At 39.7% G+C, this 259,962-nt stretch overlaps 14 protein-coding genes and 2 long non-coding RNA genes across 37 annotated transcripts; 9 read left to right on the top strand and 7 right to left on the bottom strand.

Moving 5' to 3' along the window:
• Positions 1–22,592: 22,592 nt before the first annotated feature.
• tac3a (tachykinin precursor 3a) lies at positions 22,593–23,882 on the top strand (the record flags this gene model as incomplete). The annotated part of the gene is given in 7 exon segments (NM_001278903.1): positions 22,593–22,681; positions 22,978–23,084; positions 23,209–23,308; positions 23,407–23,436; positions 23,506–23,559; positions 23,631–23,697; positions 23,792–23,882. Coding segments are annotated over 6 exon segments (372 nt in total). The 3' UTR covers positions 23,811–23,882.
• A 102-nt stretch (positions 23,883–23,984) lies between these two features.
• Positions 23,985–28,367, bottom strand: c1galt1la (core 1 synthase, glycoprotein-N-acetylgalactosamine 3-beta-galactosyltransferase 1, like a). Its single transcript, XM_004070699.4, has 3 exons — positions 28,154–28,367; positions 26,413–27,077; positions 23,985–25,162 (listed from the first exon to the last, which is right to left on the bottom strand). Exons 1-3 carry the CDS (start codon positions 28,365–28,367, stop codon positions 24,845–24,847), a joined length of 1,197 nt encoding a protein of 398 aa, XP_004070747.1. The 3' UTR covers positions 23,985–24,844.
• On the top strand, positions 28,292–48,154 carry b4galnt1a (beta-1,4-N-acetyl-galactosaminyl transferase 1a). Of its 4 annotated transcripts, none has more exons than XM_020704642.2 (12): positions 30,831–31,074; positions 32,082–32,141; positions 36,521–36,735; positions 36,822–37,004; positions 38,816–38,922; positions 39,414–39,451; positions 39,543–39,723; positions 40,785–40,877; positions 42,235–42,422; positions 42,515–42,655; positions 46,839–47,076; positions 47,174–48,154. In XM_020704642.2, the coding sequence occupies exons 3-12, from the start codon at positions 36,521–36,523 to the stop codon at positions 47,374–47,376; spliced, it is 1,587 nt and encodes a 528-aa protein (XP_020560301.1). In that variant the 5' UTR covers positions 30,831–31,074; positions 32,082–32,141; the 3' UTR covers positions 47,377–48,154. The 4 variants fall into 4 exon arrangements, with proteins under 4 accessions (XP_078806762.1, XP_078806761.1, XP_020560301.1 ...); XM_078950634.1 differs by lacking the exon at positions 32,082–32,141 and adding an exon at positions 34,069–34,151 and having other exon boundaries at positions 30,962–31,074; XM_078950636.1 differs by lacking the exons at positions 30,831–31,074; positions 32,082–32,141 and adding an exon at positions 28,292–28,424.
• Positions 48,155–51,109: 2,955 nt separating this feature from the next.
• On the bottom strand, positions 51,110–56,385 carry slc26a10 (solute carrier family 26 member 10). 3 transcript variants are annotated; one of them, XR_013657517.1, is made up of 18 exons: positions 55,970–56,385; positions 55,715–55,825; positions 55,433–55,590; positions 54,583–54,747; positions 54,353–54,505; positions 54,198–54,280; positions 53,959–54,106; positions 53,746–53,859; positions 53,536–53,613; positions 53,361–53,456; positions 52,928–53,034; positions 52,677–52,746; positions 52,331–52,513; positions 52,211–52,243; positions 52,015–52,106; positions 51,869–51,923; positions 51,655–51,761; positions 51,110–51,566 (listed from the first exon to the last, which is right to left on the bottom strand). XR_013657517.1 is itself a non-coding variant. In XM_023956593.2 (18 exons), exons 1-18 carry the CDS (start codon positions 56,232–56,234, stop codon positions 51,528–51,530), a joined length of 2,079 nt encoding a protein of 692 aa, XP_023812361.1. In that variant the 5' UTR covers positions 56,235–56,385; the 3' UTR covers positions 51,110–51,527. The 3 variants fall into 3 exon arrangements, 2 of the variants coding, with proteins under 2 accessions (XP_023812361.1, XP_020560302.2); XM_023956593.2 differs by having other exon boundaries at positions 52,189–52,243; XM_020704643.3 differs by having other exon boundaries at positions 52,015–52,103; positions 52,189–52,243.
• Positions 56,386–80,189: 23,804 nt separating this feature from the next.
• sp5l (Sp5 transcription factor-like) lies at positions 80,190–82,829 on the top strand. The gene is made up of 2 exons (XM_004070448.5): positions 80,190–80,548; positions 81,021–82,829. The coding sequence occupies exons 1-2, from the start codon at positions 80,495–80,497 to the stop codon at positions 82,065–82,067; spliced, it is 1,101 nt and encodes a 366-aa protein (XP_004070496.1). The 5' UTR covers positions 80,190–80,494; the 3' UTR covers positions 82,068–82,829.
• Positions 82,830–83,744: 915 nt separating this feature from the next.
• Positions 83,745–135,182, bottom strand: arhgef25a (Rho guanine nucleotide exchange factor (GEF) 25a). 4 transcript variants are annotated; one of them, XM_078950625.1, is made up of 18 exons: positions 134,994–135,130; positions 134,704–134,890; positions 133,837–133,969; positions 102,604–102,911; positions 100,926–101,036; positions 97,841–97,965; positions 95,996–96,062; positions 95,555–95,658; positions 95,270–95,339; positions 91,578–91,667; positions 91,250–91,342; positions 90,748–90,798; positions 90,568–90,645; positions 90,274–90,465; positions 89,901–90,081; positions 87,736–87,965; positions 87,405–87,539; positions 83,745–85,575 (listed from the first exon to the last, which is right to left on the bottom strand). In XM_078950625.1, the coding sequence occupies exons 2-18, from the start codon at positions 134,797–134,799 to the stop codon at positions 85,450–85,452; spliced, it is 2,190 nt and encodes a 729-aa protein (XP_078806751.1). In that variant the 5' UTR covers positions 134,800–134,890; positions 134,994–135,130; the 3' UTR covers positions 83,745–85,449. The 4 variants fall into 4 exon arrangements, with proteins under 4 accessions (XP_078806751.1, XP_011475387.2, XP_011475386.2 ...); XM_011477085.4 differs by having other exon boundaries at positions 83,745–85,572; positions 134,704–135,182; XM_011477084.4 differs by lacking the exons at positions 133,837–133,969; positions 134,704–134,890; positions 134,994–135,130 and adding an exon at positions 122,447–122,923.
• A 5,247-nt stretch (positions 135,183–140,429) lies between these two features.
• On the bottom strand, positions 140,430–144,512 carry LOC105354366 (uncharacterized). Its single transcript, XR_909003.3, has 4 exons — positions 144,374–144,512; positions 143,877–144,296; positions 143,607–143,676; positions 140,430–143,532 (listed from the first exon to the last, which is right to left on the bottom strand). It is a non-coding gene; the product is annotated as an uncharacterized LOC105354366 (long non-coding RNA).
• On the top strand, positions 141,550–143,863 carry ankrd33aa (ankyrin repeat domain 33Aa). Its single transcript, XM_004070703.5, has 4 exons — positions 141,550–141,807; positions 141,885–142,014; positions 142,100–142,240; positions 142,912–143,863. Exons 1-4 carry the CDS (start codon positions 141,550–141,552, stop codon positions 143,730–143,732), a joined length of 1,350 nt encoding a protein of 449 aa, XP_004070751.1. The 3' UTR covers positions 143,733–143,863.
• Positions 143,887–144,904, top strand: LOC144994108 (uncharacterized). Its single transcript, XR_013657516.1, has 2 exons — positions 143,887–144,019; positions 144,087–144,904. It is a non-coding gene; the product is annotated as an uncharacterized LOC144994108 (long non-coding RNA).
• A 5,422-nt stretch (positions 144,905–150,326) lies between these two features.
• Positions 150,327–163,489, top strand: acvrl1 (activin A receptor like type 1). Of its 2 annotated transcripts, none has more exons than XM_004070449.5 (10): positions 150,327–150,952; positions 157,082–157,153; positions 157,774–158,019; positions 158,499–158,707; positions 158,786–158,885; positions 158,977–159,123; positions 159,221–159,496; positions 159,612–159,809; positions 161,452–161,582; positions 162,596–163,489. In XM_004070449.5, exons 2-10 carry the CDS (start codon positions 157,084–157,086, stop codon positions 162,740–162,742), a joined length of 1,524 nt encoding a protein of 507 aa, XP_004070497.1. In that variant the 5' UTR covers positions 150,327–150,952; positions 157,082–157,083; the 3' UTR covers positions 162,743–163,489. The 2 variants fall into 2 exon arrangements, with proteins under 2 accessions (XP_004070497.1, XP_078806755.1); XM_078950629.1 differs by lacking the exon at positions 150,327–150,952 and adding an exon at positions 156,770–156,960.
• Positions 163,490–167,534: 4,045 nt separating this feature from the next.
• On the top strand, positions 167,535–181,801 carry acvr1ba (activin A receptor type 1Ba). Its single transcript, XM_020704651.3, has 9 exons — positions 167,535–167,878; positions 176,620–176,853; positions 176,956–177,216; positions 177,308–177,538; positions 177,659–177,826; positions 177,922–178,078; positions 179,151–179,275; positions 179,351–179,481; positions 179,716–181,801. Exons 1-9 carry the CDS (start codon positions 167,815–167,817, stop codon positions 179,839–179,841), a joined length of 1,497 nt encoding a protein of 498 aa, XP_020560310.1. The 5' UTR covers positions 167,535–167,814; the 3' UTR covers positions 179,842–181,801.
• Positions 181,802–183,495: 1,694 nt separating this feature from the next.
• On the bottom strand, positions 183,496–213,124 carry kmt2d (lysine (K)-specific methyltransferase 2D). Of its 5 annotated transcripts, none has more exons than XM_011477091.4 (55): positions 212,295–213,124; positions 209,835–209,917; positions 209,552–209,657; positions 209,210–209,412; positions 209,013–209,122; positions 208,746–208,908; positions 208,421–208,592; positions 208,170–208,284; positions 207,875–208,053; positions 207,512–207,774; positions 207,275–207,385; positions 206,406–207,184; positions 206,168–206,281; positions 205,888–206,001; positions 205,116–205,220; positions 204,857–205,038; positions 204,451–204,615; positions 203,867–203,976; positions 203,742–203,783; positions 203,465–203,653; positions 203,200–203,385; positions 202,994–203,116; positions 202,521–202,642; positions 202,308–202,437; positions 202,125–202,211; positions 201,971–202,048; positions 201,718–201,876; positions 200,852–200,921; positions 200,493–200,731; positions 200,341–200,414; positions 200,129–200,179; positions 198,463–200,043; positions 198,192–198,380; positions 197,772–197,911; positions 195,929–197,652; positions 195,719–195,839; positions 195,501–195,582; positions 195,357–195,423; positions 195,032–195,264; positions 192,061–194,937; positions 191,832–191,975; positions 191,541–191,705; positions 191,299–191,446; positions 191,133–191,202; positions 190,883–191,055; positions 190,611–190,729; positions 190,385–190,520; positions 190,104–190,225; positions 188,644–190,015; positions 188,413–188,549; positions 188,178–188,308; positions 186,837–187,122; positions 186,646–186,719; positions 186,469–186,577; positions 183,496–186,393 (listed from the first exon to the last, which is right to left on the bottom strand). In XM_011477091.4, the coding sequence occupies exons 2-55, from the start codon at positions 209,881–209,883 to the stop codon at positions 186,301–186,303; spliced, it is 14,883 nt and encodes a 4,960-aa protein (XP_011475393.1). In that variant the 5' UTR covers positions 209,884–209,917; positions 212,295–213,124; the 3' UTR covers positions 183,496–186,300. The 5 variants fall into 5 exon arrangements, with proteins under 5 accessions (XP_011475393.1, XP_020560308.1, XP_020560307.1 ...); XM_020704649.3 differs by having other exon boundaries at positions 202,521–202,612; XM_020704648.3 differs by lacking the exon at positions 212,295–213,124 and adding an exon at positions 210,396–210,550.
• Positions 213,125–216,226: 3,102 nt separating this feature from the next.
• Positions 216,227–220,752, bottom strand: dhh (desert hedgehog signaling molecule). The gene is made up of 4 exons (XM_020704652.3): positions 220,614–220,752; positions 219,895–220,314; positions 217,458–217,719; positions 216,227–217,368 (listed from the first exon to the last, which is right to left on the bottom strand). The coding sequence occupies exons 2-4, from the start codon at positions 220,201–220,203 to the stop codon at positions 216,578–216,580; spliced, it is 1,362 nt and encodes a 453-aa protein (XP_020560311.1). The 5' UTR covers positions 220,204–220,314; positions 220,614–220,752; the 3' UTR covers positions 216,227–216,577.
• A 3,232-nt stretch (positions 220,753–223,984) lies between these two features.
• Positions 223,985–238,824, bottom strand: lmbr1l (limb development membrane protein 1-like). Of its 4 annotated transcripts, none has more exons than XM_011477095.4 (17): positions 238,562–238,824; positions 232,270–232,354; positions 230,790–230,823; positions 230,385–230,524; positions 229,812–229,915; positions 229,606–229,729; positions 229,442–229,510; positions 229,293–229,357; positions 228,115–228,187; positions 227,949–228,035; positions 227,774–227,850; positions 227,613–227,690; positions 227,443–227,516; positions 227,049–227,139; positions 226,863–226,929; positions 225,925–226,086; positions 223,985–225,449 (listed from the first exon to the last, which is right to left on the bottom strand). In XM_011477095.4, the coding sequence occupies exons 1-17, from the start codon at positions 238,622–238,624 to the stop codon at positions 225,364–225,366; spliced, it is 1,479 nt and encodes a 492-aa protein (XP_011475397.1). In that variant the 5' UTR covers positions 238,625–238,824; the 3' UTR covers positions 223,985–225,363. The 4 variants fall into 4 exon arrangements, with proteins under 4 accessions (XP_011475397.1, XP_078806756.1, XP_078806757.1 ...); XM_078950630.1 differs by lacking the exon at positions 238,562–238,824 and adding an exon at positions 238,474–238,492; XM_078950631.1 differs by lacking the exon at positions 230,385–230,524 and having other exon boundaries at positions 238,562–238,757.
• Positions 238,825–240,069: 1,245 nt separating this feature from the next.
• On the top strand, positions 240,070–241,920 carry dnajc22 (DnaJ (Hsp40) homolog, subfamily C, member 22). The gene is made up of 4 exons (XM_004070450.4): positions 240,070–240,201; positions 240,601–241,186; positions 241,285–241,577; positions 241,658–241,920. Exons 2-4 carry the CDS (start codon positions 240,637–240,639, stop codon positions 241,832–241,834), a joined length of 1,020 nt encoding a protein of 339 aa, XP_004070498.1. The 5' UTR covers positions 240,070–240,201; positions 240,601–240,636; the 3' UTR covers positions 241,835–241,920.
• A 1,372-nt stretch (positions 241,921–243,292) lies between these two features.
• On the top strand, positions 243,293–251,499 carry ikzf4 (IKAROS family zinc finger 4). Of its 6 annotated transcripts, none has more exons than XM_078950628.1 (8): positions 243,293–243,382; positions 245,461–245,515; positions 245,593–245,700; positions 245,790–246,092; positions 246,446–246,613; positions 249,157–249,309; positions 249,396–249,521; positions 249,788–251,499. In XM_078950628.1, exons 2-8 carry the CDS (start codon positions 245,476–245,478, stop codon positions 250,597–250,599), a joined length of 1,710 nt encoding a protein of 569 aa, XP_078806754.1. In that variant the 5' UTR covers positions 243,293–243,382; positions 245,461–245,475; the 3' UTR covers positions 250,600–251,499. The 6 variants fall into 6 exon arrangements, with proteins under 6 accessions (XP_078806754.1, XP_020560314.1, XP_020560315.1 ...); XM_020704655.3 differs by lacking the exon at positions 243,293–243,382 and adding an exon at positions 243,400–243,616; XM_020704656.3 differs by lacking the exon at positions 243,293–243,382 and adding an exon at positions 243,404–243,563.
• The last annotated feature ends 8,463 nt before the right edge of the window (positions 251,500–259,962 follow it).

The following is a 259,962-nucleotide window of genomic DNA, read 5'->3' as shown; positions in this document are numbered from 1 at the left end:
GCCAAGAAAGCCGAAAACAGTCTACTGTAATTTACCAGAAGGAAGTTGGACTCTTTCCATGTGTTTCAATATCTATGCATCAAGAGAATTTCTCTGGACTTGCATTTATGCATCTGTGATCAGTACATTATGTCCACTAGATGGCGATGTTTGGAAGCCTGTTAATTTGAGTTTCAGTTTAAAAAGTCTGACAATATTTAATTTGAAGAAAAAAATGAGCTTCACATTATTTTCTGTAAGCATTTTATTTAGCATAGAGTAGCACTTCACTTGTAAAAATAGCTTTAAAATTGTAATATCCAGAGTTCAAGAGGAAAGAAAAATGACCCCAATGGAAATAACAATTTTTGTGTTTAGTCTCATGTTTTTTAAAGCACATTCACCTAATATCACTGAAGATATTTATTGTATTTTCTTTTAAAAGTTGGCTTTTTAGTAAAGTCTGCTTTACAGTTCATGTTCTTGCAGCTGTATAGTTCAGTTTTTGTTCTAGTTCCATGAATCATAATCCTAAGATTATTTATCATGTGCAACAACAGCTACAAAAGCCGTAAAAAAGTGGGATGTTAAAGCATTTTTTAAAGCAAAAAAACAACAACAATAAACCCCTGAGTGTACACACCCTGACACCCATAGAAATGCTGAGGGGATTTGTGCTCTGGGCTGAGGCAATCACGACAGGAGAAGAGTGTAAAATGAAAACTGAAGAGGCAGATTGGTATCACTAAACCTATCTCTGAGAAAGGCAGTCATTTTTTTGTTTCTCCCCCTTTTTTTCCAAATTCTTTCAGTTTGTTTATTCATTGCACAAGTTTTCTGTTTATTAGGGATGTTAAAGCCAGAATTCTTTTAGTTTCTTGAACTCTTTTCTTTAATGGAACACCAATAAAATTTCAAACATCTGATTCTATCCTTAAGTCAGTATTCCTAAAAAGTAAGGTGGTCTCTTTTCAGAGTCAGGCTTTAAAAAGTTTAAAATATAAAATTACATTTTCCTGTCAAAGTTTGCTGTTTGTCTCAAATGCAAACAGGTTTTCTTTTTATTTAAATCAATTAACTAATGGATTAACCATCCTGCAAAACCCATTACATGATTTTAAGAATTAGAGCTCTTCTGAAATTAAAAAGTGGCAGGAGCCAGGACAGTTCACCTAGTGACCACTAGATGGCCAGACAAGTACAAGTACAAATAAACTAAAATAAACAAAGAAGCAGCTTTGTTTCAAAATCGGTTTCACCTTTCTGTTTAGGGTTCATCCATAAATTACAAAATTTTCAAGAACATACAAATGATAAACGAGGGTTAGGGCCCTGCACATCATTTTACAAATTGTAAAAAAATGATAAGTGAATTTGAATAGCATGCATTTTGACTAATCAACCCAGACTGTCATTGTCATTAATCAAAATGCAGAAAGTGAGAAAAAAACGAGTATCAAGGACTTTTTCATCCCTCACAATGTATTTACTATGATGATGGAACGGCTACTGGTGCAGGAGAACACCTTCTTCTCATGTATCGTCTGTCTGTGTGTGTGGATGAGGCCATCTCCGCACATTCCAACATCACCATACCTGCAACTGAGCCTGCATTGCACAGAAAAGAACGCTCCATACTCACGAAAACAATGAAAATTATGGAGGATTCCTTATTTAGTACTTACTGGATGACAAGTCTAAAAACAAAGCAATGATTACATTTCTGTATTTATACTTAAATTATTTTATGTTTGGACATTGTTTCAAGCATTTACTGGTTCTGTTCCAGAACTTCACAAACTGAAACACAAAATCTTTTTTTATTATTTGTACATGCTTTATATATGAGAAATTAATTTTTTTCCCTAAAATTGTATTTTTCCTCTCTTTTAATAAATAACCTGTGGATATTCTTCGGTAATAAATTGTTTTCTGCCTTGAATATTATTAGAGCGGTACAATACTCTAGATCATAAAATTTGAGTAATTTTGATTGTATGAATAATTTGTTTGTGTGCTCAAAGTAATTGACTTTGTGTATAATTCGTCTTGCTCTCTTTTGAAGTATTGAAAGTGAATGTAACGTTGTTTTATAGTTGTTCCCCCAAACCTCTACACAATAAGAAAAATATGGTAAGACCAATGTACAGTATAACATGTGGAGTGATTTGTGGTCCAGAACCAGTTTTGCTTTATTCAACACAGAAATACTTCTGGATATTTTAGTTTCTAAGTACCTAAGATGTGCTTTCCAGGTTAGTTTTTCATCAATTATGACCCCAAGAAATTTATTTTTATAAATTCTTTCAAGTTTCACCCCATTTATGTCCATGCCAATGTTAATATTTTTTTACCGTTATAGTGACCAAATAACATCATTTTTGTTTTACTTAAATTTAGTGAAAGTTTATTTACATCAAACCACATGTGATGAAAATTGAAGAACTCGATATGTACAACGAGGATTATTAAGCACTTTTTGGCAGTCAAGGTTGTTCTTTTTGAGATATTTCAGGGATTCAATGAAGTATCCCAACAAAGAAGAATAAGAATTTCCCCTGATATATTAAAGTAATTAGAAGGCAGAGTTTCCAGTCAAAGCAGCCTTCTTTATAATGCAAAATAATGCTGCATGACAAAACCCAAATTTTGCCATTGAGAATTTCTGCAACACACACATCTAAGGTCTCAACACCAGCACAGACCCTTGACTGAAGAAGAGACATGACCCCTTTCACATTCCAAAGACACTTTGTTTCAGCCAGAGGTAACAAACAACACAATGATTGATAAACATCAGACAAAGACAGGAAAAATATTTCTATTAAGGACATGGAAAACCTCCAGAAAGGTGACAGAGTGAGAGTTCAGCCTTTAGACACATAAAACCTGATAAAGGGCAAATTTGATTATAAAAAAAATAAACAGTTATAGGTGTTAAAAGGCTAAAACTGCTATCTGATTATGTTTAAGAGAAGAAGCAACAGCATAAACTATCTCAACCCAAGGTTAAGTACAAAGTTGTCCATCTAATTAACTGTATGACCAAACTAAAAAGAAGGCTAAAAAATTATTTAAACAATTAAAAAAAATGAATAAAAAATGTTTTTATTCAACAAAGCACGAAAAGCACGACTTTTAACATTTAGGTCACAACTAAAATAACATAATAACCATGAATGCATTATTAAAGATGTAATCTGCAATTCTTTGGTGTAAGGAATAAAAACACTTCATCAGGCTCCAAATGTATTTTTCTCTAACAGATAAACAGAGGAAATTACTGAGGGCTTTGTCTGCCTGGTTGACTCCAGCATCTTCTGTCAAGCGGCTTTAAGTATTGGAAAACCCACAGAAGGATAAAGAAGCCATCTGCAACAAATGAAAGAGACCACCTGAGGAGCGATTGTGCACGATGTCGTCTCACAGATATGTCAAAATGCCTTTTTTCACAGTAAAAGGGAACAGTTTTTCTGCACAGATGTAGAAAAGAACAAACGTCCTTTGTTGCTGACTGTAACAGCACGCTTGATTCTCATTTTTGTTAGATAAAATCCAACATCTTTTGTTCTCTTTTTCGAGTAGAGCTGCACACCTGATCAGAGAAAAACACAGCACAAAGGGAAGCAAACTTAGTCCTTCTCAAGAAATACCAACCTGGAAACATTGTACAGCTGTCTTCATATTTTTGATGAACATGTCTTAGCTTAATCATGAGGCAGAGTTTTTGAAACCTAAATCCTAAGAATATGTACTGTGTAAATTTCCCCCCAAAAAAAGCTTTAACTATCAATTTAACACGTCCTAAACTCCATAATTTAGGTAAAAAATGTCTACAATTTGTGTTTTGTGTAAGACAAATAACCTATATACGTTTGAGCTTTTATCTTAAGTCTGCTCTGCCGTTTATAAAATGTTGCATTACAAATGATTTGAATGTGATTACTTGTGCAGTACTTTTAACCATGCTTGAAATGTGACGCAGTTTCCAGCTGAGGCTTTAGGCCGTTTCCTTTTCTGCAGACACTTTTTCAAATATCTTGCTGTGTATAACTTCGCAGGTGTGCACAAATGCACCCTCATACCGCAACTGATACTGGCTTTTGTCCATCGGTTCTAGCCTTTTTCTTCAAAAGAACCCTGGGTTTTCAAAAAGGAAAGTTAAACTGTGATTCACCGGTGCACTTAGTTTCCTGTATGACTTCAGTCAACCTTCAAAAACCCTCAGCCAGAGAATATAGCTGTACATCTTGATCTTGTTTATAAGTTGTACGTTTGCCTTGCTTTATACCCTGTTAATTGCTTTCGTTTGGTTTTGAAAATCTTCCCAAGAACCTATATTGACCTTCACTGCAGGATCACCATCTGCAACAGAAGAGAGCCGTGCAGAGATCAAGGACACAGAAAATTGGATTTCAGGCTCGTTCCTTATAGACGTTTTTCTTTAAACTCTCAATACTTGGAAGATGATAAAAATGAAATTAAATAGTTTGTGGGGAAACACTCTTCTGAAATAGTTTTGTTAATGCTTAAACCGTGCCCCCTCTAACAACAAAACCCTTGTGTTCTGAGATGCTCATTTATTCCACATGGAGTTTTTTTCTGATAATGCATTCAAACTGAGATATATCTTGTCAAGGAATTACACAGAAAAACACCAAGACCTGCAGTTGTTCGCATCATAGACACCAATTAGGAGCAACAGAACATCGGTAACATAAAAACTGTAAAGACTGATGTCAAAGCCATGTTGTGAGAGACTACAGGTTTGTGTGCACCGTAATTTGTTTGAGGTGTTGAAGACATAGCCAAGCAAATGAATCCAAAGATTTCATTTCCCAACACAATTATAGTACTGTGTAGCATAGTTGCATGCTGTGTGTTTGTCATTTACTGTTGCTTTGAATGCTTGTGCCACAGCTTAGTTTTTCTCAGAGTTTCAATCTTCTTGGTGGCAAACAGATGTTTGTCATCTGTATTAAAGGCTATTTTCCCACCTCAGTTCCAGTCAGGCTCTTCATATGTTTGTATCGCTTTAAGCAAAACCTGGCAGTGTGGAACATTTATCATGGTAGAAATCTTCAGACAAGTTATAGTAGGATAAGTCCTCTGAGTAATGATTTGCCCTTTTCAGAGAAAATAAATCACTTCTTAGCAATACATGCTACAGTCAAACGGCCATTTTTGGTCAAACAAATAACGTTCCAATATGAGCTGCAACAAAAGGTCAACAGCATTGTCCAATAAGTTGTTTTCTCTCAAATAATGGTAAAGTGACATATTGCTGAAATTCCACATAATTTTATGATTCAGCAAATCCCATGTGGTGACAACTTAGATACAATGAAGATCTACTAAGTATATAACATCAACATACAACCCCATTTTAAAAATGTAAACACAAAGCCTGGTACATTTGTTTGGAGGAGCAGGAAAGACTCCACTGTAAATCAATTAATTTAATAAAAAAGGTTTTCACAACTTAACCTTTGCATAAAATCTGTTCAATACAGACACATTTACATTTAGTTGTAGTTTAAAGTAAAATGCAATTTCTTGAGTTTCTTGTGGTAGTCAGTTTAAAGATTTTGACTCTGTACATCTTTTGTTTTGTTTTTTTATTCAGTTTACCATAAACTCTTTCCAAAAAAATACATCATGGAAAAGCATATTCATTTTGATAATTCCTTTCAGAAAAAACAAAAAAAAAAACTTTTATAGAATATTAATTTAGAGCTTTTTTTGTTCATTCTAAAATACATTTTGCAGGATTTCAGAAAATTAGAATCTTCTGTAGAAATATGCCCACATTGTTTTGTTTCTCTGCAGGAGTTTTGGTGACACTGTGGAGTTAAAAAAAAAAAAAACAAAGGATGTTAAATAAGTTCTGCAATCTGGCTGACTGTCATTAGGTAAGTCAGGTTTGAAATAGGCATTTAAAATTCTGTTAGATGACTTTATAAAATCTGAATGAAGGCAATGACACAACACAATATTATCTGATGCGGCAAACATCATCAAGACAAAGGTCATTCATTTACTGCCTGGTATTCCTTGACTACATCTCACAAATGGCCGTGGAGACCATGATCAATGGTTAAGACGTCAAAATCAATATATATAAGCAATAACAACTGTGTAAAAACATGAATTAATGATGAGCAAGAATGAAACAAACAAATCAACTTAATCGTGCCCCGAAGATTAGAGAGAAAAAGTGATGGAAGCTTGGACGTTTTCCTTTTTTTTTGGGGGGGGGGGGGGGGGGGGGGGGGGGGGATATGTAGTAGGACAGACACAGACATCCATAACACTGTTTCTGCTGTGTTTTAAAGTACATTTACAAATCTTGACATAAAACCCTTTTTTATTACCTGGATTTGGAAAAGTTGATTTGCGAGTCTCTCTGGTTGGGGATACTTAGCTCTGGTTGTTACGGTATATCAGAATGGCCCAGATGCAGGAGCAGAAGACACGCCACAGTGAGAACTAAAGTATTTAATAACAAAACCCATACTACAAAAATCATCAAGCAAAACTAGTGCTAGAATTGAACAAGCCACACTCCAACACAGAGTGCTGAAACAGAATCACTTAAATACAGCTCTAACAAATTAACCTAAAGTGCAGGCAGCTGTGTGCAACTCCATGGAGGGCCACCAAGGAGGGGGCGGAGTCCTCCAGGAGAGCCACAGCTAACCTACACAGAGGAACACAAGTGTGATGAAGGCAAAAAACAGACTGACAGTGTAACTGGTATTCTTTATTCTGGATTTCATGATCTGTGAGATCTGTCTTTTTTCTCCTGACTTTTATCTTGTAGCCTATACCTCTTTGGTTATTTGTGCCTCCTCACCTTCCTTTTAATGGGAGTTTTATGGGCTCCTTTTCTACTGCTTTTGCAAATCAGACTGTTTCTACTGAAAAGTAAACAGCAGACACTAAACCTGTTGAAACTTTTAAATAGCTGCACTGAAACGTTTATGTCTCATTCTGAACCAAACCATCTTTGGTTTAAAAAAAGCTCAGTCTGTAGGAATCATAAACCCTTCCGGTTTGATCAGTGGATTTTGATGCAAGAGTTGCATTCTAAAATGAACTGACAGATGTATCATGGTTCAATTTTTTTCTGTAAAAAACAGAATTCAGGGATGAAGTCGGGCTAAAGTTGTCAGCTAGTCAGTTAGCTCAGCCATTTAAATATTTGCTTTAGGGCAATGCCTCTAAGAAAAAATGTAGGTTAAAGCTTGAATTAATGACTACTGTACTTCCTATTTTTACTTTGAAGAGGCTTTTGCAGAACTACAGAGAAGGTCAGAAGAAGCTGCATCGTGAATTTACAGATCTTGAAAAAATCTATGACAGTACACACAGAGAGGAGCTGTGGTTTGGCATAAGGCTGGAATGGCATAGAAGTACAATGGAGTTGCTCAGGACATGTATGGAGCTGTAAGGCAATGGCGAGATGTGATGTAGGTGTGACAGAAGAGTTGAATGTGGAGGTGGGAATGCACCAAGGATCAGCTTTGAGCCCCGCCTTACTTGTTGTGCTGATGGACAGACTCATTGATGAGGTTAGACAGGGATCTTTGAGGACCATGATATTTGCAGATCACACTGTGATCTGTAGTGAGAACAGGATGCAAGTGGAAGGAAGAAAAAAAAGGTTGGTTGGAGGTTGAAGTTTGCTTTAGAAATAAAATGAATGAAGGTCAGTCACAACCAAATTGAGTGCCTGTGTTTAAATGCAAGGAACTCAAGTGGAACGGTGAGGTTACAGAGAGCAGAAGTGACGAAGGAGGACTTTAAGTACAATTATTAAATTATTCAAGGGTATTTAGGTATATGTGTGATTTTTCCCATCATCCCTACAAATCCTGAAGTAGATTCTGTTCAACAATTGATCCAAGTATCCCAATACATATATATATATATAGTTTGAATTTTATCAATTTCCAAAAGGCAGTTACAGATGCTCTATCTATGATAGTTCAGTTTATTGTTTTCGAATATTTAAGAGCGAACCCTGTAAATGGGGGACAGATGAAAATGAAAACGATGGTGGTAAAGGGAAGAGACAAGAGAAATAGTGACACTGAGGTTTGATGGCCAGACCCTGTATATAAACTGAAAGATGGGGTGCCATTTTTAATTAGAAGATGACTTGTTGAAGGAAGGAAACAAATAAACTTGTCATTCAACAGTATCCTGTTGTCACTTTTGTTCACTAATCATCCCTTTCTCCTCTGATGCATTTGTCATCTTTTAAGTGGACATTAAAATGTTACTCCCTCATATATAATCTATACTGTTAACAGTTAACATATGCAAAGCACATCCTTTGGTATAATTTCTCACAAATGAAGATATTTTATTTGTTTTCTGTTCTGTCTCTGCTCTCCTCCTCCATCAAGTCCAAATAAATAATAAAATAATAAAAGTCCATCTCTGTCAATCTCACTGACAAGCCAAGACACCAAAGAACAAACAAACACGGAGCAGCTCTCAGACTCCAGACTGCATGCCTTCTATCTATCTATTTATCTAGCTCTATCCACAGTGAATGAATAACAATCAACAGTGACAAGAACTCCACATGTCCCGCTTTCTGAGTTTCTCTTGTAGATTTTTCTGAAAAAATAAAAATAAAAAAACATTTTTATAAATGTCTCAAGTTAAAACAAATACTTCCAAAAAGGATGTTTTAACAGAACTTGTTGCTCAAAAGACAAGCCATATCAACAACAGCTTCACTAATAAAGATCCAGACGTCCAAACGCTGAATAATGACATTCTTTAAACAGTAAAGCAATGCTCGAGCGGCATTCTCTAGCTGTCACCAGGACTCAAAATAGATTTTGATGTGAGGAACTGGAGAATGTGTCACTTTACTTTGAGAGTTGTGCAATGTTTTACCCATCAGTTTTACCATCATAGGAGATAGACAGTTTATAAATATACTTTTAGAGAAGCACCTTGGTATATAAAAATAAATAAGCCTGTAACTCACAAGTGTACCAGTCTGTTATATATAACATGTTCTTGTATAATTTTGTTTTTATAATGGTGGACTTATGTGAAGAGTATTAAGATTAAAAACTGAGTATTTCTCTAATTAAATAGTTGTGAATCAGGAGCAGACAGAAAAAATGCAGTTTGAAAAAGCTTGTAGTTGTCAAGTGCAAACTACAATCAACAGGCCATAAGATCCCTGCTCCGCTCCATTCCGATGCATCCACTTGCAGACAAATAGATTCACGTGCGTCTTCATCTTCCTCGTCTGAACTCGCCTCTCAACTGTACGGCTGGATAGTTCTGCTATTGCTCGCTATTTTTGCTGCACTGGTAATGTTAGGTTGGTGTTGTGGAGGGCTGCAAGCTAGCGGGAGAGCGTGTAAACAGATGGATGATGGGAAGTAGGGGCAGGCTTACAACTCAGAGGCAAATTTCTAATGAGCTCTGATATTACTCGCCATTTTTGTTGCATCTGCAATGTTAGATTGGGGGTGTGAAGGGAGCTAGCGTGAAGCCGTGTAAATAAAGGGATGATAGTAAGTGAGGGCAGGCTCTCCATATCAGCAGTCCACAATTTAGAGGTGAATTTCTCATGAACTCCTGCCGCTCTGCAGAAGCTGTGTCCTACAAAGCGACACAAGTTTTTTTGGTTTGGCCCAAAAACAACATAATCATAATCAAAAGACCACTGAGAATGCTTTTAAGTGGAGCAAAAGATGATCGGAGTGAGACTTTTAATTTTGGGTCATACCATCGCAAATGTTAAACAATGCCTCTTGTGCACATAAAACTGTAAGATTTCATAATTACTCTGCATAATGTGCCGTCTCTGTTGTGAAGTAAAATGAGTTTAAAATTAATTACTAAAAACTATTTGAAACTACTTATAGACTTTTCTTGATGAAAGCCGCATTTTCATTGATCATTTTAAGATGTTTGAGTACTTTTGAAAGGATGTGAATCACTTTTTTGGATGGATGTTGGCGGCATTTCACATAGTAATTCTCATATTTGTTCAATAAAATGATCAATTGTCTAAGGGGCTTCTCCGTACAGTTGCACACATACATGGTACAAAATAATAATTACAAATCACAGTAAAATTCTTAAAATCAGCAGATGGCACTGCCAGATAAAAATCACATTAGACAGTTGTGCCAGATTTATAATGAATTATAACGCATGAGATTATCAGATAGTCACATGTAATGAGTTTATAACGTCCCCCCAGCACTCACAACAGACTGTAGGACTCCTCCTTCCAGCATCTTATCAGTTTTTATCACACTTGGCCTTATTTGACATCCTTCCACTTAAACAGTCAGTAACTCCAGTAAGTGAGGTGGAATAAAGATGCGGTCCATCTGCTATGCCAAGGACAATCTTCTCTTAAAACTAACCTTAAACACAATCAGCAATTCTACACAGATGAAGCAGCCTGCCCTCATCTTTAGTTTTATAACTATGGTGCCAGCTGTGTTTACCAGGACATCTTGTGTTACAAATGTAATCACTTTACCATCCCCAGCCTGTCTGTTATGGATAGCGGTTGTCATTTACACAGGGCCCTGGGCTATTGGTCATGTGCATGTGTGAGTTTGTGCTCGTGTGTGGGTTTTGTGAGGGTGGGCTTTGCAGGGTTGTTACCTGTCTGTTCGACACTTCCTCTATGAGCTCCCCTTCCCCTCTTGGTTTACAGGTTTTCCTGCTCAAATAGAAACTAGAGGTTGTAATTGTTGTCTTCTTGTAAATCTTTGCTTGTTCTTCCTTTATAATTAAGTTAAATGGGGAGCTTTTGCCTAAAAAAATAAATAAATAAATACTAAAAGGTGCATCTCAGTGCAGTCACAGAACCTTAGCACCTGACTTATTGTTTTTGGACTTATAGAGTTTGACCATTCATTTCAGAAGTAACAGAAGAATCAACAGATTGTGGATCAATGCATTGTGTCTGTTATGTGTCTAGGTGGTCAAAAGTTCACACTGCAGCTAAAGAGCAACAACCACATTAATCCAACCCTATTATAAAAATACTCTGGGAATGAAAATGGTACACTCCAGCCTTCAGACATATTTAACCCCATCACTACCACCACTATAAAAGTGTTTTAAAAATAAACTGCAGGAAAATTAAAAATTAAACAGAATACAAGTGCACATTTCTGGGAACTACTGTCAGACCTTTCAGGACAATGCAATGCAGAAGGAAGGCTGTGACTGTGTTCATACCTGTACAGGCTGCCTGCTTTGTTCGGTTTGATCCAATTTTTGGAAAACAACTGAAGTTTGTACAGTATCATTCGCTTATTTAGTTTAGTTCCATGATTTAATTTCAGGCCGGATAAAAGGAGGGAGACTCAGCTAGTGACAGAAGTAAAACATTAACAAACTTAAAGAAAACCATAAAACATGGATGACAGCAGATGATTAAAGAAAAAGACCCAAACTTTTGTTTGGACTGTGTGATATTTACTAACTGAGGACAGCTGTGCATGATAGGAAAAAAAAAACAGGTCATACTTGATGTGTTATGTAGGCTATCTGCTTTCCCAAAAAAAAAAGGTAAAATGCTTTATTTCATTTTATTTTAATTACTATGAAAAATGAAATGTACAATTTGATAGCATATTCTGAGTACAGTAGTTAGTAAATTTATCAAAATATATGCTGATCCAATAAATAGTTTAGGTGGCCCTCCTGTTTTGTACATTTTGAATATTTTTAGTCTTTATCATAGAGATCTCCACATCTGGTTTTATTTTTTTGTTTATTTTTATATGACTGAATATTACAGAAATAAAAAAAGAAAAAAAATAGCTCAGGCTCCGTTTTCTTTTGTCGTGTTTGAGTTACATTTGACTTTTTTTCTATTATTCATTTTGAATGGTGGTTAGTACGTATACTGAAATTTTGTGTTTTTTCCATACCTCATAAATATTGCAAGCAAAACTGTTTCATAAGATCAATTATTAATTATTTTCAAATTATGTTGATGTGAATAGTGGCTGCAGCTTCATTTCCAGCAGAAATGCAAAAGCTTTCATGTGTCAAGACTGATCAACAGCTGACCCTTCACACTATGAAAGCAATAACAGTTGTTTCTTGAAGGCAATGACACCAACAAATTTGATGAGTGCTCAATGAATCATGTGTGCCATTGACTTCTGGTCTCTTGTGAAATGAGACAAGATCAATGCTGCAGGCCACTCATGGATAAAGGTTTTATTGTCTCTGAAATTGCTTTTATGTAGGATTCCCCTTTGATCCAGGTATATAATTGCTGCAGTTTCTAAAGACACTAGTCTTTTAGAGCCTGTAATTAAAAGCTTAAAAGAATAATCAGTAAGTCTTGGGTCACACTCAATCTTTCATACTTTATTGTTGAAATTAATGACCCCATATGAAGAAAAGCCTGAAACTGCCCCTAAAGAATAACAGAAAAAGCTTCTATAAAAAGATTTCTGCTCCCAGTAAAGGGTTTCCAGGTACTCTCATAGTGTCTGTTACATCACAGATCTTAATTAAATGTTACATGATTGTGGCACTTATGTGTGCATTCATCCTTTATTAAATATTGGAGCACCCTGATGCCACGACATCCATAAACAGATTCATACATGCAGGAGTAAAAGCATATTTGGTTAAATAACAAAAAAGGGCAAGTCTAGAAATTTCTACAATGAAATGTTCATAATTAACAAGAAGTTAAGTCACACGGCCGTGAAATGGTTTGCGCATAATGTCTCGGACGTTCAGTACTTTTTCATAATCGCATTTGACATCATTTCAAAAGCAGAAGGAATTAAATGAACCTAACTGAGAAGTCTGGTCATAGGAAATGTCTAAATATGTCTGTGTGTTAGGGGTGTAACAATTCATTTTAACAATTTGCTTCATAATAACAATTTATGGTTGATGATCTGATCCATAGTCGAAATTGGTTAATTATGAGCGATCCAATTCACTGACCTAAAATCGATCCAGGACATCTTTAGCCTAAAATTCAACCAGTGTGACTCAGAGTTGAATACCTGAATAGTGCAGGTGAAGTTTTCCAGATTCCTCTGATTTCTTGCAAGAACAAACAAGTGTATAAACAAACAAGAATTCATCTCAAAACCATTCCTCATTGAAACATTCTAGCATACTGTATGGTCACATGTCTTTGCTAAATTCAAACGGTTTCCTCACATTGGACTGTAATGTTGGACTGATCCTTTTGTGCTGCATCACATGTGTGTTGTCTGCTGTAAAGCAATTTGTCATTTTTAACATTATAGTCCAACAAACTTCCCATGAATCCATATAAATAGATTTTTTCCAATATCACTTATAATCAATTTAATTCTTTTTAAATAATTTTTTAATGGTATACATCAATTCAATTAACAACTTTCTTCAGACAGATCCATCCGGTTGTATCGTAGGAATATGAATCAATTGACTTTGATTAATTGTTACACCCCTACAGTGTGTTTCATTCATATTTTCGGAAACGAAGAATTCCAATATAAAGATGAGATGGAAATAATCTACATTTTTTCAGAACACATGTTTTTGACCAGTTAAAACAAGGTTAGATTTCTGCCTAAATTTACACCTTTCTGCTTAAAGGTGTAAATTTATTTTGCTTTTAAATAAATTCAACAGCAAAATCTTTCAATACTATTAATATGAGGAAAATTTGAAAAAAAATGTCCACACTGGTCTTGAATCATTCATTTGACAAAATGAACTATAGAATTTTAAATAAACATATAATTCTTTTGAACCAAGCTCATTGTCATCCCAACAGTCCATGAATCTGAAAATACCAATTGTAGCAACCATAGCATCTGATTTTCTCCTTTTTGTCCAGTGAAGTGAAGTGCAAATACAAATACAATGACGAAAGAAGGAGGCAGTGTGAGAGAGACTGATTGTGCCTGTGATGAATAGGACGCTAATGCTTTTTTGAGTTGTCACACTGCCTGATGAGCAGAAAATAGGCAACACTGTTTTGAAACAAGCCAAAAAGAGTCAGCAATCTGAGAGAGAGATTGAAGGGAATGGAAAAAAATACATATGAAAGTGATTTGGTTTTTGGTGACGCCACCACTCATGGCTCGCTCACAGCATATCAGCATCCATGCAAGCTTTAAAGAAGCAGCCATCAAATTAACATTTAGATGGAAGTGACACTTTGAGACCTTGCGAGTCAGAGATCATGGAAAGGGGGGGCATTCAAAACTGCATCCATCAAAGTCATTTTGCACGCCCAAAGGAGGAGTATAACGTGGAATCTGAGTTAACATCCAACCCCCCCACTATATTAGGGACTATTAAGTCAATTATTGTCAGGTGTGTCTCATGATCTACCGTGGAGGGGCTTTGAATCCAGATCTGTTTATTTTAGCCTTCATGTCGCCAGAAGCAAATGCGATCTGTAAGGATGGTTGCAGAGAGAGTGTGACAAACGCTTTTTTTCTGCAAAGGCGTTCACACATGCAGAAACCCCTTTGGACTTGTTAGTCAGGGATCCTATGCCGTGTGTGCAACATAAGCCATAGAAAAGTTTAATGGCTCTTACTCTCCTCACGGTCGGACTTTGCTGTTCTGTCTCCCCCTGGCTATTCACTCTTTCATAACACCTCTCCCGCATTGGAGCTGTGGCGTCACGATCCCCACCAAACTGCAGGGCCCAACTTAACACATCTTTTTCGCTCCCAGGCCATCAAAGTCTGCACAAACGGATGAATGGAAGTTCAGCTAGAGAGACAGATGAGGAATAACAGTGTGGCTCTACTCCGGGCTCTATCTGCTGCTCTCTTCTATTAGGTAAACAACTTTATTGTGTCCAAAAAATGAATGTGAGCAATTGAAACAGCGAAAAGGAAAATAGTAAAAGCATTGTTTGCTTTACAGTCATTTCTGTTTAAGCTTTTAACAAACATAGTAAAGGACCTGGTGACATTTGAGTGCGCCAAAAATGGTCAAAAAGAGGGGGGTGATACCTAGAAATATTTCACAATGGACAATGCTTATGCTAAATGTATACCTTAGACTCTTAGCTGACTGTGTTGAATTATAAATGAAGACGGGAGGAACAACCTACTTCCCTCTGTTAGAACATTGTAGATGGGTCGTGGCGGGCTCTTCCAACATGACAATGACCCAAAGCACACAGCCAGGAGTGGTTCCATAAGAAGCATGTCAAGGTTCTGGAGTGGCCTAGCTAGTCTCCAGAAACTCAATCCAATAAATTATCTTTGGAGGTAGCTCAAACTCCATGTTTTTTAGTGACAATCCAGAATCCTGACTGATCTAGAGAAGATCTGTATGGAGGAGTGGGCCAAAATCCCTCTTTCACTATCTGCAAACCTGGTGAAAAACCACGGCAAATGTTTGACCAGGGGGGTATTCCAGGAAGCATGTTTAAACTACCCTGAGACCGGATATGAGTTGGCGTAATTACGCTCGACTTGGTAAACCTGGGTTAATCCACGTGCACAGCAGGTACATAAAGACATTCTCAATAAATCGCCGATTTCTGGAGTCACTATGGAAACGCGTGGTGAAAAAAAAGAAAGCGCTACACTTGAGTGAGACGGAGTCTGAGATTTTAATGACGGCGTAGGAAGATTATACGTCCATCAAAAAAGTAACACAGCTGCATCAGCAAAAGAAAGAGTTTCTGCTTGTAGTAGGAGAACAGACAAAGTAAAAGCAGGAGTTTCTGATCTTATTTCCATGTGACGCATATATAACTTATCCAATTTTGCCAACCTAAATGAATAACTTCTATTGGTAACAAATAATTGAGTTAAATTTATTCAACCTAATTTTTTACGTCTATAAAACTCAATAATTGTTTATACAACTCAAATTTAAGTATTTATCTAACTAAATGTCATATTACTCCAATTCAATTAATCTTTTTCAATCTTAATTAATTATCTTTCTTGAACTCTCATATTTCTAAGTGTGAGCCGGCAGATATGCTCATTTTTATAACAATAAAAAGGACGGGGGAAAAAATACACAGAGGGTATGAATTCTGAAAAAACACGACAAAACACAGTAAAACAGCTAAACAACTAAACACATTTGGTCAAAAACCCACCCTTAAACCCAAATCCGTCCAGACAGGCAAACAACATCCATATTTGGTCTTATCACCCACTCTGAGCTTCTCCATCCACTAAATCATCTTCAAATGGACACGCCATGCTGCTTCACCTCTCTGAAAACAAACTAACCTTCAACTAAACCTGCTCCAGACCAGGTAATGTTCAGAGCATGAGTTACTATGGCAACTTGAAATATCCTGAAACATACCTCCATTTCTGGAACCGAAAGCTGAGGTTGTCAACTTCCTTAGCCTCAAACTTACCGTGGGAGCTAGCATAACCTGCTTTCTGGAATACCCCCCTAAGTAATCACAAACAAATTGTACCAAATATTAACATTGATTTTCTCTGGTGTTCAATACTTAGCTGCAGCAGTAGCATACAAAGACATTCATTCATTCATCTTCTAATCCGTTTTTCCCTTTCGGGGTCATGGGGCTGCCGGAGCCTATCCCGGCCACTTGTGGGCGAAGGCAGGGGACACCCTGGACAGGTCGCCAGTCTGTTGCAGGGTAGAGTGTCCGCAATCACATGCACTCTCACATTCACACCTATGGACAATTTAGGTTGACCAATTAATCTATGAAGCATGTTTTTGGTCAGTGGGAGGAAGCTGGAGTCCCCGGAGAAAACCCACACATGCAATGGGAGAACATTCAAATTCTAACACAGAAAGGTTCCCCATTGATGTTCTAGTCCAGGTCCAGGTCCCCCAGCTGCCTCACAGCAAGAAGGCTGTGAGGCAAGAGCGCTAACCACTGCGCCACCGTGCAGCCTACAAATATATTGTTTAAAAAATCATGCAATGTGATTTCCAGATTTTTTGAAGTCTCTCTCACAGAGGACCTGAGATTTAAAAAAAAATGTCAGCCATCCAAAAGTTCTAAGTGGGAGACCTTGCAAAATCACAGGGTGTTCAAATACTTATTTGCTTCACTGTATGTTTTTCTTCAAAAGTGTTTCATGTATGGTATTAATCATTGAAAGCTGGAAACATTTCAATTTTTTTTTCCTATTTAGATGCTACAGGGTTGCTGCTACAGGGTTGCTGCGAAAAATCATTTGCCTCCATCTAGTCCTATCATCTGCATTCTCCTTACTCACACTAACCACTCTTGGGTTAGTCCATTCACAAAACCTCCTTTCACTTTCCATGATCTTGTTAAACAGCCCACCCAGAAATTCTACTGCCACCACTTCCATATTTCCACAGGTACAGAATGTTGTCAGGGTCAGGTGTCTTTCCACTACTCATCCTTTTCACTGTTTTCCTCCTTCAATCCTTACCGATCTTTACTTCCTGTTCTAAAACTCTCACATCTTCTATTCTGTGCTCTCTAACATTTCCTCATTCATCACTTCTTCCATCTTTCATTCACAGTTGTGAATCCTGTAAATATATTTTCATTCCTGTCCTTGATCACTCTAACCTGCAGCTCATCCTTTCATCTCTGTTTCTCTGCCGTCTCAACCCATACAGATCCACTTCTCCCTCCTATATGTGTACAACCTGTCAGACAACTCCTCATTCCGCAGGAGGGAAGGTCCTTTCAGAGTCTAACTATGTCGAGTCAATCATTTCCTCTTAACACACGATGAAACTTCTTCATTCACTGGCTCGTACCTGGGGTTGGGGCGGGGGGGATGCCCGGAACTCCTGGGTGGTGGTGGGGTGCTCGTTTGGGGCTGTGGGCGTCCTTCTCCGGTGGGGCTCTGCGTTGGGTTCTCCCGGCGCGGCGGGGGGGCTGCTCTCCTGGTTGGGCTGGGGCGGCGCTCTCTTTCCCTCCGTGCTTCCCTGGCCTCTGGCTCTGGGGGCCTTGCGGCGGCCCTGCTGGCCCTGGCCTGGGTGGCGGGCTTGGTCGCCCGGGCGGCGGTTGTTCCCTGCCGGTTCCCGTGTGGCGTTGGGGGGATTCCGGCTGCCGCTGCGGTGGAGGTCTTGGGGTGGGGATGGCTGGGCACTCTCCCTCCTTCTTTTCACGTTCCACCATCCATTTTAGAAGAACATAAAACCTCACCTGAGCACTGGTGTTAGCTCACCTTTGCACTAATAGCTTGCATGACTGAATGACTGAAATATTTCACACTAGTTGGTTATCAGGCATAAGTATGCGTGTGAACACTATCTGTTTTGTGTATATGTCGACAGGTGGACATTTTTGCAGCTAGCAGGTGTGTTTATAACATTTGAGTGTGTGTGTGGACGGGCCCCGCCCTTTTGTACTGCATTTGAACCTTACCATAATGATTAACAACCAGTAAACTTGTTGCTGTATGCTGCTTCATGGTCTTATCCCCCTTCCCCTCCTATTATCACCCCCTACCCCCCCTCTCTCTAGCGTCCCTCTCTCTTCTTCCCCTCTTTCCTTTTCCGTCCGGTCCAACACCAAAGATTTTCAGACATGATTGAAATTAATAAAGTTTGGCCTCAATTACAAAAGGGGTTTATTCAGACATACCTTTGGTTTGTCAGAAGATTAATAACCCCTCTTGTTAAAGCAAAACATGTCCAACACAAGAGGCCCTCAGCTCTCGTCTGTCTGCCCAGCTGTTGGACAAGTTAAAAAAAAAAAAAAAAAAAACGAGTAGAGAGGCGGAGGAGGGACTTAGACTCACTTCTTATGATTCCAGAGCCCACAACAAACTAACTGCAGCTTCAAAAAAAAAGAATAAATACACAAATGAATTGTTTTCATTCATAAAATTAATATACTTAATTGGATTTCCTGGTTTTGTGGAAAATTTAAGGGCAAAAAAAAAGGAGTCTACATCAAAGTGAATTTGTTTCCATCATCTCACTCATCTTATCTCTGGGTGTTTGTCAGAGGGAAAAGTCTATTCAAGGTTCTGGAAAAATGGACAAAAGGCAAAAGGAAACATCAGGTGCCCACTTTACAAAGAAGAGGGAGAAAAATACTCCATGGATAAAGAAATGCAGGCGGTGTCCAAAATTCCCACTCGCCAGGTGCACAATGTGACTAAATTTGCTGTTTGAGGAGGTTAATAAAGTCAAATAATTAATATATTTTGTTCTTGTGATTGTATGTACCCATGCTTTAAGTTATTGAGGACGGGGCTGGAAAGAAATCTGTGCAAACCAAAACCACTTTTTAACATTTTCAACATTTTGGACACACACGGACACTTTCCACTTTTGTGACCTTAAATCACTTAATACTGTATAATTGGCTGCATTGTCATATATGAACTGTCTTTCATATCCGGTCAACTATCTTTAATCCTTTTTCGTATTTATTATTTTTAGGCTTATTCTATGTTGGACAGCCATGCAATCCATTTCACTACATATGTATCTACAAATGTATCTGAACAAAATGTATGTGACAAGTAAAAATAGAATTTGCATAATTTAAATTTTTGGCCTGTCCTACTTTTTTTTTAACTAAGGTGTATTAATTTGTTATTGGGACCTGATTATGGTTTACAGAATTATAGTGAAAGCTAGCAGCCATTTCTAAGAATAATGATGATTTAATTTTTCTCCCACACAGCCTTTCACCCCAAGCCTGTCTTGCTTTTTCATAACTAGGGTTGTACTTCACCAAAGCATCTCAGTGTCTCCATTCAGCAAACTGACGCATTCAGCATCCTACACGTCTCTAGTGATCTTTTGGGTTTTTACTTGAATGATTTCATATAGAGGATAGTTGTCTCTTTTTTCACAATAGATCACCTTTAACTGACGACCACTGTGGAGCCAATCATAAACGTCCTGCTGATCTGTCAGGTTGAGAGATTGGTCGAAAACCTCTGCAGCTGCGTGCAGCTCTGAGGGGACCACATACCAGAGTGCAACAGATGTGATGGTGAGTCAGGTACCAGGAATAGATGACACCACAACACTGAAGAGGGAGGAGACGCACGTCATATTGTTCAGATGTCCAAAGGGCATGTGACTACCTGTGATGTATAGCAGGATGTTAATCTCAGCCTGCAGCATGTACACCTAGTTGTCCTTGGTTTAGATGGAGTGATTCCTGTCCTATGCAATGATATAGATAAACAACCTGTGGCTGTTTCCCTCTGTATGTGATGCAACTTCAGAAAAAGAAGAGTTGTTCTGCTTACCGGGGGAGATTTGATTAAAAAACCCTCATCAATAATGTAAACACAAATTTAATGACTTCCTCACTTCTATCAGATCTCCCATCCCTAACCCCTGCTTTTATTTATCACCCCCTCCCTGACTTTGCATACAGGAACAACACATATATGGAAGAGAGGAAGTCGTTGCTGCCAACAAGTTGTGAAATGCGCAATTTGAATTCCAGTCTTTTGCTTTGTTGTTGCTGTGTGGCCCCATCCTCTGTGTGGCCTGGATCTGCAGAGGCCACAGCGAGAGTTATCTGCTGTTCACTTCCACCTGCCAGTCACACAGTCATGATGCCAAACGTTCCTCAAATATTCATGCCTTTTTGCATTTTAAATGTGCGCACAAACACTGACATAAGTGTAATTGCTTGTGTACTTGCAAGAAAAGGTGAAAAAAGGTTTAATACAAACGTTTTTGTGTTGTTGGAAGCTGCTGATAAATTTGATGAAAATCTTATTTTTTTATGATAAACAAATATTACAATTAAAATAAAATTTGACCAAATTCAGTTTTACAGGTTTATTAACACATACATGTGCATCTGCAGAATTATATTACAATGTGCACCTGATCTGTGGCTGCCGTAAACATAATTTAAGTTGAGAAAACTTTTTATTATTAGATGTGGTAAAAGATGCTTGTGAAAATTAAATTTCAGCACTGGCTCTGTTATAACAGTGACTTGAATTGTACTTTGGTGAAACAGACAAGTGAAGAGTAAACCCCTTCAGAAAACTTGTTTCTACCTGCTGTTAAAAAAGTAAAAAGTTATATAAAAAACCAAATCTTTGTTAGCTGATAAGGGTTTTTGTTGTTTAAGCTGCAATGACATGCATGACAATGCAAATTTGAGATACATTGTATTTTGTGAACACTTTATTTGAAGATGGTGGGCTTTAAGGCAATCCAAGAACTGCTGATGATCACAAAAAGTAAAAGAGTTATAAACAAACAACAAAGCATTTTTTAAAAAGCTGCTTCATCACTTTGTGAAGTGAAAAAATACGGAAAATAAAAATAACCTGAAAGCAAGAGTTTGAACAATAAGATTAAAAAGTCTTAAACCACTTTTGCACAAATGTGTTCTTTTGTTGTTCAGAATACTGTAAAAGCAAAAGCTCCTTTCTTACTTGGATGGGATTCAGAACGTTCAAAAAATGATTTATAGATAAATAGTGTGTATGTGGAGTAGGTGGGTTTGTTTTATTCTCATTGCTCATTTGCATTTTCTGGCTATTATCATTCCTTGTATAACTTGACCTTTATTTTTAGGAATAAAATTAAGGAATCAAATCGATTGTAAAATATCTCCACCAAGAAAAAAAAAGTTTTGTTATTTTATTTTTGCCTTGGGAAAATAATATACCAAAGAAATGCACATAAGAAATTTGTTTTCAAAATGTGCTCTGCTATTTGATTTGCAAGCAGTTGAAGGATAAACACAATAACCCACATTTAGTTTTACTGCAATTTAGACAAATAAAAGAACAATCAGGCTAAAAAGAAGCACAGTTTGGGGCATATATTGCCTACTTTCAGCCAACAGTAGCTTACAGCTGATGCCAGGTTTTAATAAAATATGATAGTGAGAGAGTAATGGCAAACTCTTTCCTTTTTGTGTCCTTTTAGGGCTCCAGCAATATACATGTGTGTGTTCTTTTCCAGGTGTTACCTTCTTAGCTTGTTTTGTGCATTCATGAAAAACCTTTTCTGCCACCTGCTGATGACACAACGCAGCCAAGTTGAGAACTTCCAAGATTTTATTTGGAAAAAAAGCCTGGTCTTAGGGTTGATTCCAGTTTTTGGGTGGAAATACAGCTACAACCATTTTTGAACTTCAATATTATGAAGTCAATGATTACTTAAAAAGAAGTCCATAAGAAAATAGGGATCTTTCAACTAAAGAATAGCTAAAAGTCTCAAAAGACATACAAGAAGGAGCATCATTTTATGCATTAGAATTTCAAAAATGATGGAGCCATTCAACTAGTAATAAGAAAACACAAATAAATCCAGAAACATACATTATTTAATTAAAGCGAACCATTTGAGGAGGGGAATACATATTTGCAACATCTAAGGATCAAAAACCTGCTGGAAACCGAAACCTCGAGTTCCGTTCTCTTCACGGAGACTTTTGAAATTGCCTGCGTGTTATTAGATGTGGGAGAGAGGCGGAATCTCCCAGGAACACTGTAACCATTATCGCAGTCTCGGAGACAGTTACGCAGGCAGGCAGCCCCTTAGAAAGAAAGAAAACTGAAAAAAGAGGGAGAGAAAAAAACTGGACCTGTTGCTCCACCTCCGCTCCAGCTGCTGATTGGCGCTACGCAGGTATCTGTTCGTTATTTAACGCCGCAGAACGAAGCGTCCAGTTTAATGTAGGGAGGATTTGGACGCATCTGAAGTAGTATCTCCTCTGCGCCAGGACGCACGCAGCTGACTCTTCCTCTACATTAGAAAACAGGTAATAATAGACTTTTTCGTTCGTTTGAATGTTTAGTTCTGTTTCATTCACTCTCTAGCTGCTGGTTTTTATTTTTATAGATGATATTTTAAATTATTTTCGTTTTTTGTCCCTTTTTTCGGTGCCATAATTGTACATGTAACGATTTTTATTTATTAACATTTGTTTTTAGTACATTTATTGACTTTTCTGAAGCCAGGGAAATGTTTGTTTAGATAAAAAAGGAAAGACAAAATGCGTATTGTTCGCCGAGCAATAAACTAAACACCTAAAAAAAGGTTGTGTTTTTTATGCAGGAAAAATGCGATCAGGTTTGCTCCTGGTGACTTTGTTCATCTTTGTGAAACTTCGCTACAGCCAGTCGAGGTGCGAGGAAACCGCCTCGCGCAGGTCAACACTGGGGGTAAATGGAATGTTCCTTTCTGTTTGTGGGGTGTTTTGTGTGTGTGTGTGTGTGTGTGTGTGTGTGTGTGTGTGTGTGTGTGTGTGAAGATGGTGCTATTCTTGTTTTTTTTTTCTTTCTTTAGCAGCCTATAAGTTTGGAAGAATTCAAGCGGAACCTTCTCAGGAGGTACACTGACCTGGACTATGACAGCTTTGTAGGACTGATGGGCAAAAGAAACGCAGGTAAGTCTTCTCCACCAGCGTCTAAATCCTTCTTTGTTCCATCATTGTCACTTTTTGCCAACAACAACCAACATTTTCCCCTTATTTTTGTTTTCTAGAAGAAGAGGCTGTGCAGTCACAACCAAAAAGTAAGACTTTATTATTTAATTCCCATTTTCTAATGTTGCATCAAATGTAAATCTGTAATTATTATTTAGGAGACATGGATGATATATTTGTGGGTCTTATGGGAAGAAGAAGTTCAGAGCCTGGTGAGTATAGACGTTTAGGAAGGAAAACCGGAGTTCAGTCTGCTTTAACCTTGTAATGTCGGATTTTTCAGAGAATGGCCCCTGGAGGAGAGACTATCCAGACAGGAGAGGCGTCTTATTCAACAAGTCCAGGCTGAGGTGAGCATATCCCTCTGACTGCCTCCCTGCTTTAAACAAGGACATTTAAATTAAAAAAAAAAAAAAGTTCTCAATTACTTCCTTTTTTTCGCAGGTTCCTTCAAGGACTGTAGACTTTCTCACAGAATCCACGTATTATTTGCTGACGTTGACAGAAGATGCACCAGAGGAACATAAATAACCGTCTGATGGAAACACCGCTGTTCACGTACCAGCTGGCTGACGAAAGTAACCATAAATAAAGCAGATTGTACTGTAATGAGTTTATCAAAAATGAATAATCACAATTGATCATCTTAATTTCTTTATTATGCATCTTTTTTTGTTGAAAGTTCAAAATAAATGTAATTTTTTTATACTTATTCTATCGATTTAAATATTGCATTTTCCTGTCGCTGTCTGAGTGATTCTTCCCTGCTGGACATGCAGCCTTACGAGCTTTGCCAAAACAAAGGGGGTAACATTACAGATGCGTTTGGTTTTAGCGTCAAATGATGACCACGACCACCATAAGAGCTTTTCTCTTTTTAAGGTCACAAAAAATATTTTCTAAGGCAGACTTGTTATGTAATAAAGAACACATTACTTTGGTGTGTTGGGTTTGAATATTCCATTAATTCTTGACCAGTAAAACTGAAAAAAAAATCCAACTCAAACATAAAAAAATCCCAGTGACCTTAAAGGTACTTGTATCATCCTGTTTAAACTGAAAAAAAGATGTGTACAGCAACAAGACCAACATCATAAAAGTGGCTATTAAAAGGACAAACAGTTCACGGCTGTGACAGGAGCTGCTGCCCTACAGACAGAGGAAAAACATTCAATCATTTGTGGTGTGAAGTATCTTCATGGACCTTTCCAATTCCCTAAATTTAGCCACCTAACCACATCCAAAGTGTCTCCACCTTTACTGCAAGTTCTTATTCTGTGATCACATTCAGAAAGTTTTATCATCAGGAAGAGCGACCAATTAGCAAATAAACCGCACCGGGTAGAGGACTTCACCACAGACGGCGCGTTCCACCACTGCTATCACCTTGTCATGGGGTGAGAGAAGCCACAGGGGCCTCTACTGTCAATTCTAATGTAGATCAGATAATTGTAGTTATAATGGCACATTCAGCCCCAGCTGAAAAACAGCAGTGATTCAGCCGTGAGTGTTTTGCGTCACTGCATTTGTGCTCCTAACAAGGTTCAAATTGTCTTTTTTCTTCTTTTCCACTTTGGTTTGGTTGCTGGAAGCAGAATCTGCCGGGCTTGTGTGCTTCTTTCTGTCCGTCAGCTCCTGAACGAGTCCTGTCGTCACGGCTGCCTGGGGAGACGCCACGCTGTGGTTCACAGAGGGCCGATAGCGCGGCACATAGCCATAAGCTCTCAGGTAGTAGGTGTAGTACTCCAGCGTGTGCATCAGCGTTGCGTCCACATAGTGGAAGGATACAGCCAGGTCTGAGCAGCACTGTGGACCCTGAAGAGAAAAATGTCACAAGAAAGCTCCAATAAATACTTCAACTTCAATAAATCTAAAATTAATTATTCATTTCGATTTAAAACCATTAGCTTTGACTTAGAATCATTCCACTAACAGGTAAATAAACAAAAATTGACCAGTTATCATTCGTAAAACTTAAGATTTGTAACATTTGCAATTTGAAAGAAAAATGGATCCCTGGATTAACATAATTTGTTCATTTAGGACATGATGTGCTACGTTTTGGACCTTCATTTTATTTTTATCGAGAAGGTTGCTTTTAGGTACAAATTCAGATTAATGACATATTCTCTTTGGATGAAGTTAGTTTGACCAAAGATGGGATAAAAGCTCAGTGAGTTTACAAATGCTTAATCAAGCATCAAGTCTTCATGTGAAAAGTGTCGATGGAATTTGTCAAACACCTGCAGTGTTAATACTATGAGAAACTTGACACCTATCCTCTATCTTTGCTTCTATATGGCCTTCTCTGAATAGGATTTATGCTGTTTAATTAATCAGAAAAGCATATTCCCACGACAGTTTCTTCTTTAGGGTAGGACTGGCATACTGCAGTGGATAGAAACATAAACCTACACAGCTCCTTAAATTCTACTGCTCCCCATTCATGACCTAACAACTAAATTATAAAGACAGTAATGAATGAGTGCAGATTGTTCCCAGTTTTCTCAATCATTGCATACCAATTTATACAGTTGACATTCCTATAACAAAACTCGAGTATCTCAATACTAAAGGCACGTTTCTGCTTTTGTGGCCTCAAAAATCTCTTTACAGACTGACAGAATCTGTATTGAGTCTGTCTCATTTGAATTATTGGATGCATTCTCTCACATAAGTGGAGCAGTCTTCCTTTGTTGACAGGTCAGTGCTGCCGCCAAACACAGTACATGTGCCTTTGACTCACATCATGTTCTCTAGTAAGTATTCCAAATTTAAAGATAAAACTCTTTTATGCGTTTTTACAATAAAAAAAGAACACTTTTGAGTGAGAATGGGGGTTTTACTCTGATAACATAATGTGATTTTTAACTTAAGACTCAGTTAGCCAATCAGTGAGCTTTCCTTACCTGACCTGGACTTTGCTAATAAGGGTAATCCACTCATAGGATGTCTGCCTAATGGGGACTATCTTTACTCAGGTTTCATGCTGATTTGTTTGACTTCTACCAAGACAAACAATTCAGCTTTACAGAGAGTAAATAGAAAATTGTGAAGGGACTTGCCTCAACAATTGGATAATAGCAGTAGCTCCAGTACCAAAAGGTCTTGGAGAACTTGGTCGTAAGATGGTGCTCTGGCACAAACGGATGAAAAGTCTCTCGATGTAAAGTGTCTCTGGAGTCGCCTGCAATCACACCCATCTTTTCCAAACACTGACCCAATGCCAAGTCTTCCACAGGAGTGGTGTGAGTACATGTACCAGTCCGAAAGCCTTCTACAAACCTCTTAAGGGCCTCCTTACTGAGCACATAGCCCGCTCCACCACTCATGTACCCTTGTTTAGTGTAAGGCTTAAAGCGTTTCCCAAAATAAACTGGCTCGTCTGGGGTGTGGTTGGACAAAATCCAGCGCAGGTTGTCCACCACCACATATGTGTCATCATCTGCCTTTAAAAACCAGTCTGCGTCGCTTCCGTGGTGTTCATAGACGTAGTGAAAGGCTCGGATGGTCTTCCAGTACAGCTGGTCACGGCCCTCTTTGGTGTCCAGACCCACCGTGGGAAAGTCAGGATCCCCCACAGAGCTCATGAACACCACAATGTTGCAATGCCGACTCCAAGTGGCTCTGACGTGGCGGGCTCTGCTCTCCAGGTTCTCCGGCCCTGTCATCACCCAACAGAGAACACGCACCTTCTGGAACAGCATGTCTGCTACCCGGCTGTTCTCACCTACAGAAAAGAAAGGAAAATGAAGAACAATGTACAATAAAATGCAAATGTGGTTCCTCATGTAAAATGAAATGAAATGAAATTCAAACACAAGGTTTTCCTGCATTTTTCCCACATTTTCATGGCTCTTGCAGCCATGAAAATGGAACGTACCATTGTTGTGAATCTGGTAAGAGTATTGTGAAGGATTTGGAAGGCTAATGTAAGTTACGCGCACTTTTGATGTACGGGTGATGCTGTCGTATGGCATCTATACGCCACACTAGTCGTTAGTAAGGTGTGCGCACAGGTTGTGTAGGTGATACATTAGGGCCCATAGGATGCCTGTAGGATGCACACACAAACTACACAGTCTTCCTTTCTAAATTCTACTACTTCATCCTTACTTTCCTTAACAAGTAATTGCTAAAATCTGCCACTCGCTGCATGCCTGTAGATAATTTGCATGAACATTTTCACTCTACGGGTTCACCAAGCGATCTACCACGTTGATATTTCTTTTGGGCCACCTGCACAGGTACAGGTATCCACCCATAACGGCAGTTGTGTGACTAAAGCATAAGCAGGAGAACTTTGATCTGATCATTTCTTCTGTGCTGCAACATTTGAGGAAATCCATTTGATCAAAAAAAAAACAAGTTGCCACATTTTATATTTTAATTTTTATCTTCAACTTGATCATATTCTTTGTATTAACGTGTACATAACTAGGTCAAAATTAGAAATATAAATGACTAAGCTTTCATTGATAAATTCAGTGCGTCTTATATTTTATTTAGATCGTAATGACGATAGATCTTTTGCTTATGTACCTCATTAGCATAAAAGTGTCTGCTAAACAATGAACTGCATTATACAGTTGCTGCATACTGATATACAGGTCCTACGAATTTGAATTTTCACAAAAGTTTAATAAGAAAGTGATTTGTTCTACCTGATTAGACATTTAAAATTAATGTACATTATAGTAAATCATTTAGAGTAACTCCAAAAGGGTAAAATAGGTGTTTGCATTTAAAAAAAGATAATCAAAGTGATGTAGTTACTCATATTTCTCATGATTTGTTAGAGTTTACCTGCATGGTGTGGGTGGAGCAGGTTGATCAGCGAAGCTCCCTCTTTCTTCCAGCTGGTTGGTGGTTCTCCGACAGTCGGGGCTCTTTCTTGAGCTTCTGATAGCACTGGGTAACTTCGCTCAAACCACACCTGGCGCAGGAAGAAGAACATGCAGCAGGCGCCCACCAGGAACCCTAGAAGAAACGTCCACCTGGAGACGGTTCCCATGATCATCCTGACAATCTCTGCAGATCTGCGAGGACTGTCTGCAAGAAGCCACAAAACACTGCAGTGAGTTTGACGTGTTAAAAAAAATCCTTCAAAAGCTTCACCTTTACAAAAACAAGAATTACCCTTAACAAGTCCCAATTCAATTTAATAGCACATGATCTCGGCATAAACCCGTCAGATTAGTCTTTAATCGAGTAAATCACAGGGCAGATTAAACCGTGGTTACATCTTGTTTTGGATGATAATAAAACTATCTTTAAAAACAGCCAATTGTATTACTTTTGTGGTAAATGTAAGGCTCCGTCTATCATAAAGAATGGCTTTATCGACTTTTAGCTGCATAAAAAACATGCTGGAGGCTGCAGGGGCAGCGATACTTGGGAGAAAAGAAAACAAAAATTCCATTGTTCTGGAGCTAAAGCTAAAAAGAAAAGGCAAATATGTGCAGTTTGTAACTACAGAATATAAAAGCGCATATTTTACCGTCGTAGGGGGACCAATCATTGGTAAACTAGCGGTTATTTCCAGCCACATGCTCCTCCAAATCCGAGAAACCACACGAAAGCCTCCACCTGTCGGACAGCTTGCTCTCATCTATCCGGTTTTTTTTAATCTAACTTTATTAACAACACTGTTCGTTAACACGGAACAAAATGTCTGGAAAAACACAATTTTATAGATAATTTCTGAAATAAATTATATTAACTTAGATTAAATTAGAGAAGTTTTTGATTTGAATTTTTTACAGGAAAAATACATTTTAAAATGTTTTGTTTAACTACTTCTAAGCGTGTCTTTTGTGCATGCCAGCCTACCAAATGGGATGTTTTTATGCAAAAATTGGATGGTGAATAATATCTTACTTTCTAAAATTGATTTCAGAAGTTAACAAATGTATTATCATTACTATTACTATTATTATTTTTTAACAATTTCCTTTAACAAATAGACATAAATATCCTGTGATGGGCTATGCTGAAAAATGGAACAAGAACCAGCTTTATTTTATGTTATAATTTTAGAAGCATATCTGGTGGTTTTAAATGAGGTTTAAATAAAATAAAAAAATTTAGATTTTTTTTTTTTTTTCGAAACACAGGCTATATTTTTCTGCCATGCCACTGGGTGGCAGACTAACGCCTCAAACTCATGGAGTTAAAAAAATGCAGCTAGACTTTTTTATTCAATTACATTTAGTTTATTAACTGTTCTCTAATATTATTTTGACTTGTATTTTTATATTTTTGTTTAGTTATCATAACTAAATCTAGATTTTTTTCTAAATGTGCTATTGTGTGTTTATGTATTCATTTAGGCCGTATTGTAGAACAGTATGCATGAAGCCTTGAAATAATAGGCTTGATGTTGGCTTTTCATAATAAACATCATGAATGTTGGGTGCATGTTTTGTTGGGACCATCCATCCAATCATCCAAACACATGCATAACAGCTTCCACATTCTCATATTTTTAGGGATTTTCTTTCAAGTAATGAAGCAGAAACTGTTTTTTTTCTTCTCCTTTTTGTTAGATAAGAGAAAATATGTCCCTACACCTCTGCTAAATACAGCACAGGGGTGTCATGACAAGATCAAATGAATCCTTATTATGATAGTTGCATCCTGATTGAGAGTACAATACTTTGATGAAAAATGCTTTTGCTAATGACCTTCATCATACTTTTCACTTGATGATGGTAAAAGTCCCACAAAGCGCTTTGAGATTTTACCTAAAATGTAAAGTGCATTCTAAATAAAATGTATTATTATTATTATTATTAAAGGCACAGAAACAAGCTAATCTGAGCTATCAGGTGGTTTTTCTTCTTCTTCTTTTTTTTAAGTTCTTCTTTTGTGGTTGATAAGACTTAAGAAGCTGTTAACCCACTTAAGTCCAAAGCAACTACTAAAATACTTTAAAGTAACTGTATACTTTTTTGTTCCTGCACCTGGAACCTTACACAAATTTTCAGACTTTTTGCACAATGAATTTATGAAAATTTAGGTGTATGTCATCAGACAGTTTTTGCTTATAAAAACAGACAAAGAAGCATTCTTCTCCTTCTTAAATAGAAAAATGGTGCCTTATAACTAAGGTAAAAAAACAATGAATGAATTACAAGATGTACCAACTGCACAAAAGTTGTGTACTTGTAGTGGACAAACACATATAAAACACCGGTCTATATGGAAATAAAGAGGGGGGGAACACCTTCATGTTGCACCTGTATGGTAACATTTGCTCAGTGTAGATTTTTTTAATGTAAAAAAATAAGAAGTGGCTATAAATAAATATATGAACAAATAAATAAATAAGCCATATAAGATGAAGACATGTCCATAAAAAGAAAGCCTACTTCTTTTCTAATCCATACTGATGTATGTTATACCTCTGCAGTGAGTCTTTTTGTTTTTTTAGGAGATAGGTTGAGATGTTAAAACATATTGGAGTGGCGGTCACGTGCATGTACAATAAAAACAGTAGTTTGACGTGAACGGAAACAATCCAAAACAAATTACAAAATGAGGCTTATATATGTTGTTCTTTCATAAACAAATATGTCTAAATCTAGAGTTACGTCCAGTGAAACGCTGACAAACCGCCCAGCAGGCTCTGATCTCTGTAGTACTTTTCCTTCCCACTTTGATGCAAACTCGGAAGCAGAGAGTTGAATGCCAGCGTCGTGTCTCAGCACGGATCAAATAGGAAGGTAATTAGTTCTCAATCTTTATTCTTGGCGTTTACTGAGTTTGTTTCTGTGTGTGTTTGAGCGCTAATTTGTGGTTTCTGGTGGATTTTAATTTTTTGTCCTAAATGTTTTCCGTGTGTACAAAAAAAAACATGGATGTTTTTCTACCGACTGACTCAACCTTGATGACACTTAGTCCTCCTGATACAATTTTAAAAATGTAATATCACCAATCAGAACTTTCAGAAACCCCCTGCTGGGTTTTATATATCTTTAAAATAAACATTAGCCCACGTGGAATTTTTTTGCATATATTTGCATAGTCTTAGACGACGCTGAAGTTGGCTTCCGATTCACAGCTTCCGATTCGCGAAGGCTTAGCCATACATTTGTGTCAATTTTCTTTGTTTCAAAGTAACAAACCTACTTTTTTTTAATATTCTTACTTATCCTGTGTGGAAATAAGTCTCCTTACCTACATATTTGACCTGCAATAAAATAATTAAGCTTTGAACACTTTTTTGTGCCAATCGGAATTGATCAATTTACAAAGCATCTAACTTAAGAAACGCACTTACACTGCTTCCTACACACACACACACACACACACACACACACCCACACCCACACACACACACAACTACACACACACAATCTAGTCCTTAGTAAGGTGTTTCTCTCTCTCTCTCTACATACGGAATAAACTATAAATAAACTATAAATATATATATATATATATATATATATATATATATATATATATATATATATATATATATATATATATATATATATATATATATATATATATATATATACACACATACATACACACACACACACACACATATATATATATAGTTTATTCATCTTACTCATATTGACTTTGTACAATAGTAGAGGATTTTTCAGTCAGGGAGCTAAGGTTTTCTCTCTCACAAAACAAGATAGTTTATTTTAGCATGTGACACAGCAGTCAGTCATAACAATGATCAAACTTTTGACCATAAACATTTTCTTTCTTATAGCAAAAAGCATGGGGGACAGTTTGCAGAGTCAATGGAAAAACTGAAGCATTTTATTGCTGGGTGAGGCTCTTCTTGCAAATGCTGTGTACCTTGAATTTTGAATAGGCTAATGGCCTGTGCAAAGTGGCGCTTTTGCCTTTTATACTATCACTATAGTGAAGGTAAAACATCACACTACATTCTGTGGTTCTAAACTAGAATGAGCCCTTGACTTCTTCCATGGTAAAAGTTAAGACATTTGAGTTGACTGTTGGCACAAAGTAACCATCTGCGGCTAGCCTTTGTTTACACTTTCTCCACTAACTTACAACCCCAGCTCAAGAATTAACGGTGCACCAAAAACAGCGAGTGATATTGGAGCTATCTATCCTTTATCTTTTGAGCCAGATGCCAGCTGAGGCGAGGAAAACGAATGTCAATGTATCTATCCAACCAGTTCGCCCACAAAGCTAATAGATCAACTGAAGATGCCATAAACTTCACTCTCCACACTCTGCTGAATCACCTGGAACACCAGAACATTCTGGAGACCAAACTCTCTGACCTCTGACTCCACCCTCTCATCTTTTCCTGGATTAAAGACTTCCTCACAGACAGTCCACAGACACTCAAACTCGGACCCCACCTTTTCTCCACCCGGACTCTGAGCACAGGCTCTCCACAGGGATGCGTGCTGAGCCCACTCCTGTACAACCTCTACATTGCTGCCTGCAGACCAGCCCACACCAGCAACACTATAATCAGGTTTGCAGACGACACAACCGTGGTGGATCACGGGAGAGGATGAGGGTGCATACCAGGAAAAGGTGTGCAGGCTTTCTGCATCATGCCAGGCCAACAACCTCATCCTAAACCCCACCAAAACCAAAGAAATGATCTTCGACTTAAGGAGACGCAGCAACAACATCTCCAAATCAGTGGCGTGTGCGTGGAGAGGGTCAACAACTTCACCTTCCTGAGCACCACCATATCAGCTGACCTCACTTGGTCTAAGAACACCAAGACCATTCTAAAGAGGCCCAGCAGCCAGCAGCACCTGCACTTCCCGTGGGCACTCAGGAGGAACAACATCAACCAGGAGCTGCTGGTTGATGTCCTACTGCAGAGAGGAAATAACATCCCCATGTGGTTTCTTCTCTCATGGAAGCAAAATGGCAGAAGATCCAAAGAGTGGTGAGTCAGCAGACAGAAATTTCTGCCACTCCTTCCCCTCCCTGACAGGCGTCTGCCAGCCTCAGCAGAGCGATCTGCATCACCAAAGACTGCACCCATTCGGCCCCCCTTCTGTTCAACGTACTGCCCTCCGGCAGAAGCTACTGGTCCATCAGGAAAAAAACCTCCAGACTAAAGAAGCCTTTTCCCTCAGGCAGTCGCCCGACTTCATGCCCATTAACATAGGCACACCATACTCAAGTCACAGATTCCTAGTTTGAATCTGGCTTTTTCAGTTGTTACTCCTTACTTTACTCTTTCTATTTGTGTTATTTATTTCATTTCAGTTTTTTATACATTACCTTTACCCCCTTCTATTAATAAACTGCATTTTTGCACAATTGCATTCCTGTACATTTGAATATTTGTACTTTGTGTCAACCTCCCATTTTTGCACAACTGACATCCTCTGTCTATTTTAGAGCTGCTCAAATCTCATTACCATTTAAAACTGTAATAATGATAAATGATTCAGATTCAAATTTGTCTGCAAGGGGATGTATCAGAATGGAGTGGAGCAGGGAGACTTCGGCATTTCAGTTGCTGCGTCACAACTGTAAGCTTTTTTAAATGTTAGGCTTTTATCTGCTCCTGATCCATAACAATTTGAATAAAGAAATCCTCAGGTGTGATGCTTGAAGTTTAATTGTCTTCATTTACATCCTCCATTATGTGAAAAGTGCTACAGGACCATGTCAAACAGCAAAAACACAATTTTCATTGGAGTTAATCTTTTTTTTTCTTCTTTTTTTTTTAAACTTGTCCTTTCCAACAGCTGAGCAAGCAAATGATAGCTGAAAGCCTTTTGTGTTTGACATCTCTACACATTGCCCTGCCTCCCTCCTGGAAATGCTAACGGTATTGAGTTTTGCTTAATTTTTTTGCAGGCTGGATGTGAAAATGAAAGTGCAATCCCCTCTTAGTATTTTCGCTTTAATTATGTCACAGAATGAGTGCTGTTTAATTAGAAAATGTAAAAGGATTTTAAAGGACTGACATTTAATATTATTTTTGAATAATTTGATGCAGTTAGCTTCTCCCCCCCAAAGTGCATCACAGGCTGACCCCCCCCCCCCCCCCATCACCCTTTGGCAACAAAACTCTTACGAAAGGAAAAATAATACAATGCATAGTGAGTTGATGAATTTTTCAAACACACAAAATAAACTTCCCCACATGCCACTCTTCAAAAGAATCTGAGAAGAATCAGAGCCTTCGTTACCACATTGCTTGGTGTTTTTTTGAGAGAAAAAAAAGAGGAAATCTGCAAATCTGCACTAACCTCAACGAGTTAATGTTATAGCTTGCAAGATAGCTAAACATGCCTACAGTGTGGTTTTGAAATGTCTTCTTACTTTTGCAGTTACATTTTTTTTGTCTATGACAGTTAATATATACTGAGAAGGAATCTTTACAAAACTTTTTTTTTCAGGTTGTGCACAGTCCCACAAATGCAGATTCAACAAAAAGTGTCACACCATATGAAAATAATAAATAGACTCCTTCCAATTATAAACATTGTATTCCTAAACAGCGTATGTATGAGACAACCAGACCCATTTTATATACCATATTTTTTGGACTTTGAGATGCATTGGATTAAATGGGGTGAAAAAAACAGTCAAAACTACAAATCTCAGTATAGCACCATCAAACCATCAAGTGGTGCGGGTTTGTAGTTAACTAAAGTGGCACTAAAACATTTTGAACTTTTTTTTAGCTGTGTTTCAGAGATGACTGGTTTGAGGTCCTTAACCCTTGTGCTATCTTAGATGACCCCATCCTTACATTGACGTGTTCTCCCTACCATGACAAAGGTGGATAAAGGTGGAAAGATTTCATGGAATCCATGGACACCAGTGAAGATCACAAATCATTGAAGAAAATAGGTTCAGCGCACTGTCTAGTGGGTCTAGATGACCCAACTCCCAACGTTAAAGTGCCTAGGATAGCACAAGGCTTACATACAACCAGAATTCATGCATAAGGCATCCAAGATTATAAGCCACAGTATCATAATTGTCTAATACTGTATTTATTGTAATATAAAGTGTCAGGGACCCAATGGATTAGCAAAGCAGGTTGGGAAATACAGAATGATATTGAGAAATGTCTTCTAGTAAAAGAGGCAAAAATGGGTTACTATTCAGAGAATGGAGTTGCAGTTATGTCATGGAAAGAAAATAAATATAAGCAATTTGTCTACAGTTAGTCTTATTAAAAACTGGATTTAGAATAATTTTCCTAACTGATATTTAAATGAACCAACATTTCTGCTCCATGGTTGTGGAAGGAACAAATGCTGATCTCCTTCCAAAGGGGAATTAAGATGCAATCATACTTCCTCTTAGGAAGTTTTAGACTGTGAATAACTGTAACATCCTACCTGCTATCTGTTTTATTACGTACCGTAGTTTTGTACCATGTTTACAAAACTGAAATGTTGAAACATTTCAACAGCTCTTTAAAGACCCACATGGTCTTGTGGCATTTTTCTCACGATGGAGGACATGTATAAAGAAAATTCATCTTAAAATTACTTTGCTGAGTTTCCTTTTATTCAAATCTTTGTGAATCAAGAGCAGATACAAAAATGCCATTGTTAAAAGCTTGATTGATGTACAAGTTACTATGGCAAGCCACAAGCTCCGCTTCATTCTGATGCATCCACTTGTAGACTACTAGATCCACGTACACCCTTTTACTCGTCTGAGCTGGCATGTGGCTCTAAACTAATGGCTGGATAGCTCCAATATTGTTCGCCATGTTTGTTGCATCGGTAATGTTAGGTTTGAGTTATGAGGGGCTGTAAGCTAGCAGGAGAGGACATAAACAGATGGGTCATAGGAAACTCAGGTTATTTGATTTTGGCTAATAACAGCATAATCATAATTAAAAGACCACTGGGAACACTTTTTAAAAATAAATCAAAAGATGATCGTCGTTGAACTTTAAATCCCAGCGCAATAATCCTCAGCTACTTGCTTGTGAAACACAACATTCCCCTTCCTTGGTTCAATAAAGTTCATAGTGTCTGTATTTTTAACTGACTTCTTAGGTTCTTCTATTATCAGACAGGGTGGTGTTTTTTTCCCCCACATACCTGACATGTTTCAACGGATGTCTTTCGTATTCGTCAGAGTCATGTCTGATAATAAAAGAACCTAAGAAGTAATTTCTCTTCTTTGCTTGTATCTCTTTAAATGTTTTTATCATCTTCTTTTTAGATGAAAGTCATACATAAGAAAATCATCAAAACCATTGTATTGTCAGCACTGCTTCTGGGGGCGCTGTTTCATTTCTGGAACCCGTGGGCCAGTTTAAGAGTTGACATACGACCAAGAGGAGGGGGTCCGATACAAGAACTCCTTTTTGGAAAAACTGCAAACCTCATCAGGCTTTATCCTGATGTTCCCTCCCACGTTAAAGAAGTTGTGGCACAGTGAGTCAGCGGTCTGTAATACATTGTTTGTCTTATGAAAATGTAGATGTACATTTTCATCTAATTTTGCATATTTCTCTCTGCAGCCATTTGGCTCAAAACACATGTGTGTGCAAAGCAGATGAGAAAACGTTTCACTTGCCTTTGTTAAATCATTTCCTCCCGGGTGTTTGGGCCCAGAATCTACAAAAGGCTTATTTGGAAAACCACCCTGACCCTGAGAGTGTGAAGCGCCGTAGGGCTCAGGAGTACGATAAGTTTAAGATCAGGTAAACCTTTCATTACAACTCTTGGTTTAAACAACAAAAAGCTGCTTTTGAACTACTCCGTCATAGGTTTAAAAGCTTCTATAAATTGTGTTTTATAGTAATATTTCTTGGGAAAAAGTGATATCTTCTGCTAAAATCTCAGTTTATTTCTCAAAATTTGTCGGCGTAATTATCACCAATCAGCTTTCTTTGTACGGCATTTTTCATACAAAATTCACAACACAAAGTGCTTTCCAAAAGCTCAGTGTTATTCATCTTCCCACTTAGAACTGTACATATGTGCACACAACAGTTTGAAAACCATACAGACTACATATCCCGGCCACTTTATTAAGTACACCTTGCTAGTTCCAGGTTGAAACAGAGAGTTTGGTCCATATTGACATGATAGCATCACACAGTAGCTGCAGATTTGTCAGCTGAACATCCGTGATGCCAATTTCCTGTTCTTCCACATCCCAAAGGTGTTCTAATAGGTTGAGATTTGTTCATTGTGGAGGCCATTTGTGTACAGTGAACTCATTGTCATGTTCAAGAAATCAGTCTAAGAGGATTCCAGCCATGGTGCCTTATTTTGCTGGAAGTAGCCATCAGAAGATGGGTACACTGTGGTCAGCAACACTCAGTTAGGCTGTGGCATTGGAATCATGCTCAATTGGTACTTGGGGGCCCAAAGTGTGCCAAAAAAATATCCCCCACACCCTTACACCACCATCAGCAGCCTGAACCGTTGATACAAGGTTCAATGGGTGAATGCTTTCATGTTGTTGACACCAAATTCGGACCCTACTATCCAAATGTGGCAGCAGAAATGGAAACTCATCAGACCAGGAAATGTTTTTCCAATCGTCTGTTGTCCATTTTTCTTTATTTAATTAGTTAATATTTATTTGACCAGAGACGGTGCACATTAATGAAAATTTCTGTAAATGTACCAGCTTTAGCTTCAAAGTTAATTTTCAACTGTAGTCCCTGTGGAAGGTGTCGGTTTGCCTACAATAAACACCAAAGACACATCAAATCGACAATAAGAATGACTAATTTCCTGTTCTTAGCTGACAGGAGTGGCACTTGGTGTGAATATCTGTTGCTGTAGCCCATCTGCCCTTGTGCATTCAGAGATGTTCTTCTGCAGACTTCTGTTGTAACCAATGGTTATTTGAGTTACAGTTGCCTTTCTTCAATTGGAACCAGTCTGGCCATTCTCCTGTGATCTTAACATGGCATTTCCAAACAAAACTGCCACCGCTCACTTGATATTTTCTCTTTTTCAGACCCTTCTCTTTAAACCCAAAAACCAAAGTCACTTAGATCACCTTTCTTCCCCATCCTGATGCTCAGTTTGAAATGCAGCAGATCGTCCTGAACCCTGTCTACATGCCTAAAAACATTGAGTTGCTAATGTGTGTGTGATTTGCAGATTTTCAAAATTTGCTTTAATGAGCAGTTGAATAGGAGTGCTTGACAAAGTGGCTGGTGAATGTAGTTCGCTACATGAATCAAAGATGAGTCAACAGAAACCACAGAATATAAAAATTACTAATTCAGGAAGTGGTTACTCCTCACTTACACAGGCCTTCTGCTCCCCCCACAAATGAGTGTTTTTGAGAAATATGACACCATTCTTTAGACTTTTCTTTTTGGTTTTAGACAGTTTTTGTCCAAGAAGCAGTATTTTAGCAAAAGAATAATTTATAAAGTGCAATTGTTCTCACTTTTGAAAGCATAGAGAAGAATACATTTCTTTTTAAATTCTTGTTTGTATTTAAATACAGAAATTATGCGATTCTCATTGCACACATGTGTTGAAGGTCTTCAAGTCCTGCAGATTTGCTGATTGTGGCTGAGGCCAACAACCCCCTCCAGTATCCTACACAAGGAGTGGAGGTTCAGCCCCTCAAAACCATCATCATTCCTGGTAATGACATATTTTGCATGAAACTACCAAAATATATATATTTTTTAAAGTTTTTATTGTTTTATCACTTGTCAGTTAAAAGGGGGCATAATGTTTTTTTTTCCAAGATAATTTACTACAGTGTTCAAAAGGCCTATCAACCTTAAAACGCTAGCAAAAGCCCAGTACTGTCGCTTTATTTGGGTTCTGCAAAGGTTTGGATTTTGCTAAGCAGTACAGATGTGCATGGTGAAGTGGTATTATAGACCTTTGTTTTTTTCACTTCTCAACCAGTTTCACATCATGCATCATTTCCTTGTCCTTTTGAAATGACAAGTACAAAAAACTATTAACAATGACAAATGCTGAAGTGGCAAACAGTTAAGTAGTACACGTTTGCAAAAGAAAAAAAAGACATCATGTTTCCCTTTTTTTATTTATTTTATTTTAATCATCCTTCTTTATTACTCTGTGATGACATTTTTTTCCTACTAACTGTTCTCTCTTTGTAGGTTTGAGTCTCAAGCTGAATAAAAGATCTAACTATTTGGTGGTTATTTGTCTATTTACAACTTTGGATTTCATATTATGTTTGACTCACAATGAATTAAATGTTTTTTTTTTTTTCTTCTTTCAAATAGGTTAATTTGACAGCACAGCTAGGGACTTTTGATGTGGCTGCCACAGTGGAAGGAGTGTCCCTGAAGGGAGAAGGGGAGAAGCACATTACACTTTCAGGCACCCACCTGTCTGCTCTGAACCGACAGCTACAGTTCGTTACCTATACAAGCGTCGTGTTTCATCCCAAAACGGCAGACTCAGGTGATCATACAAATCTTTTTTACCACTTATAAAAGCCTTTTTGTTGTTGGTTGTTGATGTTGAAAAAAGATGCAAATATTTTAATAAATGATACAATAATTCACTTTATTTCAGACTCAGATGCGAACCATAAAAAAAGACAGATACAGCAAATAATGATAAATAAACAAATAAAAAATAACAGTTTACAGCCATTTAAAAAGACTATAATCTCTGTGCACAGTTTTCCTCAAGGTGGAGGTGTAGCGGAATGAGCTTCTTTTGGGATCATATTTAACATACACCATAACAAAAAAATGGGAGGGGTGTAAAGTGAATGTTTGCCAGCTAAGAGTCATGGTCAGACTCATCGTTCTATCTCTCTGAGCTTCTCAGTTTCTTAGACTATAAGATCAAATTTCATTGGTTGTCTGTAACATACATTTTGATACTAGAGGTGTTCTAAACAATAGGTCTCAAACTCTGGAACCCTCTGTCTCTACACTATTGATTTGGCTGCGGGTTATAATACTCACCTGAAGGTCTGATTTGATTTGACAGGCTTTTTCCTAATTGAGGGGTATTTATAAGATTTTGTAATTTTATTTTTATTCTGTCATTGCAGTAATATGTTTTGTAACTCATTTTATCCTGGAAAATGTTTATATCATTTTGACCTTTTCTGTTAAGTACTATGTGATCATTTCTGGGAAAAGTGGCTTTGCCTTTACAAAAACTTGACTTACTTGCTCACTATGTCATAGGATTTTTTGATAAACCTCCAGGTGATAATTTCCAAAGAAAAATGAACATTACATCAGAAGAAACTAATTTGTGATGGAAATGGTTACATTCTAAGAAATGGAGTAATACAAATGTTTAAAATGTAGTCAAGGATTGGATAGAAATTTTATTCAACAGTTAAAAAGCGTGACAAAGAAGTAATGCATCATTTAAAACATTTTCAAACTGTCATTTTTGGTGATTTCTCTTTTTGAATCACAGCATCTTTTTTTAAGTTGTGAAATAACCTCCTGCTGTCTTGACTTTGCATTTATTTTGGGTTTCTTTTTGTTCCACAGTTCAGTTTGCAACTGAAGATTATCAGGCATTCTTTACCATCAAAATTGGACATAAGACCATCCCAAAACTTTACAACTCTGGATACAGTGGAGGTTTGTGAGCACTTTTTATAACCCAGTTGCAAACTATATTACCAAAAGTATTTGCTAACTTGTCTTTACTTGCATATGAACTAAAGTTCCATCCCATTCCTAACTCAAAGAGTTTGATATGATGTCGGTCCACCTTTTGCAGCTATTACAGCTCCAACTCTTCTAGGAAGGTTGTCCACAAGGTTGAGGGGTGTGATTCTAAACATTTTTGACCATTCTTCCAAAAGCGTATTTGTGATATCACACACTGATGTTGGTCTCTTAGTCTCCACTCAAATTCATCCCAAGGCTGTTTTATCGGGTTCAGATCAGGACTCTGTGCAGGTCAGTCAGGTTCATCCACACAAGACTCTGTTACCCATGTCTGTCTGGACTTTGCTTTGTGCACTGGTGCACAGACATGTTGGAAGAGGGTTGGGAGCATGGAATTGTTCAAAATGTTTTGGTATCCTAACACATTCAGAGTTCCTTTCACTAGAATGAAGCCCAAGTCCTGGAAAAAAAAAACCTACACCATAATTCCTCCTCAACCAAATGTCACACTTGGCACAAAGCAGTCTGAAATGTACCGTTCTCCTGTCAACCTCCAAATCCAGATTGCCAAATGGAAAAGCATGATTCATCACTCCAGAGAACGTGTCTCAACAGCGCTAGACGTGTCTCAACAGTGGCGGCGTGCTTTACACCACTGCATCAATTGCTTTGCATCACACTTGGTGATGTGTGGCTCAGCTGCTTGGCCATTGAAACCCATTCCATGAAGCTCTCTGCATGCTGTACTTGGGCTAATCTGAGGGTCCTATACATTTTGGAGGTCTATAGCAACTGACTGTGCAGAAAGACGGGAACCTACCGATACGAAGCCCATCGAGACGACTGTTGTGAATTTGGGCTATACAAATAAAATTGAATTGAATTGAATTGAACCTCTTTGCACTATGCGCTTCAACATCCGCCGACCCCTGTCTGTCAGTTTACGTGGTCTACCACTTGGTGGCTGAGTTGCTGTTGTTCCCAAACTCTTCCATTTTTGTATGATAGATCTTACAGTTGACAGTGGAATATTAAGGATCAAGGAAATTTTCACGACTGGACTTGTTGCACAGATAGCATCCTATGACAGTTCCACGCTGGAATTCAGTGACCTCCTGAAAGCATTTTTACAAATATTTGTTAAAACAGTCTGCATGCCTGAGTGCTTGATTTTATACACCTGTGGCCACACCAAGTGATTAGGACACCTAATTCTGATCATTTGGATGGATGAGCCAATACTTTTGGTAATAAAGAGTATGATGTGATGTCTTGCTGTGCCGCTACTGACATTTATTTGTTTTTTTATTGTTTTTTACTTAAGAGTACAACATTACTGCTCTGGTTACCATTGCCACCAAGACCTTTCTGCGCTATGACAAACTCAAAGATCTCATCGACAGCATTCGGCAGTATTATCCCACTGTCACCATAGTGATCGCAGATGACAATGAACACCCTCAGCCAGTTACTGGTCCTCACATTGAACACTATATTATGCCCTTTGGAAAGGTAAAGAGATTGCATATATTCTATTTGTGTCTTTCATTCTGATATTCAAGCAGTGAATTTGAAACGTGTTGCCCTTCCCTTTCACTGCACAGGGCTGGTTTGCAGGGAGAAATCTGGCAGTGTCTCAAGTGACTACCAAGTATGTGCTATGGGTGGATGATGATTTCATCTTTACTGCCAACACTAAGTTGGAAAAGATGGTTGACATCCTGGAGAGGACCACTCTGGACCTGGTGAGAATATTGTTTAAGCAATAGTCAAATGAGAGGAGGTGCTAAACACTGCAAAAAGTTTAGCCATTAGACCACAGTTTAGGTCACATGACTGCCTTCCCAATACTCACTTATTTAAATCACACCTACTGTATATTTGCATTCTTGCAAATATATGAAACACGACAGACAGTACCTGTATTTCTCAAAGATTTTATTCTTCTCTAGCTCACAGGGAGAATCAACGTGCAGCTGACAAACTGTTTAGCTAGTGCAAAACTTTACATAAAGAAGTAAAGGTCAGACACTACCACCACACTTTCCTGTTAGAAAATAAAGCTCCTCTTATCTAGAGAAAGATTTGTTTCCTGTTTTTTTAACTATTTGTGATGCAACAACATTTGCTTGGCCAAGCAACAGTCTTATCTGAGGATGAGGATGTTGCCTTGGTTGAGCTGCTGTCTGCAAACACAAGTCATATAAGCATAAAAAGACACACTGAAATATTTTGTCCATTTTACTAGGTGATTAAAAAATGTAAAAAGAAAATATTTTTAAAAAGAAGGCTCCTTCATCCACTACAGAATGAAGGAGCACTTAAAAGCTCACCAATTCATCACAGGGCAACTTGTAGGATGAACTTTACATGATGGTTAGATTAGGTAACTCTGCAATACATTTCAGTCAGACAACTCATGCAGTAAAGAAGATTTATTTCCATATTTCTTTTAGTTTGGTATAAGGCTCTGTTCAGATAGATAAAACAAAGATCTCCATAGAAAACTTTGGGTATTAAACTACCCCTAACGGAGCTCAAAGGGGGAAGCCGGGGAGGAGGGTGGGGTGATGAACACAGAGCTCGCAGAAATGGAGAAGAGGGATTGGACCACACACCTGGAATTGAAGTAGGACGCTAAACAAGTGAGTTAATTAGACTGAATCGCCCGCGGGAAGGAGTAACCAGGTAGACGCACTGCTCGAGTTACCTGCCTGAAATACTCCCAGGGTCGTTCATGTATGCAAAAAGCTATTAAAAGTGTTCTGCCATTAAGACAAAAAGAATCAGCTCTTAGACTAGCAAATATGCATAATTATATATCTCTGAGGACCTTTTAGATCTCGTTTTTTGTAAATACCCAATCTTTTAAAAATTGTGGTTTTTGAGTTTTGAAAGATGTACTTGTGCCATTTTTCTCAGAGGCTAATATCTGATGAACTACTGTCACTCTGCAGAAACTACTGGTTCAGTTGTGTTGATGAACTTGTCCAACTACCAACCAGAGCAGGGTCACTTGTTCTACAGTTTTCTGCAGCAAGGGGTTAATACGATTTTAGTGAATGCCATGTGACCGCTCAACTACTAGACCACATATATAAGCTTGTGCACCCACTAGATTTTGCAAGACAAAGTTTCAAGTTGAACGGCACCAACGACCAAAGTTTACCTCACCAACATCAACAGAAGTTTGAAAATGGCAATTGAGCAGGACACAGTCAAATTAAAGCTCTGTTGGGTTTACGCAATAATTCTCTGTAAACAAGCACAGTTTCATCTCTAAAGAAAGCATCCATCCATTCATTTTCTTAACCCACTTTATAATGCCGAACCTTGTCCTGGACACCTGGACAGGTCGCCAGTTTGTCACAGTGCTCTAAAGAAATCAAAACAGCAAATTTATAAAGTATCCCCCACACCCCTAGAATTTTAATGAATAGTGATTAATTGAAAAAGAAAAATAATTTTAAAATCTTTAGGAGCCACAATGAACATCAATTTATTAAAATCAGACTTTTTGAAATGGGAGTCGATGGTGACTTGCTTTCTGTAACTTTCCCACTGTGGTTTTTCATGGAAGTGCAACGTCGGATAATTCCTGATTTGTGTCATACTCAGAAATTAAGAGAAGGGCCTGGAGCTAGACACACTCCTGAGACTGTTTGTTTGAGGATTCCAGCTAGATCCTTCCTGTATGGATTTTTTATATTCTCCCTGAACATGCATGGTTTTCTCTTACTGATTCATTGGTGATTCTTTTTTATTTATTTACACTCTGTCTTTTTTTACATTAAAGGTGAGATGATTGATCATGTTCTATGTGACTAAGTAGTCCACCAGTTCTCTGTAATTAGCCTCTTAGAAACCACTGATGTACTCAACGAAGGCAAAGGGATTCAAAATTTTAAACAGGTTTTATGTGTTCTGGGTAAAGGTAAAAAGAGAGCACAACCTCCTCAGCAGCTTCTATGATGCTAACCAATTTCTCAGTCTTTACAGATTTTTATTCTCACAAACTGGTTTATCTGTCACTGACAGGGATCTAAGCTGGAGGAGGAGGGCTGATCTTTGCATTATCTGGCAGTTATTACTTGGAATCAGATGTTGCAACTAGGCGTTTCCCAACAGGATAAGCCTATTTCGCCATTTTTACAACACTTCAACAGCCAGTGGTTGTGTCATCATTACTAAATCAACAAACACACATGACTAGACTATTATGACCTCCTAAGGTTCAAAAACATTCAAACCCTAAAAACATTTGGTTCCTTGTAAAGTGAAAAAATATCCAAAGTAAGCAGAGCCAGCACAGCTAAACACCTTAAATTCTGTGTCAATTACTAGTAACCAGAAGAACAACATTCCAATCCCATATGGAGGTAAAGATGACCCTCCTCAATTCCATCAAATGCTAACCCAAACAGTTGTTATTTTTGATGTTTCCAATAGAAAAAAAGGATTTCTAGTAATAAAATAGTTGTAAATGATTGTCGTATTCTCAGATGTGATCTTTGACCAAGGCAGACCACTACGACAGAAAAAAAGTGCTTTTTGTGGTATGTGACTGAATATTGTATTGAATCAAATCATGAAGTCTCATATATGAAAACAGGTGTCTTGGTTCAGGTTTGCTGCTCACATTGACTTTTGACTGAAAATAATCCCAACATGATCCCAACTTCCTCAAACGTAATTACGGTAGTTTAAAGAATCCTCACCTTTTTTCACTTTTCAAATGCAGAGGCGTTTTCTTCAGCTCTTTCGCTATTGGTGCTTAGACAAGTGCATCTGTATACAGCCTAACATTTTATTGTAAAATAAAAAACAAAAAGAAAGTAAAAGAATGCTGTTTGAATGGCCCAGTTCATAGAAGTTGCTCATTCCTCGTTTGAATCCTGTTATTTTTGCTTGTTATGCAATGCTCAATTACTTTTAGTTGATTGCCCGCAAACCCTAACCAAATTACACGTGCAGCATTTGTGTGCACGTGTAATTTTGCCCTCTTTATTAGGAATCTTTGTAAATGTGGCCCTGTGTCTTCAAAATACTTGGACGTGATTTCTTTCAAATAATTATTTTATTCGTATCCTAACGTTTTTTTTTTTTTACTTTTATTTTTTACGTTAGGATTTAAACATTATATTTATCTTTCCTATTTAACATTGTCTATCGTGTCTTCAGTCAGCTGTCTGCATCAGGGAGGCTGTCGGTTCTGGCTGTCTGATCCCCTAATCCCCACTTTTTTAATCTGTTTAATTAATACACGGTTTAGATTGTTTATAATGTTGCACTAAATTAGGTGTTTTTGCTAGGTTGTGGTTACTGCAGCAGCCTCATTGTGGCCATGAGAAAGAAACCGGGCTTCAGTTTATGCGATTAGGCTTTAAAAACTCTGTGCCTGCTGGGATAGGGTGCAGAGGGGAGGTGGCGAGTAAACAGTGGGTGCGATACTTCATAGGTTAATTGGTTACTCTAAATTGTCCATAGGTGTGAATGTGAGTGTGCATGGGTGTGTGATATGTGTCCCTGCAAGAGACAGGATGTCCCCTGCCCTCGCCAACGAGCTGTTAGGATAGGCTCCGGCAGCCCCGTGATCCTGAAAGGGACAAAACAGGTTTAGAAAATGAATGAATGCTGAAAAAGGATGAATAAATAAGTGACATTGTAATGTAAGAAAACTCATAAAAGCATAGACAAAGTAAAATACACCAGCAGAGCCTGGCTATAAAAAGGGTTTTTAAGAATTTTTTTAACAAGAAGCTTTTTCTATTTCAATATTGAAACTGTGCAACATCATTTTTTATTATTATTCTAATTAATTTAGTTTTGAAAACACTACAAGTGGAAAATATTGGCCAGAGAAATTGAGTGTTGGAACTCAACATAGTTAAAAACTGGTTTTCACCTAGTTAACCGGTTTGTTTGCAGGTTGGCGGCGCCGTGAGGGAGGTAACTGGATACTCTGCCACATTCCGACACACCATTTCAGTTGACGAAGGAGGACCTGAGGGTGACTGTTTGCACATACGTCTTGGATACCATCATGTCATTGAGGGATTTCCCAACTGTGTGGTCGCAGATGCCGTCATCAACTTCTTCATGGGACGGACAGACAAAATACTGCAGGTTGGCTTTGACCCCCGGCTGTCACGAAGAGGCCACTTAGGTAAGTATTCTCCTGTCAAAGGAACTTGACAGGAGAAAGGAACTAAAAGAGAAAAAAAAATACTAAATGATTATAAATAATTTTTTTGTTATTTCAGAGTTTTTCATTGATGGACTGGGCCTCCTCCACATTGGCTCGTGTAGTGATGTCATAATAAACCACGCATCTAAGATTATCCTTCCTTGGAAAAAAACTGACAAGCACAAAGCGTATGAAAAATTCCGATACAGTGTCCAAAATAATATTTCCAATGAAATCTTTTACTTTAAGTACAGATTTCAGTGCTTGACCAGTCAGTGAAAGCAAGCCTCAAGAGTTCTTGATTTTCTTTGTTTTTTTACAAATCTTTGACAGACAAAAATACAGTTTTTACCGTGTAAACACCAAGAGCTGCCCACTCTTTGCATGTGTCTGTGGTTTTGGAACAGCACTGTGCATTTAGTCAAATAAATCACTGAAACTTGATTGCCAGAAGAAAACCTTGACAGGTTTTAAAGAAGGTTATATAAACCTATTCTAGGTCCATCAACTTTTCCAAAGTCCATGTTGTATGAAACCCTGATATATAAAGTAAAAACAAAGGTGTAGTTAAACAAAAACACTTTTCAGTTGTTTTTTTTTTTACTTTAATTAAAGTGATTGTTTTTCTGGAAAAAGTAAATATCTTCAAGAAAAAAAATCCTATTTTAGAAGTCTACATTCAGTCAGGCTGTCATTGCAAAACTTCTCCACAAGATGGAAACATAACAAAGCAAAAGCACACAATTTAAAAAGGCCTCAAATCTATTAGAAAAGGGGAACTTCCTGTTGTGATTAATTGTCCCTGAATACATATGTTGTAGAATACATTAAAAAATTAACCGTCGTTTTTGTACTATTCTATTGTAATGTTGTTTTGTTAACCATTGTTGCTGTAAATGGAATTTGCTAATGAGTCCATTTGTGCACCAAAAAGCTTTGCTTTTGTCTTAGGTGTAAGCACATTAGGTAGGGAAGCCTAATTTTTGTGTTTTGTTCAAACAATAATTGTAATGAAACATTTGCGGTTTAATAAAAGTCTTTTACTTGCTGACCCTGATTGAGAAGCTTACTGTTTTTTTTTAAACATGCGCCTTTGTGTACTTGTGTTTGCAGGCCAGGCTGTAGCATCTGGCTTTGTAGATATTTGGCCAGATCCACACACACCGTGTTCTAATTGAAGTGGACTATTTCCTGCCAATTAGTGAAACACTCCTCAAGCTTTAAAGGCAAAACCCAAAGGGTATGGTGTCTGGAGGCCTCTTTGAATTATGCGCAGGAAAAAAATATAATAATTTGGCTACCTTCATAACATCAAGCAAGGAAATAATTAGATGAGTTTTTATATTTATCATATTTTTCCTTGTTTTGAACTCTTCTTGTAGTTTATATCAGGTCAAGGTTTTACAGTGTTGAAGTGAATATTCGGAGGATTATCAGCTGCTGGACTGCAGGGGGCAGCATGGGATTGTACGTAAAACATCAGGTTTGATTAATCCAACAGATTTTTTTTCATCATCAAATGTAAATTACTACATATACCCGCAAACTATTGTGATATTATTCCTTATCCTAAAACTAAAGTGTTTCATTTTTTGTTATTTACATAAATGCACATTTACAGCTTTTCACCTTGTTCTGAAAAATTCAATTCAATTCAATTTTATTTGTATAGCCCAAAATCACAACAACAGTCGTCTCGATGGGCTTCGAAGTAAAACATGAAATCAAAAGGATCACGAATACAAAGAGTTCAATAGAAAAATACTAAAATGAACTAACAAACTGACTAAGCTATACTGGCATCCCTGCCCTTAGACCCCCCTTCGCGGTAAGGAAAAACTCCCAAAAAAACCGGATTCCGGAAAAAACGAAGAAACCTCAGGGGTGCCCACATGAAGGAGGGATCCTCCCCCAGGACGGACAGGCGATTTACCAGAACTCTTAGAGAAGAATTAACTTATCTAAATCTACAACTACATATATAAAAGTCCAGCAGACGAGCTTTATCCAGCCGTGGTTGTGGGGACAGTCAAAGGCGCGAGTCGAGCCGGAGACAGGAACCACAGCCAGGTGTAGGAGCAGGAGCAGAGACGAGGTACTCGGTCAGGCACAGAGCAGAGACGAGCCAGAGATGAGCCAGAGGCAGGATCCACAGCCAGGTGTAGGAGCAGGAGCAAAGGCGAGGTAAACGGTCAGGAACTGGAGCACGGATGAGCCAACTGGAGTCTGGAAGCACTCCCACTCCCCAGGAGGGGAGAGGAAAAGAGGGACAATACATGAATCGCACTGCACCAAACAGAGGCATGGAGAACTAAATAATAAATTATGATCAAGAATAGAGGAGAGGAAGGGTAGAAGTAAAAAAGGAAAGAGGACAGAACCCCAGTGCACCATAGTTACCCCAGCTTCAACTTCTAGCAGCCTTTTAAAAGAAATAGTTTTTATTAAGTTTAATTTAAACAAACTAACATTAAGTTAAATAATCTCTGAATACTAACTAGTCTGACAATAAGCCTGTCCAAAGAGGAACGTTTTCAGTCTAGCTTTGAATGTAGAAACTGTGTCGGCCTCTCTTACATGAGCTGGGAGTTTATTCCATAAGACAGGGGCTTGGTGGCTAAACGCTCTACCTCCAACCGTACTTTTACTAATTCTAGGAACCACAAGCAGTCCTGCATTTTGCGAGCGAAGTGTTCTGATTGGTTGGTAAGGGACTATGAGGTCCTTAATATAGGACGGGGCCATTCCATGTAAGGCCTTATAGGTTAACAGGAGGATCTTGAACTTAATTCTAGAATCAACTGGGAGCCAATGGAGCGAAACTAACACAGGAGTGATGTGATCTCTTCTGCTGGTTCCAGCTAACAATCTAGCAGCTGCGTTCTGAACAAGCTGGAGACTTCTTAAGGAACTCTTAGGACACGCTGCTAACAAGGAGTTACAGTAATCCAGCCTCGACGTAACAAATGCATGGATGAGTTTTTCAGCATCACTCTTAGAAAGTATATTTCTGATCTTAGCAATATTCCGCAGGTGAAAAAAGGCAGTTCTACATGCCTGAGATATGTGAGCCTTAAATGATAAATCCTGGTCAAGTAAAACCCCAAGGTTTCTAACTGTGGAATTGGGGGCTATACTTATACCATCCAGGGAGACTATCTGAGCAGACAGAGCATCTCTGAGGTTTTTAGGACCAAGTATAATGACCTCAGTTTTTTCTGGGTTCAAGAGGAGGTAATTAATTGTCATCCAGGTCTTGATGTCACTGATGCAGGCGTTCAGTTTCTCTATCTGGTCATTCTGGTCAGGCTTCATGGATAAATACAACTGCGTATCGTCGGCATAACAATGAAAATTAATGCTGTGTTTCCTGATTATGTTTCCTAGGGGTAACATATAAAGCGTAAACAGGATCGGTCCCAAGACTGAGCCCTGTGGGACTCCATAGTTGACTCGAGTCAACTATGACTAAAAAGTGCCGTACCTCACATTCGTCAACATGTTTCGCAAACCCCAAAAAAGAAAGAATATACATTTTAAAAGGTAAATCATGTACCCCTAGTTTCCATAATTGTGGTACATGATATTTGGATTCATTCATTCATCTTTTAAACCCGTTTGTCACTTTTGGGGTCACGGGGCTGCTGGAGCCTATCCCGGCCACTCGTGTGCAAGAGCAGGGGACATCCTGGACAGGTCGTCAGTCCGTCGCAGGGCCAAAAGTCACACATCCATGCACTCTCACATTCATACCAAGAGACAATTTAGAGTAACCAGTTAACCTATGAAGCATGTTCTTGGATGGTGGGAGGAAGCTGGAGTACCTGGAGAAAACCCACGCATGCAGGGTGAGAACATGCAAACTCCACACAGAAAGGGCTCCACAGTGGCGCTGTGGTTACCTCTCTTGATTCACAGCAAGCAAGAAGACCCCTGGTTCAAGTCCCAGCTGGGGGACCTGAAACAACACCAATGGTGGACCTTTCTGTATGGATATTTTACTTAAAGGAAAAATACTCCAATCCTATTTTTATTAGACACATATACATATCCAAGCTCTGCTTTCAAGTGCTGTAAATATCAGCAACACCAGAATACAAAAGTATTTGTGTAACATAGAAAGAAATGTAATAAATATTACAGTGGAAACATGTTCTTATGCAAAAAAGCATAAACAGTAAAAGGGAAAGTATTTGGTTGTTGGGCAATATGAGAAAATGTGTGTTTTGTCCAATAATTCAAGAGCGTGTCCAGCAGCTGTAAATGAAGTAGTAACACTGTATTGTCATAGTTGCTAATGCTTCTCTAAAATCAGAACAGGCTTAAAATGCTAGAATGCTCCTCCTGCACACTTGATAAACATCTTGGCTGATATCCAGTTTGCCGTTGTAGTCCCACTCAGCCAAAGTGAGCAAACGAGTCCTCCATGTTCAGACCCAAACTGTTGAGGTGTTCTCTGATGGTTTCTCCTACAAGACGACAACACCGATTTGTTAAATGTTTCTGACAGTACATTTCTGTTGTTCTGTTGCTCTGGGAGAATCTCTTAAACTTGACCTTCTGTTGTTGAATATACGTCACAGCGTCATGCACTGTGACAAAAATATGTTGAGGATTCATGTGGCTCATTAGGCCGCTCGATGTCATGATCTTCAAGACATTCTCTGATGGGACAGAAATGCTGCTGTAAGTTTTTATTTGTCAGGAAATAAATTATGCTAAACAGTGTCAAAAAAACTGTAGAGAGAAAAACATTTTCATAAAACCTTACCATTGCAGTTTGCCAAATACACAGAAACGCCAATGTTCTGGCATTGGGTGCACATCTGAAAAAAATGAGAACAGAAATCAAAGGGCATTGAGAAAGGGGGAAGCGTTTGTAGAGGTGTAATCTTGTCCTTTTCTTTGCAGACTAACCTGTGTGAAGAGCCTTGCTCCAGCAACATCAATGAATATGACACTGCTGCAATCTATCAGAACAGCCTCCAGATCGCTTTCTGATGCTTCTGCTTAGAAACAAAAAACTTTTGCCTTAGCAGAACAAGAAAATCAGAAACGGAGTGATCTAGCTCGATAAAAAGCTTTTCGGACCTGATTTAAAGAAGTCACTCACAGAGGAAAATGACGTATTTGCAATACCCCTCTCCTAAAGAGAAAGATCAAGAAAATATATAGTTATTTTAGTTTTGATTTACATTTTAGTTGAAGATACTGAGTGATTGCAAAGTGGTACCACGGTGCAGATGACTGTCTCACTCTCTTGCTTCTCCAAGGCTTTCTTGGCTTTCTCCCTCCTGCGGATCTTCTCCGGTGTCAGACCCAACAGTTTACTCATTTGTTCCCTGAAGAAGCTTCGGTTGCCATAGTAAATGGGGCCATTGTAAGTCAGGATCTTCACTCCAGGCACTTCATAGCACTATAGGAGATACAGTATGGTTAAAAGCTGCACTTTTCCTCAAATAGTATAAAGATTAGAAGTCATTTCTGGAATAAGAGACTGGAAATGTTCCTTAAAGTTAAAACAAAAGAATAGTTTTTATTTATTATTACAATGAAAAACCAATAAAAAAAAATCTTACCTTATTATGGTTCTCCAAAGGTCTGTATATTTCTGTGTTGCTGGCGCGTCCGAGAACTGAGCAAGCAACCCTGTTAAATAATTATCATCAACAATAAAACTGACACAAATCACGAAAAATGTCATGCCTGTAACTTTTTCTTTTTTATGCTTGAATGTTAAAAATTATTCCAGAAGTGTAAAGTATCCTCTCTGGAATAATGATTGCTTCATTCTACAATAGCTGCAGTGCAGATGGACAGAAACACATACCTTTGTGTGCGACAAATGATTGTCATCATAGAGAAAACCACTCCGATGGCCAGACCAAGGTCTACATTGAGGACCACCACGGACAACCAGGTAACAATCCAGACCATCTGCACAGACACCATTGCAATAATGTGTTGCTATTTTAAGTTTCAAGCTATTCAAGAAGCAGGTTGGTGTCATTCTTAATGTTAGAATGAGAGCAAAAGTTCAGTAAATATTTTTGCCTGATGTTCTATGGGCTCCAAATCTGATTAAAAAATGTCAAGTGGCTAAATTCTTATTTGAAATTATGCCTGAATAAACCTTACAGTTACTTAAAGATTGACATCTCCCCTTTACTAACAAACCTGCAAAAATCTAAATAATTAAAAAACTCAAAGACCATCACTTCTCTTTTAACACTTATTTCAGCATCTGTGCTGCGGGTCCTTACAAAATCAAGCTTGCTGATTCTCCACAGTTCCGGTAGGTCTTGGAACTGCAGGAGCATTTGCCTGAGGCTTGTTACGTTGATGCATGCCAAAACTGCCTGAGGAGAGACAAAAGCATGAGTGAAAAGGCCTTTTCTCCCCCGTAGTGCGTTCACAGATCTACACACATGAGCACACCTTGGGCAGGAAGTAGAAGAGCGGTCCAATCAGCAGCAGGACAACAAGGACAACCAGACTGGTGAACAAACCACAGAGCTGCAGGAAGAGGCATGTTAGTATACAGACTGTGGTCAAACATAAATATGATTTTGTCTCTGTTTTGAGTAGCGAAATTAGTTTACAGTGACAGTTTTTATCCTCAACTTTGTTAAGCATCATTCCAAGTACCTGTGTGTGTCCTCCAGCACTCTCTAGTATGTTAGTGGTGGCCAGAGTGGCTGAGCTGGGGAAGCAGGTGAAAAAGGCAGACACAGCGTTGGAGATCCCATGGGCCAGCAGCTCCTAAAAATATTTTTTTTTACAGATTTATCCCCAAATGATGAAAAAGTTGAAAAATCCAACTTGTATGAATCAAGAATCCAGGACATTGCTGGATTATACCTGGTTAGGTTGAATAGAATAACCATGTTTATCAGCATAGATCATAGCCAGGGAGACAGACAGAGCATATCCAACGAGGGTGATTGCTACTGTGTCTCCAGCAATGGCAGGGAAAGTGTTGATGGCAGGAAGTTGAGGCCTTGGAAAGCTGAAAGATGGACAAATGAGTAAACAAATATGTCTCAGCACCGATTTCACTTTTAGTTTCCATTAGTGATCATGTAAGCAAGTAGTTTTACCCAGCAGGAATATCCCCAACAATCTCAATGTTGTAGATAGAATCCAGGGAAGAAGCATACACTACACACGTAGCAATAATCACCTGGACAGAGGAGTAAACACACTGGTAGTGATATTAATGCACCTCAGCTGCTTCAGAAAGCTGCCGACTCACGGTGAGGATCTCCACGGGGATGGGCGTACGAAGACGATGCCGAAATCGCACGTTGATTTCCTTTACAGGAACCAGGACAGCCAGGGAGACCAGTGAGATGATGAGCTCCGCTGTGTTAGTGTGAGGCAGGTTCTCCATCACTGACACCAACGTCTGAGCACACAAACCGGCGACAAGACTCTTTAGCAATCTCTTTCGGATCAACCTCCAACTTGCAAAACTCTGATCACCTTGAAGAAGGAGAAGTTTCCGGTGTGGCGAGGGAGCCGCAGCCCCAGCATGCTTTGCAGCTGGGAGATGGTCACATGAAAGGCAGCAGCACTGATGAAAGCCTTCACTATCGGCTCTGACAAATAGGTGGAGAGGAAGCCCAGATGAAGGGCAAACATGCAGATCTAAAGGGGACAGGAAGAACAGGAAGTCTGATGCTACTAGCACAGAAAAATCTACCTCTAGATAGATATTTTGAACGAGGTTTAACAATTTATTTTAACAACAATTCAATTCATATCATAATTTGTGGTCGCTGATACGATTAGTTCATTTTGAACAATCCCCTTCACTGACCTAAAATCAACCAAGGACATCCTTAGCCAAAAATTCAACCAGAGTGACTCAGAGATAAATACCTGAACAGTGCAGGGGAAGTTTTCCTTGTAAGATAATCAAGAGTAAATTAAATGTATACAAACTAACAAGTAAACAAGAAATAATTGCAACTATTTTTAGTCTTATTCTACTGCACAGTATGGTCACATGTCATTGAAAATTCAAAGTGTTTCCACACACTGGACTGGAATGATGGCTTGATCATTATTTGGCGTCATCACGTGTGTGTTGTATGCTGTGATGGTACTTGCTTGTTTTAAGGTTACCTTAAAATAAATCTGCCATTTCTCAATCCAAATGATATTTTCCAGAATCAATGTAATCGATTTATTTCATTTTTTAAATTATTTTATAATGGTATAGCTCGTTTCGATTAACAACCTGCCTCAAACAGATCGATCTGGAATCTAAATCTATTCTTCGATTAGATGATTCACCCCCTAACATTTTGTGTTTCTGCATGCGCGTTACCATGAAGATCCCAGAGAGAAGTGCTACAGCTGAGGCCACTCCAATCCTCTGAGCCTCAAATCCTGCTGCTTCAGGTGAGCTTGAGTTCATCTCAAGAGGAGTGGGAACCAACTGCTCCACTACAGAGCCGGTCATGAGACTCACCACAGCAAAGGTGCCTGAAAAGTCAACGTCTCCTCAGTGACAGCGGTGGAGAGAACAGCAGGAAAATGCATACATTTGGACCTCTGTCATTTATTTCTACATGGAGAAATAAAAGCAAACCAATGTGTGTGGCCTCACCTGTGGACACATGGTGACCTGTGCCAAAGATCATGTATAGGACCACAGGGAAGAAGGAGGTGTACAGACCGAATATTGGAGCCACAGATGTGAGCAGAGCAAACGCCATACCTGTTCAGACCAAACCATGTATTTATGTATCGTATCAAATATTTATTGTTATTATTATTAATAATAATAATAATAATAATAATAATAATAATAATAATAATAATAATAATAATAATAATAATAATAATGAACCCCTGACTGTACCTTGAGGAATATGAAGAATCCCCACAGTCAGTCCAGCTATAGTGTCTCCTAAAATCCATTTCCTCAGCTTGTACCTCGGCAGCCACCTAAAAATGGGGACTCTCTCCCTCAGCAGGTGAAGGAAGGCCTCCCTGGAACACCTGCACCTCCCGGCCAGCCTGTCCCGGAGCCTCACTCCTCCACCTGTGTCCTCTTCGGAGCCGTAAGCCTGCTTGAAGCGGTCCTCCGTGAAAATGTCCCGGTACACGGCCACGGAAGCGCTCATGCTGTCCCCCCTTCAGAGCTGCCGACTCGACTCAGGTGATTTCCACATGGATTACATTTATAGCAGACTCTGCCCTGAACTAAGGAGCCATTGTATTTTCCTGCGCGGAGACTCTCCAGCCAATGACATGGCTCACATATCAACTTTTTTTCTACAGTATAAAGCAACTTTTTTTTTTTTAACATCTTTGAGCTGCCACAAGTTCGGTGCTTCACTTATATCCTGCACAGATCCCCGGGGTCCTAATGCTAAAAGTGTTTTTCAGACAAGTCATCTAATCTGGTGTCCTTCTCCCCTAATCCCTCCCTCAAACAAACTCAGATGTGTATAGACTAGGGAGACTAGGAGGATGCAGAGTAGAGACAATGTGCTGCACTGTGAAATGCCCACACAGATCAAAGTGGTATTGTTGGTGTAACCTCAGAGCTTGTCTGTTCATTTCCGAGTGGGATGGATGTCTGTCATGGGTGGGTGTTTAAACTGTGTAGTCAAAGGGAAAAGGCTTGATAGCCGTGCAGTTTTGTGTAACTCAATCACACATGAAGCCTGGTTGAATGATCAAACTACACCTCATCCTTGATCAGAAATGATCTGTGATGACAGATGTCCTTTGTTGGAGAGGAAGATGTTTGTGTGTTTGTACTACAAGAAAGCTGCGTGTTGAACGTGAAAAGAAAGCCAGTGTTGCACTGTGGAGCATCAGTCAAAGGAAATAGACATTTTTTTCTGGTTCAGACTCTGCTTTTGATTGAATAACTTCCCTTTTATTTGGTATGTCTCTCATCCAGCAAGACTACGTGAGGAAAAGCAGGCAGTGCCCCTCTTTTAAGTATTCACAACGGACAACACCCAAGTTTTTTCGGTGTGGATGGACCAAAACATTCAATGAATGGGGTCATGGGTGTAGGCTGAGAAATCAAAAAACACAATATCTCAGTTAGAGGCACTCCAGAGGATTGTGAGTGTTTACTGGGACATTGTTGTGTACATTTGAATTTCCATTTAAGGTTGTGCACAAAAACCAAGATGACCTCCAAAGAAGAATCATAACATCACTTCGTTCAGGTTTCCAATCAAAATAAGGTGCAAAAAGAAGCAGACACTATAAAAAGCATACTAAGGTGATGCATTTGCAAGGATAATGCAAAGGTAGAGTGTTTGACCTCTACATAAAGGACTGAAGTTTTGGTTGCTGCCCATGTGTTGAAGTGTCCTTTGGGATTTCTAAAGTGGTAGTAAAACGCAATCAAAATATTAACCATTTAGCACATTTGTGGCTAGAGTTAGATCATTTTATGAATTACAAGAATAAATCAAATTGAATTCTGAGGTTTTTGACTAATAATTGTTTAGAATTTGTTTTAGTAAAAGGTTGAAAAATAAAATAAAATTGCAACATCATACCATGCTAAGACTTTGCGAGAAACCACTTCAACTGAAGTGGTTGAGTAAAGTTAAGTAAAAGAATGCAACACATAAGGTTGTCCAAATTAAATTAAATTAAATTAGTAAAAAAAAAGGATTGAATCGGTAGCAGCTCAAAATTTCAATGATCAATCTACGTTCACACCGTCTTTTGCAACGCATGTTCAAGCGGCCACTTTCAATAAAATGCATTAATGAGAGTATATGCGCATTTCGGGCTTCTGCGTTCAAAACTCTTGCGCTCACCTGTAGCTATGCAAGTTCCCACGACCGTTTTCGGGCTATTTGTACAAAATGCATGGCCATTGAATAAGCGTTGAAACCAGGTCGAACTGAGACCTATCAGGGACACAGATTTGGTATTGACGTATGGATGGCGTCCTTTTTAATTCACGGGGATGCCAACCGTTTGAAAATTGATCATGGAGAAGAAATTAATAATTGCAGTTTATTAATTAAAGGGCACAAATTCTTTCATACATGGGAAAAGAAGCCTGGAGAAGATTTACAAGATTTGTCCCACTTTGTCATTTTGCACCAAGCCTCTTCCAACTGTAGGTGCCAGAACATGTGGCAGTAAAAAAAGTAACAAAAAATCAAGAAAAAGGAGCCCCTCCCTGCTTGTCCAGTGTGGAAACCATGGACTGAATGCACGTTCAAGGACTCACATCTAGCATGATCTCAAATGTGGCTCACATGTCTGCTGAGTTCATCGCTTCATTTTGACTTTGGAAAAAGATTAACCAAGGTTTTTCTGTTTTCTTTTTTTGTGAAAAATGTTCTATTTAGATTCTTTTCCCAAAATGATTTTTGTTGATGCTTCCCAATTCTTTGCCTTTCATTATAATTACATTTACTCACAGCAAGAAGGCCCCCAGTTCAAGTCCCGGCTGGGGGACCTGAAACAGAACACCAATGGGGAACCTTTCTGTGGGGAGTTTGCATGTTCTCCCCGTGTATGCGTGGGTTTTCTCCTGGGACTCCGGCTTCCTCCCACCGTCCAAAAACAGGCTTCATAGGTTAATTGGTCACTCTAAATTGAGGTGTGAATGTGAGTGTGAATGGGTGTGTGATTGTGACCCTGCGACAGACTGGCGACCTGTCCGGGGTGTCCCCTGCCTTCACCTGAAAGTGGCCGGAAAAGGCCCCGTGACCCCAAAAGGGATAACATGGATTAGAAGATGAATGAATATTTTGTTTTATTTGAGGTCTTTATTAGAGGCCTGCTGACCCAAAGTTCACACCGTAGAATGTAGAGATAAATAATATGTTCAAACTCTTTTAACTAATTTAGGAGGTATTGACCATTAGATTATTTATATTAACTGTTTAACAAAACATTTTTGGGGAATTTTGATGTTATAGATGTGAGTCTGCCTCACTGCTTGGTTTCACATCATCTCAGAGGACACTCTTTAGCAGAGAGGGGCTGATTGGTGTTCCCTCACACATATCAGTTTTCTGAAATAAATAGATAATAGCTGGCTCCAGGCTGTTCATTTGGAAATCTAAAAAGGAAAACATCGGCGAGTTTGCGCCTAATCTTCCCTTTGCTGTCTTTTCTCCTTGAAAGTCCAAGGATGTGTTGCTGATGCAAAGGACTGCATGCACTGTTGCTGATAAATTACTGCCTTCTAATTTAAAAGAAACAAACTAAGATCCACGAGGAGACTTGTTTTTGTTCTTGAGTCATATTCCTAGAATTTCTGTATCTCATGTGGTGGTGGGGGGTGGGGGGGGGGGTGCAGTGATATAAGGGACTTCCTTCAAACGGCAGGAATGTGGCCCATTGTGTTGATTAGCTCCAGAGGATTTATAAACACACCAACGGAGTGATGTGTCTGCAGACTGTTTAAACAAGATATTAATCTGTGGTTTTAGGAACAATGCTTTCAATGGAAAAGGATATGGAGAGTCAACCCTAAACTAGATAAACCACCCCCCTTGCACTTTCATAACAGACAGTTGGTCAAGTGTTCATGTTGTGCAATGAAAGTACCTGAGAAAAACACTAAAGCTACAAGCTCAAGGCTGTTTTTAATCAGGTGGCCCTGAAATGAGTTAAGATCAGTGTACACCTATGAGAACACAAGACATCTGATACCAAAACTGTTTTGCATGCAGATGTAGGGCAAACGATCCAGTGAAATGCTTTCAGGGTTAGGGTACAAGCCCACGTTCTGCAATTATTAATTTCTTCTCCATGATCAATTTTACAAACAGTTGGCATCTCCGTGACTTAAAAAAGAAGGATGCACTTTTCCAAGCCAGAACAGCATCTTCACATTGTGCAGCTTCATAGTCACTACAGTGCTCTTCTGCTTTCCCATTTTGGTGTCTCGAGCAAAGACGTGTTTTAAGCACAAAGAAGGAGTACAGAGGACTTCAATTACCCTAAGAACTGTCTTGACCTGCTCATTTAAATGTTAGTGTTACTTTTTTTGAAAGTTTCATTTTGGTGTTTCTACTCTTCAACACATTAAAACACTTCAACATAACAATACTCAACCTAAACATTTTGAAAAATATAAGCTTTTTAAGGGAGTTTGGTATTGTATGGTGGTTAGTCCTGTGGCCTCACAGCAAAAAGGTCACAGCTCAAAATCTCTGTTGGGTCCATTACATGTGGAGTTTCCACGTCCAACCCAAATGCAGTCGCTTTTCTCTGGGCTTTCAAAAAAAACATGCTTCACATAATGAATGAATGAATGAATGCATGAATGAATACATCTTTATTTCTATAGCACTTTCCAACTCCATCAGGGTGCCTAAAGGTTTTACAACATTAAGAGAGATAAAAAGAAAATGTTAAAAATGCGAAAGACATTTTTTTTTAAAACAATAAATTGAGCAAACAAATTTAATTGCACAAATTAAGATACATTTTCATCAAACAATAGCAAAAAATTACAAAAGGCAACAAAATAGATGGAAGACAGATAAGAATTCCTTATTACAAGTAAAATTTAAAGAAGGTACCACTTCTTGTGGCATTTTAGTGTTTAGGTCGTGCACAGTTCTGAAGGAATATTAATCTACAACTGGCTGCCGGCAATGGAAAAAAAATCACTGTTACCCCAGTTACAACAAAATTTGTGAGCAATATTGAAGCTATCCAGCCATACAGTTTGATCCAGATGCCAGCTCAGACGAGGAAAACAAAGATGTACATGGATCTATTTGTCTACAAGTGGATTCATCAGAATGTAGCTGAACAGGAAGCTTGTGGCCTGGGAATTGTAGTTTGTACGTAAACAACTACAAGCCTTTTTAAACTTTATTTTTTCATCTGCTTCCAATTCGTAACAATATGAATAAAGAACTAGTCAGAATAGCAAATTTAAGCCTAACTTTCTTTATATAGGTCCTCCATCATTAGAGAAATGCTACAAGAACCTGTTCAAATCACCAAAAACACAATTTTAATTTGAGTAGGTCTTTAAACTTCACGCAGTGCAGGGTGTCGGGAAGAAATATTCATATTTTATAGTAAGAAAACACTTTTCTAAATTGTAGTTCTCTGTATTTCTCTCGCTGTATCTTCAAGCCCTGCATGACCTCACCTTTTTTGAATTTTAATGTATCATCCATATGCGCAACCAGTGTTGCTTCTGTAGTATTTATTTGTATTTTCAATGTTTAAATTGTGGATGTTTTATAAGAAACACAAAAGAAACAGTTATAGAAGTTTGTACTGGATATTGAGAGGCTTCTCCAATGTGTTTGGCATCACACCACACAGTCTGTCTGTCCTCTCTGCATTTACATTAATTGCATTAGAAGAAGATCCCATCCACTACGTCCCCCTGAATGTGTGCCCTAATTTTACCAGTTCTTTTAATTATTGTCTTTCTGAGAGAGTCTCCAGTTACTTTGTGGCCTACAGTTCCTGCAATTGTTCTTTATCTCTTTAATGGGATGTCTGCCCCGACCCTCAATAGAATGCTTTTCTGGAAGTGACCTTGTCTATGAGGTGACTGCTGGAAGTCAGGTCTCTCCTCTCCCAGCCCTTTCCGTTTTTCTGCACCTCTCAATCACTGTCTCCATACAATCAAATGGTTAAAGTTTTATTCAATTACCCCTCACATAAACACATGACACTTTGAATTTCTTTTTTTTTTTACATGATTATAAACTTTGTGGGATAAAGAAAATCAGGAAATTATCAAAAGGGGCTTTGATGAGCCATTTCTTAATCTTCTTAGAAGGAAAAAAGTTGCTCGTCGTTGCATTGTACCCGTTTGTCATTGTCATTGCAACTGTTTTTTTAAAGATTTGTCTGAACTTGGCTTCTACCGCCTCATGACCTCTGAGTCAGGGAAGCAGTTTGTTAGGCATCAAAAAATTGTTTTTCACAAAGGGGTCTTTAGTTGCGTGAGTACAGGAGACGTCGGAATTAGTGGCGAATATCCTGTTCATTCCCAATGAACACCTTCTGACCTCAACCACACCTAACCAAGTCAGGTCCATTCATCAAACATCTGGGTCGTGCATCTCCTGGGCGGGTACCCGCATACATCCTCAGGCTCCCAAAGGGCTGACATCTGACTGCGTGCACACGAAGCATCCTTCGTTAGCTGCGTACTCATTAAGGCAACAACAAAGAGGAGGACTTAACGATGTTGTGTGTTTCAGACCGTGTTGTGCACATAATCAAAATTAAACTCCCATTAGATTAAAGCAGACATGAACCAGCGCACAGTAATGGTTACGTCTCCTGGAATCAGGCTTTGAATAGCAATTTCTTTTTTCTTTGCTCATCCATGTTGGTAATCAGGTAAAACAAAAGAGGCGTAATAGGTCAGTGTCTCCTTTCAGGAGCCCTCGCTCGTCTCTGCTGATTGTCACTGTTCTGACTTGCTTCTGGGCCACACATGAGAGAATAGAACATTCTTGTACATTCAGCAGCTTTTCTTTTATTATGTCGGCATTAACAATAAACATTTTCCTGCAATTGTTTCTGAAGTGAGGAGATGTTTGGTTGTAGTCTTCATTGTGCCTTTATTTTAACAAATGTTTGCACTTTATCACAGAATAACATATTAGGTAAATAGTGCGGCTAAGGTGTTTGGACACACACACAGCTCGGGCTGACTAAAGGGTCTGGTTGTGGGATGTGTCATTTCCCAGCCAGTGCCAGACCATTGTCCAGCTGAAGTACAGAGCGGCGACACAGCCTTGAACTGCACTGTGAGCGCCGCCACAGCATTGTCTGCTTCAGCTCAACATTTCTTTCAACTCCAAATTCACGTTCAGCTGCAGGGCACTCAGAGCAGTCCAAACCTCTGTTGACATTTGAGACTTTAAGCAGAGCACTAAAGACAGCAAACTAGAAAGCAGAAAAAATGATTTTGTCTTTTGAAACATGCAAGTACATTTCTGCATAGATGTCTTTATTTTGTGCCTTTTCTTTAAAAAAAAAAAGAAGAAAATGCACCAAGTGGGTTTAGCCACAGTGTTAAAGAGAGTTGATTTTGCGTTGATTCACTGAAGTGACTCCAGCATTTCATCCTATGAGTGGGACTCTGTTAAAGTGGGTCCTTGAGAATCAGCAGAGCAGCAAGTTTCCTTAAGGTAGCTTTTTTTCTCAAAGCGCTCAGTTTGTTAGTTAGCTTTTCTTTTTTGATAGTTTCTTTTATTCAATTCAATTCAGTTTTATTCATACAGCCCAATATTACAAGACAGCTATTTCAATGATTATACAAAACAATGGCTGATTGCTAAACTAAACTAAACAGACTAAGCTAAACTGAGCATCTGTGCCCTTAGACCCCCTTCTCAGTTAGGAAAAACTCCTAAAAAAACAGATTCCAGGAAAAAAAAGAAGAAACCTCAGAGATGTCCACGTGAAGGAGGGGTCCTCTCCCAGGACGGACAGACGATGTACCAGAACTCTTAGAGAAGAATTAGCTTATCTAACTCTATAACAACATGTTTGAAGAGTGTAGCAGATGGGCCTCATCCAGATGGAGTTGGGGGACGGCTGGAGGCGAGAGACGAGGTCCATGACCAAGGACAGGATCACAGATAAACCAACTGGAATATGGAATCACTCCCGCTCTCCCAGAGGGGAGTGGGAAAGAGGGACAACAAATGAATCGCACTGCACCAAGCAGAGGCATGGAGAACTAAATGATAAATAGATGATTAAAGAGAGGAGAAGTAGATGAGAATAGAGGACAGAACTCTGCTGCACCACACTTTCTCCAGCTTCTAACTTCTAGCAGCCTAACAACTAATTGCTATTGTTAATAAATTTAATTCAAACACGTTAATAGTAAGTTGCATGCATATTTTTAGCATAACAATATTGATACAATATAGTGTCGATTTAAGCAGGGGGAATCCTAAAATAAAATTATATCACATTTTACACACAATGGATGATTTTAAGCAAAACACTGTTAAAGTTTCAGTTAAGTGTATGCCAACCACTGTGTCATTTCTGATCTGATCTGCTTTACAAACACATGAAGTAACCTCAACAAACATAAGATAAGACCTTAGAACAGATCAAACATCATTTCTTCTTTGTGACTCATAGAAAAATGCTTCCATTCAAAGCAATAGCGGGGTCAAATGTAAATTATTCAATGGCCTGCAGGTGCAACCCACTACCATCTTTTCACCTCTTTATCTGTCCTTAGTGGCTGAGCAGCTGCTTCAGGCCCCTCACTCTTCCGTTCTGGTCAGCTCTACCCTAGTCAGAGCTGCACATCACAAATTCATGAAACACATTTTTTTCAACGTCAAAGGTCAACAAACCTTAGGTTGTGGTTGTAAACTTTACATTGTGTGAATTTTTGTAAAGCGAAGCTTGAACAAGTTTTTTCCCCCCCCATATTTTTGCAAAATTTTGAAAATTGGCATATTTTACATTTTTCAAAAAAATGTCCAAGCTTTAGGTCCTGCAACCATTCAATGATAATTTCAAACCTTTCTTGCATATGCTGAACACATATATTTTGATTTATTTCTTTTTTTTGAACCCCATAACAAGTTTTTGTCCTATTCTTTTTTTTTTTTTGACAGACTCGCTCAGGGAACGGGGCAGCTCACCAAGCCCAAATTTTATTTTCACCGGGTACTAGGCGCATGCAAATTTTGGTGAGTTCTAGAGCATGTGGCGGGGGGCAAATTTCCTCTCAAAAGCAAAGTAAGAAAGAGAAATTGCTAAATCAATATGGTCCTTGCAGTCCAGGACTGTTTTAGGTCATAATAAAAACCGCACAGACTTGCAGGAATGTAATTCCATCACGTCACCAATGATGTGCTGACCCTGTTTTTCATTTTGGTTTTCATATTTTGTGTTTATGACAAAAAATACCAGATAGAAATGAGAATTTTAACAAAGAAAATGACTGAACTGAAAGGTTTTAGGCATACATGGTTACTGTTTGGCAACGGAAGCTACCCTGAGAGTTCACATAGGGCAGCTGCAGCACACTGCTAGTGCAGCAAGGTGGAGCTTTGTTACATGTACATGCTGAACCAAACCGTCTGCATATTGAAAAAGACCCTCCTACTAATGTGTGCAATCCCTCATGCAGCTGCATCTGAAACTTATGATCGCAATGAAACATGAAAGAGGGGCTTTGTTTTACTTCACATTTCAAGCAGCATTAGGTTTGTTTTCTAAGCACGACCTGTATCCATGAATGTTTTCAATGTTAACACTTCTCATTTCTTCATCTTCTCTTTTCTTTCCTCTTACTTCTCTTTAGCCCTCAATGACTTTAACCTTGCTCCCATGCTCATTTTGAAGAATCAAAAGGCGCCCGTGCTCTGGCTGGGTGGTTACACGCTTCTCATTTCCTCCTCTGCTCTCCAACCATTTAGCACTGGTGTGCTCCATCAGGGCTGAGCAGACCCCGGGGAGCCCACCAGAAGCCTCCACAAGCGCTCACCGCCACTTCCTGCTCATTTAAGTGAGCCCGTGGAATGGAGAACTATTGTCCTCGTTGTTATCTGGTGGCCCCACTCTACAGAGGGACAATGCTGAAAGCCTGCCACCCCTCCTCCTCAGCTGCTATTTTTAAAGCTCTCTTGAGATTATTCATTCATTTAGCAGTTAATTCGTTCATTCCTAATTCTATATACAAACACAAATGCACATTTTCTGGCCACACAGGTCTACGTCCAGAAAAGTAACTACATTCTCAAGCTTAGATCCAGTCGTGAAGCATTTTGCACATTTGAAGTTTCAACGACCCAAAAGAGCAGGACAGTTATAAAAACAGCAGAGCAAATCAAAAGAGAGCATACTTTTTTCATATAAAAAATGTTCTTAAAAATAACTTCTATTCTTACATTAGGAATGGATGTGCTGTATTAAAATCAAATTTGTTTGACTCTCACAGTGGCTGAAGCAGATACCCCACCATCAATGCAATTAGCACTAAAAACAACACATCAAAGAAAGTGATGTGGGTTTGCAGCTGATCAGTGTGAGAATATACCATAGGGAAGAGTGGACATTGACATTTTTGTAACAATATGACAATATGATACAAGTTTGTTATGCTTTTTATCAGTACCTTAAAATTACAGGAGAAAAAAATAGAAATCAGAACATTTATCTTAAAAGTTCCATCACTTTTCTCTTCTGATTTTTTGGGTTAATAATTTAAAATTATTTTCTGGCATAAAATATAATTTCCTGTAATCTCAAAGGACAGTTGGAATAACTACAAGAATTTATCAGCAAGCGATGCAGCTGAAGTTATTGTTTTACTGCTGTGAAAGCAAAACATAACACAACAAAACATAACTCAACTTTTAAATGCCTGTTCTTCTCAAAATTTTACTGCCAAAAATAAAAAAGTTAGATACTTTTATTTAATATTTCAGTCCAAAAATTATAACCTTAAACTGTGCTCTTAAATGTATACTTTAAAAGCACTTTGTAGTCTACAGAAAAAGGAGTGCATTCATTGTTGAATCCAAGAAATTATTCAAAAAGCCTAAATATTTATTTTATCAACAGATTTTTATTTTTCACGTAGAAGCAAAATGCCAGTCTTGAAGGGTAGGAATCTGCTATTTTAGGCTTTTTATGTGGCGCAAAAAGGATTTTTTAAAACAAAGACATGTATCATTCATCTCTTAAGATGACAGGAATCTTTTTCTAGCTGTTTTTAGTGGAGCTAAAATATATTTCAGTCAGAGAAAACCAGTGACTGCAGTACGTGAAGAAGCATGGCAGTAGCGCCCTCTTGTGTAGATGCTTGGAAACGCAGAAGCAAGCATGTCCGTCTTTTGTTTGGAAAATGTTCTGTTTTTGTCACTTTTAAATTAATTTTTCTCTCTCACATTTATTAAGGAACTTTTGCGTCACACACACAGAATTTGGGGGGGATTCCTATAGAGACACCATTGTATGCTCTGCATCAAAGAGAGATTTGTCAAAGGAGCTTTGGTGTGCTGTGATATCACCAACATCAGTCAGGATTACCTGTGCAGGTGGTTAGAACTAGCAGGGAGGGGAGGGGGCTGTAAGTGAGTGGACTCTTTGCCTTCTCTAATTTCAGAGACTTCTGACCAAACAGGAAGGCTTGCAACCGTAGAAGGAAATGAATCAGAAAGGAGTCTTGTAAGGCCTGCTTTGAGCAATTCTTTCTTCAATATAAATATAAGGCTATATGGCATCTCAATAGTGATATTATATTTTAGTATAGTATATTTTATAAATTTACTTAATGTCCTATGTGTTTTACCCTTTTACTTCACACATATGTGTCATCCTCGTCGTTACTCATTAAATAAAAATATTATTTATCACCATAAACCAGCTTTGGGTGTATTTTTTGAAGGGTTTGCTAATGTTATGGGACAGATAGAAAGGAATTTTTTTGTTTGAAAAAATATTAACTTTGAGTGTGACTTTTTAAAGTTGAAAAGGGAGTCTAGTGGGGATGCCACAACTCTGTTTAAAATCGAACCGGATGTCACACCATTGAACTGCATCATGGGAAATGTGTATCGTTGACATGTGCTAAATTTAAGGATTTATTATTTAATGTTTTATTAAATTACCCAAGACTTAGGTTTTTCTTCATTGCTTCTGTTCTTGTTAGTAAATTAAAAATATTGTTTTTCTAAATATATCTATTTTTGATTTATTTAAACGTTTTACAAGCAATGTGAGGATTAGTCCTTTGAGATGGCACATCTGGTTTTCGATGGGTTCCTCCTTTTAGATTTATAATAAAAAAAGGTGATAAAGTAGAATTAAGAACAAACAAATAACGAAAAACAGACAAAAAAAAAAATACAATTTATAATACAGCTCAGGTATTTAACCAACACAAATATACACACATGCACACACACGCACACAAAAGCTCTCACTTTTACCTCTCATCGCAATACAGTTTTACAGAACATATGCAATCAAAACACAGAACATAAATGATATTTAAATATCCTAAGAAGGCCTGTTATGTCCAGCCTTCATCACCGGGCTTGTGTATCCATAGCCTGAAAATATGGAAGAACATCCAGTTTGGTAGTGAGTCTACATGATTTTTAATTAGATCATTTATTTCATTTATTAATACAAAACAGAAAGTTGAAGTTAAATAAAAGTTGCATCAACTCAATTTATCGTAGTGATTCAGGACAAAAAATTTAATAAAAAATGTTTTAATTGAACTAAAAAAAGGTTGAAATTGGCAAAATAGCTCTACCTCGTTTTAATTTAACAATAAGTTAAATTTAACTTTAAAAATTTCCAGTCAAAGTATTATGACACTGTATTGATAGTTGCATCTTTAAAGTAGAATCTTTTGGTGAAGACATTGTGATGGTGAGGACTAATGTCTTCATATCTGAAAAATGTCTTACTGGGATCAGCCTGCATAGGAATTTATTTTTACGTTTATTTTAAACTTTGGGTGACTATTTAACATTGGAACAGAACATTCAATGTGTTTATTTCACCGTTGAAATTCACATATACTGTTCATCCCCTTTCTTTGTCAATCAGGGTGTTCCTCCTTACTTTTGTGATTGTTTTTTAATCAGGCACTTCACAAATTGTTGTTGGTATGTTAAAGATAACTCATGAAACCAGGCAAGCTACTCGATTAGACATAATCATTAAGACATCATCAATTATCAAACATCAGTTGTTGTTTTGCCTTGTGTTAATTTGTTTTTTGTTTTGTTTTGTTATTATTATTAATACAACTTATTAAAATAGTTCCGCATGAAACAATAGATCATAAAGATAGCTGTAAATTCTACTGTCCATGTTTAACTTTAAGAAAAAATAAAGCAATTTTCTTTTTGTTTAAGCTGTCGCTGTGCACTTTTTGTTTGTTTTTTTATTTTATGAACAAAACCTTTGCAGAACCAAACACTTACAACATACAGTACATTCTAAAGGATCACAGTGTCAGTAAAGATCTTGTAGTCTTGACTGTTCTGTTAATTGCATCTTTTAAAAAAGAGCTTGTACTTTCATATGGAGCTAAACCAGCAATTTGCTGCCTGACTGATGGGCAACTTGTAGCATCAATAGCAATCTTTTTAGCTTTAAAATTAGCTATATTATTAGTTTTAAAGCTGTCTGCATTTGCTCCATATTGATGCATGAACAAATCTTTATTTACTGCCATTTTCTTTCTTCAAATACCTCATTATTACTATTCTAAACATTATGACTGTTCTTTTCGCTGATGCGATTGCTGACATTTGTTTCATTTCAGCCTTTAAAGTTTGGTTAGGCTGTCCTGATAGAGCAAATTATGATTGGACGGAACTGCAAAATAATATTAAGGAATACAGGACTTAGATTTATTTTATTTGCAAGATTTATTACAAAAAGATAAAAAGCATCAAAATTCAGGCATGTTTAAGGCCTTCCTTTAAATGTTAAACTTGCTGTTTTCTCTAAGAAGTAAATGGAGGCAATAAATTAACAATATATAAGAAAATTACACGGAGAATGAAAAAGATTGCCCTTCAAACAACTAAAGAAACGCTGTAAGTAAAACTCATTCAACCGTCAAGATTTCTGTGCTTTTTTTCTCCCTTTTTTCGTAGATCAAGCAATGGCAAAAAGTTGAATATTTCTGCCTCTTTGATCTGCACGCACAAGTGAGAGTTCATTTCCATTTTTGATTTTTTTTTTTCTCTTCCTTTCTGTAAGAGTGCCAGCATCAAGATTTACCTTGGTGTGCAAATGTGCTGGAATAGGTTAAAAGGAAATCTCGCTGCTCTCTCAAAGCACAAGTGCAGATGTTATGAAGTTAATTAAAAATTTAGCAATTCGTTTCTCCCGTCCCAATTTAGACTGCATCAAATGGAAGAAAACAGACAGAAAAATGACTTATGAGAGAGCTTGGTACAGTCAGTGTTTTCACATGTGACACAAAAAAGGAGCAACAACCTTATGAAGAAAAAGCTCAAGATGATACACAACTACCGTTCTTTTTGTGTCTTTTTATGTATCACGAGGACAAGAATGACAGAAACAGTATAGATTCAAAAAACTTTATGTGATGTTTATCACTTTTGCTTTATGATTTTGCTTATTCTGGTCCAAATCCACATGTTCTGTGGGATTTTACTCAAAGATCTGAAATGAGTCGACACAATTCTCACAGCCTGTTTCATTTAGAAGACAACAGCGACAAACATTCAGCCTTCCCCCTCCGCCATCTCCCCAACAGCTAACCTAGCTTTATCCGTGTTTACTGCAGTTGCGTCAGTATGTTGACATAGGCCCCATATCTTCTCCTCCAACTCTTCCATCTCCTCCCAGATAATAGTGCCATCCGCAGAAAGGATGTCAAGTCTCAAGATGCTGCCCACCCCTCTCCACTCCCTCCTGAGTGGATGCTGCTCCAGGAGGGTAGCAGAGGGAGGGTGGAGCGGCGGTGTCTGCACAGGTGCTGCAGCTGCATTCGTTCATAATTCCTTTCTGTGTGGAGACGGCTCAGTGTTAGCCTCTATGCACTGTCTCCCCCCCATGGGACCCCTCCTCTACTGAGTGATATTACAAGCGGCAGCCGTACGCCTCTGATCTACATGCGCTGGGCTCCCTCCTGGTCCTGAGTGAATAGCGCTTGACTTGTTCAATTTGTTTAGAAGCCGCGTTCGATGCTTTGAAGCCACACATTTTAGCATAAATCATAACCTGTCTCCTTGCTCACAACTGCTTTGAAATGCAACATCTGTTTTTGAATCCCCTGCTTTACAATTAGTTAAGCAACATCAATAGAATGACTCTCTATAATTTTTCTTGATAATGAACTCCCATGGACACACACAAGGGCAACAGTGGTGGGCCCACTGGACGTATGAAGGCCAAAGAAGGATCAATCTTCATCAATCTCACTGTGCTGAGACACCGAACGTCCTAAAGTTTGTCAGCATGTTCTGTGAGCAATCAGACGCACGTGTTAAATTAGGTTACCCTCCACGGTAACCTACTTAGGAAGTGTCATGGTTGTGGGGCATGTTACCGGGCCGTGTTGTTTACTCTTTCATCACACTCTTCAGGATCCCTGTTTGTAGGTTTGTTTTGTAAAGCACAGCCTTCTGTTCAGCTGTGGGAAAGTGCGGAATCAAAACCTGGGAGAGCGGGCGAGTGTTGACATTGATAAGCTCGCCCTGTCACTCTCCGTTTGTCTGAATGACACTGATGCTCAGGTTGGATCTCTGGAGGAAGTAGTACATACACAGAAACCAGGTGCACATAAGGCTTGCTGCTGCAGCTTGTGGCATAGAACCAAAAGTCTTTTCACTCCAACTTTGCTCAATGAAGTTTATGCTCCTCAAACCTGTAGTTATTGCGGCAAATGAAAGAACACACACAGATATGTGCTGTGACTGTTTGATAAACTGTGCCAAAGTTAAAACTCTCCAAAATCCATCAGTTAGAGCGCTCTCATCAAGTGCATTAAGAATTCTTTTTGCCGGTTGAGACGGAAAATAACAATCCCAAAGATTTTATTTTCAAAGGCAAGCATTTGATCAGTAGTCATCAATTAAACTTACCGAGGTGCAAATTACACCACAAGGATTAGATGAAAGAGCCTCTGTGTCATTTCCTCCCCTCCTCCTCAAAGCTTGGCTTGATTCGCGGCACACACAAACAGCAGGCTGATCCCTGGCATGGCGGTGACAGGGTGACACTTCCCCTCACATTACGCAGGCTGAGCTGACTGAGGGGCTTAACAGATAGTGGCATCACAGGCGTATATTTACAAATAAATCTACAGCTCTGGTTGTGTGGCACTCCTCTGCACACGTAGCCCTTGTATCACTGCTCCTGCTTTGCATTTCAGCTGGAGCCCTGCCACATTACTTGGTTGCCATATTGACATCAGTGTGTCTTCACAGATGGCACAAGGACTTCCTGGTGCTATATCAGTGAAAGAGGATCCTTGATCCTTTTTTTGATTTAGAAACAGAAGAAGAGAATCTGCATTGTTGGTAATTGGTATGTCGTATAGTCATCAACTACTTGTGTTCCAACAGGGAACTGCTTTTACCAACATCTGTGTGACAAGTACTCATTTCCCTCAGTCCTCAAAAAAATCTATAACTGCAATTGACAGAAATCTCTGTACTTGAATACCAAATATACTTTGATGGATCTGAATGATACTCCCATGTGTTTCAGCAAATTATTTACCCATGTTTTTCTTCACATGAACATGTTTGTATATGGCTCTCAGATGATGCTCCTATTCTTTCATTTCTCCTTTTGTCTTTTCTTTTTTATTATTCATTCGCTGTGGCGTTGTAGAGACAGGCAGTTGTAGGGAATTCATCTTTTTAGGGAATTTGCACAGAGAGTCCTATGAATAAACAATTCCTTTTTTCCCGGTAAATTAGTTATCATCAATTTTAAATGCTATGCCAGGGAACAGAATTACCATAAACCCATTGTGCTCAAAAAGGGATGCAGGAGTGGATGAAACTTTAACTGGAAATTCACATAGGCTGAAAGGAAGACGATAGTTGTACTGATGACTTAATCGTGTCGTCGTGTGGTTTGCAATTTGGACTCCAGGAAACCAGAAATATTAACTTTGATGATATATACATAAATATATCATTTTTTTAAAAACCAAAAGAAAACTGATATTCTCAGCACTGTGCTTGTCTTTAAAAGGCAAATACATGACCTGCTGTGAAACAAAAAATGTTGTCTTTACAGATGTGGAAGTTACAATAAAAGCAGCGTTGGAAATGTGTCGTAAACGTAAAATGGAATTTAGTTTGCACAATTTAAATTCAGCAAAAAGGGAGAGATTACATAAGCATTATAAGAGTAAACGTGATCATGTACATGTGCATGTGGATCCACATAAATGGAGATGCATCTCCTTTTATTTTTAGATCTGTTTATTCTTTCAATCAAGACACGACCAATGATCTACATACATATAGATGCATTTTTGTTTGTTTGTCTTCTTTAGTTTTTTGTTTTTTTGATTGCTTGAAACAAACCAATACCAAATCCAAGTTGCACCACAGTTAAAGAGCAGAAACCTGCAGTTGGCATGTTTTGTTAAAATGTATTTTTATGGCTCCTCTAGCTCCCAGTAGACACAGCAACCATCCTTAAAGATTACTTTAGCATGTTGCAAATTTGGAAATTTGTAAAAGAAAATGAAGACAAAGAAAATAAAAAGTTTGATTGTGTTCTTGGATTTGTTTTTTTTTTAAATTATAGATCCTAGCAATGTTTTGTGTTGTTCCCTTGTCAGGCACTTTTTTTTTTTAACTTGTCCTGTCCAACAGCTGGGCAGACAGATGAGAGCTGAGGGCCTCTTGTGTTGGACATATTTTACTTTAACAGTAGGGGTTATTAATCTTCAGACAAACCAGAGGTATGACTGAATAAACCCCTTTTGTAATTGAGGCCAAACTTTATTAATTTCAATTATGTTTGAAAATCTTTGGTGTTGGACCGGACGGAAAAGGAAAGGGGGAAGAAGAGAGAGGGACGTTAGAGAGGGGGGGGGGGGGGGGGGTGATAGTGGGAGGGGGGGGGATAAGACCATGAAGCAGCATAGAGCAGACAAGTTTACTGGTTGTTTATCATTACGGCAAGGCTCAAATGTAGTACAAAAAGGGCGGGGCCCGTCCACACACACTGAAATGTTATCAACACACCTGCTAGCTGCAAAAAATGTCCGCATGTCAACATGTACACAAAACAGATAGTGTTCACACACGCATACCTATGCCTTTAAACCAACTAGTGTGAGATCTTTCATTCATTCAATCATGCAAACTTTTAGTGCAAAGGTGAGCTAACACCTGTGCTCAGGTGAGTGTTTATGTTCTTCTAAAATGGACGGTGGAATGTGAAAAGAAGGAGGAGGAGCGCCCAGCCACCCCCACACCCAGACCCCCGCCGCAGCAGCAGCCGCAGCCGGAACCCCCCAACGCCACACGGCAGCAGGCAGGGGACAACCGCCACCCAGGCCAGGACCAGCAGGACCGCCGCGAGGCCCCTAGAGCCAGAGAGCAGGGAAGCACGGGGGAAAGAGAGCGGCGCCCCAGCCCAACCAGGAGAAAAGCCCCCCCGCCGCACCGGAAGAGCCCAACGCAGGGCCCCACCCGAGAACCCAAAGTGCCTTGTCAGGCACTTTGGGTTCAAGTTACCGTCAGTGTATTTAAATCTTCACGGTCAGGTCATTTGCTTTGTCACCCTTTTCTTTTTCCATTGGGGTTTTTGTCACGTTCTGGAATTTTTTAATGTTTATGTTTTCTGCCACCAAGCCTGGTCTCCTGCATATTGGGTTCTACACCACCAGTTCCTGACAGAACCAATAAAGAGGGTGAAACTAATGAGAAGGTGTCATCAAAACTGGAGACACCATTTGCAGGGCAAATGTGGAAAATGCAAATTTATTTTAACAGACAAGAAAAAACACTTGACCCAACTTACATCTGTATCCAGAAAACACAAAATGAAGAGCTTGAAATGTTAGTCAAACTGAAGAATGACAGTCATTGATTATTTCTATGCCCTCCGATAAGAAGCGCTTCCTGTAGAATCTTCAAAGCTGAAAACTCGGTGTTTGAATTGTTAAAATGATTGTAAATAGTCATAAAAGTAAATTTGACAGATTATCTCTGTGCTCCTTCGTCACAGCGATATTTTTTGCCATACCTGAAACACAAAAACATCTGAGATCTCCTCTGTTGAAGTGTGGGTGAGGATCTGTGGATCCTATCACCTGAGAATCTCTTTAATATTTGTCAACATTTGTTTTCTATAATGACAGTCACAGTTTTAAAAAGCTGAAGCAAAATCCCTCAGCAGCACATTACCTTTGTAGAGTTAAAACCATCTCGGTTGTTTTTTGTAAAACACTTCTGCAGAGGTGAGTGAAGCCGTGATTTCTCAAAGCCATTTCTTTTACTGTACTTCACAAACCCCCCTTTCTCCCCTGGATCTTACTCTCTTTCCACTCTCCCCTTTCCTCTTTCGTCTTTTGGAGTAAGGGTGCATGTCGAGTGATTGTTGAATTGAAATATTGATGTAGAGTATCAAAGCGTGGCGTAGCACTCCTGTGTTTCCAGAACTAACCACGAAGCGCTTTGATCAGATACTCCTGTGATCTGACTTCTGAAGTTGTTAAGAGTGCTGGAAAACAAAATGCAAACAAACTTCAAGTGCTCTTGGTATTGATAAAAGTTTTCTTTGACAAGTGGAGATGTGTGCTGTCTGCCTGTGTCTCCCCAAGACTGGAGGTTTTGGGGTTTTCATACATGCTAATGGACATGAGATGAGGGAATTATTATAGTTTTCTGTTTCTCTCACACCTTACCATGCAGATCATAGTAGACTGGTGGGAATCCCTACACAGTGGAATAGTAGTAATTACAGTACGGTAGTTCTATGATTTGTGTAAATTAAACTCCTATTTTGAGTTTTGGAATTTCATTTAAATTCTATGTCAAAATGAAGATTTGAATGGAGACACATGCAAACATGAGCACCTTAAAAGAGTATTAAAACTAAGAAGGTAAAGATCGATTAATCGTCTTGGATCATTCTGGAGATATAGATACTTTATTATTCCAAGTGAGTTAATGAGGTGAGATATTTCTTCAAGGTTCACCACTTCTCTGTCATGTTTTACAATGCTGCATGTGCACACTCACCGGCCACTTTAATAGGAACACCTTGCTAGTACCTGGTTGGACCCCCTTTTGCCTTCAGAACTGCTTTAATCCTTAGTGGCATAGATTCATCAACTTTCTGGAAACATTCTTCAAAGAGCTTAGTCCATATTGACATAGGTAGCCATCAGAAGATGGGTACACTGTGGTCATAAAGGGATGGACATGGTCAGCAAAAATACTCAGGCAGTCTGTGAAACCCCTGATACAAGGTAGCAGGGATCCATGCTTTCATGATGTTGATGCCAAATTCTGACCCTACCATCCGATTGTCACAGCAGAATTCGAGACTCATCAGGAAACATTTTTCCAAACTTCTGTTTTTCAATTTTTAGTGAACCTCTGTGAATTGTAACTTTAGTTTCCTGTTCTTAGCCGACAAAAGTGGCACCTGGTGTGGTCTTCGACCATCTGAATCAAGGTTAGACATGTTGTGCGTTCATAGATGCTCTCCTACAGACCTCTGTGGTAACCTGTGGCCATTTGAGGTACTGTTGCCATTCTATCAGCTGGAACCAGTCTGGCCATTCTCCTCTGACCTCTGGCATCAACAAGGCACAGAACTGCTGGTCATGGTCGTGATGGTTATTATTTAAAAGAGAAAAAAAATGATATTGACAGCAATGCACTTGTGTCTAAAAAGCAAAACATGACCTGCTGCAAAAGAAAAACTTTGTCTTTACAGATGTGGAAGTTACAATAAAAGCAGGATTTCTGAAATACTCAGACCAGCCTGTCTGTAACCAACAACCATGCCACGTTCAAAGTCATTTTAATCACCTTTCTTACCCATTCTGATCCTTTGTTTTGCCTGCAACAGATTGCCTTGACCATGTCTACATGCCTAAATACACTGAGTTGCTGCCATGTGATTGGCCGATTTGAATTATTTACATGAGAAGTTGGAGAATTGTGCCTAATAAAGTGGTCAATGAGTGTACATTTATTTCATGGTTGGATTACAAAAGGGAAACAAACAATACATGAATTAAACGAAAGTGCTCCTTAATGTTAAACAACTCATTTATTTATTTATTATAACTTTTTAAAGTGACAATTACAGTTGCATAGAAAACATATGTTTGTTTGTTATTCTTGCATAAATACTTTTAAATTTGATTGTCAAGTTAGGTTATATGGACAGTGTTTAAGTCCTAATGTATAGTTGCCCAATCCGATATTTCAAGTCCAATTCCCCCTAGATATGAATAAATACACACCAATTTTTATTTTTTATTTTAAGAAATTAAAAACTTTTATGCTCTCATAAAAGGGCCACATAAAATGACATGGCGGTGTGGGTACCGGATCAACTCGGGCTGCCACATCTTCTCGGGGTCCTTCGACCAATGCTGACGTCACCCTACGGCAACACCAGTTGGACAAACTACTTAGCGATTTTACGTTTCCTTTTGTAAAGGAACAGAACAAATGTGTTCTGTTTATGTTTTAAAGAAGAAACAATGGCAATATAAACTTATTTTTCCAATTTGAGCAAATGTATGACTGTATGAAAACAATATTTATTTATGGTGTGCAGTCTGGTTTAATTCTCCCAAATGTCAGTTTTCCTTTTTTTTTTATCTCAGAAAAAAACATTGTCATATTGATAACTATAATCAAAAGGAGCAGCCTACAGTCCTAAGCATTAATCGAATTCCACACTATGGAATTACAGAACTTCATCGGATTTAACAGTTATGATTGCAAAGTTTATATTTCCCGTTTAAAACTTGTTGAAAGCATTAAAAAACGAATTACAAAAAACAGCACTTTTTTTTGCTCAATTTTTATTTTTTCTTCATGTTTTATCAAAACAAACAAACAACCAAAGCATTTTTTTCGATGTAATAGTCATCCATGTTTCTCACGAATATCGGAAAATTATTATAATATTATCGTTCACCGTAACTGTAACTGACCAATCACTATCGTATACGTCATCGTGCCAACTTACAGCCAATCAAATAGTGTAACATCATCATTGGTCGAAGGACCCCGAAGGACCCCGAGAAGATGTGGCAGCCCGAGTCGATCCGGTACCCACACCGGGCCACATTTGGCCTGCGGGCCATGAGTTTGGCACATGTGCTTTAGATAATAGGTTAACTGACTTTGAAAATCAGCCTTTACATAAGCTCCATATTCATTAAGTGCCAGTACACATTTATTTGTAACTCAAGGAATAAAGAGCAGCTTGTTTCGCTCCAGCTGTAAATTTTTGTTTTAACACTAAGAGATAAAGAACAGAGGTAATCATGAGCCATCTTTGTCCCGTCTCAACTGTTGAATCTTTAAAAGCAACTTGCTACACTTAGCAGCAGGTTTTTTACGCTCTGGCTGTCTGTCTCGTCCATTAGGCCACAATTGTCACATAAAGGCTATTGAGTCAGCACACTGCTGTAAAACTATCTATTTGACATGGCCACCAGTACAAAGGCTGCTCTCCTGTGAGGGGGGACCTTTTCGAGTGCAGATGGTCAAGACAGCTGGGACAATTTAGTGATCTGAGGGGTTTAAACTGCCCCCCAGGCATGATAAAGAAAAAACAGCTTGAGCACCCACTTGCATAATCTATACCAAGAACCTGAATGCAACATCAAGGAACGCGAGGACCGAAAACTCCTGCAAAGTTGGAGGGTCTCGTGAACAAACACTCCTGCCGATTTTCTACTTTGCTTTTTTTTTTATGTAGGTGCTGTCTAGAAATAGATGAATGAGAACATCTGCATCATCTTGTTGGGATTTGGGTCTGTGTCAGTTTTGAAGTTGCTGGTAGCCACCCAGTCAGAGCAACACGCAGCGCATGACGAAGTGGGCCTGATTACCGGCACTCTCACCAGCTGTTTAATGAACACAGGGACCTCTTTCTCTGGAAGTGAGTTTTCCCTTGAATACTGTGGAAGCCTTATCCAGGTCTATTTAAATGAGCTAACATGGGGAAGGTAAGCACCACCACATGAGCATTGTTTTCACAGTTCAAAGTGAGGAGAGAGTACTTTGCACTTCAAAGACACTCATCTGGGAGGCAGTACAGTGGGGGTGGGGTGGCGTGGGGAAGAGGGGACAGGAAATAAGAATCAGGGTAATTAACAACTTCTGCTCGGTAATAAAGCTCAGACATGGTGCACCTATGCCTCCGAGATACGCCGGTGCCCCCATGTCCTCCACTATCCTGTCCTCAACCTTTTCCTTTCATCTTAAATGTCAGTGGTACCCAAAAAATCTGGATGGTTTCAAAGCATGGGGATGAAGTTTATCATTCTTTGCCACATTTAAATCTGTGTAGGGAATGTAATATTTTGCTTGTTACATTAAGGAATGAAACATTTTAATCATTGCATTTTGAAAACATCCAGCAGTATTTTAAACCAATAAATACATATATATAGTATATCTAAATCTAAATATTTTCAAAGCTTTAATTCCTGGTGGGGTGTGTTTTTTTAATGCTCAGAGCCTGAAAAACAATGACAAGCTGATAAGTAAGGAAGCAGGCATTTACATGAGAAATATGTTCCCAGCCTGAGTTTAAACCCTTAACATTGTAATGGTGAGTAGACTAACAGAATGAGATTAGACCTCAATCTGCATTTAATTGAGCAGATCTTAAGCGGCCTTTACTTGAACTCTGAAATGTGAGAATGTCACACAGGGCAGCCTGTTTGACATGTCACCTACTGGTGAGAACTGTGGAATCTTTGATTGAGTTTTATCAATTAGCTTTGTGAATTTGGTCAGAGTGTGTGAGCCTCAATCTGCCAAAACCAGCTGCAGAGAGACCTTAACTGTAGAAGTGAATCTCATTAAATTAACCCCAAATTGACCCCTCTTTGTGTTTATTAGCCTAATTCATGGGAAAAGTGGGAGAATTTAACAACTATAAATTTGTGATTTTTTATTTGTTTTTGTTTTTTCTAAATTTTTATTCTTTTTGTCACTGATGCACACATTTCTTTTCTTTTCCTTATTTTATTTTTTTGCTTTAAATTCCCAAGAAGGACCTGAATCAGCACACAAACACTCCCACGTTGAGAATTGCTTTCTTTTTCTGTGTCTCTTAGATCTTTTAACAGAGTAAGCGTTTTGTTCATGCACAAAAAGTCTGTCCCTAAATACGGAAAATAGCTGAAATTAAAATATGATTACTCCTTGAAATTTTATTTTTACTCACATATGATAAAAGCCTGCGTGGGTTTATTTTGAATAAAGTGGGAGAACAGAAATCAGGTAAGTTTCACTGTATGATACTCAGTTAAGTATCTTTTTTGGGGGACAAAGGAGGAGGAGTCAGTCCGCGGGGTCAGCATTTGGTTGAAATTGAGTGAAATTATGAGTAGCCCACCCCTTCACCCAACAACCCCCCTCCTCCTGCCTCTCCCCTCCTGACGGGCTCGGCTGCATCATGCTGGAGACCCCGTTGAGAGGATCTTTTCTCTATAAAGAGAAGATGCGCCTCTTAGAGGATCGCATGGATTAAACTGCGCGCCTCTTCAGCTGCTATTCAGGACTGCGCACACTCTCCCAGGTGGACTGTGGGACTTTCCCAGACCGAACAACACCTTCAATCCCGCACATCCTGCAGAAGACGGATGTGAGCATCTTTTTCCCCGCGTGCGTCGCAGCCACTCAGCGCATTTGTGTCGCAGGCGCGTGGAGAGGGAGCGCGAGGACAGATGGCTGCGCTCACGATACAAAGAACTGACAACTTTTTGCACACCTTTTTGCAGGTTTGTTACTTTTTTCTCTGTTTTTTAAACTGCTCTTTCTTCAACAAAAAATATTTTAAAAGCAAGAATAATTCTTTAAATATTTAAATTTGCACTTGGTGTAAAGTGTGTTTTAAGCACCAGTAAAAAAAGATAAAAGGTGGCTTTATTTATGGAACACAATTCATACAGAAAAGCATTTTAAGATGCGTTAGAGACGCAAAAATTAGATGTTAAAATCAAATACAGTCAAATGAATAATAGTTTTTAAGGAACATTTTAAACTAAAAGTGGAGGATTTAAAACAAGAGAAGAAGTTTAAGGTTTTGCCTAAATATTATCAACAGAAGTCAGATATAATTTTATTTATTATTTTTGTTACTTTTAATTGCTCTAGTATTATTTCTATTAATAAAAAATAGTAGAATTTTTTTTTTAAATGTAGAGATTCTATTTAATGGTGGCATTCCTGTGTGTGTGTTTTACCACACAGGATCGAACTCCCAGCTCCTCTCCAGAAGGAGCACCGAACGCTCTTTCCTTCCTGGCCACCACCTGCAGCCAGGCTTGGCAGGTGGGTGGCACCATGGGCTCAGAAGGCTCCCAGTTCCCCTATGAAGGCACGGTCAGCTCCACATCTGGAATGTTTCAGCTCTGGAGCAATGACATGGCACCGAGTTCAGCCCTCAGCACGCACCAGATGACCTTCTCCATGCCCAAGGTGCAGTTCCCTGGACACATGCAGTCTGGCCTGAGTCATCATCATCATCATCACCACCATCATCCCCATCATCACCATCACGAGCTACCTCTCACCCCTCCAGCTGAACCTGCATCAACCTACTCCTTTGAACTCTCCCCTGTTAAAATGCTGTCCTCCCAGCCACAGGCCAGCAGCCCCTATTATCCTCAGCATAACAGTGTAGGACAAAACTTCCCCAGCTTCCTGCAGAATTCTTCAGCCCGGCATCACCTGTCTGGAGGTCATGTGGAGGAAGGACAGCAGTGGTGGAGCTTGCCCCAAAGCAACACCACCCCTTCCAGTCATCCCTTCACCCTGGGCAGACAACTGGTTTTGGGTCACCAGCCTCAGATTGCTGCTCTTCTCCAGGGCACCTCCAAGGGTCTGCTAAGCTCCACTCGCCGTTGTCGGCGCTGCAAATGCCCCAACTGCCAGGCAAACGGTGGGGGGTTGGAGTTTGGGAAAAAGAGGCTTCACATCTGTCACATCCCAGAGTGTGGCAAAGTGTACAAGAAGACCTCTCACCTGAAGGCACATCTGCGGTGGCATGCCGGGGAGAGGCCCTTCATCTGCAACTGGCTGTTTTGCGGTAAAAGCTTCACCCGTTCGGATGAGCTTCAGCGACACCTGCGCACACACACCGGGGAGAAGCGCTTTGGATGTCAGCAGTGTGGCAAAAGGTTTATGAGGAGCGATCACCTCTCCAAGCACGTCAAGACCCACCAGACCAGGAAGGGCCGGTGTGGCCAGCCGGCACAAAGCACAGAGCCTCTGCTCACCAACATCAAGAGAGAGTAACCTCTGTGGTTCCTTGATTATCAGCAACAAAGACCAGACTGTGTGACTTGCTTACTGCTTTAGGTTTGCACTAATGGGAGAGGCGCTCATACTCCCCTCAAATGTTGTTGCTCATCAAAGTCCTGCTTTTGGATTTTTAAAAAAATAAAATTGTGAATTATTCGAGTTAAACAAGTGTGTGCTGTTAAAAGAAATGCACCTTGAAAGGAAACTTGAAGCCTTTTTCTTCAGCGATATTGTTTAGCAGCCTTCAGTGTGATCTTCAGTTTAACCATAAAAAGAATAAAAATAAAATCAAAAACTTTCTTCCCCTTAAACTGCTTTTAAAACTTGATGTAAGAAATATTTTTTTTTCAAACTACATTATGCAAATAATTTATCTATGTGAACATTTTAATTTGGTGGAGAGAAAAATTCTATGTTTATGTTGACAGATCGCTAATATCATCAGGTGGATTTTTTGCCTTAGTGCAGCTGCTGTTGATAAACGTTGGTTTAATAGAGAAAAAAAGCCAACTTTGCTAAAAAGATTTTAATTTGTAAACATCTGCAAATATTTTCTGCTATTTTAGGATCTATTCTGAAAGGAAAGCCGATTTTTCTTTTTTGATCTCTTCATACTCAGGCGGCAGCCCAAAGCCCCAATCCTAATTAGCAAACACTTCAAATTTGAAAGGTCTTTGTAAATACTGTACAAATATGATGACGATTTTATTTGGGTTTTAACAGCATGTACATTTTAATAAACATTCTCATGGAAAACAGTTTTTAAGAGTTGAACTTTCTGAAACATTCGCAACGGTTTGTGTCCTGATCAGTTTCAGAGGCTTTAGTGAATTTCCTCTCTTAAAAAAATTAGGACGTGAATTTCTGACAGAGCGTTAGAAAGATCTGAGGTTTATTTAAACGGTCATTTGATTGCTTTCAGAATACAAATGCCGCTCATTGTGATGTGGGTGTGAGGGAAGCAGCTCCGGCAAAAAAGACCAAACATGGTGGGCTGTTCAAAGATTTTCACACCTCAAAGTAAACACTCGTTCCATTGAAGAGGCTGCGTGTCTCGCCTGGTGCAATCAAGTTCACAGTCATGTGGCTTTTAATGAGTGTTTTCTTTCTCTCAATGGAGAAGATTGAGTCAACAGATGCAACAGAGGGCACTGGAGAGGAATTCCCTGTGAATAGGACCCCTGTTGCCGAGAACCCCCACTGGTGACAGGAACTCCCTTTGATTTTGCACCCTTGTGAAAGTTAATACCCCTCCCACCCCAAAGCTCCATATATCACAGCAGTGTTACGATGGGTCCTGTTTTACAGCCCAGAATGAAGCTTTATTCAAAAGGCAGCCAACCAGATGTCTGCTCATCCAGGGGTTTCTTCTCTTTGTTTTTGATCCCGTTTGAACTTCTTCCAGTAGGATGCAAAAGCAAGATGCTTTGTCGGAGCCTACTATGGTGAATTACTTAAAAGGAAATAAGAAAAAAAACTTTCCTTTTACCACCAGCTCAACTGAGAAAAAAGGCATGTAGAATGTTGTCAAAACAGCACATCTTATTTAGGCAGACGCTTATCCGACTGTCTTTTAAGTAAATACAACCATCAATAATTTTAAGAGCTAAAAAACAATCTAAATTTGCAGAGGCTACTAAAAAAACTTGTAAAGAAACACACAGCATTGAGTTCAAATTCCAAAAGATACTTTTTTATTTGATATGATACACTTATTTTCTGTTCACCTATTACCAAACCCTTTCTCAGTCTTTCTGTGCTCACATTTGGTTCTCTGTAGTGGTATTCCTTTGTGTTGCATGCAAACCTGCTCCATCAGAAATTTAATTTCCATCACCGGATCCCAACAAATGTGGGATCGGTCAAAACTGTAAAAATCCCTTGTCAGACATTTTGGTTTCCTTTAAAAAAAAGACGGATGCTTTTTTTTAAAATGTTATTTGACTTTTGTACTTTTGGGTATTATTTTTGATCATCAAAGTATCTCAAAGTGAGCTCTGAAATGCTCTTGATCTTTGGTGCAGCTGCAAGATCCAAATGGGGTGGAGGTGAAAGCATTTCAGCGACCTCTACTGGCCACAGGCAGGATAGCGTCCTTTTGTTCTCCTTTGTCACTCAAGGTTTAAAGATCAAAAGTGAGAGCAGACACAGCCACTTACTCTTAAACAGTAGATTTAATCTAAACTATGGAGGGATCTGCCGTAGATGTTGGCACTGGTGCAAAATATTACAGATTATGGAGGCAACTAGGTGGAGATTTTTCAATCTCAGTTGGGTTTTCTTTATCTGTCAAGAGTTTTGTGGGATACCTTCACTTAGTCCATGATGGCAAAGGCTATGAGGTCTTGGTGTAGAGCCTCAACATGATAAAAAGGGATGAATAAAATAATTACTTGTAATCAATGTGCTATTGGACACCAATCTTTTACATATGTCAGGCTACCTAACCTGGGAAAGATCACCTTTGCAAAGCAGCCTTGTGTCAGGCAGCCACAGAGGAGATGTTGCATACAGCACTTTGGTTCATCGCAGCGGGCCCTTTGAATGCCTCCTCAGGAGCTGCCTGAAGAGTAAAAAGAAATCTGAGGTGACGTCATACCCACAAAGAACCTCCAGAGGGCTTCCTCATGCCTTCTTGTCCCGATCAAAGGGAGCCCAGTCAAACAGAATATCAGAGCACACGGAGGCTCCAAACACTGGCAACAAAGAAAGTTCTTTACTTTCTGATGAAATCGGAGATAGAAGCTTTTGTGGCATTCTCACATCAAGTGTTCTGCTGTTCCCGATCTTGCTGATATAAACAGCCAAGTATTATGTCAGCAGGAAAATAAAGAGTCATTGACATGTTTCTGGACGTATCTTTAGAGTGGGGCATAAAAAGAAGAAAACCCAACAAAGGGAACTAAATGAGCCACCACCACTTCCTGCATGGTCACATGCACACAGACATGTCATTTTATAAACACACATTCAGGCACACACATAACTCCAGTGACTGCCCCAATAAGGAATGGAATTGTCAAACAAATTCCACTTGTACTCTCAAAGAGAGAAGAACAGGACATACAAGCTCTCAGAAAGGTACAATTTGTTACATCGCAGAGTTTTTTCAAACTCTGAGCCCAGTTGCGTCCTGCTGGGCTCCGTTCAGATCCGCTGAAGGTAAACTAGGCAGCGTTCTCTTCCTTTTGGTGGGTCTTAGGAAGGGGCCAAGCAGTTTGTCTGTCTGCGATGCACGCCGCCTTCAGCGTTCCCCACCATCCTCTGGACGGGACAAGAGAAGGATCCAACATGAGGCAAGCAGACCGTCGACTTGTGTTCTCTTCACAGAAGTAGCATCAGTTTCTATCCGCTTGACCCAGGAGACACGTGAAGCTCAAAGGTCATCCTCATCCAGCTGGGTGAGGTTGCTGGGTCGCCGTCCAGCTAAGGGTCCCGACAAGGGAGCCTGACTTCCAGCCTCAGCAGCCGATGCCCTGCGGCTGCCCTCTCCTGCTCTCTGCTGGGAAGACAGGGTTCATCGTTCACACCAATGAAGAACATGCATGCCTGTCATGTTTCTGTGCCAATAAAAGCAAACAAAAATAACGACGTGTTTTGAACCTGCTTGTGCATTCACAGACAAATGCTAAAATTGGTGTTTTCAGCCTTATTGCCTAAAAAAAGGGGTCTGCAACCTGAGGCTTCAGAGCCACATGCCGTCAGTTCAGGTAAAGAAAAATAAAACGTTTCTAAATTTCAAAAAGTAAGAAGTAAGTGAAGTGAAAAAAAGTAAAGTATACAAACTCAAACTTTATTCTTTATGTAGTTTATTTAAACTTTATTTAGTCACAGTTGAAGCACAGTGCATATCACTCCACAAGGCTTCTGACTACAGTACCCATAATGCTCCAACATCTGAACCCATCAAACGGTTCCACTTCTTAGTTTGACAAAGTAGGACTAAAATATTTTTGACAGACTTTTGCGTGCACAACCAGATTTACGTTATACTGGATTGTAAGGCAGATTGTCTATTTTTGATCAAATCCAAGGATTTTATGTGCATCTTGTGGTTGGAAAACACAGTAAGAGCCAATTAATTAGCTCTGAATTCATTTGAGTTAGTTAGATTTACAAATTTCTTGCTGAGATGTCGTAAAATAAACTGTGCATGTGTGCTTTTAATCACTGTAGACATTACACCACCTACTACTGCATTTGCTGCATTGAGACGATCCTATATATGGTACAGGGTGTCTTTTATTTTGAAAGTGAGTCATATGAATACGGTAGTTATAAACTGTCATGTTTAGAAAAAAAGCTATTTTCTGTTTTTCTTTTATGCCAAAAAAAATAATACAGCATAATAGTAAGAGCAATAAAAATCCAAATCAATGTCTTATTTTTCTAAAGGGTGAATTAAGACTTTGTGGCTCTCACTGGGTTATGGTCAATGAGAAATCAACCCAAATTTAGGACACAATTAACTGATTTTTGATAAGCTTCTTCTCTGAGTGTGACTTGAAGTACTTCCTGTTTGTTGTATGCAAACCCAGCCCAGCCTGAACAAACAGAGACAGAAGAACACAACAACAGTGGGTCTCTCATCCCAGCCTCTCTAGAGACCAGAGATGACAGGAAACCCTGGAAATCTGCATGGATCTCTGAGAATGTCCTCCTGTAACCCTTGTGCTATCCTAGGCACTTTAACGTTGGGAGTTGGGTCATCTAGACCCACTAAGATAGCACAAGGGTTATTTCCATAGAGAAGTGACTTTTAACCCTTGTGCTATCCTATGACCCCACCCTTACATTGACGTGTTCTCCCTACCATGACAAAGGTGGATAAAGGTGGAAAGATTTCATGTAATCCATGGACACCAGTGAAGATCACAAATCATTGAAGAAAAAAGGTTCATTGCACTGTCTAGTGGGTCTAGATGACCCAACTCCCAATGTTAAAGTGCCTAGGATAGCACAAGGGTTAAATATAGAACAGCTTTTTTGTATTTTAGAAGTAATTTGAGTGTGGAGTGTAGTGTTTCCTTTTTCAGCCAGTAGGGGGAGAAATAACTCTTCTTTTTACTTGACATCCAGTTAAATGCATTACTCATTGCTATTTTATTTTTGCATTCATGAGAATATCTGTATTTCCATTCAGTAGTTTAGAGTTGTGTTTATACATTATCGCCTATTTTTTTCTCATTGTTTGTTTTGTCAATGACCTTTTCTATGCGGAACCATGAACCCTTAGTTAGTATGGAGTTCAATCTTCAGCCAAAAGCACAGCAGTTGCTCTTGAGTGTAACACTGAGGCTGTAAATGTGTGAACGCATGCGGGTACACTACCTGTGTAGCTTGTGTGGTTGAGGAGAACAGCCCATTGGACACAGCTTGACAGTTTGGCTGGTCAGTAAAGCCGAGTCGGATGTGTGATGAAGAAACAGCGTGGGGGTCAGCAGGACACGGCTGGACCTCTGTGGCCTGCAGATGCAGGTGGGAAGAGGTGGGTCACTCAGCACTGAAGTGCATTTGCACAATGCAAATGGCAGACTTCTGTTTTAGCTGCCAAAGCTCAGACGGAAACAAGAAGGCATAGAGGTACCACAGGTGTCTTACAAAGAGAAAAACTGCATTTGAGTGTCTGAAGGAGAGTGTGTCTGTGCACTGTGACACCTACATCCCTCAGTGAATAGTTCTCGTTGAGTCCTTGACTCTGGGCTTGGCTCGGCAGGTAGAGCGCGGGCAGAGAGGTGTTGTGAGAGTGGAGGGAGGGCAGCTTATGGCGGTCTATGGAGGCAGATGAATGGGGTCTCAGGGAGCTGGTGGCAGACAGAGGGGGCCTCATGCTGCGGCCCAGACTATTGGACTTGCTTTCGCGACGCTGATACTCGATAGGCGACTGCAAGGCTAGGAAAAAAAAGAACAGAGAAAGATATTATATTCCTCCACCACTGACTGCTTTCTTGAGTACTGTGCAAAGTCAGCTTTTAACAATTTGAAGGGGAAAAATGCACAGCTTAATAAAAATCTCTTTTCCAAGGACGGATTGGTTTTCATTGCAGGATTGTGATGCTTTTTAAAATCTTTAAACAACTGGGAAAAATCTGGATTTTAAAATAGGGTAGTAAATGTTTGCAACAACAATACAGGAAACTAAAGTTGATCAGGTCATATTTAATGTTAATGCCTGGCTCATGAGCACTTTTGAAGCAGATAACTGTGCAATGATGCTGCTTCCACATACAAAATCTTGACTAAGTGAGGAAAGAAAACCAAAACAAAGAGAATCAGAATTATCTTTTTTCTAGATTGTTTATGGTGGATTAAGGTAAAGAAGAAAAACGTGTCATTGTGTGACTAAAAATACTACAATTCATCGATAAATCAATGAATCGATTTATATCACTAAGATCCAACCAGACCGATCTTTCTGAGACATGTTAGTTAAATCGACCTATACCATTATAAAATTGTTTCAAAATGAAACGATTTTAATCGATATTGGAAAATACCATTTGGATTGAGAAACATTAGGTTTATTTTACTAAAATGTAAAAAAATATCATCACAGCTGACAAAACACACGTGATGACAGCAAAAAATGATCAGTCCATCAATATAGTCCAATGTTAGAAAACACTTTGAATTAGGTAAAGACGTCTAACCATACAGTGTGTTAGAATGTTCTAATAATATTCCGTTTGTGTTATTTTGATGTGGAAAAACAACAGCGGATTGAACTTCATGAAACTAAAATGTGAATGGATTTGCCATTCATTCCTCTTTAATTGTTTATTTGTACAGATATTTAATTTATACTTGATTATCTGACAAGAAATACAAGGAATCTGGAAAACTTCCCCTGCACTGCTCAGGTATTTATTCCTGAGTCACACTGGTTGAATTTTTGGCTAAAGATGTCCTAGATGGATTTTAGGTCAGTGAAAGGGATCGTTCAAAAACTGTGTTCAAATGTTTTTGTTTTTCTTATGTTTCTTATATGTTTGAATTGGTTGTGTTAGGTTAGCACAGTCCCTCTGTTTAGTTAGTAAGTCTCATTCTCACATTGTTAGGCTTTCTATTTTTGCAAAGGTACTTTTTTTATTTGTGTCATGTTAACTTTCCTACTGATTTGTTGCTATTTCTTGCCCTTCATTTTCACTCCCTTGTCCCTGGTGAGGTGTCTCTTGTGTTTCCTGTTTTCCGCTTGAATATAAGAACATTTCTGTTCCTTTCAAGATTGAAAGCTCCGGCTGTTGTGTTTGCCATACAGAACATCTTTACAAAACAGCAAACAAAAAAAAAAGACTACTGAAGGAATTTTCTGCTATTTTTACACAAAGTCCTTTAAAGGTGTGACGTTTTAACAAGGCTGTGGGCTTTTGTTAGGATTGAAATGCGTGATTAATGTAAATCAACCAGAGACAAAGTTTAGTAACGTTTAAATTGTTGTTTCCTTTTGTGGATTGTCTCAATTCATTTTTATATGTGGTTGCTTTTTGAGAAAACAAATAAAAAAACAACTAAATATCAGGTTTATCCATTAAGAATGGATGTTTTTGTGTATATCTTGTGTTAAAATGGTTTTAAAATGACTGAATTCTGTCTTTTTTTACATTTTAGACATTGCCTTGTTTTGGCTTCCGTTTTGTTTGGTTCATAAATCTATATGTTTAGTTTTTCAATACATTTGGGAAAAAACCTGACAAATTTCAAAAAGGTATTTTTTTTAAAAGCAAATACAACAAAATACCAGACTGATTCAGCATTTGCTTATAGTGCACCTAAGGTAAAAATGGATAACCAGAGACAATTAAACTTGAGAAACGAGCTGAAACATACCATTTAGGAAGTTCCGTTGACTTTCCAAGATCTGAAGCACATCACTGACCCAGGATCTGCAAATTTCAGGGGAGGACGCCTGCAGCTGGAAGCGGACCACGCTTCCATCGGGATTGCGTGAGGTCAGAACAAAGCGTCCGTCATCACCATCCAAACTGGGCTCTATCCCAAGGCAGCTCACCTGGAAGACATAACAGATGAAAGCACCTGGAAGGAGTTCTTCTTACTTGTTAAATAACACATGTGAGTCTTTAAACACTACACACTGAAGGGTTACATAACTGCCAATTAAGGCATGACCAAGTCGGCTGTGAGTCATGTGCAATCGCAACTCTGGAGTGTATTTTTTCGCAAAAACTAAATAAGCACTAACCTTAATGCTGTTCTTAAAGATGTATCCAGGCAGGGAGAAGCCTTTCTTCCTATCGATGGGCTCGCTGAAGATGACCAGCTGTTCAAACAGAAAGACTCGTCTCTCTTTTGCTCGAGACAGGAAGCTGCTGTCCTGTTCAATCACTGTGAAGGTGTCTTGCTGCAGCAGCTTTCCTTGAGCGGTGATCTTCCCCTGGCACAGACACAAATTCAAAGAGAAAGCGCGGTTACACTTGGGTCTTCCTTAAAAAGTCAGCGTGGGAACGGATGTGGGGGAGACCTTCCCGAGTTGTACCTCAAAGCCTTGCAGTCGGCCCACATTCATCATGTCGTTACAACGTTTTGGCACAAAGCACATCACTTCCACTGCTTTCTGTGTTCAGGATAAAAAGAGGCTGTCATCAAGAGTATACAGCACCACTTTGTGACATAAAAAGCCTCATTAAAGCTCATCTATATCCATCAAGGCACCCACCTCCAGCTCCTCTGTATCCATCCCTGCTTTGGTGTAATACTTTAGGAAGTCCTGTTGAAATAAACAAGCCAGTCAACAAGACATTCAAGGTTTACTGCTCAGCATGAGGGAAGGCCATCTGCTACAGTTTAAAGGTTTTGACATGAACCGTTCATTGGAGTGCAAAGAACCCGAATTTTATTACTTTGGCAAAATAATAACAGAGGATATCATTTTATGATGCATTCAAAGGCTTTATTTGTTGTTATTTTATAAATCTTCTGGGGAGGGACTTCAACTTGTTCTCTTGTGGGGAGGGATTTTAACTTGTTCTCTGAAAGTAGAGCAGCCTGAGCGGAGAACAGTACAGTGTGTGTGCCATGAGTCTTTGTAGGTGTTAAGCTTGTATGTTAATGACACCATGGCAGACCCAGTTGTGTGTCTGACAGCTGCTCGGTTTGTGTACATGTGCAGGTTCGATGTCTGCAGCACAGCACAAAGCTATTTTTTTTTTTTTTTTTACCTTGAGCAGAAGCTGGTACTTCATGATCCTCTGGACAGGCTTGATGAGCAAGTCATTGAGCTGCAGCCTGTGGCCCAGCTGCTGCCGGATCTCCTAGCAGAGGGACAGCCATACAAAACATCCGTCAATATGACAACCACAGCACAAAACACAACTGTTGATGGATAACATAAATTCCATTAAGACAATAACAGCAGGATTATGCTGCATAATTCTAACATTCGTCTTGTGTTTGTGCGTCTGGAGCTAAAAACACATCAGATATAACATGAGTGTGTGCATGACTGAAACAGTTTTGGGGTATAAAGAAAAGACAAACATTTCTTACCTCAAAATACGTCTCAATATACTCTGAAACGATGTGTTCTGACTTGGGTTTGTTCTGACAGTACACAACGTACATGTGCAGACGCCTCTCCTGCAGCACAAACAGGCATCACTTTACAAAACAAATACACACTGTTGGAATAAATGACATATGTGCTTATGGAAGACAAACTACCAAAAAAAACAACTTTAAAAAACACATAATGACATTGTGGAAGATCAAAGTTTTTCTTATCCTCTTGTCCAAAAAAGGATTTTTTTTGTAAATGTTCTGTAAAACTGTATGCTGATGCATTTTACCGTTCACTGACATTCTCTCTGAAAAAATACAATTATAAAAGACCAGAATGTTTTGAAAAAGAAAAAACAAATGTCTCTCTCTCTCTCTCTCTCTCTCTCTCTCTCTCTCTCTCTCTCTCTCTCTACATATATATAGATATATCTATATATATCTATATATCTATATAGATATGTATATATCTATATATATATGTGAGATTTTGCATATATATATATATATATATATATATATATATATATATATATATATATATATATATATATATATATATATATATATATATATATATATATATATATATATATTCAAAATCTTCTGTTTTTGAAATGTTTACCCAGAGGAGTAAACATTTGCTCTTTTAGATCTGAAATGATGTGTTAGCTTTAGCATGGCTTCTGTAGGTTTATTATCTTCGTTCTTCAGAAATTACTGGCTTGTGCAACTTTTTTGTGGACTTTGAAGCAAGGCAACAGTGGTTGAATGCTGTTGGCATTGAATGCAGAGAACTGTCTCCTGGTGATGGGATTTGCAATGAATGTTTCACTCAGGATAGATGCTAATACTTTATCCTTATAGCTATGATGCTAGAGTCATCCAACACCAGTATATATGTTTTTTAAAAATTTTTATTTGTCTGAATTAAATAATTATATATCTTTTACAGAACGATTTGTGTATGTTTAGTCTGTTTTAATGTCATAAAGTTCTTTTTACAATCTTTATGCTTTGTGGTTGTTTGTGCTAAAAAACGTCCACACTTTAGATGAGGTGTTGCAAAACAATTAATAAACTATTAACAGAGTTAATTAATACATTTGTAAAGCTTATAAGCAGTTTAGTAATATGGATTTAGAAGACAATGGTCTGACTTTAGATGTTAATAAATCTTATTAACACTTTCAGGTATTTGCAAGACATCTATAATGCTAATAAATATCTTACTAGCATCTGACATATTAATAAAGCCTATTAATTTGTTAAGTTAGTTAATAAAACTTATTAAGCTTATGAACACTGACATATTTGTTAGGCACCTATAATATCAGTAAAAGCTTCATTAGCATCTTGAAAACATCCTCATAATAATGCTTGTAAATGTGTTAACTAAGTAATTTTATAAACCTTATTAGACTTATTGTACTAATAAATGTCTTACTAACACCCTATAAATTCATTTATAATGCTTGTTAATGTGTTAACAAAGCTTGTTAAGGAATCTTAATATAAAGTGTTACCAAAAATCTGAATGATTAACTATTTGCCACCAATGAAAAACAATCAGATTTTTTGGTTTATCTTGTGGGGCTTGTTATGCATTACTTGCTGAAGTCTGAATTTCTGTCTTGCTTTGAAGACCAGGGTGGGATAGGAGATAAATGTGCACCTCATGAAAAAACAGATTGCTTAATATCCTTGTGAGTCCATGGAAATGCTCCTGAAAGTGAGCAGGGAGAGTTGATTCCAGCGTGCAGTGTCTCTGGTAGCAGTTTGGGATGAAAGGAAGCAGGTTAATAATGCTTTGTCTGAGAGTGCAGTGCCTTTGAAGCTGACTCTGTCTTGTAGAGCCTACTCTTCTGTGACTAATTGGTATGGGAGTGCAGATGTGGCAACCAATGCAGGCCCATGTAAATAAGCTTAAGGTTATGTATAATTTACCCAGGCTACCCTCAGTGTAACCAGAGCCTTTTACTGCAAACTGATGCTAAACTGCACCTAGCAACAGGATGCATGGTTGTTTCACCTAGAACACACAAACCACTGCTGACCATAACTGCAGAAACACAGTTGTCTGTATAGTAACAAGTGTATGTGTGTTCACATGTTAAATGTGCATTAACAGGTGCACAGAAGCATCTTGAGCTTTGTTTTTCATTAGAACCATGTTCCCAGTTTCCTTTTTCACAATTAAACACAGTATGTAGATTTAATTAAAACAATTTTCATCCCACAACAGACATTGAAAGTTAATTATTGCTTTTTAAAACTGTTTCATTTGGGGACAGGAAATAAAGCAAAGAGAAACATTTTGATTGTTTAATTACTTTGAAACAAGAGGCGAAGCCGAGTTAGTCAGATTACGCTTCGTGTCTGTCTCGTCTGCATCTGGCACCACTTAACCAAAATAAGTCAATCTAATTTAGCTTCATGCACAAGTCCTTTGTGACTTTCCATTGACCCAGCAGCAATTTATTCAGACAGGAAAACACCAAACAACCAGCAAAGTTTCATAAAGAAAATGTGTAAAAATATATTTTGTTTTACAGAGAATCATTATTATGCTCCATATTATGATTGCCCAATATTTTTTTTTTATTAATTTATATGCTGAAAAAATAAATATGCATGCTAACTTATAGATTAACTTTACAATTTCAGGGCTTTTATTTTAAAACTATGAAGGTATTAATGTTCCAAAATGGACGAGCTTGTATATTTGATTTGAGAACTTGTAATACAGAATGTGAATACTTGTGCAAAAAAAATCTGCATCTGTGTGTAAAAATCTTCTGCTGTGAACTGACAAATTTCCATTTGCATGTGTTCATTTAGAGTTACAACTTCAAATCTGTGATTACAACTGCTCAAATGTGCTTCTGCGTGTGCTCGAATCTGCTGGCGCAAATCACAAGTGCGCTACAACTGCGCTCTGAATTCTGACACATTCCTTGCGAGAAACTTGTGTCAAAACTGATCTGTGTCCGAAAATGGACCTAGGGGGGGAGGGAGGGTTAGAGGAGGCGGAGTCAACCAATCAGAGTGCAGGATTCGGAGAACTTGGTAAAGTTAGAAAGAGCTTCACAGAGTCGGACTTCCTGCTTCAATAACTCTTCTGATAAACGCTCAAATGTGACAGCAAGTCTCTCAATCATTTTTTATTAACACGGAGAGTGAACTACAAATGCATTTCTAAAGAAAAAAGTCATTTTTTTCCTACATTTTAATGAGAAATTATCTCTTCGTGCTTTAAAAACTGCTATGACTGGTGGTGTAAACACATGTTCTAGAGGTCACTAATTCAATATTTTAGACAGAATGTGTTGAGTTAAGTATGTCTGCGTTCTGCATGGTTGAAAAGGTTTTACTATGAAATTAAATCAGATTGTCTTTTTTATCTGTTTTTTTTTTTTTAAATCTGAGGCTTCCTGTGCAGTTTGACATGTGTGACCGTGTCAGGGGCTACGGCTAGCAAAAAAGGCTCAGACATATCAATGACAGGAACATGAATAAGGCTACATTAACAGCAAAATAGGAAGGAAAGATCAACAGTGCAGAAACAGGAATCTGGTGCAGTTCTACATTTGTATTTTCATTAGAAGCAGCACAAGGAAGCAGACCCAGACACACCCACTAGAGAATTTGTGTGTGTGTGCTTTTAAGGGATTTATACTCACATGTTTAATGAAGAGCTGAGCCAGCCTCTCTGGCTCTCCCAAACACTTCTCCAGCTCTCCCAGGAAGTAGCTGGACAGACAAACACACACACAACCATGCATACAAGCATCCCCCAAAGAGGAAGTGAGGATTTAGCTCTTGAACTTTTGTCCCTTCCTTCCACCATCAGATGCAAACACAATACTCTTCAGCCTCTGATTTGCCTTTTGTCTTAGACCACACTAAGACAAGACATCATCAGTGGACAAAAAAAAAAGCACGAAGGGAAGAAAAAAAGAACTCACTCTTTGTGCCAATCAAATATTTGATGAATGTTCCCAAAAACAATCTTGTCTTTTCCCTTCATGTCCTCCGGAACACCTTTAGAGCTCATTGTGCCCATGTAACCCTGTGATGGAGAGGCTGAGTTAGATAAGGGTTTGTATTTGCACATCAATAGAAACCTGCTAGGTAGTTCAACTTTTTTTTTTTTTTACCAGAAGTAGAATTCCTGCTACTTTTCACATGACAATAAGTCCTCTCTGAATTAAAATATTTGCAGCTAGTTAAAGCACTGGGAAATAACACTCCTCAAGGTTTTATTCAGAAAATCTGCTCAATCTGGTTGTTACAGAGCAAGGCATGGAGTAGAGTGTCCTGGTTAGCATGTGGAGCTCTCCCTGACAGACTGGGTGGATGTCTGTCAGTGCAGACTGTGTACTCTAAACTGGAAGACAGAGATTTACCTCAACTATGTGTGCCAGGTCTGCCACATAGAACTTCTCAGTCTCAATGAGTTCCTTCAGTACATACCTATAAAGAAGAACAACAGTACATGTTATTTTAATCCTTATGAACGCACTTCCACTTCCTCAGGGTGATGGAAGGAGGCTGTAGAATACTCCATGGAAGGGTCATATGTGGTACAATTTATGTTCATGGATTTATTTGAAAAAAGATTAAGACATTTGTTTTTGGTGTTTTTAACATGTTCTTGCGGCATTTTTCTCATGACGGAAGAGATATGAAAAGAAAATTTAGCTTAAAATTAAATTTCTGAGTTTTTCTCTATTCAAATTGTTGTGAATCGGGAGCAGATGAGAAACTGCTGTTGGAAAAAGATCATACTTGTGATGGAGAAGCTACAATATGCAGACCACCAGCTCCCTGCACTGCTCCATTCTGATGCATTGGTAGCCAGACAAATAGATCCACACATTGTTGTTTTCCTGGTATCTGTCTCAAAGCTGTACTGGATAGTTCCAATATTTGATGCAAAGGTAATGTTTGGTTGGGGGTGTGAGGGGCTGTAAGCAGGAGAGCATGTACACAGATGGATGATGGGATGTGGGGGCGACCTTACTCTGCACCAACAGTCCCGCCCACAACTCAGAAGTAAATTTCTAATGAACTCCTGCGGCTCTCCAGAATCTGTGTCCTTGGAAAAAAACACAGTTTTTATTTTGACTGAAAATAATCAGAATCATAATTCAAAGCCCAAGGTAAATGCGAAAGTGTCCTAAACTTGTATATTTGTACTTGAATAAAACAAATTGTGGTTCTAGGTTTGTAATCTTGGTTATTTTCATTTGCTGCTTCTTCAGAGAAACACTCACCAAAATATGAAGCCTCAACGAAACTTAAAGTGAAGTAAGCGGAATTTCAAATTGTCAGGTAATCCATTATTGTAACTTGATTCGCAATTTTCCGCTTTTGTCAAGCACTCAATGTTTCTGGAATGTCACTTACAAACCAACAGATGTATAGCACAAGATGTCCTCCTTTGCACAAGTTCTTAGGAAATGCTTCAAATCTCACTGAGGTATTTCTGGCAACCCAATGAGTGCAGTTTGTGTGTTTATTTACCAGTAAAATTATTGAGAAAGATGTTATTAGGACACATCCAATGCCAAGTCGGGTTAACCTAATTTGCTCCAATTATTGCATGTCAAGGAATATACCAATTGCTCTTGACTTGTTGTATGGTAATGTATGGTGATGTATAAGACATCTCCACTTTTTGGCTTTGCAGAAAAGTCTTCATACCAAATCAATGACACTGTATGCCTTTGTCATTTGGATGGGTGTATTTATGCTCCATATTCCTCTACAACTAGAAATAACTGGAAGTAACATCCTTCTGTTCTATTTTGGAGAACTAAAACCTGAAAAACCTTTACCGGTTATTATAAAAGAAAGTCTTGTACACAAAGGATTTTGCTTTCTATTTTATCATAAACTACCAAGCAAAACATATCGGTAAGCTTTGTATTACAACTTTGCTCCAGACTGAAACATTGCTTCATTTCTTAAGTGGCACAACAGCTGTAGGTGTCTTTGTGACTCTGATCATTCCTCAATTCTCTCTAACAACCTTAAAACAGCCAGTAGCTAAATGTGCAAAATGTCCTTAACAGCCTTTGTGGTTGAGCCTTCTCTGGGTGATATTTTGCAGCTGCACTCCAGCGTAATGCTGCTCATGCTGAGACACATTTGTCATGACCATGCATGACAGCAATCATACAAAGTGAATAGTGAGAGATGAGTGATGTGAACAAAAGGATGGATGTTTTTACTGATAAAAGACATACATGCTTTTTTCTAAGGCACTTCTCCTCTCCTCCTCAGTGTCAGCAGCTGCCGACCATTGACTGGAGGTGTCGTCCATCAAGGTGGACACGCTGTCATCTGGAAAAACACCAGTGGACTGAGTGTCCTGACGAGGCGGAGACAGACAGAGAAATTATTTATCAGTCTGGGTCCACAATTGTGAATCATTCCTTGAATAAGGTAAACAAAGGGAGATAAAAAGGAAGCGAGCAATGCTAATGATGCAGGTTGCCAAGGTAACAGGGAAGAGCGAGCAAACACAAGGAGCAAAGATGGAAAGATAAAGAGATCCGATTTAGATTGTTGTTGTTGATGATTGGAGCAGTGCCACACAAGAATAAAAGTTCATAAAAGGAGAAAGGAACTTTTTTTTTAAAGTAAAAAATTTGTAAACAAAATGTAATTCCCAGTTTAAAGTAGTTGAAAGTAATCTATTGACATCACATTTTTTAAACAAGAGACGTGATATTTTAGGACTGCTAAGGCATTATATTGCCTTACATTACATTATTACATTACTTATGAACTTGTAGCTAATATTTTATACGCTGGTATATCATTTTATCGAGTACAACAAGCATTCGTCGTGTGAAACTACTGTCAGCTGAAAATTCATTTTCATATTGAAAGCATCTTGTGTTAAACTTTGTTTTTGTACTCTGCAATGTCACAAGCACATGGTGACTGTTGGCATTAGACACAGTCAGGAACCCAAGGTTACTGCAGCCTAATCAGCTCTGTTCATCGCTTTTATGGGCAACCTTCTCAATTTTTCCTGTAAATGATATAAATTCCTTTGTAGGGCTGCTGGCTACACTAGATCTAGCCTTTCTAAAAATAAAAATAAAAACATCCATAATTCATACTTTGTATCTACAGCGGTTAAGTTTGGGAGGCCTTAGATTTCTTTCAAAATAAGTGCAATTATTTCCACACAGATGTAATGACTCATGACAACTCTTCCATGAAATTATGTCCTCTTATAAGGTGATTCCATATATTTTTAGCAATGTTCCTTTAGCCATTTGTTGTCTTTTCACTCTCTCCTGACTAAGTAAACTCATAGAGGCAACCGTCTGTCCTTATATAAATCCCTCTCTCCTTATGCCCCAGCCGGCAGAACTTCCCCACCTTTCACAAAACTGCACGAGCAAACAGCTAATCCCTCTTGCTCTTTTAAACAGATGGTTGCCTTACATAAAAATAAATAGTTGTGGGGATAAAGACACATAAACAGAAAAAGTGAGAGTGAAGGTGTCTAGTTTTCTTCCCTGCCTTTATTTCACATACGCTCGCTTTGATGATTTTGTTGGCATCTGTAGGTATCGGGTTTTCTTAAATGGAAGAGACAAAGCAAAGAAGACAGACAGGTTTGAAATGAGAGACGGAGAGGCTCCAAATACGCCTCACTCCCCCTGCTCATCTTGCCCCACTACTTGTATTCAGCCTGGCTGACAGGTCTCCCTGGCTGTGTGATCACTTCCAGATGTGCAAAGCCCAGAAGAAAAAAAATCCATCTCCCTCTGTTTTAATTCCCAAAAAAACCCGAGGACAAAAACAAAACGACTGGGCCAGAAGCAGGATAGTTACTGAAAATGTTAAACATTTCATCTAAAATATTCTGTCAGTTTGGAAAATAAATGATACAAAACATGGAAAAATGACTGGACAAAATAATTTCATATTTCTGCTGCTATGAATTCAAAATACAAAAACACGTAGATTATTTTAAGCTAATATTTGATCTAAAATGTAACAATGTCTTGTAAACTGTTGAAACACTGAGTTTTGATTTTAATTAGGGGTTGGTTTCTGTTTTTCATTGCATTTTTTTTTTAGTTTAGACAAAAAGCCTGGGACAGGGTTATCGAGTTACTGGAAAATTATTTAAAGCTTCAAAATGCTAAGGATTAAAACAGTTGTGTGAATTATCAAGCAAAGATTGCTAGAAGGCCTTTAAATAAAGGATAGAATTTAGTTATTTCAAACATTTTCCTTCGTGGTTGATTCTTTTTAATTGCTGATAGAAAACTGTTCTCTATTAAAAGTAATTTAATTAGTAAAAAGACTCCTGCTTTTGACATCAAAAGCAGATTCTGATCATTTTCCAAAGAATAATGGTTTGCAATGTGTTGTGAAGGCTCTGACATGGATACACTCACAACTACACTTGTTCACCAGGAGGGGCTAAATGAATGAAAGCAGTGAGTGAAATAATGAACGAAAGCAAAACCTGTAAGATTCTCCCTTCTTCTCCTCAGTGTGGCTTCAGATTTGTCTCAAGGCACAGCAGTAAAAACACTAAAACACTGACCTCATCCTTCTGATGTAATTGCGTTAATGGATATCGATCCACTGTTGAGAATCAGATTATAACTTTAGGTGTGGATTAATGAGCAGGAGGAACTCCTCCGGGCTGGGATATTCTATTTGTTTGATATTGAAAATGTTCTTATTAAAGTTAAACTTCTGCAGTTAAAATGAAGCTCAGTTCCTGGTAAGCTTCTGTTTCATGACCTGAGTATCACCTAATACTTCTCCTCAGTCAAATACCTACCAAAGTTTATAGACAAGAAAACAAATCCACTACTATCACTCTTTCAGCACATCTACATTTTCCTGTTTCCATTTATCACCATTCATGTAATTCTGTCAAACATTAAACGGGACTCATCTATCACCCAGGTTCTTCAGAGCTTCACCACACATGAATCTTTTTCATGTTTATATCAGCCATCTGTCCTGCCAGTAGTTTAATAAATGTACAGTTTAATGTATATTGTGAAACATAGTGGTCCTCTGTGTGCTCATATCTGCATTCATTTGGTCTGATCTAATCATTCTCCTGTCTGCTATAGGAGACAAAGAGATTATTGATGCTGCTTCTTTAGGAGACAGTTTTTTTATGAACTCAGAAGCAAATTGAATGAGTGCTATTTTTAATTCATCAAACCAATGTGTTTTGATTCAGTGCAAGGATATACATTGTGTTACCTATGTCGATCACATAGTATGATCATTGGTTTTCACTTGAAAGTTTAGTCGTAGGATCTAATGTTGGCACACCTGGGCATTGGGTAGTGACATGCAGCCAGTCAGTGACTCATTCATACAGGTGGGTGGTTGAAGTGACCCTGGGGATAGGTCCTCAGGGCTCGCAAGGCCATCTTTCCACTCCTGCAACCAAAACACACAAAAACACATGGCTAAACTGTTAAAGTAATGCGATGCCACTTACAACATCTGTCACATGTTTTTTGATTTAAAGATGAGGAAACATGTTAAAGTCCCACTCAGATCATCTTCCATTCTGTTTTAAAAACTTTCCCAGTGGTCTTGTAATTACAATTAGCTGTTTTTAGGCCAAATCAGAAAACCTGTGTTGTTTTCTAGAACATATTTCCGCCAGAGCAGCAGGAGTTCATTAGAATTGCGCCTGATCCACAATGAACCGAATTAAGAATTCTCAGAAAGGGAATTTTCAGCTTCATTGTCTTTACATATCTCTTCCATCATCAAAATAAAGCTACCAAAACATTTAAAAAAAACAAAAACACAATTTTTATTGGAGGGGTCTTTACAGAAGGTCAAACCAAACCCAAACTTGTGTAAAGAGCCACTCTTAAATGATAGTGAGGCTATAGTGTGGCAAAAAAAAAGAAAAAAATTGGTTATTGATCGTTTCACAAGAACAGGCAGATGGTTGGTTGCAACTGGAACAGGTTTATTAGCTCAGCCAAAAGTCCAAAAAGCTAAATCTGGGTCTGCCAGGCAGGGGTCAATAACAGGCATGAGATCATCAGAGGAGAGACGGGGTAGTCAAAATGCAAGCGAGAGTTGGGGCAGGCAAACAGAGTCAGAAACAGGATCAGGAAACAGAAGATAAGGTCCAAATACAATAATGAAGGTACAGTGGGACAAACAATACTTTGCACTGAGTGAGGATCAATGCAGTGCTAAAGTAGACTGTGAATGATTGAGTGGATGAATCAGGTGTGTGGTATCCAGAAAATGCATGCCGGGGTTGCTGGGAGATGAAGTGCAGTTGGAACTCTGGAAATGGTTCCCTTTGGTGACCAGAAGGGGAGACAGAGCTCTGACTTCTGACAGATCAGTTCTGCAAGTTGGCCCACTCAAAGTGAGGAGAGGTGTTTAATGTTCATCTTTGGTAAACTTTAACTGTCAGAGAGAGACAGCAAAAAAAGAAGAATCCAGAGTTGCATTAAAAAGTACAGAGGCAAAATTTTGTTATTGACTAACTACTTATTTTCTCCACCTTTATACAAGTAGATTTAGCAAATACCCACACAGCGTGACAGGCTGAATTCCCTTTTTCTTCATGTATCTCTGAAAGTATGAAGAATATTACAGACCTCTTTCATCTTTTTAAATGGGCTTGACTTGCAGAATTATTTTCCCTGCCAAATACTTTTTTGCTTTGCTGTTATTGCCTCACTTGAAAATATATCAAACCTGAATTTCTACTGACAGCACCAGAAGTAACATGAGGCTGTGTTGTTTATGCTCTTGGCTGCAATTTTTGTTTATATAAGACAGAATGTCTGTGTTTACTTCAGAACTAGTCTTCTCTGAGGATGGAGTGAATGTAAATTTGGTTTGTAAGTTTACTTATAAGGCGGTTTATCTCATCTTGGATCAAAAAGCCAGTATGCAAAATCTTGTTTGCATAGTTCATGCGACTAGAAAAAAGGGGTTTGAAAAGGAAAACATATCTTCTTCTTACCAGTTCTCTGTGGGTGACAGGTAAAACGGTTAGCGTTTCATCAAGCCTTGGGGGACTGTTGAGATCCAGACTCTGACTCAGGGATGGAAGAGGTGGAGGTTTTCCTTCAAGTTTTCGAACCTGGCGTTCCGCTTTGCCAGCGGATCCAACGCTGAGTTTTCTAACTGGGTTTGTCAGCCACTTTTTCAGGGTACTAACGGAGCGCCTGGAGCTCGGGGAGCTGGGGGCTGAGCTGCCCGACGGCTGAGGGGGCAGTGACACCACAGAGGTGGAGATGCTGCCCTCGCTGCCTGCTGCCGAGTATGAGTCTAAAAAGAAAACATTGAGAAGAAAAAGAAGACAACAGCTAGATAAAGGCAAAATGGATCAAAGTGCAGAGTAAATTTTTTATTTACTCAATGAGTTAGAAACAAAAAGGAAATTAAAAACAGATAGCTTTTTTAAGATAACATAATGTCTGTCGTGTGATCAGGTGAGGGTAGACGTGCAGGTCTGCCAGAAGACTAATCAACACAAAGAAGAGCAAAAGTCAAGAGAAAAAGCAAAACAAGAATGAGCATTTTCAGTATAATTAACTTCCCAAAACAAAGCTGCTTCATGAAGGACTTACTGTTCTCTTTTTGTCAAGCAGACAGCATTTGATTTGACTTTTCTTACCACATCAAGCTGTTCATCTGAGCACATCATCATCACATGCTACAAGCCGATACAAGAAGGAAGGCAGAGGTCAAGATGATTTGATATGTAAAATACTCCAAAGCATTTCTAAGATGTCTGAACAGTGATGTCAAGAGGACATGGGAAGTGTGCTTTAGTTGGAGCTGAGACCGGACATCCACTTTAATCCTTTAGAGAGGGGGAGATCCTTCCCTGGAAATGTTTGTTTTCCTTTATTGTCCTCCAATCCGATCGTGCCTCATCTCCAAAACTGCTGTCCCTTACCTCAGTCTTTCTCAGACATGTCAAGAGATTTCTGCCCCTTTCTTCTCTCAAAAAGCATCCAACTTTCATGTCTCAGAGCTCCAATCCTTATGTATAACTCATCCTAAAAACTTGAGTTTCCCTCTAAACTCACGGATTTCAGTTATTCCTTCACCTTAGTCATCACATGCATGTGATAAGATTCATAGAATGACCTAATCTCATAATAAGTCTCAGAAGAATGCACTCTTGGTGAAGTTTATATTAAGTCTACAAATTTCCACTACATTTTGTTTACAAAGGGACAGAGCATCCGTTGTGTGAGCCACAGAGTGGGCTCTTATCACAGCATTCAGTAGTGAGACCCAGACAGCAGACACAACGTGGCTACTATTGTAAACAAGAGTAAATTCAAATTCCTTCTCAGATGTCAGATTGAAGGGGTGTCCCAACTACTCCACTCACATTTTCAGTTTATATCCCAAAGAAATATAACAGGAGACTCTGTGGTGATCAATGATGGGAATAAAACTCACTGTTTTTATGGCCTCCTCAATCTGTTACTTCATTAATAACACTTAGATGAAACAGATCATAAAAGGAAATTGCAAACAGTCTGGTACTGCATACCCCCTCTGAATGTCCCAAAGTTTTCTCATAAAGACGGCATAATCTGAAATTGAAAGGATGGGGGTTGAGCAGAGGAGAAGTCACAGCAGAAACCCACACTGACAAGAGGGACCTCTAACTGCCTCTGAAAGCTGTTGTGTTCATGTCGGAAAAAGTAAAGCAAAGGCCATATGTCAGATTTGGCAGCAGGAGGGGAAAAAAAGTTTGAAAGTGCAACAGTGATTGTTGAAACCGTCAAGTCAGTTGATTCAGCTCATGTGAAGGGTCAGAATTACAATTCAGTGTTAAAGTCAGTGTTTAGGACGTGAAGTGCAATGATACACCTAAAGACTGTTGGTCTCCAGTAAACGGCTGGAAAAGAAAAACTCTGCAGGCTGGTAATTTGGGAACTGTTAAATCTGACTATAATACACAAATTGTACATTTGTACAGGGTTTACCATGACATCGACATGTCATTCTGTGTGTTCAAGAGACCAGGTCAAGAGTAAGACTTACACACTGGAAGTAGGTTCAAACAGGTACAACATGGTGTGGCTGGAAAAGGGATGGATGGGAGTGATGCTGAAGGTGGAGTTTGCTAAAAATGTCTGTAGGTGAAGAGTCTCAGATGGTGATGACTCTGAAGCTGGAAGTTGAGGAAGTATTGTTAAAGGCTGTCATGCCAGTGGGTATGCCCCCAGGTAGGATGTGAGTTAGAAGAGAGGGAAAGTCTGAAGAGAGATGAATAAGTTGATACAGGTGATATCGCTAGAGGGGAGAAAGGGGTGATTGGGCCAGACATAATGCATCAGTGAGGAAAATGAAGGGAATGAAGAATTTATACGTAAGTTTAGTGTTCAGAATAGGAATGCAGCACAGATGGTGTCGGACTTTGCTAAAATGATGGCAGTTCAGAGCACATTTTTACAGAAAAAGAGCATTAGGCACAGTGTGACGCTGCACAAGGTGAAGGTGGAGGCCAAACTAAGAAAATGTGAGGAGTTGTATAACAGGTTAGTCAGGGTACCAAGAAAGGAGCTGCGGTGTTGTATTAAGAAGTCTGAAGTACCAGTAGTACACTTATTTGTTCAGAACATGTGTGAAAAAAGAGTGTCAGCAAGAATGGAAGCAAAGTTGTGGAAGACTGTAGTTAAAGCAGTTGTTAGTTTGAGAGACAAGAGGCAGAGCTCCTCCACCTGTCAGCTGAAGGTGCTGAAGCTCTCTTCATCTCGCGTTAGATGTTTTGGAGATAAATGTAGGAAAGCAGGTTAAGATGGTTTGGACCCCTTCAGAGGAGGGACAGTAATTCAAAAGTGATCAAAAAGAGAAAAAATGCAAAGAATCAAGAAAAAGCGGTCAGCAAAAAATACGGCAACCCCGCTCACCCCCCTTTCCATCTCACACAGGGACAAACCAAAGGTGAGTTAAAACTACTTTATGTCTCCACCCACAAACATGTGACCACCAGGTGATTACCAACACTAATACTATAATCAAGACAAAAACGATATACATTCACCATAATAAAGACCACAGTTAATTCATGGCACCTACACGTTATGTTGGTGAAAGGAAGATGAGGTTAGAGCTACCGAGAACGTGGCCCAGAGAAAGACCAAAGATGAAGTTCATGGATGTAGTAAAGCAGAACATGAGGGTGGTTGGTGTGAGCCAGGAAGATGGCAGAAGATTCACTGTGGCAACCCCTAAAGGGAGCAGCCGAAAGACAAAGGACAAGAAGATCATGACAGCCCCTACACCTGTCACTATGGCAACACTGCATCATCTGTCTGCAGCCTTGGCCAGTTAACCCTTACAAGTTCAGTATGTTCTCTGCACTTTCTCTGAACAAGTCACTGAGGAAACATATTTTTAAGCTACGAGAAAAGACTGACACAAAGGAAGAATGATGAGTTTTTCCTCTAAGAATCCTGCCCCCACTCTCCCCACATGCTGTCAGTTAAGCGGCATTGATGTCGTTTCACACCTACAAAAGGAAAGCTAAAAAACAGCAAACCCACCCACTCTGTCCCTGTTTGCTGCACTCTCATTGTGTCCCATGGCATTTATCTCCATATCCCCTCTGCAGGAAAACACTTACCCCAGCCTTTTTAGTTAATGCAACTTGACTGTTGTTTAGGTAGTTACAATAATTATCAATTGAAGGCAACTCAGCTGCATTAAGCTGGCCTAGATCTAAGGAGATTTGTTAATAAAGGGCTTTCACCAGTCGCCTACTCACTGTCTGAAAATCCCATAGCCTTCTGGGCTCGGAGGCTCATCCAAAAGAGCTGCACTGTGTAACTTTAGAGCCAAAACAACTATCTGCTGAAAAGTAGTTCCAGATTTTTTCTTAGTGTTGCTCACTCAACTGAAATCTGATCGTATCATTAAGGGCAATGAAAAAAGGATCACTTGGCGGTGTGCACTCCGAATATCTTTCTCCTGAGTAGTTACTTTTGTCTAGCTCAAAATCTTACCTAATTCTCCATTAAAAGACAATGGCATCAGGTGACTTTTAAGCTATTTGTTTAGGATTGAACAGAGGGATTTAAATATAACTGAGTTCTGAGAGTCTAAATCTTGAACTGTCACTACTACAATTTTAGCAGCAAAGAAATACCCAGTGATCATCTGAATCTAATCTTTCACATTCATGTGCTTATAAAAAAATATTTGGTAGGGTTTTCCAGCAAATTCTTTATTAGTTTAGGGTGTTTTATTTATTTTATTTTTTATGAAGAAAAAAAGTGGAAATAATTAAAAGAAAAGAAAAGTACATAAAGAATATGATATAGACAAATGATGTGGATGAATATGCTTCGAATGACAATCCACCAACACATTTCATATTTACTTGATCGATCAGCTGATGAGTGAGAGATGCTGAGCCGACACATCAATATAAAAGCCTTGGCTGTAATGGAGCACACTTGTCCACAGCCCCTCTGTGTCAATCATATAAGCTCTCAGACCAAAGGCAATTTACTCATTACTGGATTCCATCAATAGACAAGTAGACCAGTATGCAAGTGTCCTAAAACTTCCAGGTACACAAAAATTGCACATTAGCAAATTGTTGTAAAGGTACAGAGTGGCTGTTTACTTGAAGTATTATAGTCTTTCCATTTTAGGACGACATCCTGCTGGTCATTCATGTTAAAATATGCTAATTGTTCAGCTGCGTCTTAGAGAAAGTGTCAGTACGGGGAATCCCGGAAGAGTGGGATGGTCCACACTCATCAGGCTCTTTTTTCTCTGGACTCTGCACAGCACCCTGCTTACCATGTTCAACTGTTCTCCCTTTCATCAAAGGAGGGGCCACCATTTCTATTTTAAAAATCAAATCAATCTTTATTTATATTGAACTTTCCACACTGAACGTAACACAAAGTGCTGTACATAATAATAAGTATAAACTAGCAAAGTATTCTTTTCCTTTGAGGATTTTTTGAACCTTCAGGAGTTTTTTCCATCGTTGCCAAAACAATATGGTCCTTGCAGTCCTTGACTACTGTGGGCCATAATAAAAACAAGCAACATTGTATGGCTCGAAGGCATTACCCGCCCTCTCTGTTCCAGCTTTACCCCCTTTTTGTTAACCATGCCCAGATTCCCAATATGTTCATATTGTGTTTCATATCATTTTGGTCAGCTTGAGCCAACAAATCATGTATTACATTTTCACAATATTTCAGTAGAAAATTTGCGAACAACAGTAAAATGCCCCGTTTGCAAGCTTGCCATAATTACGCTGTTCTAAATCAACAACTTCTATATCCAACTTATCCAAGTAGTTTGCCAGTAATGATTGAGGAGTTATGAGGCGATAGATTAGCCTCCCTAAGTGTTTAAAATAGGCGGGCCTAAAGGGGGATTTTTTTTATTCAAGATGGCTACCTCTTCCAAGGGTCAAAGGCCAACAAAACTTTGGTGGTGGTTACAGACATGGGTGCAATGTGTGTGACATTTTGTGAAAAATGCTCGAATTTAAATTTTTCTTTTCCTATGTTGTCGGAAAATTTCACACTTTCCCACAAGATGGCCCCCAAGCTGTAGGTAATGTGGCCATCCCACAATAATTTTAAAACTTCCTTTGGACATCCGTGACATGTGTGTTTTGGTTTCTTTGGTGGAATTTGAAATAAGGTTTTTGTCCATCATAAAAGATTTTGGCTACATTCTTTTTTTGACAGTTTTCCCCACTGTGATGTCATCTTTTTATTAATTTTTTTGTGGGGGCTTCACTATGAAAAAAACTCATTTTCACCGGGTACTAGATGTGAAAAAATTTTGGTGAGTTTTTGAGTACGTGGCAAGAGCCAAATTTTTCTCAAGGGGCGCAGTAAGAGAGAAAGATTGCGCAAACCATCTGGTCCCTGTTGTCCAGGACTGACAAAATGATGCTGGCAATCACTCAATCCGTCCCTGAAATATATCTTTGTCTTTAATCCCAAACTGTTTTTTTTGTGCAATTTGTTTGTCATTTTGTTGTTTTATAAATCTGAAAGCTTTTTTTTGTCCTCTTCATTTTCTTTTCATCATCTTTGCACTCTTCTTTGCTGTGACCCTCTGTTACCCTTTGCATCTGAGAGCACTGCTGCATTTTTTCACTATGAAGCTTAGGGATCAGGACACACAGCTCTCTCCTGCCATGTATAACTTTTCCTTTCTCTCCCACAAAGCTGCTGAGAGCAGCACGAGTTCATCGTACAAAACCAGTGAGAGCAGCAAACAATGATACAGATGAAAAAAAAAAATTTAAATTCCCACTCGGATCTTCTTTTGATCATTCCCAGTGTTTTTTTTTTAATTATGATCAAAAGTATTTTATGGCCAAAATCAAAAAACCTGTGTCATTTTCTAGGACACAGTTTCTGCAGAGCAGCAGTAGGTCATTAGAAATTCACTGAGTCATAGGCTGGACTGTTGTCGCAGAGTAAGCCTGACCTGACTTCCCATCATGCCTTGGTTTATACACTCTCCTGCTAGCTTACATTCCTTAACAACCCCAATCTAACATTACAACAAAAATGGAGAGCAATATCGGAGCTATCCAGATGTACATTTTGGAGCCAGACGAGGAAAACAAAGACGTACATGGATTTATTTTACAAGTGGATGCATCAGAATGAAGTGGAGCAGGGATCTTGTTGCCCGCCGATCGCAGAACTCATATTACAGCTACAAGCTTTTTCCAACTGCAGTTTTTCATCTGTTCCTGATTCACAACAATTTGAAAAAAGAAATACTCAAAAATGCAGATTTAATCTTATTTTCTTACTATATATCCTCAATCATGAGAAAAATGACACAAGAACATGTTAAAAACACCACACTCATTGGAGTGGGTCTTTATGGCAATGTCTCATTTTGAGTTCTTACATTATTTGAAACTCAACATCCAGCCTTTAAAAATCAGAAAAATCATTCAACTTCTTTTGGCAGACAGAAAAGAAGGTTCAGCAGGGGATTTAATTTTTATTTAACCCTTGTGCTATCCTATGACCCCACCCTTACATTGACGTGTTCTCCCTACCATGACAAAGGTGGATAAACGTGGAAAGATTTCATGTAATCCATGGACACCAGTGAAGATCACAAATCATTGAAGAAAAAAGGTGCAGCGCACTGTCTAGTTGGTCTAGATGACCCAACTCCCAATGTTAAAGTGCCCAGGATAGCACAAGGGTTAAAGAAACACGGGAACAATCACACAACTTTTGTGGTTTACATCTGTGTGTTTTTGCATCCAAAAAATAGTACACTACAGTCAGACTAGTGACCAGTGGTTTCCTGTCCTCCTCCTGACCTACTTTATGGAGACACACACATGCACTCGCTGCTGTGATTCCAGGAGCACAGGAGGAAATACGTGGTAGACAGATAAAGTGACACACAAACAAGCTTTCAGGGTCGGTTTCCTGCAGTCAGCACTCACAGCCAGACTCTGGCTTATTTTTCATGACTGTAAAGGATAAAAGCAATGTCGGGTAGCAGGGAAATGTGCCTGAAAGGTGACACTGGCATTAATCCGGGTGTCTGTGGAGGGCCTGTAAAAACTAACATTTAGACACTTTTGTTGAACTTATAAAACAACTTGATTAGATGACACAGTCAAGTCTTCTTCTTGTTAAAACAAAACATTCTGAGTTGAAACTGAGAAATGTGTCATTTTTTCCAGCATCCACTTTGCATTTGAACTGAATTTTGCTTTCTTTAAAAAGAGAAGGCATCATCAGCATCAGCAGCAGCAGGCGGTCTCATGACAGGCACTGCTTTTTCTTCTGCATCCTCGCAGTGACACGTTTTGCGTTTGTGGTTATTGGGCTTAAAAAATCTAGACATTCTTTTAGAACCATTCAGAGAGAGTTCCTGGCACTGTCAGCATGAGTGAGCTGGGGGCTTTCAAACCCACGCCTAAACATAGTCAACAAAAGGAGGCTTTTTGACACTTGTGCTGGTTAGAAACATCTGCATTTTCTGAATATTATTCACATTTTCAACTGAAAACCCTTTTCTACAAATAGGCAGGTTGACAGTGGCCCATTGATGCACTTTCTCCCAGGGATTGGTCCAATGAGGACAACTAATCATCCATGTTTGTGACAATTAGGACTTCTTTTTTAACACCAAAAGCTAAAACATCCTAAATTTGAATCTATTTTTAGAACAAATTCATAAAAACTATTCCCCAAATGTCTGGGTGTTTATCAGTCATCTTTCCTGGCAAAGGCAAATTCCACTTTCACATTTTCTTTAATGTTGCAAGTCTTTCAAATTGGAACCATGAGTGAACTATAACCACAACTTGACACGTTTTTTCCTTTTAAATGAAATGTATTATCTGAAAACAGAATTTAGCCACCAAAATGTAAACATATTTGAAAGTTTAAAAGTGAGTGTTATGGCTGAGTTTTTCATAGCATTTTCAGACCTTGCTTGCTGAATTTCCAAATTTGCACTTTTTTAAAGAAAAGCCAAATAATACATGGGCAAGTTAGAATAATAAGAAAATATTAATAACTTTAAAAATTTTTATTAAGGGTAAGTAAAGAAACAAATTCTGATCTGTAACGATGTTGTAATACTAGAATATTGAATTTTTCTTTCTTTATTCTCCAAACTGATAGAGAATCAACTGGGTAAAAACTAAGTTTCAAGTTTATGACATTAAAAAGTAAACTGCAAAAAAAAATTGCCTAAATCCTATTTAACCAGTGCTAATGAAAACACCCTGACCAGTTTTTTGATCATCCTAGTCTTGTTGGCCAATTTAAAGCAACTTCCTTTAAACTTTTTGTATTTGTATATTTTACTTATGACTGATAGTAGAAACTAGGAGATTTGTTCCAGTGTAAGCTAGAACAATGATACATTTTGATAATAAATGTTTTTTTAATTATTTGCAAAATGGTTTAATGTCAAAAGGAGAAAGGTGTATATGTCAATTAAATTCAGAAAAATATATAAACATTTGGAGAATTAAAGTTACTATAAATTGAAACAAAACATTTGTCTTAAAGACAAAACTAATATTTATAATTTGGTTTACTTATGGAGTTCATCAGTAAATAAAGTGAAAAAATTAAAATATTTCAGTAAAGAAAGGTTTATCCTTGTTATTTTTCTTGTCTATCATACTTTTTTTTGTTTGTTTAGAGTTTTATGTACATATGAAACTTGAAATATAAACATCGAAAATAAACATTTTAACACAAACCTCTTCTGAATTCTGCTGCAAAATAAATTCACGGATCTAATCAAAAAAGGGTACTCATCAGCATTTTTCTTTTTGAAAACATGGAACGTTGTTTTAAGTTTTTAGGTTGAATGTGAATCGAGATCATCATAAAGAGCGTACTCGCGTCACTCCTTTTGTCTCTTTAGCTGTGGGCAGTTCACAGAATGGGTTGATCATCGCCATGATTATGGGGGCACACATCCACAGGAAACAGGGGAAGTGAGAAAAAGGAAAGGCAGACACTCGTGTTCATGTCTAAATAAGGATACCATTAAGTGTGATGCTGCTGAGCGCTAAAAACGGTTGCAATTTGCATTGCAGCAGTCAGAGGTTCTGCACGGAAAGCAGGAGGTAGATCTGTGGAGCCTGCTGGGCTGTAGGGATGTGGAGCCTCTCCTCCTGGCTCCTTTCTGCCTGACAGCTCTGCAACTCCCAGTTCAAGAGTCTTGCCATTTTCCACACATCCCATCCATTCACAAGAGTTAGAGAAACCACACATTTGGTGCTTCTTTCATTCGGATCCGGTGCACTATTTAGTCTTTCACAAAAATCCGCTGGCTTAATGATTCTCTGTCAGACTTGATGGTCTTTCCAGGCACATATTTCTATTCCTTTCTGTGGCTCTGCATTTCTCCCCACTCTCATTGCCATAGCAACTGAACCCAGAAGAAGGGAGAGTGAGGGACAGCCGCATAAAAGATTACCCATCAGAAAAAAATCAACCTACACAATTGGGCATTCACACTAAAAGTCACAAACAAACAAAAAAAAAACATGACACACGAACGCATGAAAAGCAGTATATTAATTAATATTCATTTGCATAAACACAATCATGCAGTAACATGCCAGAAAGTATTGTCAAGTCCTGTGGCTATTTGTAAGACAATGCCATACACACAAAGGATGCCTTTGAAAAGCTAATTCCACACCAAAAAAGGCCCATCTGCATCTGTCAGCCTTTGTCTGTGTCCGATTGTGTCCTTTTAATGTTCCATATGGCCATTCAGAGGGTGTTGAATACACAACATCTTTGCGAGTGCTGCAGAATAACATGTGGGAACTGGTTATCTGTCATTAAAAGGCTGTTACAAAAGTCTGTTTTCATCTTGAGGTGTTAAAAGTGATTTTTAGCAGCTTCTACAATAAAGTAATACCCTGACAAAGCACAAGTGAACAGCTGGATGTTTCGTCTGATCAAATGATTCACCAAGGCAGCTTGTAAACCTTGAGCATTAGATGCAACAGACTAGCTTCAGGCTACCTCTGGATTCAAAGCTGATGTCTGTGGTAACAATCAATGGCACCTGTGGATAAGTGACAATCACTGTGTCATCTGCTGACAGAGGGGAGGAAAAAGAGTCAATTTCATTCATTTAAGTTTAAATGTAAGGGACCATTAAGGAGAAGCTGCTCTTTTGAACCACTCCCAACATCCTTTGATCTGGTCTTTTTTTATGATTATGGTATTTTTAGCCAAAAAACAAAAAATCTGTGTTCTTCTAGGATGTATTTTTTTCTTCGACAGAGCGCTGTAGTTTAGTTGAAATTTGCCTCTAAAGTTGTGGGCTGGACAATTTCCGTGGAGCAACCACGCCCCCCTCCCAGTTGTTCATGCATGCACTCTCTCGCTAGCTTACAGCCCCTCACACGCTCAACCGAACGATAGCAGTGCAACAAAAATGGCGAGCAATATTGGAGCCGTACAGTTTTGAGCCAGATGTCAGCTCAGACGCGGAAAACTAAGAAGTTAATGGGTCTATTTGTCCAAAAGTGGATGCATCAGAATGAAGTAATAATAATATTTGCTACGTAGAAGCATCTTTTTCAAACTTCTTTTTTTCGTCTGCACCTGGTTTTAAATTTTAAATAAAGAAATTATCAGAAATACAATTTTAATCTTCATGTTCCTAAAATAAGTAATCAAAAACACCAAAAACTCAATGTTCATCAGAGTGGGTTTTAGAAATTTTGCTTTTCTGTGCTTCATTTCATGTTTTTAGACATAAATGTCTTGGATCTGTATATATTCATTCTCACTTTAGAGCCTAATAACACTTTTTTAATGCTGTAGCATTTTTACATCACGTTAGAAAAGCTCATTTTCACTTCAGATCGCCTTTTAAATTAAATTCGAAGAATAGATCTAGCTGTTTGTGCTGTTTAAATAGGAGGGTTTAGAACGAATGCCCTGCCGTTCAAACTAAACGTCTGTTTCTACAGGTAATGTGTACTTTTAAGGCTTCCTTTAAGAAAAGTTTTAAGGCATCAGGCTGTGTTCTTATAAGCACTATTTAAACATTACATCAGAAAAAACAATCTCACTGAGACAGATTTTTCTGGATAATCTAAGGTGGAAGTGGCATGCTCAGCTCCATTATGCTGCTTAAGGAACAACAAACCACTCTCAGTGTTGTCACTTTCCATTGTTTGCTTTGCTTTGAGCAATGTTTTGGAAAGTTACTCAGTGAGGCCTCAATCAAGTAAGCTCTGGAGAGAAACCTTAGAGGAGAACGTCCCAAATCAGTCTTTTTCTCTTCACCAGCAGCCTGATGATCCTCCTAAACCATCAGAGCTGAAATCAGTGGATTCCCTGCAGTTACTGGCTTGAAAGTCAGACAGAATCGCAGTGCCGTGAGATTTATGAAACTGCTTTCAGTCACTTCATTTTTAGAACTTGGAGAGTACACTGTTGTCTACTACAGTGAGAACAAACAAATGCATGGTCATCTCTGAGGAGAGCGTTCATAAAGAGAGCCATATGGGCTCAAAGTGGGGGTATAATGAAAGGGGAAGTGGCTCCGCTCCCCCTCTGCGCTGGTGGAGAATTCTTTCTAAAGAAGGTATGGAATGCACTCCTGTGTTTCATAATTTGTTCCCTCATTCTTCTCCTCTGCACGTTTACAAACAGACATCTGAGGAAGACGAGAAGAAAGGGGGGAAAAGTGTGGGAGATGTTAAAGGCGACGTGGATTGGAGCTCTGGAAATATGTAAGGGTCGCACTCTTCAGCGGAGCAAACAGGAAAGAACAATCTACGAAGATGATGGAAATTGTAAAATGTGAGAAAAAAACATGATTAATGACTGGCTGTGTGCTAGACAGACTAAGAAAGAGGGAGCCGGAGGAGAGGAAAAGCAGGGAGGAAGAGAAGGAGAGAAAATGAGAATGCCGCAGGAGAGATCTTAATGCTCCATTTGGTGTTCACATTCCAACCCAGCAGATCATGCAACATTCAGCCTCAAACTCCGTTTTCTCCATCCATCTGGGGGACCAGGAATGGTGGGCTGACCCGACTCAACTCTGTCGTCCTCCTCCCCTCTATAGCTTTTTCTTCTTTTTTTTCCTTTGCGTGTGTCAACGAGAAACAATATGGAAACTGAGGTCCCCAAGTCCAGAAACAGTACAAGTTTGGGTGGGAAGGCACAAGAAGATGAAGAGATGGAGGGTGGGCTGGAGTGCAAAGTTTAAAAATATCCCAGACCGTTCAACACATGGCTGGGCTACAGCAGATCAGCATACCTCCAGTTTCAGCTATTTTTGTTGTTTTTTCCATAATGTCTAAAGTCTGCCTTATAAGCTGAGGACAGAGGAAGTTCTCCCGCTAATACATAAAAAGAAACACCCCTTCTGTCATAGCAGTTTGCTCCAGTAGTGATCAGTTTTCTCACAATAAGTTTGACTTCTTGTCATGATTCATATTCATGCATCATGGAGATCACAGTCAATGCAAACCTCCAAAAGAGATCCTTTTAGATGACTTTTGTAGCAGAACATTGTCTGTAGCACATAATGTTCTCTATGACTGAACGGAAAATTCTCTTTTACTACAAACTAATCAGTCATGTTCTCCACAATGGGTTGCAGCAATCAAAAAATAAATGTATGCTTTGGCCTTATACGCCTAAAGGTATGAAATAAACAAGCAAACAATTTTCAGTTTGATTGTTTTTTTAGGAGTTGGAGAGGTCAGTTTCCCATGCAGCATTTGGTTTCCCCCCTTGCCTTTTACTGTTCAGCCATGTAGATATGTGAGTATGTCAGGGCTGTGGGGGATCTTTGTCCTTACTCACAGCATGTATGAGTCAACACAACCCCCCATTTCACACAAATACTCACACACATGAATTGCACACAAATACTGTACAGATGTAGACAAAAAAAGACAATATGTTTCATGAAAAAGTTTTTCATGATGCTGTGTTATTAGTTCTAATTGCGTTTCCCAAATTTGATCAGTTAAGCAAATTTCTTAAAAACACGACATTTTCTAAAACATTGGTACGTCTCTTGCTGAAGATCCTCCAAATGCCTTCTCCTATCTCTCTCCTCTTGACAACAAAAGGGTGCAAGACTGTAGAGGCTACGAGGGGAAAACAGACCAAAACAGAATTGAGGGACAGTGAACTCGATTCTAAGTTTTATATTTATCTTTTAAGAAAAAATGTTGGTCTGTAATGGCATACAAAAATTAATGCATGGTGCTTTTCAATATAGATTTAAAAAAAGTTGTGATTTAAACTCTCACTCTGATCATTTTTCCAACGATTTTCTTTCAAGTGTTCCCAGTGGTCCTATAATTATGATTTTGCCGTATTTAGCCAAATTGCAAACAACTAAGTCGTTTTCTAGGACGTACTTTCTGCAGAGCGGCTGTAGCTCTTTAGAGAGTTGTCTCAGAGTTGTGGGCAGAACCGTTGGCACGAAATAAGCCCCTACCTGTTTCCCATCTGTTTACACTCTCTCCCCTTACACCCCCAAGCTAACATTACCAGAGCAACAAAAAGGGTGAGCAATATTAGAGCTAACCAGCCGTTTGAGCCAGATGCCAGCTCAGAGGAGGAAAATGAAGATGGACATGGATTTATTTGTCTCCAAGTGGATGTATCGAAATAGAGTGGAGCAGGGAGTTTGTGGCTTGCCGTTGTAGCCTCTATGTCAGAGCTAAAAGCTTTTTCCAATTGCATTTTTTCGTCTGCTCATGATTAGCGAAGATTTGAATGAAGAAATACTCAGAAATGCAACTTTACATCATCATCATGTCCATCATGACAAAAATGCCATCAAAACATGTTAAAGACACCAAAACACAATTTTCATCAGTGCGGGTCTTTAAAGTAAAAGCTCTCCATTCATTTGACATATTGAATATTTACACCATTCACATAGTTCCCATATGCATTCCAAGAATATTAAAGTAATTGTACTAAATTAGTGTGAGGATAAATAGCTGCAGTGTAGGAGTGTAAATAGATCGTGCAGAAAATTGACATTGCAATTGTTGATACCGCGTGTGCTTAGTTGTCATTCTGGCTATTTGTGCACCTTCCTATTTTTGTAACCTGTCATGCTGTTGTAACAGGATGTGCTAGAAGTGAGAGTACAAGCATCTCTGTAGCTACAGGCATCTGTACAGCCCACTGAAATACAGAAAAGGACAATTATAGATAATCTGGCAAATCATTTAAAATATTAAAAATAAACAATAAAGACACATGAATAAAACTAAGTAAAACTTTTCTAACAATTATTTACTTTATTTTAATTTTATTTGTTCAGTTTGTTTCAGTACAATTCAGTAAAAATCAGCCAAAAAAATGATTTACTAAAGGTCATTATAAAAGCTTAGTTCAATCTAGTTTTGCTAAATTTAAATAAATCTAATTGCTACTTGTTTTCTTTTAGTCATTATGATGCAGGTCATTTCCACCCAGTTTAAGTTGTAGCATAAAATATACCAGCTTTTATTGAATGCAGATTAATAAAATATAGCCAACTAATAAAAAAGGAAATAACTTGGCTTAAAATTTTTATGACCAAAATCAATAAAATACTGTAAAAAAAGACAACGTTAAAGAAAATAGGCAAATATTTGACATGTAAAAGCATAGGGAAAAAAACAGTGTGACACTTTAATTATGTAGGTTCATATTGACATATTTTAGTTCTCAAGCAAAGTTGCAAAAATCTCAGGTTAATCAGCTCATAAAATGTACCATGCCTACCATAACTACGCATTAACACATTCAAGTCTGTTAGGATTTTTAAAATAAATTGAACGAGTTTATGCATAGTGTTTTGAACATACTTTCCTTTTCTCATATCCTTCCCAGGATTTTTCTATCTCCTTTTTTCAAAGCTAAATGTGTGAAGCCTTTAAACTTGACCTGTTGCTGTATGTTTAAGCCCATCACAACTTAGAAAATGGTTTGTCAACACTTGACAAAAAAGAAGTACCGAAAACAGTCTGCTCTATTTCTGAAAGTTGAGTCACACTGCACAGTGCACATTCCCAACAGAGAGATGCAGTAAACAGAGTTGAAAGGTCAACTTTATTAGACGAAAACTTCAAGAAGGGTGAGACAAGCAGTGAGACATTTTTAACATTTCCTTTGTCATAGCTAAATGTGTGAAGCCTTTAAACTTGACCTGTTGCTATAATGTTAAAGCCCACCACAACTTAGAAAATGGTTTGCCAACACTTGCTAGGAAACAGGCCCCAGTCATGGCCCATGGGCAGTAAAGGCCCCTACACACCTGGACGAATATTCGCCAGAGTTTTTCGCCACGTTTTTCGCCACGTTTTTTGTGTTCACATCCAGGCGATTTTCGCTGACGATGAGCTGAGTGAACATGCAATTTCATTCCCTGACATTAGATGGCACTTAATGTAAAACAGAAATACTCCTGTACACAAGGTGGCGCCGCGCAACTTTACGCTTCTTAAAGTCGCTTTTCACTCAAAAGAAGAGAGCAAGTATTTACGCGCTTGTCAGAATCATACAAAGAAAACGTGAATATTTCAAGCACCAGTTGCTCCAACTGGTGCTTGGTTCGGGGATATTTTAGAATGTCCGTCATTATTTCTTCGCGGCAGTGTAGACGCTACTTGGCGTCTATCTTCTTCACTGGTATGTGTGCTCAGAAAGGCAGTTTTGTGTTTGAGCGCCCCCAAGTTGTGTTTTACTGTAACTTCAGAAGCTCCAGACACGTGTGCAAAAGCGACATTCTCATTGGTCGAATAGATTTCGATGCGGCGCGTCAAAAAAAAAAAAACGAACCCGAGGCGTTTTTTAAAAAGTGACGCTTTGACGCGTGGCGTTTTTTCGCGTCGGTGTGCACACTCACGTTGGTGCCCTTTGTTTAGTCACGAGGCGTTAAACATCGGCGAAAATCGCGGGCGAAATTCATCCCGGTGTGAACAGGCCTTTAATCTTCTGATGTGCTCTGCAGAGCATGATGAAATGATTGACCATTGTCGCTCGTTTTTCGTTCACTTCACCTATCTTTCTTCCCCCTTCTGTCACAATAGCTACCGTACTTCTGGCTTGGTCAATAATCTCGTCTATCTCTTTAAGCGTTTAATATCACCTAATTCCTCTGCACTATCCTATACTTCACAAATCATTGCTGGCATGATTATCCAAACATCCATTATAATTAATAAAATAAAAACATTTAGTAAAAATGTGAAAAGGTGTGGGAAGATAGACTATAGAAATGTAGAAAAGACAGTTTTGTGCCCATATTTAGGTCATGCAATCTGAGTATCGTCCAGTTGAAAACACTCAGGTTTCAAGGCGTGTTGATTTAGGTGAGCATGTGGAGGGCATGCACACTTTAAGGGTGACATCATGGTTTGGTGTGTGTCATCATCAAGCCTGCAAGTAAAAGGCTTGATGCTTAGGCAGGAAATAAATCATGCAGCACTGATTTCTTCTTGTCTACTGAGTGCCCTGTTTTTCAGAATAAATGAATGATGGTATTTCATCAGAGACAGTGGTCCAGTGCAGTTAAGCAATAAAACAATGACAGAAATGGCCTCAGAACTTTTCTATTCAGAAAAATGTCAGTTTAAAACATTTCTCTAAATGTGTTGGGAGAGGTTTTTAGTTTTGTAGATTGGATTTGCCAGAATCGGGCTCCAATCAACCTTCAGATCATTTGAAGGAACTGAAGACCTTGAGTCTGTGCTCTTTAGCATTTTTAACCATCTTTGCATTGTTTCAGCAAAATAAATCTGTGTAACTTCAGTGACACATTTACAAACAAACAAAAAGTACAGAAAATAGTCAGCTCTGTTTCTGAAAGTTGAATGAGTCACACTGCACAGTGCACATTCCCAACACGGAGATGCAGTAAACAGAGTTGAAAGGTCAACTTTATTAGACGAAAACTTCAAGAAGGGTGAGACAAGCAGTGAGACATTTTTAAAATCCAGAGCAAGAGCTTTTTGTCGCCCACAGGTCAAGTCAAGGTTTAAAATATGTCTTGTCTTTGTGCTGTTTGGAAAAAAATAGATATTATCAAGAGCAGGAATATCACTCGTCTATTTGTAGATTAATGGTTTAAATCTGATGATCAGATAATATTCTGTCATCTGGAGACATTGGGGAGAAGATTGGAGATGAGATAACTTAACTCAGTCAAATTAAAGGATTTAATCATATAATATAATTTTTGTTTTTGGCACAATGCTCAAACAGTATTAGTGATGTCTGTTGAATATTAAGTCTTTTCAGCTGTTATGTAAATATCAGTGATATTGCTCTTATTATCTCTCATATGATGTGACAATATAGTCTATATATGAAGCTACATTCACATCACTCTTTGCAACACACGTTCAAGTGACCACTTTCAATGAAAAGTCAATGTAAATGAGAATAAGGCTTCTGCATTTAAAACTCTCGCGTATATGCTTTGTGACGCCACTTTTTACGATTGTTTTTGGGCACTACATACAAAACCTGTGGCCATTAAACGTGCCATGAGCATTGCCATGAGCCTGATGACATTTGTGTTTGTTCTTTAAAGAAAGATAAACCAAGGCGACTCTCCTGACATGATGGTAATCTACATCCACCATTGCAAGGATGCTAGCAATGAACCAAACTGTTTCCGTTTTTCAATTCGCACCAAGCCTCCTCCAACTGTAGGTGGCGGACATGTGCTAGCAAACAGTTGAAAAAGAAGAGGGCCCTGCCTGCTTGTCCAATGTGAACACCAAAAAAAACGAAGAAACCTCAGGGGTGCCCACATGAAGGAGGGATCCTCCCCCAGGACAGACAGGCGATTTACCAGAACTCATAGAGAAGAATTAACTTATCTAACTCTACAACTACACATTTAAAGTCCAGCAGACGAGCTTCGTCCAGCCAAAGTTGGGGGGACGGAGATAACAGAAAAGACGCGTTTGAGCAAGTGGATGCTTCTGTAACAAACACTACAAAGGTGTCAAAGCTAACAACCAAGACCAGTAAAAATACTACAGAAATACTGTTATAGCTTCTGTTTTTCATATGGCTTCCCATGAACGCATCGCCGACTGATCTTCATCTTGTTCAAACTAATGAAGTAATTTTCATTAGTGAGTATTTTCTATATAATGAGTATTTTCTTTAAAATATGGAAGACCTCATTTTGTCATGTTGGACAATCAAAACGCTTTCTCTGGACTGAAAAGATACTCTGGCAGTTTATTGAGAATTCTTCTATTACAAATATTTAATTCCAATCTCTGACATATAGCATTGTCATGTGAAGATCTACATAACACCGCAAAGAGTGAAGTGGCGGGCTGCCTTACATAACTTATGGAATCTGAGGTAAGCATCCACCGACGCTGACCATTAATAAAAAAAAAAAGCCCCCCCTCTTAAGCACAAAGTCTCAAAGTTTAGCTCCACTCTACTGTACACGCCTTTGATGTAGGCTTGTAAAAAGGGAACAGAAACACAGCGTGGCACCCCCACATAAACTCTGGCAGACTTATTAAATGCTTTGTTTTTGTCTTGGCTTTTGTTCCCCGGAGGCACAAGTTATGCGAGAAGTTTTCAAGACAGCGACAGGAACAAAGTAACTCCAAGAAAAGGTTCATATTGCCAGCAAAGGATTTACAAATTCTCACTTTTCCAGTTCTCAACCCACTGTTTCAGCAAGTCCTGAGTTTAGTATAAACTCTAAACACTCTGTCCATAACTGCAAGTGCTCACCTCACAAGTTGGTGAAACACACAAACCACTCCAATTTTCCTGAACCACAGCCTTCTAATGAACCGTTGGTATTTATGCTGCGCTTCATCACAACAAACAGGTGATGTGGTGCCTGTGTGGGGTTTGGGGATTACTGTCGTATCGTTCCACTCCCACAGTTTTGGGTAAAGTGCTTTATCCCCCACACACACACCACCACCACCACCACCACATGTGTCTTGTCCGTCCACGTGCTGCACATACACTAATGACACACGCTCATCATGACAGAAAGGGTCACTTTCCACACCCTTTCTGGCTTTAAGGGACAGGTGTAGAATGCAAGATATGTTCGCCAACTGTGTCTCACCTGTCTTTTTGTGTGTCACACTCATCTCAGCTGGACTAAAGATCCAGCTTTAGCTCCATATTTCAATGACTGTCATGTTTTCACAGAAAAAGACTATGAAAAAGCAAGAGATGAGTTACTGGAGGTACTCCTGTTCTCAGTTTGATCCAATCCAAACAAAATATAAAAGAATGCTTATAGACAGATACAATTTTTTTTTTTCTGGGTGAATGAGTGGCACTGACCTCTGACTCTGGCATAACAGCAGCCACACTTGACCAGGACTTTACGGAACAAGTGCTGGCAGCCACAGCCTCGGTGGTGGCGATGGTGATGGTGGCCCCCTTTCATGATGATGAACCACGAGCAGACGGGGGCATGGTCCAGCACTGTTTCTTCCTCCCCCGCACCTCTCCTCTGGAGGCTTACAAGTCAAAATTGTAACCCCCCCCCCCTCAAAAAAAAGCAGTCAGCTGATTCTCCTCCTCCTCAGTTGACTGCAAACAGCGTTGAAGCCCACATTTAAGACACAGAAGTCCAGAAAAGCAGCACCCAAGGAAAAGTCCACACCTTTCAACAGCCCAAGATTGATTCCAGACGGTTTTTTGTCAAACTAAGCATGCACAAGACGTGGTGTCTCTTTTTTTTGCCTCTGCTTTCTCTTTGCTGCTGAGCTCTCGCCTCCATGAACCGCCTGGTCAAATGACAGACTGGGAGACTGCTTTGGAGAAAGAGATAGCAAGGGAGAGATAGAACGAGAGAGTAAGGGGAGGGTGAGAAGGGTGGAGTCTGCAGCTCTGGTTCCTGGCTATTCCAGGATAAGGTTCCCACTCCCCTGTTTTTTTTTCTCTTCTTGTCCTCTGCTTCTCTGCCTTTGCTCCTCTCAGCTGTTTTTTTCTGCTCCCCCCTTTACTCCCGTCAGCTCACCCCCCTCCCCATTTAGTCTGTTATCCTCTTTTCTACATGGTTGAGTCTCGTCATGGCATAGGTAAAGCTCGCAGTGGCTCTTAGACATCCAAATCTTTCACCAGAAAATGAAAATAAAAAAGAACGTGCTTCCACAACCCTAGAAATAGCAGCACACTCCATTCTGTAGTGATGCTATTTGCAGAGCACAACCCAAGTTATGCTGAATGTGTCATGCATTTCCTGGTTAAGTGTTGCACTGTCTGAATGTGTTTTTAAACAGTTTAAAAAGTCTGTCTCATGGATTCGTGGATCACTGTGAGCTTTCCTGTCTGGGACTGGCCCAATAAGTTTCCCTTGTGTTTCCATGGAGCAAAGAGGCTGTCTCATATTTCACAATGTTGATGCTGCTGGCGTGGTTGTGTGTGTGGGTGTGTGTGTGTGTGTTCATTGCTGTATGCAACAGTAGCCAAGCAGTCTCATGATTCACTGCAGCACACAGTGGGGCAGTCGAACCAAAAAAGAGCAATAAAGTAGGGGTTAATGCCTGTAAACAAAAGTTTAAACTTGAATTTAAAGACCCACTCCAGTGAAAATTGTGTTTTTGGTGTTTTCAACAATTTCTTTTAGAATTTTTCTCATGATGAAGGACATATGTATGGGAAGTTAAGCCTAAAATTACATTTCTGAGTATTTCTTTATTCAAATCATTGTGAATCAAGCGCAAACAAAATTATTCCATTGGAAAAAAACGGTGTGACGTAGAAGCTATGGCAAGCTTCCTGCTCTGCTCCATTCCAATGCATCCGCTTGTAGACTAATAGATCCATGTGCGTCTTCATTTTCCTCGTCCGTGGTGGCATCTCTCTCAAAACTGCACAGCTGGATAGCTCAAATAGTGCTAGCCATTTTTGTTGCACCACTAATATTAGGTTGCTGGTGTGAGGGGCTGTAAGTCAGTGGGATAGAGCGTAAGCAAAGAGATGATGGGAAATGGAGACAGGCTTATCCGCATCAACAGTCCCACCCAAAATTCAGAGGTGAAATTTTAATGAACTCCTGCCGCTCTGCAGAAACTATGTCCTAGAAAGCAACACAGGATTTTTTATTTTAACTAAAAATGGCATAATTATAAATAAAAGACCACTGGGACAACTTTTAAAATAAATGAAAAGTTGATTGGAGCGGGACTTTAAAGTGAAACTTCAACATGTCAACAAATTCTTTAATTAACGATTTAGGCTTCAGTTTCTGATTTTTATAATTTGTACACTATTTCATTCAATTTAATTAGTCCAATGTCAGTAGCCCAATCTCACAACCCAGTTGTCTGAACGGGCTTCACACCTGTAATTGTACAAAAGCAGTAATGTAGTTCTGAAGGTAGATCGACTAACAGTGTTTTGATTCTAAATTGGAAACTGACCACAAATATTTTTATACAATTAGCTTTCACGTTAACCCCTTAACTTTTAAGCAAACCAAGATAGAGTTCATGTGCATCACCACTACTGTCTAACCAAGAAGTTTGCAAGAAGCTGAAGAAGTGCAAATCTGTCAATATACTTCTTTGTGAGAGATGATAGGCCTCCTTGACAAAAGTATTGTTTCTTTTACAAAACTATAGTCACCCCCATACTCTGAGATCAGTATAATGAACAAGGCAGCAAATAGGATTTAGCTTTAAAACGTGTGGTGAGGGGGAGCATAAAAGCAGAATTGACCATTTTTTTAAGACACTAAAATGGAACATTGCAAAAGTGGACAGTTTTAAACACACTGTCTTTACTTTAAATACATCCACCCACATCCTGCAGTGCTTCCAACAAAACTTCAACAGGGAAAGCTAGGACTATGCCAGGGGTTTGTAGCTGAGAAATAAAGCGTCATTTTAGTGGAACATAAAGAAAGGTAAAGGTTTCAAGCAGAAGTGTAGTCACGCCAATTATTTTAAAACGGAGAAATAGGAGTTATGTCCATTAAAAGATTTTTTTGGTTCATTAATTATTAATTTTGAATGGACTTTTGTTGTGCCGTTAGAAGCAACATAAAATACACCAACTACCAGAAGAGATGTTAAAATAAAATAGTTTTTGTTAAATATATTCTGTAATTCTTGGTAGAGAAAGTAAAGGAAGGAAGAAAAAAAATCATTTAAAATTGGAAATCGAATTTGGTGTGAAAAACTGCTTTTATTTTCTTGGCCATTTTTTGGTTTTAACTTTAGATGTCATTTTCCAGTGTCTGTATTATCTACTGAAGTGTGGTGTGTGGTTGTGTAGCTCTGAATAGCGCTTTGAGCCACAATCTGCATGAAATTGCTAAAGAAAACATTGCTTGATTGATCGTAAAAAGACCTTGATTTCTGGTGTCATACGTGTGAAGAATTTCATTTGAATTGCTCCACATTTGAAAATGGTGCAGTGTGACTGATAACATCAAGAATGCATACGAAAACCATATCTCCATGCAAACTTTAACGGCAAAAACACCCTGCAGTCAATCAATATTTACATTATTGTTGTTTTTTTTTAGACGAGTCTGTTTACTTTTTATGTATAAAGTATCCAATCAGGCCGAGTTAAAAACTGAGTGACTTTAGGTAAACTGAACCTCTGCACTTATTTTCTGAGCAGCAATCAACAATTTAGAACTCCCTAAAGCCTCTAAGCTCATAACTCTATCCCTTTCACTTTCTAGTATGCAGCAAGTCAGTGCTCCCTTCAAAGGCTACAATCCGGATGCTCATAAATCATTACCTGATTGCTGCTTCAAACACATCACTTCACCCACTTAGGGTTGCTCTTTGGGGGCATCAGTAGAAACAAGAGATGGATCATTTTCTGCAGGAACTGAATTACTGTGCACACACAAGCAAGCTGTGGGGAGTTTCTGTGGTTGACAGGATTGTCCATGCAGCATTCATCTCTCCACAGGGACAGGGTGGTGGCAGTTTTGTGTCAGGGTGTCTCTGTCATCTTCAGGGCACATTACAAGCGCAGGAGCCTGCCTGCCTATCCAAATAGCGTCACAATCAGAGCAGAGGCAGAAGCACACTTGCAGTGCATGCTGACTCTGGGCTTTAATTCTTTTACAAACAAACAAAAAAAGCAAATTCCCTCCAGGTTTTACAAGTCCTGCTCAGGAAAAGCTTCGCTGCTGAACTTTAGTTGTTTCAACACATTTAAAACGCTTCCTCATAGCAAAAAGCATCCTCCTCTTGTCTTTCCTTTTAACTTCAGCCTTCCTTTCTTTGCTCATAATGGATGCTTTAAGTAGATGTAATTGAAGGGACAAACCACCGCAGGAATATTGAACAGCACTGTTGTCTCCATTTTGTCTGAGAACGACATGGCTGCCAAATGATGCAAAGAGAGTTGGAAACGGCAGAAATGACGAGAGCAAAGTGTTTTAAGGCAAACAAGGAAAAACAAAAACACTAAGGCAAACCTCACAGTGCAGAGCATTATAGATTTAGTGAATACTGCCTTTGCTGTCACTAAGAAACAAGCCTAAGCCTTGAGCTGAATTCAAAATTCATGAAGAGAAGAATGTGGGAGACACTTTTCATGTATTCTTCTTAAGACAATGAGGTTTAGGAGTTTTCTCCTAAAATATATGCACATTTGCTTGTTTTTAACTGTGTATGTGTGTATCAGCTCATGAGAAATGCAGCACTATAATAGAATGAAGCTTTTAGAGAGAAAATACAACACAACAAGTTTGTAACAGTAAACAAACCATTCTCCAACTTTTCTCACTCTTTAATTATATAATATTTTAGCCAAAGTAGTGAAAGAAACAATAATGTCCCTCTCTGATCATCTTTTGATATATTGTAGCGTACCCAGTGGTTTTTTCATTTTGATTATACTGTTATCAAAAAACCTGTGTCGTTTTCTAGGACATAGTTTCTGCAGATGTACATGGATCTACAGTACAGACCAAAAGTTTGGACACACTTTCTCATTCATTTGAATGAGAAGGTGGTAGATATATCAGAATGGAGCAGAGCAGGGAGCTTGTAGCCCGCCGACTGTAGCTTCTATGTCACTGCTACAGACTTTTCCCAACAGTATATTTTTGTCGGCCCCAGATTCAAAACAATTTGAATAAAGAAATACTCAGAAATTTAGTTTGAATCTAATTGTGTTCATATACAGTACAGACCAAAAGTTTGGACACCCTTTCTCATTCAAACACCAAAAACACAATTTTCATTGGAGTTGGCCTTTAAAAAAATGACAATAGCTTTGTTCTTTATTTCATATGGGGCATTTCAAAGAAAACTCAAACGTACACAGTGATCCTCACATTTAATGAAACTGAATCTGCAGAAAAACATGTTTATGTCAGTTCTATCATTTTAAGCATCTCACTATAATCATTTTACAGTCTAACTGGATAAATATGGTGGTCCTACAGCACACCTCTGGGCAGGAGTGATATCTTTTGTCACTCCTGTTTATTACTCATATATATTTTTATTAATTTCAACTATTTAAATCATTTTTTTACACCATCAAGTCTTAATATTGACTATAGGGTTTTCATGACTAGCTGCCTTTTTGCAGCATCCCTGAAACTCACCCTGAATCACTGTTCCAATAAGGAATGAAGCTGTTCGATAAATGAACAGAGAAATTAGCCCTGCAGACGTGCAGAGCTATGAATGTTAGGAGAAAAATGGCAAAAATGTTCCTTCTCTGGCTTGCAGTGTAGAGTGGGGGATGTGAGGTGAGGCTTGCATTAACACACATTCGTCTCTCTTCTTTTATCTCCCTCCTTCAGTCCTTCATTCCTTCCCTCTCCCACACACACACACAAACACACACGCACACCGAAGATGATTCATCTGCAGACGTAGGCTTGTGCAGATCAGTATGACTGAAGAAATCTACACATGTACATTAAAAATGGACAGGCTTATGTGGAGATTACCGTTAATAAATAACTGGATATGAGGTCCATGAGATTTTTAGGATCATTTTTAGCCTTTTTATAAAGATAAATATTATTTTCTTAACTTCTTTTGACTTAAAACACATAGAAATGCCATACAAGCAGTTGAGATTAACTTCTCTCTTATGTATGCAATCGTAAGCAAGAAAAGAGCTTGTGAGCTAAAAAAGGTGCAGTAAAACATAAGCCTTCCTTATTCACATTGTGTTCCCCAACCCCCCATTGACATTAGCCTTTCCTCACCCCAACAGCCAGCTGAAATCCTGCCAAAATATCCTCCCTTACATTTCATTTTCTTACCTCCCTGTCTCTTTTGCCTTCTTTTCCTTCATAGTTCCTCTCCCTCTCTGCTTATTTCTCCCTTCCCTTTTACCCTAAGCTGAGCGCCAAAAAGCCCAAGTGCCATTCTGACATTTTGAACAAGCCATCATATGGTGGAGTTTTTTCTTTTTCTTTTTTTGGATCAGGTCCCAGCAAAGAGAAAAAGTCATGGATCGACTTTTCAGTTCAACTCAGCTTTGCAGACAGCTCCACTTTTGGTTTGATAGTCTTAACCAGTGGTCCCCAACCCCCCGGGCCGTAAAACCGGTACCGGTCCGTGGGCCACTTAATACTGAAACGCAGACATAAAAAAATGCATGCACTAACCTCCATAGCATGAGTGTTTCTTCATTCAAATTGTGGTGAACCAGGAGCAGATGAAACAATTCTGTTGTAAAAAAGCTTGTCTTTGTGATGTAGAAGCTACTAGCCACAAGCTCCCTGAGAATTTTTCTCATGATGAAGGACATATTTATGGGAAGTTAAGCCTAAAATTACATTTCTGAGTATTTCTTTATTCAAATCATTGTGAATCAGGCCCAAACAAAATTATTCCATTGGAAAAAAACGGTGTGACGTAGAAGCTATGGCAAGCTTCCTGCTCTGCTCCATTCCAATGCATCCACTTGCAGACAAATGGATCCATGTTCGTCTTCATTTTCCTCATACAAGCAGTCATCTGGCTCAAAACGACATGGCTAGATTGCTCCAATATTGCTCACCATTTTTGTTGCATCGGTTAGGTTGGGGCTGAAAGCTAGTGGGAGAGAGTGTCAACAGATGGATGATGGGAAATGGTGACGGACTTACTCTGCACCAACAGTACCGCCCACAACTCAGAGGGGAATTTCCAAAACAATTCTGCCACTCTGCAGAAACTATGTTCTAGAAAACAGGTTTTTTTTTTGGGCTAAAAACTGCGTAATCCTAACTAACTAGGAACGCTTTAAAAATTGATCAAAAGATGATTGGTGTGGGAATTTAAAAGTGCATAAACATGCACTTTTATGATAACATGTTTTTCTAATATAAAACCACCACTTTTTAATTAAAACAAACTTTAAGGATTTTTTTTGTATTTCCTCTTTTTGACCCACAGCACCCCCCTTCATTTCCCTTTTAGACCAAACCAGGAGCCGTAGCCGGCTCTTGCATAACTCTTTGGGATAACTGCTGACTGTCTTCAGGGTTTAAATATTGTTTTAAACTTTAACATTTCATGCGTTACAAACATTAAACAGTTTAAGCAACACTGTAACAAGATCTTAAACTTTACCACATGCTAAAGTTGTGTACAACTTAAGTCTGCATAATAAAAAGAGGTAGGTTGTTATCTCTTAAATTTCTTAAATTTTCTTTTTAATCTAACTTTGTGCTAAAAATTGGTTGTGTATTTTTATGATGTAGGCTTGGCTGTCCTGCACTGACCTTCTGTAACTTTCTCTGCAAATAAAAAGGGATTTGCAGGTTTTTCCAAGATACAGCACTCTCATCTCTCATATGCACACTACCAGGAAAAAACTGCCCAAGAAGGACTTATGCTCTTTAATTATTTAAAGTGGCTAAACATCTGTCTTTGTTACAGAAATATTACAGGATAACCAGAAGGAGACATCTAGTAGCAGTTGATACATGTTCTATGTGAGTTGCCACCTGACTCTGGAGTTCCTTTGTGACTTTACAAAGGCTGAGTTTCACCTGATCGCTTTAACTGTCTTTGCTTCTCCAGTTCACTCTCACCTCTCATGTTGCATATATTCTTCCTGATTTCACATTCTCAGAAAAAGCACTTAAACCCCACTGAACACTTTGTCATCGGGAACAACAAACATAAATGTAGGAACGAGCTGCTGAGTGTCTGGAAGCTAAAGAACCTGATGTTTCCCCGGAGAGGCAGCAAAAACATGGCAGAGGGAGGAACAACTCTGGTTTATTCACCAAAAGGGAGCTGGATCTGTGAGCAGTGTTATTGGATTTTTTCAATGCTGTTGCATTTTGATTGACCCCAAAATGCCTAACAATTTTTTTTTAAATATACAGTAATGGATTGAGTTAGGTCATAACTAGGTCATATCAAATAGTGAAAGTCTCTTAAAATGATTTAATCCATAGGTCAAAAGTCAGATGAAGAATAAAATGTGTTTTATTCATGCGATCAGGAAAAGGAGGTTTGCAATTCTAAATAAAAGATAAGAAAAATACAACATTTTTGTTTAGGGTGAGCCGATAATCTTGACTTCTTATAAGCAAAAGCATCCCTACGTTGTTTGAACAAACCAACATGTCGACTGAAATTGTATATTATTCACAGGCAGTGCACTGAATAAAAAAAATATATTATCTATTTAGCATAACTAATAAGGGGGAGTGGCTGCCTCCCCAGATAAAGCAGAGTGTTATGTAATCCCACTTCCAGTGTCCTCAGAAATTCTCATTTCTCATTTAAAACAGACAAATCTTTTTGGATTTCTAACAAAGAAGACAGAAATGCTATACAGTCTGTGAGACAGGGATTTAGTACAACTGTAGTCTGAAAAAAGTAAGGTTTATGGAAAGTGAGGCCTTTCTGAACAAAGCATTTAATACGTATGATTTAGTCACAAATGAAATCTGTCTGATTTGATGCTGAGTGATTGTAGTTGAAATTAGGGACAGGTTAAGACGAGTAAAGTTATTCAAAAAAGTACAGAAAGTGGTCAATCAACAACTATCGGGTGTTTTTTTTCTATCTGATCAGTTACCCCACCCACCCCCAACAATCATAAAAATTCCATTTTAGAAAATCTGTGATCTGTAACCTTTACTCAAATAGCAACCACAGACATATATTTACAAATTTAGAAGATTCTTGGGAAACCATTTTTGTAATGTAAATATCTGCAAATAGTTGGCCATGCACCTGTGTGAAGTGAATTCTATCTAATCTTTTAGTCTTGCAACACAGAAGGAGGCAGCTTCAGGGTGATCTTTGTCCATTTAAGGTCATACGCACACAGATGAGTCCCTGGGTCTTTGGGATCTCCACTTCTCCTTGGAGGACAAGCACTTCCAGTCTCACACAAGCTCAATATAGACAAAACTTTTTTTAATGCATCTGATGTTCTGTTACCTAAATAGGTAAATAGTTGTATTATGAGCCTTTTTTAAATAGAAAACATAGAGAAAACTTCTTAAGAATGATTAATATGTTTATGGTCTAGTTTGCATAAATGGCTTGGTTTTTGTCTAGAGAAAATAGCAGCGTTATGAGGGAAACATGAATTAAATGATCCGAGTTTTAAGCACCACCTTCTATTGAAAAGAAGAAAATTAATCGCAGTAATGAGAGACAAAAAAAGAGCTAAAAGATGAAGACAAAATAAACAGAAGGTATTTGAAGAAGAATTTATGACCAGCTCAAATGGAAGTTGAGATTTACAAGAACTTTATTCCAGAACTCTAAAACCCCCAAAATACAGCAGTTAGTGTGTGTTGTTTGGGGACTCATTTGAGACTTACACACCCCACCGAGGAAAACACAAAGGCAAAAGAAAGAGAAGCAAGTGAGATTTCCTGATAAGAAGATGGAAAGATGAACAACAAATGCTTCGAGTAAGAAATTTTAGGGAAAAAATGAGAAGTGAATGGAAGCTGGCTCAGCACGGTGATTCCAAGAAAGCCACGGAAGCATCTTGTTTCTAACACAAAACAGATGTTTCTAAGTACACTGTCTCTCTGACAGAGCAGAAGTAAATCCTCTGCCCCCTCACATGGCTTTTATTTATATATTTGAAGCTTCGTTTTCTTGGTTGAAGATAAAAAAAACAACAAATAATTAAACTTAGCATTATCCTACATTACTGTATGTCACAGACATGAATTTATTTTTGCCTCTTTTTTTTAAATCCAGATAAGCCCTAAGCTCTTATTACTGTTTCTGCAACGTTAGCACCAACTGTAAATAAACCAAATAACAACTTTTGTCCAAAGCTATCGAAACATTTGGAAAACCTATTAGTTTCAGCAATACAAAAGGTTAATATTTGTGATAATAAAACAAGGCGCTAAACAAAAGGTTGTACAAAAATAACCATAAATATACATCAATGAGCTTTGAATCCAAATGACCCATCATTTTAATTTGAATTCCCTCATTTCCAGATTAAAGACGTTCAAAAAAATTGACTGGAATTAAGTTTAATCAGTTCAGTTCTATTAAAGCTTTTTCATTTCCTCCAAAATAGGCTCTACACAGCAGTACTATACAAAGAAGCTTATTGCTTATTCATTGATTTATTATTAATGCATTGCTGCACCTAATCTGGTCCAGGAAAAACACAATTTTTTTCCGGTTTGATGAGTCTCTTTGATTTTCCACATAATTTCTGATTAGAGGAAATTGGGAAATGCACAAATTAGGCTTACGGTGTCAGTGTGCACGATTGAAATTCATTTCAGTTGGCTAAATCTCTTTACCAGGCGAGTTTTTTCTAATTTTTCTAATTGTTTTAGATAGTTGTTGATTTATTTCTTCATTCACATACTGATTTTCCATGCTTTAAACTGCGTCCAAAATGATAATTTTAGGCTAAATTAACTTTAACAGCACACCTGATTTGAGTCAGAGACCATAACAGACCAGGGTCACTGACAGCTTCCCCTAGCCTCAGTCAAGCTTCTTCTGTACGCCATGTTCTGTTCTGAACAACAGTTAGTGGGAAAACCACATGGTGCACATCACTGAACCTCCCATATGCGCACTCCTGCACACACGCAGTCGCCTTAACCCAAACTCAGACGCCACAAAGCGTCTTTTGTTCCATTCCTCTCAAGGAATATGGCAACACACGCAAGTCTTCACCAGAAAAACGAGAATAAGTTCAGAGATAGGGCAGAAAGGGGTGCCGCTGAGCCAGCTTTTCTTGCCCCATCTGGAAAATATTGCTTGTGTATGAGTGTGCACACAAGAACTCTTTCTCTTACCCAGACACTTATGAATGCTGGTTTGCAGCAAACGTTATTTACTACCATCAGTGCTAATAGGGGATAAAGAGGGTGGAGTAGAGCCAAAAGTAAACGACAAACACCAAGGTGCCTCCAATTTAATACTTTCCCTGAAGTTATTATCGCTAAATGGTCACAATCAGATTTGGCAGATGGGACTCAGCCCTGTTTTGATCTTCACACGCCTAACATGCAAAAACAAGCGGAAATCAGAGTCTAGATGCTCAGGCTGCAGAAAAGTCTGACCCTCCCAACTCTTGATTCAATGCGCAGCAGTCTGCGGGTTGTGACCAAAAAATGCTGATTTAGGTTTTACAACACGAATGGTTGAAAGTTTTCTGACAAATAAAGGCATTTGTGTGCTGCTGCATCTCTCAGCTCTAACTGGTTGGGTAAGAGTGGATGTTTGGACAGCTTTAAGGTCACAAACTGTCCCAATCAGAGCCACTCTTTCTGGTATTACCTGTTTTTTCGCTTCCCTCTGGAGTGTCTTTGGCTAGTTGCTCCCACTCCAGGCCTTCTTGGTCCCACTGGTCTTGCACAGACCCCTTTTCCTCTTTGCTTGATGGGAGGTCTGCCTCCCCCTCCTCGGACAGCTACACACAGACACACCATTGTGAGCATTGGAGCCATATTTTCAAGGAGGAAGTAATCATAAGGTACAAAACACTTTGTGATCAAAGGACCACTAAATTCTATACCACTGGCTGTTTTTTTTCCCTCCAGTTTCCTGCATCTTTTTTCAACATTACACACTGAACAAGAATGATGAACAAATGTTAAAGCAGCAAGTTTATCTCAAAATTGATTTAATCTAATTTGCATCTCTATTTTGGACAGATACGTTTAAAGTGCACTAATCAAAAACTCCAAAGAAAAGCATTTCAAAGCCTTGTTCTTTTGAAGCAATTTACAAAACCAGATGGCCCATGATGTTTTTTTTCCATCGTTTATTTTAGTGGTGCCAGAGTTTGAAAGGTAGAAAAAAAATAAAGGTAAAAGGCGAAAAAGAGCAGATTTTGCAATACAGAACCAATGCATTAGACCTGCAAGACTTTGTTTTGGGTCAGATGGTTTAATCAGCACCACCCAACTTCCTGCTCTAGAAAAAAAAACATTCAAAATTCCTTAGGAATAGCAGAGTACAAAGCGATGCAAAACAAAAACGTAGTGTGAAATGATGCAGACGAGAGATACGATGAATGTTATGCTCTGCGAGCCTGAAAAATATCTCCATATGTGTTGATTCCACTTTGAGTTTGTGGTATTATAGTTTTGTACAAACAGAAAGTACATGCAGAGAATGATCCACAACAGAGCTACAACTCACCCACTGTTGACTGGGCATGGCCACAGATGTAAGCACATCAGCCATGGCTCCCAACATCTGGTCAGTGCGGCCCTGATTCTTCTGTAGAGCCTTCATCCTCCCCGACAGTCAAAGAAAACTCCTTTTTGCTGTTTCTAGCCTTTCAACTTTGACTCTCCTTCCACAATATGAGGCGGGCTGTTCTCTCCTGACACACAGGAAACGGCAACCACAGGAAAAATCAATCTGGGAAGAGGAGGGCTTGTGCCTGTCTGGATCTGTGGACGTGCACAGGAGCCCTTAGCACTTGCCTCTTTCAGTCAGCATAGGCAGGTGAGCATCCTCCACTTTGTGCTATCGCTAGAAGCTTCCCCTGGAAACGAATTTCCTTGGAGTCAGCACTCCTCTTACGTCGCACCATAAAAAAAAAAGGCAGTGAGGAAGTATTTATTTCTGCAGCTGGCGACCCTCTGTCTTCTCAGAGTGCTGACATTGAGTGTGGCGACCAAGTGCACCACTCTCCCTAAAATCCTCCCTTCTTGTTCTTCATTGGCTATATAGAATCACCACCCCTCCCCAAAAACCTCACCTCTTCCCATCAATCTTCGTCTTCTTTCTTTTCTTACTCTCTGCCTCCATAACCTGACTTTCTTCCAAGTCTCACAGAGACTCAGCCGTTCTTTATCTTCCGCCTTGAACTTTCTTGGAACTGTACCCTAAACACTCTCTTCATCTTTGCCCAAGTCTCAGGCATGGAGTGTGTGAACTCCTGAGGAGCAGGAGTCAGCCCCAAATAAGGCATGAACACACAGTCCATGGGGAGAGAGGGTGTCACCAAATTATCAAACATCAACCTCAGCTGTCTTTACTGCTGAAAACTCAATCATCCGAAAATAAAATTCTGATAGTTTCAGATTAATTTGCCATAAAAAATGAAAAATTGCATGACTGAGAGCTTGTGTGGCTTTCTCTGTGTCTGCGTGTCACAAATGTTTTCTTTTAATTTAAGAAGACTGCCCACATAAACTCAATTAATCTTAAAATTTTGACTCTGACGTGGCAAAACAGCTGCACGTCTTTTTAAAGTACTCAATTCCTGACAGACAAGAATGGGTGCGGGTTACTCTCATTAAAACAAAGAGGAAACATACAGACTATAAAGTTGCCCCCGTTTCATTTCTCCTTATCAATACTCATCCAAGGACTCAGCACAAACGTGGAGGAGAATTTTTTCCACAGGACTTCAGGGAAATTTAGTTTATAATAATTCATGAAAAGCAAAGTCTGGAAAACAGTTGAAAAAAGAACATAAATAACAACTGAGTAAAAACAAAACAAGGACTCTTAAATTGCACAGCCTTGTGTATAAACTTGCTCTCATTGTTTGAGTCTCTCAGGCCTCTGCGTTCTACAGGTCACTGCGCCGATGTATTCTTGCCTTTCTGTCCTGAAGCCAAACTAAATCACATTAAACTGTGATTTTAAAAATTTAGAATGAAAAAAAGTCACTTTTTTCCTTATTAAAAAGGTACACCTCTTATAGTGAAGGCACCTTGCATTCATTTTTGAGTCTTTCTGCTCCTGAATACGATCCTATAAACCAGAACTTTAATTTAATTCGAAAACATAAACATTTTGACACCTTACATTTTCTACTTGAAGAAAATTTGGGGGTAATGAGGACAATTCACTTTCTAATGTTCCTCTTTACAGTAAGTAGTTTAGCCACTTAATTAAATGTTTATTTTACAAATTAAGCCTGAAAATAAAATGTGGTTTGCAGAACAGGTATTTCAATTAATCTATTTTATCTAACTTTTTTGATGTATAATTGTGATTGTTTTATGCATTTCAAATAGTATTTGATTGTTTAAAGCATTTTCTTTTTTATTTTATTTTTTTAACTTGTCCTGTCGAACAGCTGGGCAAACAGATGAGAGCTGAAGGCCTCTTGTGTTGGATATATTTTATTTTAACAAAAGGGGTTATGAATCTTCTGAAAACTTAGAGGTGTGTCTGAATAAACCCCTTTTGTAATTGAGGCCAAACTTTATTTATTTTAGTCATATTTGAAAATCTTTTGTGTTGGACCGGACTGAAAAGGAAAGGAGAGAAGAAGAGAGAGGGCTGTTACAGAAGGGGGGATAGGAGGGTGATTATAGAAGGGCGGGGGGGGGGGGCATGAAGCAGCATAAAGCAACAAGTTGCTGGATGTTTTATCATAACAGTGAGGTTCAGATGTAATACAAGTCTATAAGGGGGGGGGGGGGGGGGGGGGCTGTCAACACACACACTCAAATGTTATAAATATACCTGTTGGCTCCAAAAATGTTCACATGTTCACATGTACACAATACAAATAATGTTCACACACGCACATCTATGCCTTCAAACCAACTAGTGTGAAATATTTCATTCAATCAAGCAAACTATTTGTGCAAAGGTCAGCTAACACCTTTTGGTGTATTTAACATGTTCTTATATCATTTTTCTGATGAAGGACATAGATATAGAAAATTATGCTCAAAATTGCATTTCTGTTTATTCCTTTGTTTAAATTGTTGTGAATCAGGAGCAGATGAAAAAAGGCCATTTGAAAAAGAGCTTATTTGTGACGCGAAGCGAGCCATAAGATCCCTGCTATGAGCTCCCAGCAATGGGTAGGGGAAGAGGGGCGGGGTTGTTCCACGTCAACAGACCCCCGACAACTCAGAGGCTAATTTCTATTAAACTTCTGCCGCTGAGTAGATACTATGACCTAGAAAACGACACAAGTTTTGTTTTAACTTTGGCTAAAAATGGCATAATGTTCCATAATTATATTTGAAGGACCGCGGGAAACATTATGAAAATAGATCAAAAGATGATCAGGATGGGACTTCAAGTGAAGTCTCTTCAAGCTTGAGTGGTAACAGAGCCCACTTCTGGTGATGATAAAATGTATTTCTAATCCATTTAAATCATAGAAAAAAGGAATGAAAAGTCATCTTCAGAGATGTCCAACAACCAACACACAACTAAAATTCATGGTAAAATGTGAACATTAGCCGTAACAAGGCAAAAATTCACAAAGTTATGATCTACTGTTGGAGTAAAACGAGTAATTCATTATTATTTTATTTCATTTTTTAAGTATATTTTAGAAGAGTTTAATTATTAATAAAAAAGGATTTGTGTTGATTTTAAGTAGTAGCTTTTTTCCATTTTTTAAGTATAAGAAATACAATATTTAAAATAACATTTTTAGGAGTGAGTCCGTGATATTACAACAACATGTGAACTTCCTTAGTAGTTTAACTAGCAATAGTTCAGGGTTGGGGAAAAATGAAACAAAAAAAGGCCACTTTAGCACCCACTTGAGTTTAGCCAAATAAATTTTAAACTCAACCATTTGACTCTGCTCTGAAGAAATCACATAACCGTCATTTCTGCACCACAAACCAACTTTCTTTTTTTTTTATCAAGCTCCAGAAAAGCAAGAACCTCACATGCCTCCATTTTTTTTTCTTTTTGAAATCCCTCCTAAACCATATCACCCTAAATCTCCTGGTTTTGCATGACTGAGTTCAGCTCAGCTTCCTTCCTGCTTCCTTCGATTCACATGATTGTTGGAGGCCTTCAGATGCTTTCAGAGACATAATACATGGAATGTGTCCGAAGCCACATAAATGGAAATCCTTTTGCTCACAGGGTCCCAATAATGTGCTCATAAGCCCAGTCTTGCAGAGACGGCTGCCAGTGTAATATTAGCAGAGCACATGTCTGTCTTTGCAGTCAGTCACTAAGCTGGCTAAACTTAGTCCAGCGTGTCCCAAGCCTCTTTTGCTCTACAGCTGACTTCTGCTAGGTATTGGGGTGTCTGGGAAAAAGCTGGACAGCCTCTTGCAGTGATGAGTGACTGTCTCAGTAAGGAATTTTCATTGGAATAAAATAACTTTGACCATAAAGAGAAAAGTCTGGCTGCTATTATGAAACAAGATGTTCTCCACCTGTTACTCCAAGTTTAAAAACTGTTTGCAGAGTTTAGTTATAAAAGAAAATTCAGAAGTTTGGATTTGCATAAACAAAAACACAAAAATCAACATATGTGCTGTAGTGCCATCGTCTGGTAAAGCAACTTGATTGTACTGGAATTTTGAAAACATAGTAAGATAAACATCCAAAGCACACACATGGTTTCACTGCCCCTCCCTGTTCTGCCACAGACTTCCTTTTCCTCTATTATTTCCGGTCAATTTTGTTCTGTTTTGGTCGCAGAGGCTGCAATCTGTACCCCCCTGGAATGATCTTTTTTTACTCACCCTGTGATCCACACCAGTTCAAAACTTATTTACCATCTAGAGATTGAATTTACAACAAATATATATTTCAGTTTAGCACATAAACTCCAGCTGATAAAATGAAAATCAGTACATAAAAACATATTTTTGTTTGTTATTCATTTAAAAGTGATATGCAGCTGAAACCTTCAGCAATCACTGATGTCATACATTTATCTAGTAAAAACTTCACATTTTTCCTGATTGACAAAACTTATTGTAGCATTTCTCATTCTGATCAGAAGGGGGCAGTCTTTCTCTCCCTATAAAGCCCAGCAGTTGTCTAGCATCAAATCCACAGCAGGTTTTAGCATGGTCCTATTATATTTTATATAATAGGACCATGTATATTTCATATATTTTTTATTTGCATCTTTCCAACCTGAGACACTGAGGCTATAATTATACCTACTTAAACTAGGCACGTGTCCATCATTTGGGATTCATCACTGTCTTATAATAATAATAATGATTGGACTGGATTTTTCTGTGCTTTTCCAGACACTCAAAGCGGTTACAATGTATATCCAATAGTCATTCAATCCTCAATCATACTTGGTGATGGTAAGCTACTGGTCATGAAGATTCAAACCATATTTGTAAAGAATAGCCTTTATCTTTGCAACAACAACGACGAAAAATGGCTAGAAAAGTTGTTGTTTTTTTGCAATTATCTGTAAGTTACAATAAAAAGATTGTTCAAATAAACCATTTAAAAGCAAATATTATAACAGAAATTAATTATAAATAAAAAAAGAAAGACACTAAAGAATGTCAACTTTTTTGACACCCAAGTCATCCTTGCATAGAAAGAAATTAGCACCACGGCCCTCCAGAGTACGGTCTGTTTTTTTCCCCAGCGAATGAATTTAAAGCAGGCCCACGACTCTGACCACCATCTAAAAGATAAACTGATATAATTTAATCACAGTGTCTTCTTCAGCATAACAGATCTTGGAACCATAGCCTCAATGAATCAGTCACAACCCTAACCAGAGAGGTTTTCTCTCACATGACAGATGGGCATCACAGAGCTGTGAACGGGTGGATTCTGAGAGAGCCAAAGAGTGAGAAAAAGAAGTCAAACTGAACAGAATGAGAGAAGGGAAGCAAGGTTGGCTGTTGCCTGTTTCTTTCTATTAATCTTTAAATCTTCAGTAATCGGGATGAGAGGGCAGGAGCACGTTGCCCGACTTAGGACAGCGAGTCTATGTTAGGACCGGGCTGATGAGGCAGCATAAGTCGACAGCAGAAATGGAAGGAGAGAAAAGACAAGAGGTGGAATCCGTTTGGGGAACTTAAACAGTTTCTGCAAACAGAAAGAGTGGAGTACAGAGTAAGACTTCAGCGGAAAAAGAAAATTCAAAGACAGAAAAATGGTAAACAAAAGTCACGGGTGGATTTTATAAGGTAAGGTTTTTCCCTATTTTGTTTCTTTTTTTTTAAGTTTCTTTCTTAGTTACACTTTGGTAAAAATAGTTTATTCCTTTACTTTATTTTTTTAATGCAACTGAGAAATTTTTAGAATCCAAAGGAAGGATGAATGAAAGGTGTTTCTCAGCAGGAAGTGGCAGAACTAAAATAACAAGTCAGCAATGTTTGTGCAGAGGAAGGAAGTGAGAGGAAGAATCCATATTGTAATAACCTCTCTGTCATGAACTAAAATACAACCAAATGCTGCTTACACATGACACTAACTTAGAAACATTGTGACTGCACCCTTTTCTGAGAAAACCTATGCTAATGTTGTATAGTTCAGTCAGGTATGCAGAACTAGTTTTAGAGTTTGAAACCATTTTTTAAAATCATTGATAAATATGATTTCCTACCCCAATCTTCAATCTGAAGAAAAAGACCTTCCTTCCTTTTTCAATGGTTTACACTAAAAATGAAGATTAGAAGACCACTGGGAACCACTTTTGTCTGACCAAGCAGTGTGACACTGTTAAGACACCAAGACAAATTTTTGCTTGCAGCTCCAATTGGTCTTTCTCAGCCCTGCTTTCACTAGGCCCTCATCCACATCACTTTACAGTTTCCTCAAGCCTAAGGATTCTTTTTTTTTCAAGTTTTTACATCCTGCAATGAGTTTAGGGGAAAGAAACAAATGTAGAAAAAGAGTGGAGGAGTGTTGGGTATTGTGTAAACCAGAGACTTACGGATCACACACTCTGATAAGAGGGCTGAGGTAAGGTAAAGCTCCTCATCCTCTTTAGGCATCATGTCTTTTGGTCAAGGCTTCTCCAGGTCATCAAATCTATTTAACACAGTACTAGTTAGTCCTGCAGTGCCAGAAAGCTATTCTGAGTGCCAGAGAAGCTGTACGTTCTTCTGAAGAGCTACAACAACACAAGCAAAACAGCGGTGCAGGATTTACATCCAAATAATGACAACTGTTGAGTACACAAATGTATGAAGTCTTCATTGTTCTTCTAAATCAAAACAATAGACAGAATTCCTTTCAAGGTTATGACCCAAACTTACTATTTATTCAAGATACGAGTGACATGCAAAACTCCATGTGTGATCCCAGTCTGAAGGGGTTCTGATGGCAACTGCAAACGACGACCCGCACCTGGGCGCCGGCCCGTCAGAAGACTCGGAGATCCTTCTGGATAGCTCTGACTCGGGGAGCATACTCTCAGATGACTCTGTACTTCCTGAGTATGAAACAGACTCCAAATATAAGGAACCAGCTAAAACGCTGTATGAAGCCTGTTCAAGGAACGAGTCCACATCACTGAGCCGAATGCTGGAGAGAGGAGTCACACAAGATGAGGTCATGGAGCTTGACATCAACGGCAAGGTATGGCACACACCAATACTTCTAATAACATAAAAAGCTTCGGTGACCAAATGGACACGCATCTGTTTTCTCATCAGACGGGTTTGATGGTGGCTGTAGCCAAAGGTTTTATAGACATTGTCACCATGCTGCACAGTTGCCCATATGTGCACATTAACCACCAGGACAATGATGGTAACACTGCTCTCATGATTGCTGCACAGGCAGGTACGTCTGAACACATCTCTCAGTTCAGCATGCTCTGATGGCACTCTTAAGATATTACCAGAAAGTTTTCTGTGTTTCAATCAAGGTTTCATCACCATCCTTAACTATATCCTAAACTATTACACTGGTGTGGACACAGAAATCAGGGATCCTCGAGGATTCACCGCCCTTATCAAGGCAGGCCTGCAGGGCCGAGAAGACTGCGTTTCTGCTCTGCTAATGCATGGTAAGTTTGAGAATTTCCCTTAAAACTCCTAAGCCTAACCTTGTTGGAACCCAATGTGCCGTTTCCTTATAAAGTCTGAAAAGGCTTTGAGTTTTAGGTTGGAACAAACCAAAAGGCCCATTAATGATTTAACCGTTAAAATGAATGTGTCATGATAAGGGACAGGAGTGTAATTGTGTGTGATTTAAAAGGGTAAACAAGGACATTTGATCTTTGAAAGAAATCAGCTTTTTGTCACGGCTGCAGGGATTAAAGCTGCAGAAATTAGCACAACTGCAAATTAAGCAGAAGTAATTTCCATCTGCCTTTTGTTTACATCAAAGTCACTTCATCATTTATGTCATTAGCTCCACCACTTTTTCTTAAAACAACTTCTGTATAAAAACTTGCGTAACAGAAAAATCTGACAACATATGGCAACAAAGCAAATCTGGCAAAACGCAATATATTACTGCCTTCTAAGAATAGCTTATATTGTTCACCACCATGCTGTGAAGTGGCCTGATTTCCTTCTGGAAAATTGATGCCAGACATCAAATCAGTTGTTCTACAAAAGCAACCACATGGTGGAGATATTATACTGAGTTGTGGGAGCAAACTGTTTACTGAAACACTGAAAACTAACCTCTTGCTCTGTTTGCTGTGTATTTCCCACTCCTTGTGGGGTGCAGGTGCAGACATGTATGCAATGGATCTGGTCCAAGGGAGAGGTCTTAAGGACTGGGTCCTTAGGACGGGAAGATTTGAGACGCTCAACAGAATACGTCGCCTGCAGGCTCATCCTGTTGCAGAGCAGTTTTGTGAAAGTTACAAGCCTGAGTGGCCTGAGCTGAGGCAGCTGGTGGAGAAGGCCACCGCCCCAAAAACAGCTAGTCAAAAGTTGAGACAGCGTCTAAAGGAAAGCCTTACTTTTAAGTTTCCACATGATCCCCAAGACAACGGAGTGATGGACCATATGGTGCGAATAACTACAAGCATCCACAGCCCCCTGATAATTACAGGCTCCCGCCCCCTCTGTCCCACCAGCCCTCCTGAGATTGGAAAGCGTCGCTTTGCCGTATCTGAACTGCTTGAAAAGCACAGCAGGAAGGAGCTAGAGGAAAGCACTGTGTCCCACACTAACGGATCCATCACCTCATCTTCTCCCACTGCTATGTCAGCCAAGTCTGTATCTCTTACCTCTTGCTGCCAGGATCCAGAGAGAAGGGGAAGCTTACCGTCAGGTGGCATGAAAAGCTTTGTCCCACGCAGCATGGCACACAGGAACAGCATTTTTCCCTCAGGCTGCGTTCCTAAGATTGAAGTAACAAAATCAGGAGAGCCCACACCAAAGAAAGAGAAAAAAAAGAAGAGGCAAAAGGGTTACCTGGAGCCTCCAGTGTGGAAGTATAAGGAGGCCAAAGAGGAGAAAAAGAGGGAGAGAAAAAAACAGGAGGCTGAAAAAGAGAATGAGAAAAAATCAAAGGGGTCAAAAAAGAAAAGCAAAAGCTGAAGAAGAATATGTTCCTGCGATGATGGAGGATGAATATGTTATAACAACAAACGCAAAAAAAAAAAGAAAACTTTAGGGGCTACCATTTGACATCAATGGATTTTAACTTAGCCGGGAGGTCATGAGATAACTGGGATGACTTACATTAGTTCCTCCCGATGTATTATATTCCTTTAAGGGTCAACGGTACTGTAGCTGTCATGGCGTCGTAGACGTAGCAGACCCAGATGCTGAAACCCGGAAGAAAACTCACAGCAAGGATGACTTTAAATGGATTTATTTTAGAGGTAAATAAGTTTCTGAGGGGATGTGGACGTATTTCCTCCGTGGATTGAACTTGGTGTTTCCTTTGAGCTGATGCAGATGAAGGGGAGGGGGCGACACGAGGACGCGTCGAACTGTGGATCCAGAGGGAGCGAGGCTTGGGCGCTGAGGACAGCGGGACCGGCTTGAGGTAAGGCGTGGACGCCGAGGACGGCGGAAACCAGCTTGGAATGAGGCGTGGATGCCGAGGACGGCAGGACCAGCGTGGAGGGGAGGAACCAGCGTGACCAAGGTAGGAACCTGAAGGTGAGCACAAGATGTGGTAAGTATGGAGACAAGATAAACTTAGCTGAGACTAAGAGGCCAGGCATAAGCACCGGAGTGAGTATAACAAACTGGCGTAGAATTCTGGTGAGAGCTCCCTTATGAAGACCGGCAGGATGATGAGAAGATGAGGATCAGCTGGTTCCAATCAGCAAGGTGGTGAGAGCTGTAGGAGGGGGGGAGGTGAACTGACAGGCACCGTGACAGTAGCTTCCTTTTTGGGATTTAAAGATGCATCCTCGTAAGTCAAGCGCCATGGATCAAATGAAAACAACTTCTGGAGTGCAAAAGATTGTGTGCAGGGATAATCAATGCTCACCTTCCAGCACCTTTGTGAGAACTTATCAACCTCTGTTTTCAATCACCTTTGAGTAGTGTGCCATCATGGTATTTGACTGCAAGAAAACCAAATAGCCAATAGCCTATACTGTGTGTGCACATATATATGTGTTGAAATGCCTTGAGAACCTATTATTATTATTATTATTATTAACAAACTTAGGCAAAAACTGTCCAAACTATGTCCTGTTGTTCACGTGTCATGGTTTAACGTATGCTTGTAGAGATAAAGCTGCAGAAAAGACTATTTTGTGACAACGTTTGAGCCTCCCCACATTGCAAAATGTAGCATTATACAGTTTGTTGCAGAATTCTGCTCAGCAAGTTTCACTTTCCTGTCTTCTCATGCAGACGCTAAGGAAGTAGCCGAGGCGTATGTCTGTTCAAATACCTCATATGGAATAAATATTCTCATCTTTTGAGTTTTAATGTTAAAATAAGGTTGTATTGGTTCGTTATTTCAGAAACATTACTGAGGTTTAAATATCCTGAGGTAGCAATATGTATAGATATTACATTTGTAAATCATTCTAAAGTTTTTTTATGGAACATCATATTCAGTAAAAATGAAATTTTATCATAGTTTAAACTTGCCAGAATGGAATGTTTGGCATGGAACTTTGATTACTCTTCCATAATTAAGTAACAGTGAGCGTCTTAAGGCAGCCCATAAGGTTGGTGCGTGGAGGAACTGGATTGACATTTGAACCCTGGTTGCTAGTAATCTTTTAATCCAATGTGGATCTTTACGCAACAAGTATGTTTAATCAACAATAATGAGAAATTCCATCTTTAAAAGACCAGGTTTTAGCAGTTTACATAAAATTAGCTATGCTGTTTCCTGTTAATATCTTGAGTTTCATTTAAAAAAATATGGTTGCAAGAAAAAAAAAATCTTTTATTTGTGGTCATGTGAAAAGAAGAACTGTCATGTTTTGTGTTTAGACCACTGTTCCACACTTCCTCTCCACTAAGAGGAACCTTGGTGACCTCAAGTCAGCCCTCAAAATATAAACCTCTCTGAAATCACTAAAGACAATCGAGACTGTCATGTTTGAATGAGAGAAATTCACTGGTTTTTGTGGCAGCGTATGCTGTGTGTTTGACAAATGCTGCTCTGCACATGCAGAGACTGAACTGTTTAACTGAATTATAGAACAAGACTATTATGCAGTTTTTCAACAATTTCCTGTTATTTTAGGGTCACTTAAAACACCAGTTGCTTAACATGGCGAGAATGTGTTTAAGTCAGCCTTAACACTAATGTTATAAAAAGACCTAAAGGCTGATCCATTCACTCTTAACCCAGCAAACCTTTCCATTCCACTTTGTATCTGATATAGGCAGAGGAAATCTGTCTTGACTGAGGCTAAAATAGAGTAGTTGTTGTTCCTCTATTGGCCTGTCCCTTTAGGGGTCGCCACAGCAAATTAGCTTTCACTTTTCACACAGGTGGTTTGGCAGGCAGATTTTAACCGGATGCCCTTCCTGACATAAAGCTGTATTCTAGCCGGGCTGGGGACCGGCACAGGGAGACTTGGACGCCCTTGTGGGTACATAGTTAGGCAATAGTGCAGGGGTTCTAAAAGTTTTTTTACTGGAGGACTAAATTAAGGTTATTTTGGTTAAAATTTTTTGGTTAAAAAAATGGATAAACAGAAAAAGTTGTTTTTTAATAACTTTTATGACCAAGTGTCATATGTGAAATTAACCAGGCCCTCCAGATGTTTTCCCGGAGGTTGCTGCCCAGATCTTCTACTCGTCTAGTAATTGACAGACTTATTTCTTCAAACCTTTTATTTTGCTCTAGACCAGTGTTTTTCAACCTTTTTTGAGCCAAGGCACACTTTATCCTTGACAAAAATCCCGCAGCACACCAGCATCCAAAAATTAAAAAAGGAGAAACTCATAGTCTGTATTGATGTACAGTCCCTCTACAATCTCACGTGCATTTTTGTGATCATTGTGGCAGAAAAAGCTGGAAGTTGCAGCCGTTTCTTCTAAACATTGTAATGAAATTTAAGTTAGTTTTCAATAATAAGTTTCAACTGAATTATTTAAAATTTGACCCTGGTAGTTGTTTTTTCCTTCAGTTTGCAATTTTATCCAAATTTTATGCAATTCTTTTATGCAATTTTTTATGCAATTTTATGTAACCTCACAAAGAACCAAATATATTCTTTCTAAATAGTGATTATTTTTTAAAATATTTTTTAAAGGATGGTGCAAAGGCAACTGTGATTTTTGAACAATTATATGATCACATTATGTTTGATAAATTTTACACAAAAAAACTAATATATTTCTGTTTTCTGTAGCTACACAAAAAGTGAACATGTTGAAGTTTTATTAATTTTTCTTTTGTCTTAATCAAAAATGAAGTCTTTGAAGACTTTAACAAAAATGTTTTGAATAGATTTTAAAACTGTTTGATGTGTGTTCATTGTGGTTTCAAGAGGCAAACAGGGAAGACTCATTGTGGCTCATCTCACGGCACACTAGTGGGCCGCTGCACACCGATTAAAAAACACTGCTCTAGACAAACAATGTCAGCTACTTTCAGCATACATTCTTTTTATAATTCCTGTCACTTCATCCTTGTGGAGTCCAGATGACCCGATCCTTACATTGACGTGTTCTCCCTACCATGACAAAGGTGGATAAAGGTGAAGAGGATTTCATGTAATCCATGGGCACCAGTGAAGATCAAATTAAAGAAAAAAGGTTTAGCGCACTGTCTTGTGGGGTCTAGATGACCCCACTCCCAATGTTAAAGTGCCTAGGAAAGCACAAGGGTTAAGGGCTTGCTACATGGGGCCATTTTTGTAAACATCTGGTGTGCAGCATAGCCTTGTTGTAGTTGTTGGAGCTTATGTTGCACTCCTCGCCAGTAAATTTGTCATAGTTTTTATGTTTTGTAACATAGTGACGATTTATATTGAATACTTTGAGCATTGCATTTACCTGCTTGCAAATCAGGCACAGAACTTTATCAAGCCCATGAGGTACAACAAAGTAAGTAGGTAAGTAAGGTACATCTGTGATTTGTGCCATTGGCCCCCGGGCCGCACTTTGAGAACCCCTGCAATACTGAAAAAGGGTCTTGCCCAAGGACCTACACTAGATGAAACTTGTGCGCATTCCGGGAATCAAACCCTGATTTCCCATGTGTCAGACCTGCGCTTAACTTACTGCACCGCTACTAATACCAACATTTGTCAAACATCACTTTTATTTTTGATTTAAAGAAAATTTTTAAAAAGAACATGTTTAATTCAGCATTGAGGTACTGAAATAATGATAAAAAAAATTTCTTATATATTAGGCAACAACTGGGAGTGCTGTGTAGAAGCACAAGAAAAATAACCGCTAAATGAAAAAGAATGACTGATGTATTTTTTCAACATGACAGTTTGGACAGTTTATGTGAGTGCTCCCAGCTGTGTCTGCAACCATAAGAGATAACAGAGCCTGAGAAGCAAGAAAAATTTATATGACAGGCATCTGGCTTCACTGAATGTAGAGTTGTCTCACAATGCAAGTTCTCTGACAGATGTGAGTATACAAGATACACACTGACAAATGACAAACACTCTTTAATTATTCTGTTCCTTTCAATACATCAATCACCAAAAAGTCCAAATTTAATGGGATGAAAGTATTTTTATAAAAACTAATATGTATTTTCAAATTAAGAATAAATGTACAAAAAGTGATCAAATTATATTTGCAACAATTAGAGAAATGTGTGGAGGGTTGCAAACGTTTTCTATTGTTTTGCAAATCAAGAAAATAAGCAGAGCTACTTTATTGATGTAACTAAAATCAGAGTCTAAAACGGTAGGGAAATTTTTTTTTTAACGTGCTAGTGTTTTATGTAAGCTACAGCTACAACAACACTCATTTAAGGTTCCAAAGGAAACAAACACAACATGCAAATATGAATGTCAAAACTGGAAGATACAAATCCCAAGAGGCAAAAACAAAAGTCTAATGCTATTTGCACGTACTTACATGCGACCACAAAAAGTGATGGAAATTCATGTTGGGCACTGTGCTAACATTTCAATTGTACTGAATTGATTTGAAGTGGAAGTAAGATTTTAATTGTATGCAGATGTGCCACCAATCCTCGGCTACTTAAAAATATATTTTACTTGTCAGAGGTCAGAGCTCTGTCTCTCCCTCTGGGAACTGGCAGGAAGCGTCTCCAGAGTTCTGACTGTACTTCATCTCCAAGCAACCCCAGCGCACAGTTTCTGGATGCCACACACTTGACTTCCATTAGCAATCAGTCACCGACTTCTACTGCCTCACTCAGTCTACTGCGTCACTTTGCCTGCATTACCAAGACCTGATCTTCTGATTTCCTCACCCAGTTTTGTTTCTAACTGTTTGCCTGCCCCCTGCCCCGAATCTTGCCTGGATCCCTATTCTCGTTGATTCTCTGATGCTCCCATGCTTGTTATTGACCCCTGCCTGCCTGACTCTGTTTTAGCTTTGTGGACTTTTAGCTGAGCTAATAACCCTGCTGCAATTGGATCCAGCTGCCTACCTGTTTTGTGACAACACTGAATATTTAGACATAGTTTTATTTGCGGACCTTAACTTCAAGAAATCTTTTCTAATTGGACCTCCTTAAATTTTAGTTGAAGACCCCTGACCTATACCATTACAAAATGGTTTCATATTGAATTAAATCAATTATATCAATATTGGAAATTTAGATTGAGGTACAGTAGGTTTATTTTAAACAACCAAGTGCATCACAGCAGACAACACAGATGTGATGGCAACAAAAAATGATCAGGCATCATTCCAGTCCAATGTGTGGAAACACTGAGTTTTCCAAAGACAAGTGACCATAAAGTCTAGTATAATAATATTCCATTTGTGTTATTTTGATGTGGAAAAACAACAGTGGACTGAACTTTATGAAACTAAAATGTGAATGGATTTGCTATTTATTCTTGTTTACTTGTTTGTGTGAACAAATAATTTGTTTATGTTTCAAGAAATGCAAGGAATCTGGAAAATCTGCTCAGTAAACCAGGTATTTTTCCCACTGGTTGAATGTTTGGCTAAAGATGTCCTGGATCCATTTTAGGTCAGTGAATCAGATCGTTCAAAATGAACCGATATCAACTAAGAATTGGATCGGCAACCACAAATTGTGACATGAATGGAATAGTTGTAAAAATAAAACCTAAAAGATTTAAACCAAAATTAAAAATATATTTACTAGAAAATGCATAAGGGTGTATTACAATAAATAAAATCTTAAAGTTAAGAGGCCATAAAATTTACAAGAACTCATGTTCATATTAACATATAGATAAAGAAATAGCACAATGTTTGCTTTTCTAATTGTTGTCTTCCCTTGAAAATAGTTCAATATCGACTATGAATCGTTTCATCATCCAGCATATGAATGGAATCGCCAAAAATATTAGTTTCACCCCAACTGCTTATAATGAGTAAAAATCCCAAATGTAGATTCTGTGTATGAAGTTAATATTTTTTTATGCCCACTGCCTACTTTTGGCACAAACGGAGCCTCATATCTCTGGGTTCTTAAACGAATAAGTTTGCGAGAAGATTGGAGCGTGCACGACGCGCAAACGGTGCTTCTCTGTGCTTGTGAGGTTTTTGGCGCACATTCCTGTCAGTGCAGTGCAGACACAAGTCCACAAGGGAAAAGGAAAATGAGAGGTTTAGTAAGCAACAGGAAAACCGCTAAGAGAACGCATTCCAGAGCAGACTCGGTACGGGACAATAAGGGGTGGGACAAAACTCTCTATACTATTTAAAAATCTCTAATCTTGCCTTTTAATCTCAAACGCGACAGTGTTCTTACTTTTACAAGAAGTTCCTGTCACTTGTGAAGAAGGGAAGGCGGAAGGAGAGCCGCGACCATGTTCATGTTGTGGGTTTATCAGCGCAGATTTAGACCGAGATGAGATAGGCTTCAGCTCGCTGTTCCTTCGACCTGCCGGGACCCAGACGGCCGCCTCTGCTCCTTTATTTCACTCACGCACCAGTCAAAGCCTTAATTTAATGTGTTGTTGTTGCTGCTTCGTGGACTTTTTTCCTTGACTGAATGTTCTTGAAAACGAACTTTACGCAGAGAACGCGTCAGTGGAAGAAGGATGTGAAGAAGCTCTCTGGAAATGCATACAAACTAAAAAGAAATCTTCAGATTTTCTCTTCTTTTTTGGCGGGGGAGGACAGAGGAGCGCTTGTGTGCCTCTAATATGTGGCGTTTACGTCTGTCAAGTTAAAAAGGAAAACAGGTAAGCCTGATCTAATTTGGTTCATATGTGGACAGCCTAACATGTAATTATGTCCAGAAAACACTCTAAGTTACCTTTCACATCACTCCATGTGTTTGGAAACCTCAACAGGTGTAGAGATCACCAGATCACCCTTTTTACCATTTAACACATCCGTTCTGGTGCTTTTTCTTCTCCTTTATCAAAACCAAAACTCTTCCTTGTTGCCCTGTGTGCAGGTAGTTAGTTCGGACCCTGCCTTCTTGAATAAAAGCACACAAATTGACACAACCTTTTATTTTACATGTGTTTGTAGTTTATAATAAGTGTTTTTACTACGTTTTTATGACATATTTCAAAACAATTTTTGGTAATTTTGCTAACGAATACTACAAAAAGTTTTTATGGTAAACTCAAGTGGGGTTTTTTCTGAAATGATGATAAAATTTACTTTTTTTTTTACTGTTAACATTAAAATGGACATATTTTGTGGTCATTTAGCTGTCATCTTAATAAATAGTTAAATAAAAATAAAAGCACACTGATATGATGAGATACACAATAACCAAGTTATATGTTCACATTTTTATTTTAGTTGGTTATTCTAAAGTGTCTGTTTGTTGACAGTTTTGGTTTAGATTGGGGCTTTATTTCTAACTTATACTGTAATGTGTTCAGAAGTGTTTCCATGTATAGTTAAAATTAGTCATTTTACTTTGAAACTCTTTAAATCTTTGCCAGACTTTGCTCCCACTATTTCTGCTTTTCTCACCCATCCTCCACAAACATATACAAGGCGACATTTGGCCTTTCAGGTCATCATGCTTCCTCTTTGGCCAGATAATCCTGCTGCAGATGCTTGTCAATCACATTCCGATTTTACCACTTTTTGTTTTTGCTATGTTTTGGATGGAAATATGTTTGCCTAACATGTATTTTGTGTCATCTTTGTCATTTCCATTCTTTGGAGGGATGGTGCACGTCAAAGCTTGCAGGGAGCAAGTGATCTTTATCGCTGTCATTACACTTGCAGATGATCATAGGAGCTGAAGTGCAAATTTTTGTTTTTCTTTTGTAAAATCACTTGGCATCAGCTTTTAATAGAAACATAGAATAAATGTGGATTCATTTTTCCCAGAGAAAGACTAAAAAGAGTTTGTTGGTGCACTGAGGCCCTGTAAAGGGGCGGAAGGAGACAGTCGTGCTGTGGCATGGCCCTACAATCCACCACTGTAACCACACAGTCATCATGATGGAATGAGAAATCGGCCTCCCAGAGTGCAGCTGTGTAGATGAGAGGAAGAGATGACAATGAATCTTCTCCCTTGAGTCCCGTCCTGTTCTTTTGAACAGAGGAAGACTCAAAGTGGAAGGACTCTTCGTATAAAGTCCGGCCCCTGCTGCTGCTGGATGTCTGTACACTTTCAGAGATGAAATGATACCTAACAAAATGAGCTGCTCTACAGAGAATTCATTCTGTGGGTGGAGTTGTGTTTATGCCGCTCTTCCTACGGACTCCAAGATTCAGATCACCACTGATACAGAGGTTTTTGAATCAGGAAGCTGTGCTGGTTTATAAAATATGATACTTGGGGTTTACTGTAAAATGGGCTTCTCATCTGCTAGACTCAAACCACATAAGTCAGTTGTCCAAAAGGTGACTGTTGACAAATGCTTTTGTCTGAATTTTTACAAATTTAAGCTTTATTTGCCAGAAATGTTTGATTTTATTTGTCAAGCTTGTATCCCATATCATTTTCATTGTCAAGACAGTAAGCTTTGCATGTCAATCTACATTCTGAAGACAAATAATTAGAACATCAACACACTTTAAAAGATAAGCTCATGATGGTTGTTTTTAACTACTTCTATCAAATTATTAAAATAAAAATAGGGTCTACTTTTGTTTGGATTTGAAATATATGAGTCAAGTAGCTTTATTGACAGGGCTGCATGGTGGGGTAGTGGTTGGCACTCTCACTTCACAGCTGGTTCGTAGGTTGATTGGTAAATCTAGATTGTCTGTATGAGTGTGAATGTGTGGTTGTGTGGCCCTGCAATGGACTGGTAAACCATCCAGGGTGTCACCCACCTTTGCCTGACACAGGTTAGGCTCCATCATCCCTGTGATCCCATTAGGGATTGAGCAGGTTTAGAAAGTGGATGGATGGATGGATGGATGGATGGATGGATGGATGGATGGGTTGCTATATTCAGAAAGAATGTCATATTTAGCTTTTGCTAGGCCTGGGCAAAAAATCGATTGAATGAATTGATTCAAATTTTTTGTTACGGGCGATTTAAAAAACAACTAAATCGAGTTTTTTTATAATGGAGCGTTTTTGGCTCCCCGGAGCTTCCGCAGCGTTAGTTTCACACGGCAGTATGGCAAGCGACAAACTAGAACATCATAGCACACACGAAACAGCAAGCGACAACATGGCTACCGGTGAGAGTGGGAAGTTCCCAAGAAAGGAAAAAAATCATCTGTTGTTTGGAACTGGTATGGGTTTGCTGCCACAGACGTGGAGCAAGAGACCCCACGCTGCAACATTTGCCTAAAGCCCATCGCAGTCAAAGGCAGCAGCACCACAAACCTATTCCAACACCTGAAACAGAGACATCCAGCCAAATATGAAAAATGCCAGTCTCTCCGAGGCGAACAAAACCGCAGTGACCAATAAAAAAACATAGCTAAAAAACAGCTAACTGAAGCCGAATCCTTTGCACAAGGCACCGCACATGACAGGAAAGGGGCACTGTGGAGAAAAGGTAGTCGCTTTGCACATAGCCAAAGACATGGTACCCATATAAACCGTGGAGAAGACGGGGTTTATTAATTTAATTAAAACTTTAGACCCCAGACATGAGCTGTATTGTTAATCCTTTACAAAATGGTGCTACTCTCAAGGTGAATGTTGGTCTCCTTTTAGTATAGACTACAAAGTGTGACTCAAAACACAGCTGGGACTTTGATACCAAGAGTCTGTTCATTTATTTATTATTCGTCACAGAAATGGGGGTTGCATTTGTCTTGTGTTTGATTAAATAAAAGCAAAATTTGCTTTAAGTTCTCTGCCGTTTGTACTTATTGCTTTCCTTAAGTAGGGGGGGGGGGGGGGGGGGGTCAGGGAAAAAATCGGAAATCGAATTGAAAAAAATAAAATCTGAGATTTTATTTTAAGGCCATATCGCCCAGCCCTACTTTGTGCTGACATTAAAAAATAAATCTGACTACTTTGTAAGACAGTGAGAACTTGTTTTGTCTAAGGACCCAAAGGCCTTAAGAAAACCATTCCTATACCATCTAATATAGCTGCATTATAGATCAGTGATAATCTGTGTAGATATGGGAGCCAAACTGTCCATAATCTGTAGACTACATAACTAAATGATATTCGAATCTGCTTTTTCCTAAACTAAATACAATGAAGGAAGCTTGGTAGAAGCTTTAGCAACTTTAGAGACAGTTTTTCTCAATTTCCAGTCAGTGTGTAGTGTTGTGTAGTTCACAGCTCTATTGTGGACCTTTTGTGGGATGTTAAACTCAGAATAATATGAAACTAATAAGAGCTAGGGGTCTACTCTGTCTACAAGCATGAGCTGAACCATCACCATGGTGTTACTCCGAATTTAAACTCAGTTTTATGACATTAAACTCTTAACACATGCTTTATATAGTGAAGCTTATATATGTCAAATTGTTCCCCATCTAAATGTTTCTTTAAAAGCAAAAATTTGCGAGTCTTCCTGTTTTCTGCTTTTCACAATATGTCAAGGTAAAAGGACACCAGCAGGTAGTCATAAGAAGTGATAGCTGCTGTCAAAGTCTGAAAGGGTTATAGGACCATTTACAAGAAAGAGGCTATCATTCTGTAGAGAGAAAAATTACTAACAAGTGGGAAATATCAGAGGTAACAATCTTTTTCTTTTCGGAAAAGGAAACGGAAACATCCCAGCAAGAATCTACAAAAATTCTAGTTTTACTATCAAACTCTACTTAACCTTAAATCCACAAATCAACTCTAAACAAATACGACCTGCTTGCCACCAAGAAGAATTTTTCCTGGCAGCTCTGTTTGGGTTTGTGCCGTTCCATCAGAGCAAACCTGAAGATTTCTTAGACAATGCCCTCTAGCCACACATACCAGAGTGGGCATGTCTGGCTGCCATGCACAACACCACATTTAGCAAAAACACAACACAGCTTATCAGCACAATCACCTCATACTAGCTGTCAGGCACGGAGGGAGAGTGGTGGTAATTAGGACATTTCACAGCTGGAGGACCAGCTAAACAGAGGACCGTGAAGTTGTCTTTTTCCTATATGACGCATTCTGGACTCAAGGGTGAGGACAGTAATCCTTTAGCTAAAACAAGTCTGGTCGGGGATAATGATCTTAATTGCGGGATTAAACCCATAGGTGAGTTTTAGAAAAAAAAAAAGTTAATCATGAGACGCTCACTCAAATGCTCTGGCATGAATTAATGCTTTAAATCCTTCATTTACTGAAGCTATGTTAAAAAGTAGAGAAAACGAAACATTTTTTTTAAATGAACAAACCGTTCAATTTACTGTTGGCAAAAGTAGTTTTTCAAGCTGTTTTCACTTTTTTCTCAATTGTTTGTATCTTCCAAAAAAAAAACATGACATTTCTGTTGAGCTTTTTTTTCCAATTCAATAGAACTTACAAAGCAAGACCTCGTTTTCAGAAAACTTTAACAATTTCAAAGCACAGACAATGGATTAATAGATATTTGTCAGACCTTATTGTATTTATTTATTTAATTATTTTTTGTGTTTTTGTATTTAAACTCTTTGAATACACACATTTTGAAGTAATTATTGAAACTGGTAATTACTTCTAACTCCAGCTAAACTGTGTAAACCTTTAGACATCAAGATGTTTTACCAGGTTTTAAGTTGTTTTGATTTCTAAGTTTTTCTCAAAGTCATCAAAGTTAAGAATTCTTTGTCTCATTAAGAGCTAGAATCTAGAAATAAGGAAATTTTTATTCAAACGAGTCAAAATCATAATGCTTCAAACTGACAATGAAAAACCTGATCTAATACTCAAAAATTGCATTGTCATTTTTGGTTCAACTTCAAGGAAGTTATTTTAAATTTCCATAAATGTTGACAGGTTGGACTGGCATTTATGCTCATCATTTTGGAAACAAAAATGTAAATGTATGTGCTAAGATTAAGGGCTAGTTTTAGATTTTATGAAGATTTATAAGGATGGGCCAACTTGAACTAAGATCTTATTCTCATTTAGTTCTAAAATGAATAGTTCACACTAGTTTTTTTGTTATTTTAATAAAAATAAACTATTATTAAGTACATAAAAATGCAAACCATTGGCTTACAAGTAGCACAAATATGCATCATTGGGCTGCATAACATTCCGTTTAAGTAATTCCATCTAACAGTAGCTTTTTTAGCTTATTTTTAATTTTTTTTTAATCGCTTTTGTGGAACTCCATGTTTCTACATTTCAATATCTTATTATCAGATATCTTGTTAAGTAGTTTCTCTGTTTTCAAATAGTTTAACTACTCTCTGGTGTTTAACTCTTGAAATGAATGTTCTTTTGCTATTTTAAGGCTCTTTTTGCAGTGTAGGACAGCTGCCTTGTATGTGCTGTTTTCTTTTTTCTTTTTTTTCCTCGTCTTGCGTGACTCTGAAGACTGCAGCCCCAAACAATGAGCAGACGCGAGTCTGGTTGGCCAGCCGGGTGGGGCCACTCAATGGCAGGAAGCATAGCCAACAATATTTACTCTGTAAGCAAAGTAGTCTTGGAGTCATCAGGCCTGGTGTCTGGGTAGCACAGCGCCACATTCAGTCTGAGCGCACAAAACACAAACACACTGGAGGGCTGTTTCAGGCCGCTTCCCCGTAGCCCCCTTTTTCCCCACCCAGAGCAATTACTGCAAAGGCAGACAGGCTGGACCCTCCAGCTGTTGTTTTTGACCTTATTGTTTCCTCAAACCCCTGGTTTGAAATGTTTTATAGGCACCGTCATTAGGTTAGTATAAGCAAGCTGAATGGGAGCAGATTATTATATGACCAGAAATAAGATATTGATGGTTTCTATTGAGGACAACAAAATAGTGAGAAGAACTGATAACTGTTTCTGTGTTTCACAGAGATGGGGAACTGTGCTCTGCTCACATTGGTGCTAGCTGGACTGTTACTTTGGATTTCTAACACACGTGCAGGTGAGTTCCGTTTACATGTTTAATTAGTAAACCTAATGTGATATGTTAGACTGATCTGGTTTAGAAAACCACCACAATCATTTTAATTATCATTTACATTTTCTTTATCAATAAAACAAACAGAGTCCAACTAACAAGCTTGGACATGATGTCTGTTTAGAGGTGGTCTATTAGGAAGAGGCGAAGTCAAGTTGTCTAATCCAGTTTAAAAGCTGAGTAAATCAGGCTTTTTGACCCTCAGTCCACAAGAGGCCGTGAAAGGTGTACCTATGGCATGCTACTGCAGAGTTTTTGTCAAGAGGCTGTCTGCAGGAGCTTATGCCATTCTGCACACACAATCAACAAGATCTGTGGTATTTCCTCTGTCCCGAAAGGGCAAACCATCTGGAGATTAGATTAACTTCATTTTAATCCAAAAATGAACAATGATTTAATCCAGAAGCATTTGCTTTATGCATTTAATTTCCTTAATTACTACTTTTAAACTAAAGTCGTCACAAGGATGTGATGATGCTTACTTGATGGAGTTCAAATTTAATAATGACCAATACAATTGCAAACGTTTATTTTCCCCTTTTTTATTTGTAAACTCTAAGCTGTTTGTCTGCTTTGTGCCTTAGACAGCAACGATGATGCAAATGACAGGAAGCTGCTGTGCACTTGTGAGAACACTAAAGGCACATGTCAGAATGGAACTTGCACCGGTGACTACTGCTTCTATACGTGGGTGCACGGCGAAGAGGAAAGGGGGTGTTTCTCTAAGAAACACTACAGAGAGCAGTGCTCAGGCTTCTTCAAGGGATTTTTTGTCAGTTGCTGCGAGGAAAACGAATGCAATGCCTTAATGACACCGCCTCCAAATATAAGTGAGTACTCAAAACCACTGCTTTCATTTGAAAATAACATTACTTGATGTGAGATGAATACTACTATGGAAAACTTTGTGCGTCCTCTTTATATTTCAATAGTAGAGTATCAGCAGTGAGAAGCTTCATATGATCTACTGCAACATGGACCATCCACCCACTCACAATTACACAGAAGAATCTTAGAGAATAAGTTACTTAATTTCTACTTTAGGCAAATAAGTTATTTCTTGATTAAATAGAAGTTCTAATTTTGTCCAGCTTGGAGCACAGTCATCCCACAGTTCAATGCACTTTGAGACCTTACACAAACCTTAAAGTAGGGACTGCTACCCCCTTGTGGTCAATTACTGCAAGTTCATACAAACATTTCCTGTGGCATGTTTTGAAGAAAAAAAACATCATCTTTTCATTTGGAATTCTTCCAAGGATAAAACACTTTCTGTTTTCCCGAACATTCTTCTATCGTTATTCTCTAGATGGGGAGCCAACAACAGTTTCACCTCCAGAGCCTCTCCACCCAGAGATGTGGATCAGTGTGTCTTCCCTGCTCCTACTCACAACCATAAGTGTATTAGGCTTTGTGCTTTTCCTGCGCTTTCGACATACACCCTGTAGACTAAAAGACCCTGAAGACCATGACACCACCCTGATCAAAATTCCCACTGGAGAGGACCCATCATATGGAGTAAGGGACACTGGATATTTGTTTATTATAGAGACTCATATATTTATTACATATCTGCATCTCTTTCTCTTTCTTTAGGATATTTTCAAAGAGTTTTGCACATCAGGAAGTGGGACAGGACTTCCATATTTGGTTCAGAGGACTATGGCTAGACAAATCTCACTTGTTGAATGTGTTGGTCAGTTTTTCTCTTGACACGGTTTTTTCTTCTTTTTAAATGATGTCTGTAGAACTTGGCAACCGTCTTACTGTGACCCTTTTGTTTCCAGGAAAAGGCAGATATGGGGAGGTGTGGAGGGGAACGTGGATGGGAGAAAGTGTAGCTGTCAAGATTTTCTCCTCTAGGGATGAGCAGTCCTGGTTTAGGGAGACAGAGATCTACAATACTGTTCAGCTACGCCATGATAACATACTTGGTACTGCAAATAAACCTCCAGAGATCATTTACTAAAAACGACATATCCTCTTTGCACAGAGTCGCTCTTTAACAGTGCCTTTTTTTCTGGCTTTTAGGTTTTATAGCCTCAGACATGACCTCCAAGAACTCCAGTACTCAGTTATGGCTTGTTACCCACTTTCATGAATTGGGTTCATTGTATGATTTCCTGCAATACAGCAGCCTGGACCCAGAGAGCTGCTTGAGAATGTGTCTCTCTGTGGCCTGTGGCCTGGTCCACCTCCACACTGAGATTGTCAGTTCCCAGGAAAAGCCAGCAATCGCCCACCGTGACCTTAAAAGCAGAAACATCCTTGTGAAGCGGAACGGACAGTGCTGCATCGCTGATCTAGGTCAGAATTACTCTGGAGATTACACCAGTTATAGTAAATATATCTGAAAACATTTCCTATTTTGGTCAAACATATTTAAATAGGTCAACCAAAAGCTTCCACCTGTGCTCCTTAGGTTTGGCTGTGATCCACACTCAGGCTCATGATTCTCTTGATGTGGGCAATAACCCTCGGGTTGGGACCAAGCGCTACATGGCCCCTGAGGTCCTGGATGAGACCATTCGTGTGGACGTCTTTGAGTCTTACAAACAAACTGACATCTGGGCTCTGGGCCTGGTATTTTGGGAAATATCCCGCAGAACTATTGTCAATGGTGAGGTGACAACAGTCTTGTAAAAACGTTTTGAACTAGCATTCATCAGCAGGGAGGCTTGGAAAATTTTTGTTGGACACAGGAAATGATTTTATCAATGCATGCATCCATGAATCCCACAGAAGTGACATATTTTCCTTCAATAAATGGTATTAAAAACGTATTTTTTGCGCCTCCTACCCTGTAAGCAAACACATTATAAGATATCAGTCACTCGTCTTTCGTCAGTCCTCTGCTTTTCTAGCCTGGTTTGTCTCCACCATCCTCTCATGATTAGCGCACCAGTAATTATAAACAGTCCTATCTGGTGTCAGCACTGACTACTACATAGTCCAGATATCTATGAACACATTTTGATAGATTCAAACACATAACCGAACAAATCTATTCCCATACAAGAGTTGATGCAGATGGCTGCTTGTACATGTCTGTGTGTTGTCTTTAGGGAATTGATATCTTCCCTGCTCTTCTGTTTAGTCAAGCATACTTTACCAAACTCCCACTACAGCGTCAAGCTCAAGTGTTTGTTTGATTTATTTATTTATTTTTTATTTATTTTATTTATTTGAATTAGGACAATGCATATTAAACAATGTTTCAGCAGCTGCTTTAACATAAATATGCCAGAGTTAGCACAGGAGCTAAATTTCATCTGTTGTCCTAGGACAGGATAAAAATATCAACACTTACATTTACAACACAATGAAATAGCACAATATTAGAGGTAAAAATATTTACAAAGGTTATTACAATAAAAAGCAAGTCTAAAAATTCCAAGACAGTCACAGAAAAACAACAATAACTAATGTTTGCAGGACTGGTTTGTTTTTAACCATCGTTTAAGAGCTGTTTGGAAGGTAGGGTAGTTTTCCCAGTTCCTAATGTGCTGTGGCAGCGTATTCCATAGCTGTGTGCCTCTAATTGAGACCACTGTTTGGCTGAATTTAGTCCTGCGCCTTTGAACATTACAGTCCCCTCGAGTTAAAGCCCTGGTGCCTATTCCAACATTTGTTTTTTTACTTATAAAATCTAACAAGGGGGGAGGGGCCAGCCCATTCAAAACTTTAAAAATGAGACAGGCATCCATGTACATTTTATAACTTTCAAAGTCCATCATGCCATACTTGGTTAGAATGTCACAGTAATGATAACGCAGAGGCTTTTTGTCTAAAACTTTCAGGGTTCTCTTAAACAGAGACTTGAGGGGTTTCAAAGTGCTTTCGTTTGTCTGGGACCATGTAGTAAGACAATAAGTTATATGACTAAAAATCAATGAATGCATGTAAACCTTTGCAGCCTCAGTAGTTAGAGAAGACCTTATTTGTTTAAAATTTGACAGATTAAATTTAACAATATTGGATATTTTCTTTACATGATCTTTAAAAGTTAAATTTGAATCAAAGATTACGCCAAGATACTTAAATTTTTCTACAACTTCCAATCGCTCCAGTTTAAATGAACAGGAAGATAAAACTTCTCAAATGCCTTTGTTTCCAACATTTATGGAAAAAGTTCTAAGCTTTTATAGAACCTTTTAATTGATTGCACTGAAGTGTTCTTGCTAGGTTAGCCCTTCCCACACTTGGAGGGGACAAAACTACATGTGTATGTATGAGTTTGTATTCTTTTTGTTTTCTTCAAGGGATTGTGGAGGACTACCGTCCTCCTTTCTTTGACCTGGTGCCATCAGATCCCAGCTTTGAGGAGATGAAGAAGGTTGTGTGTGTGGATCAGCATCGGCCCAGTCTGCACAACCGACTCAACTCCCACCCGGTAAATCATTTTTCAGCACACAAACTCTTAGGCTTCCGGTAATGCCTTAGTCACAACTGCTGTTACGGGTGGATACAGGTTGTATGTGGGTAAAATCCAGGCAAATCTGCATGCAGGTGACCCGCTTGAAATATCAAAGTTGTAGACCGCTCAGCGAGCCTGCAGGGTAAAAAATGTTCATGAACATTTTTTCTACAGGCATGCTGCGGGTGTGAAGTCATGGCAAACACTTAAACAACATGTAAGGATAAGTAAGGGTGGCCTCGCTGTTAGAAGTTAGGAAGTTAAACAATCCGAGTGTAGTTTGTGTGTGCATCCTCTAGGCTTATTACGAGCACTTATGTATCACCTGCACACCTTGTGCATACAGCATTTGCGTGAAATCAATGAGTCAGTACATGCACCTTGCTAACTTCTGAAGTAAGGCTATCGGACAACACATCATCCGTACGCACATCATTTTTATGACATCCATTAAGGTGGCCGCATGAGCCTCAAGGAAACTGCAAGACACACCACACCAGCACTCCTCTTACGATCCAAAAAAGTAAAGATCGATCTTTTATGCCTTTCCTTTTCTGGTCACCTAACGCATGACAGCAATAAAGCCAAAGTCTAGTAGCTTGATGCCAATGTATAATGGAATTTCCCATAGGACGGCTAATGCTAACGCTCGTTCAACCTAAACATACATTGCTGACTAAATGATATACTCACAGGCAGGAATTTTCCAAAAAAAATTTAAGGAAAAAAAATTAAAAGTAACCTACTTTTAAAAGGTTCCTTTTATTGGCAAAATCTTCTGCATTAAAGTATAATGCTATAGCAAGTTTACTTAATTAAAAACATTATAAAAACAAAATTATTGGATATACCCACCCCTAGCAGCACCTATCAGGTCAACCCCCATATGGGTGCATGTGACTATGACATAAGCTAACTTTTTTTAACTTATCTGTCACCTCCACCATTCATATGTTTCATTTTTTGCTTCATGTTTTGCTTGTGTCCAGATCCTGTCAGCTCTTGTGAAGATCATGAAGGAGTGCTGGTACAAGAACCCGACAGCGCGGCTCACAGCCTTGCGGGTTAAGAAGACTCTCTCCAAGTTGGACCTTGACAGTGACTTTAGTCTCAGCAAAGTCAAGCAGGACATCTAAGATGATCTAGTACCAACACTTCAAACCTTGCAGACTTTGCATCAATTTACAGCAGCATAAGCAGCAGATGATTAGCATAGAAGGATCTACTGACTCAAACAGTATTACCTTTATATGAAAAACAAGACTGCATCCACTAATGAACTAGTTTTCCTCCGCCATGTGTCTGCTATTCCGGGCAACACCAGCTCCATAGCCAAAGTTTCTCCACAGCCTTGCTCATTACTGTCAACCCCCAACCCCGAACATGATGACTAAATGGAAAACCTGAAATTGCACACATTCCTCCAAAAGGGAACCTTATTTACAGAGGAAAACTTTTGACCAAAACCACTGAGAACCACATCGCACATGAAAGTTTGGTTAATTCTCTTGACGAATTCTATGAAACTTGTACAGAATATTATGCTCACAAACAGCATGTTGCATATTTAAGTTAAATAAAACAAGCATTTACTAGCAGCCACAAAGGCAAAGTTATCTGTTAAGTTGTATAAATTCAATTGACCTTAAGACTGTATGGATTAAATGGTTATTAGGAATGTTTTATATTCTAAAAGGGTTTTTGAAAGAATTTTTTTTTGTAATAGTTAAATATATTTTCCATACTTTTTGGACTCACGTAGATTTTTTTCTTTTTACAATTTTTATAAGCTAAAAATGAACCATTACAATCACCTTTGTCTGTAAAACAACTCACAGAAACCTGATGTATTTACATTTTGAATAAAGGAATGTATTTTTTAAGTGTCGGTGTGATGATTTGGCGTTTTTGTGGCACCAAACTATGCAGGTTTCTTACCGGCCAACAGAGGTCATCAGAAAAGCCTTAATGTTGGATTGACCTAAATGTAGGCTAGAAATGTTTATTATGTACATTTAGATTTGATCATTTCTAGAATTGAAATGAAAAAATGAACCTAATAATCTGTTGTTCTATTTTACAAAATTATAAATTAATAATTGATTTGATATCACAAAAGGGAAAGATAAAACATGTGCTCAATTGATAAAAACACAGAAAAGGATCCCACTATTAACCCAAACATGGGTTTTTAAAAACAACAGTGAGCAAAACAAAAGAAATGGTAAGGTGGGGATTTTTTATTGAGGTCATGGATATGACTAGTGCTTGAATGTCTAATAACAGCGGAATAGCTTGAAGATCATTTATGTGAGTATTTTTTTTTATTACAGCAGTCATGTTAAGTTCCTAGAAAAAACAACTCTTAAGTAGTCAAAAACCAATTAGTGTTGGATTGTTTATTTCTCAATTTATGCCAACAATTCTAAACAAGAGAAAATTGAATTAACCTCAAGGTTAATCAACAATTACTGAAGTTTTTATGTTCTGTATTTTTATAACCTTGTTTTTTTTATATCTTTGATTTCGTTAATTGAGCTTTAGAAATCACTCACATCTGCTCTTGTTACAGACTGAGCCATCACTGTGCCGTCGCAGAGACCAGCTTCAGCTATGCCTCAAGTTTTGGTAATAATATTTTATATTTGACCTTCAAACAATCTTTTTGGGAGATCCTCATTATTTGCTTAAGCACTTTAGGATGGAGAGGTAATGTGGCTGCAAAACAAGCCTTGTTTGTCCTACATTGATCCAGAAATCCCAAAGTTTTTATATGAAATGTGTTTCATGGATTTACTTAGCATGGATGTGGGTGCTGCAATGCTTGTTTATTTTGTTGTGTTCTTTAAAATGGTAAGATGTCATCTAGAAATCGTTATGCTTTTCTAATTTTCTAGCTTGTAGCTTTAGCTTCTGAAAAAACAAGTTTTGGTGTTTTTTTTATTTAGTTTTTTGTTTTCCAGAAAAATATTGTGAAAAGTATGAGGTGAAAGTAAGAGTATCCGGTTTGTCCCCTCTGCAAGTCTGCATGCCAGTGTTGTCTTCCCGTATCAGTTCTTCTTGCTCTTTTTTCCGTGCATGTGTGCGTGCGTGAGCGTGTATGGTCTCTGTCTGCTTGTTGAACAAACTCCGGAGAGATAATACACCCTGAAAGTCCCAGTCTGTCTGGTCAGTCAGACGAGGCTATTTTTAACTTAGTGGGGGGTGTTGTTGTTAAGTGTCAAAGAAGTCAAGCTTTTCATCTGTAGGTAAAGAAACCAACGGTGAATGTCATCTTTTTACATCCTCTGTGTATATTTTTTCAAGGTGGAAAGCAATGACTCATATAAGATGAAGAGATTTTTTGAGCTAAACATTTCCACTGAAGAAAAAGCAGAGACAGATGGAGCAGCCTTAAAACTGACAGAGTATAAAGATGCAGAAGAAATAGTTTCTTCTGCATCTTTAAACTCTGTCAGTTTTAAGGCTGTGGACATTTAAGGCTGTTTAAGGCAGTTTTAAGGCTGTGGAGGTTTGTGGACATGTTGGGGCTGAAGAATAGACCAACTTGAGGACAGTTGAAAAAAGCACAGGAACTTTCCTTATCCTGCACTTCTTTTAGACAGATAAATGTGCTGGTGGGACTGGGCCAGACCGGCTCACCAAGAAGTTTGGCCTGAACACCTTTTCCTGTTTAGTCATCAGGGCATTTCACACATTTGCTCTAAAACCTGCAAGAGGATGTCATTTTTCAAAGGCTCCTGCACTGACTTGCGATGTTAAGTAATTTGGAAAAACGAAAAAATCTTTAAGCTTTAAAGAATTTGAGTGTTAAAATGAGCTGTATTGCACAACGAAGGTTTGTTTCATGATTGGATATGGATAGATTTATGACTGTACGACCACATTAATGCGTGTTCCTCTGCACTACAAAGGAAGACAATGAGTCATCTGCATTTTTAAAGCCCACTATCTCATCTTTTTCCTACACCCCTCTAACCTAATATCATCACAGAGGGCAGATCTGTGGTCTTCTTCAGGGTAGAAAAGTTTTCCATTTGTGTTAACAGGCTTGATTTAAGCATTGTATGAGTTTTTTTTAAATGTTAGCACTTTTTTTTTTTACAGCAAAGCAGTTATTTGAAAAATTGGTCTAAATGTATGTTTACCTAAACCATTAACTTCACCAGAGATATTCATTGGTAGACTGGTTTTGGGATGGGGAGGGCAGTTATTATAATAATGTGTACCACAATTAGTCTTGATTGCTAAACTCAATGTGGGCTTTTTAAAATTTCATATAAAGACTAAACTGATCATTCACAGACAAGACGTGGAAAAAATACTTAACATATCTATATTTGCAAGGGTTTTTATTTATAATTTTACATTGTATATTTTAATCTTTTTTATGATTTCTAATGGTTTGCAATGATGTCAGAGAAGAAACAGTAATTTTATTTTTCAGAAAAGGAAAAAAGGGCATTAGAAATGTATTTTTTATTCTTTTTTAAGTAATTGAGAACTTCTTGTCATTTCTTAAAATTTATGGTTTAACATTCATGAAGTTTCTGAAGAAGAAGGCGTCATTTGTGACGTCAAACTTCCTCACGCATTTGCAAAATACACCACCACAAAGGTTTACTCATTTGTTGAATCATCTGTACGGTCGTCTGCATTTTAACCGTACATTTAAGGCACTATTGGGTCAAGTTGCAATTAAAATAAAAAAACTAATGGACTTTTTGAGACTCCATATTTTATGTTGCACTAAAAAATGCATCTTCTCAGGAAACAAGGTCAAACAACAAACATTAGTTTTTACATCAAACATGTTTTGGTTTTTTTAAGCTCCAAAAAGTGCAAGAAAGAGCTTTTTTGGGCCCCTGTGCACAAGTACGTCTACAACCATTCTTTGTCTCGTTAAAAGTTAAAATGGATTGCAAATCATGAGCATGTTATAAAAAATGCCAAGAAATCCTGTAGGGACTGGAACATCAATAATTCATATCATAATTTGCAGTTGCTGATACAATTCATAGACAATATTGGTTTATTTTGAACGATCCGATACACTGACCTAAGATCTATCCAGGATATCTTTAGCCAAAATTTCAACCAGTGTGACTGAGAGATAAATACATGGATACTGAACAGTGCAGGTGAAGTTTTCCAGATTCCTTATATTTCTTGAAAGATAATCAAGTGTAAACTAAATATGTGTATAAACAAACAATTAAACAAGAATGAATGGTAAATCCATTCACATTTTAGTTTTACAAAGTTCATCCCTCTGTTGTTTTTCCACATCAAAATAATACATTATTAGAACATTCTACCACACTGTATGGTCACGTCATTGCAGAATTTAAAGTGTTTCCAACATTGGACTGTAATGACGGCTTGATCCTTTTTTTGCCGTCAACTGTGTTGTGTTGTCCGCTGTGATGAAACTTGGTCATTTTCAAGTTACAGTAAAGAAAACCTACCATGCCTCAATCCAAAAGGTATTTTCCATTATCCATGTAATTGAGTCATTTCATTTGAAAAAACATTTTGTAATGGTATAGATCGATTTGAATAACAAATTGCCTCAGACAGATTGGTCTGAGTGGATCGTAGGACTATAAATCGATTCTCCTACAGAGGTTAAAATGACAACACCCACCTCACAACAAAAAGACAGACAGTTTTCATGTCCTCTATAGACTTGCTCCTTTGAACATTTACATTTTAGGCAGTGAGTCTGTGCAATACACAAGACACTAGTAATGTAATGAATAAAATATGTTTGGAATAAATATCAGTAATGCCTCTGTCACCACAAAAAGTACTTTTGTAATGTGTTCATTGTTAAATGATTTGTTACACATAAAGAGTATAGATGTGCTGTGTTGGGCGGAGCTTCGCTGTGTTTAATGTAAACGGAAGTGTTGAGGAATTGTCTACTTTTTGTGATCAAGGCTGAAAGGAGAGCTGTTATTCATCCTGAACCTTTGGTGTTCTCCTCCTCACAGCCGTGTCCTCGCTGTCAGTGGGGGACGTGCTGCACGCAGCCCTCACCCTTTAAACTTCCTCACCCCTCCCTCTAGCGCGTCACCGGCTGGCTGGCTAGTATCTGGCGGTGTGGTGTGTGCGGTCGGACTGTGGTTGTGTTTCAGGTCTCGCCGCCTTGATAACGACATATTTCGGGCGCATTTCACCGCGTTGCGATGGGAATTCTGAAAACATGGCTCTAATACGATTGGCTGTAACGCTGCTCGCCCTGCTCGGGTCGGCGGCCGTCGGCGACGGTAAGTTTGATCCCAGCATCTCCCTGGCTTTTGTCTGTCTCGGTGTGTTTTCCTGGAGTGGGCATCGCCTGTTGTCGCTAATCGTCATGGCGCTCTGGATCGGCTTGTTGGCTAGCCCTATGGCTAGCGCCGACCTCAAAACCACGGCAAGTGTTTGGTCTGACCAAAATAAAAATGCGTGTTTTTGTGTGTTGGAATTTGTGGTGACCAAAAAAAAAAGAGGGATGAATCGCCGGTAAAGACGGAGCTAACCACAACAACAATGGTGGAGCTGCTGTGTGTTTCGAGGCGGCTGCTAACGTTTGCTAGCCAACTGTGTCTGAACTGAACAATGTTTATAAAAGTGCCGACGTTTATCAGATAAATAACCATATAAATTGTGTGTTTATATTTTTTTAAATAACATTTAAATTTTGTTTAATTCTCAGCATAGCGTTGAAGTTAAATGTTATCTCTCATAAGCTGATATTCGGTTTTTATTTACAAAACAAGCTTCTTGGTGGCTCGTGCCTGCTTATCATTGTATTGACTGGAACTCAGTGCTGTGATAGCTCGCTATAAATATTTATCATGTTTTTATTCACGTGTTTGTGAGCTCTGGTGGTTAAAGGCGCACAGAGAGGAGGCTGTGAATGGAGGTCGGCATGTATTTGGCGCTCGTAAGCTGTTTTTCATGGGTAAACACAGCCATTTGTCGTCGCCCCCCACCCCACATGCATGCAGTGAAAAGCTTGCGTAGTGGCCTCTCGGCAGAGCGCGAATGCTGGCATGGGGAGGGGGGTTGACAGCAGCCGCTCTTTCAGCCGACCCAGACACAAGTCAAAGTTGAAGTCTGGGTTCATTGTCATGGAAATTGTTCGGTGTGGTCTTTTCAGGCGCCAGTTGTGTGTCTGCGATTCCCCTGACCTGCAGGAACAGCTGATGCCTAACCTCTTGTATGACCACATGCACCCTTGCATGACCACATGCATGTTTATGTGATTTCACCTCGTTTTGATTTACGGACAGTTTGTACGGTGGCCCTTGCAGCAGTTTTCTCATGATGGATCACATAGATAGATAAAGAAAATTAAGCATATGATTGCATTTCTGAGCACTTCTTTATTCAGATCAAAGTGAATCCGGAGCAGACGAAAAAATGTAGTTAGAAAAACCCTGTAAAGACCCGTACACACCGGGACGAATATTCGCCAGGCGTTATTCGCCGCGTTTTTTGTGTTCACACCCAGGCGATTTTCGCTGACGATGAGCCGAGCGAACATGCAATTTCATTCCCTGACATTAGATGGCGCTTAATGTAAACAGAAATACTCCTGTACACAAGGTGGCGCTGCGCAACTTTACGCTTCTTAAAGTCGCTTTTCACTCAGAAGAAGAGAGCAAGTATTTACGCGCTTGTCAGAATAATACAAAAAAAACATGAATATTTCAAGCACCAGTAGCTCCAACTGGTGCTTGGTTCGGGGATATTTTAGAATATCCGTCATTATTTCTTCACGGCATATAGACGCTACTTGGCGTCTATCTTCTTCGCTGGTATGTGTGCTCAGCAAGGCAGTTTTTGTGTTTAAGCGCCCCCAAGATGTGTTTTACTGTAACTTCAGAAGCTCCAGACACGTGTGCAAAAGCGACATTCTCATTGGTGGAATAGATTTCGACGCGAGGCATCAAAAAAAAACGAACCCGAGGCGTTGTTTTTTTTTTTTTGACGCGTTGCGTTTTTTCGCATCGGTGTGCACACTCACATTGGTGCCCTTTGTTTAGTCACGAGGCGTTAAAAGTCGGCGAAAATAGCCGGCGAAATTCGTCCCGGTGTGAACAGGCCTTAACAGTGACGTAGGTGCTATGTCTTCGGGACAACAGATCCCTGCTCTGCTCCATGCCTATGTATCCAATTGCAGACAAAGAGATTCATGTACGTCTTCACTTTCCTTGGCGGAGCTGGCATCAAAACTGTACTGTTGGATAGCTCCAGTATTGCTTACTGTTTTTGTTGCAACTGTAATGTTTAGTTGGAGTTGTGAGAAGCTGTAAGCTAGCAGGAGAGCATGTAAACAAAGGGATGATGGCCGGGCTTACTCCACCTTAACAATCCTTGAAAATGACACAGGTTTATGGATTTAACCTAAAAACAGCACGATCATTATTAAGACCACTGGGAATGCTTTTAATATAGACCAAAAGTAGATCCTGGTGGGCCTTTAAAGATCACGTCAATTAAAAAGGCGAAACTAAAACACAATTAAAAAAGACAGGTTTGGGAAAACAAAAGTGATTTGTAAATATCAAAATGAAATGTTAAAAAGCGAAACAACAAAGTTGGAAAAGGTAGGTACTGTGGGACATCATTGAATGGACGATGACGTTAGAGTTTATTTTGTAATGCGTCTTTAATGTCCACATACCTATACAAGTTTGATGATTAGTATGGAGCATAGTCAGTGTCGCTTCATGCCAAATATTTTTTGATTGATATAATTGACAAATGTCATCATCTAGCTAGTGATGTCCCATAGTAACTACCTTTTCTGGTTTCTTCCTGTATTTTGTTTTTTTAGCATTTCATTTTATTTTTTAAATTATTTTTGTGTTCCAAATTGTACCGTTATTATTATTTTTAAATTTTGTTAAGATTTCTATAATGTAATGTTGTTTTTGTTTAAAATGTTTTGACTTTGAGTGATTTGTTGGTGTGATTTGCATGTTGGGGCTCCTGTGGGTTGGAAACGGGGAGTGTGGTGGAGGCTATAGAAACCCCGGTCTGCTAATATTGTCATCTCAATTTGTTGACTTGCTTCAACTTGCCTCAGATAGACTTGCTTTAAAAAACCTCAACTGTCAAGTGTAGATGGAGAGTGTTTGTCAGATCATGCATTTTGTTTTCATAGTTGAGCCATTGTTGAAGAAGCAATAAAAAAATACTCTTAGCTTTGAAAAAACAAAAAAAAAAGGGTGCAGTTCCTGAATGCAGTAGTGTTAGACCTACTGATAAAAATGGTCACACTTGCATGACTTGTTTATTTGACTTCCAACTTTTAAGAGTGATATGTGAGGACAGGGGGGAAGGGGTGGTGGGAGTCCGAGGCAAAACTGACACGGGATAATGATGGATTTGTCCAGCTGGTCGGGGTCTGGCGAGTAAAAGAGGCCCCCTAGTCTGTCTTAAGACATCATTTCACACCGTATAATGGATTGCACCACGCTAAGGCTGAAACCAGACTAACCAGAATGTTGCTACAGTGGAGAAAATTCCAGACGTAATGCATGTGTGCCTTTGTGAGACTTCACGGAAGTAATAGGTTTTATAAACTTGTCACGTGTTGTTGACTTCATGCAGATTAGCAGCACTGGTGTTATGGACATTGTGTGTCTGCGTGATGCAGTCATTCTGTGCGAACTGCAGTGACTATTTTGCTGGCAGCAAGCGTGCCACCCTCCTTCTCCCTAAATAAAAGTGCTTTGTCAGATATGGATCCGGGTATTTTCTGATTGCTTTTTAATCCAAACCTGTATAAATGTGTTTAAATGGAAATGTGATTTGAAATGTTGCTCCTTCGGTGTCTTTGTCTAATGTCTAACATAGACTGTTTAAGCTGTTGGCACCTTTTCAAGCTCCTAGTAAGCTCAAATGTGCTTTTTAATATCACATTTAATATATCACATTTAATGTGGGCTAATATCAAAGAAGCTTGAGAAATGAAATTGCAACATGTGCATACCTGCCCATTAAGTCAAAGCTAAGGGAAAGTTCAGAGACAGACTGCTATTTATTAAGTTCAAAAGTGTCTAAAAGTGTGTTGAGTTTTTGGGTTTTTTTCTATTGTCTTTTGTTTTGACAATTTTCAGCTTCTTTTTTTATTTTGCACCAATTACAAACATTTAATCTATGTGGATATTTTTGTGTTACATAATTGTGCCACAAAATTTAGTTGCTGCAAATCCTCTCCAAAAAAATAAAATAAAATTTATGACCATGATGTGTTTTTGTTTGTGATTACTGTTGCCCCCATAATTTCTAGAGTGTAGATGAACCATTTGAGGTCATGTCAGGTCTGGTGTGCTCTAGGTTTTTTCCCTTGATAATGAAAAATATAGTTAATGATGGCCTGGAGTCACAGAGTCCCGGTTGCTGAAGCAGACGCCATAGACGCTGTCTGACCTGGCCTTGGTATTACTGATGTTAAATCACGTGGGACCACTACCTTTGCAGCCTCTTTTCAGTTGATGCTTTCTAAAGTAAGATTAGTTTAAATGATAACAATTAAAAAAAAACGGGCAATTTGGGAACATTTTTGTCACTATAAAGGATGAATGAAGTCTGATCCTATTAGGGGAAACTCTGTAAACAGTCTGGCTTGTCTTTAGGGAATCACTGTTTTTTGTTGCATTATTTGACTGCATCTTTTTGTCACAAATATATACTAATTTCTACAGTTTTTAGCATTTTTCAACTGCACATTTGCATTCATTTGTCTTTAACAATGTCGCTGACGTTGAATAATAAAGATTATCCAATAATCTTAGACATTTTATATGCATATAAACATGTAAACTTGGTTGAAATTGGGCTAAAGTCAAGATTTTTGTAGTTAGTCAAATGTATCTGAATAACACAAGTTTTTATTGTTAATCATTGTTCTTGGAGCTCATTTGTCCCAGATGACAATGATATAAAGTCCTGTGGCAGGACTTTGGCCCGATCATAAAGCAGTAAATTGGTAAACGAGTTAAGAAGCTGGTTAAAAGGGTAATAAATACAGAATAAGAACTAGAGTGGGTAGCATAACTGGTATTTTCTTAAATTCTTTGTAGTCGAGGCTGTTGCTTATCTAACCATTAGTTCAGTTGTCTCTTTTTTTTTAAAGGTGTATTGTTTAACAAGCAAGTCAAAGAGGGGTCAATGCTTAAAAAGTACTGACTTAAATGTAGCTGACATTCCATCAACATTTTAACTGCATGTTTACTTAAAAAGAATATTTTATATCTTCAACTTTTGATTTCTTGACAGTTTAAGTACTAAAATGTTTTATGATTGCTTGGGTTACAAAGTTAACTTTGGAAGCATTTCTAAACACAATCTTAGGTCTGACTGGTTTGATTGGCTGTTCCATTCCTGTATTATTTTCGAATATCTCTGGGTTTTGTTTCCATCCAGCATGAACACCTGAAGTGTGATCAGTTTGGCACCTGCAGTAAACCAAAATGAACCCACCTTCTCACTTGTCTGCCTTTGATCCTATTGAGGACTACAGACAGGATGGGACGTAGCCTACAGGGTGATAGTGGTTAGATATTGTAGAAGCAGCCTCATCCCTGAAGGCTTCACATTAGAATTAGATCAGTAACTTGACCCTCAGATGCAGACAAAGGTAATGACTTTCCTGCTTTCGCTTGCATTGATTAGGACACAGTTGTGGCATGTGCGTGTTTGTCTGTGTGTGTTGCTCTGTCTAGTGGCGTCTGGTTGTCTTGATCAGCTCTCAGTCTGGTATCTGTATGGATCTAATTTCAGGCAGTGCATTTTAGTAATGGGCTCTCCCAGCACCTACTGACTGTTGCTTGGCTAGAAAAGTGTTTGCGTGAGCTGCTACAGTATAATACGCAAGTTCGGTCTTTTAGCAACATTCTGATATATATTTTTTTGTTTGCTTTGACGGAGCAGTTCAGTAGGCCTGAACACGCAGCTAACGCTGTCACTTTTTCTTTTTAATGGGTGCTTTTGTTTGGCGTAGGACCACGCGGCGGTCGTTCTGAGGTCCACGTTAAAGCATGGCTGTTTATGGCAGTGTTTTACTAATCCCTTCCTCACTGCGTCTGCCATTTCCTGTCTTAACATGAACGGAATGATAAGAACTCCACGTAGTAGAAACTCAAAGGAATGGCTTTTGTGCTTTCTTTGTTTTCCTCTGCCGTTCCCTTCCCCTGCTGCCTCCTGTAAGTCAAAGTCTAGACTGGGTTTTAATGACAGTCGCAGCTGGTCATTTCATACTGGTCACAGCTGGGGGGGGAGTTGAACAGAGTTGAGGGGGGGGGGGGGGGGGGGGGGGGGGTTTGCTGTGATTCCTGCTTGTTACCCCCCCCTCCTCCTTTGTGTTGTCCTGGCCATAAGGGACCAGCCCCTATCCTGTCTAGTGCAGGACAGCCCCCCCCCCCCCCCCCCCCCCCCCCCTCCTCACACCAAACATTGGGGCTGTTAATAAACCCAGTCTGTCCCTTTTGCTCCACCCCTCCCCCCACGGGGCTTCATGCAAAAGTGCAATCTGCTCTTTGTTCCTGCTGGGCCGGCCTGGTCCCCCCTCATGTCGCCTTAATCTCCACACAAAGAGCCAGTGTAAAGACCACCAGTTATGTTGGTGCAAAAGCAGATCCCAAAACTCTGCATCGCTTCAGGCCTGTGAATATTTCAGCTTCATTTTTGTTCCAGCTAAGCCCCCCACCCACCTCTGATCAAGTGGATATGCTGCAGAAATCTGAAAATCATAACATTTGGCTAAATGACAAACACCCTCCAATCCTTGACTTTCATTCATAAAACACTGTTTACTCTTCACTTTTTATCATTACTTTATGCCTCTTTTACAACTTTAGTTTTACGTAACTAGAAGGACCACCAGCACTGTTTCATGACAGAATTAATGGATTAGTTAGAAAATGTGGTTTGTACCACTGCACTGGACAAAAAGTCCCAATCTACCTCTTTTTTTAAAAAAAATTATTTTAATCATTATCCTAAAGTGATTTTCTTTTTAATAGGAATTCCACTTTTTTTGGACTACCCAGCAAAGTGACCTGGTGATTTTATGCCAAAGGATTATCCGTTCAATGCAACAGATCTGCTAGAAAAAGACCTCAAATCAACAACCTTTAAAGTTTATTAAGTAAAACTTAAAATATTTTTGTTATTAGAACAATTTTTGTCTTGCTCTTGCAGTGGTCATTCTTTATATAAAGTTTTCTTTGTTCTGAATTCAATTTGTTTATAGAGTTTAGATGTTGATTGAGGAACAAAGGATGCCCCTCAGTCCGTGCAGGATGCACACTTACATTTGGGGGGTTATCCTCTCCATATGGTCACGTACGATGACTTCATTAGTATACGGACCTTAAAGGCCCATTTGACCATCACTTTTCTTCTTTCTGTCTTGGTTTTTATTTGTGGGATATTTGTCAAAAGCTTTATCATAACTATTCAGGCTGAAGTTGCTCATCTGTCTAAAATGGGTTACCTCACATTGTTGCCATGTTTGTTATAACAGTGTAAGTAGGACAGGTTGTAAGTGTGTTCTTTAGATTGATCAAAAAAGTTTTATGTCTGGCTTCACTTGCTGTGATGGAACCCTTTCAGTGAAGCTGTAAAACTCAAACCTGCAAGAAAAAAAAGACTAAATAAAAATCGTATGGATGAGGCACAGGAAGGGCTTTGAATTCGATGGAAAAGGAGTGTCGTCCAGCTTTTATACATTTAGTCCTGTCATCAGTTTTATTTAGCTGAACTATTTGCTCCATTAATGCTGCAGCTTAGTGTAATGTGCTGCTGCCAGAACCATTTTTTTTAAGTCTTCATCAGACCTAGCCTGCTTTCACCTCTGTGTAATCGGCAGGAAATTCCATCTGCATGCAAGTTTCAGTGAATTTTAAACACACTTAGCCCAGAGTTCCTGCCACTTTCTGAGAAACAAAACTCCCACCAGCACTGAAAAGATAAGAAGCGTTCCCTTCAAATGTTGCCAATTTCCAATAATCATCAGTGAGTTGGTGTAGAAGCATCCGCATCACTCAACAGGAAAAAAAAAACCACACTCATTATCATCAAGAGTTAGGCTTCATGGAGACTCACCCCTGTGACAACAGGGTTTGTGGTTAAAAGTCACATTGTGCAATGAGTGAATCAGTCTTCTGTTGTTGTTTTTTTTCTTCATTGCTAATTCTTTTAGATAAATTCCTGTATTCAAATCTGCAGACACTTTTCGACCTGCAGGGATGACAACTGAGCTCAAAGGATCAAGCAAGCTCCCAGCGATCAGCACCTGAATCCTGACACTTTTTTAATGCTTTTGTTTCCTTTGCAAGGTGGTTTCAGTCTGAATCTGAAATGCCCCCCCGCCCCCACTCTGAATAATTCTTCCCCGTCTCCTGTGTGGTTTTAAACTTTTGTCCCTGTTTGTTAATGTTTTTCTGTGCTCAAACAGGAAACGCTATATAGTCTCCGTCTCTACCTAACCAGGTCCTTGTGTGCTCTGTGGTAGCAGAAACCCTCAGAAGAAGGCCTTTGTGCTGACCTTGGGTTAAATGAGAAGCATGTGTGCTATGACTCAAAATCAGATTTCATGCCAAATCTAATCAGTTTGCAGTTTCCACTCCTCTGCATTGCCCGCCCAGCACTCGTGTTGTTTTGGATGTGCGGGCTTTCACGCGCTAGATGGACCGCCATGCTTTGATTATGACAGCTGACCTTTTCCTGTGTCACTAATAGGTGCATTCATGAAAGTGTTCTGTGTTTTAATAAAACTTGTCCCACTTGCAGCAGCAGCAGCATCACTCGAATGCTGCATTAGGGATTTGGCAGGAGTCCGCTCACCTTGTTGGGTTTCACTTCTACGTCCCTTTGGGCATTTTTGTCTCCACCCTAAATGTTTGGGTTCATCTGACTTCCAGGGTTCTGTGCTCACATTGAACTGTACCCGTGTTCATTTTTTTAAAGTTATTTCTTCATCTAAAAAGTTGTTTCTTTTTTTCTCCAGCTTTACGTTGTAACTGCACAAACTGTAAGACCAGCACTGAGTGTGAGACAGATGGCGCCTGCATGGCCTCCACTTTCTACAACGAGGGGAAGGAGAAGCACATGCGCATGTGCATTAACAGCAACGAACTGGTACCCCCTGGACAGCCTTTCTACTGCCTGAGCGCTGAAGGATTCATGAACACTCACTGCTGCTACAAGGATTACTGCAACAGCATTGACCTGCAAGTTCCAGGTGGGGCGACATTCTGGAGCAGCAGAGCCTCTTCAGCTCAGGAGGGCCTGGCCTTTGAGTCTGTGGAGTGTAGTCAATTCTTTTTGTCTTTTTTTTTCCTAGTTCCAAGAACGGCTGGCGACTGGCCGGAATCGGGGAGCAGCTGGGGTCCGGTGGAGCTGGTGGCCGTCATCGCAGGGCCAGTATTTCTGCTCTGTGTCCTGCTGATGGTCGGCGTGTTCCTGTTCCAGTACCACCAGAGAGCTTACAGCCACAGACAGAGGCTGGAGGTGGAGGACCCCTCCTGTGACCACCTGTATTTGGCTAAAGACAAGACCCTACAGGACCTCATCTATGACATGTCCACCTCAGGATCCGGCTCTGGTCAGTCAGTGCCGTCTAAAGACATTCAGGAGAAGGTCACAACTGTGGAGAAATACTGATCATTGATGATGTTCCTCTGCTTCTCCTTCAGGCCTGCCTCTGTTTGTGCAGCGGACAGTAGCCAGGACCATCGTGCTGCAGGAAATAATTGGAAAGGGTCGTTTCGGCGAGGTGTGGCGAGGAAAGTGGAGAGGAGGGGACGTTGCGGTGAAGATCTTCTCGTCCAGAGAGGAGCGCTCCTGGTTCAGAGAGGCTGAAATCTACCAGACCATCATGCTTCGGCATGAAAACATTCTAGGATTTATCGCAGCAGACAACAAAGGTGAGAAAGACATTTGACTCATTCTTTTTAGCACAAGATATGCACTTTTATTTGAAGTTAAAAATCTCTCAACAGCATATTTTAATGGCTCTTTATTCATCTCTTCTTTATAATCTTCAGACAACGGGACGTGGACGCAGCTCTGGCTGGTGTCTGACTACCACGAGCACGGCTCCCTGTTCGACTACCTGAACCGCTACTCCGTCAGCATCGAAAGCATGATCAAACTTGCACTTTCTGCTGCGAGCGGCCTGGCACATCTGCATATGGAAATCCTCGGCACTCAGGGTGAGGCGAACCGTCATCTGGAAGCGGCTTAATTCAATGAGTAAACGGTGGAACTTGTTTCTAATGCATAAGCAATGACGTGCTGTCTGCTGCAGGTAAGCCAGGCATCGCTCACCGTGACCTCAAGTCTAAAAATATTCTGGTTAAGAAGAACGGCACGTGTGCTATAGCTGACCTCGGACTGGCAGTCCGCCACGAGTCCATCACAGACACAATCGATATAGCTCCCAACCAGCGTGTGGGCACTAAGAGGTAAATGCTTTTTCTACTACTCCGCTCACTTCCTTTCATCAGTTCACTCCCATTGTGTTTTTCTGTCTCAAGCTCATATATATTAGCAACAGGAAGTTGCATCTGCTTCTGTGAATGTACACTTTTTTTTTATTATTATTTTAAATGCAAATACAGTAGACTGTCTTGTTGAATTGTAAGAAGCTTATTTCTACAAACTCTACCTTAAAGAGAATTATGGGATCAGTTGGTGCTTTGTGTTTTTGCTAATTAGCTGAAAGATTAGTTGTAGTCTTTGTATTAAGAAGTTAAAAAAGTTTTCTAAAAGTGTTTATCTTTATGCTTTTTTGAGGATTTCCAAAGGCAGGCATTGAAATTATTATGGGATGGCTACAGGACCTACTGCTCAGTGGAAAAGTGTGAATTTTTTCCCTCAATATAGTAAAAACAACAACAACAAAAACTTGATCTCAAAAGTGATCTCAATATTTCACACGGACGTCGCCAGCTTAACGTTTCTTTGACCTTTGACCTAGGGAAGAAGCCGTCGTCTTAAATAACAGATTTAAACTCCAGCTAGCGATTTTGATCTATGACCTCCTAATTCCTTCAGCATCATTAGGAAGGAAAACATGTTGGTTCTAAAGTTTGTAGAGTTTGAACATCGTTAGTGTGGCGATCTCCCAGTTTTACTTTTTCCGGAAAGTCGTCAAAATGCAACGCATGAATCTTTAGCTCATAAAGTGATAAGACATATGGAAAAAAAACCTATTAGTGATGTGGCCGTGGTTTAAAAAAACATAGTTGCTGAGGAAATCCAAAAAATGTATTTTTACTAAATCATCTTAAAATGACAGACCTGTTGGTCACCCACAAAACAAAAAGGTTGCTATGGAGATAAAAAAAAAAACAACAGAAAACCCACCATTTTGAGAAAAGGGTTGTTTTTTCATGACTTTGTTGTATGCAGCTCTGACCTGGGTGGTAAAGCTGCATTTTTGCTATTTCAGAACATAAAAACATAAAGGTTATAAGAGAGGGAAAAAACAAACAGCTGTTCTATTTCACATTTATTGCCTTCTTGTCCACACAGGTACATGGCTCCAGAGGTCCTGGATGAAACAATCAATATGAAACACTTTGATTCCTTCAAATGTGCTGACATATACGCACTGGGGCTGGTTTACTGGGAGATTGCTCGTCGCTGCAATGCAGGAGGTAGCCAAAGTCATCAGATGGTCATTAATGCTTGATGTCAGAACAAAGAACACTCATATTTTGTCGTCATTACAGGAATCCATGATGAGTACCAGCTCCCCTATTATGACTTGGTTCCTTCTGACCCATCCATAGAGGAGATGAGGAAGGTGGTGTGTGACCAGAAACTGAGGCCCAGTATTCCCAACTGGTGGCAGAGCTATGAGGTACCAGTCCTCCTCATGACTACAAGAACATTTTATTCAAAGAATGTTAGGATCCTGAAAGACGTTCTATAGATTCTCTTTAATGACATGAAAACTTTGAGTTACAGAGCTTTTTTAAGATCCAGAATGCAAACAAATTAGCCTAAATTCTTTCGTGAACGTTGCAAGAACCTCCAAAACGTTGTGGTAGACGAGTACTTCTCTGGTCTAACGCATGTTCTCTTTGCTGCACAGTCTCTGCGTGTTATGGGGAAGATCATGCGAGAGTGCTGGTATGCCAACGGAGCCGCCCGGCTGACCGCTCTACGCATCAAGAAGACTCTGTCTCAGCTCAGTGTGGAGGAGGACGTCAAAATGTGAGCAGCCCAGGAAACGGAGAAGACGCGTCAAGACGCACAACGCGACCGCCCTCTTTTAGGAAACAAACACTAAAGACTGACTGCAAAAGAAAACCCTGCCAGTTTCAAAGCCACACTCCAAGTTGTGACAAGGCCTACCTCACCTTTCTAGCCAAAACTACTGAAAACCCTCCCCGGCCCCCTGACATCTCTCTGCTGCCCCTTTTTGCCCCCCCCCCCCCCCCCCCCCCCCCCCCCCTCTTCAGACCACAACACACTGCAGCCCTACCACTGTTAATATCACGTTAGTGTTCTTTCATTTCCCAGGGCAGGAATCACTACTACTGTACAGGATCTGGACTCGTGTTTTAGAACAGGCTCAACTTTAGCAGAAGTTAGGTGTGATGCGGGTTTGAGAACATCACACACTGTTTGACCATGCAGCATCTTGTAGTTGCTGTGTGTGTGTGTGTGTGTGTGTGTGTGTGTGCGCGCGCCACGGCGTAAAGAGGCTGAAGCACTGTTTCTATTGTAACAGGTGTCTGAACTAGCAGCACGTCCTTTGATATCGGCTGTAGTTCAGCAAACAAAAGAATCCAGATTCTTCTATCGATACCCCCCCCCCCCCCCCCCCCCCCCTGGTGGAGGGACAAACGAGTTGCACTCAACTGTAGCTTCCTGGCACGCGAGACCGACAGGTTTCAATGGATGTGCTCAAGTCTCTGGGTTTTTTTGTGTGGCAGGGATGATGTTTGGGATGATTTCATTTCTATTTATTTGTTTGTAGGTGATATTTCTTATTGATGAACACTGTGAGATGAGATGCTACAAAACCAGAGTCTAGCTGGAAAGCAGGGCGTTGTAGTTCAGTCCAAGTCTTCAGATCTTTGGCGAAAGGGGCTCACTGCATTCATTTTGTGAGAGAACAGTGCAAACATGAACGCAGCCGGAACCCCATAGGCGGCAGGCGGCGATGCTGTGCACACGGAGCAAATCAAAAGGGTGAAATGGCGAAGAAAAAAACAGTTCTGTTGTGTTAAGTATAGATTTTAAATGTTTTCTGGACAGTGTGATGGGTTCCCTTAAAACTTTGACATTAGACACTACTGACGATGGGTACATATGATTTGTATATAAAACTTTATTTGATTTCCTTTAATGTCTCATGCTCCAGTGTGACCATCATTTTGTTTTCTTTCTGTTTTCGTGTGTTGAACGGTACTCATTGTAAACCTCGGACACGGTTCTTACCTGTGCTGAGAAATCTATAACCTGCTGGGGTTTGTTTGGTTGTTTTTTTATCACTCCACTCTTGTCAAAAATGTTGGTACTACTGATCCGTGCAGGTCTGTTTCTGCACATGTCCTCCGAGGTGACGTCGTCTTCTCAAAACACTGGAAAACACGAGCATCCCAGAGACCAAGTTATGCATAGAAAGACTGACCCGCCGCAAAGTGAAACTGCATGTTTTTTCTTTTTTGTTCGACTTCTGCAAACTCTGAAAGTATTACACTGATGCGTCACCTTTGGGCTCCGCACTGTTCCGGCCTCGCTCCATCCAGAACCCGTTTGGCGTCCGTCTTGCATGCTGTATCAAACACTGGGTCCTCCATGGTCTTTCTCCTTCTCCTGTAAAACCCATGTTTCTGTTTTCCTTTTTTTTTTTTTTCCTGACGTTTCGAGCCATCGACTGTTTTCAAGAAATGTTGCTGCTACTGTTTTTTTTTTCCTCTTTTTTTTCTTCATGGTTCAGCAGGCAGAGCTCGGCTCACCAGGGAGATATGAGGAAATGGGAGAACATCACCAGATGCACCAAAACTGTCAAAAACACTCCTGTCCGTGTTTAGTTTGTTGCCATGGATATTTGACCATCGTGATCATAGGTAATATTCGCGGTTTAAAGATAATATTGTTTGGATGTTTTCTGAAATGCATTCATAGTGTACATAGATAATATACAATAAATTCCTCTTTTTCTTAAAGCGACTTCAACTGAGATTCATTCCAGAGGTTAAACAGTGTTTTACCCAACAGTTGTTGCAGAATTACTCCTAATTTCCATCCATCTACATGTAAAACAGCTGTCAGTGTATTCTAACATAACTATATCCTTCATTCAATTCAACACCTTTCCTGTTAGTGGGAAAGGATGGAAATGGATAAATACTTGGATCAACTTTATTCCATTACTTTTTATCTCACTTGAAAGAGAAATGTTGAATTAAAAAAGTATGTTTTTCCTAAATGTAAATATAGTTTGGATTGAGCATGAAGTAGGCTTTACTTTCAGGTAAAAAAATAAGCATTATTTTCCCTCCAGATCTTCTATCTTATCGTCTAATAAATCCATTTTTTTAGGTTTTACTGAGTAAAAAGTGAGAGACTTCAAAATAAATGGATCATAATGTAAAGGAAGTTCATCTTTTGGAATCTAAGGAAAAATTGTTCATATTGAACTTTAACTTGACAAAAACTCAAATGTTTAAACGTAAAAAAAAAAATTCTTATTTAAGTTTTTTGTTTTGCTTGTTAAGCCAAGATTTCACCCATAAGAACCCAGACCCATTGTTTCTTACAAATAAAATGTGTATTTTACCACAAACCAAGTGGAGCACAGATATTTTTCTGTTACACTGATGTCACAGTGGGTTCTTGTGGGTTAAAACGGTTTTGGAGCCTATTCTTTGGGGGGGGCTATTTTACATCAAGAGTTTAAAAGCACTTTGGTTGCTTCTGCTTAAAAGGTGCTATACAAATAATAAATTGAAGAGTAAAGGCTCTTTCCAAAAAGTCCAATTAGCTGTCTGCCTGTTCTCCACATTTGACCCACCCCCCCCCTGGAGGGACGGGTCCTGCGCTCGGAAACCATGTGGTTTAACCCCGTAATGCTGAGCGTCAAGCAGGGAGGCGTTGGGTCCTATTGTTTGACTTCAGCACGAGTTACCTGTGGATTTGAACTCATGACTTTACAGTTTCAGAGCAGACGCTCTAACACAAGGCCACTGCTTAAAAGTATGGATATTAATAAGAAATGTATTCACTTTCATAATTCCATTCAAACGCTTTAGAATGTATATATTCTACTGTTTGATTATTTTTAAATAAATTGATTAAACCCACAAATCCAGGATTACTTAAAATCAGGATACAGTACTGTGGAAAAATCATTTTACTTCTCTATTTTTACAAAAAGACAGACGGATTATGATCAAAACATACATTGTAATGTAGAGGCGCTTTACCTTTTGTGTCAAAGTTACTTCTCACTTTTTTTTTCTTATGTCTCTAAGGAAAAATGCTTTTTTTAACCTTTAACTTTGACCAAAAACTCGTGTAGACCTTAAAACCTTAAAAAAATGTTAACTTTTATTCTCTTGAGGGTTTCCTAGGCAACCACAAACCTAATTTTAGGAACAATTCTTTTGTTATGGAAAAAAAAATGTTAACCAAATTTGAAATGAACACCTATTCCAAAATGAGTACAGTAATCCAAAAAGGTATTTTCTGGTTGGACAAGTTCACATTACGAGTGAATGGAGGCTGACCAACTTGTGAGGCCACCTAGTGGTAACTAGATGAACTGAGTTGAGCTCAAATCCCCTTTTCTTTGATCCACATGCTTGTGAAACAGCTTAACTCACTGTAAATGATGGACACACAAGTCTGAGACTAAGGACATATTTAAAATGCATTTTATTTTCCTTTCCGAGAAACAAAAGCAGACAAATAAGATGAAGGGGGAAAGGAAAGCGGGAAACCAGTATATAAAGAGATGCAACCTCTGAAGTCCTGAAAAAAATCTGTACAATTTGAAAGAATATTCTTACAAAACATGCCACATACAATAAAAATGGTCATATTTATTCATTTCCCCTAAAAGTATCTCTGCTGTACAGATGCAACATCTTTCTAAAAAGCTAAGGTTAAAAAAAACCTTCAATTTGAGCAAAACTTTTTCTCTTTTTTTTTCTCTCTTTTTTATTAAATTAGAAGATATGCAGAGAACTTAAATTAAAGATTCGGCGAAGTTTAAATTATTCACGCTAAAATCCAGTGAGCATCATAAGGTCTTGTCCCGGTCTTCCTTCGACATAGAAACTTATCAAAAAAAATATAGAAGTTTGGATCCAGATCTACCACTTTAGAGAAGTTCTCCGTAATAATATGAGTGCAATTCATTACCAGGTTAAGTATAGGATTAACTTGAAGTATTACATAATAACATATATTAGGCCAAGTAACCATTTCACAAGGTTTACCAACACGTTCACCTCTATAGGGAAGATATCAAGAAAGCAAACCACTAACGATATTGTCGGGATTTTTCCAATGAAGACTATAGTAATCCAATTGTGACAGATTAAGGGACACGTTTTGGTAATCGACAAGCAGTAGCATAAATAAAACCAAAAAATAAACACAAAACAATATTACATAAATACAAATGCTATGCACCATTGTACTGCCTTTTATGCAAGAAGTGAATTTTTTTTCTTCGTTTTTTTTAAATGTCTAATCCACAACTCCCCACAGACGGTTCGGTAATCCCCTTGGCGTTTTGTCATGGTTGAGATTTTTTTTTCCTCATATCCATTTCAACAGACTTTTCTCTGAGAGCTTATAGCAAAAAACACTAATAGAAAAACAGGTAAATGCAAAACACTCTGGTTCATATACATAAAGATATTAGTTTGCCATTTTACATATATTTATATTTATGTACAGTTTGTTAAAATGGTATCCAGTGGTTGGTTTTTTTTTTCCCTCCAATTTTTTGAATTTGATTACAAAGGGGTTGGGGGGGGGGGTTGGATAATGAGTCTCCTAATGCATATACTATATTTACAGTTTGTACAACTTTGCATTTTTATTCATGTGAGGTCATAGGTTAGGGGAAGAAGGAATCAAAGTAGTTTGGGAGGTTGGAGTCGAAGTAATGCTCCCTTTAAAGATTTCTGTTTGTTTTTTTTCCATCTTTGCACAAGAAATAAAACAAATGCCCTTTTATTTTCCGAGAAGTCTTTACCTGCCATCAGCTCAGCCTTGTTCAGACAGTACCAGCACTAGAAAAAAAGCTCACTAGAGGGGAAGTAGGCTGGATTTTGGCAGAAGACCCACTACAATAAAGAGAAACAACAGTCTATTAAATAATACAGAGGAAGATGCATGATCAAAGGTTGTGGAAAAGAGTTAGGGGGTTTAAAAACATGGGGACAGTAGTCGTGCATCCACTGGCTCCATTTCAACAAGTGAATGTATAAAGCAAGCATCTAAAGGGTACTTGGTTCATTTTTATTCTTCATAATCCTCATTCATCAAAGACCATATCTGGTCTTGGAACCGTTGGTTTAGATCTTACAGTCTAAAGAAACTCAAAGCTGGATGTTATTGTGCTTTCACACAGTGTGATTTTGAGATGCAGAAGAGAAAAGAAAAACCTAAAAAAAAAAAGAAAACATCGATATCCAGGATGTTGGGCATGAATGATGACCTGTAAGCGTCTGATTGTGATTTTCATGCAGTCTCTTATCAAAACGGTCATATATTTCCTCTGTATAAATAATTCATGTATAATAATTATGCGGCTCATTATTGTAAATCAAACTCAGCATAGAGTAGAGAGCAAACCTGCTGCTTTAGATTCCCTGCTTGTCCGAGAGGGCTAAGCCCGTTTAAAAAAACAAAAAACAAACAAAAAAATAAAAGCTCCCGCCCCCTACAGAGCAATTCCACAGTAGCAGTTAGGATTTTATACAAAGCAGTCATTTCCCGCTAATCAGTGAGGTAGACCGGGTCAAGCTAACCCACCTTAGGACTCCAGCATCTGAAGCCACAGATGAATACCTTTGTGATTTTCTTTTTTCTTTTTTACCTTTCGTCTCGTGTTTCTTTCCATCAATCACACACAGTTCTTATACAAAGCCACATCAAGATTGTCTTGCCAGCCAATATCTGTGTTGTCGTCAATGAAGGAAAGTGCTTTTTCTGGGAGGTGGTGGAAGGAGAGGGGCGGGGGGCGTGTGACGGAACAGGAAATAGGTCCGACTCCAAACATAAACAGCATTCTGAGTTCATTCTTAGTATTTTAACATGGCTTTTTGTCGAAGCTCCAGGCGAGCTCTGCACACACACAGATTGCAGAGGGTGGGATTATTTGGTAGATGTTGAGAATGGTGGAACAACCACTGCAAGCTCACCCACAGTAAAAACAGTCACGGGGGACGGGGAGGAGGAGGAGGAGCGGGGTTGGCTGAGAAAACAAGTTCATCCCACCATCGAGCTGCTATTGATGTAAGGTGGTTTAACTGATTAATGCTCTTCAAACCTTTGGCTACAGGTGTCAACACTTTAGTCTTCAACAGCAGAGGATAGCCTTCCTCCACGTCTTTCAAAACAGCTTATTCACTGGCTATGTAGGATTCAAAGGCTTTGGCGCAGGACTGTTCCGGGACCGGCGAGGGACAAATCCGCCATCAGCCGGTTAGTTCATCCACTTCCGACAGTTCCAGGCGCCGCAGTGGCAAGGGATCTTGTGCTGATCGTCCTCAAAATCAAACTGGTAGTCATACGTCAGCTGAAAGAAGGAAAACCAGTTACCAACGGGCGTGATCACATGAACAAATCCAAAATGCTTTGAGGTGTACCGCACCTCTTCGCCCTTGGGGATCCTTCTGCTGGAAATGATGATGATCTTGTCTTCTTTGTCAAATGTTACCACCTCAGCGACACAGTTGGGGGCGCAGGAGTGGTTGACGTAGCTGGGAAAAAGGAGGAAAGTCAGGAAAGGTAGTTGTAACCAGGGAAACACTTGTGAACCAACACTTACCGAGCTGGACCTCCTGTGAGAGTGGCATCAATCACCTGCTCGTTGTTGATGCGGAACATGTAGATCCCCCGGTTCTAAGCAGATAAAAGTCAAAGTTTGTGTCAAACCTTTTAAGTGCAAGTTTCTAGATGTTTTGCAGGTTTTTTTTTGGCAATGAACCCTGTAAGGTTTTCCCTTTGTGCAGGACTCACCTGCAATTCGTAGATCTTCTCTCGCCGATTGGCCACCTCGTTGCGTATGACGGTGCCGATGTACTCTATGACCATCGTATGCTTCTCCAGATCCTTGGCCGCGTACAGCCCCAGGCCCTGGATGCGGGAGCGAGCCAGATACACGTTGTTCTTCCACTCGGTCTTCAGACGGCGGTACTGGGAGGACTTGGAGTGAACAAACTGCTTGCTGTACGGTGTGTTGAGCTCTCCGGTGAAGGTGCTCTGGTAGGCCTTTGACACACTCGTGCTGTTTAGAGTGTGAGGCCTTGAGACAAGCAGAAGAGAATCTGAACTAGGACCCTGAAGAGCTACAAAAATGTTAAAAACAGAACTTTGCAGAGACAAGTTATGTCTAAATTGTTTCAGTATTCAGTAGGGATGCAGGGAGAAATCAATTTAGCGACATTTGGCGATATTTGTATCTATTTTAAATATTTTGTTGTGGAAATCAGACAATGTTGACTCTTATCGATACACACTCCTACTATTCAGTCCTTAGAGCACTATATAGTCTGTTTATCGTTTTGTCGGGGAGTCTGAATCTACAAGTCCAAAATCCAGTACAAGTCTTTGCAAAAAACTCGTCTGCATCGATGCACACTAGATTAGGGAATGTAGACCACAATGCATTGCATGTCACTTAAAAATAAATAAATAACATTATTTTTTAGAAATCATTATGAGAGTTTATCATCAGAACATAAATAGTCTTGGTAAAAGGTTTATATTTATAAGGTTTTTACTTCGGGAAAATCGCTGATGTTATATTTGCTGTTAAAAAAAAAAAAAAAAAAGTAGTGAGCATGGTGTCCGAAGTGCTTTCAAATCCAGGGCACTAGATAGTCTTTTAGGGGTTAGGGATTGAAATGAGTGGTAATCTACCCAACAGTGCACAGCTAACCACTTAGATTTTTAACAATAACTATAAACATTTTAAATACATTTTTAATAATTCTTTTAAAAGAAACAACAAACTCATTAAATGTATGTTTTTTTTTTAAAACTGGACTGTGTTTCTGCATCATCAATCAATGTTTCCTGCACAGAATGCTTTTAGTTTGCCAGTTCCCTTCATCTCTGCCTGTGATCAGATTTTTGTTCTCATTCTATAAAACTGGACGTATTTTTCGTCAAAGGGTTGAAATGATAAGAGAAAAGTGTGAAAATGTCCGTGTTTGTCTGAGAAAAGTGTATAAAGATGGGGTTTACAGCTTTAAAAACATCAATAATCCTCCTTCTTTGAACTACAATATTCACAAGTTATCTGCCAAAAGCTCCCACAGGGATTTTTCTGGGCTCGGTGATAAAGGAGGCTTTTACCTCTTGCACTGTGTGGAGACCTTGGGCTCGGAGCGAGCGCAGCCAGTGGGGTTTATCATGAGAGGGAGCTCCATCAAGGGATGTCGGCCGTATCGAAACTGGTAGCTTTGGCAGTTCTCCACTCCTGGCAACTGAAAGGCCAAAGAACGCGGCTCAGGTTAGTTTTTCCGATTCCTCTGATTGATTGTTAGATGTTCCGTTTCCTTTAGATGAACCAACAAGGACAGGTTCTTACAGACTCAGTGATCCGCATGACAGCGTGAATAGTGAGGCCAAACATCTCCTCTCCCTTCAGGTTTTCGGTGAAGAGCTTCAGCATGGATGAATCAGTACGGAGTTTAGCCACCTGCTGCACAATCCGCTCCCAAATCCCTTAAGATAACAGTAAAACAAAACAAAGAAGTGGTTAATGAAGAGCGGCTTTGAGACACGCTGCAGATGACCGTTGAAAGATAAGCGCTCTTACCATCTGGAGAAGCGTCTCGATAGTGCAGATCCTCCATGCCGTGCTCCAGAACGCGAACCTCAAACAGGGGGCGGCCATCATCCTCGCTGATGCGGCAGCGGTAGCGGCACCGCTTGTTGGGTACACGCGTGCTCCAGTAGATACGCGTGGCCTCGTAGCCAACGGGGAAGATGGCGGTGGCCGAGTGGAAGTTGGCCATTTGGGAGGGCAGCAACTGGCCAACGGCGTGGAAGATAAGACCGCCCACGCGGAACAGGTGTATCCGGTCACCCCTCTGCAGGATGCTGGCAATCTGCTTCACCTCGTCACGCTCAATGTAAACACGGCGCAAAACGGCAAACGTACTGAGTTCATCCTCACTGGGGCCCTTCAGCTTATGCTGCGTGCACAACATGGTCTTGTCCTTGAAGAACATGCACCGCGCTCGAATGGCACACGCAAAGTGGTAGACATTTGGACAGCGCAACCGATTACAGCTGTTGGTGGCACCGGTTTTCTGGCAGTAGGCGCAAAGAGTCCGCAGTCCGCGACGCAGAGCCACTTCCACGTTAATCAGCGCGCCCCCTTGAGTCTCATACACCTCTGTGGACCACAAAGCACAGTTGAGATGCACCCACAGATCCACGTCGATGTTCAGCAGACGTGCGGGCCCGTCTGTGGACCCGTCCCCTTCCTCGTGGCAGAAGCAGCATTTGCGCTTGTCCCGGGGCAGCCTGTCCGGTCGAAGGGTGATGCGCAGGCGTTCCATCAGCTCAGACACCTCTCGGCTGCTCTCCTTCTTTGATCCACCCTTTCGGATTGAGAGGACGATCTGGAGACGCTTCCAGCGGATCCCCTTCCATCTCTTCATCTTAGATTGAACCATTTCTTCATCGGGGGAGAGAGGCCTCTGCTGCTTAACAGCCCTAGGGGAAGACTCCATGATAATGGGAGAATCTTTAGGGGGTTGGGAGGACTCAGTGACAGAGTCCTCCTCCTTGATGCTGAGAGTTGGAAGATCTTCAGTAGACGCAGAAGGATCTGAATGTGCAGCGGCAGCTGTTGGTTCAGGAACCAACTCCTGAGCAGGAACATCACCTTCTGCGGTATTAGCACATCTAGCATTTTCTCCAGAAGTAGCAACTTCCTGATCAGGGTCAATTTTAGTCTTGATAGTGACAGGACTCAGGAACGCCGGGCAGGGAGGTGTCACGTTTTTGGAAGACTCAGCTTCACTCTCCTTTGCATGCAAGGATGGGGGAGGTTGAGGAGGCAGTGGGGACGGAGGTGGTGATTCCTCCACAGGTATAACAGGAAGGTGGCGTACGTCCAGATCGTTTACTTTGGTTGTGTAACAATGCTGAACTGGTTTGTCGTCTGTCTCCTGGAATTCCTAAGAAACACAAGATTATTTGCTCACAAATGATTTAAGGAAGAAAAAACACAAATAGATAAACAGATTCAAACAGGAAAGTACTAACCCGTTTAACAAGAGCCAAAATGTCTACTTGTTTCTTCAACGTGCAGCCCGGCAACGAAACATCAAACTGCCTCAGCCACTCATCCTGATTGGATGCAGCGTCGTCCTTTGAGCACAAAGCCCCTGGAAACCATGGCAACATTAAAATGAGCTTTGATGTATGGACTAATCGCTCACGGTTGGTCATAGCATAAAACACATTTAGCTTTGAAACAACAAGTTTAACACTGAAAAACTTCATATATGAATGACATTCTTGTCATTTGGTCTTTAAACGCCCACCTGACTGATCAGGTCCTTTTCCGGAACCGTCCACTGCAGACATATCGGTGTTTTGTGAAGGAAAGGTGATGTCATAGGAACCCGGCATCCTTATGTTAAGCAGCTGGGCCATTGCCATCATTACATTGTTAAGTTTCTGTGGAGGAAACAAGTGCGGAGATTAAAAAAAAAAAGTGCAGATGAAGTATAAGATTGAACAAAGCAGTCATTAAAGTGTGGCTCGTACCTTGGCTGCAGCAGAGGACATTGTAAAGGTGACAGACACTTCGTTGCTTGATGACTTTTCCCAGTTGTTGGACGTGGAAACCGCCCTCCCATCAGGATCAGTCTGCTTCTCAGGAAATGCTGTGCAAAAACATAAATAAAAATGTTGGTAAGAGTTAACTTGAAAGAAATTGTGACAGGTAAAATTGAACTTCTTCAACTCCCACCCTTCATGACATATTAACACAATGATAGTTATTACGCCACCTGTCACTTTGGATGCTGCAGAAATACCTGGGATGGCGGTGCGCGGTATGAGGGGTATAATTGGAGAAATTGCTCTGTCAGTTTCCTCCTCCTTAGGCTCTCGCAGGTGAGGAAAACGGGGCGTTTCATCTCCCACGTTACTCTCAGGGGACGATGCTGGGATGATGCTTTCTGGAGCATCTTCATCATCGCTCTCCATCCTGTTAAATAATTAATTCCCCTCATTTACAACCACTGTATCCACACATACTTCAATTTTTTGGCAATTTAAACCCACCTGATGTCTTCACTGTGGTTGTGAGGTGGGGTGGGCAGGGCTGCTAGGATATCCACACTCTTCACCTCCTCTGTAACAGATTCCGCAGAGAAATTGATTTAACAGGAATGAAGGAACCCGCAGAAAAGCAGCAGGTTAACACACTGCAACAGAATCGAAGATTTACCCAGAGGCTCTTTGGCCGTCTCTGTGTCTTTCTGGCCCTCAGAATGTTCCTCCCCTGGAATCCCTCCATTCAGCAGCTTGTGCTGAACGGATGGTGGTGGAGTAGGTGGCAGAGAAGACGGGGGCGTTGGAGGGTTGCTAAGGTTACTCTGTAAAAGTACAAACCGTTCAGAACTTTTTACACCGTTGCAGACTTGGATTGCAAAACTCAACACCCATCCTACATGTGCAGTTTCAATGTACCTTAGTGAGTAACTGAGAATAGTAGTCTGGTATGTTCTCTAGCACTGCATTTCCAAATGATCCTTTGAGCTGGACTTTGCCATTAGCCGGGCTACTTCCAAACGGGGCAAACACATCCAGGCTGGCAGTGATTGACGGCTCCATCAAAGGCAGTAAAGAGAGGCCCTGGAAGATGACGTTTTTTCAGGTTTAAAAGGAAGAATTGTGTAGCAAAAAGGCAGATAATAAAATAAGAAAATGTGTATCTAGATGAAATTGTGGCACTAAAAACAGACACATTGACTTTTTTACCTGTTTGATTTGTTTTATTAGGGTTTCAGCGTTTTTCCCAACCTCGTCTTTCTTGCTCTTCTTCCGTGAGATCGGCACTCCGTTTGCCTTATTTGTGCGCTTTGGTTTTTGCACAGGAGGTCTTTTTGTTATAGACTGTAAATCCTGTAGAAGTTAAGAAGACGAAATGCTTTATAACTAAAACCATTACAAGATTAGTTCAAAAAAACATTGAAAAATATACCTTTACCTCCATATTGCGTGGAGTCCCTTGCAGTTTTTGTTCAAGCATTGCCAGTTTGCTGTTGATGTGACCATTGATCTCGCTGTGGATGCCCTCGGAGGGCCTCGGAGCGCCAAGCTGAATATTTTTAGTTTTTAGGAGCTTTTGTAGAAGTTGCTGTCCTGTCTCTGATCTAAGCCCTTGGCTTTCGGGGTTATTAGCCAGGTTTGCAGATGTAATGGAGCTAGTGTTGTTCTCTGAAGCACCCACTTCACAGGCTGCCTCTCTCTTTATGGCTCCAGGACTGGCCTCTGCTGCTCCGTCACACTGAACTTCTCTTGGTTCTTGTTTTATGTTCTGAACCGTCAGTTGACACAGCTCTGCTTGCGTTTGGCCGTCTGTGACTTGATGCAACTGTTGCTGAAGATTCGGGCCTTTCTCTAACCCATTAGGAATGAGTGAGGCGGTCTTAGAAGCTTCACTGCCTGATAGCAAAGTTTCTGTTTTCAGTGGCGGGCAATCAAATGGCGTCCTGGACTCGGGTGACCTCAGTGGGGAGGCCTTGACTTGGCTGTATGGACTTCCCCTTCCAGCTCCAGACGGTGAAGAAACGTGAGATGAATGAGGAGAAGATGGGTGGACTGGGCTCATGCCAAAAGGAACTCTCGGAGAATATGCGTGAGATGGAGAGCCCTGCATGCGCCCTCCAGCAGCTGCCATTAGTGTTTGTTGTTTGTTTTGGTTGGGAGTGGGTGAAGGCATGGCTTGATTAAAAGAGTGCCGTTGTGGATCCCCGGGAGAGTTGGCTAATGCGGTACGTGGAGAAGCTGAACTCATCATCCAGCTTTGGTCCATAGGAGAACGGGGTACCTGCTCTCTCATGTGTTGTTGCATCATCTCCCCTGTTGGTGGGGGCTTCTGGACAGGGACCATCATCTCCTGCTGCATTTGAGGAGTAGCATTAGGCTGCTGGCCAAACATGCCCGGTGCTTGCTGACTTACCGCTGCTCCTGGCGGCACCGCGCCTCCATATGGCATGTGACGTCCTTCCATGCCCATCATCTGCTGCCCAACCGGAGGTCCTTGTGGTCTCATCTGACCTGGCTGGCCTGGATTCACTGACATTCTAAGCATCTGACCCTGATGGAGGTGCCTCTGAGCAATGATGGCCTGTAAGTGCTGGAGCTGTTGGGGTTGAGGAAGGTTGCGGAGCTGAGGATTCTGAGCAATAATGGCCTGGATGTTGATGGGGGTTCGAATCTGTCCTGGTGGAACCATGGGCCTCTGCATCATCATCCCCTGCTGCTGAGCTCTCATCATGCCCATCATTGCCTGTTGCTTCTGCTGGGCCATGAGGGCTTGCTGCTGTGGATTAAGGCCCATTGGGGCAGACTGTGGCTGGCTGGGATGACTCTGACCCATAACCTGCTGCTGCATGGTGGAGCCATGTGACTGCTCTGCAGCATTTTGAACGCTTTTCTGTTGAGCAATGAAATCAGCTGGTTTGCCTTCTTCTTTTATGGTCATCAGAGCAGGTTTGTCAGCACTAAGGGAAGCCTGTCTCTGCTGAGTCAGGGGAACTTGATACAGCTGTTCCTGAGACACAGCCATATGCACGTTTCCAGACATTCCTGTCTGCTGCTCGTGAACAGACTGGGGGTTAGGCTGGTGATGCTGGGTAATGTGCACCTGGCTTTGATGTTGCTGCTGACCCAAACCAGGCAGGTTCTCATTTAAAGAGGCTTGTTGAGACATCTGAATGGGAGTGGATGGTCCACTGTGCTGCGGGGTTCTTGCCTCAGGACTGAGGATGCCACCTTCCTTGGATCCAGAGCTTTGACTTTCAGAGGAACCGTGCTGCTGGGGAGTGTTGCTTCCAGCCGCCGGCGGGGAGCCGATCTGTGGGGTGGAGGGTTTGGAGAGCCCCTCTTGCTCTTGACTGGACTGACCGATCATCTGTGCGGGGTGGCTTTGCTGGGACATTTGCTGCTGTTGAAGAGGGGTCAGGTTGTTTGCAACATTCTGTTGCTGCTGAGATGCCAGCATGCGTTGGGCTAGAATGTTCTGCTGCTGAGGAGTCAGATGAGCCCGGGGTCCCCTGAGCCCGGGCTGATGGGGAGGACCCACCATACCCTGCTGCGCCATCATCAACTGAGGTCTGAGCTGCTGTGCTGAGTGATTCCCCATGACACCTCTCTGGGGCGCCATTGGGACTTGAGAATGGTTGTTAAGCTGGCCTCCAACAAGGTTCTGTTGTGTTGGAGTCCCAGACTGACTCGACACGATTCCTTGCTGGACCTGCACCATGCTTTGCTGATTAGTCTGATTAGCAAGCATTCCTTGCTGACAGTTAGCCTGTTGTTGAACCATAAGTTGATTTCCCATCATAGCAGACTGTGGCTGGGTGATTAAACCAGCCTGCTGGTTAGGGTGTTGAACCTGCTGTGGCATCGGCTGCTGACCCATCATCGCCTGCTGCTGTTGCTGGAGCTTTGCCATCTGCATCCGATGCTGAAGCTGTCTTTCTTGAAGAATCCTGGGATCTGCACCTTGGATTCCAGGTGCTTGTGGGAAGAAGCCTGGTGGAGCTCCAGGACCTGGTACCCTGGGAACGTTGGTTCCCAGAGCAGCAGGATGCTGAGGCTGTGCTCCTCCAATAAAGGGCTGTCCTTGTGGCATTCTCAAAGGCACTCCACCTTGGGCCATCATACCAGGATGCTGGCCCATTACTGGAGTCCCCTGCTGGCCCATCACCATCTGACCCGGCATTTTTGGAAACATGTGAGGCGGGCCGCCTTGAGCAGAATGACCCGGAGTAAGAAGACCAGAGCCTTGTTGATGTTGCTGCTGCTTACTTCTGTACTCTGCAATGAGATTGGTGTGCTCCTTCTGCTGCTTCCGCACCTGAAACAAATCATTACAATTATTTTTATTGACATGTCAGATGCAGGGCGTTGCAAAACAAGGATTCGACAGCTGCTCTTAAATGTTTACACACCTGATCAAGTTGTTTCTGAATTTTGCTTTGCTCTTCTGTGACCAACTTTAGTTTTTCTGCGTCTGCTTCAGCAAACTCCCTTCCAGCTTTCTTAGCGGTGCGCTGCTTGGCACACAGGGCCTTCCGGGACTTTCTGTGAACTCCAATCTGCTCTTCCAAAATCTTCAGCTGCATTTGGAGTAACTGCTGAGTATGAAGGAGCCATTCCTCATATTGGTGCTGTTCTGCTTCATCTGACACGGACAAAGAAGAATATTAGATCACCTTCAAAAGAATAACGGGCGTAACACATTTCCAACTTAGTCGGGTATTAGAAAAAACCTACTGATTATTCCTTGCACAAACTGAGGAGGATTAGGTCTTGACTGGGAAGGATCGCTTGCTTCTCCATCCTAAAAACCAATAGAGCACACTTTAATCCATTGGCGATCATTTTCATTAACAATGGTTTTAAAAACCAGTTTCATACCTTTGATGGTCCAGCTGCACCCTGAGCTGGATCTGTACCAGGACCAGAAGCCAGCCTCTGAGCAAGCAGGGAAACCTGTTGCCTGAGGAACAAGAAAGAAATGGATTCAAATCTACAGGTTAAGTAATAAAATTCTACGGTGAATTTGATTGTGAAGCATTTTCTTACTAATTCTAAACAGAAAAACACAAACACGGTGCGCATTTACAAAGAAATACCTGTTAATTCCAGGCGTTACAACCATCGGATCCTGGGTCAGCACTCTCTTTATACCCTTAAGCGCCACCATCTTAGCCTTGGCAATTGGATCCATGATATCATCACCAAATTTGTCCAGATCTGTAACAAAAAAACAGATTTACTGGTCAAAGTGAGAAGAAAAAAGCATCACAAACAGTACTGATTGTAGGAACGGCTGCTGTTTTTACCTTTATCAGGGAAAAAACTGTTCACCAAAGGTGACTGTTTGACCACTGCCTGCGGTTGATGAGCAAGGCCTGCATGGATCCCAGGCTGTGCTGCTCTCATCATGGCCTGCTGTGGAGCCATAGGCATGTGAGCCTGAGGCCCAATTCCAGGAGCCATGAACCTCTGCTGATGATGCTGTTGCTGCAACATGTTTGGAGCTCGAGGAGCCAGTCCCGGCTGTGCCATCAGCCCCTGCGGTGGAGGACGATGTTGGTGCTGCAGCATTAGTTGCCCAGGTACTTGTGGGTTTGGGTGTTGACTGGAGATGCCAGGAAAATGGGAAGCCATTCCTCCATGATGAAGGGAGCTCAACTGTTGTTGTTTCTGTTGTTCTTTCTTCTCGTGCTCCAAAAGATCTTGTATTAGAAGAGGCAATTCCCCCTCTAAAGAGCTCTCAACCTTTGCCAAATCTACTGCTGGAGAACCCTGGCCTCCAACATCTGGCAGTCCCAGTGGATCGTCACAAATATCTCCATGTGAGGCACCAGCAGGAAAAGAATCCCGTTGGCCTGGCAAGGGATATGGAACTCCACCTAATCGAACAGAGCCGAGAGAGGCGGACTGCTGTTCTGCTTGTGGTGTTTTGGACGTTGGTGTGGTCCTGCCAAGGAGCACCGACACAGCATTTCCCATTTCATCCTTGACCATAGTCTGTGCAGGCTGAAGCTGAGGGGTCAAACCTCTCCCCTCTGTCTTGATCTTGGACATATTTGACATTGGTTTGGTTAAAGACTTCCCCTGCCCCTGCTCGACCTTGACCTCCAGCTTCACATGGGTAGGTCCAGACAAAGATGAAGGTGCTTCACTTTCTGCTTCCACCAGCCTTAGCTGGTCTGAGAACGCATCTTTAGGGTCACCTTGGTCCAACGCGGGGTCAGTGTAAGCAAGCAGGTCAAACTCGTCACTGTTAAGCAAGTCGTCTAAATGTGGGTCATTGGTTTCAAGATTGCCCAGATTACCCAAGTCGTCATCTCCTTTATCAGGATCCAGGTCGAGGGCCAGATCATCCTCATCTTCCACACCCTCATCCCCAGCAGCCTCCCCCAGCCCCTCAAGATCCGGCTCCGGTAACTCCTCGCTGCTCTGTACAGCTGCAGGCTGGTGCTGTGGCCCTAAGCCTGTCCGTGCAAGTGGATGCTGCTCGGCACCAGCTGCGCTCGAGTTGGAAGAAGTGGCATGATGCTGAAAGTGAGGCTGTTGCGACACAATACCAGCAGACTGCTGAGGCAGCAAGACTGGCAGACCACCCTGCGGCATTTCCAGCTTGGAGCCACCACCTCCCTCTGTTTGAATGCCACCAGCTTGGGCTATGGGGTGTTGCTGAACATACGCTGCATTCATCTCTTGTTGTGGGATAAAGAGACGTTGTCTTGGCTGAGGTCCACGGGGTATGAACTGTGGACGCAAAGGTAGTCTTTGTGCATTGTGCCTCAGCTCGATGAACTGTGGTGGGGGACCTTGACCCAATGGCTGTATGGTCTCGCCGTGTCCTGGCATCATGGAATGAGGGTTACCCATGCCTTCTACCCCCTGGATGTTAACACCTGGGTTGAGATTATGCCTTACAGCCATCGAGTCCATGCCAGGCTGAGGAAACCTCCTTTGACCAGGAGTCTGGCCTTGCCATTGAGGATGGAATGGTGGACGAGGAAACATGCCTTGAGGTCTTGTAGGGCCCTGTTGCCTGAAAATAAAATTTAAAAAAAACACACGTTTAATACACTAAAATATTGTCTTCAGATGTTTACTTTGTGCTAGACGAGTCGTTAAATCACACAAACATTGGTGAAAGAAAGCGTATACCTCAGGGCAGCAGGATCCATAGCAGCAGGTGTGGTCACCAGTGGTGGACGAATGAGCTTTTCATCCATACCTTCTATAGGCATTGGCATTTTCCCCGTAGCAGAAGTCTGACCTCCAGAAGCAGCAGCAGGAGCACGATCCTAGAGGAAAAAAGAAAACAAACCTGTTAATTCCTTGGTTATTTAGCTGTCCCTTATTGTCTGGGGGGCAAACATGCAGCTAGTGTGGTGTAGACACTGGTTAAGCTAAACATTTATTCAGAAATTACATATGTGCCACTTACACAACTTTCTCCTCAAAGTTACATTAAGAAGAATGGTGTTGTCGCTGATGTGATGTTGGTATTTTAGGTTTGCAAATATCCTTCAAACAGTGACATGAAATTGAATGAACTGTAAAGCTGCATTGCTGCACATATACCTGTGGATAAGGTGGTGGCGCTCTGTGGGTCTTCTCTTGCCCAAAGGATCCCATTTCTCCTCCAGACCAGCCAGGTGAGGTGTTTCCAGCAGCAGCAGCAGCAGCAGAAACCGCTGCGGCCTCCCGCTCTTGTCTCATGGAGTTTTTCTGCATTTGTTGCCTGATAATGAATTCCCGAAGTTTCTGGCGCTAAAAAGCACACAAAGCAGTAATTACAAAAACACATCAGATCTGTATTATCAAAAGCTTTAGCCACGTTAGACAGCTATACCTGTTTGTGTTTCTCCAGCTCTGGTGGGCTGAGTCCCACTAATGAAGGGTCCTGTGCTGGAGACATATCTGGCATTTCTTGAGAGACTGGCTGCTGAGCAGAGTCAGGGGGATTGACAGATAGATCTTGAGATCCAGAAGAGGGCGCCCTAGAGCTGTGAGTGTCCACTCCTAATGTGACCTGAGGTTGTGGAGACTGACCCTGTGTCGTCTGCACCTGCTGCTGGGTAATCTGGAAGTTGCCTGCAGTGGGGCTGCGACTGAAAGCTGGGGGGGCTGACGGTTTCCCAGAGAGGGGATCTCCAGTGGAAGTGTTGGCAGAGTTCGATGAAGGTGGTTGGTGGGGATGAGGTGAGGTTTTGTAACTTCCAGCTCCTTCTTGAGTCTGAGACGGTGTGCGAGGAGGTTTGTGAATGGAAGTAAAAGGATCTGTGGACTGCGGCCTCGACGGTGGCTGAGAACAAGGGTCCGGGGAGTGAAAACGAGGGGTGGCAGGAGATCTGGCATGGTAACCATCATTGGACATGCCACCAGGGGTGTGGGGGGACTGGGAATTGCTCCTGGACTGTGGACTTGAGGGAACTCTGGCACCACCAAGATCCTGTTGAGCTGCTGGGTGTCTTTGGGGCCCAATTGAACAGTTATCAGCAGACTGCGGTCTGGGTGATGGAGCGTGAAGGTCAGAGAGATTGTGGGAGGGGGACTGTCTATAGCCCTCAGAATGACTTGGGGAAGCTCCAGGATGAAGTGGCCCACTTTCCCCTTGATGCATTCTCGGTGTCATAGGAGCCTTGAATAAACCATCCCCAGACTCCAGACCTCCAGCTGGAGAATCAGAGGAAAGCTCGGGTCTTCCAGCAGCAGAAGAGTGTGGAGAAAGTACACTCAACTCAGCCCTGTAGGGTCCTGTACTTGCAGGTGAAGACGGTACAGCAGATGGAGATGAAGATGAAGCAAACTCTGCCTGACCTATTCCCTGCTGGGTTCTGAAACAGTCTCCATAGTGGGTATTTTGAGATGGTGAGAAAATGGGTAAATCCACAACTCCAGGAGCTCTTGCATGGTGACTCTCATGAGGTCCTATGGACTCCTGAGAGCCTTGCTGTGATTGCTGCTGCAGCTGGGATCGGAAGTAGGGGTCAACCTGCTGAGCCCGTCTTGGGGTTCCAGGAGTTCCTGGTTGCATTTCAAAAGAGCCAACACTAGCTGACCGTCCCTGAGGAGGACCCTGAGGGCCACATGCAGAATAACCTGAGGAAGAAGCCTGTAAGGGGCTGGCCCCAGCATGAGAGAATGGTGTGGATGGATATGAGTGAGAATGGGGTGACTGAGGAGGAAGTTTGGCCAAGGGATCAGCCCGAATTTCAGCTGATAACGGGGTCTTACTAGGTCCATCTGAGAAAAAGACAGAGGATGATCCCGAATCTGGAGGAAAAGGAAACGGGCTCTCTGCAGAGCTGGGCTGGGAAGAAACAGATGCACATCCAGAAGGCGGAGGGATCTGGAGATGCAAGTTGGGGCGTTCTCCCTTTGTACGGCCTGGCTCTGTCTTGATCGGCCTGCAGACCTGACTTTCTGCCTGCTGTTTAAAAGAAAGAAGAAAACATCAACCAAAATAGAGTATAAGAAAATGCAAAAATTGGATAGAGAGGGGACAATCATATTACTTTTTGCGCCTTGCTGATCCTCTGAGCTGCCCGATTATCTTTGGCCTTTTGCTAGAATGAGAAAAGTTACAAACATTTAATAATTCCATTTGTCACAAAACATCCTTCTAAACACAATGAATCAAATGTTAATCATTATCAAATGTCCAAATATGACATATTGAATGCTTGACACATAGTCTGTTTAGATGGAATGATTCAGCACTACTCACTAGATATGGAACCTTGTCAGCAGCTGACACTTTCCTCCAGATCTTCATGATCTGCTTACAGCGGCTCGCCCAGTCTGGAGCAGAAGAAATGTTAGGCAGCTGCAACAAACGGATAATAGATTCTGCACAGGACCATGACACGTCACACAAACCTGGGTAATCCTGTTTCAGATTCGGGAAATTGGTGTTAGCATAAAGAACAGGGGATATGGTGGAGAACTCGCCCAGCTCCTCATCTTTTTCCCAGCGCTGAAGGCTGCGCTGGTTGTAGGAAAGCCCATCGCCTTCTGCCTCTGTGGGAGTGGGTGGGGAGGAGGGGGTTGCAGGAGTGGAAGGAGTGGCCCATGGGCTCTCCTCTCCCCCATCTGGACTGAACAGTCCTCCTCTGTCCCTGTACAACAATAAAGGTTACATTAAATCTTCACAGAAAAAAACAGAAGACAAAATATTTTCAAACTACAAAAATATGGAGCAGTAAAATTGGAAAAAAAAAATCAAATATTGATCCTACCTCATGTCAAAGAAGGGAGGCTGAGAGAGGCCAGGAAATCCATCCATCATTCCAGCTGAGGGCAGGGAGCCTGGAAGAGATCATATTTGTTTTTTAAAACAAGCCTCACTTGAACTTTATTGAAGTTTTTAAGAGACAAAGCCTACAAACAAGGCTTTGATCAAAAATAAATAAATTAAAAACTGTAATTTAACACCTCATGTCGTCTTTCTTTCATTTAAAAAAAATTATGCATTTTTTTTTATACTGTATATCTTCAAGTAGTGGCCGGTCTCTAACTGACGCCGGGTTTACTAGGTGCTCGTTACTTCAGACGCCGGTCTCCAATAGTGGTCGGGCTCCTTTAAGAGACCCCCCCGCCCCTACGCCGGGTGTCTGCGATCGCCAAGAAACGCTCATTTGATCTAAACTTTGTGCTGTGGCAAACGCCAAACAACATTCTGGTGAGGAATCTGAGCGGTATTTTGGGGTGGATTCTAAACTTTTCAGGGAATGGGGCAATCAGATGAATGATGTAGAGAAGACACTGCAGAAAAAGGAGCAAACGGATTGGAAGAACTGGTTTGAACATGGATTATAAAGCAAAGATTTTTGATATGGAAGTTGATGATGCTTCAGAGTAAAGAAACGTTCCCTAATTAGAACATAATACAATGTCATCATTTAAAAAAAGTCTTGAAATGTTCATCTGGTGGTGTTGTTTGCATTTTGTAAGAGAATTTCCCCCCAAAATGAACCCCTTAAGCCATCCCCATTCTCTCTGTGATGGAATAAACAGTTTCCAATAGACGCCCGTCTCTAATAAACGCTGGGGCTACTGTTAGAATATATACAGTATTTTTTATACAAGCAGTCGTTTTCCACACCTGCAGGAAGGATTCTCTGTGGCAGGGAACTGCGATTTAGGTCTCCTTTACTGCCTTCCAAGATGGGCTTCATACCCCCTAAAGAAGAACCATCAGGAACTCCGAGAACCTTCTTAAAGAAGCGCTCCGAATCTTCACTCTCAACTGTGTGTGGAAGCCCTGTTAAGCAAAGCAGCAGTTCCAGCGATTCTTTTGAGTTTTCTGCTGCATGTTTCACATGCATGTGCACCTATCAACATGTAAAGAACATTACCGTCACTTTTTTCTGCATCGCAGTCTTGAGGATCAGTAGACATCTGCTCTCTTGAGGTTGAGGATGGTGTCGAGGTTCCTAAAAACGTCACAGTTTAAGCAGAGTGATGACAAAAACAGGAAACCAGAGGCTTCAATACTGAAGCCAAACTTACCTCTGCAGTCGCCAAGAGCCTGTGGGGGCTCGCCCCCTTCTTGTTTAAGGGGCAAACCGCCTTCCACCATAGAATCCTTGGGGTCGGCTATAGAGACAAACACAGAAGCAACGTGTCTGTCTTTTCCAGAAAAATGCATCACAAACATTTGGAAGCCCGTGGAGTTTCAGTTCGTGTTCTTACTTTCTGACGTGACATTTCTGACTGCTGCTGGTAAAGAAGGGCGGACAGGGCCTGCGCCTGGCCGCTGCCCAGGGACCATCATCACAGCTTTCTTACTGAAATCTATTAGTGTCTTCCCAAAGAAAGCTTCCTGTAAAAGAAAGAGAAAAGAGAAAATTTAACTCCAGGGAAATTTTACAGCCTGTTTGAGGAGCACTCTGTGAGATCACAAACCTGCAGATACGATGGAAACATGTCTTCAAGTTTGCCTCTCTTTCGGCCCCGGCGCTTCTTGGCCTGCTCCTCGCCTTCTGCTGCTTTGGGATCTAAGATGTTATCTATGTCAGGGTGGGGCCCTAAACATACAAAACCATCACGTTCAATTACCTATTCTCACAATAGTATCCTAAATTGTAGACTCTAAATATTCAAGAATGATGAAGACATCCAAACATGAATATTCTGGATTTGAAAGCATTGAAAGATTAATTTCAATGATTAATTCCTGTAATCATTGATTACAGTTTCATCTGAGTGACTAAATAACTGTGGACATTTTTGTTACGCTACACTAAAACCAGTCAGAGAATTTTAATATTCTGTAGCTGGAAATAATATGAATAAAGCTAAACGCTGACTATTAATGAAATAAAACTAAACTAATGAACGCATAAGTAAAATTGTTAAATACAGTTGCTGTCACCAACCTTCTTCGATGGTTCTTTCTATTGGCTGTCCATCTAAAGTGGTCTCTCCGGCCAGCTGGGCAAAGAACTCCTTCTTCATTCTCGTGTGACACTTCCTTTGTCGCACCATGAAGCCCCCGATCCCTGAGGCAATATGCAAATAAACAACCTGTGAGCTTTTTTCAGGAGCCTTAAGATGACATTTGTTGATGTTGCGGTAGGTTTACCAGGCCGGTATGGTTTCCTCTTCCTTTTTTTGCTGTCTTCCGTCTCCTCTGCTCCTCCTTTGAGGCCCTCGCAGTCAGCCATGCCTTCTGCACCTCCTTCAGCCCCGCCATCCCTGTCACCCCCTTCTCTGTCAGGGCTCCCCGGATGATCCATTTTGGACTCGCATTCCATGGGTTCCCCACAGCCTGGATGAAGACAAATAAGTGATTGATCCACATTTGAAACTTGCTCAGGAACCAGTGAATGCGCATAAAAAGTTCTAACCTTTTCCCTCCTCTCCTTCCCCTTCAACCTCTCTTAGATCCATTCCGTCAGAACCTCCTTCACAACACAGAGTGCCCAGACGGGAGCGACGCTGACGTCTCTTATGCAGAGGAGACATGGAGATGCTGCGAAGCAGGGACATGCCCGACTCGGTAAGCCACACACCCTCCAACCGATAGAACTGGGGTTCTGCGAAGTGACATCAAATACAAAGAGCCATTTTTAGCATGACAGAACAGGCATGAGACCAGATCATAAATAAGGAAAAGTCCCTTACCCGGCTCCTTAATTTTTATTGACGCCATAATGGCCGATTCCACTGTTGTGAGCAAGTGCAAATGTTATAAAAGGATAATTAGGTCACCAAAACAATCGAAAAATATCCAAAGCATTGGGGCTCACCAGCTGGTTTTGGAGCATATGGAGTGCAGGATGTGCATGCAAAGCCCTCATCAGAAGCTTGTTCCACCTCATCCTCTGTATACAGACTCTCACAGACAGCATGGACCCATCTGGAGGGAAACAAATACAACTTTACGGCTAGAAGTCATTCTTCAAAGAAAAAAGGGGAAAAAATGTAAATCAGCGATCTTTTCCGTGCCTAATGCCCGTACCAGCCCACTCATGGATATCTTATCTAATATAAGACATGCACTGACCCATTTTATTTTGGCTTCAAGCACATATCATCAGCAGTCACAGTGAGGATTTGGTATTAAGGTTTGCCTTGAATTCTTTGAGGTATTTTGCATATAAAACAGTAACCATAATAAGCAAAACTCCTTCAAGAAAAGGCTCTAAATTGGCTCTATAGGTGTTATAGGAAAAATAAAAACAGTTAGAAATGATAAAAGCTTAAGTCAAATGATAAGTTAAAAGTGAATTAAAGCTGTGATATTAGCCTAAAAAAACTTAGAACAGATGGCAAACGGTTTCCTTTCCATTTTCTATTTGAGCACCTTTGATTGTAAAAGCTTGGCACCCACCGATCGCAGTACTGACACTGCAGTAGCAGCTCTTCCTCCATGAAGTTTTCTCTGCAAACTGGACACGTAACGAGGCTGGCACACGGACCACAGTGAGTGTAATTGTTCTGCCACTCACAGTGGAAACCTGGTGAGTTGGAACCACACTGGACACAGCACACACACCTAGAACGAAGATGAGAGCATTCAACAAAAACATTCAGCCAAAGTGCAAAAAAGGGGATTCTAAACAGACGGGAAAAAAACATGAGCTTCTGAATTGTTCATGTAAAGTTGAAGCACAACCAATCCAGTATTTTACATAGTATGCAAATGTACATGTTCATTTTCATTTGACCCATTTCAAAGCTACAAGGCTGCATAAAATGTTGCATTTATTATATTATAGAGGAAGGGGGGGGGTTACCATTTGCACTTCCAACCCCCCTTTGGTACAGTGTGCAGGGGTGGATCCAGGCAGTAAGTATGATAGCTGACATCGCAGTCGTCACACAGCAGCAGACGAGAGGGGTCGGAGGCTTCTCCGCACACTTCACAAACAATACATTCCAAACAGCGCCAGCCCTTACGCAGCATCGTCTTGGTGATCTGCACAAGAGAGTCCCATCAAGCACTGAGGAGAAACACAGCGCTCAAAATGAAACTGGAGATGACAATGATCTTACTTTGCTGTTCACGCAGTAAGGGTGATAACACTGAGCACACTGAGCACAAGCTAGCAGCTGACCCTCCACACCCTTTCCAAAGCTGCCGCACACAACGCACATGTCCTGAAACAGAGGAGAGAGCGAGAGTCAAACAAACGCTTCATTTGCATTGAATGAAAGTAGCAACTGCAGGCACTTGCAGAGCAAATTGATGCAGATGAGTTTCCCTCAAAAACAGATCGTTCTGTTTCAGACACTCCATGGAAACAACTGATGGCAGCATTACACGAACCTGAACACCCCGAATGCCTTATTTTACTGTTTCGCCTAAATTTACATCTTTGTAAGTGGTTGTTATCCTGAACAGAATGCGGCCAGGTTTGCAGTCGCCCCATTGTTTTGGTCATGACAGTTTTGCACTAAGGTTTGGTCTTTCTGTTGCTCTCTGTGTTTGTAGTTAACCTATTTACAGGTTAAAATGCTAAGTGCTTTAAAAAATGGTTATTCCACTGCAATATTGTATTGATTATGTCTTAAGAAACACAGAGTAGTGAATGTAATGCATTATAAAAGGGAGGAGAAGAGGAGAGCACAGAGTGATGGGTTTAAACAAAGCACAACATGCAGTTTTGCATTAGGAGATTTCATTATTTTTAAGAGTAGAAAATAAATAGATATGTGGGTGGATTGCCAAACACTTGTATGAAGAGTTTTCTAAATCCAGTTGGTCAGCTTAGTTATTATTTTGTATGGAAAGCCTGAGGTTAAGAGGTCAAAACAAAGGCTGTACCTGGAGCAGGACAAATTTATCCGTGTTTGAGAAAAGCACCACGGTGTTCTGCATGGTGTCATCTTCCTCCTCCTCTTCCTCCTTACTTAGTCCAGTGTCTGAGGTCATGCTTAGCTGTAAAAGGAAAAATAAACAAATAAAGAGTTATTCTGTTAAGTAAAGTGGAATTATGGAATCTATAAGAATATGTACGATGGCAAATGAAACAGGAATGTTCCTAATGCTCTGCTGAGTGCTTTACAATGACCTAAAATGGATCTGAACAGTGCATTAACCTTACCAAGAAGGCATCAATGCAGGAAGCCATAGCTTTGAGTCTGGACCTCCCACCACGCCCTCTGCCGGCGCCACCACCGCGAGGTCGGCGCTTTCCAGGAAAACTACTGCTTCGACCCTTCAATTCAGAAGATTTAAATAAAATATATGTCAAACGTTGTTTTGTTTTTCTAAATCAGAAACAAACCAAGACACGAAATAGCAGAAGACTTTAAAGCACAAATGGCCAAAGAAGAATTCACCTGTTTGACCCTGGAGCGACCTGGAGATCCTCTCCGCCTTGCCTTCTCTCTGTCACTTCTGAACGGTTCAAACGGAAGCGAGTCATCGGTCTCTGTGAGCAAATTATCACCATGAGACCGACTACCAGGAACAAGGCCGGGCTCCATAGACAGCTGAAGATCAGGTTCCCCTGGAGAGCCCAAGAAGCCACTGCTGCTCTCATCCCCATGGCTAATACTGGACATGTCATCCAGCAGCAGCTCAGACTTAACCTCCTGCAGGTCCTGCTTTAAATCCACACCGTGTCTTTTAATTAACTCGTCATCCTCTTCCTCCTCTTCATCCTCAGATTGAGGAAGTAAACTTCCTTCTTCCATGTCCAGAGCAGAGACTGCTTCCTGGGTGTCCACCAGATTAGGAAACTGGGAGTCTGAGTCTGGGTATAGACTTCTCTCCTGTGTATAATTCATGGACAAAAGTTCTGTTTTGTCCATAGATACAGTTGGTGACTTGAAAGACTCCTTTCTAGATGGTTCCACGTCACTCATGTCCCCAGATTCACTCTGTGGGGTTTCCTGTTTAACCGTCTGAGTAGCCTCTAGGTTTTCCTGCTCCGTCTCCATCTCAACGTCTCTGGGATCTTGATTTAACGCTGGTGTTGGTTTGAGGCCGTCATTAGATGGGGATTCCACTTTGGGGCTGATAGGAGCAGTGGCTAGTCGTGTCTGGCTGAGAGGCTCTTCTGGTCTCTCATCGGTGGCAGGAAGACGCGGCCCCCTTTGCTCCGTTGTCGCACACTCTACATTTGGGGTTAAATATATGCGACTGTGAGCACCATCATCCTGGTTATTTTTTAAATCTGCTTTTCCACAATGTTTTCTGGGTTTACCTGTGGACACAAGTGGTGCAGGTGAGGTCTGACCTTCCATTGTCACGCGTAGTTCCCTCTCCACGCTTCTGTCCTCAATATGTGGTTGTGTAATAGGAGAAGATTCCACCCCTTAAAAGACAACAAACTTACCGAGTGCTCTTCAAACGTAAAATATCCTCAAACTACACTTTACGTACAACTTTACATGATTTTCCTGTAAGACCGATCTGCCTCAAAGTGCGAATTCAAACTTACCCAAATCCATGGGTGTCTGTTTTCCTGACTCATCTCCTGACTGAGCCGTCTCCAAGGTTCCTTTCTGTTCTGGCTTCTCTTTTACTAAATCCTCCCCCTCTTCAGGGACAGTGTCAGCACCTGTTTGGATTGTCGTCTCCTCGTTGGTCTGCACCTCCATCAAGCAGATTTTAGCCACAGGCTGCTGATCCTCTTTACAAAGCAGGCAAACTGCCTTGGCATCGACACCTTCCGTGAGTGAAGAGCATTCGCTGTGCATCCATCTAAGAGTGATCAGTTTGATCAAAACATGTACAATAGATACACACCGTCACACTGGCAACTCTGACTTCTAGTAAAAATGAAAAAAGAAAAAAAGCTAACCTGTGACAGAGGCTGCAGCACTGGAGGCTGACAGACGGGTTGTCAGGTTTGCTGCAAACGCAACAAATTGAGCTGCGATGATGCTGGCAGCCCTCGCACAAGGTGTAGCTCTCAAACCACTGGGCCGTGCCGGGCAGAACCAAACCGTGAACACCGCACTCCATACACACACGGCAACTCTGTCAAAATACAAAGGTTTGAAATTTACTAAATCACCCATGCCTGTTTAAAAAATAAAAACCTACTAACACATTTACAAATCCTGCTAAGGTAAACACAGATAAATATGACTTACTCTGCATTTCCAGCGGTCAGAGGGCACAGAATCCATGGCTGGCTGAAGACAGAAGGTGTGGCATCCTTTCTCACAAGAGTCACACACCAACATTTTGGAGTCTTCTCCTGGTTGTCTATAAAAAAAAGAATATAAGCAATTACCAAATAATACCACTAGGTGTTTAAAGAATGTAAACATTGTCCAAAAGGTTTGAGAAATTGACTTGTATTTAACTTATTATTTACTTAGAATTAACAGAAAGGACAAACCTGCAGGTCTGACACACTTTACACTCTGGACACTGCCATCCTGCTCGCAGAATTGGTGTGGCACCAGTGTCCAAACAGGTTGCATGATAATGTAAGCCACAGCCCGTGCAGAAAAGCAAGTCAGTGAGATCACCTGCAGAGTCGCACACCGCGCACCAAGAATCCTCCCCAGCTGCAAACACAACAAATCAATAGGTTTACAAAGCTGAACAGCAAAAACAAAAAAGAACATTTTGCACTTTTTCCGCAACACGTAATAAGGACAAGATTTTCGCAAGTCATACGGACATAAAAATTCAAGTATTTTTGTGTGGGATCCGCTGACCTAACTCCTCTGCCTTATTGAAGTGCTCCGGACAGAGAAGGAGCAACTCTTTCATGGACTGAAAGGATCCGCTGGCTGCAGAACAGGGGAAGTGGTAGAATCGAGTGCAGCCCTCTATGTGGCATCGTATAGTTGCACCAAACCTTTTGCAATATTCGCAAATCTGAAAAGAAGCAAGTGGTGGAAAATTACAGAAGGGTAAAGTTTTAGAAAGACTTCAGTTTTAGCTTTCATTATTTATTCCAAGTCAGAGAGTAATAATCGTACTTGTTGAGTCCCTGAGATAATAGCCTTATCCACATTCTCCAGTTCCTCATCCTCTGTCTGATTTACCCCCTCTGACCACGCTGCACACCAATGATGAACCCAACAACCACCTGGTAAAGATGAAGCAAAACATCAGCAAAAAAATAAATAAATAAAAAGATGAAACAGAGTATTAGAAAACATGTCTTAAGTTTAACCTGAGTCATCAAGGAGTGCTCTCAGACAAGGAGAGTCAGAAAATCCAATGGAAGACAGGTCATCATTTCCAGGCTTTGGCAGCTGGGAAGCTGATCTCTTGTGGGCTGGCCGCTCAAACGGCAGCTCAAAATATCTCAGTTCCCGCTGTCCGTGTAAGCTGCGCTCCAAACAGTTACAAAGCGCACAGACACGGACACTCTCTCTGTATGTATAAAAAACAAGTACAAATTAATAACCAACAAAAGCCTTCCTTTACCATCCAAGCAAAACTTGGTTGCCAACTATAAACAATCAATTGGGGATCATGCAAAACCCCTTTCTGATGTAAGAGAACAACTTACAAAGATGAGGCAGAGGAGACCGCCTTAATGTCAGACTCGTGAGCAGCAGAGCCTTTGGACAACTCCTCAGGTAAGACAGGCTGCCTTGCAGAAGCACTATCATCAGCTAGAGAATTGGAAAAGAAAAAAGTTAAATAAAAGCTATTTGAAAGAAAAAAAATACATCAAAATCACAATTTTTACTTGTTACGTTTATTTGTTTAACCTGTCGAATAATCTAAAAGAAAATGAAATGCATGTCCTTCTCTGTATTAGAAACGGACAATCCAAAAAGCACTTTTACCTGTTGGTTCAGAGTCATTCTCTTCGCAGTTTGATTTCTGCTCATCCATTCCCTGCTGCTGCTTTGATCTCTTTGGCAGAGATCTGGAAAAAAAAAAAGAATAAATACATCACTTCAAATTGTGAATTTTATCTTAGGAAATTACCTTGTAAAAACAAATCAAATTGTCTTAAACAACACAGTGAACTGTCATTTTATTATATTATGATTTTAAAAAATCTGTGTTTTTTTAATAGAAATAAAGAAAACGTTAAGACTTGTGTAGTATACCGGCTGATGTTCATCGTGAAACAACTCGATTACTTTTTATAAAATTATTTGTAGAAAAAAAGGGGAAATCAAACACTAAACTTCCAGCGATTGGAACTAGCCTTAAACTATTTAAAAATCCAGCCCAATAATGCGTCAACTAAAAATCTGGCACAACTATATCTTCACTTTAGATTATATCCTATGATCGGACGACGATTAGTAGAATGAAAACGCAAACTCAATAAGTAAGCGCGAAGGTTACGTGCGACCGAGCGCTCGAAATGTGCTTTATATATTCACATCTTTTACCAAGCAATGCATAATCCAAATAGTTGAGGTCTTTGAGGTCAAAAAGCCGGTGAACTATGCAACTATCATTATATTTTTTCTAAATAAAACAACCACAAATCGGGATACACAAAGGAAATTCAACTTCCGTATGTGCAGCTTCCTGTTGCAGCAGTGCTCCCTTCGGGCAGAACCTCGTCGAAGGCTATACAGTTCCGCTACAAGATTTGTGCAACCAAATATGGATAAACAAACACTGTATGTGTAAAAACACGAATTGGCTTTTATCGAAAAAGCAAAATAAAAAATATATATATATATATTTTTTTTTAATCCGGGTCCTCGTAACACGCAACATATCAGTCGATTCGCGGGTACACTCTGCTGCTCTTACAGCCTCGCCAGTATTTGTTTACATGGTTGTAAATCCCGTATGTAATCCCGAAAGTGAAAAAGAGACCGAGAAAAATTACCTTTCTTTTTACAGACTATAGTAATTACATTGTGACTTTTCTATAAAAAGAACTCCTATTCCAAATTCCTCCTTCCCATTTATTATAAAGTAATTAGAAAACCAAGCAGTAAAACTAGGACATAACAGATTTTTGATCACGGTCCTCTTTTTTTCTGTCAAAAGCAATTTTGAAGCACAAGATTAATTCTATAGTTTGTAGTCATTGTAATATAGTTTTAGATTATGCATATTTAAGCATGGAGACACATTGTACGATGTCACTTGTAACGAGAAAGTAGCAAGCATGAAACAATGAGAAGGACGGTGTGATTTGGTGAAAAAACATAAAAAGCCTTACAAATTGAGCCAGTTAGAACTACAGTAACTCGGCATCACATCGTTAAAAATAGCAAGAATACAAATGTAAAAAGATCTAGAGTAGAAAATGCAATATTATATCCAGCACATATTAAACTAAGGAATAATCTGGTGTCTTTTTGGGGGCTTGTTGTTCGTTCATACTAACGGCACATCCTAAATTACCACGGTAATGCTGCGCACAAAAGCGCGATTACAGTGAATTAAATGGTTTGAAAATGAAACCATAATGGATACACAATACAATGGCGATGTTTTAAATATACATGTTTACAACTCCGAAACATTGATTATATTTTTAGGAGTAAAGGCTAATTCACTGTGTTTGTTCTGACATTACGCGTGTGTTGTAAGCGCTGATCTAAACCGTTTTTGTGTCATCTCGTTATTTACACAGACATTAACTGCGAGCGTGTCCTGAAATTATTTTTAGCAAAAAAATAAATTGACGCTATATCATGATTGTTAGCACACGAGATCCTAGATATAGTGTTGCGACCATACACACATAGTATTTATGAGAGTTAAGACTTCAGTGTTAAAATCCTCTTTGCTTGTTTGTGTTATGTACCAAGAGTCGTGTGATTCGTTCAAGTGCCAATGTTAGATCTGGTAAGATTTTACATCCAAATTAAGTCCGTGCTAAGCACGACTATTCCTTAATGTAAACATCAACTTCAAGAGGTTTATTCAAACCAGCAAATAGACATGTCCATGTTACTGGCGACAAGCTGGTTTTGAAATGCTAACACAACTACATACAGTGACGTAGCATCAAAGTACAACGAAGAAATAATAAGACTGCATGTAATAATTCACACAGGTAGGCTTTCTTTTCAAAAGTGGCAGATGGTCAAACGGTGGATGAAAACGTCGACAGAGTTAACGCGAAACAACTACAAGTAAACGCAGAAGTAATTTAGCTAGCGCTCCAGCAACTAGATACCCCCCCTCATTTGGTCCAGACGAGTAGTTAAATGCTACCAATGGCAGAGCTAACAGCCGGTCTAAGGTCAGTCCTGATGTCTCAATCAAGGCATCATGTATGATGCAAAAAGTTCAGAAATGTCGTAAATGTGCCCGCTTACCTCACACAAACGGTACCGTCTCCTCGTGCATCAGCAAAATCCAAAGAGCCCCACAAAGTCCAGAATTGCGGATGGTCGCTTCATTTTAAGTACCGGACTAACGCTTCGGCTAGCCGGTTGCTGTGGGAGTGGGGGAAGTGCAGCACGGTGGCGGAAGGCAGGCTGTGCTAGCTCTCCAACCAGATGGACAGTCACCAACCTAACCAACGACCAGCGCTCACTATCAAGTGGTTGTACAGCGTCGGGGAACTGTTAAGCACAAACACATGTCGAAAAGCCAATCCACCACCTACAAAAACGTTTCTAGGCTTCAAGCAATGGCTCCGTGGTAGTAAATTTAGCTTGAATGCTAACATCAGTTAGCTTTAGTGCTGTTCTGGAATCTCACTGGCGAGGTCGTTGAGGCAAGTTTGCACGAAAACTGGGTTTTCGGAAAGCACAGTCCCAGACTTTGTAGCAAGCGAAAGAAAGGCCGGTTTCTTTGAGTTATGGTGACCGACAGGATACTTATCGACCAACATTCGCAGCTAAAGTTTACATGGATATCCTCGTTTGGGTCACTTGCATCTCTTCACTAAACTGCGCTGCGTCCTCACTCGGTTGTTCCGCTAAAGTTGCTAGCCGTGTTCGACAAAAACAACTACGTCAAAATAAAACACAAGTCGTGTCAAAGGAACAAAGAGAAAAGCCATTCATTTTCGGCTAATCGCTCAACTATTCTGTGGGATAATTACACAGTGTGCATGAAGCATTTTAATCTGGCGAATCGATAGCAGCAGCAAATGATGGTGGATGCTAAATATTAGGTCATTAGATTTTCGGAAGCCATTTTTATTAAATCGTTATTATTGGAACTTCAAGGCTGTCACGGTGGCCGCTGAGCGCTTCTACTGTTAAAAACAAGCTGCCTTCGAAATTTCGACGTCTTTTTTTGCTTTATTTTTATGTATACATTTTTTCTTTCATTATTCACCAAAAAACAAATGTACAGTACTCTGCTGCCTGTATAATGTATTTTTGCAATCGTGAAGTAATCCCGTTTTTAACCATGTTTCTGTGAATGTACTTTGCATTTAGGACATTTAGGACATTTGTTATTGAAGAATTATAAATAATATCCTTGAAACTTAAGAAATTCCTTATACAGTCCTCTCAAAAATAATGGAAAAACCAGATTTCATCTTTAATTCTTCCACAAATTTGTCTTGTATTTGAAGATAGTAAAGTATTCTGTAGTTTGTGGTAGTTATTTTGCTATTTAGGGCAAAACTACCACTAAAACAGCTGAGGAATGAACAGAATATGGTGTTTTTTTAACATGTTCTTGCCATGTTTTTCTGACGATGGAGGACATTTCTAAAGAAAATTAAGTTTGAAATTGCATTTCTGTGTGTTTAATTCAAATCATCGTGAATAATGAGCAGAGGGAAAAAATGCAGTAGAATAAAGATCATATTTGTGATTAGTATAGGCGGGCTACAAGCTCCCTGCTCCATACCATGATGCATCCGCAGACAAATAGATCCATGTACGTCTTTGTTTTCCTCGTCTGAGCTGGAATCTGGATCAAAACTGTACAGCTGGATAACCCTGACATTGTTCTTTTTTTATTTTTTTAACTGCTAATGTTTGGTTGGGGTTGTGAGGGGCAGTGAGCTAGTGGGAGAGCGTGTAAACAGATGGATGACGGGAAGTGGAGGTAGACTTTCCCCTCGCCAACAGTCCCACTCACAACTACTGCTTCTCTGCAGAAACTATGTCCTACAATTGACAGCGTTTGTTTATTTTTTTCAGCTAAAAACAGCGTAATCATAAATAAAAGAACACTGGGAACGCTTTTAAAGTGGATCAAAAGATGACTGGAGCGGTACTTGAAATAATAAACTATATTTTTTGGAAATCATGCAGAAAAGATCAGCCCAGATTTACTATTTATATATGGGTTTTTTTTGTAGGTATCTTTCACACAATTTGACACAAAAATATTTTCTTATTGTTGGTTTCTACAATCTCTGGTTCTGTAGTGACCAAAGCAACAACCACCCCCTGTCATCTTTTAATAAACCCACAGTAAAAAATAAAAGGAAAATTCCCCTGGGGCAGTACACCTATTACAGCAGGTCTAATGTCATTGAGGTGATACTATGAATTTACAGAAAATGAGGTTGGGTAAGCATTGCAAGGAGGTCATTGATTTAATTCATATCAGGTCCTGACATACCTTAGAAAAGAGCACCTGTTTGTACCTGGATGTAAGTGTTGAGAGAGAAGAAACTGTACTAAAAGCATTAAATATGAAGTGAATTTTGATGCTGACACTTTGAATTCTTCCTTGTCTTGCTGTAATTAAGCACACAGTGGATTAATGTGAGCAAGCAGAAGGTGTTCATACGTCAGAGACGTACACACATTTATTTTCCAGATTTACACTTGCTAAAGAACATCGGATTGACAAACCTTAACTTTCATCATTTTTTTGTGCAAAACATTTGTATATAAAGATATAAATGGTTAGTCAGTAGAAGACAAACCAGTTACATTTTTTTAGAGCTTTTTTCATAAATTTCTTCCAGAAACATTCATTCAAATCTGTATTTAACTAATTTTTTAAACAGAAAGAGAAGTTGCACCATTCTTGTGAACAGAAAGACAAACAAATACCTTCATTTCTATCATTTGTTGCAGTTCTTACCAGATAAAAATTTTTACCTGCACTTGTGTGTGTAGAGGAAGTGGGGATCTACCTTCCCCCTTCAGGAAGTCAGGCCCTTTGATTTCACTAAATGTGATTATGGTGTGTTTCATTTGACCGCAGTGTTAGAGAATCACTTTACCTGAATGTGGGGTGAGCACGTTTTAATGTTGAAAACAGGTTATTACAGTTCCAACCAGCAGGATTACTTAACTCTCCATTCAGCTTTAGGAAAATTGGATTAGATTTTGGGGGGGCTGAGACCAGTTTAGAAAGCAGCAGTTGATTGGTCAGTGGATGTAAATAGAGGGTGGTTTTATGAGAGCAGGCCGCTCCTATTGGTCAGCAACTGAAGCCAGTGCTTTCCCATCTGGCTCCTGTGTTTGTAATGATAATCCCCTAGAATACCTTCACAGATGTTTAAGGCAGAACACAAACCAAAAGAGAACACACATTTTTTAAAAATAAAGATTTGTAATAGATTTGTAATAAAACCATAAGAGAATAAATAAAAAAAAATAAGTGCATAATTAGGTAATTGATTGTTAATTGATTATGTTAATATTATGGCTTTATTTTCAGCTAATTGATTTTTGACACTGTTTTTAAATTATTTTGGTAAATATTATGTTTTTGGTTGTCTTTGAAGACAATCTTTAGTAATAAAAAAGACTCCCATACTATTCCTAAATATAACTTACTACCACAATAGAACTACTTGATGTGTAATTATCGGTATTACACATTAAATCAATGTTTAGAAGTCATATTTTATGGATTACATTGGTCTGCAACTGAAATTTGAGGGTTTTGGCATTATCAGATCCTCCACTAGAGGGCGCAGGAGTTAATATTTGTCCACAGCTTTCAATTCTTAAGAACTTTAAAAATGTAAAGTTTTTTTTTTTAAGTAAATCAAATTTTGGAGTGTGAGACATTGAACAAAAGTAACAATCTATGAGTGTGATACTTTAAAAAAGCAATCAGCTCCCTCTGACATTCTAAAAGAAAAACTAAGCTAATGAGGTGAAAAGGTCTGAAAATGTCAAAGTGGAGCGAAAGTGAGGGGAATATTAAGTAAGTCTTGGCTTCTCATTAACTTGTAAACTCTTAAATTTGCCACTGGGAAATAGCTGCAGTGAGTTACATGCACCAAACAGGAACTCGTTGTACTTAAAATGGTTACAATGTCTTTATCAAGGACAATAGGTTACTTCACACATTGAAAACAATTGGTGAGTTGCTTCATTAAAATAATACTTTTATTTGTTTTATATCATAACACCATGTCAGTTCATACAATACAAGTGGTGTATTTATAAAAAAAGGAACATATACGCATATATTATTCAGAAAGTACAAAAATAAAGATTCTGTTGCTATGGAAATTCATTCTTTTTCTATTTGAACAACATTTATCCCTTTTTAAGTGAAATACTTTCAAAAAATGAGTGATGTACAAATGTAAAAGGTCATTTAAGCATTGTCTGACAAGCTCTTTTGACGTCATGATGTTGTTAGCATTTTTTGTATTATAATACATTAAAGTACTAACATTGCACAGAAATGTATTTTTTTTTGTTTCAGGATTTTAAGGATAGAATAAATTGGAGTCTAACAAGACCCATGCAAATCTGTACAGTAACCTGGCATACCAGTGAATTTTTGACAAGCGCTTCTCTTGAATTTTCATCCTGAAAGGTTCAGTAAGATTATTATGTTTGTGTAGAAAACCCTCATTTATACCTTCTTTCTTTATGGTCAAAGTGCTAAAATGTGACCTAATGTTTGTCAGAGATATTGAACCAGTTGTGGTTTGATCTGCTGCTTCTGCCCAAAGTAGCTCCTTCAAGGAATAAAAGAGTCTCAGAGGTCCAAAGGCCCAGTGTGCAAGTCTGTGATCCTCCACCAGTGCATAGCTGGAGGCCAGCACCCTGTCAACAAACAAGGTTCCAGCTTCTGTCAAGGGCGCATACACTCCCACACTTTCTGCAACTGAAACCGAGACGATGGGGGACGGCAGGGTTTGACTGTCTGCTGTGCTGATGAGGACACAGTCTCCCGTTTTGGCCCTGCTAGCAAAACGAGCCTGGTACTCGCTTATGTCATGTCCGCAGTTTGGGGCTAAGAAGACTAAGTGATGCGGAGTGAGGACCAGTGTGTACCCCTCTTCGGTCTCCAGAGACAGAAACGTAGACACGCTTTCCTGGTCCTGGTGAAGAAAGGAAAGGACTCGAGTGTACACCACCTGACCCGTGTCGGACAAAGCCATGACCCTGTCGCCAGGAGCCAGTGAGGACAAAGTCTTCTGCCTTCCCCCAGCAAGAGTAACCCGGGCCCAGCCAGGGAAACAGCCCCCTCTCTCCACAGCAACAGAATGGTCTGCAGGAGGATGAGCAGAAAAAACATTATCCCTAAAACATATTGGCTTAAATAACTTCATTTACTGAAGTTGTTATTCTTAAACCTACCCGCCTTCACTGAACAATGAACGTGATACTTGGACTCATAGTGGACCCAGTCGAAGCCGGCCTCCACGGCCAGCTGGGCCAAAAGGCCGTACTTCTCGGTTTCCCTGTCATCAGTGGTTATATCCACTGCCCGGCCTTCGTAGTGAAGAGAGCCTTGAGGGTGGTGACCATCTTCATCCCAGGCCTCTGTCACACGCAAGTGAACCCCAGGCCACTGGTTCATCACTGCAATGGCCAGCCTGTTCAGGCAGTCCTTACATCGCTGGAACAGAAAGAGCAGCAGACGGCTTGAGTTTGGCACAGCGAGGCACAGATTTGTGGACTGGTTCCACGTGCAGTACACCGGCTTCAAAACACAATAAAAAGGAGTGTAGAAAGACCTCAACTTAACATATTTGTCATCTGAAAGGTGGAGCTGTTATTGCGCTTTACCCTCCCAATGAATGCTGCGGGGGATATTCTAGCAAGACGTGATTATGGATTTTAACAGATTCATTTTATCTGATTTATTCACGTCTAAAGTGTAGAATTAAAAAGAAAAAGCATTAATTTAATCTTTTGTTTGTTTCTATAGCTAAAAAATAAGGATAAAAAATGCAGATTTTAATGTAAAATAGAACAAATCAGACCTATTTATTAAACAATAAACATCCATAGTTTTTTTGAGACTCATAAATGGGTGTAATTTAAATGTATCTTTTCTTTATAAGGTTTAACGGACTACTATTTAACAAGTTAAGGGTGGGTTCCTGGTTTCTATTCATAGGACAGGGTTTATGAGAAGGTCACATTTTCTTTTGTGTACTTTCTTAGTCTTTTTATTTATTTAGGGCCAATCCTCCCATCTTTGGTCACTTCATCCACACCAGATGGTATGCATGCTCTGTGGGCCAGATTCTGCTAAAGAAATGGGCATGTTTAATCGTTGATTAAAAACAGGAGTTTTACCACCGCCTACAATGCAATGGGAAGGTGCACCTTACAGACGGCTGTCAGGAACACTCAGCAGAAGAAGACCGTCATTCCTTAGTGCCCTCATTGGCTCTCACCCTAAGACCTTTTGTCTGCTGGCATCCAAACACACAATTTCTCCTCTACTCCGCTAAAGGCTGCCTCAACCTTATTCAAACAATCAGAGTGCAAGAAGTTTCCTACTGTAGCCAGTTTTGCGCATTCTTTGGCCTTTTCAACAGAGTGACAGAATAATCAAGGCCATTCTCTGCCTTTCCAGATTGTTCCAGGCTTGAGCTACTTGTTTTCACCCCAGGGACATTTGATCAAATATGCGCCCAGTGACTCTTAACACCCCCGTGGGCCATAATGTTACAGACTGTGTCAGCATTGTCGCAAAAGTGGCAAGTTGGAGAAGAAAACGATGACGTCTGCATCTGAGGTGATACAGTCGTCTTCTCCCGTATGCGTTTGCACTTGTGACTGGCAGCGCAGCAGAATTTGTAAGCTGATGGCGTGAAAGTGAAAGAAGGAAGCAGCAGAAGAACGTGTGAGCAGGAGAACAGTGCAGAAGAAGGCTAAGGTTGAAAGGATAGAGCAGGGCAGAGGGGAAGAATGTATGGGCACAGGCTTGGGAATGTGACAGCAAGAGTGAGGGACAGAAAACAAACTGGGTAGATTTCTCTCGCAGTGTCATTGAAGAGAGGCGCTTCATTGTCACAACTACAATAGTTGCCTTTCCAACGGTGCCATTACTTCAGCAGGCGGGAATTTTGTATAGGCGACCCTTTGGAGTCACCAAACGACGCACAAAGAGCGTCTTTCACATCTGGGCAAAAAAACAGGGGGCACATGCACACATATGAGGGCACACATGTACAACTACAGATTTCCATCAAATACAATCACTCTGGGAAGGAAAGAAACACACATTTTAGTCCCGAACAATCACAATCATTGCTGAGCTGATGGATATTCCCAAGCATGTTGGTGAAAAAAAAGCAATCAGAATAGAAGTTTCAGGGCATCAAAGCATTGTGAGTGGTCACCTATATGCTTCCTCTTGGAGGCCAACTGAGAGTCAGTCCTATGAATGGCTCTATTTCTAGTAAAAGATTAAAAGAGTTCTAGTTGAGAGACTCAGGTTCATTAGGGGGGCGGTGTTTATCTCTGGGAAGGGAGGCAAAGTTTGGTTAAAACTTACACAGGCTGCGTTGAGCATTTGTTTCATTTAAGAGCCAAGCACAGGCAGGTAAGTTTAGAAACATGAAAGAAAATCATGAACTTTTTCCATGAGGCTGTCAGATACCACCAACTCCTGTTAAGAAGAAGTTAGATTTTTTATAAATGCAAAAATATGTCATTTTTGGAGAAGAAAGCTTCTCTTAGTTGATCAGGTTTCCCCATTTGATGCCCAAAAAATACAATTCAGTAACACCTGGGTTGTCATAAGAGTTAATGGAATTGAATGATCCCCTGTTCTCACCTTAGTCATGAGGCGGTCTGCGTCGGTGTTCTCCTCATCTTTGAAGACAATGTCTGGATTGTAGTTGCACACCAGTTCATTAAAGCGCTCGGAGTCGCGTGTGATCTTGCCCTCTGCTCTTCCACTGGCCCCGAGGTTGTTTTCCGAGAAGTTTGGGAAAAACTGCTTGTAGTGCATGGCTGTGAGTTTCCTGGGCCTGGAGCGGATGCCATAGCCAGGGCCTGGTCCGCATCCCTCAACCAGCCACACACAGGTCCACGCAGCAAGCAGACAAAGCTGAACCAGACGGGCCCAACAGAACTGCTTCATTGATGAGGATGAGGGCTCCCAGGACTCAGAGGCTCACAGAGGCTACAGGTTTGTGATTGCAACTGAATGATGGTCAAATCTGGGTCCATTCCAATTCATGGATTATTGATGCTGATATGTTAATGATAAAAAATTACAGAATAAAGTTTCTGCTCAATAAGACACATTTTGTTTTTTCATTGTCTGTCATTGAAATGTAACTGTCCTTATGTATGTTGATTACACACAAGCAAAAACTGTTCAACAAGGATCTGATTGGCTGAACCGCTTTAGAAGTTTGGTCTCACTTGTTGTAAAAACAGAATCGTGTCTTGCAGCATTAGTTTCAGCAGCAGGCTGTGAAACTGGGAACTTCCTGCGTCCTCCAGAAGGACCTGCACGGTGACAGGTGGACGTTTCTGCTCACTTACCGCTTCTGTCTCCACGCACTTTCAAAACCTGACGCGCACTGGAAGCCAGATGGCTCCAAATTCCCCCCCAAAAAAGAAAAAGAAAAAGAAAGGAAAAAGGCAGCCGCTGCGCTCTGAGAGTCCCGCTCACATCCAGGCGCTCATGCTGACTGCTCCTCTAATTTTCTCCTCTGTCTTCGCCTCCTGACGCGTCCCAGCGCTCCTGGCCACCTTGCACCGGCCATTGGGTCTTATTAGCGTCCGGACAAGATTGCCCTCCCTTCCTCTATGCGCTCCCACCGCGACAGCACACGCCTCTAATTCAACCGTACAAAGAACATGTGATGCTCTCACAATGACCCTAACACCCTCCAGCTATTCACCTACTATTTTTGGCCAGATGACACTTTCATCTTTTTGGGGGGTTTTCCCAATGTTTTCCTTTGACATTTTACATTTCTGCTTAAAGTATTACAATAAATGAGAAAAATGGTCTCATTTGCTTGTAGCACATCCTTGTTTTGTCTACACCCATCTGAGTCACACTTGAGTTATAATCAGGCAGAGTTGAAGGTGAGGACCTAAGATTGAGCACAAGTGTCCAGCCTTGACACATTTGACCATGACTTAGAGTGCAGCCTTCCTGTCTTTAGGGAACAAGCGTGACCCTCCCCAAACCCCTCTTGATACCCACTAACCCCTCTAAGACCTTTTTTACTGGAAACACCCCATTTTTTTACGTTTTTATCCAGCTCCAAACAATGGCTGTGAGACGCATAAATAGTGTCAGATAATGCTAAAGAGGCAGCAGAAGAGGAGAATGTAAAGGGTGGGACATTGTAATCACGCAAGGAAGCTTAAATTAATGGCTGATTGAAGGTCAGAGTGCAACCGTGTTATCTGCTGCTTCATGGAGAAGACAGATTTCAGGGTTGTTGGATTTTTAAAAATAGTTTTTAAACACAGAATGAATATAAAGTTTTGGATAAACCTTTAAATTTCTCATATTTGATCAACTGGAGGTCACAGAGCTCCATACAGGCTTTGTGGTAAGTCATCCTTTTTCAGGGGGAAGTTTCCAGATGATCCCAGGATGTTGTGAGGAGGGGTTGCACCCAAAGCTGCATCTTCCTGTCCTTATGGTAAACACAGAGGAGGGTTCAATCTCGCTCCAGCGAGGCAGATGAGAGATGTCAGCCTTCGTAACAAATGCAGGGAATGACTCAATCGAAAAAAGCAACAAACACTTTGGCATCTACAATTACCCACACCAATGTTTCTCTTCAAAGGAATTCAAGAAAAAAGAATTTCCATCAGGCATAAAAGGGAAAGGAAGGAAACTGACATCTGTGGGTTTGAGATGGAAATAAAGTCATTATTAGTTTTTATTTTGGTGCCCCTGTCCTCCTCCCTCCCCCTGACTCTCTTTTGACTCTTAGTGTTTTACTCCCCCATTTCAGGATGGGAGTACATGGCTGAGTGAATGGTTTGGTTTCCTGCAATGCCTCAGCACAGAAAACGAGACCTTTCCTGCTCGAGTTGGCTCCACCTCCAAGCCGTTTTTAAAAGCGTTCACCTGCACTGATGTTCAAATACAGGATGAACCTGGAGATTAGACTTTCTTTGATTTGTAGAGACGTTAATGACTTACAGAAAGACTGATTACTCACTTATAACTGCAAACCAGTGTGCTCTCTCCAGCAAGTGCGGTCAAGGATGACATTAGGAATCTCTTTGGAATGCACGTGTTAAAACGTATTCTCATATTGAGAGCTGCTTTGTAATCTTTTGTGACATGTCTCAAAGGGCTGAATACACAATCTGCAGGCTTCACGTCCACAGATGGAGGCCACCATGAGGGTACAGAATAAAGGAAAGTCAGAGAGCTGCCATTTCCCTCTTCTTTTCCAGTCCACACTCACATTCTTATTTCCAGCCACAGCTGCACCACCCTCTCCACTGTGTCTTTTACTGAGCAGGAAGAAGTGTATTCTGGTGTGTATTGTGCAGGAAGAGGCACAGCAGTGTATTCTGATGCTGCCGGACAGTGATTATGTAGAATATGACCAAATAAATGGCGCATTTTTCAATTAAAGTGACTTTGAAATACGTTTCTGCATCAGGTTGCAGTCATCCAAGTCAGAGGCTGGCACCCGCCAAGCGTGTGAAGCAAGTGTGCCGTGAGTGTGTGCACAGGATGGCAGCAGCATTGGTAAACGGACAGTGAAGCCCTTTATCAGTTGATTAGCAAGCAAGTCTCGCCTTTTCCTGACCGATTCTGTATTTCAAGTGTGGAAAAGAGGGAATAACAGCCCTTAATGCACTTTGGCACAAACTTCAAACGGCTGACTGTCAGGAAGGCTAATCTGCGTCTTTTTCCCCCCTTCATTCTTGTGTTTTGACAATAAAGATAGCATATCACATTTCATTACAAGCTGCCAGCTTCCCGCCTTGTCCCTATGTGTCCGACGTCTTGTCCCAATACCCAATAGGACAGCAGGGACAGCTGCTGAACTGGGTTTAACCTTTACTGTGGGCTGCCAGGAAGGGCACCCTAGTTGTGTTTCAGTCCAAAAACAAGGAATATTTAATGCTTCAGATCATAAGTATTAGCACCTGAAAAAAGTAATTATTGAAACATACGGCTGGAGTTTCCAAAAAGACATCAAGCTCAGGTCAGTTCACAAAATAGGACCTATTTTGTTTTTTTAGAACAAGTTGTAGTGTTTTAACTTTCTAAAATTGTTTAACTTGATTTAACAAAAAAAGGTTTAGCAGTTTTTCTCTCACGTAAGCTCGTCTTTAGTATCAGTCTCCAGATGGGGACGTAAAGTGACAACACCGTTTGTGATCAAGAGCTTTTTCGGGGAGAGGAAGCGCTGTACAGAAAAACAAAAGCTCAAATCAAGTAAGCTTCATTAAAACAAAACAAAAAAATCAAGTGGGAGAAAATTAATCAGAGCGGGACTTTTTCTTCAAGACAAAAAAAAAAGAAGAGGAAATGAACAATAGCTGAGGAAAAGGAATAGAAGAAAGGAGGTGGGTGGTTGAGACGTCAAAGAGCAAATGTGAGTGAAGCCCCGTCCTCCTGATTTACAGGCTTTTTATCGGGCACTTGCATCGGAGAGGGGAAAGCGTGGGCCATGGCTGTGGTGGCGTCCGCTGGTGGACACCGCTGACAGACAGGTCAAAATATGGCTTTCTTCTGCTGCTGATTAAAGACGTGCAACAAAAGGGTGGAGGGGAGGCAGAGGATAGATGACCTTACCAGACGCAAACACCCACCGCATGGCACAAGAGACACTTTTGCAACATTTAATGAAAAACGGCAGCATCAAAGAAATGGTTTCCAGTAGGAGGTCCACCACCAAAAAAAAAAAGACACAAAGAAGTAACAAACTCTAAATATTTTTATTGCTTTCAGGTCACAAAACTGAGGAGAAAAATAATGATTTAGGTAAATGTGAGCCACTGAAGCAAATTAAAGTAAACAAACTTACAAAAGTGACAAAAGGCTTTTCTTTTGGCTCAAATACATCACAAAAAAAAAAAAAAAAAACTCTGAGAAAGTCAAATGTAATGTATAGACCCCTAAAATGCCCATAAATAACAATAAAACCACATTAGAAAACCTCAGTTAAAAAATAATCCAGAATAGCATTCCCCCAAAAAGTCATTTGTAAACTGTGTTTTGTATAAAATACAAATATAAACTTTTTGACCATAGAAACTCACAACCAAAAGACTGGTTGGAATTAAGAAACACCGTCCTCTGCTGGTCAAAGCAGCAGGACAGGACAGCAGCAGAGTGAAAGAACACTAAATCACCAACACGCAGTAAATATTAAGATAGAATCGTGTGACCATCAGAAAACAAACACTAGTGAATACCACGAGGCTCCTCAGTCACAGCTTAGTGAAATATTCAAGAAATGACTACAACCATGATGCTGAACATAGAGAAAAGACTGACATGAGAACATTTTTGGTAAAGTTTATATCAAATATTGCACTTTCCCAAAAAGGTCATATAATTCACAGTTTGATTGTCAAAAGTTCCTGCTAATGTGTGTCATGAACGCCACACTCTAAAATACTGAGCATAACTAGTTAAGCTTCTTTTTGAACTTTTCTGAAATAATTCCTGTGTTTGTTTGTTTTATTTAAACAAAAAACAGCAGTTTTTTTTGGGGATTACGTCAGAAAACATTTGTTGCTCCTCTTAAAAAAAGGAGCTCAATGAAGAACTATTACATGCATCTTGTGTTCCCTGTGTAACCCACAGATTCACAGATAGACACATCTTAAAATGGTGGCACACTCCTTAAAAAAAAAACAAAGACAAAGCGTTCAGGCGACCTAAAAAAGGAAAGAGGAAATGATGTCACAGCTAGAGTGTAATATTTCAAAATAACTGCCAACTTACACGTGTCAACAAAACAACTGCTTTATGAGGCCATGTCTGTTAGGTGTTTGGAGGGGCCCCATTGGTCCTAGCGATGGCGAGACCCACCAACAAGGTTTGAATGCCTTTTCTTTCTTGTCCAGTAACCTCCACAACAGGAGCTCCAATCTGGACCTTCTTTAAAAAAGGTTCAAACCCAGAACATGAAGCACTGGACTGAGTGCAGACGAAGACTCCAGGTCCAAACTCCTGTGCCAGCCAGCCAAGAATCTACTGACTTCCAGTGCCGTCGATTCAGCAGAGGCACATTAAAACTGGCTCATCTTTTTAAAAAGGTCAAAAGCCTCAGTGCTGAGGTTAACAAAGTCACTGGATTTTAGACAGACCACTAGCCAGGAGGAGTCTGAAGGGCACCGTGGAGCGTGACACAGTCAAAGGCAACCTGTGGAGTCCTGCAAAGAGAAACAAACATTAAAGTGGTGTGAAACACTAATTATTGCAAAGCTTATATGACTTTCGTGGTTTGAAAACTATTAATCACTGTTGAAAAGTTAGTTGTGAGGTCATGGGAAAGTGTGACAGAGCTGCCATGTTGTAAAGACGCCATCTATACTTTGAGGAGGGTGATGGTGAGTGTGCGTGCAGCTGCTGGGCCCCTGCTCCCAGCGCTTGTTTGTGTTGGGTGGAAGTTTAGAGGGTGTGTGCACTCAGAGGGCAATGTGCCTGAAGGTCCCCAAGGGGGAACCCGACTCTCCTCTTGTCCCTTTAAAACTTCCTGAAAGAATTGTATTCTTTCTATCTGAGGAAGAGGGACCAACCCGTCGGGAAGTAAGGGCCAAAGGTGGGGAAACTCGTGACACGGCTGTCCAAGCGTGAAGTCATTTCAGCCCAGCACAGCAACAATTTTCCACAAGCGTTCAAACTGACCAAAAGCACGGATGAGCTCTCTCTGCACGGCCCAGGTGACGGTCTTTATCAGGGACGCTGAGGTGAGACCAGCGAACATCATGTTGTAAAGGAAGACGACGTAGAAGTTCCCCAGCCAGTTGTATCGGCCAAAGTCTCCCAGCAGGTCAAAGCGGGTGATCCCTGACGCAGAGGAACAGAGGCGAAAGCAGACGTTACATACAAATGCACTGCTCCAGCTAAAACACTGTGGGAGTATTTTTATGATGTGCACATGACATCTTGTGGATAACATTAAAACTACAAGTGATGATTTAGCACAATTCAAAACTTGTGTAAACATCATTGTGGTCCATGACACTTAACAGAAATGTTTCTTATTGAGTTTCTGTAATAAAGATCGATTGCATATTTCAGATTGTTCATGACAAAGTCCATACGTTCAGCCGTAGTTCAAAGTCCAGCCGCTGAAGCAGGGAGCTTAGTTTTTTGTACTGTCAGTCTTTTCTGTTAAGACGCCCCCTAAGCTTGCTTCAGCAGCCAGAAGCTTGAGTGAGCGGATAAGCATTTCAAATGCTGTAATCCAGTGTTCAGGTTTTGATGAAGCAAAAACATGTTTCCATCTAAAATGTAATCCAGCATTTAACTACCACAGCTTCGGACCAGTTTGGAAACTTTTGAAATGAGCCATATTTCATTTTTAAATTATTTTCTAACAAAGTAAGGCAACACAATAGGACAGAACTTAAGCTTTTTTCCCATTACAGTTTTAGTTAAAACTGCACTTTATCTTTCATTTGAGCAGCTATGAATACCTTTAGAGTTTTGAACTGTGAGAAAACCGTGTGCCTTAACTTTATATTAATGCATGCACAGCACACATGTGAACCAGTTTACTGCTCAACACCGCATTTCCATTGGACTGTAATCTTTAGTAAATGTGTAAGCCATGTCCTTACCAAGAGTGCGAGAGAAGACTGGCAGGGCTGAGCTCAGAATAAGCAGCGAAACACAATTTGCAATTATCTGAAAGAAAGTTACATTTGGATATGACTACCAATTATAAACAGAAATGATCTTTAAATGATTTGTCAGCACCATCTTAACCCGAGGTAAAGGTCATGTGGTGCCCAAATGTTCGATACCTGTGTCAGGTTGGTGTCTTTGGCCCGAGGAAGGAGACCAGAGAACAGAGAAGAACTGTAGAAACCAACGACTGAGGACAACATCAGGTAACTGATTTCTTTTTAAGGACAACAGTAAAACAAAATTGACTGAGCACCACATACTGACTTTTGAAGAGCAATTTGTACATCTGAGTCAGAGGGAAGTCATACTTGTAGTTGAGTACCAGTTGAACTGTCTGGACTCACTTCACTGCCAAAAGACTCTATTGGCTTTGCTAAAAATGTCATTGGGTTTGTGGATTTGTTCAAAAGTGTGTTCTAAGTCAAAGCGAAGGATTATACTTGCAGCAGGAAAGGCTTTGATTATGCTGCAAAACTGCATTTGAGTTCAGTTAAGGTGGTGAAAGGATACAGGATGAGAACCACTTGAACTGCAGCACCTAGTGAACCAAACATGGAGAAAGAGGCCATTCCCAGATGAGGGTCCTACAACAAGACACAAAACTCATCAATAACACAGAGTACTGATTGTCAGGCACCAGGCAGGACATGTTTATTAAGTCTTCCAGCAAGTTTCTTTACCTCCATTCCTCTGGGCAAAGCCGTTTCATCCAGCAGTAACTCCAGTACATTAAAACAAACCATTAGAACACACATCACCTGAAGAAGAACAGGATATACACCAATATTAATAACCAAATTCAAAACATTAATAACATAAATTCGCATCAAGTGATGTGTACCGTCAGTGCCAGGAGTGCCATCATCACCAGAGGGTAACCCAGGTTCCGCTGCCATGGGGATGCTTTCCTGCGCATCTCTATGGAGGAAACAAAAAGTATTAATGAGCGTATGGGGAAATGGCTGGCATCACAGAAGATTTGAAATAGCGAGACATTTTTTTTTAGTCCAAGTTACCCAGTGCTACACGCTTGGTCCGGACTGTTTGATACTCCTGTCTCAAAGCCTCCATGTTTAGTTTAGACCAACACGACTTGTTTCCACCTTCAACCAGATGTAAACAAAAATTTAAAAAAAAAAAGTCCGCCAAAAAATAACAGGAGGGATTAATACACAAACTTACAGTTAAGTTTCCTGCGAAGAGAGTTTTCCTCAAACATGGAGCAGCTCAGAGTATCTTCTATGTCCTCCAGCAGCTTGATAAAGACAGAGAGTAGTTTTTAGAAAATATCAAAAGAAATATCTACATCCAAAAATCCTATTTGTGTCATACATTATAGAGAAAACTTGATCAAAACCAGTAAGGTTTTTTTTTAAATAATCGACTGTGGTTGACTGTTCAGTTAGATAATATGGATAAACACCAGCAGAGGTTTTTTTTTAAAAGAGAACTTCATTTTTTTACATTTCTTTTTATTGTTGTACCAAATAATAATTAACACAAACCTCCATATTAAATTTCAGATGTCTTCTAATGATTTTTTCACATGTTGTTGACATTACTACATCATAATAGTAGTTTTAGGGGCTGTCATCTGGACTTAGTTTTTAAAGTTAGAAGACGTTTCATCTCTTATCCAAGAGGCTTTGTCAATTCGCTTTATCAATTCCCAGAATTGACAAAGCCTCTTGGATAAGAGGTGAAACGTCTTCTAACTTTAAAAATTAAGTCCAGATGACAGCCCCTAAACCTACTACTATGATGGAATCAACCTGGATGAATGAGTCTTCATAGAGACATTACTACATATTACTCTATTAGAGCTCTGATTTGATTTAATCTCATTTGTGCAAAAACCATACATTTATTTTACCCTGGATTCCTTTTTTTAGTTTAGATTTATTAAAATAATTTTATTCTTAACTTTCATTTTAATAGAAGTCAATAAAATTGAAATCGTGTGCTAAAAAAGGAACAGGGAAAATAGCCGGGGCTTTATCAGGTAAACAATGGGTTTTAATTGTGCAATTGTGCTTTCAAAATGTAGAAAAAGATTCAAAACGTATTTTTTCCAAGTATACATTTTTTATAGCCATTTAAACCCACAGCATATTTTAGTTGCTTTCTGTGTGTAGGCAGAACGCCATTTTTTTCTGCATTAGTAAGTGTGATTAAAATACCGATTATGCATCACATCGCTTATTTTCTGATTTAAATACAACAAATTAAAAATCTGCAAAGAAAGTCACGAGGATTTTGAAAATGTGGAATGAATAGCTGTGATGAAAAGCAGCCATAAAGAGTGAGGCTGCAGACATTCAGTCTCGGTTATTATTGTAAACATTCTGTCTGTGACTCACCCGTGGTTTGACTAGCAGGCTGCCCGTTACACTGAACATGCGAGATAACCCAAAAGGGGTGCACACTGAAAAGAGAGAACACATGAGATGATCTGCAAGAGTCAAAACACAATTCTTGGAACTCCTAAAGGTCGTTGAGGTGAACTTACACAAAAGCATCAGCACTCCAAACAGAGAGATACCCGAGTACAGGTAGGGAAGGTAATATTCCCACAGGTCTGCAATTGAAAAAGAGAGAAGAAAAGTGAAGAACACTTGCTAAACTGTGTGCCAAGTTTATATGAGAAGTACAGCTATAACAGAAATGACTCACCATAGAGGCTCTTTCGAGCTATGTTGTCATGGAGGAGAGCTGAAGCCACCCACACAATGCCCAGCACAAGCAGAGCCAGCAGCAGGAGCAACACAACCGCTTCATACACTCTTGCCATTACTCCCTACACAGCCACAGAACATAGATACACAACACTGCTGTAAGACAAGGGACTGCCATATGCAAGGCAAGAAGAAATGCTGTACCTTTTTGGACCCTGCAAATCCCTCTGACTCGGTAAAAAAATAAGCAAAGGGCATAAGGAAAACCAGGGACAAATTGGAAAAAAGAAAGACTAGGTTCCACAAGCCTGAAAAGAGGATAAAAAAAACAATTTAGCACATTTATTTTCATCAGTAACATTCATTTCAGTTTGAGTTAAAAACTGATAGTGCCACTGTCTACCACTGGGAGGCCTATCCCTGGAAAATAACACAGGAATGCTCATACAAGCCAACACAAAGAAAAGAAGGTTACTCCAAAAATCAATCTCTTTAGTGCACAAATACCATTCCTCAATAGTACCTACAGAACATTACTTTGACTCAACTCAGCCGAAAGCTCATTAGGAGACAGCAGCAGTTGAACAGAATAACTCCAAACTGTGAGGTCAAAGCTATTCTGATCCATAATAATTATCTGTTGCACAGAGTCCTGTTTTATATTGATTTAAATGTTATCACAGGAGCAGCGCTGCCCTGTGGAGTTTAACTATGCTCAAAAGAAGCTGATACTTTCAACTGTGCGCTAACATGTTGCAATAAAGCATTCCGCTGTACCATGTATGAGAGATCCATTGAGCCACTGCATGTAGTAGCTGTGCGGAAAGGTGAGCAGGACTTCATTTGACAGAATGGAGATGGGGAGAAGCAGCACAGCACACACTGCGACAGACAGGGTGAACGTGCACAACCACAGTCTGCAGGAAGAGAAGACGGAACATGAGAGCAGCCTCTGATTAGGTTCTGTGAAAGAACAAATCAGCAGGTGGAACACTAATGCAGCCTCGACTATCTGCTTCAGCATGAAAGGACAATGAGCAAAGGGACAGTGAAGTCGTGTGCCAACATACTGAACATGTAAGACAATAAATACACTAATGGTCTCTACATGTCATTTTGATAAGCAGGTTTGGGAAATATTTCACAGGTGTCTGGTAGCCGTTAATGGAGGCTTTTACTTACGCAATTTTATTGACTGTAGCATCTTCAATATCATCTGGAAGAAAGAAACAAATGGATAAATGAAATGCTAAACCTTTGTCCTTTCTAGAAGAACCTTTTGTTTTTTTAGAATAGTTTTTGCAGGGCAGCAGTAGGTCAGATCAGAAATTTGTCACCAAGACGGGGCGGGACCATTTGTGCAGTGCAACTTTGCCGCCCCCTCACACCCCCAGCCTAGCAGTGCAACAAAAACGGCAAGCGAGCCAGCTCAGACGAGGAAAACAAAGACGTACACAGATTTATTTGTCTGCATCAGAATGGAGCTTGTGGCCGACCGACTGGAGCTTCTACGTCGCAGCTACAAGCTTTTTCAAACAGCATTTTCTCATCTGCTCATGATTCACAACAATCTGAATTAAGAAATACTCAGAAATGCAATCTAAGCTTAATTGTCATATTATATGTCCTCCATGATGAGAAAAATGCTACATGTTAAAAACACCTAAAACACAATTTCATTGGAGCTGGTCTTTAAAGCATGCAAGGATGGAGAGAATGAAGTCTTTATGAAGGTGAAGTCCAGCACTCAAAGAAGGGGGTGGGTTGCAGGCCTGCTTGGAACATTTTGTTCAAGAAAGGCCAAGAATCCAAATAAATACAGAAAACACACAAAGCCTGAAGACCCTTCAGTTGAAGTTAACTTCCTGTTCAACAAGTAGAGTAGATACCCACATCAAATGTTTCAGTTAGTCTTCCTTCATCAGGCTGTGTTTTTATTTCATAAATCTCTTGTGTGAAAGTTGTTGCAGAAGGAAGTAATCCATATGAAGCAACAGTCAGCTCTCGGCTGCTTTGTGTCACAAACAACTCTGCTGGATGGAGTTGCACAATCGTCATTTGGTTGCAGGGCACAACTGTACTTCTGTCCTCCATGACTTGTATAGGAGCAATTACAAAGCATGGGTACACGTGCACACAAAGTGTCTCCCACCCACTGTGCCGACATCCTGGACACTTCAACAGTTCACATCTTCCTTTTGAAATGGTTTTAAATAGGTCTGCTCTCTCATTCCAGTGCCAGTGGAAAACATAAACTGCATTATGGAAACAGAATAACTGCATTAAGACAAATTGCATTACAATGCTAGTCATTATAGAGTCTGCTTTAATGCCTTTCAGGTGACTCAGCTTATTCTGCAGCGTTTTCTACCACCCCTCCTCCAGCCCATCTACATTGGATACAAAAACCACGTATCCTCTTCATCTCCAGAGCCTCTTTTTTTCTAAAATGTGCATGTAAATGAAAGTTCATTAAAAAAAAACATTCCATATAGGAACACGTTTCTTAACACCTGTGGGAGCTTGGATACAGTTGCCAACCTATTCTGTGGAAAAGACATTCCAAAACACAACGTAATCATTGTGCCTGTTAACACTGCTCCCTGAAGGCAACTTCCAATTAACCTTTGATGAAAAGTTTTCTCACAAATATTCAACTCACCTGTGAGGAACTCAGCAGTCTTCTTGAAGTGGGTGAGAACAAGGTAACACACCATATAGAGGCATGTAAAGAGGAGAATGCAGATCTGCACAAGAAAAAACAAAAACAAAAGACCATTGAGATTTCTACAAGCAACATGTTGGAGAGAGTGAAAATTCAAGTGTGTGAAGAACAAGTTGTCAACAATTTGTGCTGCCAACTAATGAATAATTCATCCATTGAATCTGATTGAAATCGGTTTTGTGCAGTCTAACAGGTCTTTAAAGAGGGGTGCATCCAAGAAAAATAAAAGGGACAAAGGGGGAGTGAATGTGTGCAAAACATCCAGTCCTTCACCTCATCCTAAGAGGCAGATGGAGCCTAAAGATTATGTCTCTGTCAAAAACAAAGAAAATGAGGTCAAATTGTTCTACTGAATTAGATTAAAGGGGGTTCATGGACAAACGGGCCACAACAGTGAGGGTCACCACCATGCTGCAGCTTGATGTATTAATCCAAAGTTAACTCCAACCAACACACACAGGACAATCTGTCTGTAAAAGAACATACAGCTTAAAGAAACTAACTGGTAAACTGAAGGTTAGTATCTGATAGTTTAAGCATTTTCAAAAGATGTTCCAGTTTCAGTTCCCTTCATGTTCAAATACAATTACACATTTCAGTATATTCTGGGGAAGAAAAAGTCCATATCAAATATCAATCTCTATCAACAGTTATAATAAAACAACTATAACTATAATAAAAATTGACATTAACAGGGAATATACATAAAAATGTTTCTGTGGAAGTTCAGCTGTAGCAGCACACTCCTCCACATTCTTTCCTAAGATCCTGCTGCTCCAATCCAGAACACACACACACACACACCATGTACCAGTATACTCAGGTATACAGCAAGTTCACATTATTCCTCTTAGTTACTCAGTACTCTAAAGTGAAACCAAAAAACACAAAAATGGAGCAGTATTAGGCAAATATTTGGGACATTCACTGCAAAATTCTAGAAGCAAAGGAATATGAAAATTAGAGGCTAACTTTACCACATTATGCTAATGAACTTCTTTAACTAAAACCAACATTGCTGGTTTTAGACATGACAAATATTTGTGTTTGATTTATCATCTTACAGGTCAAAACCATATTTATATGGTTAGATTTTTTAATTAATTATTTTTATACATATTCTGTATTTGCTCGACAAAAAGCTGTGATGATTTGTAATAAATGGCTAAATGTGTTCATCAATAAAGCATGCACATTTTAGAGTTGTTCCAAATACAATTTAAAAACTTCCAAAGTATTACAAGTAACACATGTTCAAAATTCCAAAATACCTGCCCCCCCCCCCAACAAAACCAGTACCGGTATATACAGTTTACAAGCAGAAACCAAAAATGCTCAAGTACTGCGAAAGCAATAACATCTTCAGATTATAGTAACCTTTTTCAGTGTAAACAGCAGCAACACAACTATTTCAGTATAAAAAAAAAGGGAATTTACAAGAAAAAACACAATTGTTCAATAAAAAATAAGCTTTAGCTCATAATAGGGTACTTTTAGAAATATAGACAGATGTTATTTTCACGTTGTAATATTGTCATTATTTTAAACTAAACTAAACTTTTAGCAACTTTGTTTTCTTTATAAAAACTAGAAACCAACCAGCCAGACTTTATATAATGTTTGCTCAACATGATAAATCACGCTTGCAGATTCAACCAAATGTTGCTAAGAAACATGAAACCTCTAATTATCAGTCACACTTTTTTCAGCACAAGTCAGCTTTTTTTTTTGAAGATGTAATCACTAGATTTACAGCAAAAGGAATCTGGGGGAGATGTTTATCAACCCTCTTTTTTCTTTTCGGTTCAACTCAGACGCTTACTGATCCCGGGGTTGAGGGAGCATGCCAACATGAACTCTTTACGTTATTTCTCACACATCTCACAAAGCTAATTTTGTTCAAGTAAGTCTTGTTCACTTGCCAAATGCTGTCAACTAGGATGATTTGCAATCACATGTCAACTTTAATGACAAAACAAAAATGTCAGGGGTTGAATTTTTCCTGATGCTTTTATTATTTCCTTCTTTATCTGTCAGCATTCACTGGCAGTTATTTTCTGGCATATTCACAAGTGTTTATACCTGCAAAAATAATGCATGATCTGCTTATTAAAGTCTGTAAAGTACATCTATTCTATTAGTAAAGACTATGCAGCCTCCAGATTTTGAACTGGGCCTAATGTGGCAAAAAATAATCTGACTTTCGGGCTGTGTCCAAACTGGAGGGCTGAGTTCTTCCTGGGCTGCATTTGTGGGTTGCTTACGTCAGTCACAGTGCCACAACCAGTGCTGTCCAAATTGCGGCCAACGAATATGGCCTTCTTTTTTCCCAATTTCAAGGATTGGTCTGGTGTATCCTTCTATGCTGTCCATATCCCAAGATGCATTGCGGCCGAACTCAGAGGTTTTCTGACAACAAAAGGCAGACTGGACCGGAGCTAGAAATAATTACACATCCAAGATTAAAAGTTGGATCAAATAAGCCAGAAGAATTTTGTGCTTCATGGCTGGTTCACTACTACTCTCTGTTTGGGACTCACGGTTGCCAGGCAACAGGACATTTGCCGATGTAACGGCTGGAATTATCTAAAGACTAGACTAGTCCAAATTCACAGCCGTTGACATCCAGCCTACCCGGTGGACGAAGGACCCGGCCAACATCGACCGGGAAGGCCGCGGCCATTGAAGGATGCAGCCCTCCAATTTGGACACACCCATTGCTTAAGATGCCAATAATGCTAACTATGTTAGTCATGCTAACGTGGGAAAAAGTAATCTCACTCTAGCATAACTAACCCTCTAAATCAATAGGACTTGAACTAAACAACATTGTTACTATGGTGATTTCACACACGATATTTCTTCCTGATTAAAATACATAATATAATGATATTAATATATAAAAAAATAATCATTTCTAAAATTACACTCAAAAACATGGAAAATTAAGTTTAAGCAAAAGTAGCATCAAACAAATGTACAGTCGGCTTAAAAAAAACCATCTTCGCAAGTTTTATTATCAGGTGGTGATTTGGGCTTTAGAAATGTCAACAAAACAGTTTTCTGCAAGGAGTGCAGTTTAAGCATGTTCCAGAAGGCAACACTGAAATCCAAAAGGATTTTTGTATGAAACAGGGAATTCTTCAAACTGGCCACATTTCCATCGACACAGAAAAAAAACTTTAAATGAGCCTCAAAATCCTCCCCACATGACAAAGAAAAAAAATCCCACAAACATCTTCCCCTTTTGCCATTATTGTTTTTGTATTACTGTCCATTTCAAACAAGATCAAGAAAATAATACACTTTGATTGACATGATTAAAATGCACTTCCAGAATTCTTGTTAAATATATTTTCTTTAGTTAATATAACTTTTGAGTTCTCCCTTTGGAGTCTGTCTTTTAAAAATATTTTATTACCAATAACACTGATATCACCACTAACATATATGCGGAGAGGATGCACTTTACTTTGGGTGGTTTTGGAATCATCTTTATAAAATATTTCACTTCATTTGCAATATTATTTTTAGTTTCCCAATGTTTATGCATCTTAATGCCCAGTTTAGCTTTACAGCTCCAAGTTTAAAGTGGTATAAAAAAGGTCATTGGAAAGAGAAAGATTATTGATCCAGAAAAATCGATTTCAATTGAGTTTCTTTATTTTCAATAGAGACTTTTTTCCAGATGTTTTCATGAAAAGCAAATTTCTATTTTATTCAGTTAAAATCTTGCACAAATCATCTAGGGTTTCTACTTTCACCTGAAATAAAATACCTGCTCACCCGGCAAATGGAAACGCGGATTTAGCTTGAAGTAGCCAGGGCACTGAATACATTTGCTTTAGTAAAAGCATTTGGTAAATATTTCAGTGTAAAATGGTTACGTCGTTTTGAAATACATGTAAACACCCTTTCTGAGACGGCCTCTTTTAATGGAAGCATTGAGACTTTAGTTTTTAATTTTAACAGAATGAAAACGTCGAAATCCACAGCCTTCGTCTTTGTGTAAGCGACGTGTCCTTTACGGTTATATTTTTGTTATCTTGTAAAGGGCTAGACCCACATTTTATTAATTATCACATCGATTATCTGACATTAGGAACACAACTTAAATTTTATTAGTTGATATTTGTCTAATTTTTGTAATAATGAGGAACTAATATTGGCTGTTAGTTATTTTATCATTTGAAAACCCTCTGAAAATGATTGAAATGATTTAGTCTACAATGAATCCAATGCTGCATTTTACGTAAGAAAGTGCACTTTTCATGCATTATAAAAAGAAAAAGCTTTAAATCGCTTAGATTTATTTCAGCACTCCTTTTTTCACCAACCTAAAATAATAATATATATTGATTTGTGTGGCTCTCACTTCAGCTAGTTCACATACATGCATACGCGCATGAAGTCCAGAATGTTGATCATTTTTAATAACTTAATTCAAGTCCTTTTCAAAAAACAAGCTAATTTTGTTAGGAGTGAAAATATAACAAGGTAGCCGTCTTATTATTCTGTGAGCATTCTTTAGAAGTTTCCACAAAATGTATCACATGAGTGGAAATGAGGAAATTGAGGTAGATCTGTCGAGTGGTGCCCCTTGTTTTTGAAGGCAGTGTCAGTCGGCAGTTTGGCTTCTGTCAAATTGCTGAAGACAGAAAATGAAAAGATTGAAATTACATTGCAAGATATTCAAATTCAGAATTTTGGAGCCTGTTTTTAAAAGCATCCCATGCATGGAGATGTTTTGAAGTAAAACAAAAAGACTTTAAAATATCTAAATCACTAATCTGTCAGGACTGACAGGAGGGCAAAAATGAAGAATAAAAGCTACCGCTGTGACCCATTTTGGAAAACTAATCTAAGCCAAAGGTGCAAATAGACAAGATGTTTAACATTTCTGCTGCCTCACAATTATCTCAGGTGAGGAGAGTTCAGCTGACACCACGTGCTCAGAGTTCTGTTCACTCTAAAAAGTTCTGTCCTCTCACCTTCACAATCAGCATTTGGTATTCTTAGACACGCATACTATCCTGCATTTATCAAACTACAATTCAGACTTACTTACTTTGTTTGTGAAAGGGTTTACAAATTGAATATTTATTTTAAACGTAACTGTCTAGTTTTGTTCAAAATATGTTTGCCCTTAAATGACTTCAGATGGCGAACTGTCAAAAAGTGATAAGTTGTCCACTTTGGACACGCCCATAGGATTAGGTGAAAAAGTCTGAGAGTACACATTGTTTATGCACGTAAACTGGCGTCCGACACTTTTTTTTTGCAACTGCTTACAGGGTGTAGGCCATCAGAACGCTTTTACCATTTTTTTCCCTCTTGTTTATTGCTTACTTAAATACACTGTTTCTTTAATTTAAAAAAAATAAACTACTAATTTTATGAGTCTTGGCTTCACATGTAATATAAATAAAATATGTAATATTTGTGCTTTGTATGAATCAATTAAAATTACCAAGGAAACTGTGTCTAAGAATAAACATTAATAGCTAGAGCAGCCCTTAATCCTTTTGAATCTGAAAACTAACAGCAGCTAAAAGAATGTAAAATACATTCAAATAGAGCCTGAAAATACCCATGTTTACTAATTCAAGTAATCACCAATTGTCCTGCTGCTTTCTAATAATGATCATATGGTTTTATTGGCGAGTCATTAAATTTCCACTTTAAGCAGGACTTTAAAAAAAAACATTAAACTGTGACAGATCATCGTGCTTTCCTCAAAAGCTGCAGCAGAGTCTCCCATTCAAATATAGAATTCTGTCTTTTTCCTTTATGTACTGCTTTATCACAGCTTTAGGAACTGGATGTTATTATGAAGGTCAAAGGTTGGTATCCTGTGTCTTGTTGTAAGAGGGCAGGTCAATTTCTTCCCCAAGTCTGAAGTTCAACAGGTATTAATAATTATTATTTTGACCAAGCTAGTTTAGGCACAGAAGGGATACTTTTTTAAGGCATATAGTGTCAAACGTTTGTTAGCTGCAAACTGGACGATGATAAAGCAAGTATTTATGAGTATTTTAGTCAAACCTACCAATTCAGTTGCTGGAACAGTGACAACATTAAACAAAACCTTACCTCTATAATTTAACAGAAAACTCGTGTTGGAAAAGATCCCTAACTTACTGAGACTGTGAGAGCGTGGCTTTATTGTTGGTGACCAGTGACCAGACACATTTCAACCGACGGCAAGTTCCAGCCCGGCGTTACTTACTATAGTTTCCCGGACGCGGTTGTGAAAAAGTTGCTCTCGAACCGACACGTCGTCCGTTTCCATCCTGGGAAACCATACCAGTATCCTCAGGCTCAAGGCACTGAAGTCGGTTAAAACTTTGCAAGACGGCGCATCATTTTCTCCAGAGGCTGCGGCGGTCGCGAGCTTTCGCTAGCAGTGCCCTATTTCAACGGCTAATCCGCTCGTGCGTTGACGAAAAACCAGCGGGGAGGGGCCCTCCAGGGGCGGGGCTTCACTCATGAGCGGTGCGAGGGCTGTCAATCAACACTTCAACACAAAATTAAACCCTGATCCCCTTCACAGCTTACACCGAGGATGAAAATAAAACTAAATATTTACATTGTACATTTCTGTAACTTTTTAAAAATTGTTCATTGTTCATGCAAAATTTAATCTATAAAAATATATTTAATCAAGAACACCACATAAACAGATTACAACTTTCTTTAAAATAGACATGAAAATACAAAACGTTTTACCATTTTAATGCATATGTACACAATTTATACTTACATTCTAATGTTGTTTTTAACATATTCTAGTGGCATTTTTCTCATGATGGGGGACCTGTATAAAAAATGAATATTAAAACTGCATTTCTGAGTATTTCTTTATTTTAATTGTTGTGAATCTGGAGCAGACAAAAAAAAAAGCTATCGACGGACCACAAGTTTCCTTCTCTGCTCCATCCTATTGCACCCAGTTGCAGACAAATAGATCTTAGTACGTCTTTGTTTTCCCCTGTCTGAGCTGGCATCTGGGTTAGAACTCCACTGCTGGATCGCTCCAACGTTACTTACACTTTTGTAGCACTAGTACTGTTAGGTTGGGGATGTGAGGGGCTGTAAACTAGTGGGAGAGATTGTCAAGACATGGATGTCGGGAAGTAGTGAAACAGTCCACAACGTTTTCCACCTCTGAGCCCACAACTCAGAGATGAATTCCTAATGAAGTACTGCCACTCTGCAGAAACTATGTCCTAGAAAAAAACTAAGTTTTACATTTTTTTAATTTTAGCACAATCATAAAAGTAGATCAAAAACTGATCAGAGTGGCACTTTAAAGTAAACAGACTCGTACTTGTCACATCCATCCATCCATCCATCCATCCATCCATCCATCCATCCATCCATCCATCCATCCATCCATCCATCCATCCATCCATCCATCCATCCATCCATCCATCCATCCATTCATCCATCCATCCATCCATCCATCCATCCATTCATCCATCCATCCATCCATCCATCTTATCCGGGACTGGGTCACGGGGGGAGCAGTCTAAGCAAAGATGCCCAGACTTCCCTCACACTGGCCACTTCCTCTGGGGGGACCCCGAGGCGTTCCCATGCCAACCGAGAGAGTAGTCTCTTCAGCGTGTCCTGGGTCTTCCCCAAATATTCCTTTCTCGGGAAAGCATTTCCTTATTGTAGCTGTTGATGTGATCGATGGCCTTTGTTAAGGCAGATTGTGTGTTGAGAGTGTAATAGAACTGTCACAATCCAAAGTCCGAGTGTTGCAACAGCATGCACTAACTTCTACTATCGAACGCACTTGAAAGGATTTCTCTGGATTTAGATTTAAAAAGAACTGGATTTAGATTTAAAAAGAACAAATGAGTAAGTAAATCAGTTTTATAATGCAAAATCAAATGTTAAATTTTTGTATGGACAATAAATTAATTATTTCTGTATGGAAAAGTTTTTTGCTTTAGTTTCTGACCTTTCAGTCAGCATGTTTTTTTTGCGATTCCCTTTAAGCATTTATAAGCTAAAGGATAATGCTTACCATCAGCTAAATCAAATCCCCTCTTATATAATATGTTATTTAACTGCTCTGATGGATTGCAGAGATTAAAAATCTGTTTGAATGTTCTTGCCAAAATGATTTAAACACATGAGTCATCACAGAGCACGGAGGTAGTTAGATTTGAAATTGGAAGGTAACCATTTCGAGAAATATGCAATTAACACACTGACTTTTAGATTAGAAAGTAACTTTTTCTCTGTTTACTGCAGGATGACTGCTCATATCTACAAGTACTGATTCACAAAATGGTAAAAAGCGTTCTGGTGGCCTACGCCCTGTGGGCAGTAGGTGGACCTCTAGGCCTTCATCATCTCTATTTAGGAAGAGACAGTCATGCTCTGCTGTGGATGCTGACATTGGGCGGATTTGGGTTTGGATGGATCAGAGAGGTCATCCGTATTCCGGCATATGTCAGGGCAGCCAATAAAGATCCAGAAAAAGAAAGAAGAAAGGAAAACAACAGGGTGCCCCCACCTCCCGGCCCTGTCCGGTTTGCTGGACAAGTGTGTGTCGGGATGTACTTTGGTGCTGTGGCTCTGATAGGACTTAACTCCCTCAGTTTCTTCTACTTGATTGTCCTGCCGTTGAGTGTGGGTGCAGGGGTTCATCTGGTGTCCAGTGTTGGTGAACAGACCTCAGACCTCAAAAAAACCTTGACAGCTTGTCTCATGATGTCACCAGTGTTCTATGGCAGCACCCTGTCCCCACTTCCCATAAGCCTGGCTGCTAGTATCACTGCTTCCCAGCATCGCAGGTTCAAACCTCCACAGACAACCAGCAGCACACAGAAATTAGGTGAGCTAAGATTGTCCCCTTTATTACTTTGACTACCTGAAAATAGGAGCCCGTCTGAAAGCTGTACTAAAAATGTGTTTTCTCAACTTTTTATTCAGGTCCAAGACTTTATAAGCTCGCTCTTGCCTGGCTTGCCTTCTCTGCCCCAATAGGTTACTGTATTTTTTACAACACCACAGCCACTCTGTACTACATTTCCGACTCTATTGCAGCACTCCTGGATATTTTCTGGTTTCTGCCTTGGCTCAGGGGGTTGCTGGAGTACATTCTTTTAATTCCCTATCGGATTCTGTGCGCACTCACTGGAGGGGGATACCAGGAGGAAGCTTGGAGAAAGATTCTGGAAATACTGCTCAAAGAATACACGGAGAAGGAGAAACAGGCCCTGCAGGTGGGCAGTGCACAATGAAACATCAAAATGGCCAGTGTACAGGAACGCGATTTTCATAAAGTGATGTGTTTGTGCTTCAGGTTTTTTCATTAAAGTCAGATGCCTCTCTTGAAGAAATAACTCGAAGCTATAGGGAGTTGGCCAAAACATGGCATCCAGACCACAACCCCAGTCAAGAGGCTGAGGCAATGTTCCTGAAGGTTCAGGAAGCTTATGAGGTCCTGCTGCGCTGGCACAAGCCCCAACGATTCCAATAATGTGCCCGGATTCCTCACTTTTCGGATTATTTTAAAGTCAGGACTAAATTTTTCTTTCTTAAATAAAAACTACAACTTCAAAAATATGAATTGTCTCCGCCCCTTCCTCACACCTAAGACTGTCTCCATCCTGGTCCACAGCCTCATCATCAGTCGTCTCGACTACTGTAACTCCCTCCACTTTGGCCTCCTTCACAAACTTCTCCATAAACTTCAACTGGTTCAAAATTCAGCAGCTCGGATCATAACTAAACACCCCCTCTCCCACCAAATCACGCCAATACTCCAGCAGCTGCTCTGGCTCCCGGTTCCATCCAGGATCTACTTCAAAATACTATCCTGAATACTTTCAAAGCCATCCCTGACCTCGCCCCTCTCCATCTCTCCAATTTGATCCACATTACAATACCATCCCGCTCCCTAAGACCAACATCCTCTCCACACCTGACTGTTCCCTCTGCCCCCCTCAGCACCAGTGGGTGCAGAGCTGTTCTGCCCCAAACTCTGCAACTCACCTCCACTCTACAATATGAATAAAAACTGCCTTCCTTCCTATAAAACAAAACTCAAAACCCAGCTGTTCAAACTATCATATTACTAGTTGTCTCCATCACCACCTTTTTTTTTTGTTTTTCAATTTATTGCTTTTAATTGTGTTTTTATCTTGTCTTAAAACAGTGTCCCTGAATGGTGCTTTTAAATCAAACATATTTGAATTATTATTAAAAATAGGGCTGCACAGTGGCGCAGTGGTTAGCCCTTTTTGCCTCACAGTGAGAAGGACCACTTCAAATCCTAGCTGGGACCCCTTTCTGTGCGGAGTTTGCATGCTCTCCCTGTGCAGACATGGGTTTTCTAACTCTCAACTGGTTTCTCCTCACAGTCAATAGACATGCTTCATTGGTTGATTGTTTATTCTACATTGTGACTGAGATGGGTGTGTAATTTTGTGGCAGGCTGGCAACCGGGTGTACCCCGCCTTTTTCCAACAGTGGCCAGGGTTGGCTCAGGGAGCCCGTGACCCCCAAAAGGGATATAGTGGTTTAAAAAGATGGATTTTCAATAGAACATCGTTTGCTTCATAACCTGTTGCTAACCTGATGCACTTTTCAATGGAAAAACTAATTTTTAACCACCTGATTTTCATTCAAACTGCAGTTTGCTGCCACCTTGTGGCAACACAAAGGTACTGTCAGAACAAACCATTTTCATCATGGCAAGTGAGCAGCATTTAATATTTGTGCGGCTAATTTCAGGAGATTTTTTGTTGTTTTTAGTTACTATGTTAAACAAAATTAAAAAAAAATCATATATATACAGATATGCATCTATTTTACATGAAGGTTAGCAGATTTTCTTCTGGATTGCAGCATTATAGTCTCAAAACATATTATTTGGCAGCATCACGTGTTGTTTCTTGTTCAAAATTTGTTCAATTCATCTATTCTTTGCCCCGGAATAATCTTAAATATCGATGTGTTCGACAATCCCTGGATCAGAGACTCTGTTGTGCACGGGCCCGGAAGTTGTTGGGATACGGATTCCCAGGTATAAAAAAAAGGAGGAGGAGGGGGGGGGGGGGGGGTTGGAGCGGGGAAAAAAAGGAAAAAAAATACCAGAGATGCTGTCGTCGCTTGGGAAAACAAACGGCCATCCAGACAATTAGAGAGGAGAGCAGCGATCGGTGGGCAGGTAAAGAGGAGGCTCGCGGACGGCGCCGCAGCGCTCGGTGAGCCATCGGTGTGGATGAGGGAGACAGACGGCATGTTTTTGAATAGTTGGGTAGGTGAATACCGTTTGTCGTGTGGTCGGGTGCCATAGCAACGGATCGTGAGAACTGCTGTAGCCCGCAGCTCAGGTCAGTTTGACGTGCTCAGCGTTGGATGACAGCTCCGTTCATTGCAACTCTCCTGCAACAAATTGCCTCCCCCCGCGTGTCTGGCCGCCGTCTGGAGCGTCCATGAGCTTAAAGGTGTCATAGCGGAGCGAAGCCACCGACTGAGCGGCTCAGCCAAGTCGCCATGGATGCGCCGGCGAGGCACGAGGACTGTTTAGAAATGTAGATTTGATGTCATGCGCGCGCGACCTTTTCAGGGTTTAAAGGGTTTCAGTGAAGTGTTTGGGCTTGCTTTTTTTTTTCTTTTTGAACCCGGGTGCCCTGGTGTGACTGGCGAGTCTCCCGGCTGCATCAGCAGCGCCTGTTGATCTCCATGCGCGGCCAATGCCAGGATATTCATTTTCCCTTGGATGTGTTGTCTCCGCCCCTAAAGTCTCTTATGTCCACTGCTGTCATCCATCTAAGCAGAAGGTGCAGTCTTATCTTGGTTTTAACGCCGTTTGAATCGTGTAAGCTGTTCATGTGGACTAAAATAAAAGAGGCTGGAGGATAAAGATACTGTTAGTCCGCCTGGATATGCGCTTCTCTAATTATTTACTGCTATGTATAAGAGCCTCCTCCGTAAATATAGGAGAATTAAGAATATACAGAAGCATAGCTTCATATTATTATGACATAAAACAATTGGGTTATTTCGTCAATCCAGTTTTGGCCTTATTCATGCATGTTGGGAATGAGATATATTTTTGGGTCACTTTTTGGAAGAATTATACATTTTTTAAGTTTTGATGGTTTAATGTTTACCCAATTTATAGAATAGAATAGAATAGAATAGAATAGAATAGAATAGAATAGAATAGAACTATCGTTGTCACTGTGACACACTCAACCAAAATTTAGGGTTATTTTACTGAGTTAAAATATGGGAACCCAGAAAAAAGTTAGTCCTCTCATAATAATAATAATAATAATAATAATAATAATAATAATAATAATAATAATAATAATAATAATAATAATAATAATAATAATAATAATAAATAATTATAATAATTATAATAATTATTATAATAATAATTATAATTATTATTATACAGATATATAAGATTATAGCTTTTGGGCTAATTTCCATCTTTTGTCTCCAAAGCGGTTGATGATCCCTCAGTAAAAAGACAAGTTCAGTAAACAAAGACCGAGAAGACAACAGCAGACACAGATGGGGTTGTCAATAGCAAGAAATTCACTAAAATACTAAAACCAAGCAACAAAAATGGAAAAAATAGAAATCCAATAATAAATAAGAAATCCAATTTAAACAGGAGGGCAGATGAGACAGAAAAAGCAATAAGTTGGGGTAAGAGGAGTTTTTAGTGTTTATAAATGATTAAAATGAACACATTATTAGTGTTATTTTATAACAATTTTAAGTTTGTGTCTACTGAGTGTGACTTGAAGTTTTTTGCTCTACCCACTGAGGCTCTAACTCCTCCTTCAAAGCTCCTGTTTTCATGTTTTCTATAAATCTGAAGCCCTTTATGTGTTTTTGCTGACACGAGGAGCAGCGTCTACAGGAGGCTAAGCCGAATTAAGGTTTTTCTATATTAGAAAAACATTGAAAAGTCATTGCTTGACATTCTATACAGATTTTTTTTCTGTTGTTGCCACTACTACTTTATATTTTATTTAAAAGATACATGTTCTTTTATTTTGAAATAATTTGTTTTTGTAATCGTATTGCCATAAATAAACAGAAATACTCACAGTTTGCCTTTGAAATCTCCTCTTTCAGGCATCTGGTGAGATAATGAATGCTGATGACTGCAATGGACGCTCATATGCAAAAGGTAAGGTAAAGTTGTGTTTGGATATGTTGTTCCCACACTTCAGTGTTCACTGACACTGGAACATTTTTGATTTTCAGGTAATGGGGGAGACTCATCAGCTGAGCAGGACTTATATGGCAGCTTGCAGGGCCCTTCCACGAAATCCCCCAGCAGTCGGCAGTCCTCACCGCGCCGCTCCCTCAGTGGTCAGCTGGAAATTCATCAGTTGCTGCCATGATTTCTTTACACCGAGTGTAGAGTTTAACATGTTTCACTTTGCTTTCCACTGAAAAAGCAAACTCCATCAAGGTTGAGATGTGCAGTGATGAGGAATCATCAGGTGCTCCCCAGCCGGAGATCAAAGAAGCCGTGAGGGTTGACGGCAGGAAGGATGACCGACGGGACCCCACGGAAGAGGGGGCTTCTGAGTTTGCTGGTGTGAGAAGAAACAGAGCAAGCATTTACAATGACCTGGCCAGTCCCAACTCCACCTCACCAGGGCCTATTCGGCTGCCTAACGGCAAACTTCAGTGTGAAGTGTGTGGCATGATCTGCATTGGACCCAATGTGCTGATGGTTCACAAGCGCAGCCACACAGGTGAGAAGACAGCGAAGGCTGCACTCATGAAAGCAAAAAAAAAAACAGGTTTATGCAGAGATGGACTTAAAATACAGATCCGAATCACATTTAAGTCTGACAGTCAGGGATTTGAAATGTGACTTAAACCTTCAATAATTTAAGTTTGGAATATATTAACAACATAATTTCATTTTTTAACATTGTTTTTTAACTCCAGATCTGTCACATCTAACAAAAAAGACCCCCTAACGGGTCCCTGCTAGCTGTTTCCTATGATGACTTGAAGTCACTTGACATGGCATATAGGACTCGTGAGACCCTCTGCATGAGGGCAGCACAAAGGGTTTTGACTCAAATCCTTGTGTGTTCAGGGGAGCGTCCGTTCCAGTGTAACCAGTGTGGAGCCTCTTTCACTCAAAAGGGGAACTTGTTACGCCATATCAAGTTGCATTCGGGAGAGAAGCCCTTCAAATGTCCCATTTGCAATTACGCGTGTCGTCGGAGAGATGCTCTGGCTGGACATCTGCGCACGCATGCAGGTAAAGTAGTCCTGAAGTCATAAAGGTAAACGTTGAAGCTCACATTTGTACCCTGACTGACTGACGAGCAGCTGAAGCCTGGAACTGAAGGGACTGGTTTGTTTTAGAAGACATAAAACGGCTTCTGTTAAACACGTTTTAATGCTTAGTGCTTAGTGAACTTAACTGTGATTGTGATTAAAAAAAGCACCTCTAAATATAATTACTCAAAATAAGGTATTTATGAAGCGTTTGGGTTGCTATTTAAGATATATTTGCTTTCTAACTGCAATATTCAGATGCTGATTTGTGATAAAATCATAAAGAGTTAGTATTTTATCTTACAACAAGATTATTTATGGCCTTTCAAGCGTTTCTGGATGTACTTCAGACATCTACAGCAATGTTCCTCTTGTTTGTGGCTATTGTCCCAAAACTGTAAGAGTTTTAGTAGTGCAGCAGATATTTGGGTTTTATAAATGTGGCTTGCTTTTAGAAATATCTTATTGTAAAGTTCAATGAATTCAAATGCAAATTAGTTATGTGCATACAAATACATGTAGGGAAATGTATTGTACGAGTGTAAGAGCAGTCGTGATGGCGGCCAACCTCATAGGTGCTGGTTGTTGATTACACTTAGGGGGAAATATTCACATCAAGTAATGTTGGTGGCTTTTTGGGTGGTTAGCGTCTGTTCTCCCCATGCATGGCTGCATTTTCTCTTCCTTCCACACTCCAAAACAAAACAACAAAAAACAAAAACAACAACAAAAAATATGCCCTTTAGGTTGAGTCAAATTTTGCCACTTAAATGTGGTTATTTTGTCTCAACGTGGCCCTGCGGTGGACTTGTCAAGTTTTTTCCAAGAGTAGCTGGGATAGGCTCCAGCAACCCCTGTGACCCTGCATAGGTTCATCCATTGATGATGGATGAATGTTGGCATTGTATACATTCTTATGGTCTTTTCTTTTGGAAATTGGGCTTTTTATGTCTATTTCAGTGGTTGTTCAAATCTGAAAACTATATTACCTTTTGTATTTGACCTTTGTTCAAGCAGTTTTTGCTTTTGCTTTGGTACTTTACTTTACTTTACTTTACTTTACTTCCAAAATGTTATAAGAAAAACACCAGTCAAATCATTACCCCCACTAATAACAAAAATCATTGTCAGCCACAGAATCCTCTTCAATTAAAGGAAAAAAAATATTTTGACAGAACCTTAGAAATATGATTTGATTGAAAAGGTGATAGTTAGATGCTTTGTTTTATTACTCCTTGATACTCATTCTACTTTGACACAAAAATACAATACAATAATTAAAAAAAAAATAAACTGATGGGGGTTTAGCAATCACCATCAAGTCTTCTTCATTACAATCATCATGGGGCTCAGACATCAACAACAGCCAATGACTTCATCACTTTTATTTATTGAGTTTTGATGTAGAGACTGAAACATTTCTTTGTATCTATTTTTAAATGGACTAATGTTCACATTGTTTTTTGACATTGTTTTAGTTCTGAATGTAGACCATTCCATGGTTTTACTCCAGTTACTGTAATGCTAATTCTTTTAAACGTTGTTCTAGCTTTAATCATTCAAAGTTCAATGTGCCTCTATACCTGTGTCCTCCTCTTTCAAAAAACCTTTTTGAGGGAATCGGAAGCAAGTTGCATCTTATTTTATATAGAAATTGAATCATCTTGAATGCTATGAAGTCAATTTAATATCTTGTTTACAAACAAATTCTTTTAGCTATTTAGCTCCATCCAATGAATGATTTATTTTGCATGAACATACTTTTGGGCAGCGTTCACCCTCCTCAGATAATTGAGCTAGTGACTTAAAACCTTTTAAAATTATTTCAGCTTTCAATATTTCCTCTAGTTTACAACCAAATATCATTATTTTTAGAGAGCAGTCTTCAGGTTCAAAAGCAGTTGAGCAAGAAATACATTTTTTTATACTGTCAGTGAGCAAAATTCATGAAACTGTTCAACTGTGAAAGCAGTAAAGTCATAAAGTCATTAGAACGGTCCATTTCATTTCTTTGAATCTGACAGGAAGTAGGTCTTCACTGAGAGAATCTTCTGTACAACACACAAAAAAAACCATGACAAAATATGACATTTAACAGTTTATAATAACAGGAAATCCTGCTGAAGATACATGTAAACAACAGGTGTTCAAGTACAGTCTTGGTACAGTCGATCTTGGTGGATGTCTTCTGGTCTCATAGGTTCATTTTCAGAGAAATGATTAGTGCAAACTGAATTTCAGCGAAATGACGTGAGTCCTTCCGGCATCGCGCTTAGATGGAACCGAGCAGTGGAAGGGTTAGGCTTTTTTTTTTTCCATTTTAAGCCACATAGATCAATTTCAGGAATTCCCAATCAAGGGGGGAAATCCAAAGTTTCAAATTTAGCCAATAATACAATGGCTATATTATTTGAAACCCCTCAGGGAAGCAATATATATTCTAGTATGTGTCTTCTTTCAGATTTTATTAGCAGTGATCTTCCTACATATTTTCTCAAGTTAACCTTTCTGGTGACTTTTCAGTCTCTTCTCCGACGGTGGGAAAACCTTTCAAATGCAGCTACTGCAGTCGCAGCTACAAGCAGCAGAGCACATTGGAAGAGCATCTGGAGCGCTGCCATAGCTATCTTAAGACTCTGGACCCCCAGACAGCAGTCAACAACCAGACATCACAAGGTAACCCATTAAACCTGGGGATCAGATATTTAATAGTTCAAGCCGTTTGCCACGTGTGACCTGGATTCTCCTTTGTGTCGTTGAAGAGTCAGTTAATATGGAGACAGTCTCTAAACCAGTACTGCAGCCGTCAAGTGAGAAGATCCACTTTGTGGATAGACTGTCTGTTAGCATAACCAAACGCAAGAGGTCAACACCACAGAAGTTTTTGGGTACGTTTTTTTTCCCCCTACGTTTTAATCTAAGGAAAATAATGCTGTTTATGTAGTTTCTTTTCAAAATGATTAGTTCTAAAACAAGGTTTATCTCTTTGTTGCATTTCTGTAATAAATAAAAGATCACATGCTTGACGGGAGGCAGTAGTAGAAACAGGGTTTTTTGCATCAGAAGTTGTCCAGCAGCGGGCATCTTCGGTTAGATCCCTGGCACACTTTCATCTAACATTGTACTGATTTGTGACCTGTCCTCATTTTTCCAGGTGAAAAGCACATGCACCTTGATCCACCGGAAGCACCTTACGAACTGTCCTCTGGCTCTGAGAAGGAGGGGGACCTCATGAGTTCGCATTCTGCTGGAGACTCAGCTGGACTGGCGGGGTCACACCCCCACTACATGAGTGGTAAAGGTGAGAACAATGAGTCAGCTGCTTTGTCGCAGCTCCATGCCGGCATTGTGGCAGAGCTCCGCACAGTCGTGGGCTCTATCAACAGCAACCTGACTCCTCACGGCCCTCGGATGCACAGTGGAGGTGCTCTGGCCGCGATGTCTCTTGCCCTGCCCGGGCGGGAGACAGGTGATGACCAGCCCTCTGCACACAGCCATACGACCTCGCCCAACGGTTGTCCGGACTCCACAGACACAGAGAGCACAGCAGAGGAGCACAGCACAAGGGCTACAGCTCCTACAAGTACCTCCAACCACCACCACCTCCACTACCAAGCCCCAATTCTGCCCCACTGCCATCCAACCTCCAGCCCCAACCAGGCCAAAGACTTGGATACATTATGGGAGAAAGGGGGTTCTGTGCCTCCCTCCGTGGTAAAGAGGAGCCCCGTCTCCCCCTTTTCTCCCAGGGACTCTTTACAGGTGTTAGACAAAGGTGGCAGGTCAGTTCGCTCCTTCTACTGTCGGCACTGTCGCATCCTTTTTCTGGACCATGTCATGTTCACCATCCACATGGGCTGCCACGGCTTCCGACAGCCGTTTGAGTGCAACATCTGCGGCCACTCCAGCCAGGACCGCTACGAGTTCTCATCTCACATCAGCCGTGGAGAACACCAGGTGGGCTGAGGACACTGGATCATTTGCATGCGGACACCTGTTGCTCTCCTAAGTTTTGGGCTCACGTTTGTTCTGCACCAGATCGGTTCCTTTAAATCCTGTGTATAGGTAAATGGATTTTTAATTTTTAATGTCAGAGATATATACAGAAATCGAATTTAATGCACCGCTTTAGTTCAGTGGAGGCAAATGACATTTGACCATTGATTGCACTCCCAAACGAAATGGCAAAACTCTTGGGTTTTGCGATAAAAGTGCCTTTTTTGCGGATTTCTTTTCACAAAAACTAAAAAAAAAAAAGGATACAAAAAAGATAGAAAAAGGGTGCTTACAAATCTCAACTAGCCATCTTTTTCCTAATCAGTTTTAAAGTAGTTAGCTGCTTTAAAGATCATGTTCACATGCAGTTGTGGGATGAAAAAAAGTTTGGTTTGCTTTTGTTGCTAAAGAGGTTTTTTTTTTGTCTCGTCTGTCTAGTGTGTCAGGTAAGCTTTATATGCACTGGGAGCTTTGTGCCTCGGGGTGGGAGAGAGACTTTGGTCTTAGACGAAGCACAGAAATGGGTTGCCTTAACTCCTACCGTATGTAGGAATACATACTGTTTACAGCGTGGTTTAACTGTGTTTGATATCAACTTTAAAGAAGAGTGAGCAGACAAATCATGCAGAACATGAGGGTATCAGGGGCTCCAATCTAAAGTTCCTTGTTTTGGATTTTTAAAGTGAGTCTAAGAATACTGGTGCAGAGCAGACCATGAGTCAAGTCGTGCGTACGATCTCCGACTGAATCAGCCAGGGGTGCTATACCTCTGTGTTTTCGGGCCCCCTGCTTATAATCTTCTTTTGCTGAGGTACTTAATGGCTTTATGAAATCATTTTTTTGTGGTTGTTCTACTGCACTGATCAACGACATCAATCACAATAACAAACAGATTTGCAACAGCAGGACATTTTATTGACAAAGCCGGCCTTCTGTCATTCCTCACGGCGCCACGCTGTGTGGTTTTTCTGCACTGGAGTCTGCTGCAACGTGCGATCGAGATCCACGTCGGTTTGACTTCAAACTGTTCTTTTGTCGTTTTGCAAGTTTTGAACAATTTTCACAACGTAAGTGTGTTTTAAGAGGTTATTTAAAAGCCAACTGACAAGAAATCAGTTTGGAGTTGTTCATTTATCACCTGTGATTATCTATTTGGTGTTGTTTGTTTCAGCCTTGGTGTGAGCTTTATTCCAAATCTTATCCAGCATATTCCTCAAGTCCAAGAAATGTTACCTCCTGCTTCTTTATAGCACCCAAATACCTTATTGCTACAGTTTGGTGAGTTTTTTGATAATGTTGATATTAGGATTATGAATGAGACCAAACTCAGTATTCTTACTTGTTATTATTGTGGGTTTGCTGCTTAATAGTTCACCTTGAATTCCTTTAATAGCAAGCAAAATGTACTTGAAACAGTAAAAAAAAAAAAAAAAAAACTAAGAATGCACTTGGGTTCTGTAAGTGGAGAAATGTGTGTGTGTGTGTGGGTGGATGTGTGCACAGGTGTGTGTGTGCGTGTGTGTGAGTGTGGATGGAAAACTCGGCGTGTGCTCGTCATCTTCTGCTTCTACCTGACTTGTGAATTATTTTTGAAACGTGGAGTAATTCTAAGAAACGAAAAACGAGGCATGGGTTTCTGTCTCCTTTTGTGGAATCAATGTTCTGAAATATTTTGTTAATGGTGTGACATGAAGAAACACTTTACCTCAAAGTTCAAGATGTACAACTGCCTCATTTGTTCAAAAAGTCACGTTGCTTTCTGAGATGCTTTTGCAGTTTCAAATGCGTGCCCCTTGATATTTTCAAAACTTTTTACTGTCAATAAAGTTACATTTATTGTAAAGGCATTCTCTTCCTCTTTTACTCATCATGCAACAATCAATATAGCCAACAGCAGCAACAATAACATTGAAATATTTATTTTACTTACATATCATAGGAGAATGAATTTTACATATATATGTCAAATTAATGTTCTAAATTGTAAAGTTTCAATATACTACTAATTGTACAATGTCCTTAATTGACTAATCAACAAATCAAATTTTACTATCATATCCATCTCATAGAGTTTCTATCTGCACAGCAAAATGTACAGTAAGGCCGTCCGGCTGTGGTTTGGTGGTACATTCACCCTAATCTGCCAGTAACAGCTCAAAGAGACTGAAAATAGTGTTTTTACAAAGTATATTTTGTACACTTCCTTCTGTAAATTTTTGCTATTTTGGCCTCGGGTTAGAAGCCAAACAACATTCCATTACCTACACTTATAGATCTGTAATGAGCAAAAAGTATTTTGATCTAATCTAATAAAAGCATAATCTTATCCAAAGAAGGCTGCATGACATATATTTGTGTTAATTTGACTTCAAGACTTAGTTACCTTTAGCTCATAATTGTGATCAGACAAACTCAGTATATCAATCTAGAATGTTTAGAAAGCGTAGGACATAGATTATATCATTCAAATTATTGCTTTAACTTAAATAAATAACTATATTTTCATAAAGTCAGCAAATACCAGACTCCATGCATTTTCTTAACCGTCCAGTTGATTAATGCTGATTGCAAATACACCACTGTGCAAAAAGATATTTTACTTGATTTACCTATTTGTGAATTACTTGTGTGGTATTTCACTTGATGAAATGTTTAGATTTTGCAGAAATATTCTTTCTTTGAGTAAAGTTTAATTCTAAACCATCTTTGTGAACCAGCTGTAGCGTGTGCTGGTAATGAAGTTAACCTGAAACCCACATCTTTGCTGCTCATTTGACCTTTATGTTGAGACTGAAAGTCCTTTGTTGTAACCGTTTCTGGTTAGTTTTGACCTTTTTTTCTTCTTCAGCGGAAAATCTCTTTTTTTGCACATGCAAGTACAATCCAGATGCTTTTCATCATGTAGAAATAAACATATAAAGCTTATGTGCACATTAATTAACATGATGCATGAAACCTTGTTTTAATGCCTGCCCCTCCTTGTCTGATCTGTCACCTTTGTGTCTTTTATATTTGTTTTTATGTTTCTCACTGTGTGCATGTTTTATGTATTTTAAATGATTGTTTATTGTACATGTATATTTTCTATTAATGTATTTAATTCATGCTTTGAAGTTTTTAGGTTGACGATTTTAACACCGGTCCGGGGACTACAGATGAAAAATAGCCTTTGGGCTAATTCTGGCGCATTGCAGCCATGCTTTTAATGAGCACTGTCCCTATTAAATAACTTAATAAATTAAATAGAATTGTTTTACACATTTGCTCTAAAGAGTAAATGTTCGTGCTCAAGATTCCTGGATGACATTGTCTCAGTCAAGGGAGCTATTAAAGTTTTTGATTTTTTTATATCAAAGTCACACAAACCAAAATAGAGTTATTAAGCCCTCAAGTAAACACATGGACTATATAATATTAAATGAGAACTCACTATTACTATTAAATGTTTTTTTGTGTGTTTAAACCTTGGTATATTGGTGCTCAGATTTTCATTTTTAACTTCTCAAAGGATAAATAAAAAAGTTAGTGTAATGGAAAAAGGTGCAAAGTAAACTCCAGACAGTGAAAATGTGGCCTTTGCCCTTTGTAACCCTTGTGCTACCCTAGGCACTTTAACATTGGGAGTTGGGTCATCTAGACCCACTAGACAGTGCGCTGAACTTTTTTTCTTCATTCATTCATACATTCTCCTTAATTTAGCTAAATGATTAACTATTCCTCCAAAAAGGCATTTAACCAAACCAACCGTTTGAGATTGTAATTTGTAACGGTGTCCACTAGATGGCAGTCTTTTACATGTTTTCCTACTGATCAGAGCCTCTGCACTCCGGTGTCTAAGGCAAAGTGAGGTCAGTTATCATTTGAGGACACACAATAACACACACTAATAGAATAATACAATACCTAGAATTAATTACAAAATCAGCTGATATTCTTTCTATAGATGGTTTATGAACATTTGTTGAGTTATGATATATTGCATTTTGAAATGAATTTGTTCAATAATCTCGTTTACTTCTGTATGAGAAAGAATGTCTATTTATAGGTCTCGTAAAATCTTTTAAAGAACTCAAAAATGTTGGAAATGTAGGTTGAGCGTAGAATATGTTTATGTCAGAGTTAACTTTCAGCCGATCAAAAGTAAATGAAAATCCAAGGTGATCAATACGTCACCGAATTAATCAATAATCGCCACGTCATTTTTCCAGGTGAGCACTTACCAGCATTTATACTGAATTTTATCATCCACAATTATTTTACCTTCTTTTTTAATTCAAAAACCCAAATGCAAACCTCCCCTCACGAAGCCAAATCAGCTTTGTTTGAAAAACTACAATTATTCTGGCTGACCAACAGATCTATTATTTTCATGAATAAGACATCCAAGTGGCTCCTGGATAATTAAGATGCCAGAAAACATCATGACTAATAGCCAGGATGTCTTTCCACATACTTGTTTCTATTTTTTCATATAGATGCTCTCTACAGCTGTACCCTGAAAAAGCCACAAGATGCACATTGAATTTAGGAATAAGCATCTATTGCTCAATATGTATTTTACAATATCATTAACATTGAACAGTATAAATAAGCTCTTATTACTTTTGAATTGCTCATATTTTTTCAAGTTGATTTGTGAAAATATAACGGATGCAAAATCCTAAAAAAAAAGAAAAATGCTGGCACTTTTTCCAGCTCTGCCTCTGGAAGTGATTATGCCTGAAAGCTTGGGTGAGTACACTGCAGGGACATGGGCGGGCGGGGGCAACATCTTGTGTGTGTGAATGTGAGCAGGACACTAAGAGAAACCGTGTTTTTGAGAAACAGTCAGAAAAACAGGCCAGAATAGTCTTTTTTTTCGTACGCGAGCAGTTCTCTGTCTGCATGTGGACTGGAAGACGCACGGCTCCTGTGGTTGGCTGCCCCCTGTGTCACAGCCTTTAAAAAAAACACATGCCAAGAGAAATGTCTTCTTTACAAGCTTTGGCTACCAGATGCGGAGAATAATGGATAAGAGTGCTGAGGGAAAGACAGGGAGATGTTCTTGGCCAGCCAGCTGCAGAGACATCAGCACATATTAGCGCACAAACGTGCACAGTTTCTGGGCAGGGTTCCATGCAGAGCTGAAGTTAGGGGTGAATATTTCGTCTTTAAGTTACTACACAAATGCCACACACAGATTGGAAGCATTAGGCCTTTGGTTTCCCAGAAAGCCAGCATGAGTGACCAGACCATTTGGGAAGCTTTTATCCTCCAGAGGTTGCACAAGGGGTCCACACAAGAAGATATCAGCTTTAATGCGTTTGCAGAGCAGAGAATGGCGCTCTCATGTGTGTCTTCCAGCAGGAGAGCTCGTGAAGCAGGAATGTGTCACAGTTCCTGCAAGCCACTCTGCAGCAAATAAACATTCCTCCACTGCTGTGTCAGTGCTGAGTCCTAGCCCGCTGTCGCTGTAAAATACTGTCTATAATTAAAACCAAAATCGAAGAATTTCTCTTTTTGCTCCTAGCAGTGTTGCTGGTGTCTGCTTAATTGTCGCTCCGATCAGCGGTTTTCTGAGCTGAATATTGAAAGACAGTCAAAAGTAAAGGTGAGTGAAGCCACTTTTCCATGAAATGTTTCTTTTTTTTCTCATCACAATATATCAAATTGATTGGAATAAAAATAGCAAAACCCATTTTCTCCAACAGATGACATTCTCTTGACTTCTACCCGACATCGCTCTCTCATGTCACACCGATCCCTGTCGCTCTTTGCTGGTTTCTCCAAAAATATTGTGTCTCTCCATCTTCACAGCTCTGTTTACAGGAGGCCCTCCAGTGTTTGTGAACATATCCTTCTCTCAAAAATATATTGTGGCTTAAGGTTTCTCTGTGACGCTTTGTTTTCCATCCAAACCGCTCAATTCTAGTGGGACCCATCTAAACCCACCACCAGTTGGTTGCCACTTGTCTGATCTCTGCTGGTAACATTTCCCAGACGTGTAACTGGGCAGATTTTTAGGTTTTGTATCACTGGGTTATCATTTTGATAGATAACTACTGATACAAATAGGAGCAACAATAGAGTAGGAATAGTATTATTCAGCTGTCACCAGGTTTTGGGAAATCTTTACATTTCTTTCACCATCACATTTTTTTTCTCTCGTCGATGAGTGAATGTAAATGTGTTCAGAGTGCATCCTTGTTTTTTTTAAATTATTTACTAGTTTTTATTTTTATTTGTGAAGTTACTGTGTTCACAGGAGGACGAGCCCTTTGCTGTGGGTTGGGATTTAAACTCTTTAGATTCTGTTTCTTTGCTTTTGACAAATTTGATCCTTTGCATTTTCTTTCTTACGGCAAATGTCACACTTTATTGCTTTTACCATATTTTTACTATTTGCAAAGAGGTTTCGGGGAATGATAAAAAGTGAACCTTGCATGCATTCATTTTTTAAATACTTAAGAAGTATAGAATAAGAAGCAATACAAATTATCCTCAAAGTAAGTTTCCCTGATCTCACAAACAACTTATTTACAAAATTATAAGAACTCAAACTTTAGACTATTGAACACTTTAAGTAATATTCAAAGCAGAAAACAATGTATTACCATAGAAAATATGCAGAAGTTATTTATTAAAAAAAGAGCAAAACATCAAAAATGTATATTTATTGTGAACAAGCCATACACAAACAAAAAAACGTTTATCCATATGTGGAGCAAGGTTGAACGGAATCTCTTTACACTTAAAATAATATCCAAACATAAAGGATTTTAAGAACAAATTTAGAAATAGGATTATTGATAAATATGTACAAAACATAACATATAAACATATCTCCAGTGAGGGGATCCATTTGGGTGTGGGGAGTAAGCTTTAAATTGAACCAAAACAGTGTTTAAACATGACAGATGTGGGTTGGATGTTTCCATGTCTTTTTGTTTTATGTGTATATTTATCTTTATGTTTATTTATATGTGTATGGGTATCTGAATGTGTACTCATAAGAGAGGAAACAGGACTATGTTACATAGTAGGTGCACAGGGTGCGGTTTAATCATGTTCTATGTCTCTCTTTTAAAGTACATCTCTAAAATAAAATATTATCATCATCATTATCTTCACCATCAGGGTGTCAGGGTGTGACGCATTTGATGGGACTTCTAACTATTTGTATGAGCTGCACAATGAGGTTTTTTTTTTTTTTTTTTTAGGTAATGTGACATTACTGACCGAATCTACCCAGCATTATAAGAAAAACACAAGGACATGAAACATGGAATTACAAAAAACTCGTGTTGTGTTTGAGTATCAGTCTATTCTCTTCAAGGTAAGCAGCACCAACTCTTGATTAACCCTTGTGCTCTCCTAGGCACTTTAACATTGGGAGTTGGGTCATCTAGACCCACTAGACAGTGCGCTGAACTTTTTTTTTTCAATGATTTGTGATCTTCACTGGTGTCCATGGATTACATGAAATCCTATTCACCTTTATCTTCCTTTGTCATGGTAGGGAGAACACGTCAATGTAACGGTGGGGTCATAGGATAGCACAAGGGTTTATCAAACTTTATTGCTGGTATCTGATTGCTTTTTGGTTGGATTAAGCCATTAACCCTGTAAAGCCCACTCCATCAAAACTTGACAAAAGAAATTCATTTTTTATTTTAGTATAAGGATTTTTATTATATCCTTTGATAAAACCCACAAAAAATATCATATCCCTTATTGAATGAGATATAGATGGTATAAATTATGATGCATTGGGTGATTTTGTAAGTTTCTGTTCACAACAATGTTAGGTTGAGATGCAGAAATGTTGACATGAGTGTTTTCCCACTGTCTCAAATTTGGTACAACCAATTTTAACATTAAGTATCTTTACTATAAATAATCTTTCATCAATAAATTTAGCATTTTTGTCAATGTAGCAAGTAGTCATTTAAGAAAATCGTTAACAATGGATTAGTTATTCTCACCATAAAGTTTTGAAAATAAGCAAAACCTTTCCTGCCAAAAGTGTTTTTGAGATTTCATGGAAGCAGACATTTTTAAATAAGGAGGAATAGCCCTTCTACTGCCCCTAGTGGAATGATGATGAACTACAGGGCAGAAAACACGAACCAAGTTAAACAATGGGTTTTTGAAGAAAGTTTGGATCATACTGATGAGATAGGAGTCACTGAAATGTGTGTATCAAATATGATAACAATGGTTATAAAGGGTTAAATCACCCGTGTGATTCTTATTTGTTCTAATCTTTACACTTTTATGAGTTTGTTTCCCAAAGGTCAGACTGTGCATTGTCACTGAACTTGCAAAAATCCCCCAAACTGCATCTCAGTTACAACCACAAGTGTTAAAGTTCATGACGGTGAAATTAGAAATAAGAGTTCATAAATATCACTGGTTTGGACCAGTTTCCAGGGGGAAAAAGGATTTTCTCTCAAAAACTGTCAGATCAAGTTTACAAAGCTGCATCTGAATGAGCCACAAGACTTCTGGAAGGATGTTCTCTTAATAGACAAGACCAGGGTGGAAATGGTTGGCGTTGAAGCACAGACATGACTGTCGAAAAACCAAACAGTAAATTTTGACACAGATTCTTCATACCAACTGTCAGGCACAGCAGTGGAGGAATGAAGCAGCACAACCTACTTCATTCAAATAATCTATCCTGGATATAAGATATTTAAGAAGATGAACGTTTAATTGAATGTTACAAGTCAAATATAAGGCATGAATTGTTGATGCAAACTATATGAATAACAAGGGCAACTACTATAAATGACTGAAAAAAAGAGTTATTGTGAAAATATTTGCACGTTTAGGCTTAAAGGTCTGCAAGATCTTTAAGATGCTCCTGCCAAAATTATTCTGTATAATTGTTTACATGTACAGAAACACTGTGAAGAAATGTATCATTCACTGCTACAAAATAAACCACAAAATATCAAATGAAAAAAAATCACTTTAAGTCCTGCAGCTTTTTCATGAAGTAAAAACTGACACAAAGCCATTTGTCATGTTTGTCTGAGGTTTCAGTAAACTAATTTATTACAAGGCAACTTTTAAAATTCATCATAGACACATAAAACTTTAGAAAATAAAAACGTTTCTTTTGACAATATGTCATACTGAAAGTTCACAAACCGATTTGCAGAATGTGTTTACTCCAATGTTGTCATTTTTTTCTTGCAAAAAAAGCTTTCTTTCACATGGGAGAACACAGCCCGACCACAGACATCATACTGATTGCTCACTGCGGTTAAATGGTCTATGTTCAACCCAACGTCTGAAGACATGAACAACTCAGTGCTGAGATTGTCCTCCTCTGATGAGCTCTGC

Source organism: Oryzias latipes, chromosome 7, assembly GCF_053564925.1.
Source record: "Oryzias latipes strain Hd-rR chromosome 7, Olatipes_Hd-rR_3.1".
NCBI classification, from domain to species: domain Eukaryota; kingdom Metazoa; phylum Chordata; class Actinopteri; order Beloniformes; family Adrianichthyidae; genus Oryzias; species Oryzias latipes.
This window is presented reverse-complemented; position numbering and strand designations above follow the sequence as displayed.

What these genes read in the sequence shown, in the direction of transcription:
- b4galnt1a (XM_078950634.1), top strand. An exon ending in TACGATAAGTTTAAGATCAG is followed by an intron (nt 37,005 to 38,815) that starts GTAAACCTTTCA and finishes CATGTGTTGAAG; the next exon opens with GTCTTCAAGTCCTGCAGATT. An exon ending in CAACTCTGGATACAGTGGAG is followed by an intron (nt 40,878 to 42,234) that starts GTTTGTGAGCAC and finishes TTTTTACTTAAG; the next exon opens with AGTACAACATTACTGCTCTG.
- sp5l (XM_004070448.5), top strand. Translation starts at nt 80,495, where the DNA reads ATGGCTGCGCTCACGATACAAAGAACTGACAACTTTTTGCACACCTTT. An exon ending in TTTTGCACACCTTTTTGCAG is followed by an intron (nt 80,549 to 81,020) that starts GTTTGTTACTTT and finishes TTTACCACACAG; the next exon opens with GATCGAACTCCCAGCTCCTC.
- ikzf4 (XM_020704654.3), top strand. Translation starts at nt 244,056, where the DNA reads ATGCCAGGATATTCATTTTCCCTTGGATGTGTTGTCTCCGCCCCTAAA. An exon ending in ACCGCGCCGCTCCCTCAGTG is followed by an intron (nt 245,701 to 245,789) that starts GTCAGCTGGAAA and finishes CCACTGAAAAAG; the next exon opens with CAAACTCCATCAAGGTTGAG. An exon ending in CAACAACCAGACATCACAAG is followed by an intron (nt 249,310 to 249,395) that starts GTAACCCATTAA and finishes GTGTCGTTGAAG; the next exon opens with AGTCAGTTAATATGGAGACA.
- c1galt1la (XM_004070699.4), bottom strand. Translation starts at nt 28,367, where the DNA reads ATGATCATGGGAACCGTCTCCAGGTGGACGTTTCTTCTAGGGTTCCTG. An exon ending in GCTCCACCCACACCATGCAG is followed by an intron (nt 27,078 to 28,153) that starts GTAAACTCTAAC and finishes TCTTTTCTGTAG; the next exon opens with GTGAGAACAGCCGGGTAGCA. An exon ending in GCTATTATCCAATTGTTGAG is followed by an intron (nt 25,163 to 26,412) that starts GCAAGTCCCTTC and finishes TTTTCTCTTCAG; the next exon opens with GGTCCACAGTGCTGCTCAGA.
- acvrl1 (XM_004070449.5), top strand. Translation starts at nt 157,084, where the DNA reads ATGGGGAACTGTGCTCTGCTCACATTGGTGCTAGCTGGACTGTTACTT. An exon ending in GAGAGGACCCATCATATGGA is followed by an intron (nt 158,708 to 158,785) that starts GTAAGGGACACT and finishes CTCTTTCTTTAG; the next exon opens with GATATTTTCAAAGAGTTTTG. An exon ending in ACCGACTCAACTCCCACCCG is followed by an intron (nt 161,583 to 162,595) that starts GTAAATCATTTT and finishes GCTTGTGTCCAG; the next exon opens with ATCCTGTCAGCTCTTGTGAA.
- kmt2d (XM_011477091.4), bottom strand. Translation starts at nt 209,883, where the DNA reads ATGGATGAGCAGAAATCAAACTGCGAAGAGAATGACTCTGAACCAACA. An exon ending in CAATAAGGCAGAGGAGTTAG is followed by an intron (nt 208,593 to 208,745) that starts GTCAGCGGATCC and finishes TTGTGTTTGCAG; the next exon opens with CTGGGGAGGATTCTTGGTGC. An exon ending in CCTGCATTGATGCCTTCTTG is followed by an intron (nt 206,002 to 206,167) that starts GTAAGGTTAATG and finishes TTCCTTTTACAG; the next exon opens with CTAAGCATGACCTCAGACAC.
- dnajc22 (XM_004070450.4), top strand. Translation starts at nt 240,637, where the DNA reads ATGGTAAAAAGCGTTCTGGTGGCCTACGCCCTGTGGGCAGTAGGTGGA. An exon ending in CAGCAGCACACAGAAATTAG is followed by an intron (nt 241,187 to 241,284) that starts GTGAGCTAAGAT and finishes CTTTTTATTCAG; the next exon opens with GTCCAAGACTTTATAAGCTC. An exon ending in AGGAGAAACAGGCCCTGCAG is followed by an intron (nt 241,578 to 241,657) that starts GTGGGCAGTGCA and finishes TTTGTGCTTCAG; the next exon opens with GTTTTTTCATTAAAGTCAGA.
- slc26a10 (XM_023956593.2), bottom strand. Translation starts at nt 56,234, where the DNA reads ATGAGCGCTTCCGTGGCCGTGTACCGGGACATTTTCACGGAGGACCGC. An exon ending in GAAACTTCTCCTTCTTCAAG is followed by an intron (nt 54,506 to 54,582) that starts GTGATCAGAGTT and finishes TTGTGTGCTCAG; the next exon opens with ACGTTGGTGTCAGTGATGGA. An exon ending in CTTTGGAGAACCATAATAAG is followed by an intron (nt 52,514 to 52,676) that starts GTAAGATTTTTT and finishes TATCTCCTATAG; the next exon opens with TGCTATGAAGTGCCTGGAGT.
- dhh (XM_020704652.3), bottom strand. Translation starts at nt 220,203, where the DNA reads ATGAAGCAGTTCTGTTGGGCCCGTCTGGTTCAGCTTTGTCTGCTTGCT. An exon ending in CAGACCGCCTCATGACTAAG is followed by an intron (nt 217,720 to 219,894) that starts GTGAGAACAGGG and finishes TTTCTGTTCCAG; the next exon opens with CGATGTAAGGACTGCCTGAA. An exon ending in TCATTGTTCAGTGAAGGCGG is followed by an intron (nt 217,369 to 217,457) that starts GTAGGTTTAAGA and finishes ATCCTCCTGCAG; the next exon opens with ACCATTCTGTTGCTGTGGAG.
- lmbr1l (XM_011477095.4), bottom strand. Translation starts at nt 238,624, where the DNA reads ATGGAAACGGACGACGTGTCGGTTCGAGAGCAACTTTTTCACAACCGC. An exon ending in CTTTGCCCAGAGGAATGGAG is followed by an intron (nt 227,517 to 227,612) that starts GTAAAGAAACTT and finishes GTCTTGTTGTAG; the next exon opens with GACCCTCATCTGGGAATGGC. An exon ending in AAGACACCAACCTGACACAG is followed by an intron (nt 226,930 to 227,048) that starts GTATCGAACATT and finishes ACTTTCTTTCAG; the next exon opens with ATAATTGCAAATTGTGTTTC.
- ankrd33aa (XM_004070703.5), top strand. Translation starts at nt 141,550, where the DNA reads ATGGCAACTGCAAACGACGACCCGCACCTGGGCGCCGGCCCGTCAGAA. An exon ending in AGCTTGACATCAACGGCAAG is followed by an intron (nt 141,808 to 141,884) that starts GTATGGCACACA and finishes TTTTCTCATCAG; the next exon opens with ACGGGTTTGATGGTGGCTGT. An exon ending in TTCTGCTCTGCTAATGCATG is followed by an intron (nt 142,241 to 142,911) that starts GTAAGTTTGAGA and finishes TGTGGGGTGCAG; the next exon opens with GTGCAGACATGTATGCAATG.
- arhgef25a (XM_078950625.1), bottom strand. Translation starts at nt 134,799, where the DNA reads ATGAAGGCTCTACAGAAGAATCAGGGCCGCACTGACCAGATGTTGGGA. An exon ending in CTGTCACCCACAGAGAACTG is followed by an intron (nt 101,037 to 102,603) that starts GTAAGAAGAAGA and finishes TTTTGGTTGCAG; the next exon opens with GAGTGGAAAGATGGCCTTGC. An exon ending in ATATTTGATTGGCACAAAGA is followed by an intron (nt 95,340 to 95,554) that starts GTGAGTTCTTTT and finishes TTGTCTGTCCAG; the next exon opens with CTACTTCCTGGGAGAGCTGG.
- acvr1ba (XM_020704651.3), top strand. Translation starts at nt 167,815, where the DNA reads ATGGCTCTAATACGATTGGCTGTAACGCTGCTCGCCCTGCTCGGGTCG. An exon ending in CACCTCAGGATCCGGCTCTG is followed by an intron (nt 177,217 to 177,307) that starts GTCAGTCAGTGC and finishes CTTCTCCTTCAG; the next exon opens with GCCTGCCTCTGTTTGTGCAG. An exon ending in TCGTCGCTGCAATGCAGGAG is followed by an intron (nt 179,276 to 179,350) that starts GTAGCCAAAGTC and finishes TCGTCATTACAG; the next exon opens with GAATCCATGATGAGTACCAG.